We start from the raw sequence: 288,358 nt of genomic DNA, 5'->3' as shown, positions 1-288,358 counted from the left end.
CTCTTCACAGTTTTCCTACAGAAGACCCCAAATCTACCCTTCCTACCAGTCCAATCTACCAGTTGCCATGACAGGGGCAAGATGAGCATCCTCTACAAGGATGGCAGCTCTCTGACTTTCCCCCAAATCACCGGAGGGGAACACACCATTCCCAAAGATACAGTTCCACATCCAGGCCTGTCCACATCCAAGAGTACAGACCATTCCACTCACACTACCATCACACAGTCAAGAAGCCAAGGCTTGAATCTCCTGCTTCTCCGCCAGGGCTCCATTGTCACATCAGGCTGCTGAGCCTAGAAGTGATTTCTAGTGTGAAAATCACCCAACAGCCAGGGCCTGGGACAAGCAAGCTTGAGAATCTTCTGAAGGCTACCATTACCAAGCACCGGCTTCCTGCTGAGGCCACCGACTACAGGAAATAATAACAGAGGTTGAAAGGCATGCTGTATTTGACCCTCGGCAACCCTGTCATTTTTTTTTTTTTTCAGTAGAACCCGATAGGGATCAGTCACATCTGCTCTCAATAGCAAATATAAAAAATGACCTGCAGTTTTAAGGTCTGAAAAACATAAACTTGGGTTAAAAGACTGGCAAAAAAAAAAAAAAAAATTCCCTCTCTCAATAGGATGATGTCATTCAACAACACACACGTTGCAATAACAATCGTCCATCAGATTCCATGCCCCGGACCTGAGCCCTCCCCTCCTGGGAATCCCAACAGCACTGGTCCCACTGTGTGTCAGCTAAACTTGACTGGGCCCTGAGCTACAGTGGATATCAACTTACTTCACTCTTCATTTCAGATGCTGGGAGAGCTGCCGGAAAGTTGGAGGGAGGCATATTCTAAGGAAGCCCAGAACAAACTCAGGGATCTGGGGAGTAGACCACAGCTGGCCAGGGGTCAAGAGGACTTTGAAAGTTAGGAAGCTCCTTGTTAGCCACGTGGATGAGGCCCCCCAAGCCACTTACTCTGCCATGTGCAGAAGCCAGAAGGGCTTCAGACTGACCCGGGGTTTCATCTGCCTAGAGGTTGTAAATGGCTACCTCCTTCATCTACACATAGCCCACCCCACATCTCCATCCAGCCCTCTCTCAAGTGGGCTATGCTGGGAATTCCCAACTCAGACGGAATTTCGAAAAGGGAGCTTTCAAAATACGTCCCAGATAGCACTAATCAACCTCTGTGGTCTTCATCCTGGAAAGTCCCATGCCTGTAATCCACAAGCATGACAGCCCCCATCAAAGACACTGCCCTGACCCAAGCTCTGTGTGTAGAGCTCAGAACAACCCTGCTAAGGACTCAGCTTCTGGGAACATATGGCCTGGACAGGGAGTGTGTCCATGAACATTCCATTACTATAACAAGATAATATTATAGCCAAATGCCACATATAATCAACTTTAAAAGATGAAAGCCTTGCTGTTCTACAGGGCAGTTGCTTTGGGACCTGTAGCAAGGCAGCATGTCATAATAGTAGTAGGTATTAAAATCATCCACTTCAAAGCAAAGGTGTGGGAAAGAGAAATGGGCAAGGTCCCAATATCCCCTTCAAAGGGTATACCTCTAATGATATAAATCTCCTACTAAACCCCACCTTTTGAAATTTCTACTTCTTCTTCTTAATAGAACTACTTTGGGGACTATCCCTTTACACTTAGGGGCACTGGGGGCACATTTTAGATCCAAATGACAATCAGAGGCAATATTCTTTCAAATCCAGGAGATGAGAGAGAGGAGAGGGAACAGAGATGAAATTAGCCTTCCATGGACTGTGCCAACTACAATGCTTCTACACAGGTCTCATGCATGCCTCAGTTCTAAGACATGACCCATAAGTGACAAGGCCTATATGTTGTCACTTGATTTCCTCAAGATGAACCCACATTCATTAAGCACCTACTGTGTGTTACATACCAAACTGGTTACCTGTACCTCTATCTCCTATGTGAACATTTCAGGTCTAGTCAACCCAGACATGATCACTTGGAAGACCTATAAGGAAGCTCTTGGTGGGCATATTTGTTTCCATTCCACCAAGAACTACTCCCTACACTTCCCATGAGAAGCAGAGTGTGACTGGGCCACACAGACAACAGAGAAATTTCTGTGATTCCATCTGGTCACACGAGTGACGTCTATCTGGCAACACTGCTAGCTGGACTCAGAATGATGTGTTGGCCAAAGAGATCCCTACTGAAACAGCATGTCAGTAGTTCATCTACCAGTAGAGTGTGGGTCAAACTATCAGTCCTTCAAATATGGATGCTGAGATGACTAGCACATAGCCCCTATCCCCAGCTGCCTCCTCAGTTGCTAAAAGGAGAGAAATCTATAAACAAACAAGTATTCCATTGTGGGTATGTATTGAGAGAGAGATCTACACAGAAGATGCTGGGAACACAAAGTTGTGAATGTTTCTGCCTAAACACAAAAGAAACTGAAAGAGAGAGAGAGAGAGAGAGAGAGAGAGAGAGAGAGAGAGAGAGAGAGAGAGAGACCCTTGCAACCATTCTCTAAGATCCATCACAGAAAAGATGAGGGCAGCTATGGGAACAAATAGAAGTCACTATTAGAAGCAAGACTAGGGAGAGAACCAAAAACTGGTGTACAATAAAGGCATGATATGGTTATTAAATTAACCTAAATTGGGCAGAGATAATCAAGGAGAATGTTGTAGAAGAAGCAACATGGGCCAGGATTCTAGGATGAAGATTTGACTTATTAAAAGTCCCTGGGAAGCAGGGACACATCAACAGGAATGATCCAATCTGAATTTAAGTGAGCTTGTCATGGCTGTGGTGGAAACCAGATCCAGATTAACTAGGCTGCAAGCTAAGAGCTCTCTTTGTTGCCCTGAGTCCTTCCCAGAGCTGAGCTTCCAGCAACAGATAGGAGCCGAGCTCTCTCTGTGCCTAAGGAGAGCTCAGGGGCCATGGAGACTTCTCCAAATTTGGATTAAAAAAACAGCAGCTCGTTGCCTCCTCCCCAGGACACATAGCTTCCCCATAAGTCAGCAGAAACCCATCACTAAGGCTCTAAGCAAATAAACAGAGGGGCTCTGGTTCCAAGGGACACTCAGGCTCCCAGAAGAACAGTATACTCGCATAGGTCTTCCCCTTCAGGGCACGATGGGCTATAGAGACTCTCACAGCTACAGTTCCAGCGGCATCAGCAGCGATTGCTGCCAGTGATGGAGTGAAAGTGTCATGCTCAGGGCTCTCTTGGGATATACACATTAGAAACTTAGGAGTGAGTGAAAACCCAAGAGACAAGTCAGAAGACTCTACCCCTGCTGTGCCTCAAAGGCCAAACCAACTCCCTCTTGTCCTCTGTCTCTCTGGGACCACCGCTCCCCCCAATCAGATTCATGAGAATAAATACATAACTGATCCTACCTCCCCTGCAATTGCAACGCCCGAACCAGGTTTGGATGTGGCAGCTGCCCTCACTAACTTTTGGAAGGGTCCATATTGTAGGCAGTCTAATGGAGACAGAACCAACTTGGGCCACAAGGTACTATTCTATCATGAGGTTGTATTGGTAAAATTATTAAGGCCACTCCACGTAGTTAAAAGGGAGGTTTATTTAGTGGCGTAACTTACAAATGAAGGGGTAGGTAGGTTGCAGGGTCTGAGGAAGATGTAGCACAGTCCGGCGGTGTTCTCTGGAGAACTCTGCTCAGTCTACCTCTAGCGTCCAGGGTCCAGGAACCAAGAGAAGGTGGCGCATCTGGATCTCAGGTCTTCAGGGCTCCTCCCTTGGCCCCGCCTTGTAGGCATGACAGTTACGGAAGCCTCAATGGGAGTTGAAACTTACAGATCAAGGCTGGGATGGCTACCCACTACAAGGCTGTATCATTTCCGTGGAGCTGCCAGAGCACAGATTGTGGGTTTGGGGGAAGGTGGATGGGATCTTGAATAGAAAAACAAGAAGGCTGAGTCGATGGCTCAGTGGGTAAAAGCAATTGCTATGCAAACGTCAGGACCTGAGTTCAAATCCTCAGAGCCCACATTAAGTCTCCCTATAGAGACAGAACTTAGCAGCACGTGTGGCTGCTACAAGTTAAGGATGGTTCAAGTGGGGGGCCTTCTCTTTCCTGATTGGAAATGGAGGAAGAACAGATGTGGGGGGCAGAGAGGAGGTGGTCGGAGGGACTGGGGAGAGAGGAGGGAGGGGAAACTGTGGCCAGGATGTTTAAAAAAAAGGAACAATGTTTCAAGTGGGCAGTTGATGATGTGGGGGTGTCAGTCACTAAAACATGGCCCTCATCTTCAAACAGGAGAGAAGAGATAGGCTTTGGGGGCTCAATAATTCTAAATCTATATAGGGAGATGAGCAAGGGCTGATCATCTGTTAACTTCTAATTCCAAAGGACTTCCAAACAGTGAAACATTAAGAAGCATGGCAAAGACTCAGATATGCAAAGTAAGCCATGTGTCTCCATCTTATTTACCAATGACCAACATGCCCTCTAAGTGCTGGCTCCATGCTGGATGGTGATCAGCATGGCCTGGGTGATTTCTAATGTCCTGTCCCATGCTGAGCAATGAGGCTCCAACTTAGACAAGAAAAATGTTAACAAATCTGCCAGAAGTTTGGAAGAATTCATCTCTGCCAAACCCTCGTTAAGTACATGTAATATACCACTAAGTTCCATGAAAGCATTGGTCTGTCAATTACTCCTAAACCTGGAGATCTGTGGGTACAGACATAGATATGAATGCTGACCCAGACAGGGACAAGAACATGGCCATTGACATGAATGCAGGCCCAGATATCAGCATGGGCAGAGACAGTGAGATGGGCATTAACATGAATACAAACGCAGACACTGATATGGACAGAGATAAAGACAGAGGCAGACACTGGTGTTGACATGAAATTTGCATGGCTAAAGGCAAGGCTTGGGGTTTTCAATTGGATATCTACATAGACATAGATTATATGTGTGTGTGTATATATACATTTTATATGTAGATATGTATATAGACAAATACACATATTTGCATATAAAATATACACACTCTGCACACACACACACACACACACACACACACACACACACCTCACCTAGCCCCCTTCTCCGTTACTAGACACAGTGCAGCTTTTACTTGAGTTCATTTTCTACATCTAGCATACCAAATTCCTTTTCACTCTTCTAATCCCATCTCAAGAACCTCCTCCTCCCCAGAGCTTTCTCTGACCTCAGAGGAAAGGAACTCCCCTAAATTCCAGCCACTTGCCCTCGGAGCCACACATGACCCCATTATGACAACTCTTTACTTATCGCCTTTCAAATGCTCCCATGAGGCAGAGAAATTATCTTCCACCGACAGAGGCGGCCCAGGACACCTGTGCTTCACACTGCCATCAGAAGACTCTGGTGACCAGCCCGCTCCCTGTACGGGGTACAGGGGGAAAGTAAATGCTTGCCTGCAGCAGCCATCCATCAAAAGCAGAAACTTCCATCCGAATCCCATCTCCTATGCAAAAACTCTCTCCAGATTAATTTTGACAAATGTAAATGAAAGTGCTAAAGCCATCAGGGAGAAAGGGGGAGGCTAGGAGGGAGGGAGGGAGGTGGAAAGAGAATTAATTAAGTAAGCAAAAAAGTGAGTGAGTGGAGATCAAAGGATAGGCACGGGTTTCTTAGGCAGAGCACACAAAGCATAAACCATAAAAAAACAATATACTGAATGTGTTCTCCTTAAAAGATAGAGAGAGAGAGAGAGAGAGAGAGAGAGAGAGAGAGAGAGAGAGAGAGAGAGAGAGAGGCTTTGGGGGCTCAATAATTCTAAATCTATATAGGGAGATGAGCAAGGGCTCATCATCTGTTAACTTCTAATTCCAAAGGACTTAGAGAGAGAGAGAGAGAGAGAGAGAGAGAGAGAGAGAGAGAGAGAGAGAGAGAGAGAGAGAAGATAGGCCAGAGAAAATATGCATAATGCATATGTCTAACAAATTCTCAGAAGTTGGTTATAGGGCCAGGGAGATGGCTCAGTGGGTAAAGGCACTTGCTGCCAAGCTTGATGACCTGAATTCAGTCCCCAGGACCCACATGTTGGAAGGAGAGAACCAACTCTTGCAAGTCGCCCTCTGACCTGCACATGAATGTCACAACAGAAGCTCACACATCCCCAGAAAGAAGGGGCGGGAGATGCACGCACACATAAATCAATTAAAATGTAGTTATAAAAAAAAAGCCTGATAAAGTCACTATTTTAGATATAAGACAAAACAGGAAAGGATTTAAATTGATGTCTCATGAAGAAGAAATGTAAGTGGTTGGTAAGCATATCAGCAGAAACAGGTAATTTGAGTTAGAAGGGCAATGGTAGGTAGTTACATGCCTACTAGAATGCTTCACGTTGATTAAAATCATATATCAAATGCTGGGAAGCAGGTGCAACAAGTGTGTTCTTAGTATGTTGATGGCCCACACAGAACATAATACAACTACTTTGGGAAACTATTTACAAGCTTTTTACGAAGGGCATACCCTTTTAAACATGTGTCTACCTTATGACCCAGTAATTTTACTCTTTTGTAATTTACCTAAAAGAAATGAAAACTTGTGTCCACTGAAAGAGTCTGGTGTGAATACTCCCAGCAACACTGTGAAAGTTCTGTGATGCCAAAAAAAAATCCAAGAGGTCAATCAAAAGAGAAAACAGATAAATAAAACATTCTGGTTAGTTTTTGTCAACTTGACACAGACCTAGACATATCTGGAAAGAGGGGATCTCAATTGAGGGATTGTCTCCATCAGGTCAAACTGTGGACACATCTGTGGGGCATTTTCTTGATTGACAACTGATGGCAGAGATCCCAGCCCACCGTGGGAGGTGTCATCCCTAGGCAGGTGGTCCTGGGCTGTTTAAGAAGGGGAGCTGAGCAAAGAAAGGAAGCAAGCCCTAAGCAGCATCCTTCCATAGCCTCTGCTTCAGTTCCCACCACCAAGTTCCTGCCTTGAGACCCTGCCTTGGCTTCCACGGATGATAGACTATGATCTTTGAGCCAAATAAGTCCTTTTCTCCCCCAATTGCTTTTGGTCAGTGTTTTATCACAGCAACAGAGAAACAAACTGGAACACAAACTGAGATTGCTACAACATGAGAAGGAGTGAATTACTTGATATATACAACATAAACAAGTCTCAAAAATTATGCTAAGCTGAGGGAACAGAGGAAAACAAAGTTCATACTATTTGGTCTATTGTATGAACTTCAGGGCAGGCAAAATGAATCTGAGGGTTGTGTTCAGGACCGTGGGCTTTGTGTTCCACTTTTCCTGCAGATGGAAGAAGGATCTGAGGGAAGAGGCCCTGGGAACTCTTCCAGATGAGGACCAAGCTTCATATCTTGGTAGAATTCTGTTTACATGGTTATGTACACACTTGGCAGTTAACTGAACTGCACACTTCAGTTTTCATGCATTTATAGTATATAGTTGTATCTTAATTAATTTGAAAGGAGTTAACCCAATAATTATTACAAGATGCCTTCTATGTGCCAGGCCTTTGGCTATGGACTGGGGATACAACCACTGATAAGGCACATCACCCCTCAAGGAAAATGACTGAGAGTGGGTCTTTTTGCTGTTTTCCATATGGTAGGCATCTTGTGATTGAAATAGTCACACACATACACACACACACCACATGCACACACACACACACACATCACATGCACACACACACTACATACACACACACACCACATACACACATACACTACATGTACACACATACACACATCCCACATACACACACCACATGCACACATACACACACTCCACATGTACACACACATCCCACATGAACACACACCATATGCACACATCCACACCATGTGCACATACACACGCCACATGCACACATGTACATGCACCTACATGCACACACTATATTCACATACACACACACCCACATGCATGCACACACACACATCACATACACACATATACCACATGCACACACCCACATGCAAACACACCCACATGCACACACACTCACATGCACACACACACACATGCACACACACACATCACATGCACACACACACCACATGTACACACACACATACACACACCACATGTACACACACACACATGCACACACACACATGCACACATGCATATACAAAAGCAGTAAGAAATCCTCTCATGTTGCCCCCAGTCTCTGTTATATGGTAGTATATAAACATCTAAGGCACAAGAAACATCCTAAAGCTGTACACCTGCCCCCAGGGAGTCTGGAAAAAGTTTCCAGAATCATTCTTTCACATCAGAAGCAAACCAACTGGAGCACAGTCCCCAAAGTCCTCAGTGAGACCGGCTCCCACTCCTGGCCGTCATCCTGAGGAAGACAATGTTCCTCCTCCTCCTCCTCCTCAGCTTCAGGCCTTGTCTGCAGCACTCAGGGAGAGGCACTGACCTGCTGGCTCCCCACCGACCCCCACTCCCAGGGAGAGAAGAAATCCAAACAAGAGGCCATTCTCACAGGCGCCGCTTCCAAGAATAACCAACCTCTAGAAATGCCCAGTGTGGTGTGAATTAGGAAAAAATGCAGAAATCCAAAAGGCAAGGTCTAAAACACATTTATCTCACTTAGTGTGCTATGAAAAGAAGGGACATGAGGAGGCGGGTGGAAAGGAACCTCAGGGCACCCACTGCTGGGGTGGGGGTAACCTCCAGCCACTGCCACTGATTTTTCTAGACAGAATCTGCTGTCGGTGGCCCATCGCTTTCAAAATGCAAATCATACATGAAGAAGCCTCTGACTCCTTCACTTTCCTCTTCCATCTGTGACATGGCAGTTGTAGTCACCATCCATACTGTGAAGAGACACCGGGACTAAGGTAATTCTTATAAAAGAAAGCATTTAGGTGGGGGCTTGCTAAGAGTTTCAGAGGTTAGACCATTCTCAACATGGCAGGAAGCATAGTGCCAGAGAAGGAGCTGAGAATTCCACAACCTGATGTGGAGGCAGCAGAGAGAGACTGGACCTGGTGTGGGCTTTTGAAACCTCAAAGGCCACTGGGATCCCACCCCAGTGACACACTCCCTCCAACAAGATCACACCCACTCAGCAAGACCACACCTCCTAATCCTTCTCAAATAGTGCCACTCTCTAGAGACTAAGCAAACATAGGAGTCTGTGAGGGCCATTCTTATTCAAATCATCACAATGGGTGTAGCATCCCTGTCCCCTTGCCTGCCCTCCCCCCCACTTTGCAGAAGTGATACATGTAGGTCTCTGTAGGGAGAGAACATTCAAAAGCACTCAGCCAACACTGACTACTACACACTTAGCCTGTTTCATGGCTTCCTGGGTTGTCTTCCAAAAAAGGGGGCCTTGCTTATAATTCAGGCTCCACAAAGCCTGTGTGAACTTGGGAAAGTGACCGACTTCTCTGAGCTAGCATCAGAATGGAAATATTAGTATCACCCTGACATTTGCATTGAAGGCTCGACAGGTGACTATAAAGCCTTCAGCAAACCACGTGGTACATGGATAGCCTTCAGTCAATGGGACTCACACTAACTCCTATAGAAAAGGGATCCTGGTCAGTCCTACCCAAGCCTTAGAGAAGGAGAAAGTGGAGATCCTGGTTAGCCAAACCTAAGCCATACCCAGGAACCCCGCTTTCCAGGCTCCCTGCAAACATTCGGAGGTACTGCCGTATACCCCACATACTGAGTCCTCTTCTGGTCCACACATGGTAACTTTGCCTTCAGGGCTAAGGTGAGATCCAGAAAAGGGAGGAGCAATTCAAGAAGCAGTGGACTGTCCATCAAATGGCATGGTCTCTTCTTTCAAAGTGAGAGATCAGAAGAGATACCCTAATAATCCAGAAACATGATAACCTCCATTCACCTCAACCAAGCTTCCCTGGACACACATTACTGAGGATGCCTCGGCTGGGCGCTTGGCCCACACAGTCTTCCCACTCAGTGATTCAGCCAACCTCCTCTGCGTGTGTACCCACTGTGTCCAGGATGCTGCTGTAGGCACAAGGGGCGTCATCACAAGAAGAGCAGTTCTTACCACAGGGATTCACTGTCCAGGAGGGGACAAGAGATTAAGACTAGCAGGCTGGACTGCAGGATGCTGAAGGCTCCAGAAGGCACTGTGGACACAGAGCTGGGCCTAGGGGACAGCCTAGGTAAGCGGGGGTGCACAGGGTGCGAGTGGGTTGCAGAGTCCTGCTGTGGAGAGGAGGGAGGCCTTCCAGTGTGGGTCCCAGCAACAGGCAACATCAGAGTGCTCAGCTCAGATGATTTTGAACATACTTAGAACACAGAGAGGTCCAACTGGGAGCTGATGCTGCCGACAGGTCAGGGCCCCACAGACAACACTACAGAGGTGAAGTGTCCCATGTGACAGCTGACAGCTACATGGGTCTATGTAAATTAAATTAAAATATGACACATACCCCCACCGCCGCTGGGGAACTAGCTCAGGCAGTAATGCATTTTTGACGCAAGCATGAGGATCTGAGTTCAGATGCCCAGCACCCATGTAAAAAAGCTGGGCATGGCGGCACGCTTTTACTCCAGTGCTGGGGATGCAGAAACAGTGGGTCACTGAATTCATATGCCAGCTAACATAGCCTAATGGGTGAGCTCTGGGCCAATGAGAGATTCTATCTCAAACAAAGGGTGGACAGTGACTGAAGAAAAATACCCATGATTACCTTCTGTTCTCCATAGGTGCATGCACACACACACACATGCACACACACATGCATGCATGCACACACACACACACACCCATTCTCTCTCTCTCTCTCTCTCTCTCTCTCTCTCTCTCACACACACACACACACACACACACACACACACACACACACACACACATATGTATATATAAATACACACAGGAAATAAGTGAATAGAACCAGATATGGTACCCCATGCCCATGTTTTAATTCCAATACTCTGAAGCCAAGATCTTTGAGTTCAAGGCCAGCCCAATCTAACTGAAAGTTCTAGGTCAGCCAGGGCTAGCTAGAGAGACTCTGTCTCAATAAACCTGTACACACATACATAAATGCAGTTCTTTGGTGGCATGAGCCACATTCAAGAGCTGGCTAGCCACACGTGGCTGGTGGCTGTGACATTTGATAGGGCAGATGTAGGACGTTTGTGAGCACCACTATGGAAAGTTCCATTGCACCCTCTTCCATTGTGGAAAAGAGAATGAATCAGAGGCAAGGAGGCCAGGGAAGAATAACAAGCATCCTGACTCGTAGTGGTATGGGGATCCAGAGAGGATCTGATCGAAGAGACATTTAAGGGTTGAAGGGATGAGACTGGGTGCCGACACACTGGGGAAAGCATGGGCAAAGACACCAGGGACATCAATACCAGTGGCCTGTTTTCTTGTGCTCTCTGCTGGGGAGTCAGAAGTCACTCAGAGAGACAGAGGGGAGAGAAAGGCTCAGGTCTGGCAAAGTGGTACTGGACGTAGTCTTGGGTGTGTTCAGCATAATGTGCTCATCGGATGTTATGTTCCACGGGTTTGCAGCCCAGGTTTGTGAGCTGTGGCCGGTTTCAGGGTTGTGTCTGGGGGATGTGAGCCTGAATTAGGAGGATCCTTGGGCTGCGGGGTGGGAACTTGATATCAACATGTTTGGGGTGACCTGGGTTGCTCGTGCTGAGTGGTGAGGAACTGGGGAGCTATGGGAGACAAAGTTAAGGGTCTCTAGATTTGGAGCTCTGGCCTGGGCGTTGTAAGCTAGGGAGGATGTGATTCACACAAGAGGCTAATCAGGCAGGGAAGGAAGGTTGGAAGGTTGTGGAATGCTATGTGAGTTGACAGAAGTCTATAGCTCAGGGTAGCTACTCTAAAGGCCCAAGGATCCTGGGGCAGAGATGAAAAGCCATGAGTTCTAAGAGACTGTGGATAGATATGGGGAGATTCCTCACACTGGGACGAGGATTTGCTACATATGCATGACGCCTTGAGCTCCATACCCCGCATCTACATACAAAGCCAGGCCTCACTACACATGTCCTTACAAACCCAACACTGTGAGAGGCTGAGACAGGCAGGTCCCCAGAGACAGCTGGCCAGCCCCCAGTTCAGTGCAAAAGCTTGTCTTGAGAAATTACAGCGCAGAGTCACAGAGCAAGAGATCTGAGGTCCTCTTTGGGCCTCCACATGCATGTGTGTGGGTACACTTTTGGGTACGCATACATGCTCACACACAGGAGAAAATGAGGGAGAGAGGGAGGGGAGGAGAGAGGGAAAGAGAGAGATGGATGGTCTTGGAGAGCCTTCTCACCTGCAGGTTGGACATTATTTTTTTTTTTTTTTTTGTTGCCTGCACAAACACCCGAAGAGGCTAGAAACAATGGGGGAGACGGATACAGCGGACATATGGACACAAGCCAACAGCACTGAGCACCAGCGTAAGCTGTGAAAAGCCCTAAGTGCTCATCTCCCACCCCCTGGAGGGCCACTCAGGAAGAAAGCTGGATTCATCCCCACCTCAGGGTCCCCGAGTCGACGACGCTGGAAGGTGGCGGTACACAAGAATGTTGTTCTCCAAAGCCACGGGACACTTCCTGTCGGTTCGCATAATTGAGTATTACAGTATTTAAGTTACAAACCGAAGCTTATTTTCACAGGTGTCATTTTAAATATAACCCGAGATTTCTTGACATTACATCAGCCCCTCCACACAAACAGCTGCACTAGGCTGCTTGCATGTGGAAGGCCCATGGCCGAAGCAGGTCATATTACAGCATGCTTTGCAGGAGCCCAGGGTGGGCACACGTGCATGGGAGTCACTGAAGTAGGTTGAGCGTCATGTGATCGATCACGAGCGTGTGAGCGCACACAACACTGGGAGTATATATAAAGATGGGTGTTACCAATGTGTGTTGTAGTGAACACGTGGATCCGTGGATCCATGTATGCCTATGTGAGTGGGGTGCATGAGAGACTCAGAACACATGTTCAAGTCCACTGCCGGAGGCTCCGGCCCTACCGGATCTAATGGCACAGGGGACAATTAGTAGAAAGTGACGGGTCTCTGTGCCCCCTCAGCTAATCTTGAGGCTTAGCCTATGGGCACGCTCCTCTACAGGGTAGAGGGGCTGCCGGAGGCGCCCAAGGCAGTGCTGCAGTGCCCTCCAGTGGACACTCTCCCTACCCCAACCCCTAGGCAGACCCACAAGTGAAAAGACGTTTCTGTTTGTGCCAGTCCTGTGACCAGACCCCAGGACCCACCACATCAGTCACCGACTCAAGCCTACAGGAAGACCCTGCCCTGTGGCTCCCTCAGTTCCTCAAAGCCAAGACCAAGGGGAGCTGAAGCCATGTTTCAGTCCTCCATTAGACTGCCGGCCTGTCCCCTGCTGGACCAGCCATAGCCCAAAGTCACCGGGCTCCTTCCTGCTGTGGATACTCCTACACCTGCAAGAATCACCATGGCAACCTCTTCCATAAAGTTTCCACCTAGCTCCCAAGCCTGGAAGAAAGAGAAACCCTCAAGACTCAAGCCCTCAAGCCCCCAAGCCTTTCTTCAGGATACAAGTAGTTCTCCAAGAGACTTCAATGCCTGCCTGAGTCTAGCTGGGAGTTCCAGAGGACAACCCCAGGCTAGGATCCCCGCAACACACCCAGGGCCTATCATATAAAAGAAAAGGCGAGGACTCTATGGGTCAGGAACATGTTCCCTCGATCTTTCAGGGGACCAGTTTCAGTGGTCTTTGGAGAAAGACAGAGGGCATAGAGTAGGAAGCCAGGGCTGCCTAAGTCAACTGAACCAAGTCTTGGCCCGGAAACAGTTTGCTGGAACAGAGTGCTGTGTGTAGGTGGTTGGCGGTCAGCTCAAATCTGGCAACTCCCTTGGAAGGTTATTTATAGAGTGGGAAAGAGGGAGATCACGTAAAACAGGCATAGAGCGAACCAAAGAATTCTCTGGACTTACATGAGCAAAATGTTATGCATGTCACTAGCAAACATACACCAGACTGAAGAGTAGCCGAAAGCTTTAAGGGCAATGGCTGGGCCTCAGCCAGGGTCCCAGGTCCAGAGGGAACCACCACTACCCTATGCACCGGGGGATGGCATTAACCAGTGTGTGGAGGGAGGGGATTCTGCAGAAAGCCACAGGTTTATAGGTGACCAGGCATATCCCAACATACCTCTTAGAACTACTGGTTATATGTGTCCCAACACTAAGACCCAATACCTCCCACCTCCATCCCAGAAACATTCTGTGATGTCCAACACACCGTCTCCAGAACACACCGTTGAAGCCAGCAGCCCAGACTTCACCCCATGCTGCCTCTGACTCTCATGCCCATACAAGGCTGGGTTCTAGGTGTCATCTGTGGAAGGAAGAGGAAGCTAGAAGCATATGTGTACGGTGTGAACAGGAACAGGATGGTCAAGGAGCTGACTGTTTCTTCAGACTCCAACTCCACAACACCAAGCATAACTAAAGCATTAGCCAAAGGACTCTAAAGAGGACTTGTACCTGGCTGGGCCCAAAGTGACTGTGACTGCTCATTCCTGAGCTAGGAGGCCTTCGCCACAGGCCTCAGAGGTCCCTCTCTAGGTAAGGCGAATGTGTCTCTTCTGTCCTCTAACTTCTCCCCAACTCCGGGGCTAGAGAGAAGAGGCTAGGAGAGAAAGCTGAGCCTCGGCGCTCAGCTCTGCATGGGAAGGAAGCAAGAAGAAAAGACTCCACAAAACATGGAACCATTTGTTGGCTACTGCCTGAGTGATCTCTGGCCACCGCTATTTCCCAGAAGACCTCTCTCCATGTCTGGGATCTTCCTCTCTGATGTTTTTCAATGACCTCATTCCTGTGCCTTTCGTTGCTGTCCCTTTCTGTCATCTGTTTACCATTCAGAGCTCAAGAGAATCTTACCATACCACTAGCCCTTCACGGGTGTCACCGACCAGATCCTAGCTTTGACATCAGCCCCTTGCCAAGCTCTGGTCCCACCTGACCCTTCTCTGTGTGTCTCTCGCTTCTCGGAGGAGCTTCAGCTCTCAAAGAGTTAATCAACATGGAAAGCAGTCTAGCTCCACAGTGATAACTGTGGGGAAGGCAGTGCATATGGACACATAATACGTACGCCTGTGCAGAGAACGCGGTTGTCCTCCTTAGAAGCCACCCACCTTAGTTTGTGAGACAGGGCCTCTCACTGGGACCTGGAGCTCACTGATTAGGCTAAGTTGGATGGCCAGCAAGCCCCGAGGATCTGACCATCTCTGCCTTCCCAGGGCTGAGATTATAAGCACAAACCATTACATCTAGCTTTATACATGGGTGTTGGGGATCAAACTCATGGCCTTATGCTTGCACAGCAAGTAGTTTATTGACTAGTGATGCTCCCAGACCATCATTCATAAGCATCTTAAAATGGAAGAATAGAGCATTGTGTTCAGAGTGCAGCCTACATTGTTTCATGAAACTTTTGTCTGAGTCACATGAATAAGTGTGAAGTCTATATTTATGCAACTGCGCACACACACACACACACACACACACACACACACAGGGTCAACATATAACGTTTAATATGTTCTTCACTAGATGTCACAGTTCCTAATCTCTGAAAGGTGTGGACCTGAATCTCTGACAATGTGTAAGTCCCTCTGCAACAATTGCGATGATTTCTGACCTGTTCTCTCCGTCTTCCATGTCATAGGTGTTTTCTCGTCAACCACCAGTGATTCCCGATGTCCTACTTTACTGACGAGCAGCTAGTGAGTCTTTGGACACTAGAGAGTCAGTCATGGGGTAGGCTAACAGGCCAGGTAGTGGAGAAGAGTCCCCAGAATGCCTTTGCCATATGCCTCCTGCTTCGGTGAGTTGCTTCTGTCTGTCCTTCAGGAATGATGTGTCCCAAAAGAGGTTTAATGGCTCCTTCCTCTCTGAGCTGTCAGGTTAGTGTCTTTGTCTGCAGAATTGGAACAGGTGCACCTGCAGGCTGGTGTCCTCATTAAACTATTTTCTGCATCTTGGTCTTATAGGGATGGCTCCAGGGGACCTTTCAAAAGAAACACTTCATTTGTAGTGGCCTCTCCAGATTGGAATGGGTGGTCCCCATTTCCTCAGAAGAGGTGGGGGAAGGCCCAGATCTCCTCTTGGGTAGCTGAATCGGTCCACACGGGTGGAAAGTGGTCAGAGTTGAGTCTCCCCTCAGCCGTCCCTTCACTGGAACTCTCCTGTCCTATCTATTCCTTGTTGGCATTCTCCCAGAGATGGTCCCCAGAGGGATGCAGTTGTCCTCTATTCTGACTATCCCTTCTGCGCCACAAAGGCTCTCTGTGACAGGATACATTCATCAATGGTGTCATCATAGGGAGAGGATGTATTATTGGCTAGAAGTTCCCTGATGTCACCCTTGTAAACATCTGTCATCTCTACTTCTGGTTAGCAAGCATCTTTATCCAATATACAGCTCAGAGTTCAGTTTGCCTGGAGCAGCCTGCCATGGCTGCCGGTCTAAGAAGGAATGAGTCCCAATGTCCCTCAGTTGACAGACACCAGGCTGGAGAAGGAAGAGGACATCTTTGGGTTTTTGGTCACTGATTCACTGACCATCTCCTGGGAATATGGGTTCTTTAGTGAGACATCAGTCCATGACAGATTGTGGGTTCCAAGGAGCATTGCTGAGGATCAGAATTCAAACCACAAGAACCCAGCGAGAGATGTGGCCAAGAGGGAAGTGGATTTCTAGAGATAGGATCTGTGGTAAGAAAATGGTGATGGTGTACACAGATCACAAGGGCAGAAGTAGAGATTCCATGTGGGGAAGATGATGTGAGCAGAATCGGGGGGGAGATGGAAACTGTAGTGAGTGTGAAGGGGACAGTTGGTGATCTAAGCCAAAGCAGCCTGTTTATGAGAGAGGATCGTTTAGTGAAGATCTTGCCGACCCATGGCAAATGGAGCCAAGAATACCAGTATGGAGACTCTAGGTCCTAACATTGTCTAAAGAGCTCAAGGAGTCTGAGCCTTGGGTTAGAGCCTTCGTATGATGGCGGGGGGGGGGCGGTACAGTGAGCCAAGTAAAAGCTCAACATCAGACTCATGTTTTTCTTCCTATAGCTTCCTCCAAATGAATAGCATGTACACTGATTCTTGTTTCTCTCACCCTTCCTCTCTTTCTCTCTTCCTTCCTCTCTTCCTCTTTTCCTTCCTCTCTTCCTCTCCTCCTTCCCCTCTCCCTCCCTCTCTTCCTTCCCCTCTTTTCCTCTCTCTTCTCCTCCCTTCTCCTTTTTTTCTAGTCCATACCCATTCTCCCCATATCCTTCCTGCCCACAAACAACATATATTTACTGAGTGTCCACTCTACTAGGTACTGCACTGGATAGGTTGAATGGCGTGCCTGCTTTCAAGGACTGTGTAGTCTAATGAAAAACACAAGCAAGGCTAAATTTTTATTTCAACAGAGTGTAGCCAGAGCTGGGGAATGACCAGCACTCAGAAGTGGCGTCCTCCTCAATGTAGGGCAAAGACGATTTCCAAGTAGAGCTGATAACGGAGTTGACCCTTAAAGGAAAGCCGATTCAGCCAAGGGGAGAAAGAAGAAAAGATAGCTCAGCAGTAAAGTAGCATGGGCCAGAGCAAGAAGGTTAGGGGCTGTATATGGTGTGAAATATTATCGAAATAAGTCCAAGTTACTAGAATGAGTCAAATACCAAGTCTGCCTTGCTGAACCACTAAAACACATACAATAAGAAGGGAAGTGCAGGAAACCTTTCCCATTGTAGGACTAGTCTAAGGGAGAGAAATGCCTGTCTGGTCCAGAAGAAGGCAGCCATTCCTTGATGGGGAAGGGATAGAGACACCCTCACTATAGCTGAGGCTGTAGCTCCTGATGCCCTCACTGAAACTCCCAGTCCAGGGCCAGGCACATTATCTGACCTCAGCAGTCAACCTTAGAAAAAGTTTTCCTGTGACCTTTCAGGGAAAGTAAAAGATACATATGCTTCACCATAGTTGTTCCCAGACCATCTTTCCAAAGAACCGCTCTGATCCTGGTCTCAAGAAAGGACCAAGTCCCAAGGGACCTGGGTTACAAGAAGTCCTAAAAGAAGGTTTCCAAGGAGCAAAGAGGGGTCTGGTTAAAGCCTGATAGCTCTGAGGTTGTCTTCAGTGAGAGTAGATTGGGAAGAACATTCCAGTTCATTCAGGTTATTCTACTGCAGAGACATTTAATTTTCTTAAAGAGGAAGAAACAGTCTCTATAGAAAGGCAAAGGGTGATTCCTTAAGACAAAACACAAGGAGATTTATTTGAATTTAGATTTAGAAAAAAAATTAGTGATTTCACAAGTGGAAGGCAAAAAAAGTAGACTTAGCTCAATATCTGTGATATCTAGTCATCATAAAATAGGGTTATGAGAGATAATATGAAATATGGGAAAACCATGAATAATTGACAAAATGAAATAAGAACAGGCTATATAAAAGCAAAGGTTCATGGCTCTCTGCCTTCTCCAGCACACATTCCTTAATACTCAATGATGCATTCTACTACATAAAAAGAAACCTGCTTGGGCCTGGTCCAGGGCCTAGGCTCCGCCATCTTGCTCAGGAGGCACTACCTGTGGGCATGTCTGAGAGTACTCACAAGATCTGATAGCACATCCTTCCCTGAGCTGCCGAAGTTCAATTCATCATCCCTCTGTCCCAAGTGACTCTTCTTTTCCCACATCCATATCTCACTTCCCAACAGGGCAACAAATACCTCAAGAGCAGAGGCCACACTTCACAGATAGATGTAGAGAAATGAGTGGATGTGGGTTTCCTAACCCTTTGTTTCTAACCTGGAATGCCCCAAAGATACATCATACATAAGCCCTGACTTCTCTCTAGCCTTCCCGCCTGGTAGCTGGCCTCATCCCCTGGACCAGCAACTTAGTCCTGTTGAGCCCAGCTCCAGTAGGATGAAGTTTGGTGAGAGATCCCCGTGACACAATTCCTGCTCACACAAGATTTAAATCCTTAAGGACTCCCCAACTGTCTCCTTCCCATCCTTACATTGACCTCTGTTTTATCCAGGATAGTTCCAAACCCTTAGATGGTTCCTTCCACCAAGGCCTATTTCACAGTTCCATCATTTTTGATTCCTCTGTTCATCCAACACCCACACTGCATGAAACATGCGTACTGCATGTGCATGCACATATGTGTATCGATGTGTGAGTGTACGTGTAGGCACCAGTACCGCAGCACACATTGTGAGGTCGGAGGACAATGCTACATGTCAGTCCTCACCTCCTGCCTTATTTTTTTAGAAAGGGTTTCCATTCTAAAGCTTGCATCTGTGTGTACCAGAATGACAGGGCCATGTCGCCCATTTCACTGTAAGAGTCACGGGAGTACATACGTGTACTACCATGGCTGGCTTTACCTGAGTTCTGGAGGTTCAAACGCTGATCCTCACGTTTGTGTGGCCCGTTCTTTACACACCGAGTCAGCCATCTTCCTGGCCACACACTTACATTTGGAGATCAGTCAAGAGAGGGAATAATGGACACACAGCTCCCTCATACATTCATCTCATTGAAGAGGTAGGCAAGGATTTGGAACCCGGGGACTAATGGGAGTCTCGTATTTTGTAAATCTGAGTCTGTCAAATATCTGTCCCCCGCCCTTGGGCATGCCTCTCCCATGTTCCCATATCGTTCAAGGAAAGCTCACATTCTGATGTTTGCTCACCCACTTGTGAAATCCCTTTCCTTAGAGGGTCTTACTCTTTCCTCCATGTGTTGTAATGGTCTGTTATTTCACCACACAAAACCCTCACAGGAACCCACCCCCTCACACAAGACTATACTCTGTAGGGCTAACGTGATTTATGTCTCAAACTGCCCACAGCTTCAATTCAGCATGATTTATCCTGACCTTAGAGTGTCTGTGACCATACACCAAGATATTCAACTATCTCTTCCCACCTCATTTCTCCAATCTAATTTCACTGACATCTTTATTCCCACCCAGTTCTCTGTTTTCTGGTGCTAGGAAAGCTGAACCTAAGAATATAGGTCCTTGAACTCAGGGTTTTGTGCATGGTAGGCAAGTATTCTGCCGCTCAGCTATATCCTCAGCCCCTTAATTAACTTTTTTATTTTGAGGTAGAGTCTTACTAAGTTGCATGGGAAAGTCCTATCCATGTGTAAATGCCATTGTGTTTCCAGTCTGGAACTGTCCCTCAAAAACCCACCAGCTCACTGTACATATGCCTTCTCAAAATCACCTGGAGACTCAAAAATGCCTGAATGGGAAAAGGTAGCCATGTTCTTCTCAGCATTGTGGGAAACTGATAGAAGACCATGACAGCCATTGCATAAAGCTACCCAGAACCAACACTGTCCATCACCTCCTCCCTCCCTGATGCTGTGCCCTCCCCTGGATGAGAGGTCCAGGTCTGACCACAGCTGCTCAACCTGGCCTCTACCTGGACCAGCGAGTTTTAACCTCAGCCTTGCAGCATCCGCTTGGCCTGAGAGAAGGTGCCTGGGTTTGTTCTCTTGCATACACATAGCCATTCATCAAGTCCAAGAAAGCCAAACAAAAATGTAATATCACTTAGCCAGGCCACAATTAGCAGATTAGCGGCTTGTTGCTCTTGTCCTGTATCCCACTCGATGACCTCACGAAAGCCCAGAGAGCCTTGACTTGGACCACTCCAGGAAAAGGCCCAGCGACTTCCCTGGCAAAAAAAATCCCCCATCCTGTCACCGTGAGTTTCCCCATTGTAGAGCTAAACTACAATTGATGTTCTGTCTCTATCAATTTCTCAGGAATGCCGGGACGCCGGCCCAGTATTAATGAAGACAGCAGAAAAGAAGGCATGAGCTTGGCCTTGCTCCAGGACTGATGGAGATCATGGATCCTGAGTCATTCCTGGAGACCTGAAGAGACCCAAACAAGGGAAAACAACCAGGCCCCGGGGTCACACATGGGCTTGATGGGGCAGACAGAAGGGAGAAGGGCTGGGAGAGAATTTCTGCTGGGAAAAAAAAAATCCCCCCATGATTGTCCCTTTAGGAACAGGTATCATTTTCACCATCAGAGAAGGGGCAATTTGACTCCAGACTGAAAGGTCTTACCCATAGACACATGCGAATAGTCCACACGATATCACAGAAAGCTGATGCCACACCCGATATGTCTGAGGCCCTCAGTACCTCTGCAAATGGCCACTCTAATCCAAAGCCCCTGTAGTTCACAAGCAGGGGAAGCCTTGATTGGCATGGAAGGCTATACTAGGATCAAACAAAAAGGAAAAAAAAATGCTTATGTTCATGTCAGTTAAACAAATCAATAGAAATAGGCCGCTAGATTCTCCTTCTTAGAAGGTGTCATTTGGGGGCTTCTGGCTCTTGAGCCTTTTAAATCACATATAATTCCTTAATCCTCCTGAACTAACCTGCTCTTTGCCTACTGGCTCCAGTTAAGTGGAAATACTCTGCTAGGCCATCAAGAGCATCAGGCAGTTTATATCCCCTCCAAATGGATCCCTAAAGGATTCCAAAACCACGGCTAGCTTCATGGGTGTGAATTTACCCAGGGTGCACTCAGTAAGACATATAGAGGCTTAAAGATAACTGTCTCTGCTCACAAATGTTCAAGAGGATCTGACTGATGCTGAGTAGAAAGCACGTGTTCAATGGTAGCTCTTATCAATGCAGAGTCAGGGGCATTTCAAGCCTGCTTGGTGGTGGCTGAGGATGGAAGTTATTCATATGCTTCCAGACCCTCCTAGCTCAACAAGAGCTTGGAATGCTGTGCCTTCTTTTTAAGTCTCCAGAAACCATGCAATACAAGACAGGCACCATAATCTGGGTCTCTTCTGCATACCACTAGAAGGACAAGGAGAGTCCAGGACACTAAACTTACAGCCCTTATAACAACATTGTGATGGAGTTAGTGGAGGTGGAAGATAGAGAGAGAAAGCACAAAAACATTCAAAAGGGAAGGGATAAAAAGGAAGAGAATGTGAAAAAGATGGACTCAATAAATACTTGAGAAGGTAAGCTAAATTGATACATATCTTCAAACTTAGGTTGAAGTGGTTCTTAATTTGTAGCCTTAGAAAACAACTTCTGTCTCAGCTCATTCTAAAGGAACCTACCATAGGCCAGATAGCTTAAACATTAGGTCTACTTATTCTGGAGACTGGAAGTTTGAGGTCAGGGTACCTGTATGCTTAGGCTCTTGTGAGAGCCCTCTACTAGGTTTATTGTGTTCTCATAGGGCAGAGAACAAATACAAGAAACAGGGTCTCTGTTACCTTTTGTTATAGGTACACTGAATGCCATCAGAACATCAGCCAGCCTTCCAAGGCTCCATCTCTGAGCACCACTCGTGAAGGACCTAACAAACTGATAAATTTGATGATGAGGCAATTCGGTCCAGTCTGTATCAGCATCACCTTTCTTCTCAAGGGGAATGGTTTGTTTGACTTATAGTTCTTTGAGACTCAGTCTGTAGTTGTGGGAAAGACAGATGTGCAGGAGTGTAAAGCTAGTCACATTGTGTCTAGAGTCAAGAAGCATAAGAGTAAAGCAGAACTGGACCTGAGCCATAAAATACCAAGTCTACCCAAAGTGACCTATTTCCTCCAGTGAGGCTCCGCCTCCTAATGATTCCATGCCTTCTCATAAAGCACCACCAGCTATTGACCTATTATTCAAACACATAAACCTACTGGAGACATTCTTCCTTCAAGCCACAACATCCCACCCTGGTTTCCATGGACTTATGGCTATGTCAAAAATCCATACATTCCAACTGCCAAAATAATTATAGTCTTTAATCATTCCAATGTACTTTGAAGCTGAGAAGTTTCTTCTGAAACTTAAGACAACCTCTTAATTGTGAGTACAAGCAAAAAAAAAATTACATGCTTCCAACATACAACAGCACACAGGAAGCATACTCTTTCCAAAATAGGGGCATATAAGAGAAAACCTTGCAAACATCAAATCCTCAAGTTTCATGTTCAGCACCTGATGTTCTTTTGGTATCATCTCAGCAACAAAAGGCTTGGAGAGCCCACCCTCAATCCTGTTGCCTACCATACCCCAACGAATGGACTGTCAAGACCTTGATGGGTCCGCCAGAGGAACCAGTTCTGCAGGTACTAGCAGCTGTGAACACACCATACATCTCATCCCTAAAGATTACTTCCAACTAAGGGGCAGGGCAGACAACACTGATTTGTAGAAGACTATAGAGAGCCAGACCTGACTTCCTGTTTCTAAGAAAAGACCTTAGAAACCAAAACACCTGACATAGAAGAGAAACTCAATGCCTGAAGGACAAAATCAACTTGACACCAACTGTGGAATCCCAGACTGCCCCCCCCCAGTCATCCTATGCTATAAGAGAACACAGGGGCCATCACTCTGGTAGATGTTTCCCTGAGTTAGAGCTCTGTTCCACCATATGCATGTGGCACACACCGTGGCCATTACATTTGAAGAAATCTCAGGTGCCGGAATAGCCCACATGGCTGCACAAGGGTAAAGTTAATGGTAAGTAAGAAGTGCCCTTCCAGATGGCCTGGCAAAGGGGAGCTTCATGGATAAAGAACACCTCCCCTGGATCCCAGTCCTCTCATGTTTCCCATTGAAAGCCCAAGTCTCAATGAAGACATATCAGGTGGATGTGACTGTACAAAGTACCTCTCTAAGGTGACCTTCCAGAAAAGTCTATGGCTCAGACAGTCTAACTTTCTCCTCACCCATGGGTAGTCCTGATAAGCAAATACCAGTCATGCTGCTCTTGGGAATGTTCATTTCCCAAAGCCCTAATTACTTGTTCCTCTGAAGCTTCACATGCCATAAATGCTGAAAGGTGTGGCCCACATCCTTGAGAATAGAGACAGATGGCCCATGACCTCTTCAGCTTCAGCTCTATTAGCTACTTCATCAGAATACAACACTACACCTCACCTCCACCAGCACTCTAACATGTTACTTTGACGTGCCTAATTTTCTGACCCAAAGATATAGGAGGTACTCCTTCTACCCTAACAGAAAATATTAAGGCACAGAATGATGCATCATGGGAAGAGAGCTAAGATTTGCCTCTTGTTTCAGAACAGCAGTTGCAGTCCAAAGTGCTAAGCAAAGAGTGTTGAACACCTCAAACTCTAATTTCAGAGTCACCTGTTCCACCTCAGTGTTTACTCCAAGGTCCAAGAGCCAGCTCTACAGATGCAAGACACCAGCCTCCATCGCCACAAAGACTGGGAGACTGGTAGGAATGGTCTGTAGGTGGGGAGTGAGATATTTATAAATGCTATGTCCATTATCCAAATCTAGGAAATAGAAAATCCCCATGAATCACTTGTAAAGTTTGTAAGCTGTTATGGTCATTATATGTTGAGTTGTATGAACCCCCTCACCCCTCCCACCCCCAGGGAATATGATGAACTAGCAATTCCTCAGAATGTGAACTTATTTGGAAATAGATACTGTAGATACAGTTACTTAAGATGAAGTCATACTGGAGTAAGGTATGCTCCTAATCTAACTTGACTGGAGTCAGTATAAATAAGACCAACCTGTGAACACTGGAAACATGTTATAAAGTCAGAGAACTATTAGAAGGTAAAAGAGATCCTGTTCTAAAACCAAGGGGAATATAAACCAGCCAACACCCTGATTTTGGACTTCTACCCTCCATAACCACAGGACAATGAATTGCTGTTATTCTAAATGCCTCAGCTTGAAGCATTTTGTCAAGGCACCCCACTCCCCAGAAAATGAATACACATATATTTTTCAAGAATGACAAACACATTCCATTTCCGCTCTGACATCAGACTTACTAACTCTTTGTTATATGAGCCACAAGAAAGAAAATTGGAGAGAAATTGAGCTGAGAAGATGCCAAAGGGAAAAGACGTCCAGAGCTCTTCCTGTCTTCCCAGGTTGCAAGAGGAACAGAAGATGCCTACTGGCCTGGGGTTGGCTGCTCAGATGAAGAGAACAGGATACTTTACCTCAACAGGGTCTCTTCTCTCCAGCACTACATGCCGAGAGACTTCATACATCCATGCATACATACACTCAAATGTGCACATAGGCCTGCTTCCTTGCAAGGTCACTAGAGCCCAGAAGAAAGCTGGAGACTGCTCTCTGGAAGGAGTAGCACTGTTAAGTTTGAGGCTGACCAGGGTTTCTAATTAATCAGTTAGGGATAAGTAAAATCAGAAAATAAGACTGAACAAACAACACTGACTGTAAACTCGTGGAACCTGAGCTGGTTGGTGTTAAGAGAGCCACTAGCTTGAATGCAAAGGAAATTTCAGGTCCTTTTACAGAATAGATCAGCAAGTGTAGCTTTGTTAGCATCCCTGACCCAGTTACCACCTTAAACCCATCAGATACAGTATCTCTTCTGAACTTAAAACCCTGCAAAATAGTGGTGGGAAAATGTATCAACCATTGCAACAGTAAACTTCAATGCATACAGACACTTCAATAATCCAGTAATTTGTACACCAGGCATGGTGATATCAAACAACATTGTAACAAGGAGATGGAAAAGAAGATGTGACCAAGGGTCACTGGAGGACAAAAGGTCACTCAGAGTTTGAACAACCAGCAAAAAGTGATGACATATATCTAGAGTTGAGCCTAAAAAAGTTGAGACCTTGGGTGGTTGCCTTAGTGGAATGTCCAACAAAGACATAGCATTAGGTTGGTGTTTATACCATGCTAGTCAATCTGTGCTCCCCAGACAGGGACTGGTTTGTGCCAAGACCCAGAGGTGGGCAGGTATGAGATGTTTAGAGACAAAATAGTTTACAGGGAAGAAACAGGAAAGGAAGGTAGATCCTTTTGTGGAGAATTGTTGGGGTTAAGTTAAATGAAATGGACCCCACGCATCTACCCTCAGAAAACCAATGACCTGCACTGGATGTCTTTCCCATCCTTCAAACTCCCTGCCCTGCTTTCTCAGGCTTAACACTGGCACTTGAGAATGCCCTGGGCCATTATGGATTGGGGGCAGGGATAACTGGAGGCCACTGCTGACCAAGAGATTTCCGAAACCAACTACAAGTCCCGAACTGACTTCCTAAAGCACCTGAACTGCCAGAGCCAGGGGAGGCAGCCCTCATTCAGCTTGGGAAGGCAGAATTGGCTGTTGAAGCTTATGAGACAGTATGTTTTGTCTGGCTTCTGGCCACAAGAAAAAAAAGCAACAAAGGAAAGAGAAAAAGATATGGATTATTGGCGTGGAAGGAAAGCCTAATGACAAACACATTTGCATGTGTTTCTGCAGAGAGCCTGCCCTCTCGAGGGCCCAGGTGGGGTTTCTCTGATTCCTAAAGGGCAAAGCCAGTGCTAGTTCCAGGAATGATGCCTTTTTTTTTTCTTTCCAAACTCATAGTGTAACAATGGGTGGCTCCAGATGCCAGAGCTGATCTATGATCTCACCTACCCAATCAACCATCTCCTTCACGAGGTTTTGTTGTCTCATCTGAAGATTGGCTGGACTTTCACAGAGACCCAGTTGACCCAGCCTAACTCTGGGGTGAGTGGTACAGCAAGCATAAGCTTTGTCAGCATCCATAAGTCAGCTACCACCTTAGACTCTTCATACACAGCATCTCATGTGGTCTTCAAGCATAGCAGATCTTGTCCCTACTCTAAAGATGAGAAAACTCATGTTGAGAGAACACTCTGTTTTTCCATGCTATCCCACTGTTTGAAAAGAAAGATGCATCGATTATTGGACAAAATTAAGGTTCATGGGATACAGAGTTCAGTGCAACTTCAAATAACATCTTTCCTGATTTCCTGGCCCTGCAGTTAGAGTAACTGAGGTTATAAGAAGAATACTAACTTACCAAAAAGTACATACAAATGGAGATCAGATGCAGCCTTGTGCATCCGGACCCCAGCTCTATCACAATTAGGAGGCATTATAAAGGCAAGATTGAAAGCAAGGTTAAAGGGGCTGATCATCAACAAGGACTGTCAGAGGTTAACTGAGGAAAATCACCTGGCATGCTAATATTGCATGCCCCCAAACTCCTGGACAGTTTTCATGAATGTGGTACAAGATGCCACTACGCATAGGCAATGGCTGTGTGCACACCCTCATATGGTATCCGCATGTCTTTCACATGGAGAGCAGCTTTCATTAATATCTCACCCACTGAAAACAAGACATTTGCTTTCCTCACTCTCTACAATCCTATGCCAAGCATGCAGAGAACACACTGGCCACAGGTCAAGAAGGAGAAAGACACTGCAAAGGCTGAGACATAAATTATCAATTATAAACACAGTGTCAGCCTGGGTAAACTCTTTCATCAGCAGACCTTGTCCACAATGTCAATTAGGAAGAAAATAAGAGGAAATCAAGAGAAACCATGGGGGGCGGGGAGACAAGCAGAGAAGCAAAGAAAAGAGAAAGAGTAAACAAAAAGACTTCACAAAACAATGGTTTGTGATCATCTGGTAGCAACAACCAGGCCAATGGCTCTTTAAGGTGAGACCTCAAGACCTAGCTGGACCTAAAGAGAGGGCTTGATTAAGGGTTGATACAGCAGTAGTATTTTAAAGTTGATTATACAAGACCCCTAACCACAAATCAGCTCTTACTTGTCTACAAGTACCCAAATACCTAAAAACCATCCAACTTCAGGTTGATGAGGCCAAGGACTTGAGCCGATGAGAAGCAGATTGGGCTCTGTATGAAACCCTTAGCCCTCATCAAAAGGGAAGTTCATTTTGTCCTAAGCCTATGATCCAGTGGGTCTAAGTAAGCACTTCATCTCAAACTCTCACCAGGATAGAAATAATGTATGTGCAGAAACTGGCATAGTATCCAGCATATGGTAAGAACTTATAAATAGGATTTATAACTATTTAGAACCAATGCCAGGCATGGCAGAGACTGATGGAATACAGCCCATTTCCTTTCCCTTGTAGGCACAGAGAACATATTCCCCAGTCCTTTTTTGCAGTTAGGTGTGGCCCTGTGTCTGAGCTCTGGCCTATGGAATGTGGGCATCAGTACTGTGCTCTACTTCTCAGCCTGGTCCATTAAAACCTTCCATGTGTAAGCCTGTTTCTTTGCCCCATCTGTCAGCCAGATACAGAAATCCAGTGGAGCATCCACAGCCCCAGGGAAAGGCAAAACCACAGACAGAAGAGCCAACATCCCTAAGTGAACATGTCTAATGACACCTGGAGAGTCACCAGGAACGTCACACTGGACTTTGTGTGGGGGAGAAATAAACTTCGCACTATATTAAGCCACTGAGATCTTGGGGCTTGTTTGTTTCAACCACATAGCCACTAAAATTACTCTAACTCACAAGTCCTTAACCTTGGCTTCCTGGGGTAACTCACAAGGACTGGATCCTTGACTCCCAATTTGATGAAGCATTGACCTTCAGTCAAACTCCTAGGAGCTTCTCTGTGAGACCCAGCCCTTTCTTTCTAGTTCAGACCATTTCCAGGAGTCCTTTTTCCACTGGGACAGACCTTACTGGCATTACATCTGTCCCTCCCGCCAATCCAAGAGCCATCTGCCCAAGGACAGACTGCCATATCCTCACCCCACCCAACTCCAAGTCTGCCAGGCTTGGCTGCCTCCTAGGGATCCTCATGGCTGAATTAGGGAAACAATGAGGCTTGTGCCTTTGCTTATGAGAACAGTAGGTCCAGCGTCAGTCAAAATCAAAAGTAAAAAACGCAAAGGGCTCACATTCATTAGATGTACATTCACCCCACAATTATAGAACCACCACCATAGAGAAAGCTCCAATCACCAACTGGTGTGACTCATGAAAGCAAAGATGAGCATGCCATAGTAACTTGACACATTTTTATTTCCTTTCCTTCTGCCTCCAGCCTAATTACGCTTAGACCGCATGGTTACTATTGCCCATTAGTCTTGGTTAACCATACATGGTTAGTTTCTGGACAAACATGAAGAATGCAGACATTGTGAGTCCTTTATAGGATGTGAGTTCTTCTTTAAAATCCTCGTTTCATTTTATATCACATACTTTTTTATGCATATTTAACTGCAGGATATTCTATTCCACTGACCAATTCCCATACCCTCAATATGGGTGCATGTTTCAATAGCTACTGTACGTGACCCAGGGCAAATGATGTATCACCAGCAACCTGCCTCCTTCTGCAGGATGCTTTGCACACCTCTGGTCCTTGTCCCTTCATCAGTCAACACCCACAGGCCCAGGCAAGAATATAGGCTGATGTTATCTAGCTCCTCATTCGCTCTCACTTTCTGATGAAATGACTGAAGGCAAAATTCCTTTCATTCAGGACGCTAGCCTGAATCAAAGTCGGCCAACAGAGGCGAACATGACTCTTGCATTCTAAAATCAACGTTAATCCAGAACCTCTACCAGCAATCTCCGCATGGTGCCAGAAGTCTCCTTCTGCCTCCAGGTAGCCAGGGGCCAGACTATGGTCAACAAGCCAGCCTGAGCCTCCATGTCTGTCTCCTGTTGCACTGCCTCCATCGTTCAAACGAACACACAAAAGTATATTCCTTGTCTATTTTTTGTGCTGCTTTGGCGATCGGAGAAGGCACACTGGAAGTGTTTTGCTAACCCCTGCCAAATTGACTGGGACAGAATAAAGGTGTCATTAAGCGCCTCCTGTACCCAATGTGCCCCTCATCATTCTCACAAGTGCCTCTCTATCTCTCATCCCTTCTCCAAAGATCGGCTCAAACTAATATTACATGCCCCCCCTTCTGAATTTTTAATGGTTCATTATTTTCTCCTCTCCAGCTGTACGCGTTGCATAGCTTAGCACTTTATCTCAAAGGCAGTTTGGTTTTAAACTAAAATCCCATTGATTGACTAAATGACATGGAGGCAGTCTGGCTTGCCTTCTGCACTATGCTGACAAGGACTGCCTTATTCATCTAACTTGTTTCCCCTATGTGCTAGCACAAACAGACAACCCTTAACAGGGTTCCGCGGAGAGATGAACCTCAACTGTGCATTTCAGAGAGGGAATATGGAGCACTTCAGAAAGCATATGTTGCCTGAGCTGACTCTCAGAAGATGAATGGACGATAGCCAAACAAGGCAATCAATGTATGCAGAGTCCAGGAAGCCTGGAGCAGTTCAGGGCTTGACACTCTTGTGAGGGTGTGCAGTGTGGCACAGGTTACAACATGGTGGAGGAAAATGGGTTCCTACAGATGGACATCTGCAGAGGACAGGGTTGTCACTGCCACAGAGCAATAATAGAAGAATCTGGAGAACACATGACCTCCAACAGGGGCTGTAGTATTTCACCACTTGGAAATCCCATTATTCTGTTTCTCTTTATCCCCATGGTGGTAACTAAGGAAGCTTTTCAATACCACCCCAGTCAAACCCCCAGACTAGACATAGGTACTGGCCCAGCAGAGGCTCAAGGCAATGGTAAACTGCCCAGGCTATCCAGTGGGTGCCCCTCCTTGAGTGTGCTCTGTCTCCATGCCAGCCAGGGGACAGCCTGATATTATTTCAGCCCCTGCCCCTTTTGTGTTCTATATTCATATTTTCTTGACACAAACCATACAAAGTTTCAACACTTGGAAACTGCAAAGTAAACCATTTGTACATACCAGGTCTGGTAACACTTTAAATAATAGGCCAGTTAGTTAATGCTGCACTACAATAAAAATTCCCTTCCAAGTACACATTACGTCCTCATTAATGCCAAGTGAGTTCAGCATGATTAATGTTATGACAATAAATAACTGGGAGATCATGATGACCGCCAGGCTGCAGCACATAGTGGGGCCCAGAAGAGCCTTGGTCTGCCAGCTTCTTCTGAGTAGACTGGGTATGGACTGCCCCTCTGTCGGGCAAACTCCAGTCCTTCCAAGGGGGGACAGGCCATGTCAGAGAACAGAGCTAAGCCAACTCCACTCATGTAGCCAGTATTGAGACATATGGGCAGAGGAGACACAGAGACCTGGGTAAGAAGAGCCCCCCATGGCTGGGGCCAATGAAATGGTAACTCTCTCAATGGAGACAGTGAAGGAAGAGTTCACTCAAGGAAGAGAGGCATAGTCATCGCTACCCAATGCCTGAGATGCCCACCAACAGACATAGGCCCTCACTAAGAGAAGCTTCTCTTACAAACTGAGATGGAAAGCTGAAATAAAGCTGATCAGAGGCAGAGTGTGTACCTTTCCCAACATCTCTATGCCATGAGCTGGGAGATTAAGGGTGAGGCTCACTTAGCATCCTTTGAAATGAGACACGCAGGAATAGAAAATAAGACATTGATAATAGGGATGAGAACTACTTTGGGCAGAAGAGAATTTTACAAACCACAGAAACTGCGTTCTCAGCCACTAGAGCCCAGAGAAGACCTGGCAGCACAAAGAAGAACTTCAACCCCAATTCACACAGAAACTTACTCTGCAACCGCTGTTCAAGCGCCCAAAGGCTATGTTATAGCCACTGGCAGAGCAGGGTAGGGTTTCCGTGTGTGTGTGTGTGTGTGTGTGTGTGTGTGTGTGTGTGTGTGTGTGTGTACCTGTTTCCTGCTTTTGCCCAATTGCATAGAACATACCCTTGACATTACTAACCCTATAGTAGTCACTTCTGCCCACTGTTCTAAAGGATCCTGAGGAGTTGCACATTCAGTCTGAAACTGTCAGATGGAGTACAGAGGTGGGGAAGGGTGAGCCATCGTCACTCCAAGGTGGAAAAGAGCAGCTCAGATTTTCCACTTTGGCAGCAGAAGTCAACCGCATTGATTAATGGGGATACTGTGTTGACTAAGAAGGGAGCACAGGGGTGGCTAAGAGTGAGTGTTGACTTTTCCAAACAACCCTAAATTCCACGAGAGTGACAAAGGGGCTTGCTCTGTAATTTTGTTCATTATTTACACTAAAGACCTAATTAACGTCATTATGCTCTTTGTTCATTAAACACACACACTGGCAAAGAGACAACACCAGCATGATGGCTGCTGGGATCGCTCTGGAAGAGGAAGGCCTCAGACCCAGCCAGAGCCCAGCACCCCACCACCTTAGTCAAACTTTTTCTGGAAAAAAAATACTCTTTGGTATTTTAGTTTTAGAAAAACAGAAGAGACCAAGGACAGAAATCCCTTTATAGCATCTGCAGCATCATAGGAAGCAAGAGCAAGGGATTCCTTCATGAAGTGCCATGTCGCTGAAAGTAACTTGTGCCTGGGCAAATATGATAACAAAGCAAAGCAAATATTCATTAGTGCCCATTTCACCTCCCAATACTTCCAGATGTCTCCTATGAACAGGGTCCAATGGAGGACTCTGAAGAAAAAAAAAAAAGATAATCAATCTCTACAGTCACTTACATTCTAAAGGTAACAGAAGCATAAATTAGTGAAAACGTCAACTGAGACCAGCAAAGGTAGACATTACATATTGCTAAAAGTACCAGTTCATCAAAGAATTAATAATCAATAAACATACGTGGACCAAACACCAGAGCTCTAAAATATGTGAAATAAATATTGACAGTTTTGATGAGAAAAAATGGATAGTTTTTAATAATACTTGGAGAATTCATTTTTTAGTAATGAAGAGAACATCTAAATAAAGGAGCAATAGAAAAAATAACTTTGTTAACACCGTCCACCAAGCTTACAAAGTGACAAAGAACACTTTAGTCAAAGTTAACAGACTTGGTGCATATTCTTCTCAAATTCTTATGAGACAGTCTCCAAGACAAACCACATTTGGGTGACAAAATCAGTCTCAATGAACTTAAAAGAATGAACTTATACAAACTCCTTATTATTCCTCATCATATCAGAATGAAGTGATAAGTCAATACGAGGAGGAAAAATGGAAGTGCCTTGATTTATCAAAGTTAAACAATACACTCTTCAACAATGAATGGGCCAGAGAGGAGATCACAGGAAAAATTATGAAACACTCAGAGATTAATACAAGGAAAGGTAGAACACAGATCAAATCAGCTAGGCTACAGTGAAATTTGCACTTAGAGGAGACTTACAGCATCTAACACCTATTAAATATACATATTAAATACATAGTAGTTAGAATATAGTTTTATATTAGTAGCCTAATTTGAGACATCAAGGAACCAGGAAAAGAAGAGCAAACTAAACTTGAAGCTGGCAGAAGGAAGGAAGCACTAAAGATGAGAACAGAGAGAACATAACCCAGTAGCAAGAATCGACGGAAGCAAAGGTTGGCTCTTGGAACACAGTAATAAAATTGACAGGCTTCTAAATAGGCTGCGTTTAAAAAGATAAAATGGGAAGTGAAAGTGAGAACATGGCTACATACTAAAAAAGGTTGTCAGTGTACTATGTGCTAACAAATTAAATACCTTAAATAAAAAGGAGAGATTCCTAGAAACATAAAATTATGAATACTGACTCAAGAAAAAAATTAAAACCTCAATGGGCCTAAAACAAATAGAATTAAAATCATGAATCAAAATGAATTCCCTGGCCATACAACTTCACTGGTGAATTTTACCAAACATTTAAAGTAGAATTAACATAAATGCTGCTTTTAAAAAAAAAAAACAGGAGGAGAAGATGCTGCCTAAGTCATTCTATGAGGCCTTCATTTTCTTCACATGAAAGCAAGAGAAAGATTACAAGAAAAGAAACCCACAGGCAAATATCTCTTATAAATGTAGAAACAAAACCATTCAATGAAACACTAGAAAATCAAGCACAATAGAAGACTGAAAGGCCTGCACTTGATTAGTAAATGCAATTTACAGCAAGGAATTGAGAAAACCAGTAAATGCAATGTACTATATTAATAAAGCAAAGAATCAAGATCACATTGTCACCACAATAGATGCACAAAAGGCACTTGGCAAAATCCAACACCATTTCATGAAGAAAAAAAAAGGCACCAAGGAGTCAAGTAATGGAGGAAGAGGAGAGCCTCAAGATTCCAGAGTATTCGTGTTACTGTCATACTCAGCAGTGAATGACAAGCTGTAAACTTTCAATCAAGAACTGACAAGGATATTACTACTCATTAGCACTGTACTGAATCTCTCTGTGTCTAGAGTGACTGGGCAAGGAAAGAAATGAAAGGCATCTGATTTGAAATGAGAGAAGAAAAATCACCCTTATTCATAGATAATCCAATCTTAAGTAATAGAGGAAAATATCAATAATTTCACAAAAAGCCACTACAGCAAATAAGCAAATTGAACAAAGCTGTAGAGTACACAATCAACATATAAAATTCCATTATGCTTTTACACACCAGCAATGGTATCTGAAAAGTAACTGAAGACAATGAGTTTCAGCCCGACCCTAAAGAACAAAATACCCAGGAACAAACGTAATAAAATTCTCACACACCCAAAAATCACAGAACATTGCTGAAAGAAACTGCAATGGAAAGACCAAAATAGATCCCACATACATGGATAGGATGGTCTGATATTGCTCAGAGGCTGATACTATCCAGAGCAATCTACAGATTCAATGCAATGCCAATAAGAACTCTTAACAGGCCTTTTGGCTTAATGACAGAAGCCAGCCCTATGGAGACAGCTCAATGGGTAACATGCTTGCTATGCAAGCATGAGACCTAAGTTGGAATCCGAGCATCCACATAAAAGCCAGACATGACAATGCGCATCTGTAACCCCCTGGCAAAGACAAGTAGATCCCAGAATCTCACTGGTCAGCCAAATGATAAGCTCAGTGAGAAACCCTGTCTGTAAGCTCCAGGTTCAGTGAAAAATCCTGTCTCCAAAAATAGGGTAAAGAGCAACAGAGGAAGGCATCTGAAGTGGGCCTCCAGCCTCTACACATGCAAATACGTGTGTTTGTGTGCACACCCACACATAATCATATAATATATACAACAACAACAAAATAAAATTATACTTTTAAGTTTTTAAAAGTAAATCCTCGCTGGGCGGTGGTGGTGCATGTCTCTAATCCCAGCACTCGGGAGGCAGAGGCAGGCGAATCTCTGTGAGTTCGAGGCCAGCCTGGGCTACCAAGTTTGTTCCAGGAAAGGCACAAAGCTACACAGAGAAACCCTGTCTTGAAAAACAAAACAAAAAGTAAGTCCTCAAATTCAGGCAGAATTCTAAGAAGCTATAAACAACCAGAGATACCTTTAAGTGTGTGTGGGGGGGAGGTGAATTTGGAAGACTCACACTGCACCATTTCCAGATTTTGAAAATTGGCTGGAAAGACAGATTAGCTGCTTGCTGTTTTTGCAGAGGACCTGAGTTTGGTCCCTAGCACCCATATCACATAGCTCACAAGTGTCTGCAATGCCAGCTCCTGAGGGATCTGGTGATCATTTCTGGCCTCCACCAGCACATGCACACACATGGCAGACACATAGAGAGATACATACAACACACATACACATATATATAAAAAAATAAAAATAAAAAATTTTAATAAAAGCTAAATCTATAAACCCTTTAAAAATACATAGTAAATCTTCATAACCTTGGGTTTGGCCATAGACATGTAGATATTCTCATGTATGAGCAACAAAAGGAAAAAATAAATAAAATTAACTTCTTCATACTTTCAAGGATATTACTTAGAAAATAAAAGGTCAACCTACAAACTTAGTGAAAATATTCATAAATCATGTGTCTGAGAAGGGTCAAAAAGGCAAACAATTCAAAAAGAATGGTCAAAGGCCTTGTGTAGACATTTCTCTAAAACTCAAGAGAAAAAAAAACAGCCAAAAGCACATGAAAAGATGTTCAACATTATTAGTCATTAGAGAAATACAAATCAAAACCATAGTGAGGAACCACTTCCCAACCACTAGGATGGCTATAATTAAAAAGTAGAAAACAACATGTTGAGGATGTAGGGAAATTGGAGCCCCATATCCTGCTGATGGAACTATAAAATGGTTCATCTGTTATGGAAGACAGTTTGGCAGGTTCCACAGAAAGTTAACTAGAATTACTGTGTGAGTCAGGCAGAGTAGCTCATGCCTGTAATCCTAGCTCTAGGGTGGCTGAAGCAAGAGAATTGCCATGGATTTGAGGGCACCATGAGCCACATACAAGTTCTAGACAAGCCTAGGCTATAGTAAGACCAAGTCTCTCAATAAATGAACAAATAAACAAATTGTTTTACAATTCCACTTCTTGGTATCAATCCAAAAGAACTGACCATGGAAACTCAAACAAATGCATGTGGATACATGGTCATAGCTACTACTTGCATAGCCAAGATATGGAAACAGCCAGAATGTTAAACAGTGGTGAACATTCACACACATACACACACACACACACACACACACACACACACACACACACACACACACACGTTAAGTATATGTGTGTATACATATATATGTATATGTATGTATATATATATATCAGTATGGACATACAATGAAGTATTGATCATCCATAGAAAAGCAATAGTACTGATACATGGTATAATATGGATGAATATAGAAGAAAATATGCTATGTGAAAGAAGCCAGGCACAAAGGGTCACATATTAAGATTCCCTTTATGTAAAATATCTGGAGCAAATCTGTAGAGACAAAATACAAATTGCTGGATTGCTGGATTGCTGTTTTCAAAGAACTGGAGGGATTTGGGCATATTAGTCCATGTTTTATAAAGAATGTATACACATACACACACACACACACACACACACACACACACACACACACACACACACACAGTGGTAGGGATTAAACATAGGTCCTTAAGCATGCTAGGTAAGCACTCTGCCACAAAACTACATCCTTAAGCAGGTACTCACCAAGTTGCCAGGTTAGCCTTGAATTCACTCTATAGCCAAGCTGGCCTTGAACTTGAAATCCTTCTGTTTAGCCTCTGGAGAAGTTGGGATTATATGCCTATCCAACTAATTCCAACCACAATGATTCATTTTTTAGTGGCTCTCATGATGGTGACTGCAGGCAAGTCTGAACCTGCAGTCTTTGTCCGTTAAGGTCTTCAAATCGAATTTATTGGATGAGGCCCAATCTTTTCCTCTACCTACCAATGTAAAGGTTCATTAGAGCTCAACAAAACCCCTTCACAGCAGCATCTATACTGGCGTTTGACCATAAGCCACGTACCACAGCCCTAGTCAAGTTCATGAATAAAATTAACTATTGTGGGGCAGAAGTCTTGGGGGGAAACTTCCTTAAAAGGAGTCTTGGTTTCCTCATGTTTTGTTGATTGGTAACATAACCCATCAATAAAAACTAGGTTGCCTAACCAACAGAAGTTCATCATCTTATTCTGGAGGCTGGGAGGGTAAGGTAAGGGTCTTGGAAAGATGTGTCCTTCTGAAGCTAAGAAGGGAAATCTGTTCAACACTTCTTTCTGGGATTCTGGTGTTTGCTGTGTATAATTAGCATTCTCCTGTACCACCCCAATTCTGTCTTCATCCTCCCATTCCTTCCCTTATATGTATGGATTTGCATGCAAGTTTCTCATTTTTATACAGACATCAGTCGTGTTAATTTAGGGTCTGCCTAAGGACTCATCTTTACTAGATAAGTCTGCCAAGACCCTATTTCCAAAAATGTTCATATTTTGAGGCTCTAAGGGCTAGGACCTCAGTAAATGAACTTAAAAGGAAACACAATTGAACCCTTAATGGTGAAGAGGGAGAATTACTTTAGAGCAGTGGTTCTCAATCTTCCTAATGCTGTGACCCTTTAACACAGTTCCTCAAGCTGTGGTGGCCCCAACCATAAAATTATTTTCATTGCTACTTCATAACTGTAATTTTCCTACTGTTATGAGTCATAATGTAAAACTCTGATATACAAGATATCCAATATGTGACCCCCCTCCCAAAAGGGCCATGGCCTGTGGGTGGAGAACCACCCCTTTAGAGTGGTAGACATGTTTTGTACACCAGACAGAAGTGACAGCTGCAGACCACAAAGTCACTAAATGCCTCAGAATCATCGGCTTTACAATCATTCACTTTGTGTGTGTGAATTTCATCTCAATATATGACTTGAAAAAGGAAAGCCAGGTTTGCAATAAAGCCTGAGCCATGGGGAGCATCATGGAGATGGGGGTATCATGAGTGGAAGGCACAACACAGTTATGTAGAGGATGGACAAAGAGAAGGAAGCAGAGAATACAACAGCTGAGGAACGTGGTGACCATTGTTCAACCACGAACTGACATTCTGATTAAATCCTACTAGCTGAGTAAGTGATAGGGTATCATCTCTACCAAAGGAGATGTTGCCTTTCCTGAGACACATTCCCTATGGGACTTGCTGCTTCCCTGGTCCTCCAGGAAATTGGTGCCTCCTGGTCAAGTCCGTCTCTCTCTTCAACAACACTGCAACAAATAAATCCCTAAAGGAAATTGCAAATCAATGCAATATGCACACTGCACAGTGGTGCATCCCATGGGAGTGGAGGATACTTGGCCCTATCATCACCATTTATTGGGAAATTTTTAAAGTTTAAATAATCTCTCTCAATGCTACTCAAAGTAACCAGACCATGAAGGGCTTGTATTGGTTTATAATAAGAATCTTGGACAAGAAGTTAAATAAATACAACACTTCCTTCATTGAGAAACCCTTACCATGAAAAGTTTAAATGTTGCCTCTGCTAGAGTATGCTCAATAGCAGTCAGCTTATATTCTGGCAAGTTCTCATATAGATTATAATAAGAGACAGATAGCTGCTGGTTCACAGACAATGGTCATATGGACCCTAAAGCAACCTTGGGGATCCTTTCAAGGGCCCATAAAGTGCAGTAGGCTTGATCTCATCTATCTATGCATGCTTTTAGATCAGAAAAACTAAGAGAGAGAGAGGACAGCAATGGCTATCCTTGAAAGTGTTGTCCTTTCACAGGAGCCAGAAAACAGTCAACAGTCTGTGATAGTTAATCTTAGTTATCAACCTGATTGCATCTGGAATCAACTGAGACGCACAGTTCTAGGCAAGTCTGTGAGTGTATTTTCTGGATACATTAATTGATGGGGAAGAACTTCCCATACTGTAGGTAGCACCTTCCTAGGCAAGTCTGTGGGCGTATTTTCTGGATACATCAATTGATGGGGAAGAACCTCCCATAATATAGGTAACACCTTCCTATGGCCTTCGAGATATAAAGAGGTCTTAGGGGGAAAGTTCTGCTTTTTACCTGCCTACACCTTCGCTCCTTCCCAGTGAAAGCATCTACCCTGTTGCTACCGATGCCACAGCTCTTCATACTTCACTGACATTAGAGTCCAGCTTCTTCAGCTTTCAAATGTGCACTGAAGACCAGCCGCTCTTCAGGAACCTTTCAGGACTTCAGCACCAGATTGGAACAGCTGAGGTATCCAGCCTCACCAAGCAGCTACCTAGTCCTCAACCTCTTCAGCATGCAGATAGCTGGACTACCCAGCCAATGTCATGGAAGCCAATGTAATAAATTCCCCCTTGCAAGCTATATTCAATCTATCAGTTCCTTTCCTCTAGGGAACCCTGACTAATACACCACTCAAAGGTCCACAAATAATGGGATGAATATATTTTCACATAAACAGAAAGGCTCTAAAATGATACATGCAGAAACACCGACAAGAAATGTCACAAGAAAATGCAACAACAACAAAAGCAGAGGCAGTCATTGGAAAAGCACATGCAGCCTGATTTTGTAAGTTCAAAAATTGGCACCAAAAAATTAATATTGAAAGCCAGAGACTGGCTTCTTTTGAGGAGCAGTAGTAAGTTTCAGGAACTCAAGGGGACGCTGTGAAAGGCTTTTAAATGCCATTCCTATTCATTTGAGTGTTCAACAGAAATATTCCATTCGCAAAAATTCATTATGCCATACACTCATGGTGTGCATATTTTTATGTGCATGTTATACGTCAACATTTTTAAATGCTCTGTCTTAATCATCACTTCCCCATTACTTCTCCAAATGGTTCCATTCTGTCTCTATAAAGCTTCTAATTTGATTCATGCTGTCAACTGATTGGCTGTGGCCAATTCTGAAGACAACAGTGAAATTCCATCTTAAATCCTGACTAATTTCCAAAGGCAGTATGTAACTAAATGCTCATAAAGGCATCCACTCTATAACATTTGAGACCGAGTTTTTTTCATATGTGCACAGGTCTGTTCAAACTGTATGTAGAAGCCAGCTCTCTGTTGTTGAAATAGAAATGTCTTGACTCAAACAAGTTAGGAAGAGAAGGGCTTATTTTAGTTCAAAGTTTCAGAGAGTTCGGGCCTTCCATGTTTTCGTTGGTCATGTCACTGTGCACTTGTGTTGAGAAAGAATATCCTGGCCAAAGAAAAAAAGTATGAGGCACTGGAGAACTTCTCACCTCAAGGGGTCCAAGGGCAGAGAAGAACTTCTCACCTCAAGGGGTCCAAGGAGCAAAGATGAGGAGAGAGCTAGTCCAAGAAAAAAATCTGTCTCCAAGACGAGCCTTCAGATACTACCTCCTAATCGTCCACTGATGAGCTCTGAGTCCTCATGATCCAATCATCTCTCAAGTCGCAGCATCAACTTGGGACCAAAAATCTGAGAAACATCCCAATCCCAAACTGTACCATCATCTGTGGTAGAGGTTTGTAAACGCTTTTTCCCTGTTCTCAGAGACTGTCCACAAATATGCAATGCAGACATTTCTAAGCCGCTCTTTGGCTCTCCCCTGCACATCTGAGGAAAGCTTCCATTTTCTGTGCCCTGTCTTCATACCTTGGCTTGCCACCTTTTTGAATTTCACTGGCTCTTATCTCTCACTGGATGAAAGACAAGTTTTACCACTTGGAACCTTCCATGTAAGAGCCTCCCAAATTCCTTCTCCATTCCCCAGATAAAATGCATGATGGAGTCTTCCACGTCACAGAGTCGTGCCAGGGTTAAGCTCTCCAAAGATTTAAGAAGTGTATATACTGCATTTCTACCCCTCCAGGTGCTGTAACCAGGTTGAGGTCCTGGTATGGGCCTCTGCTGTCCGCACCAAGCGAGGGAGTCTACAGGTGTGGCCCTCCGCCAGGGCAAACTTTCTGCATTCACATCCCTACAAGAGAAACATCTGGGAATCATGCTGGCTGACATACCCTCTCCTACTATGCAGGACCCCCTGTATCCAGAGCTGTTTTCCTCCTCATAGATTCATATTCCTTGTCCATTCAAAAATGACCACGTGCTCAATGGTATTTCATCTGGGCTTTTCCATAGAATCATGTCACTTACAGGATACTTGAGTTCTTTGACGTGGGATGAGATGCTAGGAACTGAAGCCCTGGGTAATTTCATCATTGTGTAAACAGCGTGTGTACCCTGACAGAAATTAAGACAGCTGTGGCATCATTGGACAATATAAGATTTTTGATTGTTATATTTTTTTAATTTTCTGAGACTATAATATAAGTACATCCCCCACATTTTCCTTTCTTCCCTAAAGCCACTCCCATGTACCATCCCCCTTGCTCCCTTTAAAAATCACGGCCTCTTTTTTCTTATTTGTGTTCTCTTTCTCTCTCTCTCTCTCTCTCTCTCTCTCTCTCTCTCTCTCTCTCTCTCACACACACACACACACACACACACACACACACACACACACACACACATATGTAAGTATATATTCCTAAATGTATAAATACCTGCCCAGTATGTATAATGTTACTTGTATGTATATGTTTCCAGGGCTGACTATTTGGTATTGAATAACTAATTATTAAACCACTTTGGTATATGTGGTCTGTTGATTTAAATGCTATGTGGCATGAGACTGTATTATACTAACTTCTCCCTTTCCTATAAGGAAAATTAAAGATATGAGCATGACATGCAGACATCACTGATTGGTCCTCCCTGAGGGACCTCTTACATTATATAGCTGACTAAAAGAACTTGAGCCAGAGGCTACTTTGGGGGATCAGGGAAGGTCCAGGAGTACAGATTCTAGGTAAGAAATTCCTTTGAGAGAATTCACCAAATAAGAACCATGTTCAAGACCTCCTGAGTGTCACCTGTGATTTAACAGCACTGTCCCAGCAGCTCTTCCCCTCCAACATTGGCAGATCCTACCTGGGCACTGGCGGTTCCAGCTTCGTAGAATCATATCATACTAGAGCCAGAGCAGGAAGGAACAGGTCCAGCAAGACAGTGCTCTCTCTGGGGACCCTGGCTTATTGGGGCCAAAGCAAGAAAGATGGTCTCTGTGATGTTCTCTGAGAAGGTTGCGAAGGTTTGGAGCGTGGCAAGAGTAGCCATCCACATGCCAGTGAGATTCCAACATCCTCCAGGGGCCATTAAGAAGAGCTGATACAGCCACAGTCACCTGTGATGGGGGACACACAGTCCTGAGAAGAAATACGGGTATGGCAGAGAACTGCAAAATGTCTGGTGTGTGAGTCTATTAGGAGAGTCCTAAGATGATAGCCTCACTCCTGGAATGCTGAGCCAAAGCACACCAGCAGAGGGCCTGGGCTCCCATTTTTTCAGCTCCATGTTTCTCTCCTAAGGCTCCCATTTTTTGCAGTTGTAAAAGGGAAGCATGCTCAAGCTGGTAGTCCCCAGACAGAATATACACTAAAATCAACTCGGAATCACTTTGTAAGTGATCCCAATCGAGACCTCAGACCATGTCAATCAACAGATCTCAGGGAAACCAGGTATGGGAAATTAGAAAAGTTTTACTGATAATCCTTATTTTCACGAAGAGCCTATGGTTCCCGGCCACTCCTGGAGAAAATGTGAACATAGCTTATAGCCATATGCAAGTCCATTTCAGACTAGGTGAAATCCTTAGGTTATATCCAGGGCCAAGGTGAACAAAAGAGATGAAACCATAGGCCAGATTAATTGTGAAGATCATTGACCATGCTGTGGAGCCGTCACTGTCCAAGCCAGCACACCTAATCTAGAGACATAAGAGTCCGTCACCTACCTTCTCTTCTGTGGTCTCAGTGTCCCTTGTCTCATCATGTCCTCCCCATCCCACCAGACCATGAGCTGTCTCCTCTTCCCACTTTCTACCCAATCATCTAGAAATTTTGAATCTTCTTGTTCTCATCCCTTCCTCGGCATCTACATCCTGACATCTGGTGGCTCTCATTTAGCCTCTCTATTGTATGATATTTTGTTTGTGTTCTGACAAATAAAGCTTGCCTGGAGATCAGAGGGTGGAGCTAGCCACTAGTTAACCATAGAGGCCAGGTGCTTGTGGACCATACCTCTAATCCCAGCACTTGGAAGGCTCACACCTTTAATACCAGCACAATCAGGAGGTAGAGACAGGCTCTCAGCTGCCCATTCAGTCTGAGGGTTCGTAGAGGTAAGAAGTCCCTAGTGGCTGCTGCTCTGCTGTTCTGATCTTTCAGATTTCACCCTAATATCTGATTCCAGGTTTTTATTTAATAAGAATGATTAGGATTGCACTTCACCTCTCCTCAATGCCACTGTCTCCTTGAGAAGTTTCTGCCTTGCCCAGGATAAAACAAAGGATCTCCAGCAGAGCAGATGTTCTTCTAACCTTCCCGCTCCTTCTATTCCCTGGTATGAACTTGTCATACTAAAGTTCTGACTTATGGGATCCTATGCAGTGATAGGTAAAACATTGGGGAGGGATGTGTTTGTACATTTGTACAGGTGAATCTAATACCTTCATTGAAATATTTATTATTGGAAATTTGACCCCGAGTGGATCATATCCTGCCAGAATAGCTTTTCTGTACCACCACCTTGTTCTGACCAAGATGGTCCCAAGAGTAGGAATCTTGTCCTAACTGCTTATGCCTCTTCATCATCTTGTTCAGTGTCTCGCACCAAGGAAAGAGCATCATGCATAATGGATTGAATTATTAGCCACAGCCCAGCATGATTTCAGCAGCATGGGAATGATGCCTTGGAGAACTCTGCTGCATGGGCTAGAAACCCAGAGAAAGCCCTTGGCCTTTTCCTAACAAGATAACAGCCTTAGCTCTGAAGGGAACATTCCATATGCATCAGCTTTGCCAAGGAAAGTGAGCCAAGGAAAGGTGCTTCCAGCTCATGGAAGGGCCTCAAGGACCCAGCGCCAACTTGCAGCAGGTGATTCACTCTCAGGCAGAATTGCCACACCTTGTCAATTGCCAAGCCATCTGCCCATCAAACCAGCTACAGAACCCCAGCCCTGCTTGGCTCAACAGAGCCAGATCTCAAAACTCCCACGAGCTCCAAACTGCCAGCCAGTCATGACTCCAGTCTTGGGCTCTCCTACAGACGCTGAGTTGTATGTGTCTTGTTCAGAGATGTTTATAGCTCAAGTTCCAGAGACAACTTGGAGGACTCTCAAGCTGTAATCTACTTAAGACAAAAATCCATGACGTCTTCTTGGAATCCATCCGTATTCCCAGTGGGGGCATTCCAACCTGTACTTTGGAATATTCCTGCATGTTGCATGCCAGGTGAGAAATTAGAAAGGTAGACCATCAGATGACCAGGCATGCTAAAATGAAAAACACAAATTTGCAAAGGGAAGAAACAAAGAGAACATGGAATCCCATTCCTGAACACGATTCCAGCAGTGCAAGCCAAACACAGGGAGCTTTACCCAGGAACTGAAGTTTGCCTCATTCCCACAGCATCTTCCCCTAGACAGCAGTGGTCAGGGTCAATTTGTCAGCCCATAGCATGGATATCATCTTTAGTGCCCAAGACCCCTAAGCTCAGCCCTTCCTGGAACACAGTGATCAATAGCAGGGGTCGCTGCTAAGACCTGTGTCAGAATCAGACATGTTCAGGGCAAATTTCCCAGAAATCTAACTCATAACTGAACAGCCTTCAGGGAAAGAATTCTTCCTGAGGCAAGACTCAACAATCGAGATCATGATATAAGGTTTCTGTGCTTCAGCAAGAAGGGGGATCCTCAATAGGCTCTGGGCTGACCCCCAAATCTGTCCCCTGTGGAGTCACAACTATCATCTTATCTTCTTGGAGACAAGCTGGTAAACCAAAAGGGACACAGACCAGGCTTCAGGTTGGGGCTGTGGGAGACCCTGCACAGCACGATGGCTAGCAAGGACCACAGTCCTGATGGGAGGGGCCTGGCTGCGGGGGTGACAAATAGGAGGCTTTGGGGCACCACAAAAGCAGGCAGCAGATTCAGAAGCCATGCTTAGGGGACAGGACAAGACCCTGGGGCATGAGGAACTCACAAGAAGGGCAGGATTCCTAAAAGGAGGAAAGGTACATGGTAGCCGCCGCTTGGGAGCACATGTGTGACATATGGGGCAATCTAGGGATATTTGCTGGCAACTATGAAGTGGAGTCAAGTCTGTTGAAACAGATGGGAGTGGTTTAGAGTCCACATTATTCCTGCCACTGTTTTTTCCTTGTTTTCACAGATTTGACAGTGGTAGAACCTCAAGTTATAAGAGGAAACAACAACAGCATGGTTGATGGGCCAGAACCTCTAAAGGCTCAGATCAGCCTCCTGCGGCCTGCCTTTCCTAATCAGAAGGTGGGAGCTGCTGTTTGAAAGCAGGTGAGCCCTGGATAGACTGCTTCTTTCTAAGCATGGGAAGCAAATCCTCAGTCCCCAAGCCTATGAGTCATTAAGTAACTCAGTGGCTGAGCTGTGGGTGAAGGGGTAGTATGGCAGGTGTCTCTACATGTTGTTCTCATCACAGGATTCAAGAGGGGACTCCAGAGACTTGTATCAACTAGAGACCCAACCCATTTTTATTGAACAGGGACAGTTGATTTGTGGTCATTATTCCTGAAGCTACCAACCTCCCGCAACTCTCAACTAGCCCTTTCCCCTGCCCACAAGATTCTGGGAGATTACTGAAGAGAACCTGAACACAGAACAATATCAGAACATCACTCATTCACTGAATCATTTGGTATTTGTGGTGGGCACTAATCCAAGCTCTGGGTGCATATTGGAGGACAAGGCAAGCAAACCCTCGCCTTCAGGGAGCTCGCAGTCTGGTGGGGCAGGCAGGCATCCAACAAAGACACGGAAGAATTATAAAACATGGAAGGAGAATCGAAGGCCTTTGTAAGAGGATAAACTGCTCTGTAGAAATGCTATGTAGCCTGCCTGTGCTATGAAAAGAGTTGGAACGGGAGAGAGAGGGCTGTCTGGAGAAAAGCCTTGAAGACAGAAGGAACCCAGGGTCCCAGAAGGAAGCCATTGGGCTTTGCAAAATATTGGCTGCAAAGAGAAGAGCCGCTGGGGATGTAGCAGAAGAGAGGCCCAGCGTAGCTGCTGGAGGCCATACATAGCAGTGTGTGTCTGATCCCATTGCAAAGGAAAAACCACCAGGGGTGGGAAGGTGGAGGGTCTGCACAAGGAAGCTACACCAATCCAGTTTCCTCCAGTTTGGGATAGGTCTGGAAAACTGAAACCGTGGAGAGTGAGATGAGAAAAGGCACAGAAGTTCAAGAGACCGTTGGCTGGGCTAAGAGACCATGGGGGAAAAGGGACAAGTCTGGAGAACACTTCCAGGTAGAATTGATAGAATTGATGGCAAGTGCACACGTGGGCGAGCCAGGGAGGAACAATGAGGACGATGCCTCAGCTTCTAGATGGAATAGCTAGGTAACTGGAGGGACCGTGTATTGAACTAAGAGTAGGATCTGTGAGATGAAGCCCTGGGACCCACACGGTAGAGAGCAAGAATTGACTCTCACAAGTTGTCCTCTGAACTTCCTGCACGTGCCGTGGTATGCACACACTCCGCCTGTAATAAAAACAAATAGTAGAAGCTAAGACGAAGATAGAGCAGGTTCGAGAAAGAATGAAATTCTCCGACACGTGTAAGGTGAGCCTGTGGGACTGCCGAGAGAGGGTGCTGGGGATGCAGCTGCACATGTTTTGAGTACAGAAAAGAGATGAGAATTGGGAAGTCGCCAGGACTTGGGAGTGCACTGGGACAGAGATGCCTGGTCAAACCTTTAGGGTGTTCATGTAATTCATAATCCCAGTTACCCGAGATAAGAAGGCACAGTGTTTGGTGCTCGGCCAAGAGCCTTCTGCCTTCACCTCAGTATTCCATCATGCCTGGGTCCCTAGAGGAGGAAGTCTCGATGTCTTAGCCCATGGTGCAAGGCCTTCTAGGATCTAGCCAGCAGCGTTGTTATCTCCCCATAGTCCAGCCGGCCAACGTCCAGTTGTTCTTGAACCCATCTGTCTGCTCTCCTTTGCTTACAGACCCTTCCCTAGGCTCCCTTCTTCCCATGCCGCACAGACAAACCCTACTTAAAGAGAAAGGTGGGGTAAGTGCTGATGTAATTTAGCACAGTGCTGCCAGGCCAACAAGACTCAGGCAAATGACAGGGCAGCAGTCCCCAGGGCCACCTCAGTGACCACACAGAGGACTCTGCTACAGGGTGACTCTTTGGCCATCTATAAAGTAAAGCAAAGCCAGCCAGCTTTTCTGGGCAAAAAGCAGATCTCAAAAAGCCACTTCATAGGATTTGTTGTTGTTATTGATATTGTTGTTGTTGCCAAGTTAACTTTGATCTAAACATAATTCATTTCCAAAATAAACTCTATGAATTTCATTTGGGGGAAAAAACACTAATATAATTTAATGTTTAATCAAAAGGGCAAATGGAAAGGAAATTTGGATTGTAAAGGAGCGTAGATAACTTTATTCTTTCCATAGACTGGGTGCTGGATTTTAGCTAAATAATTAATCAATAAATAGATAAATAAATAATTTCTTCCCAAGGGTACTTAAAACATCTTGAGGTCAAGCAGAGGATAAATACAGAAGTCCATGTCAGGCTGTTGTAGAGAATTGTCAATTGACCCGGCAGACAGGTTCTGCTTGGGAGATTCAGATTTAGCCCACATGTTGAAGAGGCTAAGGCATGTTCTTTCCAGCAGATGGTCCTGTAGTAGAGGCTGCACTGGGCAGCAGCTTCTTGCTTCTCTATTCATATGCACAGAGAGAAAAATATGTAATGCTTATAAGCTGCTCTGTGTCATACGTGGGCAGCACCATTATCATTTCGTGATAATAACTCCATTCTCCTCACCATGAGGTCTAACTCTCCAAGCTTCATGCTCGGATCTGTCTCCATTCATTCTCTCACTTCCTCTCTGCGGCAGATGTTTCGGGTAGGACCACTGTCTGAGGAGGAGCACAGTGTTTTTCAGGTAAAGGACTTGCTGAGGGACCCTGCTCTCCTGCTGAAATGAGAGCGGAACACCTCCAGAAGGCTTGGTCTGGACAATCGCAGCTCGGTGTTAGCAGGGATGCTGATGTGCCCTTGGTGTTAGCAGGGATGCTGATGTGCCTTGGTGTTAGCAGGGATGCTGATGTGCCCTTGGTGTTAGGAGGCCCCTGCCCTTTGTCCTCTTTGCCTGCCACCACATCCCTCACCTTCTGCGGATGCCAAGATGCCATCCACCTCCCAAAGGAGCCCTGTAAACAAGCCCCGCTTCCAGGCCCCAGGCCTCTTTGGCCACTACAACCCCCAAAGAGCTGTCCTTGCCACTGTTGTCCACTATCACAAACACACACACACACACACACACACACACACACACACACACACACAGGATAAATACTCCCTATATATCATATTGATAATATACACAAACACATTCCATATATAGTCTGCATAAACACACATACGGACTACATATAAATATAAAATATACAAACACATAATATATGATACAGATACACCTACATACTATACACATATGCACTCATGCTACAGATAAATACACACACCATATACACAGTGCATGCCTGAAAAACCCCATATATCAACATCATACACACACTATACATTGTGCATATGCACAGAATACACAAACATTGTGGTAGTTTGAATGTAATGACCCCCATAAGCTCGTAGGGAGTGGTAATCTCAGGAGGTATGGCTTTGTTGGAGGAGGTGTGGCCTTGTTGGAGGAAGTGTGCCACAGTGCAGGTGGGCTTTGAGGTCTCATATATGCTCAAACCACACCCAGTTCACACTCTGTTGCCTGTAGATCAAGATATAGGACTCTCAGCTCTTTCTCTAGCACCATGTCTACCTGCACACTGCCATGTCCTACCATGACGATGGACTAAACCTCTGAACTGTAAGCCACCCCAATTAAATATTTTCCTTTATAAGAGTTGCCGTGTGCGTGGTCATGGTGTCTCTTCATAGCAATAAAAACCCTACTTAAGACACATATCCACAAACACACACTACACATAAACATATACTACATATACTACATATACACCATACACATGTACATACACACCATACTTACATTGTGTGTGCATGTATTCATGACCACAAGGAATACACTCCTCCCACACTACACATATATTGCAGAAAAATATACGCCATATACATGTAACATATTGCAAGCAATATACTCATATCATGTGCACGCCACATAGCTTATAAAAATATTATACTAAAGCATATGCAAAATACACAGTATACAGAAACACCACATAAACATATACAGGACACACACTATACATAAATGCATACCTAACTCGCACTATGCATATTACATACATCGCTCACACACATACATTACATACCTACACACAACCCGCATACTATCCAGACAGCCCTGCTTTTCCTCCTCCTGAAAGCAGACACCCTGACTGGTACCCGCTAATCACAGCCCCTGTACAGTGCCAGTTGCATGGATGACAGCTCTTCTCTCTTGCCACCAGGGCCCTAAATACGCCTACTTCTGTGACTGGTGCTGCTTGCCCTTACCAGGATACACGACCTTGAAGCAAAGAAGGAAATGGCAACCATGTGGAGAGTAAGCGAGAAAGTTCCTAAGAACACACCAGCTGAGCCCAGTGGTGACTCTTTTGGACATTCCATGGATGATGTCATTCATCCTGGTGTCAATACTTCAGACTTCAGACTAAATATGGCCTCGCAGTTGTTTTTTTTTTTTTTTTTTTTTTTTTTTTTTTTTTTTTTGAGACAGGGTTTCTCTGTGTAGCTTTGCGCCTTTTCCTGGAACTCGCTTTGGAGACCAGGCTGGCCTCAAACTCACAGAGATCCGCCTGCCTCTGCCTCCCAAGTGCTGGGATTAAAGGTGTGCGCCACCTCCCCCCGGCTGGCCTCGCAGTATTTTAGTATGGTAGTTTATCTAAGTGGATGAAAGACAGATTCCTTAACAGAAAGGAAATACAAGGCACCCCTAAATTTGACATAGGAGCCAGGGCATCATTCTGCCATACTCCCTGAACACTAGAATGCCCGTAGCTTCAGATGCCTAATCTGTCACATGGGAGTATTCTTTTCCTGGACCCCCTCACAGGGTGTATGTCATAAACCCTTGAGATCATCAACTACTAAGGGCCTGCAAAAGTTCAAGTGTCTAATAGAAGTCTTCCTCTGCCGGGCGGTGGTGGTGCACGCCTTTAATCACAGCACTTGGGAGGCAGAGTCAGGCGGATGGATCTCTGTGAGTTCGAGGCCAGCCTGGGCTACCAAGTGAGTTCCAGGAAAGGTACAACCCTGTCTCAAAAAAACAAAAACAAAAACAAAAACAAAACAAAACAAAACAAAAAACAGAAGTCTTCCTCAAAGAAAAATATGTGTTCCTCGGTCCTTGAGGGCACATAAGGTACAGGCTACCAGCCAGTCTTGCTTCTCTGATTATAAAATCTGTTCCCTTGAGCCCCAAATGCTATAAAGAGAGAAGGGAGGAAGTGCCTTGTTCCCTGGGGACCCTGAACTTGGCACATAGCCAATCTATTTGTGTCTGCCATCAAAGTCATAAGACCTCAAAACCCCCACATCGGCATCAAACATGATTGCTTTCTTCACTCAAGGTTAGCCCTGCTCAGCCTACAAGTCGTCTGCACACTGGGGACAAAAGGCGCAGATCTTCTTCCTTGCTGGTGCCTTCACAGTACCTGAAGATTCCATAAGAGTCCCAAGCATGGGCCAGCACTCCCCGAGCCACACAGGGACTGACAGTGGCCTCCCCATCCAGGGGTGCCACACTGAATGACATCTGACCATCAAAGAGCCTGAGGCCACAGCAACCCCAAACGTGAGGCTGATTAAAGAGGGTTATGCGAATTGCCGAATTAAGCCGTCCAAAATTGGATAAAGTGATTGTGAAATCTGTTTTGAGTCAACCTATCCATGTCTCATTGCAGGAAAAATGTCTCGGTAAGAGTTCATGGAGGAAAAACTCCAACAACTCATTGTTGGCTGACCTTCCTGGGCTCCTAATATTCGGTTCCCCAAAAGGCATCTTAGCCATGTAATTTCCAATATGGGAACAATTTGAGTCGCAATTAGGCAAATCTCAGAAGGTTCTGCCACTGATTTGTTCGTTCTCTCAATATTATTCTATAGGACACACTAAATGCCGCACCGGGGTCACACAGAGGACAATCAGGAGCTGTGCATGGTGGGTTACCGGGCTGGGTAAAGTATTGCCGAGCTTGTGGGATCATTTGTCTTCCCACTGGGCACGTGGTCCTCCCCACAAGGACATCTATAAATGGCTCTGCTGGGGACAGAGGCTGTTGGCCACTCAGGTCTTCGGCAGTGGGTATAATAAGTCCTATTGCCCTTGGGCAGTTGGATGTGGTCAGGGCGCAGATACTAGCTAGAAAGTATCCTGGAGACTGGAGATGAAGCAAAGCTCACAGTTACTGCTACCTCCTCGGTTTAAGGCCCTCAGGAATCCCCAGGGACACGGGGAAGAAATGCCAGAGCTCAGAGCCAGGTGTGGTGGCACAGGCCTATAATCCCGGAACTCAAGAAGCATTAGTGTAAGTCTGAGGCCAGTTTGGTCTACAGAGCAACTTCTAGGTCAGTAAGGACTATATGGCAAGAATCCATCTAAAAATGCCAACAGAGAGAGAGAGAGAGAGAGGGAGAGAGAGAGAGAGAGAGAGAGAGAGAGAGAGAGAGAGAGAGAGAGAGCGCATGCACACACTGAACCTGAAGAGGTCTCTAGAGAGGATATACCAGCAAGCCAAAGACAAAAATAAGACAAATATAAACATAATCCAATACTACTCTCCAAAGTGCTCCAGGACACAAACAAAAAATAATAGACATTTATTTTGCCTACTTCAAGGGCAGAGAGCATAGATGATTGGGCCTCATGGCAGGGGTAAGAGCTCCACAGGCAGAGAACAGAAAAGTGGCATTCTAGAGCGCTCTCCTCTCTTGGTAGAGATGAGCTGGCACACTGAGCTGTCAGTGCCTTCCAAGGACAAAGCCGTCCTCATCTTTCTCAATAAGCAAAAACATACTGGTCTTCAGTTTTAAATTAACGTCTTCTCCCTCGTCCCTGCTCTCCCAGGAGGAGGAGCCATCTTTCCAGCCCTTTGGGGCACATCTGGTTTTCTATGGTCTCCTGTTGTGATCTGCCCTTTATCCCCTGGGTGGCTGGTTTGCTCCATCAGGCAAGAATGTCTGAATTCTCTACATTCTGTGCACCAACTGCAAGGGCTGCCTAGTCCCTTTCCTGACAGCCCAGAGCCCGTGCTCCAGGGAACCCAAGAGAGCATACCTTAGTCTAGGATAAAGAGGACCCCAAAACTCACGAGGCACAGCCTCAAAGCTGGATGAGTGAGTGACCAAAGGTCACAGCTGGACAATGCCAGAAAAGCCAAGAGAATACCCAGGTCAGATGAAGAGCCTGGAGCAGAAGCTGGGCAGATAGGAAATATGGGCTGCGATCATCACAGACACAAAGTGGGTGTGATTTATGTCAAGGTCGCAGGCAAAGTGTGATTGGGGTCCACACAAGAACTAGAAGTTAGGCACCTCGAGGGAGAACCTCAAATGTGCTGGGAGAGGCTTCCTCGCTCCATTCCTCCATGGCATCTTTTGTGTCCGCAGTGTGGACAGACCCTAGCAGAAGCTGCCACCTCCTGGCAAGAACAGCCCCTGAGGATTGAAACCAAGCTAGAATACCAGTGATGTCATGGGAGTGGGGGGCAGGAGGGACCAGCCCTGCTTTTTACTTCTTGCTTAACTGAGAAAAGTGTTCTTTCTTTGGGTCAGTTGTTTCTCTTCCTTCTTTCCTGCTCTCCCTTCTCTTCCTCCATTCTTTCCTCCCTTTCTCCCCTCTATCCCTCCCCTCCTTCTTCCCTGTCATCCTTCCTTTTCCTTCCTTTCTTTCCAACACACAGCCAGACATAATCCATCACTAGGATACCTGGCACTCAGAAGATGCTGAGGAAATGCATCTAGATTCTCCTGGGTAATCAGAGCTCTAGGAAAACTGGGTCCCCGTGAACTGAATGCCTGGGCTTCGGGTTATGTGATACCATGCAGACCTCAGAGCATCTTCTTCACTGAGGCCTCTGCTCTGACATCTTCCTCCCTTCCTCCTCCACTTCACATTCTCCAAGAGCGTCTCTACCGCAGCATCTGTTTCCCATGGCACTTGTGAACACCAGTGAGACCAGGATTATTTATCATTATGTCCTGGGAAGGACAGAGAAAGAACCCTCATTCACCTATGTTCCTCTACCCAGACCCTCCTGGCTCTCAGCCTCAGTCACCTCATCTAGCAAATGGGCCAACAGAGCCCTAAACACTACAAAAGTAAAGGAATGCTCCCTTCTGAAGTAAGGGATTATTTCTATTATGTTTAGTGTTTTTCTCCTGGCTACATGAACAGTCTGGAGCTTCTTCAGGATATTCCCAGCTCATAAAATCATTCTGCCAAAATACTTGTGGCTTTGCTTAGGGGCACTACTTCCCTGAGGCAGACAGTTGTCTGCTGTTTCCTGAGCCTCGGCCAGCACCCAGCCCAACCCCATCCAGAGCTGAGGGCTGCATCTTCTTACCCCACATACTGGCCCTCTATATCAGGAAAAGAGCTTCTGCCTTCTTACGTGCCTCACCACTCAGGGCACAAGCCCCAGGGCCGCCACATCACAGGCCTCATAAGGAGAATGCACCGTCTTACATGGGGTACAAGAAGTGCAAGGCAGTCTGATGACATGGATCTTTGCCATGCCTGCCTTGGACACAGCTCTGAGCCAGAAACCTAAAGACACCACAAATGCCACTGGAGGCCTAAACGACGTCTTATTCTCCCAGTGTCCCTTTGAATCTAAGCAGAGCTCTCCCTGTATCTGTGCTGGTGCCTAGAGTTAAACTCTCCATTCCAGAGGAGACCAGGCAGCTAAGTAAATGACTAAGCCTAGAGGTCAGACTCAGCCACAGTGGAGCCAGGGCCAGCAGCAGGCAGGGGAATCAGGGAAGCCATGATTGGGGAGACTCCCCAGCACAGGTCCTTGCTGAGAAACCAGCACTAAGAGTGAGGAGGAAACAGTGCTTACAAGGAGGTCTGGGACATCTGGCGCAGGCACATGTGATACAAGAGAAGGGCTGGAAGGCAGGGTCCTGGAAGATGTGAGCACAGTGCATTGGTCTAGGAAGGGCATGCCAAAGGCAGGAACTTGTAAAAGATGAAGAGAGAATCTGGGAGGAGATGGGTTCCAAGGCGATCCTGGTGGAATCTGAGCCAGCATGTGGGCAGTAGACACAGGTCATAGACGTCTTATGATGGTAGAATCAACAAAGTAAGCCACACCCTGGACAAGGGCAGCCACGAAGAGAAAACAAAAATGATCGCTCGGCATGTAGCTCCCGGGGCCCAGGATCACAGCAGGTTGCGTTTTTCAAAAAAAATAAATAAATAAGATGAGAAAAGGCAGAGCTCCAGGAGTCCAGTCAAAGAGAGAGAACAGGGATCCTATGAGCAAGGGCTGCTGTGGGACGGTCTGTATGTCAAATTGCTCTGATTGGTCAATAAATAAAACACTGATTGGCCAGTGGCCAGGCAGGAAGTAGGTGGGACAAGGAGAGAGGAGAATTGTGGGAAGCAGAAAACTGAGGCAGAGAGACACTGCAGCCACCGCCATGACCAGCAGCATGTGAAGATGCCGGTAAGCCACCAGCCACGTGGCAAGGTATAGATTTATGGAAATGGATTAATTTAAGCTATAAGCACAGTTAGCAAGAAGCCTGCCACGGCCATACAGTTTGTAAGCAATATAAGTCTCTGTGTTTACTTGGTTGGGTCTGAGCGGCTGTGGGACTGGCGGGTGACAAAGATTTGTCCTGACTGTGGGCAAAGCAGGAAAACTCTAGCTACAAAGGGCATCAGGATCATGGTGGGGAAACATGCAGGGACGACCAAACCAAACTAGAGGGAACTCATGAAAGTTGGATCCATGGCTGTGGAGTCTGCATGGGACTGGACGAGGCCCTCTGCATGGCGAGACAGTTGTGTAGCTTGATCTGCTTGGGAGGCCCCCTGGCAGTAGGATCAAAATCTGTCTCTGGTGCATGAGTGGGCTTTTTGGAGTTCACTACCTATGATGGGACACCTCATGAAGCCTTGAGTCAGGGGGAAGGGCTTGGACTTGCCTCTACTGGATGTGCCTCCCATGGGAGGCTTTGCCTTCTTGTGGGTGAGAATGGGAGGGTGGGTTGGGAGGGGGAAGCTGGGGGGCGGGGCCTGGAGGGAGGGAAGAGGGGGATCTTTGATTGGTGTGTAAAATGAATGAAAAAAATTTTCTTAATAAAAAAAGGGAAAAAATAAAATTAAAAAAAAAACATCTTTTCAAAGGAAAAAAAAACAGACTGAGGAAGAGACAGTAAGAGATGCAAAGGCATCAGCCATCCCCCAGGGTCCTGCAACACCAGTTTCCCTAAAAACAGACAGCATTCTCCTACCTGTGGCAGCTATCTATGTCATTTCCTGTCCTCCTCTGGGTCTTGTTTAAAGCTGCCACACACAACACACACAACTCTGTCCCTGTGCCTGGTACCGTCTTGCCAGGCTGTTGAGTCAGCCATTTGGGGGCTTAGACAATGGACTGAAACCTGTGAGTCTCTGTTCTGGGCCTTACAGAGCCCAGCTCCACCTCCATATGAGATGATTGCATTCTCCCTGGAATCAACCATCATGGTTGGTATTGAGTGGACAAGAGATCAGACTGAGAGTCAATCTGTTTGTTCCCAGGCATTTCCCTCGGGATCCCTCTTTGGCTCAAGAGACCCTTCCTATCATGTTTTTTCAGCTTCTTCTCTACTGATTAACAAGCCCCGGGGGGAAGTCAGGGATAACAAATGTCCCTGTAGGCCTATTCATCACAGCTCTTTCGGAACCAGATCAGCTGCAAATAACCACTCCGATTTGCCTGGGACGCCTCTGTTTTATTTATTATCGTATGTACCAAGATAGGTGTATACATGTGTGTACACATGGGAGGGGGCACCTGTGTGCATGTGTGTGGAGGCTAGAGAAGGTCATCCGGTGTCCTCTACTGCTCACCATCTTAGTCCCTTGAGACAAGGAACCTCACTGAACCTGAAGCTAGGCTGGTAGCCAGAAGACCCCTGTCTCTGTCCCCTGTATCATGAATCTTAACAGTTCTTATTAATAAAATCAAACCCAAGGCCAGTTATTGGGGTGAACACTGGAAGGTTAGAGAGACAGAACAAGCCACAGCTATCTCACCTCACCAGTTCCTCAGCTGGTCCTGTTTCCTCAGACTGGAAGCCTCTGAGTCCTCATCCAGAATGAATCCCAGCTGAACTGTGCTGCTTCAAAGACTGAAAGCTTAACCAGCCACATGCTTAACCAGCCACATGCTTCTAGTTTCTGGTCCTCACGCCTTATATACCTTTCTGCTTTCTACCATCACTCCCTAGGATTAAAGGCTTGCTTTCTGGGATTAAAGACGTGAGTCACCATGCCTGGCTGTTTCCAATGTGGCCTTGAACTCACAGAGATCCCAGATGGATTTCTGCCTCTGGAATGCTAGGATTAAAGGTGTGTGCTATCACTGCCTAACTAGTGGCTTTTCCGTTCTCTGACCACAGATAAGTTTATTAAGGTACACAATATTTGGGGGAACACAATACCACCACAATCCTCACACTCCAGAACTAGGGTTGTAGGCATATATGGCCACATCTAGCTTTTTACATTGGCACTGAGGACCTGAACGCAAGTCCCTAAACTTACACCACAAGTGTTCTCAGCTACTGAACTGTCTCTCTATACCACAATCATAGATCCTGAAAAAGCCTTCCATCCTAAATAAACTAGAAACTGCTGGTCACCCTACCTGCTCATGGTGCTCCGATATTCAGACAAGTAGCCCCGAGAACTGCTAAGGGCATGCCAGTAGACACGTGTGACCACACTGGCCCAGGGCTATCTTGACTTCTCCATTCAGTGGAGTCCTACCTATATACGACACCTGTCCCCAAGTGTCTTTGTTTTCAGGTACCTGCTGGAAAGCTGGGCACACAACCTATGCTCCATAAGATCTGCAGAACGCCTTCAGATTTTCCAGGCTTTGTTTTCTCATCAGGGAAAGGCACTTTATTCTAACAGAGCATTGCCAATCAAGAACTCCCAGGACACATTCAAGTTACCATTCTGGACTCAGAGCCAGCCATTCTCTACCAGGTTGGTAAATCGCACACAGCCTTGCAGCCATTTTTTTTTTTTTTAAGCAGAGTTTTTGAGTAAGACGTTTCACATCAGCTTTCTCAGGAAATGAGCATCTGAGCATTGCTAAGAGTGACAGCATCCCCCTAAACAATGGAGTACACTAAGGAGAGAGGGGAACACTCGGAGTGGAAGAGATAAGAACAGAACAGGGTAGCAGCCTAACAGGCAAAGGCATCTGGGTAAGGTCACAGAGCTGACCCCAAAAGCCAAAGCAGGTGCTTTGCCTTTTCAAGAATCTTTTATTTTGCAATAATTTTCAATCTACAGAAAGATTCGAAGTAGGTGTGGGGAGTTGTCCCAGCCTCTCTTGCTGGTAACATCTTCTCTCCCCAATCCCCACTGCATACTTAGTGAAATTCTGAAAGCAACCTTGACTGGTTTTATGAGCCAAGCTCCAGATTCTCTTAGAATCTCCCTAGTTCTTCTACTGCCCTCCATCTGTTTCCAGATCCACTCCAGGGCACCCACGTAACACTGAGGTCTTGTGCCTCCTTAGCCTCCTGAGGTCTGCGATGCTTTGTCAAACTGTCGTTATTGCTCAGTGACCTTGACAATTTTAAGAAGTCTTGGGCAGTGGGTATCTCCTAGGGCATCCCTTCTTCAACTTGGCTTTGCACAGTGTTTTTCTTGTGATTAGACTCGGGTGACCAGTCTTGAAGAAAAATGCCACGTGTCTTCTTGATCATATCACGTTGGGCTTGCCGCTTCACTTGTTCACTTGGTCATTTCGCCAAGGCAGCGTCTACCAGTTTCTTCACTGTCAAGTAAAGCGGCATGTTTTAATGTCCCCCTTTTCCAAACCTTCTCTGGAAGAATGCCAATACAAGTTTTTATGTTCATCCGAAGACAATGTTTGGAAAAGATCTCCCATGGCCAGTGTGGTGGTGTGAAGGCTAACGGCCCCCCAAGGGAGTGGCACATTGGAAGGTGTGGCTTTGTTGGAATAGGTGTGGCCTTGTTGGAGGAAGTGTGTCACTGTGGAGGTGGGCTTTTAGGTCTCATGCTCAAGCCATGCCCAGTGTCTCAGACCACTTCCTGTTGCCTGTACAAGACGGAGAACTCTCAGCTACCTCTCTAGCATCATGTCTGCCTCCATGCGGCCATGTCCCAACCAAGATGATAATGGACTGAATCTCTGAACTGTAAACCACCCCACTAAATGTTTCCCTTTATAAACCCTAACTAAGACAGCCAGGCTAAAAAAGTTGGTCAACTTCATACAGAACTTACAGTGATCCCCGGCCATCAGGAACCACTTAAGAGCCAGCAGAGGGTCAACACTCCTGGGAGAAAACTGTGCATCTCAGGACAGTATCCTCAAAAAAGAAAAACCTATAACTGCAAAATAAAGAAAACCATGTTTGAATTCACTGCCATGAGCCTTGGAGAAAACGCCCCTTCTCTGGCCTCTGTCATCTACTGTGTTGAATGGGGTGAGTCAGTTCCTTCTGCTCCTGTCACTCTCTTTGTCCTTTGCCGCCTGTCTTCCTCTCTGAAATGACTCACAGAGACCCGAGACACAGTTTTTAATTCTTCACTGGGCCTGTTAGAGCTCTCTCTGTTCTCCATCACGGCAGGAAAAAGCTGCCAGCGTCCCTTCCCTCTCTCTCCTAGAGACATTGATGCGGTTTCCTTCACATCCAGTGCGACTTGTCAGTGTGTGCTCACCATTCCAAAAGTGGGGACACATTTCCTAATGTGTGGTCGGGGAATGAGAGCAGGTTTGACACCAGAATTGTCTAATTACCACCTCCAGTTCTCAGACCCCAGTAGGGCAGGGCACAGCAGAAAGGGAAGGGTATGTTAAGTGTTGCCACACTCCAAAGTTGGAGGGGACCTCAGGGCTCATCTGGTCTAACTACCTCATTCTGCAAATGGAAAACTAAAACCTTCTGAGAGACTCATCCAAGGTCATTTAGCAAGTGGATGACCATGGGACAAGAGCCCAGCAGTCTGGACTCCCACTCTGGTCATCTTTCTACAGATTTCTGGTTATATTATGGAGAAAACAGGTACCTCCCCCACCCACATGCCTATTTACAAATAGATTAGGACATAAAAATCCCACTCAGGCACTTTCATAGACAGTGCTGTGAACAATTCTGATTTCATCAAGCTGTAGCTCAACCTTGATGCAAACTAAATCCAACTTGCGGCCAGCTTCAGACCCAGGCTGAGGTTTCCACGTGCTTTGCACAGAGCTCAGACCAGACTGGGAGACTCAGATGTGAGCCCAGAATCCAACAGAGCTCAGACCAGACTGGGAGACTCAGATGTGAGCCCAGAATCCATGAGATAAACCTTGCACTTGAGGGCTATTGCTCAATAATATGACTGCTTGGATATGGGAACGTAAATGATGATGCGTGTCTGCAGAGACTGTATAGACCTGGAATGCAGGGGCTGGCAGCCACTGCCTGAGCTCCACACACAGCAGCCCACAAGGCTGGAGCTGGGCAGGTAGCCCTAGCTCTAGACTATACTGGAGAGGCTCAGGAAATACTTCAAGCATCTGATGTTTAAGAGGTCCTTCTACCAGTCTGCAGAAAATAGGTTGTCTGTTTGCCCATCCATCTGCTTGTCTCTCTGGGGATTTAACAACCCACGCATCCTTTCTCCATCTGTGCCTCTCCCAACATTTTCCCAGACAGAATCCAAGTGCAAGACTCTAGAGAAGATCTAGAGAAGGGCAGGTGGAGTGTGCAAGCGACCCCAGAAGTACACCTGAAGATATAACAAACATGAGGAAAACATATGCCCACTAAGGGGGTCAACAGCCACCACTGTGTGACACGCCATCCCTGCACAGGATAGCCAACAAAAGAGACATTAATGTCATCGGTAAATAACTCTGAACACCTTCTACCCAGTCCTGACTTAGCTTGATCCTCTTACCCTCTGGGGAGCTGGCCCAGAGTCATACATGGAAGAGTACTGTTTGCATACTGGTGTGCATACTGGTCTTAGAAATCAACAGAGGTGGCTCAACAGATTATGTGAGCTCCACCCAGTGTCCAGATGGCGCTGGGCCAAGACACTCCTGAGTACTTTGTGCTCCAGGTCTCTGAAGAGCACTAAGTCACACTGAAGTAGCAGTTAAAAGAGTTTTCTAACACATTATTCCATTAAAACCTATTAAAACACACACACACACACACACACACACACACACACACACACACACACAGAGAGAGAGAGAGAAAGAGAGAGAGAGAGAGGCCTTCCACTGCATTACAAATTTCCTATCTATTCATTGGTAAATCTATGATCTCAGTTCATCCCACTCTTCTAAACTTATGTTCCTTCTGCTTTCTTCTCCCCTTTAAAATCTACTCTGCACTCCAGAGCTTACCAGGTATTCATTCCTCTTTCTCTTTCTGCCTGAAAAACCCTTCTACCATAAGGATCTTCTCCCTCTGCCAAACATGGCTCATTCACATTCCACACCCGCTTAAGAGCCTCCCCAAGAGGTCTTGATCATCCCATGACCATCTTCTCCACAAACCCCCAAAGAACTTCTTTTCTATCTATCTTATGGCTCTGAGGCTCCATAAACATCAAGTTGTATTAACATCAGCAATTTATTGACTAGGAACCACGCTCCCGTTCATTCGCAGCCGTACAGGAAGAGCCAAATCCACAAGACCCCGGGGATCAAAGACTTTCACACCCTCCTCCCAGTTATAATTCAGCTTCACTGGGGGAGGGGAGGTTAACAAAAAGCATTCCCAAGTGTTGCCAATGTTCCCTCTCAGCCTGGAAACGTTTTTTTACTCCAAACGCATCAGCTACAAAATGCTAGAGATTTCCTTAGAAAGAAAGAACAAGATGGCCAGATATGCTTCAAGCCAAAAGGTGGGAACGTACACCAAGCATTGTACAATCCTCCCCAGCACCTGGGTGGGCTCGGGGGGAGGGGGGATCAGTAAAACTAGGTGGGAAAAAGAAGATATTGTAAAGGGGAGGGTTGTTGTTATATTTAAAAAAAAAAAAAAACATACGTAGCATTTCACAGCTCAAACTAAGCACTGAACAGCATCACGGGGTTAGAGATCATCAGACCCCTCCCTCCCTGCTGCCATGGCCCAAAGCATCTTTCAACCTCCAGTTCACACCTGCCAACAGGCAACACCGACTTAATGGGTGAAATCTGGATGACTTCACCCTCGCTTTACTGCGGAAGGAGGCAATTAAACAATGAAAAAAAAATCACTATACATGAAAAGGAAGTTTTCCCAGGCCACACATGAATAGCAAAATTCTGAGTTTGTAGTCCATGATTAAAGAACAACGCCAGCAGCTGTGGAAGTCAGAGAAGAACACTGGGCAGGTGAAGAATCTGGGATTCTGTTTCCTCACTATCTTCTGACAGTTGTAAGAACGTCTACTGGTGTTGGCTGTTTTTGCTCTTTTGGGGGCCCACGATCCAGTTCCCAAATAAATCACACACACACACACACAGGGAGGCTTATTCTTAATTATGAATGCCCAGCCTTAGCTTGGCTTGTTTCTTGCCAGCTTTCCTTAACTTTAAATTAGTCCATCTATCTTTTGCCTCTGGGCTTTTCCCATTCGCTTACTCCATGGCTTGCTGGGTAGCTGGGTGACTGGCCCCTGGAGTCCTCCTCCTTCTCTGGCTACTTCTTCCTCTCAGATTTCTCCTTCTATATATTCTCTCTGCCTGCCAACACCACCTATCCTTTCTCCTGCCTTGCTATTGGCTGTTCAGTTCTTTATTAGACCATCAGGTGTTTCAGACAGGCACAGTAACACAGTTTCACAGAGTTAAACAAATGAAACATAAACAAAAGTAACACACCTTAAAATAATATTCCCCAACAGCCTATCATTTCTTAAGCCAGACATGGTGGTATATGCCTTTAATCCCAGCACTCTGGAGACAGAAGCAGGCCAATCTTTGAGTTTGAGGCCAGCCTGATCTACAGAGCAAGTTTCAGGATAGCCAGAACTACATGGAGAAACCCTTTATCAGAAAAAAGAATTCCTATCATTTCTGAAGATATTAATATCTAAGAATCACTAGGATATGTTTGGATTTCACACATTCTTTCACAGCAAGAACCCACAATAAGTTAGAAGGCTTCAAGAAAGCTGAAAAATCATTAGCTTTGACAATAGACCTATAAATAGAAGAACAGGAGATCATGAATATGCTAATGGTTTTCCCTGCTATGGCCCTGCGGTATTGAGGTTTTAGCCCTAACATGTACATCACTTGGTGCCAAATCTAACCATCTTGCAATCTTCCACAGGAATCCCTGCCTCACATGAAACAAGCAGGATGAATCACAGATGTTAAGGGAGGGTCTGGCATTTCTGCATAAGAAAAGTGTTTCCCTGAAGACGTTTCATGATTTAGGATTCGGATAAACGCTCTCTCTAAACTGGAGCAATTACCTGGTACTTCAAAGGTTATGAGGACAATGGGGCTTTAAATGTTTTCTAAATTAACACATTACATAGAGATAAATCAGCCAGCAGACATGCATGGCTCCATGCAGCATCTGTATTTCCACTGGGATGCAGGCTCCATGAGAACAGGGATGCATCTACTCAACCCCAAAGCAATGAATGACAGGCTGGTATCAATGGGTATCCATTAAAATGAGCTCATTGATTAATTCATTGATTAACTAAACTTCATTAATGAAGGAAAATACCATCTCAGGAGTTTTTTCTAGCTGTTCTGGTAACCAGATGACCCCTAAAGAGATGGACTCCTGGCAAGCACAAAATACAAGAAGACAGACAGACTCATGTGTTCCTGCTCTAGCAATCCAGCCAGAGACCACAACTGTGGAACAGCCAAGTTACTTTCCCATTTTTTCCCTCAGCACTTAGACCAGCCTCGGGTCAAAGTGGACAGAAACGGCCAGGATGCCATAGACAGAAACATCATCTCTAACCCACCTGTGCCCAATGCCCCATGGGCTTTGATTTCATGTCCAGCACAGCTGAGGGCTGCGGGGGGACAGGCAACAGGAAGCACAGGGTTTAGTCATCCTGCAGAGGCTGGAAATCCACCTGCGGTGGTTAATATCATAAACTGGACAGACTCTAGAGTCACCAGGGAGACGAACCTCTGGGCATGTCAGCGGGGAGTTCCTAAAACGGGTTCATTGAGGTGCAAAGCCCTACTCTAACTATGGATAGTACCGTCCCGTGGCCTGGGGCCCTGGACAGGATGAAAAAGTGAAAGCCAGCTGAACACCAGCATTCACCTTTGTCTGCTTCCCAATGGAATGCCATGTGACCAATGGCCTCAAGCTCCCAGCTCTGTTCAATAAATCACAAAGCCAATGTCCATAGATGCTTCTGTTCTCCTGAAGTCTGACCCATCAGACTAAATGCACCATGGGAGCACAGCCCTCTTTTCACACCGTAAGAGCCCCTGCTTGGCCTCATATCAAATCAGCCTTAATGCATATCTACGTGGAAGCCCGTTTTCAGGTTCCTCGTGGCTTTACCCAGCAGGTCCGCATAGAGGATGATTAGGGCCATGGGCCTGAGTGCAGGTGTCTGAGATGGTCTGCACTTGTCTGTGCTGGGGCAGGAGGTCTTTTGCTCCACCCCTTGGTGTCTCTATAAAAACCCTGGGGCAGAGACAGTCAGGGACCGTTGGAAAAGGTTCCAGGCCCTCTCGAGGCTATCCTTTATTTCTATCTGTTTATCTCCGCAATCTAAATCCTTCTAATATTCCCTGCTGCTCACACTCAAGAAAACTCTGGGGAGCTGTGGGGTTGGTGGGTAAACGCCCCACATATCTATATATCAGATGGAATCCAGGTCAGGGTGAGTTTGATGGGGGAGAAAACTGGACACTAGGTCTTTGAGTCCATCTTAGATGAAATAGACCTGTCTTTGCTTCATGCTAAGCTTGCCTTGATAAGCTCTGGCTCTGGGATCACTCAGTTACCTCTTGGGAACTAGAAAGACATAATGTAGCACAAATCCTAATTGGTCTTAATAAAAAAAAAAACTGGAGTCAGATATCAGGGTAAAAGCTGAAAGATCAGAGAAGCAAAGCCACAGCCACCCCTCACCTCAACAACTCCTCAGGTAAAAGGACTGAGCACCTGTCTCCTCCGCCTTATATTCCTCTCTCTTCCCAGGCATATCACTTCGTGTTTCCTCCTCCCTAGTGCTGGGATTAAAGGCATGTGCCTCCCAAGTACTGGGAGCAAAGGCATGAGATCCCAAGTGCTGGGATCAAAGGTGTGTGCCACCACTGCCTGGCCTCTATGGCTAACTAGTGGTTGGCTTGGCCCTCTGATCTTCAGGCAAGCTTTATTTGTTAGAGCATACACAAAGTATTACCACAAGCTATGGATCCAGGTAGGGAGAATGCTACAGAGAAGCCTCACAGTCTCACTGTGGAATGAGGTAGCAAGTCCAGGATCCTAATCCATGTTGGTATTGATCTTGGCAATGCCCCTGCCACAGGAAATAAGGTTATGACTTCACTGAAGAATTGATAGCATATCTCTCTCTCTCTCTCTCTCTCTCTCTCTCTCTCTCTCTCTCTCTCTCTCTCTGATGATAATGCAGGGGCAAGCTTCACAAAGTTCCACATCCATTGGAGGCCATTAGCAGCTAAAATGCACAGGGTATTTCAGGCTGCATTCCACTTCACATGGCTCCAACCTGCCTTCCCCTTGCCAGTGATAGTGATGCCGCTGAAACACAGGTCAACGACCTTCCTGTTCTGACCAACACAGCTCTGCATCTCGCTGCCTTACTGTGGTGGTTTGAATGAGGATGGCCTCCATAGGCTCATAGGTTTGAATGCATGGTCAACAGGGAACTGTTTGGGAAGGATTAGAAGGTGTGGCCTAGTTGGAGGAGATGTGTCACTGAGGGTGGGCTTTGAGGTTTCAAAAAGCCCATTCCAAGCCCAGAGTCTCTCTCTTCCTGTTGCCTGTGGATCTAGACATAGAACTCTCAGCTACTTCTCCAGCACCATGTCTGCCTGTGTATGGCCATGCTTCCTGCCATGATGATACTGGACTAAACCCCTGAAACTGTAAATAAAGCCCCCAGTAAATGTTTTCTTTTATAAGCACTTCCATGAGCATGGTGCCTCTTCACAGCCATAAAACAATGACTAAGCCATTTATACATAGAACTTAGGTAAACCAATGTGACAATGGACTGTGAGGATATTCACCTACTACAGCCAGATGAATCACTCTGCCTTGATGCACCTGGGCCTGATTCCAAGCCCACCTAACGTGTCAGTTCACCTGTACATCTACCCACTTACATACTTGCAAGGAAGGAATTCATGAGAGTGGAAAGGCTGAATACATTAAGGAGCAACACCATCTGAACTGGTGCCAGCCCTGGTTCTATCGAACTTCCCGCAAGGTGCTGCAGACCAACTTCTCTCCTCTCTGATCTCTCGGTCAGTAGATGTCTCAGTTTCTCATTGCCATGATAGAACAGCTGGCAAAAGCATAAGGCAGGAAGGGTTCATGTTGAAGGAGCTTGAAGGGAACTCCATCACGGCAGGAAAAGACATGGCAGTCTGGTCTCCAGAAAATGAGGGAGCTGGTCACATTATATCCACAGTCAGATAGCAACAGTGAATTCTGGTACTCACTTGGCTTCCTCTTTTTTCCCCTTTTTATGCAGTCCAGTCTACCAGCCCATAAAATAGAGCTGCCTACATTCAGGATGGGCCATCTCTCCTCAATTAAACCTTTTTGAAAATGCCCTCATAGACATATCCCAGAGGTGTGTCTCCCAGGTAATTCCAAACCCAGTTGAGCTGACAATGAAGATCAACCATTGCATTCTCTTCTTTCATTAATTACATAAAGCCTCATTCTCATGGCAATCTGAAGGTGTCCTGATTGAAAGAGGAGTGGCTCTAGAGTAAAGACCACCTTATTCAGTTCCCTCCTTCTCTGAAGGTCCAAGGAAACTATCACAATCTAAGGTTCCACATTTTGACTACCTGAGATCTGTGATCTTAAATGGCCCAGACCTTCCCAGAAGCTCAGCTCCATAGAGAATACTATTTATAGCCAGGCAGGAAGCTTTGGATTGAACCACCTTCCTGACCTATGAGCAGCCCCAGCCAACAGGACAGAAGCCAACTCCTAGACTGCAACAAAAACCAAAGATCCAACACCACACAGTAAGCTGTAATGGAAAGAAACCCAGAAGGGTCCCTGGTGCTGTATTGGAGCAGTGTTATAGGAAGTCATGGAGCCAAGACATAAAACAGGAAAGCAGTAAGACTTGGGCAGGGCAGAGCTCTGTAGCCCTAAGGTAGAGCACAACATAATACAAGGAGCTACCATGGCCAGTCTCGGAGGGACTCTTAGAAAAGCAAGAGTGGATGTGGGCTATATCTACAGGTAGAGCCACCAAGAACGGAACAGTGACAAACATCTCTCTAATGGAAAGGAGGTACACTAGCTTGCTCAGACCTAGAGAAGGCTAGGAGGTTCACCCCTCCTCTCTCAGGGTATCCCTCTGTCAAGCCTCTTGCTTGAAGTGATCATCAATGCAAATACCCTTGTTGAGCTCTGAGGAACTGCAGGGACCTCAGATAGCAGTACGCTCTGGGAATTCCCTACCCTTCCAGACACAAGTCCTCTGGGGGAAGTAAGTACCCTGTGGCTCTTTGAAGACCACTCATGTTTCCAATTGATGCTAAGTAAATGGCCCAGCCTGCCCTCAGGGATACCACCCCAGGCTGAGTGTTTTATAGGATAGTCTCTAAAGTACCATGTTGGCAGTCAGGACCACAGGAATGTTCCATCTGCAGAGGTCCACTGGGACAGCTTCTCCAATAGCTACAGTGCCCTCTTCCAAGACAGGTAAAGTGTGTGACACACAAGCATGGGGTCCTGAGTTTATTCCTCATCGTTTACATAAAAACCCAGGTATGATGGTGCACACTTGTAATCCCATCTCTAGGGTTTCCTGGCTAGTCAGCCTAGCTAATCATTGAGTTCCAGGTCCCAATGACATCTGTCTCAAAAAAAGGAGTACAGCATCAGAGAAAAACACCCAACGTTGACCTCTGACTTCCATACAGAGACACATACATACATACATACATACATACATACACACATACATGCATATTACATGTATGAAGCCAAACACACACATGCACACAACATAGACAAAGTAAAATATAGTCGTGCAATCTGAGCAAAGTACTCAACTAATTAAAATGCTTTCTGCAAATGGTTCTCTTACAAATGACTAAATCCACAGCCACAGGGAGCAAGGGAAAGAGAGTCTCACTCACACTTGGATCCTGGCTCTGGCAATGACAGCATGTGACCTCGGGTAAATGGCTCACTCTCCTTATCTAACTGTGGAATATCCTGCACTTTTTATTTTTAGCCTGGTATCACAATGTGCTTTCACAGAATCTATCGTACTCAATTTAGCATCCCACAACCTTGTTAGGTAACTATCTCCCTTATTTTGCTGAATCAAAGAGGTCTGCCTCCATATCCAAAACACACAGCCAGGAAGGGATGGAGTCTGGATGGCCTCCCTGCTTCTAACCACCTTGCTATGCATTCTGGGAAAGGCAGCTTCTCATCAAGACTGCCCAGATGCTTCCTCTTGTTTCTCAGGCACCCCGCTTTGTGAATCCTGATGTTCTATGATCTAGATTCATTCCTTTGGGTAGCTAGAAGGAAGGGCTGCCTTTCAGGTCCAGGTACATGCAATGCAAAGTTCTTAAAACAGAACATTCCCTTCACACCCAACTCTAACAGCCCAAATACCTCTACTAACAGGTCCCCAAAGATTAAAAAAATAAAGGGAAAAAAAGCTTGTGGTGGCTGTGGGATATGGTTAAAATTAGACAGTGAAGCCAAAGGTTTGATCTAGAAGCAAGACTCTCCAAAAAAAGGATGGAAGGAACCAGGTCAACCCTGGCAATAGTGACATGGGAACACACCTTCTCATGTCCCTAGACAGGGTGACAGGTCAGTGCAGCTGCAGGTCCCTGAGTAGTATGCCATGTGGCTCGGCAGCTTGCTGGGCTTGCTGCCCACCAGGCCTCGTGGTCAGTGCTGACTCACAGGAGGTGGGCTGAGGGGACGGTCTGGCCCGGCTCTCAGCACTTCTGACTCACCGTCTCCTCCTGGACCACTGTACAACATCCCTCCTCCCAGAAACAACATTCATCTCTTCTTTTTTAAGCTGACAGAAGAGCTTTTTCTTGTTCTTGGGATTGTAAACTGAACATCAAGTGTTCCACAACTTTTTTCTAGTAAGTGTGCATTGTGGGAAAATTAAAAAAAAAAAAAGCTGATTTGTGTGCCTGAGCATGAGTACAGTCATAACGTGTGTGGCCTTGGTCTATCCTCGACTTATCCACCTGGAAAGAGCTACAGGCAAAGATGTTTCAGAACAGAACAAAGCAAGCACAGGCTGGCCAATCAGATCTGCTCAAATAATTATCTCATAATATAGAACCACGTGCTAAGCGATGGTAGGTGGTGGTAGGCATTCCACATGTATTTCTCTAATCCTTACATAGCTCCCTATATCAGAATTAATTCCTATTTTAATGTTGCAGAAACTCAAGGTTCAGGAGGTTAAGCAACTTGCTTAAAGTTCAGTGTGGGAGCTGAGAGCCACGCTCAGCTTCATCCAGCACCAAAGCATAGCTATTCAGTGAATGATCACCCAGCTACAGTACTTTTAGTCCCAATAGCAAGCAAGCTGGGAATAGCTCACTTTTCCCACAACACAGTCACTACTGTAGGTTCTTGAGTATGCCAGTGTTTGGTTGAGGAGAGTTCCCTGGTTCTCATGTCTCTGACCAAGACTCCATTTTCACCTTACCTATACCTCCCAGCCCCAGGGATAAAGCCCCCTGGCTAGATCTCCAAGGGAAGGTGAGGCATGAAGAGATGTTTCGATAGGCCTTGCTCATCTGACCATGTAACGTGGCCTCTTAGAAATGACCAGCCTCTACCAGTCGGTGCAAGGCTCAAGTTCCAAGACCCCTAAGGAAAACTCATCTGGGGGCAGAGCGAACCAGCTCACAGGGGCCCCTGCTGGACACAAATGACTCTCAGGAGCGAGTCCGCTCATCTGCAGATATCAGGCTGATGTTGATGCGCAAGGGAGCCAGGTGGGCGCTCACTGGATGCAGAATGCCCATACTGTATACCGTGCTGGCTCCTTCCTGTGCACTGTGCCCTGGAGGCTGACCTGGGCTGTAGAGATGGATCCCTTTGTCCTTCAGCTTCCCGTCTGTTTTGGGCAATGGAAGGTTCTAGCACTAGACATACAATCAGGATGTAACTGGTAGCAAGGAGCTTTACCAACAGACCCTGCCCTCCCCAGGCAGCTCCTCCCAAGCCTCCCAGACACAGGCCAGACATAGCTGCAACCATTGTCCAGTGGCCCTCCCTGGTTCTCCCTGGGGCTCCCCTGGGGCTGCTTTTGTTCACAGCTCTGGACCTTCTCAGGCTTGAAGAAGACTCGCTTTGTTATGCCCTCCTGCGTTGGTGCCACTGTGCCTTGCCAATTCACCAGGCTCCTTCGGGATCGAATGTGTATATTTGGGTATAGAGAAATGTGGTGAGCGGAGGCTACTTCTATGGCCTGTCTTTGCCTTTTATCACCAAAGCCTTTGTAGATTCCTCACTTTGGTGCATTTACTGTTTATTTAAATTAGAAGATACAGGGTGGGGAGGTGGCTCATTTGGTAAAGCGCTTGCCATTTGGTCCCCAGCACCTATGCAGAAGCAGAACATGGTGACGCTCACCTATAAATTCCAGGGCAGGGGATGTTTACACAGGTGTGCCACGGGTCAGTCACAACATAGTCAGCAAGCAAGCCCCAGGTCCTAGTGAAAGAGTCTGTCTTTAAAAAAAGAAGTGGACAGCTCCTGTCCAACTGGATGGATGAGAGCTCCTGAGGGACAATGTTCAAGGTTTACCCTGGTCCCCATATACACGCACACATGCATGTATACCCATACCTACACATACACCCACATCTTTACATACATACACACACACACACACACACACACACACACACACACACACACACACATGGAGAGAGAGAGGGGGGAAGGGAAGGAGAGAGAGAGACAGCGACAGAGAGAGAGTTTTTAAAGACTAAATAAAAATAGAATTTAGAAGTACCCACACTCCCTCCAGCCACAGTTTCAATTCCCGGGCAACAATTCCCTCAAAGACTAACTAATGGGAGAAGCATTCCCAAAGCCCACATGGACATACACTCACATTCAGTACCCTCACCAGGTCAACTCATGACCCAAAGCAACGTGTTGCAGAGAGCATGTGTTTGGACATATGTGTAAACTTTTCACTGAAAGTCATTCTCTTCTCTGTCAGCAACAGGCCTTACTTCCTTTTAGTTTGTACAGATGCATCCTTGATAGGACTAAGGAAGGTGGCCAAGGCTCACCTCCCATGCTCAGAGAGACCACAGATGACAGTCGACAGTGTGACAAGAACGATAAAAGCACAGAGGTGACTCTGGCATTTTCTGGGGTTCCCAGGGATACTTCATGGAGGAGTAAGCATCCAAAATGGTCTCTGGAGGAAAGAAAGGAGCTCAGCCTGTGAACACCTGGAATACCTTATCTTCTCTTCTGCTTTTATAGCTTCCCGTGTGTGGTACCCAGTGTCTGGAATCCTCTCATCCATCTTGTTCATGACTGGAGCTGATAGTCATCAAGACCAAGAGGATCACCATGGCTTGCAGCCATGCTTAGAATTAAAAGGAAGTACAGAAATGCACGTGCTGAGTTATCCATGATCAGCTGTACTATAAAAACAAAATAGAATTTGTAATGACAAAAGAAAACACCATGGGCTCCGTTCTGAGTTCATACACATACTCTAGAGAAAAAAGAACTGAAAAGAGGAGTCCTATATTTTGAAGGTGTTTGAGTGATAGTTGAGTACATATAGTCTGTGAACTAGTGTATACTCATGCTAGTGTATCGCAGAAAGAGCTTCTAAAAATGGATAAAAGGATGGATGGATGGATGGATGGATGGATGGATGGATGGATGGATGGATGGATGGATTGATGAATGAATGATTTGTAGAAAAATGTAGAAGAGAAAGAAGGAATTTACAAATAACAGAGCTAGATTTAAATCACAGAGATGTTCTTGATGCTTCTTCCTAACTCAGGAAGTTCTGCCGATGCCATGGGAAAAAAAAAGAAAGAAAGAAAGAAATTGGAAAATGTCTAACTAAATTGAGGCCAAGCTTCAAAGTCCCAGGACTTGAGAACATCCTGTGCCGACCCTACACAGATAGTGGGAGAGAGAGCCAATGTGCCCATCCTTGCCTCCTCTTGGCTTCAGTCTCCTGGACGACATGTAGGTCACGTGGGGAAACCCTGCAAGAGAACCGCGCCCTGGGGAGCATCACAGACTGTAAACTCGAAGGAATGTTAACAGCCCATAGAAAGAAAATGCTTGCCATCTTGTCGGCCACAAACGACTCCAAGGAAAGTTGGGGTCGGATTTTTAAACCTGGCGATACCTTCGTGGCAGAAGGGCAGCGGCGCAAAGTCCAGTTTTCCTTTGCTACTTTCCCAAAGGAAAGAACCCTGGGTTACTCCAGCCGTGTTTTCCCTACCTGTGGTTTTTTTGGTTAAGCCAAGTCAATAAACTGAAATGGAGCTTTGGTTTGAATGATTCGCAGGGAGGGAAGCGGCAATTTTGCCTTCAAAGAGACAGAGCCCCGAGCCAGGAAATGAGAGTTATGTTTCCGGGCTGCCCTGGGAGAAGAATACTGAGCTGTAGACTTCAAAGAGCCAAGCTCCCACCATGTCCAGGGGTAGCTGGAGACGGCCCAGGCTTTGGCAGTGGAAGGGCACCTGTTGTCTGAGAGCAGATGCTGGAAGAGTCATGTCTGCTGGGAGAGTCAGGGGCATCAGGACAGTGAGGTCGGCTGCCGCTTGCTTCTGGGTAAATGGGGACCTGGGGAAGATGAATGATCCGCTGTGGAGACCAATAGCAAAGGATGTAAAGAGGAAGGACAGCTGCCCACAAAGCCATGTGGCCGCGCCTCTTTCTCTGCTAGACCTCCAAGTCCCTCTGTGACTTCAGTGAAGCCGTTTGTTTGTTGTTTTTTTTTTCTTCCTGGGCTTCTATTTCTCCACTGTAAGAATGGACACCGTCATAGCCCTCCTTATGCCACAGCTCTGATAGAACAGAACACGTGAGATTAGGTCAAGATAAAGTGATCTGCAGCCCTTGAACAACTCCATTCCCACAGCATTCTTTATGTCTTGGCTGTTATGACAAGCCAGCCGCCTTTCCTTCTGCTCAAATTCATTCATTTATATTACTAATTTAATGAATAACCACAGTCTCATCTCTGCTTGGGGTCCCACAGTGTCAGCTCTTAATTTGAGTTTTCAACGTCACCCCTTGTCCTGGTCTCCTTGTCCCATCTTCTGTTGTTACCAAGACACAGCAACATTTAATGCTGATCCAATCCAATGAATCGGCCTGTATCCTCCAAGCACAAGGCTAGGCAGAAAAAAAAAACATTCACAGGTCTCAATGCACAGAGGAGCCTATGTCCCCTCCCACCCAGGGAAAAACCAAAAGACGCCAAAAGGTTTATTTTTCTAGGATTAGCACAATGACAGGGAATCTGCCATATATATTGTCAGACCTGACGAGCCAAATATTTTTCTGTAATTTCGGCAATAATATGAGAAAAGTTGAAAAGGGAGGGGGAAAAAAGTGTTCAATTCTAAGCCTGTCTCTGTAGCCTCCGGCTCCAAAAATAACAGCCCATCCCATGAATTACCAACAACGTTATTTGCAAGACAGTTGCTTGATACAAGAAATGGAACATATTAATAGGAGCTTCCTGACAAACGGGAGGGGGGGCACTTAGGGAGGACAGATTGACCTAAGACAGACAGCACCTGGGAGGGCGTGAGCTTCTAGCTGCCAGGCCCTGTGATGTGCCCTCCCCACAAAGTAGAAGAGGTCACCGAGATGTCACCCTGACCCACACTGAGTATTCAGACCATGAAGGTGAGGAGTCCGGCTCTTGCCACACATGATCTTAGGGTACTTTCAAAAGCCTTGTGAACTTTTGGACTTTGCACCTGATAAAATGATCGTGGAAGAGCAAATATAATATCAGAATCCAGAGGGGTGAGCAGCAACATAAATGAGAAGCATATTTTGCGCCATAAATAGGAAGAAAGGAAGGAGGGAGGGAGGGAGGGAGGGAGGGAGGGAGGGAGGGAGGGAAGAGGAAGGAAAAAAGGAAGGAAGGAAGGAAGGAAGGAGGGAGGGAGGGAGGGAGGGAGGGAGGGAGGGAGGAAGGAAGGAAGGAAGGAAGGAAGGAAGGAAGGAAGGAAGGAAGGAAGGAAGGAAAGAAGGAAGGAAAGAAAAGAGGTAGGGAAGAAAGGGGTGATGAGTGTGTGTGTGTGTGTGTGTGTGTGTGTGTGTGTGTGTGTGTGTGTGTGTGTGTGTGTGTTTTCAATGGAGAAACACTAAGAGCAGCACCAGACATGGTCTGTCTACCTTTAGTATATGTGTATCAGAGTCTAACATCAACAGATTCATCACTCTAGAAGTTGGATGAGTAGAGTAGACCAAGGGCGTTGTTGGGAGGAGGAAAAACATTAACCCTGTTCTAGGACTCCATAGAGCAGAGCTGCCTCAAATCCCACACTCACCACCTCTGTGACCTGGAGTCAATGACCTCCCTGCCCTGAGCCAACACACCTTCAACCTCATGAGAAAATCGTAGAAATGCAGGGCGAGTGAGCCTTAGGAAAAGGCAATGGAGATGGAAAGTGGTGCCTAGGAGTCATCTCCTCACCCTTCAAATCCTGCATTCAGGGAGGTCTCAAGAGGAACGGGAAGAGAGCTCTCCCAGGAACAGCACGCCCAGGCTGCATTGGAACCGTCCTAGGGTAATTACTGCCTGAATCTGGTCCATGAGAGACTTCAGGCTCCTAAGAGGCCTCCAAGCAGAAGTCATGTCCCTCTCAGACTCCCAAGAGAGATGTTTCCCTCTGTCCCAATCTGGAGCTCCATCTTGGATACAGAAAGGAACAGCATTTATCTGGAATCTCAGAGGACAAAACAGGAGCCACCAGACGTTTTCTGAGGTGAGACTTGGTTATTTCTTAGTTGAAGAAAGAACTTTCCACCTGTCCAAGTGACCAAGAAAGTAGGTATCCCCCCCACTACTACCCATCACTGGGGGACCTACATTCCCAACTTCATCCTTGACTTCATATCATCTTCTCTCCCAGGACCCCATCTTAGCACTTCAAAGGCAAAGAGGCTTAAGAGAGAAAAGCCAAAGCACACTGAGCCTGTCCTCAAAGGTCCCCAAACTCGTGGAGAGTTTGGGGCAGAGACTCCCCCACCACACATACACACACACATACCCCAGACTGCCTGAAGATTGTGAGAGCCACCCGGGCACCTAGGGGATCAGTGACAGAGACTTTCCCAGCTGCTGAGGTCAAGGAAGTGAGAGAGCAGTAATGGCCAGGAAGGAAGGCTCCCAGCAGGGAGAAATTTGGAGGTGCCATTTTGATTCCGGTCCTGAGTCTCATCCCAGGTTGCGTGAACCAGAGGCTACATAGAGGCGGCAAGCCCCCCTAGGACAAGGGATAAGACCCTGGCATGTCCTGCTGATCACTGGGCCATAGGAAGGACTAAGACACAGCCTGCCTTGAAGAACACCTGGCCATTCTGTTCCTGAGAGCCCTCACAGAAAAGGAGAAACCCATCCTCATTCCCATCCCCTACCAACAGAAGGCAGTTTCCACTAAGGAGCCAGGGATTAGAAGGAAGCGTTTAGACAAACACCAAATGTTTTACCACTGGAAATAAAGTTGACTGTGGCCCTGGAATTTGCTCTGTCCATAAAGTTTCCAGGGGGGGGAAGGTTTGGAGTGAGTGAGTCACCAAGGCCACAAAGGTGAGTGCTAAGGGCCCCACAGCAGGAAGCAGAAGAGAGTTCCACAAACTTGGAAAAGATGGTCTGTGTCTCTTTCCCTGCACCCAGCCTGGAGCTGAAAGCATCTCTTTCCTCCCTTCCAAACCCTCCAGCTGTGGGCAACTTGGTGGGGGCCCCCTTGCTCCTCCCAGAGGCTTCAAGGGGGCAGGAGGAAACCCCAAAACACGGAGAGGGCCATAAATCTCTGCCTGCCCACGACAGGGCTCTGGCACCTTCCATGTCTCTCCTTCTCTAAAGGAAAAAACAATACATAACTAATAACAATCCCCTGGATCAGAAGAGTTATTAGGCAAACCGGGGCTCCGTCCAACTCTTTTTTCTCTCTGACAAAATGTGGGCTTTTCGACACTGCTTCCAGCTGGTGCCTCATGATATTCCTGTGACCCCAACACAAGCACCCTTTCTCCTTCGAGCCACGAGGATTGGACTTAGGCTCTACTTCCAAGATCCTTCCTGGGGAACAGAGAGGTTTTATTCTATAGCTTCCCCCACACGCATCTGCCACTGACAGGGAAAACCAAAACCTATATGGGAGGTGGCTGCCTGATGTCCGTTTAACAGAATAAGAAACCGGGATTGTGTCTCAGAAATAAGAATAATGGTGACATTAGCAGTAAACACCAACTCTTAGCAACAGCCACTCTGGGAAGAATTCCCATGTGACAGCTGAAAAAACCCGAGGCTCTGAGAGACAGTGAATGGCAGATTAAAACATCGAGACCAGACTCGGCAGTTAAGAGCATTAGCTGATTTTCTACAGGATCTGCGCCTAGAGGTTCCCAACACCCACATGGCGGCTCACAAGTGTCTGTAACTCCAGTCCTGGGGGATTTGACATGCTCGTCTGTCTCCTCAGTCACTGTATGCATGTGGTACACAGACGAAATACCCATACACACAAACATAAACCAACAAAGTTCAACATCAAAACCTAAGTCCGGGGGCCTCATAGCAGCTATTTCTTTGGATGCCTCTCCTGTCCTCAGCACATGCCTGACCCACACAAGAAGGAGTTTTCAAAGTTCAGACTGTGGAAATGGCTCTCATGTGCCCAGAAGAGAACTAAGTAAGCCTCTGGAGCTATTGTAATAAAAATAAAGGTTCTGATAAAAACATAGACTGGGGGGAGGGGAGAACGTGTTGGAGAGAAGGCTCAGTCAGCAAAGTAACTAAAGCACATGCGTGAAGATTTGAACTCAGACCCCCATCACCCATGTCAAGAACCAGGCTTAGTGGTTGCAGGGATGAGTGGGGGCAAGGTCTGGAGAAGATAGATTCCCCAGAACTCAACAGCCAGCCACGCTAGCCAAATTATAGTGAGCTCTAGATTCAGTCTAAAAATATCTGTCTAAAGCAAACAAAGTGGACAGTTATTGAGAAAGACAACCAATGTTGACCTCTGACCTCCACATTCAAAGTAGGCGTGTGTGTGAATGCACATAGAACAGATACATGTAACACACACACACATACACAGTAATATTAAACAAAAAGAAAGTGCAAACTGAATGTCTCTTATTAAAAATGCTGGATCCAGAAGTGTTTCAGGTTATTTTTTTCCTGAACATAGCTATTACAATATTTATATTCCAAGATGGGAATATACATGATGAGATGTTTCAAGGAAAGAATCTAAGCTCAAACATGAAACTTATTTATGTTTTGTATGCACCTTAAAGAGACCGAAGGTAATTTTATGCAATATTTATGCAATAAGAATATTTGTTTATATATGTAGGAGGGTAGATAGGTATGTGGAGGTGGGTGTCATATATATGCAGGTCATGCATATCCATAGAGACCAGAAGAGGCCATCAGACCGCCTGGAGCTGAAGTTACAGGTAGTTGTAACTCATCCCACATAGGTGCTGAGAACCGAACTCAAGCCCTCTTACCCAGGAACCATCTCTCCGGCGCTTATGCGATACTTTTAACATATTGATGCTTAGACAGCAACCTATCACATGAAGTCAGATGTGGAATTTTCCATTCATAGCATCATGTTGATGCCCAGAAAGATCCAGACTATGGAACACTTCAATCTTTGGTTCTCATATTAGGGATGCTTAGTCTATAGTAACATTGTAATTCTCTTCCCTTCTAAAGTCAAATCCTGGGCTTCTGAATATCCCCAAATAGGGATAATCCAAAGATTATCTAGATCCTAAGATCCTACTTCATGGGCTCAAGGACGCAGGAGAGAGGTCTTCATTCAGTGTTTACTTTCCAGTTAAGCGTGCTGATTAAGTGAAAAGTCCTCAGCCCCATGCAACTCAGAGATCCTCATCATTCCAGTCTTCTGCATCTACTTCCTGCATCCATCCAAAGTGTGAGTGAGTGGGGGGTGCAGGGGAGAAAAACCTCTGAGCTCCTAGGATATGGATATATGGATAAGGGGCATCATAATCTTGGGAGAGGAGGCAGCCACGACAGATGATATGTATGGTGTTTAAAAACTCAGTCAGGGGCCTCGGCTCAAGTACAGCTTGGTGGTAGAGCATTTGCCTAGCATGTTCAAAGCCCTGGGTTCAAATCAAATCCTAGCATGGATATACATACAAAGTCAGCATCAGACTTCCTCTTTAACCCTGAGTTTATTCTGTGACAGGGGAAGACTAGCAGCACCTACCACAAGGGTCCTTGTGAAGATTAAAACAGACAAATGCACACAAAAATTTGGCATGGGTCTGGCCCATTGCTAGGGCTCAGTAACTCCTGTCTGTAGACAAGAGGGTGTGGGCTGCACAATACAGTTTAGTGGCACAGTGCTGGCCTGCCATTCACATGACCATTGCCTCGACCTCCAGTGCCAAGAAAAGTAATGGAAAAATAAAGATGATTCAACTATTAATAAAATATCCAATAGACCAGAAGGTGAAGACCACCTGCTATTGACCCAAACCTGTCAGGAAGCCCCCAAAATCTGCATCCAGCCTGGCATTCCTCTCAGTCCCCCAGCAGATACGGTTCTAGACAGTGAATCCGTCTATTCAGGCCATCTCCAGCATGTATACATAGGGCCTGAGTCAAGGGGACATCTGGTGTCTGTGGAACCTCAACTCACTGACACCCTGCAGGCCTCAGGGGGGGGGCATTTGGAAAGAGGAGTTCAGGATCTCCGATTACAGAAGAATGGGAAGGGGCCTCGAGTCACGCTCCAGTTGGAAATGTTACTTCGGCCTCGGTTCTTATGGGGAGGGCGGGACTCAGCTAGAGTACACATGGCCAGAGCAGTCGCGTTCACTAGTTTATTAAACACATTCTCTAGACATTGATGTATTCTGGAATACCAAGATGCTTAGGAGCCAAGACCTTCCCTTAACTTCACAGGCCCCAGGAGGGGAGACCTCATAAGTTTGCTAAGGTAAGCAAGTCTGAAGGAAACGCGTAGGCTTCAGAGTCCTGGGGAAGCACAAAAGTGAGGCACCTGCGGGTGACATACGTCTAAGGAAGAGGATGGGGCGGGGGGGGGGGGGGGAGAGGATGTCCGGGTACCAGAAGAGACACAAGTGCACCAGAGTATGGCATGGAGTGACAGTTTAGGATGAAGAACTAAAGGTGGTGATTCAAAAAACAGGGGGGGGGGGCACAGAAATGGCTGAGTGGGTGAAGGCGCTTGATGCCCGAGACCTGAGTTTGATTCCCGGGACACACACACATAGTGAAAGAAGAAAAGTAACTTCACAAATCGGCCTCTGACTTCCACGTGTGCACTGTGATGGGCACATGCGCACACATAAATAAGTAAAAATAAATCAATAAAGTAGGTTTAAAAAAAAAGAGGCATGGGGCTGTGGAGGTAGCTCAATGGTAGAGCATGCCCCTTGCCTGGCATGCACTCTGCATGTAGCTCCATGGTAAAGCCCTTGCCTAGCAGAGAGGCAAAGGGCCAGAAAGGCACTCTATGCTACGGAGAACCAAGGAAAGAAGACAGATGCTAGAATTCCATCCCAGCTTGCCCTTCAATGTGCAGTGCAATCTTGGCTCACTCTCATCCCCAACTCCGGGTCTTGACTTCCATATGTTTATGGTGGGTGGGAGCTGAACTGCCCACCCCACGCCCCCACGATTGGAGTATCTGAGATCCTGAGCTGGCATGGGCTAGCTGGAACATCCACTGCACTACGTCCCCACTCAAGTGTCTAAGAGATAACCATCGAGAGCCTGCGTCCAAAATGATTTCTTCAGCAAACCCAGATCCACAAATAAAAGTGTGCAAAGAAGTTTCCAGTTTGTATTGTTTTGTTTTGTTTTAACTATGCCAACAAGAAAAAAATCTCGAGTCCAGTCATTCTCCCTAGACCATTCTATGGTTGCCTCACCAAATTCTACCCAATACCTCCAACGAGATTTTTAAGATTTTTACCCACTGGGGCTCCCCCTGGCTCATCAGTGCTTGAAGCTCAGTGTGCCCAGATTCCTAAGCCACCTGGAAACAGTCGTTGGGTGGGACATTTCTCTGTATATAATATTAGCCTACTCTACACAGCAGGCCCAGAACTGAACACACAGAATATAAGAAAGAGAGTAGCCAGTGGTAGTGAATGCCTTTAATCCCAGCACTGGGAGACAGAGGCAGACAATCTCTGACTTCAGTTCAAGCCAGCCTGGTCTATGAAGTGAGTTCTGGGACAGCCAGAGCTACAGAGAGAAACCCTTTAAAAATAAAATAATGAGGTGTGGATAGATGATAACACAGCTCTGAAGGCTTCTAAGGCTGTTTGGGGTGGGCTATAAAGTATCCCCCCTTTACCTGGCCCTGTAACCCATAGTCTGATTTCCTCAGCCTCTGAGCCTTTGGACCACCTGACATTACATTTCCTGATGCCTAGACAGAGTGGGAAATGCCTGAGCCCATCTATTTCCAGTGCTTATCACCGTCTGCTTCACCCCTGGCACTTCCATGGGAACCATCCACTTTCCGTAAGCCTGGATCTGCAAAAAGCCTTAAGAGCATATAGTCCAACCTCATCACATTCCAGAGAGGATGATGTCCCAGATGGAGAGGACTATCAACCCTGATAATGCCACCTATCTAGTCCCCAAGCAACCTATCCTGGTATCTCCTGGCCCTGCAGCTCCATTCCACAAGGCCTCAAAGCCAACACAGCACCAGGAACATCCATGGAGTCCCAGTCACAGCGTCTGTACAGGATGACATCACAATCCACAGCTCTGAGGAACACACAGCCCCTGCCAGCCTGTGGATTAGGCTGTGGTTAGCTGGAAGGAGACTGGCCTAGGGCTGATGGTCAAAGCCCAGCTGGCCCCCATCTGCAGAGCCAATTGGCTCTCCTTAGCCAACTTATGCCCCTCCCCACACAGCACAGTCCCATGCTATCAAAGAATTAGCTCAATCCATTCTAAGACATCCCCCACCTAACCATTATTACTTATTTCGTGGAGCGACACTATAGAAAAGAAATTCCTCCGAAGCCTGGGGAAAATACAGCACTACAAGATTTACAATCCTGGGATGGAGAAGGCCATGTCTTTCATGACCTTGCCTAGCTCTTCCTCCTCTGATGGGGCAGAGAATCTCAGGACTGGGGTGAAACGAGGTAGCCACAATACCTGCCACCCAGTTTCTTCAGTCAACAAACCTATACCTTCCTAAAACGCCACTGCCTTCCCAGACCATATCTGCTGCCTAGAAGATGCCGCCCAACCACACACAGCTCCCTGACACACACGCTGCTGTACTGACGTACTCAAATGGTCTTGCTACCCAATGTCTCTGCCCCCTCTGTGCCCCACGGGAGAACAACACCTATGTCCCCCCAAGAACAGCATGGAAGGGTGGGAGGGGTCAGCGAAGCAGGCAGACCCACCTAGTCAAAAAGCAAAAGATCGGATCCCCCAGGGACTGTTTGGGGGACAGCATGGCATGGCCAATATAGAACCAGAGGAAATCGGAGGGAGGGAGGGAGGGAGGGAGGGAGGGAGGGAGGGAGGGAGGGAGGGAGGGAGGGAGGGAGTATACAGCACAGGGAATTGGTAGTTCGGGAAAGACCAATAGAATCTATGAACAGATGCATATGACACTTGCTGTGGTACCCCTGCAGAGCCTGGACTTCCATTGGAATTCAAAATGCATCTAGAACAGGAAGAGCCACCCTGGGTGTCTTCTGGGATCCTGGAGATGTGGCAGGACTTGCCTTGGCCCCCCCCCAAAAAAAAGAAAGAAAAAAGAAAAACTAGTTTTTAGAATCCAGATCAAGGATCACCTAGTCTAAACATACCTCAGGTTTCCTAGCCCCCGCCTTTTTTTTTTTTTTGACCTTGCACCTGTATAGAGATTCCTGTGGCCCCTGTGGTGTGTCACTGTGTTTTGTAGCTGGGATTTCTACCATTACCCATACCTCCAGTCTCTCAACTAGAAAGACTTTGTCTCGTTTATCTTTACGTCTCCGGCATCCAGAAAAGTGTTTAGTGTAACACGCTTATTCAAAGACAGGGAGGAGGATGGCTGGGTAGATGAATGAGTGGATGGTGGACAATGGGTGGATAGCAGATGGCGGATGGATGGCAAATGGTGATAGATGGGTAGCTGATAGACAGTGGATGGTGGATGGGTGGATGGTTTTGCATTTCACAGCAGTAACAGATTCAATGGAAGCATCCTAGCATTATCACTTGCCAAAAACTAAAACAAATAAAAGTATTTGACCTAATGATCTTGGTCCTCTGTCTGTCTTTCAACCCCGCTGGTGCTGAAAGCCCTTGTCAGGCTCCTACACAGAACCGAGCTTAGGTCACTGGGCCCAGCCTCCCAAAGACATCATGGGATAGGAAGAGCCATGACTGGATGCTGGCCCCAGAACAACCCTTCAGTAATTGCATGTTTCCAGACAGACATAAATAGACAGATTAGCCTTTCTGCATTTTTCTCATAAAAATAACAACAGTTCCTAAGCACACTGGCATGAGTGTGGACATTAAGCATTGCAACCTGCTGTTCTTGGCGGCCAGGGCTGGCCTTCCTTTCTGTTTCCCCCAAACCGCCTCCTCCAGGCTCTTGGAGGCTTCCTCCGGCCTGGCTCTGTCCACCCCTATCACCCCAGCGCAGGTTGGCAGCCAAGCCCTGAGACTGGCTAAGGGCTTTTATGAGCATTGTGTCCATGGCTTGCTGTTGTCTGGCTGGATCTTTATCTGTTTTTACCCATTATGTAACGCAAAATGTTATAACACAGCAAAATGATCATATGCCCCGCTTGGTGCTAGAGGAAATGCAGGAGAGGTTTGCTTTGTCTTTGTCCTAACCTGGAAGGACAAGTGCATGATGACCTTTCTCCTCTCACCGCCCCCCACTGTAATTCTCCTCCTGTTTTTCCCCCACCCCTCTCTCCACTTTCCTCCTCCTCCCCCTCCTCCTCCTCCTCCTCCTCCTTCTTCTCTCTCTCTCTCTCTCTCTCTCTCTCCCTCTCCCTCCTCCTTCCCTCTGTCTCTATCTCTGTTCCCTTTTTCACTTACACTCAAACTTTCATGAAGGATATGGGTCGTGACTAAAAACCAAGGCACCTGTTCACCTGGTATCTCTAAACCTCCATTTTCTCTACATCTAATGTGAGTCCCTCCTCAGGTGTCAGGGCCCATGAGTGAGAGCCCAAGCGTTACCAGACCCATCAATTCCTAAACTGAAGGATGTTCCATCTTCAATTCTCCAGCTAGAGGCTGGTTAGCAAGGCCACTAGCCATGAGGCAGATGGTCATGGCTCCCTCTAGAAGACAACAGGTTACTCCATGACTGCAGGACATAAATAGCTTTCATGTGATGCCATGAGTCTTTGTTGTCTTCTCCAGATAAACCTACAACAAAGCCTGGGAGCTAACTTGTATTAGGTACATGTCACATACCAATCAACAATGCCAGACAACTCCCAAGAGGGCCATAGAATCATTATATGGGAAGAAAGGGTCGTGGATTTGAAGCCTGTGGTTCGAGGCCCAGGTCCACCCCTCAGCACTGGCAAGAGCCACTTTTCTCTCTATGAAATGCCTAAGAAAAATGCGAGTGTTATACAGAATCACCACTTGTGGGGGCAGGGGGAGGGCAGGGAGAAAGAGACGGGGTTCTAAAGCACCTATCCTTTTCGGGCCTCTGGAATCCTTTATCCGAAGGGTACCAAGGAAGTTCTGACCACTCAGTTTCATGAAGTCAGCTGAAGACAAAGGAAAGGAAAAAGCCAGCACACTCCCCAATGGCTCAAACTAACAGCTTCAGAGGAGGGCATCTGGTGAGGACCGGCATCTTGATAATTCGGTCCAATGACTGATCTGAGGTACCTCACTGTCATCCCTTTGGGGCATACTAGGACTTTAGTTACACAGCTCTTGGAGCAATGATGGGCAATGAGGAGTGGAAGAAGAGATCCTAAAAATATTTATCACCGTTTTATGGGGTATTTTGATCAGGTGGAAGAGACTTCTATCAGAGGGTATTGGAGAAGGCTGCTTCCAAAACAAAAACAAACAAAAGACCCATAACAGGACAGAGAGAGTCTGGAGTTGGGTCAAGAGACTACATTTCTGAACCTACCCAAACGTTCCCACTCCAATTCTGTGATTCCAGACCTTTCGTAAGCAAAGCGCTTGCTTTCACATGAGATCTGGTATCGCTATGAAACACCGTGCTAATCTGTACAGCTTCAGAGGCATCTTTTTTGACACTTTTAGCTGGAAAGTGATTGCAGAAGCCCTCTGGTCCTCTGGCCATGACTTGTAACTGAAATAATCCAGTTCTTCCTTTCCGGTGCAATTAGAAGCAGCCAGCCCACAGACCCTGCTACTCTCGCCCTCTGCCTGTTCACAGTGAATCCTACGGGAGCGACATCCTTCAGTAGTGGCCAAACTGTCAACCCCTGGGGCTTCTGTAGGTACTTCCTTTCATGCAACTTCAAGTTTTTTCAAAGGCGCTTTGCCTCTGTAAGCCATGCATTGTCGGTATTCCAGATTTCTTGGGCTGGGGAGATAGCTTGGGGGATAAGGGCTTGCTGTGGATGCGTGAGGACCTGAGCTCAATCCCCAGTAACCACAGAAAAAGCTAAAATTGTAGTGACATCTGCTTGAAAATTCAGCACTTGAAAGGCAAAGACAGGTGAATCCCTGGGGTCGCTGGCTACCCAGGCTATTCTACCTGATAACTTCCGAGCCAATGGGAGACCCTTTCTCAAAAACTATGGTAATGGTTTCTGGGGGATGAAACCTGAGGTTGATCTCTGAGCTCCAAATGTATGCACATACTTATGCACACAATATGTGCTCTGTCACATAAATCCACACACATAAACACAAACAAGAAAAATACTTTATTTTCTATTGACAGGAAGTCCATCACAGCCAGTTCTAATCATAACCCGCAAAGATAACCAACCATTCTTCGATGGTCTGTTCTCCATGAGTCAAATGCTCAATCAGAAGCTAGATGAAAAACAGAAGGAAAAAAATCTACAAATCCAGCGAGCAGCTAGGAAATCGTTTCATACAAAACTTTCATTCATATAAGTGCAAGAATGGATGGAAGGGATGAGAACAAGGAAAACACATTCACGCTCCCTCTGACAGGGTCCTGAAGGATGACACAACAGGAAATACTCAGGTCACCATCTATTCCCTTCTACCTGTGGACTGAAAGGAGCAAAGAATGAATGAACCTCTCTGCCTTCTGTTATGTTTTTATCTCCTGGAAAACTAGCAACACAATCAGTAATTTGGCCGATAACACAAAGCTGCTTTAACATTTTGTAATTAAAAAGATAACATTATATGCTTCAGGACAGTAAGAAACCAAAATGAGTTGACATAACAATCTCAGGTACTTCAGGTATCAGAATTTAAAAGGCCATGGCATTCTGGGGTCTTTCAGTGATGTGGTCTGTCACTAGTTTATCTGACAGGTTTTCCCATTAGTTTTTCTCCATGGGACCCACAAATGACTTGTCCTGGTTCTAGGCTTTCCAGTAGTTTTTTTCATGTGCACAAAATGTTTTCAATTTTTCTTCCACTGCATCTGACACCTTCCTGGGGAAAAGAATTTACCTGTGACAACCATGTGCCACCCACTGACTTCTTAAAAGAGGGCTTCTGTTATACTTTCATTAACCCCAAGGTAGCACTAAAGGAGTCCAACATTCCAGAATGTTCTTTGTTCATAGATAGTTCAGGAATTCATCCAAGCAAACAATGACTATGCCAAGGTATTCTCAGCCATTGATGTCTGTGGTAGACATGATTCTTCAGAGAGAGAGGGAGGAGATTCAAGACAAGTGGTTCTCAACCTTCCTAATGCCATGACTCTTGAATACAGATCCCCATGCTGTGGTGACCCCCAACCATAAAATCATTTTTGTTGCTACCTCATAACTGCAATTTTGCTACTGTTATGAATCATAATGTAAATATCTGTGTTTTCCAATGGTCTTAGGCAACCCCTGTGAAAGGGTCATTTGACCCCAAAGGGTTGTGACCCACAGGTTGAGACCACTGAACTAACTGTAGATGTTTGTTCTATTTGAAATCCACAGGGTACACCAGCAGCTGGGGACCCAGGGATGAGTCTCAACTTGAATCCAAAGACTATCTACTGTAAAATTCCTTTTTGCTGGTCTTTATTCTTAAGGCCTCCAACAGATGTAATGAGGCCCACCTACATTATCCAGAGTATCTACTTGAATTAAATACCTATCTCATCATTTTAAAAAATACCTTCACAGAAGCATCTAGGATGACATTTGACCAGATATCTGGTCACCATGGCCAATATCAAGTTGACCCATAAAATTAACCATCAAATCAGCTCCTCTAAGGAGTCCTTTCAAAGCACCAACCGACTCAAGTAGCCTCAGCACATCCTTCCTCCCTTACACCATCCCCAGGCCTCCTTGGGTTCCCATCCAGCTACACGGCAGAATTACACCTGATCTATCTTTGTAGCTTGCTGCACCAGCCCAAAGCCAGCCAAGATGGCTCAATAGACATTAGAAACATGAAAGAATGAGGGATCACTGCAGGAGCCAGGGGCCTTCACGATTCAGTAACTGATCCTGGACTTCCTTCTCCCAAAACATCTTTTTGATGGGTACTTGAACCTGCAACAGAGTTCTCAGCTAAAGCTGGTGATTTCTTCATGGGGAAAGATGAGGCCACCAACCTCATCTAGCACCAAGTGATTTTAAGTGTCAAGTGGTTATCCTGCTGATTATCCATCAGTGTGGGACCACAGAGAGACATACTTCAAGTATCCTGATATCGCCACCTCAGCACTGGGGTCTGAACTCTGAAATGGGTGTCGTTTTTTCTCACTCTGGCCCAGGTCCTAGTCTCTTCCTACATGTCCACTTGGAAACCCCACGTCTGGCTCCCAAACCAGACTTGTGGTCTGAAATGGCCCATGTTGTACTGTATTCACCATGCGACGCCTGTGCCTTCCAGCTGTGTCAAAGAAATCACTGACGTGATTCCCAAGACCCCATGAGTGGCGCCAACAAGTCATACTGTGAGCAGAGTGTCCTCATCTCCCAGTTTTTAGACAGGATCAGGATGCAGATCATGAGCCCAAAGCTTAACAATATGCTATCGTCCAGGGCTAGTCAGCATCTCCTCAGGATGAGGATCCATCTGGCACTCACAGTAAATGGACAGGTATCCGCAGTAAAATCCAGACATCCTCACTGAGAGCTTAGAAATCTCCAGGTGCATGTTTATTAATAGGTATTGGGTATAGGACCAAGAAGCCACAAGTCCCAGAGGAAGAGAGGAAAAGGGAGGCTGGTAAATGAATGCCTGAAGGCGAAGAACCATCTCCTTGCTACCATGGTTACTTTATTCCTTGAGGATGAAATAGCATGCATTATCCCTCACTGGTCTGGGAGTCTGATCTGCCCTCTAGGCATAAAATGTGCCTGGCATCTACCTCAATGATCAGGGCTCTACCCTTCACCTCGGGATGAAATGGATGATCTTTCAGCTGGTGAAATGCTTCCCCTCAATCCCACCCACACCCCCCACAGCACATGACCAGCCCCCTCCAACCCCCCACTCCCAACCTGTTAGGCATACAGACTTCAAAAATAGCTCTAGGATTGGCCAAGAAAGGGCCTCTGAATTCGGGAGATAGCAGGCCTATAATCCCAGCTACTCAGTAGGCTGAGACAGAAAGATCTCAAATTCAAGGATTTCCTGTGCTGCAGAGTGAATTCAAAGCTAGCCTTGCCAACTCAGCCTCTGTCTCAAAATAAAAGGAAAAAAGATTATAGAGCTCCATGGTAGAGCACTTACCCAGCATGCATGAGGCCTTGGGTTCAATCCCTAGTACCACTATAACTATCCTTTGCTTTGACTAAAGAATAAACCCTTTCTTTGACTTGTAGGTCTACAGCAAGGGAGATCTCAGGACCCTCAAGTCAAATCATTTCTTGACAAGGGGCATGCTTGACTTGACGGGTTTTGCTTGCCCATGGGTTTTCTCCAATCCCGAGTCTACAGTCTATACCTTCCCCTGTCTTTGCTCTTTGCCCAGCCTAAGACAAGACATCAGTTGAGTGCTTGGTGAGGCTCAGACAGGCCAGATACAGGAAGGTAATGGATGGAGATGCTGGACGGCATTTTGAGGACGAAGACCTGACCTCATTCGACCCTGAACTAGATTTCCCTTGCCTGCTCCACATTGCATAGGCTTTGCCTTGCAGGGAAATATATTGGTGAGCTCAGAGCCTCACATACTTCGCCATCAATCTCTAGGAGGTTGGCTCCCCAAGTGGATCATTGTTTCTGGTTTTATCTGAAACAAAAATAGACTCCTGAAAGTGTTCCAGCCATTGGGTCACTGGTTCATGCTTCTTCCAGCCCTGGCTGAGATCCCTCATCCTGAGATCACTCAGAGCCCCATGGCTGCCACGGGTACAGCTGGTTTAGCTGACATGGTGGCTTTATTCTCCACAGCTTGTTCTTCCCTCAGGCCCTTTAGATGGCTCTTAGATATGAAGTTGTACAGAATGGGGGATGCCAAGCACTCAGACATCTTCTACATCAGCCAAGTCACAGGCCGCCGGGGCCAATCACAGTTCTCCAGGGGAATGACTCAGTTATCACACAGGAAAGCCGCCACCCTTTCTCAGGCCCTAGGACATGCTGTGTGGACAGGTCTTTCCATGCTGAATTCTTTTTGTACTGTGGGTGTCTCGTCATGTCTTTGACCATTGGACAAGAAGCTTCAAGAGAGAGGAGAAGCCAGATCTGATTATGGTCTTGGACCTTTCTAGAAAACACATCCAACCAACTTGCCTTCTATTGGTTTTATTAAGAGTCTTCCTAGGGGAGCTGGGGAGATGGCTTGGCTGATAAAGAGCCTGCTGTAACAGCACAAAGATCTGAATGTGGATCCTGGCACCCATGTACAAGGCCTCAGAATGGACCTATAACCCCAGCACTGGGGGAAGGTGGGGCGAGACAAGCTTCAAGGTCGCGGAAGCTCACTGTCCAGCCAGCGAGCCGAATCAATGTGCTTCAGTTTCAAGGAGCCCTGTTTCAAAAGATAAAGATGAAAAGCAATCAAAAAGATACCCACCATCACCCTCTGCCCTCCATAAATGCACACGCTCACGCACACGTATGCGCGCGCACGCACGCGCGCGCACACACACACACACACACACACACACGTGAACAGTGCATATCCCCACACTAATAAGTATATACACAACACATACAAATATTTTAAAAATAATTTTGGGATTTAATTTTTTTAAGATTCTTTATGATAATACATGTGTCTTTAAAAGAATTGGCTGAGGTCGGGTGGCAGTGGCACACACCTTTAATTCCAGCACTTGAGAGGCAGAGGCAGGCGGAGCTCTGTGAGTTTGAGGCCAGCCTGGTCTACAGAGCAAGGTCCAGGGCAGGCACCAAAACTACACAGAGAACCCCTGTCTCGAAAAACCAAAAAAAAAAAAAAAAAGATTTGACTGAAGAATGTGGTTCCATATCCACATCACCATTCATCACTGGAGGAAGTCAGGACAAGAACCCAAACAGGGCAGGAACCTGGAGGCAGGAGCTGATGCAGAGGTCATGGAGGGGAGCTGCTTACTGTCTTGCTCCCTGTGGCTTGCTCAGCCTGCTTTCTTATCGAACCCAGGACCACCGGCCCAGGGATGGCACCACTAACCATGGGCTGGGCCCTCCCCCATCAATCACTAATTAAGAAAATGCCTTACAGGCTTGCCTACAGCCCCATCTCATGGAAGTATTTACTGAATTGAAGTTCCCTCCTCTCTAATGACTCTAGCTTGTGTCAAGTTGACATAAAAGTATCCAACACACTCTCTATCACGATATCATTGATTTTTTTTCCTGAGGAATGCAGGATTTTCAAACTCACCATTTTAGATTTTCCCATAAAATCGCCTGAAATTCCTTTCAGGTTCACGTGTTATTAATAAATTTGAAATCATTCACTCTTCCAATCAATCCTTCTTTGCGGACCACGATTTTTTAATTAGGAAAACATTCTGCCTCCTGGTGCCGAGATAGATGGTAAACTTGGAGAGACTTCAGTCGGCTTGAGAATCCTGTCCATTTTAATTATCTCTCATGTTGAAATGAATAAATATTTCACTTCAGATAGTCTCAGAGATACTTTTCTTTTGCCTCAGAGTGACTTTTTTTCTTGACAAAATATGTTCAAAAACAATCTGTATTAATGAGTTTTTGAATGGTTCACCAATTTGAGCTGCCCAGCATCACAAGCCTATCACACTTCAGGCCACTGGGACAAAGACAACAAAGTTATCCTATGGCCATATATGCACCATATTAAGCATGCACCATGTTAAGCTTCTTCCTGTCCATTTGAATACTGCAAAAATATCCTACATAATTGAAACGTTAGTCATTGCATAGCTTTGAAGCTCTTGTTTAAATTTCCCAGCTTCTCTCGCTCTTTTTAAGAGAAACCTCAGTCTTCCTGCCTGCAACCTTTCTTCTGTATAACCACCAGTCCCTAAAAGACTCCAAAACCAATGTCTTGGGTTGAGCTCTTAAGCGCTGATTAAATATTTCCAGGTGCTTTCGCTCAAGGGGATCCAAAAGTTGGAGGATTTGTTTACACAAAAGGTCAAACACTTTTCAGGACATTTTGATTCACAAAGTCATTCTTTAAAGTCTGAAGACTGCTAAAAAAAAAATCTCACTGACGACAGGCACAGGAAGACAGTGTACAGAGCCACAGTGGAATATTATTTTGTACTCAAAATTACTATTGACAAATTTTTGGAGTTTGGTCTCTGGCGATATAAAAATTAATTTTTACTACAACTTCCAATCCAATTGATATTAAAAAAAAAACCCAGCTTGTTTGGGAACAGTTATTAATTATGCATACAACCAAGCAACTCCAAGTACATTCCTAGTCTATAAACATCTTAATTTAGTAGGAAAATTATTTGTTCTATAACACCGTGTTCTAGCAAAATTTATGTTTTTATTATCAAAAAAAGCGGGGGGGTGAGAGTTTCTCAATGTTCAGTTTCTTAACCAGTTACAACTGCTTTTGTCATGGCAGCTTCAGCTTTGGCAGGACAGACATACCAATGTACTGTTATGATTACTTTGATTAAACTGGATGAAAAACCAAACCAGAATTAAAATTATCCTTGTGGGTAGTCCATTTGAAGGGTCTATGACACTGATTTAATTCTGGCCTCCTGCTAAGTATTCAACAAGTTATTTTAATACTGACGGAGCCAGTTATCTCTTCCCTTCCCATCCATGCCCAGGAAAATTTGGACTAAAAAATTAACACAATTAACATAGAAAAGGAGCCATTCGGTCTAAGTGATTCATAAAGCAATGTGTAAAGCCGCCTTATACAACTATTCTAAATTACCTTTAGGCGTGGACTTAAAATAACCATGATTTTTTTAACCTGTATCAGCTTTTTTATTTTTATTTTTTTAGAAAACCTACAAAATAATGAATTCCTTTATGGCATCTTCATACATGGATGTCATTGTACTTTTTATCTTCCTTGCCTTCTCTTCCCAACCCTGCTAGTTCTTTCTCCCTCAAAAAAAAAAAGATCTTGGCTTTTGTCTTGTCTGTGTGTGCATGCATGTGTACATGCGTGTGCTTGTGTTCATGTATGTGCATGTCTGTGCATTTAAATTACATTCTGCATATGAGAAAGAACATATGTATATGTACATATGTAGAATCCAGACTACACACAGAAGAGAAAGCATTTGCTCTTTGTCTCTCTGAGTCTGGCTAAGTGACCACAAATATTATAAGATACTGATGTTTTTTCTACAGTCATGTGTCTCCTGCTTTCTACATGATTGTAGGTTTAATGAAGACTTTTTCCAACTTCCACATTAACCATTAACTTTCTTGATGGCCAAAATCTAAATAGTACTTAACTTTGTACTAAACATGCGTTTTATTTTTTTAACTTATCTAAATAGAGTATGTTATGGCTTTTAGAAGCGTTACCAAAGAATAAAGAAAAGATTGACACCAAAAATAAATAACAAAACTGCCTATGCACACGTAGCCAGATTTATTCCTAGACCCTACATTGCAGGAGTTCTTACCTCTATTTCCTGTATGTTTAACATATATCTAGCAAGTAATTTCTCTCACTTCCACAGCCCAACGGCATCTGTCCATCTCACAGGCTGATGTTCTTATCATAGAACAACTGTCTGCTATAGCAAATGGATTTCCCAGCCCCAGTCCAAGACCAGAGTCCAGCCATATCTTGTGATGCCATTAAGAGAAAACTCCCTGCCCGTTGCCCCTGAAAGATAGATGCTACTTATATTCTACCTGGAAAGCTGGGAAAGAACTATCCCAGGATGGAAACAGTCAGCTAAAATGCACCTTGCTGTCCCCCAGGACAAACACCAAGACAGTAATCAAGAGCACACAGCTAGCAACCTGATGGACAGAAAATATGGAATCCTAGAAAATATTTCATTAAACCTAATTAAGGAAGACAAGAAGAAAAGGAAGAACATATACAGATGTGACAAGCGCGCATGCACGCACGCACGCACGCACGCGCGCACACACACACACACACACACACACACACACACACACACACAAATATATATATGGGAGAATGGTAAGGTTAAAACAGCAGTTGAAGCCAATAACTACATTGGAAGGGAATGTACCAAACTATACAATCAAAAGACCAACACAGGACCAGCAAGACCACTTAGCAGGTAAAGGTACTTTGCCACCAAGCCTGATGACTTGAGATGGATTCCAGAGCCTCACACAGTGGAAGGAAAGACTCACCTCCCATAAATTGTTCTCTGACCTCCACACATGTGCTCTGGTGTGTACCTGTACCTGCACATATGCACATACACACATATACACACAAAATGAATAAATTAATGCATTTTTAATTTAAGGCCATTGTGTGGCTGGTGAGGTGGCTTGGTGTATAAAGACACTTGCCACCAAGGCTGTCAATCCTAAGTTAAATCCCTAGAACCCATATGGAAGGAGAGAACCAACACCTGAAAGTTAACCTCCGACCTCCACAGGCACACAGGTGCACCCATGAAAATAAATAAATGTAAAAAATGTTTAAAACATTCGAAGACCAGTATAATCAGAATGAACATTAAAAAAAAAGCCTATGTCTCAGCTACAAGTGTACAGGATAAAACATAAATATAAAGACACATTACACACATGTATGAAATTGTCAAACAGGAAAAATCAATCAATAAGAAGAGTTTGAGAGGAAAAGGAAAAGGAAACCATTGATGCAAACACTGATCACAAAAGAGCTAGAGTCTACACTGACCTCAGACCTGGAATATGACAGAGATAAGAGGGAAATGATTTCGGCTCCACACAGCAAGCCTAAACGTGAAGTCCAGACTTAACAGAAATATTAATGAGGTGGACAAGTCTACAGAGTAGGTTTATCTCAAGCCTGCTCTCAGCTTGAGATAAACCTAGTAAAACAAACTCCGGCACAGACACAAAGGCTCCAAGTGACACTAACATAATGGTGGCCTCAGTGTCTCCAAGCTCCAAACCTATAGAGTGCAGAGTCTTTTCAGATGCATAGAGTATTCCCTAGACGGTGGGTCAAAGCAGGACTCTTCTATAAATTTCAAAATATTAAAGGATTATGACATAGTATTACTCAACCACAGAAAAATTAGGAATTGATAATAAAGTAAAAGCAAGGGAGGAAACCAAATGTTTAGAATGCAAATAAATACTAAATAAATCTCAAACAGTTTGAAGTGAAAACCAGAAAATATTTGAACTGAATGAAAATGTTTATGAGATTATACATTATATATATATATATATATATCATATATATAAAAGATATGTGATATATATATCATATATATAAGGGGATATCAATAGGCCCATATCAATAATCCCAGTACTCAGGAAGCTGAGGCAAAATGATTGCTTTGAATGTAAGGCCAGTCAGGACTATACAGTAATAATGTTCCAGGCCAACTGGACTACAGAGTGAAATCCTGCCTCAAAAAGAGAAAAAGAAAAAGAAGAAATAGGGTGTATATCAGTTCCTTTTCTCGTCGCTGTACCACATACCAGGCAGGAGCCCACTACGGAAGGAAAGCTTTCTCTGGGTTATGGCTCCGGGACATACAATCCATCAAGGCAAGAAAGAGGTAACAATCGGAGTGGTCTGTGTGTGGCAGCCAGAGCAGACGGTAATGTATGTTCACGTCTTCTTGTATTTATTTATTTTTATTATTAAGAAATTTTTTGTTCATTTTACATACCAACCACAGGTGCCCCTCTCCTCCTTTCCCGCCCCAGCCCACCCCACCCCCATTCCCACCTCCTCCAAGGTAGACTCCCACGGGGAGTCAGCAGAGCCTGATACATTCTGTTGAGGCAGGTCCAAGCCCCTCCTCCTGAACCAAGGCTGTTCACATCTTGACTAAACAGAAAACAGGGAGGGCAGGGGAAAGCTACTAACCTCCAAGGTCCATCCCCCAACTACCCACCTCCATTAGTCACACACAAGTTTCCATAACCTCCCAAAACAGCACCACCTCCAGAGGACCCAATGTTCAAACATTTCACATTCAAGCCATTTTAGAGGGTTTCAAGGAATCTTTGTTCCAAAAGTTAATAAATAAATAAGCTAATCATTAATGAATAAATTTTTACAAGAATCCCCATAGCTTTATATGCCTGAACCAGAAAGGTATAGAATCCTTCATAGTAGAGGTTCCACTTTATGCTACAACAAATAATAAAAAATTGAATTGAAAGCAAATAGAAATAATACAAAAGTAAGAACAGAAATCAACCAAGTAAAAAAGGGTTGCCAAGTATCTTAACATTGCACTTAAGAAAATCAATAGACCTGAATACCCTTAGAGGAAATAAAAAAGAAACAAACTGGGAATATCAGGCAGGAAAGAAGTGATGTAACCACAGCCTATGGATCATGTAAAAGAGAAGTAACAGGATATTGCGCACGATGGTATCTTTATAAATTTGTCAGCATAGATGACGTAGATAATTTCTTTGAGAATCTCAACTTATTAAAACAACACAAAGTGAAATAGAAATTTTTTAATTGTCCGATATTTACCAAAGAAGTTATATTTATCAAAATTACTCCCAGAAAGAAATGCCCCAAACTCAAATGATTCTTCTGCTATATTGTATCCAATATGTATCAATAAATACCATTAATTGTATGAACATCCTTTCAGAAAAGGATTCTTTACCAAGTCCTTTAATGGATCCTACATGCTCAGATACACCAACCCTGAAACATACTAGGACCATTTCTCTGTGAACACAAGTGAAATATTACCAGATACAATCCACTCAGATATAAGGAGGATAATTCATCATAAACAAGCGGGATTACCATACACGACTACAAGGCTGATCAGCTGTTTGAAAATCAAATTCATCATGAGGAAAAAATGAAAATGAAAAACCCATGTGTTAGTCTCAAAAAAATGAAGAAATGTAGTTTTCAAAATTCAAGACCTCTTTGGAGTTTTAAACACACACACACACACACACGCACACGCACACGCACACACCGCAATGCTCAGTGGGGAAACAGAAGGAAACCTGATCAAGGAAGGCTGCAGAAGAACAATCCTATGGTTGCTATCGTGCTTGGTGGAGATGCTGAACACACCACAGCTCTCAGTATTTCTGGAGAGCTGACTCAGAGCTTAAGAGTGAGTGCCTGTCAGTGTCCCAGAGGACCTGAGTTCAGTCCCCAGCACCCATGTCAGGCAGCTCCCAGCTGTCTGTATGACTCCATGGAATCCAAGAACCTATGATCTCTAAGTCCACTTGTACTTACATGCACATAACCCTACACCTACACACACACTTAAAAATAAATCTTTCAGAAAAAAAATTCTCACCAGCTCAATAAGAAAAATAATAAAGTCATAAAACCTAGAGAGGAAGAAATCGTGCTGTTATTATCATGATGGGGAGGAAAGGGTTTATTTGGCTTACACTTCCACATTGTAGTTCATCACTGAAGGAAGCCAGAACAAGAACTCAAACAGGGCAGGATCCTGGAGGTAGGAGCTGATGCAGAGGCCATGGAGGGGTGCTGCTTACTGTCTTGCTCATCATGGCTTGCTCAGCCTGCTTTCTTATAGAACCCAGGACCAGCAGCCCAGGGACGGCACCACCCACCATGGGCTGGGCCCTCCCCCATCAATCACTAATTAAGGATATGCCCTACAGGCTTGCATACAGCTGGGTATTATGGAGACATTTTCTCAATTGAGGTTCCCTCCTCTCAGGTGATTCTAGCATGTCAAGCTGCTGTAAAACTAGCCAGGACAGCTGACTCCGTGTCAACTGGACACACAAATGTATCACTATTAAGCCACAACCTTTCCTTTCCTGCTCATCCCTAAGATGGCACACTAATAAAGACAACAGAAAACACTTTACAAACTTAAGTCCCATGGCCTTACAAATTCAAACACTTTAAAAGTTGTCTCTTTAAAAATATTCAGATTCTTTTAAAATCTGAATTCTCTCTAAAACTCCAAGATAGTGTTCGTTCTCTCTCTCTCTCTCTCTCTCTCTCTCTCTCTCTCTCTCTCTCTCTCTCTCTCTCTCTCTCTCTCATTTAAAGTCTCTAACTGTAGGCTCCTGTAAAATAAAAAAAAAAGTACTTTCTTACTTCAAGAAGGAAGAACCAGGGCACATTCCCCATCTGAACAAAGCAAAACCAAACTCCAACAATGTCCATAACTCAATGTCCATTATCTGGGATTCACTCACCATCTTTCAGGCTCTTCCAAGGGGCTTGGGTGGCTTCTCCAGCTCTGCCCTCTGCAGCACACACAGCTTGTCTTCTAAGCTCAGGCAGGCTCCACTCCACAGCTGCTTCTGGTCTCGATGCCACCCCATTGCACCATCATCTCCAAAATGCTGGGGTCTCTTGATGCAACTGGGCTGCACTTTCACGCCAGTGTCTTCTGGGCTCTGTCCTCCTAGTGCTAGACCTCAGCTTCTCTACATGACTCCTGCAGTCCTGGGCCTCTGACTGCTACTGAGGCTGCACCCTCACCCATGGCTTCTCCTGGCCTCTCACAGTGCCAAATATCAGCTGTTCTCCATGACCCCTTCACGTCTTCGAAACCAGTGCCGTCTGGGTGACTCTTAGACTACCCAGTTCAGCTGCGAGCATGAGGTCCAACCTTGATCGCCTCTGGAACACAGCTTCTGTGTCTTAACTCGGAGGAGACACTTCCCAGAAGACTTCGCAGCCTACAGAGTGCTGTTAATCACAGGTGATTCTTTAGCCCCAGCTGATGAGCATCCATTGTTTCAGCAAAACAAAGGTTTTACTTCAGTGGTGCTGGTCTCTTGTTAATCACAGCTGAGTCTTCAGCTCCAGCTGACCAGACACCACTAATTCTTCACACAAATGGCCTGGTAGTCTTTGCTTCCCTCTGAAACTTCACAGGCCAGGCCTCCATCATCTGCACTGCCTTCAACATTCTTATCCTCCATGATCCTACAGAACATCCCACTGAGCTCTCAACACTCAATGACTTTTCTTGCCCAAACTTTCAAAGTCCTTCCACAATCCTCCTGAAAATATGGTCAGGTCTGTCGCAGCAATACCCACTCCTGGTACCAACTTCTATCCTAGTTAGGGTTACTGTTACTAGGATGAAACAGCATAACCAAAAGCAAGTTGGGAAGGAAAGGGTATATTTGACTTACATTTCTACATCATAGTCCATCACTGAAGGAAGTCCAGGCAGGAACTCCAGCAGGGCTGGAGCCTGGAAGCAGGAGCTGATGCAGAAGCCATGGAGGGGTGCTGCTTACTGATTTGTTCCCCATAGCCTGCTTTCTTACAGAACCACCAGCCCCAGGGATGGCACCACCCACAATGGGCTGAAACCTACCCCCACCAATCACTAATTAAGAAAATGCCCTACGGGCTCAACTATAATCCAATCTTATGGAGGCATTTTCTTAATTGAGTTTCCCTCTTCTCAGATGATGTTATCTTGTGTCAAGTTGACATAAAAACTAGCCACGACACAAGTAAAATCTATCCTTTAATTGAAGACACGATTATTTAATTGTCAGAATTTGAACAAGAAAACTACTTGAAGTAACAAATAGTGAGCTAAAACATTCATAATTAGGCCAGTAAATACAAGGTCAGCACATGCTATCAACTGTATTTCCATACACAAGTATCAAATAGAAAATAAGGTAAAAATTACTCAAAAATATAAAATTATAAAGAACAGGCCAGGCAGCGGTGGCACACGCCTTTAATCCCAGCACTCAGGAGGCAGATGCAGGCGGATCTCTGTGAGTTTGAGGCCAGCCTGGGCTACCAAGTGAGTTCCAGGAAAGGCGCAAAGCTACACAGAGAAACCCTGTATCGAAAAACCCAAAAAAATAAGAACAGATACAACAAGATTGCAAAGCATAGCAATGAGAACTTAAAACACTGTAAGGCTTAAGTCTCAATAAACATCAAAAGGCATATCATACACCTATAGGCACTTTCTGGATCTAGCAAGAGTCATTTTAATATGTAAATGAGGGCAGAGATGGGAAGGCAAGTATTTTCATGTATGAGTTCACTCAGTCAAGAAAGTGCTTGTGACTGCGCTCCCCACATTTCACCGGTGACAACCAATGGCTACAGAAAGGAAAGCGACTTACCAAGGCCCCAGGACTAGTCAGTGGTGTGGCGGCAGGAAGTGAAAGCTGAGGAGATGGACTCAGCCTTGTGTACTCAGTCCTCCTGAGACTTGACCCCGAGCCCAACCCTAACCTTAACCCAATCCTCATTACTCCAAGTAATGTCTTGCATTTCCTTACAACACTTGCACCCTAGTGACTTTTCTAATGCCATCATCAAACACTGACCAAAAGCAGTTTGGGAAAGGACGGGGTTTATTTTGCTAAATCCAGGCAGGAAACTGGAGGCAGGAACCGAAAGAGAAGCCGTGAAGGAACAATGCTTACTGGCTCGCCCCCATGGCTTACTCAGCCTGCTTTCTTCTAGAACCCAGGTTCACCAGCTCTCAAGTACCGCTGCTCACAGTGGGTTGAGCCTACCCACATGAATTATTAATCAAGAGAATGCCCCACAGACTTCCCTACAGGCCAGCACGATGGAGGTGTTTCCTCGGTTGAGGTTCCCCTGGCCAAGTGTTTGGGTCACGGCAACAGTCTTGATTCCCAAAATCACCAGAATAAAAACACAGGATAAGCATAGTGCTTGCTCTATAGTAGGAGCAAGAACCATCCCTCAAGGTCAGACCTGCATCTTCTACATTAAAGTTCACATTCCCCAGACTCGACTCTCTCTGGGTCTCTGGGAACACACTGTAGAGGTTTATTTCCTTTAAATGCTACCAGCTGGCCACTTGCCTGGAAGCAACATCCAGAAGGGCTCCTAAGCTGAGGGATGAGCCCACAGTGGAGCAAAATGAACCTAGAAAAGAGCAATTGTGGGGTCTAGGTAGATTTGTTTGGGGTCTTCAAAAGGATATCATATAGATCTCTTCTTTCTAATAGATTAGAAGATATGTTATCATTTTTAACAACTGCCTAGTTTTCCTTTATAGTATGACCCATAAATTAGTTAACCAATCCATTCACAAGGAACATTGAAGGGTTTCTTCCAATTTTTTACTAAGCAAAAATTAGCATCCAATTTTACTCACTGATCGGTTTCCTTCTCAGGATGAATTCTTAAGAATGGAGGTGCCAGGCCAAAGCCTTGTGGCATTCTGTATTCTGAGAGTTCAGATCAGAGAACAGCTTCCACCAACTGATTAACAAAAAATTTCCCTCAAGACCTTCCTTGTAACAGCTACTTCCCTGCAGCCCCATCTGTCCACCTTCACCAATAGATAAAATACGATGCTTCAGTTTTCAATTAGCATCTTTTCATAATTAGTGATGTTCGTATCCTTTTCTGTGTTTCTAGCCACTTTCTCTTACTTTCTTTCTAAAAATTAATTTTTCAATTGATTTGTCTGACAGGCTCTGTGGAGCTGGTTTTCTCCCTCCTTGTTTTAAAAAGGATTTATTTATTCTTATGGCATGCGTGTGGGTGTTTGGTCTGTGTGTATGTGTGAGCACCACACACATGCCACATCCAGTGAGTTCAGAAAAGGGTCTCAGCTTCCTTAGAAATGGAGTTCACAGATGGCTGTGAGCCACCATGTGAGTGCTGGGAATTGAACCTGGGTCCTCTGTGAGGGCAGTGAGTACTCTTTATCACTGACACATCTTCCAGCCCCTTTTTCTCTCCTTTTATCTTACAAAGGACTTATGTATTTTGGCATTTTCATTCTGTCACTAAGAATTATTCCAAGTTTGTCATTTGGCTTTAAATCTTAGTGGTATTTTCACAAGGCAGATACTTTGTACAGGATTTCTTGTGATTAAGTAGTTGAATATTATTAAATCAGACCCATGTTCTCATACATAGCCTGTGTATAATGTAGCCTTCCTCCAGGAGCAATGAGCTAAACTCTAAGGACCATCAGACATTGATTAGATGTCTTCAAGTGACCCTGTACCTCTGGTGTCCATACTTTTTCCTTCTCAGCCTCTTCCCTTTGACCCAAAAACTCTCACTGAGCCATGATCGAAGCCACTTGTATGGTAAATGCCCCCCCCCCCAAAGCCTTTGCCTTTGAAAGGGGAAATATATCCACAGGCTTAGTCTTAGGATTCAGAGTTGGCCCTTCGCCATCTCCCATTTGTTTGAATAAACCTTAGAGCGGCCAAGCACCTGGAATAGGTTGGGCCTGTGTTCGATGGCAAATCCATTGACATGTCTCCCTGGCTAATGGCACTGTTGCTCTGTACTATTCTAAAAAGGCCAAAGGGACAGAAAGACAGAAGCAGTCGGGACATCGAGGGGAAAGCCCAGAGCAGGGCACTGCCAGCTCAAGGTCTTGTGCCAGCCTTATCATAATTGTCGCAGATGGAGGTTGTCATCTGTGAGCAGGGCCAGCCCTCTGCAGACCAAGGCCGATGACTGCCAAACCTCAACGGCCTCCAAGTGCACCGTGGCCAGAGCCCACTCGAAGAGATGACTTCACCAGCAGTGGGTAGAGCCAAGAACCAAAATACTTTGTCTTCTGCTGTTTATTTTTAAATCATGATTATGTGTTCCCTCTTTTTTTCAGGGACATCAAACATGTAGTAACATTGTGCAGAGACTTCTGGGGGCCTGGCTATTGGCTTGAGCACAGAAGAGATGTCAGGCAGGTGCTGGGAACAGCGTATCCATGGCAAATGTTCAAAGGGCTGACCACGCTTGGCGAGACTTGCTATCCAAAAAGTGTGTCTAGTCCCAGGGCTGTGATCATCTGGGAACAGTCACCGGGAACATGGCTCCCCAGTCCCAAGAACAGAACTCCACCTGCTGCCTCCTGAAGATGGAGCTGAGAGGACCAGAAGGCGTGGCTGGCATCATCGTTGGCTTCCTCCGCTCTTTCAATCCATACCTCACCTCCTCATTTGTGCTTACCCTCGCTCTCTGAGACACACGTCCTCCAGTAATACTTCTCATTTTCACTCCCATCTGTCACTGCCATCACCATCCTCCTGGATATTCTCTTCACTCCCCCACAGAGTCCAACAGCTGGCTAAGAATGGTCTCCACCACTCTGAGTCTTTAGGAGACCTCAACATCTCCAAGTGTGACCAGGCCAGGTCTACTTCCATGACCTTCTGTTGGATAGTGATATTCACCTCCTCTGCACTCTAAACATCACCCTCATTTCTACACCTGTCTTAGTCTCTTATGTTGCTGTGATAAAACACTCAGACAAAAGAGGCTTAATGGAGAAAATATTTACTCTGGCTCACAGTTCAAGGGCACAGTCCATCAGAGCAGGAAACCAAGATGGCAGGAGCTTGAAGCAGCTGATGATACCACGTTCACAATCAGAAAGCAGAAAGCTAGATTTCCCTGCCTTGTGCAGGTCCAGGACCAACCTAGGGAATAGTTTCACCCACAGTGGGCACACCTTTCTACCTCAATTAACCCGATCAAGATAACCCCCCACAAGCATGCCCAGAGGCCAACCAGACTTATGCAGTCCCTCATTGGTGTGCCCACAGGGTTGTCCCCTAAGTGATTCCTGATCCTGTCATGTTGATAAATAACACTAATCATCACAACACCCCAGGATTTGTCTTTGATCTTTTAATAAAGACCACATTTTTCTTAGCAGGTCTTTTATGAGGCCCAGCACAAACTTATTCCTGCTTTTACAAGCATATTCTCTTAATAATTGTCATTTCTTAATGACCAACAAACTCATTCTAAACTCCAACTAGAGTGAATTTCGATCACTCATGTGGCAGCATTATTTTCTCTATGAAGTCTTCCAGAAGCCCCTGAGTGTAGCAGAGAGGAGAAGGTAGACAAGAAGGAGGAAGAGGAAGAAGGAGGAGGTGATAGAAGAAGAGGAAAAACCACCAGCCCACACAAAAAGTATCGCAATAAACTAAAAATCCCAGGTCTGTATTCAGGCAAGGCACTGGAAAAGATGTTGTGGTCAGAACTATATTTCTCACTAGCTCTACCAGATTTGGGAGTTGTCCTCACTCTCAGGCACTATCTGAAGCAGCATTATAGTCACCAATGGCTCCTGGTTAACAATACACCAGCCTAGCACCCCAATGTCTCCAATGGCTAGTCCCAAGATTGCTTCTGATTCCCTCCCTTGGCCCATTTGCCCATCTTGAACCAATTGCTGTGGCCAGGGAAACGGAATAAGCGAGCCAACCATGCCTTCAGCACATGTTCACTCTGGGGGCCTCCAGGTGGATGGCATGGGAGCCAGCTACCAGCTCCACGTGCGCTGGAGCTGGGCAGAGAGACATTACCCCCAGTGAAAGCTGAAGTGTGGAAATGACTGTTGGGAATGAACAAATAGCAGTCCATGGTATCCCTGTGTGACAACCAGGCTGCTTTGCCGGGAAGAGGGGCAGACCCTCAGCTAATACAGAAGATGTATTCTTGGGTGTTTGCAGGCCCGAGTCAAGAATGTAGCTGTTTGTAACTGGATGCTGGCTTTCTTCTAACCCTCGGGCTCATTTCTGACTTTTCCATAAACTCTCTGTCATATGCTGAGCCCTTTTGAACCATTTAGAGAAGTTATGGAATTTGTCCTAGGAAATGCCTCATCTTGTTTCCCTATAGAGTACATGGTGAGTTCATTTACACTTTGATTCAGCCTCTGCTGATGAGAACATCCCAGCTCATAAGTTGTCCAAAGGTTCTAAGAACACTCGTTTTCTTAACCCCCTTGAGTTTTCCTACATGGCCATCACCAGCAATGGCTTTGGATACTCTTTAGCAGCCATTGGTGTTTAGATACGAGCCAAGTTTTAACCACCTCATCACAGTTACGGTGCCCATCATAATGGCTAGCAGACATGAGGACAATCTTGAGTCGCAGGCACTAGGCCACCTATTTGGACACTAGAGGTCATCATTTGAGACATCTGTGGCTCCTGTCACCTGGCATGGATTGACTGAGCCTTCTGGTAATTGGCTCTTCCTCTGTCTTTCATCCTGAGTGCTGGTGGGGCTTCACTCAGTACTCAGAACTGGAGCCTATAATGCAAGTCTAAACCAATGATATCATTGTATCTCAGTCTCCCAACGATGATGAAAACTACTATTTGGAGAGAGAGATGAGACCAAGTCTAAACTAATGATGCAATGAGGTATTGGCTAAGGAGCCTAAGAAAGGGGCTGCTGCTCTGTCCTGCCAGACTCGACTCTGAAGGAATATTAACTTTTTAGGTCCCTAACAGAGGCTCCTGTCTGAAACAGGTTTTGATAGTATAAAGCCTTGTGTGTGTCTATCTCTTGTCGCCTGCTTGGCACTTGCATTTGAAGATGTGCACTTCCGGCTTCCTGCTCCTGCCATGACAGACTCTCCCTCTTACCGTAAGCCAAAATAAACCCTCTCTTCCTTGAGTTGCCTTTGGTCATGCTGTTTAACCACAGCAACAAAAGAGTACCTAATACAGACAAGACAGAGAGATGCTGGAACCCTATAACTGAGACTCAGTGAAGTCCTTTGCAAAGCCAAGCCTGCAACAAGCTCAAACTCTTGCCTTCTCAGAGAAGAAACATGCTCAGTTCTTCTCTGCTAAAGCTGATTTGGTCTGAGATTCTGCCATTGGAGAAGAAAGTGTCCATAGTGAAGATAACTCTAGTTTAGCTCAATACCCTCTCTGGCCTCATCAGGCAGGGGCAGACAGACATCTGATCACACTGACCACAGGGACTCCCGGGAACTCAGCATCCCACAAATTCTCCTTCAGCTGTTTCTTTGAAGAATCCACCGACACCACTGGTGAGAGCCTTGGGTGGTGTTCTGGTTTCCTTTCTATGGCTGTGATAAAATGATGTGACCAAAAGCAATCTGGGGAGGAAAAGATGTACTTGGCTCACACTTTCAGGTCACAGTCCCTTATGGAAAGAAGTTGAGACAAGAACTCATGACAGGAACCCAAAGCCAGGATTGATTCCATGCAGCATGACCTCTGGCTAGGGAACTCACTCACAGACAAGGACGTACAGTAGGGACAATGGAGGACATTGCCTGCTAGGTGGCCTGCTCACTAGCTCACTCCCTGGTTCATGCTTAGATAGTATTTTGAGACAGTCCAGGAGCACCTGTCACTCACAGTACACGGTGTTTTCATCCATTAAGAATTCAGACAATCCCTCACCAACATGCCCACAGACCTCATGACTTCTCTGGGTGATTCTAGGCTTGTCAAGTTGACAATTAAAGCTAACTAGGGTGGTGTCTGCCACATGACGGGGTGTAATTCTGATCGTGCTTTTTTACAACACCTTCTCAAAAAATGATTATGGCCGTAGGAATAGGAATAAGTAAATTGACCTCATTATGACCATAGGGGTGGGAACAAAGTGAGTTTCACTGGCAATGTCCTCCAGGACCACTAAATTGACACAGAGGAGAAGTCATACCCTTAAAAAGTCGACCTCCACCAAGCAGCAGTGGCGCACGCCTTTAATCCCAGTACTCAGGAGGCAGAGGCAGGTGGATCTCTGTGAGTTCAAGGCCAGGCTAGACATAGTGAGTTCCACGACCACTAGGGTTAAATATAGAGACCTTCTCTCAAAAAATAAAAATAAGTAAAAGTCTATTTTTCCCACTCCCAGCATCCCAGAATTCCCTTGGTTAGTTCTATAGTATGGTGTTCCTCTCGTTCCTGAAGATCCATGTTCTTTGAACTAAACTTGATCCAACATTGGATCACATCTCGGACTGTTCAGTAAAGGGAATCCCATGTTGGAAGTAGGTGACTTGGGCCCAGGAGCCTCCCCCATGATGGGTTCAGCTGGTAAGTAGGAAAGCTGAGCTGGTCTTCCTGTTTCTCTGCTGCTTCAGGAGCTCATCCCAAGGCTCCTATCATCTGAGTCATTACAATCATGAGAGACGGTCCCGGGGGCTAGAAAGACAGCTCAATGGGTAACATTGGTACCAAGCCTGGAGACCTGAATTCATCTTCAGAACCCACACAGCAGAAATAAAAGAGCCAACCCCTGCAAGTTGTACTCTGCCCTCTGCATGCATACCATGGCAGACCCACACCCACACGTGCACACTAAATAAATGAATGGAAAAAGATTTTTAAAAACATGATCATTTCTTCTCTGACCTATGCCCCAATCCTCATGAGACTGAATTTTCCATCTCTCATGCTAGGGATAACGCTACTTCCAGGCAATGGAAAGAGATCTTCTCGCCCTGGGAGTCAGGGAACCACAGTTAAAACTGAACTGTCTGCCTCCCTGTGGGGTGAGGGATGGAGAGAAAGGAGAAAAGAGAAGTAAGAGATGCCTCGGGGCTGATTGCCAATGTTGCTTCCCACCCTCCAATTTCATCAAGTGGGGGCTTCTCGAGGGGGAGCTGCCACATGGTCTCGATTTACTAAACATTCATCAAACTGGTGCCCTTTAAGACATATTGGATAGCCAACGGTGAGAGCCTTTCCAAAGGCCTTTCCCTTCTATTCTGGGCTGGCTAGAGGCCAGGAGAGACGTCCTGGAGCAGCACATGGCCCCCCACAGAGCTCTTTGTGCTCAGTCCCATCTCCCCCCAGAAGATCACACATGACAGATGTGGTGACATGAAGATTTTCAGTCAAGAGCCAAATGGAAGCCTCACACTTGGCTCAGGAGCGATGAGCACCTGGGTGTGACCAAAGGTATAGATGACAATGTGGACAGCCTGTTTGTGTGTCACACACACACACACACACACACACACACACACACACACCACTTTCTCTCATGATCCATCATCATAAAAAAAACATTTATTTATGCTAAAAATTAATGTCCTTCCCATCCATAGTGCAGATATAGTGAAAGCGTTGGCACCTGCTCACCATGGCACATCTGTTCTCTAGGGGCAGTCAGAACCCACAAAGATGCTGCACTGTGATGGAGCTTGAAGCTGGCACCTATGCACCATAGATATGTCTACACAACAGACATGTGCCATGAAATCAAAGCCCTCAGACACACAGTGGGGGGTGTAAAATCCCTTGAGGGCCCCAGAAATTTCTCTCTGGGAGTGCCTGTTGAGTGAGGAATGAACTAGGAAGCAAAAGCAGGGTCGGGACCAAATAGTTGACACTCTCCTTCCTAATAGGTGGCATTTTTCAGATACTCTCAGAAAGATAGCAAAGGCAGAAACCAGCAGAGCCCAGCACCAAGACACAGTTCCCCACCAAAGTGTCCTCCGACCAATGCCTTTTCCCATCAATGCATCAGAGGCCACCATCTTCCTTTTGAAGAGAGCAGTAAGTCTTCTGTTCTGGCCAGGAGCACCTCCCCCCCTCCCAGACACCCAGCCTAGCACACTCTCAGTCAGTTCAGTGACTGTCCTGGAGATGTAGTGTGGCGGATGAAAATGGTATTACTGGGGCTCTCTAGAGTTTAGTCTATGTCCCATGCTGAAAACCTAGGAGACCCAGGATGAGCACCAAAGGGCAACTCCATAGGGCATCCCTGAAAGAAACCTCAGGGAGGGGGCACTGTGTCCACAGGGAAGACAGGGTCCATTTTCTGATTGGAAAACATACCAATGATCAAAATACAAAAAGCCAAACCTAGTCACCGCTCCCATACACACAAGGCAGTAAATTCTAGAATACACCATTGTCCAAAGAGGGGGCAGGGGAGGTTTGCGGCCTCCCTGATCATCCCCCAGCTATAATCACTCACAGGAACACCCCAGGGTGAGAGTCCCCGGGAAAATGCTCTAGAAGGCATGGAATCCAATACCTCATGCTTCGAGTGGACACGTCCAAGGCAATGCTTGGTTGGTCCAGCAACAAAGAACATAGCTCAGGGGACTGGCAGTCTTGATTTCAATCCAAAGTCCACTGCGCCAAACGTCTACAAAGTCTTTTCTAGGACTAGAAAACTTACTGGTAAAGTAAAAATATTCCACAGCCCATGTGGTTCAATGAGAATCAAATGAGACACTACATAAAAGACTCCAGCATGAATGGGAGCTTATAAACGCATGCCTCTGCTCCTTTTTACCCCCCACCTTCTTCTACCACTCAGTGCACAGCCTTGGCTGCTTCTAGATCCCTCGCCTAGTTGGTTCTTTGGAATTCTAGCTTCAGCCAAACGGCCATCCCAGAGGCTGGCAGTGTGTTGTGGGGGACCCACAGCTCCCGTGGAGCCCAACATTCCTGGAACTACAGGGAGAGTCACAACTGCCAGCAGAAGTCCAACCCTACTTGACCTTCCCCAGCAGCCCCTGACCCTGTCAAGACAGCAACACCAGTGGAGGACTCCTCTTTATTTCATATATGCGGCGGCCCTCCCTGAGAAGGGACCAGAAGCATTCCGTTTCACAGTATCATGAGGCACCAGGGATGGTTGAGCACAGGGGTACTAGGAAGGACCTCTGCTGTCTGTAGAGGATCCCCTGGGCAGTCAGGACCCGGGACAGTACAAGCTCTCAGGAGGTTCTAGGGGGTGCCATAGCTACACCACATTTCAAGTTAGATGTTTCTGAGCTCAGAGCCAGCTAGCTCAATAGGTTGTGATGTGAAGTCAGACCCTACCTAGCAGTGGATGGACATCTGACCAAGATAACAATGACTGTAGCAGAAAATGATGAAAGGGAGAAGCTTGAAAGTCCTTTCAAGTCCACCTGACACTAAACAGATAACCCTTCACTTCACACACTAAGAGTCTAGGTGTTTTTATGGGATCCTTTCTTTGAACCAAGTGTGAATTGCATCCATTCCCCATCCAAAAAAATAAAACTTAGCTGTAACTCTCCATCTAGGAAAAGTCAAGCTAAAAATCCCCGGTCTCCCCCCCCCCCAGCAATGGAAACTCACTCTCACTGTGAACCCCACAAGGCAGGCTCCACAGCACTGACCCACTGAGGAAATTAGGCCACCCGCAGGGGGCACCTGCAATTGATGCCTGCAAGTGAAGCATTCCGGGCTGGGCCTCCCAGGATGCACACATCTCTGTCCAATCCATCTCCACACCATTAACAGCGGAGATTTCCCCAGACTGGTCCCCGGCAGGCTCATTGGGCAGGAGGAAGGTAGCTTTCCTGAAACAAAGAAAGTTGTTTTGCCAGGGAACCTAGCTGAACGAAAGTGGGGCATCTTTCTTCTCTAGAGTCTGAGACCTCTACCCCAGGGTTGGAGAGGGGTACATGATAAGGTCACAGAAGGAGGTGGGGACAGAAGGACATTCTGGTCTGAGCCCTACCCAGAGTACCACATCATCAGCCCCTGTGTAGCAGAAACCAGGGGGCACCAAGCTATTATTGTCAATAACCAAGATTTGTCAGTTGATCCCATTCAGCAATGGTCTTCTATTGTATGGGCATCTGCTTCCCTATTTTTCCTACCAACCCTTCAATCATCCCTACAACTGCCTATTAATCAGCTACCATGAACTAATCAGACAATGGCCACTGCCCGACAAGCCTAGAACCTGAAGAGAACTGCCTCACCTTGCTGGGTACCATCTCCTCATGACCCCACTTCCATCCCGCCCCCCAGTCAGCCATTGCTGTGATGAAGGCTTAGAGATCCCTACAGAGAGGTGGAAGTCCCTCCTAACTCACCCTCAAAGAGGTTTTGTCATGAGATCATTGAGAGCCAAGGCTCTCCTGGTTCCCATGGTTACCTGAGGTCAGTGGAAGGGTGACCCAGAGAAGGGGCACCCTGGAAGGCCTGAATAAACTGCATGGCTACCAAGGAAATTCAAGAAATGCAAGCAGCCAAGTGGTCAATGAACAGGGCACTGTATTGCACAGAAGAAAGAGGATATTCCCATGATGACTCGGTCCATCCTCCAGCCTTCCTTCTGACATCTTTACTGTCGCCTTCTTGGCTTTATGATGGTGTTTTGTTCTTTGGTTTTTGTTTTGTTTTGTTTTGTTTTTGTTGTTGGGTTTTTTTTTGGGGGGGGAGGGAGTTGATTTTTTGAGATCATCAAAATTCCAGCAATCGCCGTTTTCTTAGAGGCAAGCTTCCTTTGTGATTTTTCAAGCTATGCTTGGTGGGGAGACTAGAGCCCTTTAAGAAGTCCTGGCAGGGTGGCTTACAGAGCCAAGCAGGGAAGACATCGGCAATGTTCTCTCTGATCCGTGCTTTGTATTTTTAACGTCATCCGATGTGGAGAGATCAGGGTAGCCGAAGGGCATGTCATGGGGTGGGGAGTACCTTGATGAGGTTAATTGATGTTGGACAACCCAACCACTACAGGTGGCACCATTCCCTAGGCAGGATATCCTCGACCGCATATAGAGTGGAGCAAGTGAATTGAGCATTCATAAGGATGCATGCACTGATTCTCTGCCCTTTGTGTGTGACTGTGGATGCAGCATGACCAGCTGCCTCAAGCTCCTGCCGCTTTGTCTTCCCCAGAGTGATGGATTATAACCTAGCATCATGAGCCAACCCTCTCTCCTTCAAGGTGCTTCTTTTGTCAAGGTGTTTTATGATAGCAACAGGACATGAAAATAAGACACCATCCTCTCCAACTTCAACATGATGATGGTTTTTGCTTTATCTCGTTATATTTTATTTTTACAGTGTTTGGTTGTTATTTCTTAGAAACTTGTTCTTTTCTAATGAGAGACACAAAGGGACTAGACCCAGAAGGGAGAGGAGGTGGGGAGGAACTGGGAGGAGTAGGAAGGGGAAACTATAATCAAGATATAATGTATGAGAGAATAATCTATTTTCAATAAAGGGGAAATTTTTGAAAGAGTGATTTTTTTTAAGTTTATCTATTTATAGATGGAGCATGACGTGTAAAGGAAGTCCCTACTGGAAATTCTCATATGCTGTTTGCAAAGAGAAAAATGAAGCCAAGTACTAAGGAGAGAAGTGTGGTGATATTTTATTTGCATGTTAATAAATGAAGTTTGCCTGGAGATCAGAGGTCATCGATAGCCATCCATAAACAAAAGTCAGGTGGTGGTAGCTCACGCCCTTAATCCAATCACATGGCAGGCAGAGTCTCTGTGTGTTCAAGGACACAGCCAAGCATGGTGACACGAGCCTTTAATCCCAGTACCAACCATAGAGACCTGGAGGTCTGTACAGACAAGCAGTGATGAGGAAGTGAGATGGCTGGGCTAAGAGCCAATGAGAAGGCAGAACAGCAAGGCAATAAAGGTACAGGTTAGACAGGAAGAAGCTGGTTCAGTTCTCTTGGGAAGTGACGGCGTCATGGTGAGCTAAGGTTAGTTGGTGACTCTCACTGTTTCTCTAATCTCTACGGCTTTCACCCCCGTATTTGGCTCTGTGTTTCTTATTTAATAAGACTGTTTAGAAATTCATCTACAGAGCAGAGATCAGCAGGGACCCCGGACGGGTTGGTAGCAGACCCCCTGACTGCCTGGGCAGAGTGCTTTTTCTCAATTTAGCCAACCTTCAGGAACCTTCAGGAAGGTGAAAACCGCTGCCCAGGAGGACCAAAGGTGAAAGATGAGGGATAGAGTCAAAATACAGGACAAGTGCTCCTAAGAGACAGTGGACCTAAGAAAAGCAGTGACCCAGGAGTCTCCCGTGGATGAAACCCCACACAAGCCGGATTTGCCCGGAGCGCCTGAGACCTGGGCAGGTGGTACCTGTGCTAGATGGCTCCCAAGAAGGAGCAAGCTTGGTAATGTCCCACTGTCAGAGCCCATCACTGGGAACTGAGCACAGAGGTAGGTCATCTTTGGGACAGTTTACCATACATTCCATATAGGCTCAGGTATGGAATCCTTCAGGGGCCCCAGGCCAGCAGGCTCCAGGCAGAGCCCCAGGTGGGGTGAGTCACTCTGAGGAGACGTGGTGTAAGCGTCTAGTGAAGGCACAAATAAATGGTGAATAATTTGTTGGAAATAGCTGAAGGCTGTACATATTCTACAGCCATCAAATGTGAACTGTACATTGTTTTTAAACTTGCTTCTTTTTCTCTTTGGCCAGGAAAAAAAAGGGGGGGGGAAACCCCCACAAATTTTGGACCATGAGAACAACCTTATTTCCTTGTTCTGTGGTCCTGTTCCCCAGGCCCAGGCTTTTATTGGTGTTTTGTCTGCGATGAGTTTTGGCCATGTAAATGTGGACAAGATGAGGTAACTCACAGATTCTCTGGCTGCACTGAGGCAGCCTGGTGGCTAGAGACAGGCAGGCACTCCAAGCAAGTGACCCACAATTCCGGAGGCTCACGTCCAAAGGACAGGGCTTCAGAAACTGGGGAAAGAAGGACAAGCTGTACCCTTGCTATAGGAGGAAAGGCTTGTCTCGTGGGTACTGCGGCCCTGGGCACTGAGAGTCACCGTCTTGTGAGTGCCAGTGACTTTACTATTTCTGAATCGACCACAGGATGCAGGCAATCCAGGAGACAGGGGAGAAGGTGAGCATCCCCTGTCTAATTTTACAGGAATGAGAGACAACACAATAGGAATCAAGGAGGCAGAGTGAGAGAACATTCTGGATGGCTGGGGACCAAGGTGGATGTGACTCGTGAAAACAAATGCAACATTCCTCACAGCAAAGTGGCGGCCATCGAATCCACACTAATTAAGCTTCTTTTACCTTCACCGAACTCAAAGCCAGCCATCGTGGCACGCCCCCATTGGCTAAGCTCCGCCCTTGTCTGGACAGCCCTGAGGCTACACTCCACGCCAGCAGTTCCCCTACCCACTCTGGGAAGGTGCAGTTTGTTGGCCCTAGGTATGAGAGAGGCGGGTAAAAAGATTCTTCCCTGCCCGGAGGGAAATTGGGGACCCACCTGGGGGCTTTGCTTTCAGTGGTTCGTTAGTGAACCCTGCAATACTCCAAAGTCAAAACTGAACACCTCTCTCCCTAGCTGAAAGCCTGTGAGCATGCCATATCGCCTCTCCGTTTATTCACCTTTAAGTATCTAGGGTACGCAGGTTAGGCATTCCAGGGTCAACAATATCTGCTGCTTCTCTTCTTCCTGGGGATAGAGGATCCCACTGAGACCCTTCTACTTAGATAGGTCCATAGAGCCAGTTCCGACTATAGACGACAACCAGAAGTGGTATGTGTCGATTCCAAGTTATAATAGTAAAGGGTACTCGGAGCCTTTTCTTTGTTCTCCTCTCTTACTGTAGCGTCAAAACAGGCAACATGGTCCAGACAGCATGGCTCTGAGATCGTAAGAGTCTCCATCACTGAGGATTCTGAGTGATCCCATAGAGAAGAATGTCTGCTCTCTGTGTGTGTGTGTGTCTCTGTGTCTCTGTGTCTCTGTGTCTCTGTCTCTGTCTCTCTCTCTCTCTCTCTCTCTCTTTCTCCCCCCCCCCTCAGATGGAGAGATGTGGGCAAGGAAATAAATGTTTTATCGAGCAGCTGGAATTTCTGCAGTACCTTGTTGACTGACGGCACCTGTTCTGATCACTCGAATGATCAATACCACAAAATCATCCCCAGAGAGTGGACAGCCAGGATGGAGAAAGGGAGAGAAACCACAGAAAACAGGGCCGGGGGGCTGTCCAGTGAAGCTACCAAGAATAACGGGCTCTGGATGCTGAAGCCATTTCGTCTCTTCTCAGCCAGCAGCTACTTTACCATCATGAGATCAACCCTGCTGCGCCCGCCTCATCTGTTTCCAGTCAGATGGAGGTCTGGACCAGCTACACAAGTGCAGGTACCCCCATGAAAAGTGTAAGTGTGGGCCTCCTATTTTCAACCCTGATCAAGAATTCCAAGAAAGTGTTTGATGGTCCAAAAGGGTCTAGTCAGCCAACCAACAGCACAGGAGGAGCCAGGGCACTACAAGAGTTCTCAGACTCCCTCTGCTCTGTTACCTCGGCACCGCATGGAAACGGGGGTTCCCGGGACTTTTCTCCAGGTTGTACAGCCAGTAACACAGGCTTCTTCGAGTCAGGTACCTGACGCCATCTTGTAGGACACGAGGCAGAAATTCAGCTCTCCGGTGCCCAAAGGAGAACAGGCAGGAGTCTCAGACCCAGCGTCCCCCTTCCAGCTGCAACCATGTGTGAGAAGATGGGATACCTTACACACTGCTGGGGGGATGTATCCCCACATGCATCCTCCAAAGCTTCTGGGTAGGAAACTGAGTCCCTAATGCAGCAATGTTGGGAAGTAGGGTCTTAGTGGGGGACTAAATCATGAGGGCTCTGCCCCCACTATGGATTGATTAATGGTACTGTCTAAAGGAGAGGGTTTGTTATCTCTAGGGTGGGCTTTGATGAGAGTGTTGTCTCTGGGTTTGGGCTCTCTCTCTCTCTCTCTCTCTCTCTCTCTCTCTCTCTCTCTCTCTCTCTCACACACACACACACACACACAGAGAGAGAGAGAGAGAGGGGGGGGAGAGAGACAGAGACAAAGACAGAGAGTCTCTTACCATATGCCTGCTTCCATATGATAATTCAGCAAGAAGGCCATCCCAAATGTGGTCCTTGACCTTGAATTTCTGGTCTCCAGACCAGACCAGCAAACTCCTGTTGCTATCATTCCCCGGCCTGTGGTGTTCTGTTACAGCAGGCCAGGACACGCAGCACACTGAGGGAGAGGCCATGAGGGCTGAGCTCTCCGGCAGCCCTAGAGTAATGCCAGGCACCACAGAGGAAGTACCAGGGCATCTCATTAATACCAGGGTATCTCAGTGTTGTGGAGGAAGCTGCAGGTAATTCATAGGTTCTGGGGATCACTGATAGCCCAGATACAGTATGTGGGGAGAAGACCCTGTCCCCACAACCGCAGGGAACAGAGAGGTGCATTTCTAAAACCAGGGTCCCCCAGGCCTGCCTCCTCCTGACCTTGGTCTAAAGCAGCAACAGACAGTAATGAAAGAGATCTTGTCTCAGCCCTGACCAACAGTGAGATCTTCAGAGGCAATTCTCTCTTGGAGCCTTGTTCTTCCCTAATAAAGCCCAAAGCAGGCCCCAAAACCATGACCTCCCTTCAAAGACAGGGCATGTCAGCCTCAGTGAACAGAATTCCAAGTCCAAGGAGCAGAGAGAAACAGGGTGCTAGAATTTCTTTTTTTTTCCCCCTTGGGGCTTCTGGGAGTAGGGCTCCCTGTGGTGTCTGGGGCACCGTGCCCAGGCCCCAAGTCACAGTGAGCACCCCACTGTTGGGTGTTATCTCACATAGTCTGGGCTGTTCCAGACCAGAACTTGGCCCAGGGAGCAGCTAGCAGCCTGCTGTCCAGCTGGCAATGAGTGGGGTCTTGAACAAAAGCTATGTGTAAATTGTCAATAAAAATTACTCTCTTACTCTCCACCCAGATCTAATGAACCCCACTGAACCATTTATAAAGCCCAAGTGGGGAAGATCTCATCCATCCCCCCCTAAGCCGCCTACCACCTCCAGCCTGGCAAAGCAGAGCTTTTCTGCATGTGTCCTTCAAAATCCAGCACAGACAGGCGGGTTTTCCTCTACACAGCCTTCGTACAAGCCTCAGATGGAGGGTTGGGGCAGAGACACAGAACCCCGAGTATCATGTGCTTTCAATCACCATCCCCAGCGGGGAGAACAGACACTGGAGGAACCATAGCCTTTCGTAAACTTGTCTTGGTTATGTCATCTGTGTGTGTGTGCACGCACATATGCACGTATGTGTATCTGTACTTGTGAGTATGAGTGTATCTGTGCATATGTGTATGTGTATATGTATGAGTGTATGAGTGTATATGTGTATATGTATGAGTGTATCTGTGACTGTGAGTGCATGCATATGTAAACATGTGCATATGTGAGTGTGTGTGTGTGCATGTGTGCATGTGTGTGTGTGTGTTTGTGTTTGTGTGTGTACATGTGTTGAGATGCCGACCTGTGCATCTGTGTGAAGACCAGATATCAACCTCTGATGTCATTCCTCAGGTACCGCCTGCCTTGTTGTCTGAGACAGAGTCCCTTGTTCTTTGAGGCAGGGACTCACTAGGACCTTGGACTTATTGATTAGGCTAAGCTGGTGAGTCCCAGGCACCCACCTGACTCTGTTCCACAAGCATTGGAATTACAGACATGTGCTGCCATGCCCAGCTTTTTTTTTTTTTTTTAACATGAGTTCTGAAGATCCGACTCAGGGCCTCATGCCTGTGTGAAAAACACTTCACCAACTGAAGTATCTTTCTAGGCCTCTTATTCTATATTATAATTAAAGTGGTGGCTACATATTTTAAATTAAAATATCAAACAGCACAGGAAGCTATGTAATAAGAAGAAAATGTCTTCGGGGGAGTGATAAAAGATGTCCCAAGAGGGGAGTCTAATCCCTGTGTTTTAGACAAGAAAGCTGCTGGAAAAGAGGTCACGTGGCTAGCCCAAGGTCACTCAGCTAGTCCGCACTCTGTGTCCTAGCAACAGAAGGACCACAGTGTCCCTGTTCAAGTCCCAAGTTCCACACAAATGCTGACACCCTGCTCATCCCAAGGCAAGGTGAAGATGGAGGTGGCTCTGGCTCTCACTCTACACCAGAGTCCAGTATCCAAAGCTATGTCCACCAACAGACTCGAAGCCCCAGCTCTACATAAAGAGAGTAACTGCCCCAGGGTACCAGTTGCCCTGAGCTCCCCGGGAAAGCCAGACTAGGAGCTGTGCCCTTCATCCTAGAGGCTCTTAACTCACAGAGGCCAGGTATGCCTGGACATCCCGACCAACGTGAAGGTGGGTTTGCAGGTCACCTTCAAGCGCCCTCCTGGTAACGGTGTGAACAGTGCTGGGAGTACAGGATGGAACAGCAAATACATCTCTGGGAAGTGCTAAGGACCCAGCCCTTCCGAGGGCATAGACTGGAAGACAGAGCAGATGGTGAAACAGCTGCCTCCTGTGCGGACAACCTAAAAATCAGAGCACCGTGGGATCCTGGAGAAAACCACCAGTAGAATCCTAGAAGGGGCACCTGGAGATCACAGGGTGGGGACCCCCAGGACTAGAGGTACAGGGGCTGCCCCACCTCAGTATAGCGATAGTGTGCTGGAGATTTACATTCTAAGGGAGGAATGCTCTGTCTCCCTGCCCCCACTGAGAGCTGCGTGATCCAAGCCCTGGAATATCCTAACCACCAAGAGCACTAGATTATAGAACATGAAATTATTTAACTTTTTAATTTTATTTACTTAGCGTGTGTGTGTGTGTGTGTGCACGATCATGTGTATGCACACCCTCCAGTGCACTACGGCACCTGTGGAGGTCATCAGACACCTTGCACAGGTAGGTTCTCGCCTTCCACCATGTGGGTTCCAGGAACTGAACTCAGGTCGTCAGGCTTGGCAGCAAACAGCTTTACCCACTGAGCCATCCTGCTGTCCCAGGCACTGAATTTTTTTTTGAATTTATTTTTGTTTGTTTGTTTCCGAGACAAAGTTTCTCTCTGTAGCTTTGCGCCTGTCCTGGATCTCTCTCTGTAGCCCAGGCTGGCCTCGAACTCACAGAGATCCGCCTGGCTCTGCCTCCCGAGTGCTGGGATTAAAGGCGTGCGCCGCCGCCACCCGGCCATTGGCACTGAATTTTAAGAGAGTCCAAACAAGCACATTGTATAACTTTAAACAGAACCACAGAGAAGAGGAGAATGGGTGGGATGCTAAAACTCTTTGTATCCCAAGGCAGGATGTGGCTCAATGGCCCCTTGCCAAGATGGTGCCCTCCCTTATTTCAAATGCTTCTCCCATGCCACCTACTTCCCAGACAGCAGTATATTCTTTAGCTGAAATTTTTATTTCTTTTTTTTTCTTTTAAGTTTTGGCCTTTTTTTTTTTTTTTTGATTCTTTGGGGATTTCACATTGTGTACCCCAATCCCACCCATCCCCCAGGCCCTCAACATCCACTCTTCCTCACACTTGTAGTGTCTCTCCCAAAGGAAAACTAAAAAAGAAATAATGAAAATAAAATAAATAAAAGAAAGAAAAATAATTTTAAAATTAATAAAGTAAATAATAAAAATAAGAATGTCAATTTCAATTTTTTAAAAATAAACTTTTTAAAAATTTCTTTAAAAAGTTGTTTTCGCTGTTGGTTTTGTTTTATCTCTGGTCACTCTTGTTACTTAGCTATCTCTATCTTAAATTCCTTTCGTTGTTTGAGGTCTGTGTGTATTTGTGGTTTTTTTATATTCGGCCTCACAGTACGATCATAACTGGCCTAGAACTTACTACATAGACCAGGTTGGCCTTGAACTCATGGAGAGCCACCTGCCTCTGCCTCCTGAGTGCCGGGATTACAGGCAGGCACCGCCACACCCAACTTAAAGCAGGTTTTTGCAATATGTTGTTCTCCTGCAATATGTAACTGATGGCCTCTCTGTGCATCCCCACGGGCATTCGTTCATGTATTCATTTCACAAATGTAAGCATCATGTAGGTACCACACAGGAGAACAGGGTAGAGCATGAAACAAAAGAACAAAGACACCCCTGCCTCATTAGTGTGTTAAAGGGATATCATTAAATTGAATAAAGACCTAAGAGCAGAAACTGGGAAGCTATGGCAAGCAGAAGGAGCAGAAAGCCCTTGGAGGAGCAAAGCCAGATCACGAATGGAACAAGCTTCCGGTCAGGCAGTTCCGGGGCGGGGCAAGCTGCACCCCCAGCTCTCCATTCGCAGTGACGTAGAAACGCAGTGGGATCCGCTTGAACTAACCCCCTGAAGTTCCTACTGCTTGATTGATTGTTCACACTGACAATACACCTCACAGGGAAGACAGCCCCAGACCAAGGACGCACTCACATCCCTCCCTGTCCTTCCTGTCCTCCTCTGGCTCCCCTCCCGATCATCCACGTCCGTCAGTCTCCATCCTTTGGTAAATCAGGACGTGCGGCTCCCACCCTAAAAGACGGAGGGAAGACACGCCTCATGTCCGTTCACACAGGACTCGAGTTGCCTTCACCCAGACACATGACCTCCATGTTGGGCAGTCAGCGTGCGGAGCCACCCTCCCCCTGCCCCTTCAAAATTCATGTCACCTCCAATCCCAGAAATACGCATCACACAAATTGTTCCCTTTTTTCAAGATGTTCGGAGAAAAATCTGTATTTAATTTATGGGCAATTTATAATGGAAATAGACCATATAAAATGTATACAAATGTGTAGGGCTGTATATAGGGCTTGGAAGGAGACAGTTTAACGTTGCAATAATTAACAAGAAGGGGTTCGTCCCTGCTGCCAGGTAGAGTTAGAGTGCCTGGTCTTTCCCTAAACTTAAACCAGAAAGGGATCAGAGCCCGGGGTCCAAGCATTCCTCAACTCTACCGAGGACATCAGGACACGTAGCTGACGACAATCCATTTCACCAAGATTGCCAAAGCCGCGTTTAAGTTTAGAAGATGTCTGTATTGCGTTACTTGAACAGAGGATACCAGCCCATGCACCACCATCAACTTTCTCCAGAGAAACGAAACTGTTCTCGGTGCCCCAAGCCCACACAAGGCCACAGTGGTCGCAAAGCTGTCGTGGACACATGGGACCACTATCTGCCCCTACCCCTGGCTCTTCAGGCCTCCCAAGCCAGTTCATTGCTGCTCTGGGGACAGGACCGCCCTGTTTGAGCAGAATAAGGGTTACAGAAAACCTCAGAGCTGCCAGAAGCTATTTCCAGGAGACTTTGATCAACCATGCTGCAATCTCTGAAGGGAAACATACTTCATTTAGAAGATATTCTCTGCTGTCATTCCCAAGGAGAAGGCATACTTGTTTTTTTGGAACAACAACGCTCCCTCCTTCTTTCTCCCTCACTCTGTCACTAGCTCACTGACTCTCTCTCTCTCTCTTTCCCAGCCATGAGCACTGTGGACGGAAATGATGTAAAGACGACCTTGCCTGAGAAATCATAGACCATACCACTGGCCAGAAGAACTTGCTTTCAACAGTACCCAATTAGGAGACAAAACCCTAGATGGCGACAGTACCCTTGCCTAAGGGCCAAATCCCAGACTCCAGCCTCCACCCTACCACCCCCAGCAGCCCACAATCCCAGCAGGCTCCATGTGAGACCCCACTGCAGGAGAGATGGGCCACCCTAAACACATATGGACCCTCCGGATGCCCAGAATGCATGGCGAGGGTGGCATATTAAATAAGTTTTTCCTGGCATATTCCAACATGGTTTAGATCAATTACCTCATTTTTCAACAATGAAAAGATTAAACAGTTGTTAAGGCTTATAAAATGATTTAATATGCTATTAAGGAGAGATATAAACTATCAAAAAAGTTTAAATTTCCAGGGAGAAATTTAAATATCAATTATATTTGGATCCAATTTATATGCAGTTCCTCCTAAACCCCAGCCCAGAAGCCCACACTGTGGGCCACTCCCACATGGCGCGGGGACACATGGCCTCTCCGAAGGCAACTTGAAAATGCAACTCGATGCATCGGTTTCCTGAGAAATTGCCATGGCCAGGGAAAGCAGGCCCAGAGTGTTCACAACATCCCCCCGCCACCCTGAAATGGAGAACAAAACGAAATTCTGGAGAAATGTCGAGGATATGCATTCCTGCTGAACGATGGGAAAGGATCATTAAGAACCATTTTTGAAACCAGAGTATGAGTCTTCTGCACTCTCTCTACTTCTCACTCATTCGCTGCTGGCAACATTTCAAAGGATTTTTTTTTCTAATTTTTTTCAAACTACCTTTTAAGGAAAAATGAGGGGGGCCTCTTTTCTTCATCCGTCTCCTCTCCTTATGTTGACTTTTTAAAAAACTGGCTCTTCAGGCTCACAGCAGCCCCATGTTGCAGACGTTCTGATCCTCACAGCCCTCAGTTAACACAATCATACCGAGGAGAGTGAGTGTCCCGGTTCAGCTCCCCTGTGGCCCCTGGACAGGTTCCAGTGACTCAAATCTACCTCATCAGTTCCCACTACAAACTGTCCCGGCAGAGCTTGCCGCATGGGACAGTCAGGGTCAGCCTTCTTAGAATACAGATGTGTGCCCCCCCCCACATCCCTGCTAGCTCCCCTTACACTCATGCCAACAAAGCCCCATGAGAACAGCACCAGGAAGGCAGAGGCTGCATCGCCACCAAGTGCTGAAGCCAAGCTCCATGTCCGCACCTGGCCATCATGCCATTTTCTGCCCTCGGGCCCCAAGACAGCCTTAAAGATAACTAAAGAGATCCTGGTCTGGCTAGGGGTCCTGTGATCCCAGCTGCTCCAGAGGTTGCGATGGGACAGGGGTGCAAGTTTGAGACTCGCCTGGGCAGCAGAATGAGTTCAAGGCTAGCATGGGCCATTGGTGAGGCCCGCTTACAAGATGAAAAATAAAGAGGATTGTAGGTGCCGCTGAGTGGCATTCTACCACTTGCCTAACGTGTAGAAGGCCCTGTGTTCAGTCCCCAGCTCTACAAAGATAGTGAAGAATGAGTAGTGAGGAACTAGACATGTTGGAAGCACATGCCAAGCATTTAGGAGACTGAGGCAGAAGAATCCCTGTGAGTTAGAAGGCAGCCTGGGCTACATAGTGAGTTCAAGGCCAGCGTGGCCCATATACCAAGACTTTGTCTCAAAAAACCAAAACAAGGACAGTTGGGATTGATCCGAGGGCACAGGCGTGGAAACATGAGTTTGATTCCTGGAAGCATATGCAGATGGAGAGAATGAACTCACACCACTAAGTAGTCCTTTTGCCTCCAAATACACACCATGGCATGTGTACAGACATGTACATACACACCACACACACACACACACACACACACACACATACACCTACACCCAAACAACAATAATAATCATCTTTTAAATTAATATCACACCCCCAAAAAAGTAAACGAGGTATTGGAAGCAGTGTGGTCCAGCTTCTAGCCACACTGTGGCGAGTAGGGAAGATTGACGTCAAGGACATCTGGGGAAATGTTTGCAGAATATTTTTCTCCTAATGCCAAACAACTGCTCCCCAGTGCCCAAGGGGTCCAGGATCCCATATCATGGCAAGATATAAATGTGATGATAAAATATGCATGTTCCATGCTTCTCCAGAAAAAAAAAAGCCAGATTTCCCCCAAATTAACAGTGAGTCTAAAAGACCCACCATAGACTGATGTCTCCAGAAAGAACGTGAACATTTTCCATTGGTCCATTATCTGTATGCTTTGGGAGAGGTGTGTTCCAGTGTCCAGTGGCACATGGCAAATCAGGCTACCATCATATAACCACGAGCTCCAAAGTGTCACTCACAGTGACCCACAGACAAACAGGCACGTTGTGCTGTAGGGATGGTCCATTTTTCCATTCTCAAAGTACACCATGTCTGCCCAGGAAGCAGCTTGGAGACACTACTATGCCTAGGGTAGAGAGTCTGCACACTGGCTGTACAGGTGAGGACATGTCATCATGGCCCACTCATCACCTCTCATGACTTCAGAGTCCCCTTCCCCTGTTCCTCTGTCTCCAATCCAGTATGTCTGGAGATGAAAGGGCTCAAGGTCGGATCTTCCTCACATGTGGTTAGCAGAGGAGACATTCAGAGAGAATAATTGAGTTATCCTTACCCTTCCCATCTGCAAAGCTTGTGGCTCAAAAGATGGGCATGGAACTAGGACATAGAGAAAGATTCTAGAAGGAGCCATGGTGTACTACCCAAGCCCACTCACAATGCCTGCCACAGTGAGGTCTCCTCTCCAGTGTCTGCAGAGTTAAGTCCCCTGTGCTGTGGTCAAGGGGGTAAAATAAATTCTATGCAACTTCTATACCATATCTGGACCCAGGAGCTCTATCCCAATGTGGCCCCCTGTGGCTTCTCACACGAGCAAAGTCCCCCAGAGGAAGGCAGCCTCCAGGGTCTACTAAGTGGGAGCAAGCTCTAAGTCACGTGGTCTGCAGGTCACCCTTGACCGTTTCCAGTTGTGACACCTTTTTGAGAAGCTTCATGGAGGTTTCAGAGGAGATTCTAGCGTGAACAGGAGCAATAAGGGCCCAGCATTTGGGAAAAGTGAGCCCCATCCCCTAGGGAGACCCGCTCAGTCTCTTTGCCCAGCAAAGCATACTGGACCCAGGCCGAGCTCCTGACCCACCACCCCACCCCACCCCAGGCCAGAAGGGCCTCCTGATGAGACATTTCAGACCTGTTGCTTTTCCCCCCTGCCTTAGGAAGTACATCCAGTGACGCCGCCCACGCTACTGAAAGGAAACAAGGGAGCGGTTTACTTCTAATTTTGGAGCATCACATCGAGAGATGGGATCAGACTCCTGTTCTCTTGTAAACAGGGCTGTAAAAACCCTGAAGGAGCTCTTCTCCAGCATCTCGGCCAGGAACGTGCACCTTCCCACCGGCTGCTGCACACACAAGCCATGTCCCCACAACCTGGAAGAAAGGAAAGGAGGGAAGAAAGCCACCAGGACCTGAGCGACCCCAGGACCCTTGCGCCGTTTGAAGCAAGACCGCAACCCAACGTCTAGCCCACCTGGAGTCCCAGAATGCATTTCCAGAATCCCCAGACTGGCGCTGGGTCTCCTTTACTCCACACAGACCAGAAGTGTCCAAGTGGCCTTTGACGGCGGCTTAGTGTACCGTTGTCACAGATGAGGAGATTGAGGCAGGGCGTTTCACTGGCTGGGAGGGGCAAAGAGAATCTGAGCCTGTTTCTTCCACCTCTGCTGGTTTGGCCTCTCGCTGACCACAAAGATGTCACACACATGCATTTACACCTCGAGCACACGCGCGTGTGCATGCACACACACACACACGCACACACACGCACACACAGAGACCCTTCAGTACCCTGACAGCTGGTTGCCCACAGCCCCAGCTTCCAGAAGAAACATTACTCCCTTCCGTTTTTTTTTTCCAGGAGGGATCATAAGGGCAGGGTTTGCGACATAAACAATAGAGGGGGTGGATCCCACACTCAGATCTTCCCGTTTCCGTGTAACCACAGTGCTGTGACCCTTCATCACTCTCAAACCCACTCTCGTCATATAATATATGAACTATACATAAACAGCTCTGGGTTATGATGTGTTTCCTAAAACGAAGAGGACTTCAGCCATAACACGGACATTTTGTTTCTGGAAATTAAAGCCTGGGGACAGTGAAAACAACGTCCATCAATTTATGAATCGTATTTCCTTGCATGCTTCAATTCCCAGCGCTTGCGGGGCAACAGAGTTGAGGATTTGTTTCTGATGGCGTTGTCCCTGGACCGGCAGGCCCTGACTGCCTCAACTGAAGCCTCGTAGCAGGAAGCCAGGCTCTCCAAATAAGGCCCTCAACAACAGCCTGAGTGGCTAATGCTTCGAGAAACGACAGGAATAGACCCACACAAGATGGATGTGCTGACTATTCTTGGGAAACAGGCATCCTGTCCCCACCCAGTCCCTGGCAAGAAGGTCAAATACCTTGGGGACACTGAAATAGGCAGCCAAGGACTCAGCAGATACGTTGGCTTCTCAAGTGGCTAGCACGGGCCTCGTTCTGAACCTTGCCTACCCCGAGACACGTTGCAGGTTATGGTGTGGTCCCCCTCAAGCTGGAGGCTCAGCCAGTCTGTTGACCAGGAAGCAGAGGAAATCTGGGGACGATAGTTTAAGGAGGCCTGGAAGGAAACTGTGCATTTTGAAGGGCAAAATAGAGAGAGACGGGGCACGATAGAGAGCAACACGATGTAATGGTGGGATTTCAGAACGCTGAGCTAGCACTGGCAGAGAGAATTACAGGAACAGCCCCCCCCCACTCCCACCCCATGAGCAAAGCCAAGGTGAATGCAGGATGAGGAGAGCCAAGGGACATCTACGGAGCTTTGGAAGCGAGAAGACCACGCATGACTATGATGAGGAGAGAAAGGCTGGTTGTGCCACATCCCACTGCTGTTGGGATTCCAGAGGGGATGCTACAGCAGCTGCCCTCTACCTAGGGCTGCTCCAGGATACCCCATCCAGCCTTCACATTCTCCAGGAAGCGTCCCTGGAATTCCCATAACAAGCTACGGCTTTCTTCCTCCAATGGCCATGGCATAAGTCTCTGCGACTGTGACCCTGCCAGGTTGGTTCAGGGCCACCTGGAGACAGGCACGGGCTTATGTTCCAACAGAGTACCAGGACACTGGAAACAAGACCATGCGTTACTCTGTGGGTCTCACCCAGGCTCGGATATGTCAGGATGGGTAGAGAGACCCTACTGAGCCTCAGGGAGACTGGCTGGGGAGAGGAACAATCCATCTAGTCTACCCCCCACCCCCATGCTCAACCCACCCCTTATCCATTTCACAGCCAAAGAGGCCTTCCCCCCACCCACCCACCCCCCCTGCCTCTTGGTGCTGGAGTCCTAGCTGCCAGTCCTTTCCTCAAGGCCCCTGGATAAAGTCCAGGCATCTTGTTTAGATGACAGCCCTGCCTTCGGCCATGCCCCTCCCCTGCCGCTCTGTAACCCCCTTAGCACCCCTCCACAACTGAGGGTCACAGGTCATGGCTCATTAGAACCAGACATGAGCCCTGCCCCATGCCAACTCTTTCTGGGCACCACCCCCCTTTCAGCCAGCACTGTTCCCAGGGGGCCAACTGGGCCTGGCAGCCAGCACCATCCATCCCTGGGGGCAACCTGTCTGGTCAGAGAGGCTGAAAAAAAAAAAAAAAACAGCCAATCCGAGAAAGCAGTCGACCTTTTACAAGGCGAGTGTGGAGCCATGTGGAGCCAGGGAAGAGGCTGAGAACTGGCCAGAGCTCCCTGAGAGGACTCCACTGGTTTGGGGGGCAGAGTGGACCTGCACAGAAGGGGGCCTCTAGTCCAGCCCAGACACAAGACTCCGGCCCTCATTTGGAAGATGAGTTGAGATGCCTAACAGATTGCTTAAGGAGATAAATGTTCACATTACAAAATTATTCTCCCCCCCCCCCCCGCAACAAAAGGTTGGTAGTAATGAATATCTTTTTGAACAGGTAAGTTCCCCTTGGGAGGGTCAAGGGGGAACTTCCCTGGAACCATGCTACCTGTGTATTTATTAGTCACTCACCCTTTAGTGTAAAACGGTTTTAGTCAAGGTTTGCTTGCCGGCTGGTGACATTCAAACATCCGAAAGAGCGGATTCCGTTCGAATCCAGTGAAGGGTGGGGCAGAGAGGGTATGTAGTACGAGGCTCAGAAGAATGGGAAATAAAGAGGAATTGTTCAGCCAGAGGCCCAAATAAGGAGACAGAGAACTGGCCGATCACATCTGAGGTCCAGGAGGGAGGGAGGACCAATTAGCTGGAGCAGATCTCGGAGTTGGGCACCGACCGTGTTTGCCAGGCTGACACATTAGGGCGTCACAAGCCAAGCACCCTAAGCAGCCAAGGTTACAGCCTCAGCCTGGGACCTGGAAGGTGACAGTGTCCCCAGATGCTTCCCTCTGACCCAGCCTCGCTGGCTGCTGGTGGCCGGAGCTGGCTTTGGGATTGCCTAGTCTGCCCTAGTCTTCACCGAGCATCCCCTGGGGTTGTCTGTGTGCAAATGCCCCCTTCTGTGTATAAATACCACCTTCTGTGTGTAAATGCCCCCTTGTGTAGGGAAACCTGCCAATATGACTGACTTCTTCTTAACTCTATCTACAAGGATTTTTACTTCCAAATCAAGTCTCCCTCAGGGGAGTGGAGCGGGGGAGGGGGGGCCGCGGGGAGGTCAGGACTCAATACATACGAACACAGGAGGACATGGTTTTGCCTTCTGTAAAGGGTGTCTGCAACAGGATGAATGGAGCACCAAAGAGCTCAGCCGTGACCAGATGAGCCAGAATCACTTTCCAAGGTGGTCTTTTTCAGGGAAGAGCACACCAATTGGTTGTCCACCGTCAAATGGTCAGCCCTGAAAACACACATACGAGTAACATTATATGGACTGAGTAGGTTATATTTAGGAATATATATGTATATATGTATGCATATATATGTATGTATACATATGTATATGTACATTATACATTCAATAACAGTGAAAAAAAGAAGCCATGAATTTGAAGGAGAGCATATGGGGTGGGCGATATAGAAGAGTCTGAAGGGAGAGAAGGGAAAAGAGAAATGTAATTTTATAATTTCAAAAATAATACACCAGTCCCTATTATCTCCAGTAACCTATCTATGGATGGGCAGCATGGGGGTACAGTGAGTGGGGGGCCCTTTTCCTCCTGCCTCCCTGTGTGCCCGCAGCTTGAGAGGCCAGACCCATATCTGTGAGGTGTGGGAGCCAGGAAGCTGATTTTTCCAAGTGTCAGAAATATCAGAATCTCAGAGCCTCGGAGATTTATATAAGCCACAGTTTCCAGCCCTCGGGTGTCTAAGGGGGCTGAGCCCAGGCATTGCCGGGTACAAAGGTTCAACATCCAGTGGGTAAGCCTTGAGGATCTCCACGGAAAAAATACCATCTAAAGCCCCAGTTATGAGCAGCAGCAGCAGCAGCAGCACTGTGACCCGATAAGATGGACCCACTGCCTTCAGAACAAAGCCTGGACTATTAGGACCCACACCTGTCCCTAGCCGGCATCCTCTTAGCCATGGGCTCAAAGAGGCCCACTCATGGTGTGATGGCGACACCTAGTGGCCACCTGGGAAATGGCACGCCTAGGCCAGCGGGCAGGTCTATGAAACAGCAGGCCACCTTCAGACAGTTTCAGTCATGTGTCAGTAGCTAGGTTAGATGTGAGTAGCACACCTTCTGGTCTCCCCAGACCCTAGGGGCACATCAAGGTCCCCTCCCCGTTAGTGATATCCAGACACATGTGCAGCCTATTTCAAGAACACACCTTGCAGGGCTGAAGAGATGATCCAGCAGAGGACCCATGTTCAATTCCCAGCACTCACATGGTGGCTCACCACAGTCTGAAACTCCAGTTCTAGAGGAATCCGAGGCCCTCTTCTGGTCTCCGTGGACACTGCTAGCACATGGTACACAGACATGCAACTAATTTCCGGCGCATGCACGGACACACACACACACACACACACACACACACACACAACTTGCATGAGAGGGCAAATCTGGCTAATCCGGCAACAGGCTTCCTTCCACCTGAAATCACATACTTCAGGTCTCCAGTCTCCTGCAGGGGAGAAGGGACAAGAACTCGGTGCCCACCAGAGCCTTAGGTTGGAGCTGTAACCCAGTACCCTTAAACAAGCCCCACCCCAGCCTGGTCATGCTTCCTAGCCCTGAAGTAGAGGAGAAAGGAAATAGCTGTTTAGGTGGAAGCCTTGCAGGTGATTAGGTGGAAGCCCCACCTCTCTCTCTTCCCAGACCCCGCCCCTAAGAAAGCCTGCCAAGAGTCAGCCCCTCCCCTCCCGGGGCTGCTTAAGACCACACCTACAGGCTACTTAAGAACTGGTCCCCATACCTGCCATGCGCTCTAGTAATTCCTCTCCTGCCTTCCTGAGAGTCACCCAGGAGGTGCTTTGCTCTGCTCAGATTAAGCCTGGATTTATTAATTCGGCTTGATTGGCTTATTGCGTGGGCAGTATGACTCACTACCGGGGGATCGAAACTTTTCAATGGTGTTGTGTGGTCCTTTCCCAGGGAGACATTCACAAAGGTCTATTTAGGCAACCGAAAACAGAGCAAAGAAATAATTCCACCCAAGTCTGGCTTGGTGACCTAGTAAGTTTATTGGGTTTACTTACAGGCGAGTGGGTGAGGTTACATTCAGGTGCATGGTGACTCAAAGACCACAGCATCACTAAAAAGTCCACCTGACCATGAGTGGCAGACTCAGGAGAACAGCATCCCTGGAACCTCCTGCCCAACTTGAAAGCAGTTCCACGGGAGAGTACGCTCCGCCAGCAACTTTAGGGCTATAGGGTGGTTAGGGATTGGGGCAGGAAGGAGGGGTGGGGGTTGGGTAGTGCTTGTGAATCTTTAACTTTTTGAGTTTCTGAGTCTGGCCAGTTTCCTTGACTTCCTGGGCCTCCGACCCTGCCTCCTCCCTCTTAGATGGGAGTGCTCTCCTCACTCAGAGGAATGGCTAAACAAGAGTGGGTTCCAACAAACCACTTCCGGGGCATCTGCAGCTCTGAGACCCCATAAGCAACTTTCAAGACCCTGAATCTTACTGCCAGAGAGAAGAGGTTCAAATCCTGCCTCTGCCCGTCCCGGCTCTGTGGGCTTGAGCAGTGCACTACGCTCCTATCTGCCCTTTGCCCCTTCTTGGATAATCTGAAGATATGATGACATGCTGTAAAACACCCAGGCGGGCTGGAGAGATGGCTCAGAGGTTAAGAGCACCAACTGCTCTTCCAGAGGTCCTGAGTTCAATTCCCAGCACCCACATGGTGGCTCACAACCATCTGAAATGAGATCTGGCACCCTCTTCTGTGTTCATAATAAATAAATAAATAAATAAATAAATAAATAAATAAATAAATAAATAAATAAATAAATAAATAAATAAATAAAAAAACACCCAGGCATGGGACCTTCCTCACAGCAGGTGCTCTAAAGGAACATCTTAATGGATCGAAGACAGGTGCAGGTATGCGGCGGTGGTAACCAAAGGAGATAAGGGACATGAAGTCCTCAGCCCTCCAGATGGTCAGTCATGAGTTCACGGATCTGATCATGCAGAAAGAGCAGGGGAGGGAGGGAGGGGAGACAGGCATCACACACACACACACACACACACACACACACACACACACACACACACACACACCAGCTCCTGTCCACCATAGCCTCATCCCAAACCCTACAGCTACCTGGAAAAAAAAACGGAACCACCTAGAGAAGAAAGGGTCCCTCTCCCTCTGCTCTCTCCTCCCCGAGCCTAGCCCAAAGTGGAGCCTGAAGCCCAGGTACAGGGAACGGGGAGCTATCCAGGTGAGGAGCACTCAGCCAGAAGGAGACTTTCCAGAAAGGACCAAGACGTGTCTGTTAGCAGGAGTCAACTAGCCAGGGCAGTGTTGGCCTCTTAGATGACAGCGGGGTGTCCCCACAAATGCTAACCATGAGGCCTGGAGAACATCTTCTAGATCCTTCCTGTCTGCCTTGGGGCTCTGACCCTTCTGAGGCCAACCTCACTGTGTGGCTGGAGACCTCCTCCCTCCAAGTGTCCTCCTCTTCAGCCAACACCATCTGTGATGAGGCGGGAGGGTCTTTCCCCTCAGTATCTGGAGATAAGGATGAAATTGAAGCCTAGAGAGTTTGCGGGGGGGGGGGGGGGGGGACTGTCCAAACCACAGAGCTAGAAAGCGACGGGAGCCATTGACATTAAGTTTAATATGATTTTATTTGATCCGATGTATCCAAAATATTATCATTTCAACACATAATCAATATAAAAATGTTAGAGATGGTTTGCATTCTTCTTTTTTAACAGAGCCTTCACACAATCTGGTATTTATTTAACACTTACAGTGAACATGACGCTTTCATCAGAAATACTTGATTTGGATCGAGCAGGCTCCTCCGCTGCCGCTGTACGAACTATAAATGTGAATTTGTTGTTCCAAACACACTTTAACAATTTCTAGTAACTGAATTGAATTAGAAGTGTGTGTGTCTGTATGTGTGAGTGTGTGTGTGTACGTGTGTGTGAGTGTGTGTGTGTATGTGTGTATGTGTGTGTGTGTGAGTGTGTGTGTGTATGTGTGTGTGTGTGTGTGGTGGTGCATGCCTGTGTACATGTCCGTGTTTAAATGCATGTATGCATATGGAGACATGATGTCTGTGCAAACACACGCATGTAAAAAGTGGAAGTCAATGCCAGTCTCCGTGGCTATCCACCTTATCCTTTAACACACTGAACCTGGAACTCACCCATTTGGCTGGACTGGCTGGCCAGGGAGCTTGGAGACCTGCCTGGTTTCACACCAGCCCCCCATGCTGGGACTACAGCTATATACCACCCAGCTTTTACCTGGATACTGTGCTGTGGGTGCCCAGAAACTGGTTTGCAAAATAAGCTTTTTTTTTTTTTTTTTTTGGAACTAAGTCATCTCTCCAGCCCCTGAATAAGAAAACTTTTTTCATCTTTTTAATTGATTAGAGTAAAATTAGCAATTCGGTTCCTTGGTAGCACAAGCCATACTTTAAATGTTCAACAGCCACATGGGCAACACCCCCTGTCACTTACAGCTTGGACCTGCCTCTCAGTGTGTCCCCAATGGTGGTTGCCCTACATGACCCATACACAACCCTGGATACGCTCCTAGAGCTGAGTGCCAGCAGCTGATGCCCGGATGGGGCATAGCCTGAAGCCCCACGGGGATGTACACATGCCTAGCATTGCCCAGTTGGCCTAACTAACTTAACTGCCCTGCCTGGCTCCTTGCCTGTGCATCCACTCTGTGCTACGGGTTCTCTTTACTGCCTCTGGACTTTTCTCCATGGACCCACCCTGACCCTTGGCCTGGCTGGAGGTCTCCCATGTCAGTAAAGATTAGTATGAAAGTGTCCACAGCTGAGCCATCCAAAGAGTCCAGGAGACATTCTTATGGGGGTAGCAGGGGATCAGACCCTGCCTTTTCCAATGGACCCCCTAATGAAGAAGGGATGGAGAGCGGCTGCCCCAGCGGGTCTGAGGGATGAAGCTAACTCCCAGGACCCCACAGAACGAAGCCTGTCCCTAGCTTTCGGGTAACAATAAAAAGACTTTTGTGAAATTCCATGGCCCTGCGTCCTTGGGACAATTTCCTTTCCAACCCAGCAAGATGGAACCGACCTGGGGAAGAGGAGAGGAAGACAGACACTTGAGAGGTCCCTTAGGCTGCCCTCAGGGATCCATGATTCCTCTGTCTGCCGTGCCCACCTCACACCTTTGAGGCATCCCTGACCTGCTCCCCCTGACATCAGCTCTGGTGTCACAGGTGGTCCTGAGCCTTTTCTGGAGGGTCTGCCACCACCACCCCTTCTGATCTCCCACTGTCGCTACGCATTGTCTAAAGACCTGAGAGGGCTGGCAAGATGGCTGAGTGGGTCAGTAGGTCAAGGCACTTGCCACCAAGCCTGATGACCTCTGTTTGATTCCCAGAACACACACAGTGGAAGGAGCATTGTCTTCTCCCACCTACCCATGCACAACACACACACACACACACACACACACACACACACACACACACACACACACTAAATACATACATACATAAAAAAACATAATTTTAAAAAAATTTAAGACCCAGCCAGGTAACAGTGGCACACACCTTTAATCCCAGTCCTGGGGAGGCAGAGGCCGGCAGATCACTGAGTTCCAGGCTAGCCTGGTCTACAGAGAGAGTTCTAGAACAGCCAGGACTACACAGATAAACCCTGTCTTAAACAAACAAAAGACTCTATAGAAGCCTGTGTCTAACATGCCCCCAAAAAACAGGCTTCCAAAACCCAAGCCAAAGAAAGAAAAAAAAAACCCAGAGCCCCCCTCAGAACTGAGAACTTTGGGGGGCCAACACTTTCCTCTTTGACCTGTGCTGCTTCAGCTTGACGTAAGCTGTCCATCACCACAGCAACGGAGATCTCTACTCCTCCCTGCAGGGTGGACTGAGAGACATCCCCACCCCACCCCACCCCCACTCCCAGAACACTAAAAGCAACCCTGGGTCTGGCCAGATGACACCCTGTCCTTCCTGCCGAGAGCCCTCCACAGCTCTCTGGGGATCAGCTGTGTCTCCCCTGGCCCAGTCTGTTCCTTCTGCCCCATGAACTCTTGCTTGAGACCTTGTATGCCGAGCTGGGTGAGTTCTGAAGGCTCCTTGGCCAAAAATGTCTGGCTCTCGCCCACCAGACTTGTCTAGTGTCTGACTATGCTAATTTCCAGGCATTTTATGAACACTGAACGAGTCTGATTAGCCTTCTAGAAGAAGTCCTGGACGAAGGTTCATGTGTGCAGATGTCCTAGTCTTCCCACCTCGACGATGCCCCCACCCTGAGCTCATTTTGAACTTGAGCCAGGAAGACGTTTTTTTCTAGATTTTCCAACCTGGGGTCGGGGGACAATGGGGGTTATGTGCCCACAAAACCACGGGTTCAGGTCCTTGGTGGGAACTCTGAAGCAAGCCTGTTGCTTAAGCTCCCTACTTCCTGGAAACTCTATCATTTTCCTCCCTGGGGTGGGGGGGGAACTGTAGTCAAGTCTGGCCACCTCCCTGGTCACAGTTATATAGCCTTTGTGAGGTCCATCCATGAGGAACTTAATTGTAAGCCATCCCATGAAGATACAAAATCTCCCGAGTGTAACAAACATATTTAACCAAGCACACATCCCATCCCCCACTCCCACCCACCCCTACCACCCACTAACCCCTCTTTCTTATCAGCAGAGTTCTGCTTCATAGTTCTTGGCCTTCCCCAGTTGGGGAAACTCTCAGCCGGCTAGCTCCCCAAAGGTCCTTGAGTCCCTACTGGCTCAGAATTGGTTTAGTAAAATGGAAGTGATTGACTCAGGGACACTGTGTAACTATTGTGGTACTAAGTGACCTGCTAGCAAGAAAGAAACATTGGAAGTGCTACGATTCCATCTGGCTTCATTAAGTAGAGGGGAAGACTGCCCTAGAGGCCCCCACCCAAGGAGATTGGCCCAAGCCTAATGGGAACGTCCCTAGGCCTTAGGGTATCAGCAGGACACTAAGAGAGTCAGTCCTGCCCTGAGGTGACCAGCCTTGTCCAGAGAGGACCATCCCAACCCTAAGGGGATCATCAGGGCCCTGAGACAGGGAGCAGAGAGAACCATTCTGGAATTGAAGGGCCAGCATAGCCCTGAGAGGGCAGGCCCAGTCCCACAAGGGACCAGAAGAGTTCAGAGGAAACCAACCCAGCCCTGAGGGTACCAGCCTAGCCCTATGGGCTACAAGGGCTCTGTGTGAGCTCTTAGCCCCTTTCAGAGCGTGATTACTCTTTCTCTCAGGCCTGCCAACCTTCTTAGGAACACACTTCTGCCTTACTTCATATAGCTTGTAAAGCTTCCCCGAGGACTCTTTCCCAGGGACGTCCATCCATCTTCGCCTCCGGGGTCAGTGTTTATCTCAACTCTGAGAATTCGTACAACACCATACAACTTAGGCAAGTTAATGGCTTAAATGTCGCCTCTCATTTGGAGCCCTTGCTGGCCGGGTCTTGAAGCAAGCCTTGAAGGAGGTTGTAAGAATGTTCCCCTGGAGCCCAGTTACTAAGCTGGCCCCCATTCCTCATCATGTTGTAATGGACGGAGCCCTCAGCTCAGCCCACACTCTTTCCTGGCCCCTGCAACATCTCAGAAGGGCCATGTTTCTCCCCGTAAAAATGGGTGGTCCATCTCGTTAACCTAGCTGAGCATCAGGTATTGGCTAGCTGTAGGGAGTGGGGGGGGGGCCTTCTTTTTCTGGGTGTGAAGAACCCTGGCTGCCTAAATCTCTCCTGGGCCCTAAAAACATCAAGATGCTGGATTTTCCCCTGTGGAGGACCCAGTTCCGTATCAGGATTTAGAAAAAAAAAAATAATTGTAACATGGAGCAAGTGCTGACCGTTAGTATGCAAAGGGGTGGTTCAGTGAGAGACCTTCCTCAAAAGGAGGACTGAAGAGATGGGATTGGTGTGTCATTTGTCTAAAAGTTGCAAAGAACCTTAACGAGCAGCTCTGATTCTCCTTGCCTAAATAATGGGAGGAGGAGAGTATGTCCCCACCACCGCCACCCCAAGCTCACTATGGCCATGCCTGCCCCATCCCTGTTTCTGTCCCAGTCCCAGATCATGCCCTAGTACTGAAGCTCTATTGTTGGGCGGTAGTCCCAGCTCTCTAAGTTACAGCTTCCTACCCAGTCCTTGTTCCAGAGAAGCCAAGCATCCCATCTAGATCTGCCTGTCCAAATGCCTCAAAAAGCCTCCAGAACCGCCACACTGCTGAGCCCAGCAAGACCATGTTGGGGAATATGACTTCAAGCTGTGTTACTTTTGTTTATGTTGCATTTGTTTAACTCTGTGAAGCTGTGTTACTGTGCCTGTCTGAAACACCTGATGGTCTAATAAAGAGCAGAACGGCCAATAGCTAGGCAGGAGAAAGGATGGGTGGGACTGGCAGGCAGAGAGAATATATAGAAGGAGAAATCTGAGAGGAAAGAGGAGGAGGAGGACAAGGAGGAGGAGAAGGAGGAGAAGGAGGAGGAGGAGGAGGAGGAGGAGGAGGAGGAGGAGGAGGAGGAGGAGAAGAAGAAGAAGAAGAAGAAGAAGAAGAAGAAGAAGAAGAAGAAGAAGAAGAAGAAGAAGAAGAAGAAGAGAGATGGAGAAGTGAGAGGAAGGAGTAGCCAGAGAAGGACGAGGACTCCAGGAGCCAGCCACCTAGCTACACAGCCAGCCAACGAGTAAGAGTAAGATTTACAGGAGAGAATGGGAAAAGCCCAGAGGCAAAAGGTAGATGGGATAATTTAAGTGAAGGAAAGCTGGCTAGAAACTAAGACAAGCTAAGGCCAGGCATTCATAAATAAGAATAAGCCTCCGTGTGTGGTTTATTTGGGAGCTGGATGGAGGGCCCCCAAAAGGAATAAGAAAACAACCAACAACAGGACCATGGATGGGCATTCCTATTCTCCGTTATCTAAGCCTGCTCAGGGAGCAGCTCATTTCCCTGTGATGCGCAATCCTTTTGAACCTTACCGCTCAACTTAGCCCAAAGCAGAGGTAGCAAGAGTTGGCTCCCCGCCCCCAGGCTGGTTCACTTATCTTCCCGTTTTCTTCCCTCATGTCTAACTTCTTGAAGCTGTAAAATAAAGTAGAACAAAACAGGCCACAGTAAAACGGAATGTGACAGCAGCTGGCAAAGCCACAGCCAACCCCAGGGCTGGCCACTCTATCCCACCTCCACCGCTAGGCTGCAGAGGTGGCCGTCAACCCAGGCGCCAGGTGCCCATCAGTTAAGTATAACAGGACTTCCATCAGAGGCCCGTGAAGCCAGTGTGGCTCCCGACAAGAACTCTTGTTGCCTGTGTGGCAAAAGAGATGAAGGCTGACTCTGGAATGAAGAGAGTACTGGTCACCTTTGAAGGAACTTAAGTACAGGAGGAGGAGGGAAGAGAGGAAGGAAGGAAGGAAGGAAGGAAGGAAGGAAGGAAGGAAGGAAGGAAGGAAGGAAGGAAGGAAGGAAGGAAAGAAGGAAGGAAGGAAGGAATCGGAAGGAATCTGGACTGTCTCCTAACTTAAACTACAGCCTAAGCAAACTCCTTGATTACCTGTCTTCCCAAAATGGAAATAGGGTCAGTCTTGCAAAGGTGCCATACAGCTTCAATGGGAACACATAGAAAGTATTGAGCATCAGCTGGGTGGCGGTGGTACAAGGGAGGCAGAGGCAGGTGGACCACCTCTGTGAGTTCCAGGCCAGCCTGGGCTACAGACTGAGTTCCAGGAAAGGTGCAAAGCTACACAGAGAAACCCTGTCTCAAAACACCAAAAACAAAGAAAGAAAGAAGAAAGAGAGAGAGAGAGAGAAAAGAAAGAAAGAAAGAAAGAAAGAAAGAAAGAAAGAAAGAAAGAAAGAAAGAAAGAAAGAAAGAAAGAAAGAAAGAAAAGAAAGAAGTAGTGGGCATCTTCTTACTGAATGGCTCTCTACTCTCCACTCTTTCTCCCCATTTCATGTTTTATATGAAGTTATCATACTTATAAATCAAATTGCAAAAGGCTTTTTGGTATGTGGAAATGCAGTGGGGTCTAGAAGCCCCGCCTCCCCACATTCTTCATGCCAGCTTCCTTTATTGTAGTCTTCGGTTTGGGACATGCACCCCACAACTCAGCTCTGCTCTGTGGACCTCCTGCCTACCTTCAGAACTTGAGTGCCTGCGACCTGGGTTAGATTCTGAAATGCACCCCAACACACGCCGGTTCCCACCTTAAATGCTTGGTCCTCAGCCAGTGGCACGATCTTGGGAGGTTCTAGGGGACTTGGGGAGGTGGGTCCTAGTTCGAGGATGTGGGTCAGTAGGGAAGGGTCCTTGAGAGCACATCACCCCTTGCACTTCCTTTCCGGCTCTGCTTCCTATCTACCGATGATGTGACCGTCTGCCCTCTGCCACACACTCCTGCTACCATGAAGTTCACCCCAAGAACGTAGAGCCAAACAATGATGGACTAACCCACTGAGCTGTCAGCCAAAAGAAGTCTTTGCTCCCTTAAGTTGTCTATGTTGAATAATTTGGTTGTGGTAATGAAAAAATACCAGTACATTGGCTATGAGCCCTCACCCTGGAGAACGGTCCTGATAGAAGAATTGGATCCTGGCGTGGACAAAGGTTTGGTGCCAAGATTAATGGGAGCAGGGTAAACTGAGGCCCTTCACTCAATGGAAGTCACGACTGCTTAAAGGGCTCAATCCAGTCTTCAGTCTGTTGTTAACCAATGGCATAACCTTTAACCCGGAATTTCCTCCCCGATCTGTCTACCTGCAAGATAAATAAGCCGATGATTTCTTCAGTTCCCTCCAGCTCCAGCATCCTGAGACATCCGGTGAAAACCGTGCACCCATTAAGCAATTCCAAAGGAATTAGTCTGGCAATCAGAAAGCCAGCAGAGAGCTGGAGGAGGAGGAGCACGTGGGGCAGGGCCAGGCTGCTCTCCAGCCTGGGACTCTGCTGTGGCGGGTAATTGAGGCTGATGGAAGACAGCAGCGATTTATGAGAGCTCATGGGTAGGAAGCCGAGGAGGACTATACATTAGTTATGTCTGAGATTCCTTCTCCGTGATACTGTGGGCCGAGGAGCCAGCTCAGCCACTGCCCAGAGGAAGGGCTTATGGATCCAGAAAACGCAAGCTAGCCAGCATTGCTTATTTTAATAGCAAATAAAAATGACTTTTTTTTCCAGGGAGGAAACCCACCAAAAAAAAAAAGAAAAGAAAAGAAAAGAAAAGAAACTATTAGAGACAGAGTTCTGGATCAAGTCTGGCTGGGGCGAGATAAGAAAATGACATGGGAAAGATGGTCTCTGATTTAAGAGTGTGAGCACACCACCCCCTCAAGACAAACCCGAGACCTAGGAAGAGAAGTCCTCTTTTCCAACTGCCCACCCCTCCTCGCCAGCACCCACATACTTGTTCAGAGTCGGGTGGGGGAGGAGAAACTCACCCGTGATTCTAGATGTCTATCTTCCCATGCTTAGAAGAGGGTCAGCGCCAAGACACAACCACCTTTTCCCGTCTTGTGGGAGAGACAAATATGGAATGAAAAGGTCTAATCAGATGCTCATTAGATTTATGCTTCTCAGACGTGAGTGCACAGGAGAGTCTTCGTGAAGCTTCTTTAGCTGGCTGGGCCCCACACTCTAGGAAGTGGAATTCAGCTGCTTTGGGGTGGGATCTAAACCCACCTCATCTTCATCTCTCCTAACTTTCTGGGTGTCGCTAACACTGCTGGTCTGGACACCAGGAACTGTGTAGCTCGGCGGCAGAGCAGAGGGCCTGGCCTTTAGTTTCCCGTCGGAACCATCTACGGATGAAACCAATCCGGAGCAAATGACAGTAACCTGCAGCCTATTTAGAACTTCCATTTCCTTCACTTCCCTGCTTGCTGCCTTCCTTTCTTCCTTCCCCTTCCTCCCTCCATCCTCTTCATCCTCCGAGGCCCACACATGCTAAACACAGACTGTACCACTCAGCTCTACCTCCAGCTCCAAGCATCTACATTCCTAGCAGAGCCCCGGGGCATGCCCAGACCACTCTCTGTGGACATGCTCAGTAGCCGAAGACCTCTTTACTTGAAAGATTTAAGTAAAGGAGAAAATCGGCATTCATCTTTGCGCAGAACACTGAGAAAAGCGGAAGTGAGGGATGAGGAGACCGAGGGGGAGGAAGTGACCATCAGCAACTGTGACACACGCTGGAGTGACAGATGGGGGGAGATGGGGTGCCACAGGAAAGCACCTCCCAGTTCAAGAGGCTGGTCCAGTTCCAACGACTCTACTGGCAGCTAGTCTTTGCGATGGAAACAATTATTGTTCTGTGAGCCCCAGACTGACAGCTCCCTGTCCTGCCTGTCAGCCAACTTGGATGTTTTTTCACCTGGCTTGCTAGGAATGCTTTGTTTTTTTGGCAGCCTGAGGTGAGTCCCCCTCTTCCAATCTCGACTCGGAAGGGCCTCAGCTCTCCAAGAGTGGAGTGTCTCGAAACCACACACGGGGTGGTTATGAGTTTCTCAGCAGGCAGCCAGGGCAAAGCGGCATGTTTTGCACAGCGCTTAGTCATAGGTTCCTCAAGTCAAGGTCACGATCAAAGAAAGAGACACACAGCCCCTCTCTCCTCCCCCACCTCGGAAATCTTGTTTGTAAGGTTGCTCCATCAAAAGACACACCTTTTCTTCAACGGGGCTACATCTGTGGGTACCGGAACACAAAAGCACGTGTGCCAAAATCCTGTCCCTTGAAAACTGAACTCATACTTATTGGGTGTGGTCACATCTCCCCAACATTTGCCATGACAAAGTAGCTCTAACTTGTATATCTCCTAGTTTGGAGATTAGGAGTACAAAGTCAAGGTGTAGACAGGATCCTCATCCTCTCAAAGCCTCCGGGAAAGGATTCTCCATGCTTCTTTCAGTTTCTGGCAGCCCCAGACACCCCTTGGCTTGTAGATCATAATTCGCAAAAGCCTCACAAGTGGCCTCCCGTGTGTCTTTGTCCAAGTGTCTTTCTTATTCTAAAGACACCGGTCATATGGGGTGGCGTTACATAAGGACATCAGTCATTGGCTCAGGGACTCATCCTCTCTGTCTACACTGTCTTGAATAAGTAGATATGTATTGTCTGCATTCCCAAATAAGGTAGCATGTGAGGAATCTGTAGTGAAGTCTGCATCCTATCTTTCACAATAATACAGTTCAGCCCATCACACGCACCTGTTATGAAGTTGTATTAAAACAAAATCACTGCTGAAATTAACCATCTCCAAGGCCCTCTTTTTCTAGATTAAACCACAAGGGGTGGTTGCTTTAAGTAAAATGAAAATTTCACTGTAGATTAGACCCAACTTCCAAGGTCAACCAAGAAGGACCAAGCATTGGCCCATCCCATCCCTATTAGCCAGGGATTTTATCTACGAAATTGCAGATGAAAATTGGCTCCTTAATCCACTCCACACAGTTGAGACCCCTGGCCGTTCTAGGTGCTGCGGGTACAGCGGTGAACAAAACAGACACAGATCACTGCCCCCATAATTCACCTGCCGGGGAGGAGCAGACACGAAGACCAGGCAAATAAAGCATGGTATATGTAGAGAGAATATAAAGGCACAGAGGAGGTGAGTGAGATTTGTGCTTTTAAGCAGGTCATGGTAGAAAGACCCAAGACAAAGTTAGGGAGTGAGGGCTGGAGAGATGGCTCAGAGGTTAAGAGCACTGGCTGCTCTTACAGAGGACCCAGGTTCAATTCCCAGCACCCACATGAAGGCTCACAACCATCTATAATGAGATCTGGTGCCCTCTTCTGGCCTGCAGGCAGAACACTGTATACATAATACTAAATAAATCTTAAAAAGGGGGGAAGGGTGGGGGTGGGGCTGGAAAGACAGCTCAGTGGTTAAGAGCACTGGCTGCTCTTACAGCGGACCCAAGTTCAATTCCCAGCACCCACATGAAGGCTCACAACCATCTTTAACTCCAGTCACAGGTAGATGCCCTCCTAGCCTCTGTGGGCTTTGCATGCACGTGGTACAAAGACATACAGTCAGGCACTTCTACACATAAAATAAAAATATATAAAATATCAAAAAAAATTTTTTAAAAAAGCTAGGGATTGAGGGGTCCCCAGAGGGACAGCGAAGGCAAGGCTCTGTAGTCCTGGCCTCTGTGAGAGCTACTTACCGTATGATACAACCATCACACATGAAGGACCCCACTCTGCGGCCATGTGAAAGTGAAAACAGACTTTGGGGGAGGGCAAAGCAGAACACTTGTACTACACAGGCAGGGGATGGGTTTTGACATGCAGCACCGTAGTTAATGAAAATTTCTGGGACCTGGGTCCATGGGAAGTTCGCAGGTGGGAGTCGGGTGTGGGAACACACAGTGGGATTCTGTCAGCCATGGGACAAGACCGAGACACGAGTGTGGGCCAAGGGAAGTGTGTGCCTCATCAACTCTGTAATCCTCCAAAGAGCTTTTCACCAAGTAGAAACCATCCAAAATTGTCTTGAAAGAATAGCCACTAAGATACCAACAGAACCAAAAGTTGGTCTTGTTTTGAGAGGTCTTGTGTAGTCCAGGCTAACCTTGAACTCACTATGTAGCCAAGGATGACCTTAAACTCCTGATCCATCTCCTAAATGCTGGGGTCACAGGCGTGCACCCCTACACCCAACCAGAACTAAAGGCATTTTCTGAAGATGTGATCAGCAGGAATAGATGTATTTTGGAGCCTTGGCTTCTAGTTATGCTAATTGTTATTGCCTGGTAAAGGGCATGTGTAGGTGGCACCTTGGCTTTCATATATAACTCTTGTAGTGTTCAATTATTATTACCCTGCACTGACTTCATAACAAAACAGAAAGGATCATTTTTAAGGTGGTTTATATTCCTCTATGGAAACATGACCACGATATTAAAATAACTCAAGCTGCTTGATGATGTGCACAACATCATTCTTTGCTTGTAGATGTATGTGTGAATGAGACCATGTATGTGTACAAAGGAAGTGATCTTGAAAGATAGGAACTAAATGGTGGTAATTAAAAGAAAGTGAGAGTAGAAACCATGGGGGAGCCTGGGCATTTCGTAGGTAACTCTTCTGTAGCCGGGCTGCTTTTCTGTGTGCGTAAAGTGAAAGCGTTTCCCTGTACATCGCTTCAGGGCACAATTAAACTTCTGCACATGTGACAACAGGAAAAGAGCCCCTTTGGGACCCTCTCCACCCTTGTTCCTGCTAGAAATAACAGGCCCGTATACTGAGTTCTATCTAAGGTGCTAATTTTTTTAATAGTACTGTCAAAGATTAAAATCTTCTTAAGTTAAATGAGCCCTATAAGAATACGGAATGAAATCACGGCATCCAGGAAAGAACCCTGAGGTGCTGAGAGAAGTGAGGAGTCTCAGGCAACGCAAGGAGAATTCAGATGCAGAACTCACATTGCCCTCTTAGAGGCCAAACTGGTGGGTGCCCTGGAGGGCAATAAAACCGGAGCCTTTGGGGTTATCTTGCCTACCAGATGATTCATTTGCATGCCCTCTGGACAAAACCGGACAAGTTCATGTAACCTCGGGCCCTCAATCACCAGAACGCAACCGTCCTTGGGTGGGTGTGTTTGGCGGGGATGCCTGTGATTCTGGAAGAGCACACACTCGTCTGGTTCACTCTTTCTAAGTGTTGGATGCCTTTGCTTAACATAAGACACAAATCTACATATTGGCAGCCGTGGCTTTCAAGTCTCCAAGTGGAGTTTGCTCTTAATATTAATCTGCTTTTCACCATCTCCTGTGTCTGTTTTCAATCAGGAGTGAAAATGAGCCACAAGCAATTCCAGCGATGCAATAACGCTCTGTTATAAAAGGCAAAAAAAAATCAATGTAACATTGTTTGGATACTCACCTTGATGGGTGCTAAAACATTTTATAAGCAATTTATTTTTTTTAATTGGGACCAAAAAAAAACTACATATCTACTTTGAGCCGATGCCAGCTGGAGAACAAAAATCAATTGCTACTAACTGTAGTTCCAGATGTCTGTATGGACTTGGGAAGTTCCCGTCTTGGCCTCAGCTTCTTCCTCTGTGGAAACCAAGATGGCGTCCACCCCTTGGGTGGTACGCGTGCACACTGGCATCACTAACACAGGACACAAGTGTTCTCTCTGTTTATTGTCATCTGTATATTCCCCGGCCCGACTTTCTGGTTTCTCACTTCTAGGTCTCCATCATTTGTCTTTTGTCCTTGCTTTTGTGATTTTTATGTTCCTATCATTTTAAAAAGCATGCGCTGTTGTTTAATGGTACCAAGGAAAACCTTACACAGGAAAAAAACAAAAAACCTGTATTTATCATCCTCCTTTCTTCTTCATGGAGAGAAGAGTCTTTTGAGGTCCCCTAACACTGGCTGAGAAATGTTGTAAACCTCCTTCCTCTTTCTGCTCTGCTGCCATGTCAAACTGGAATGCTATTTCCCTGATTAATTGGCACATTGTTTTAGAAATCTAGAAAAACACTAAAAGCGAAATCTAAATAAACATTAAAACGGTACGAGGCGCACAGAGCAGCAGTTCAAAGTCCTGTTCACGGGGTTCTCACATCACATATCTCAACAGTTGATTGAGTTTTATTATTGTAAATGTATAGGGGCCTTGTCTGCATGTATGTCTGTGCACCACATGCATGAAGAGCCAGAGGATACCAGAAGGTGGCATTGGATCCCCTGGAACAATTGGAGTTATAGATGATTGTGAGCCACCATGTGGATTCTAGGAATTAAACCAGGGTCCTCTGGAAGAGCATCCAGTGCTCTTAGCATCTAAGGCATCACTCCAGTCCCAACAATTAATTTTTCAAAACAATCACTTGCTAACTTAAACAATCCAAGTAAATCTAACATTTAACATTATTGTTCCAAGCAGGTAGAACCCATTTCCTCTACTAAGGTTTCTAGCCAGAGACTATTAGAAAGGTTTAAACCGTGTGGGACATTTAGGGAAAGCCAAGAGGGGCAGCACCTTTGATCTGTCTTATGCATGTGCTGTCTGAAGCATGCTCGTAGTTAGTCTTTAATTCAACTAAAGGTGTTTTCCTGCATTGACAAAGTATTCTTCAAAGACAAGACCATGAGATACCCCTACCCCAAAGCCTGAAAATAGGTTTCTAAAAACTAGTGTTGAAACTCTGAATGTAATCACAACCTCCTAACTATAACTTCAAATGGACTGGTTGAATATGTAAATTATATCCCAATAAAACTGTTTCATAATACTTCAGGGAAAAAGTAAACATTGATTCTATACGTTTATTGCCAACTGATTGTTTACACTGTTACAGACACTTGTTGTCACTGATTTATTTTTCTATTTGTGAAAGTAAGTAAGCGGGGAAAGGTGGTGTACACCTTTAGTCCCAGCATTTGGGAGACAGAAGCAGGCAGATCTCTGAGTTTGAGGCCAGCCTGCTCTACAAAGCAATATAAATAGGAACTGGTTTGCCCTGAGTGGCAGGAATAAAATGTAGCATGCCCACTGAAAGATTTATGACCTCCAAAACGGCATACCGCTAACCCTATAGGGTAGAGATGCCATCGAGTGTCGGAGGACCCAGGAATGCCACAGGAAAAGCAATCAGATCACGCTTGAGGATGGAGGGCTGACTAGGAAATCTAGCTTGCTCACCCACTGGTGTTTGCTGCTGTCAAATCAGTCCAGGGACTTCCTTCAGTTCCAACCTTGGAAGAGAAAAACAACTCAAGCAGTGTTACAAATAATTTTCTAAACTCGAGAAAGCAATTTAAATGCATTTACACCACTTTACTATCCTTTGTGAAACAATTTGTATAATGAACTGCAAGTTTTGTTTTGTTTTGTTTTGTTTTTGCAGAGGGGCGATGCCAAGGTAACTGAGTTTGGGCACTTTTCTAGCAGCTATGAGATGCGGGGCAATTGGAACAGTCATGAGGATAAACAACATTTAAATACCCAAGGTATCCATCAGCCAGTGAGAAACAGGCCCCGGCTGTAAGAAGCCTAGTTTTGGAGAAGATGGAACACAGTAAACGTACTAGTTAGTTATGTCCAGTAAAAGACGAGGGAAACTACGTGTCGGCGAGGGTTGATCCTAAGCGTCAGTGATTTTGTTTTTCTGAGAAATGTAGAAACTTTGAGTAATAAAATCTAGCAAAGCAAATGAAAATGTTTTAACAAGTTTTCTTTTTCATACTACATCTGACTCCAGTTGTGAGTAGAAAAGAGAGAGTAGGAGCCAAGAGAAAATAAAATTGTTTAAGTATTACTTGATTCTCTGGGTGGAAATGTGTTTAGCTCTCCCAAGGTCAGGACAGCGTGGGCTTTTGTTTTTTGTTGTTTTTTGTTTTCTTACAAACGGGCTTTTTTTTTTTTAAGGGAGCTTTCTGTTTTCATGCAACATTATAAATTCTAGTAATGCCCTTCCCAACAGAGATAGATCATTTGGAAGACGTGAGCAATTAAGAAAATGGAGCAGCTTTTCATTTCTGGCCATCGAACCTGATTTCCTCTTCATAGGCATTCACCTGCAGCACAAATGCTCCATAAATTTTGCCAGATATTATTTCCGAATTACCAACAGGGCAATTACTTTCTCTGCTTCATGAGATCACTTCAAAAAGAAAGAAAGAAAGAAAGAAAGAAAGAAAGAAAGAAAGAAAGAAAGAAAGAAAGAAAGAAAGAAAGAAAGAAAGAAAGAAAGAAAGAGAAAAGATAAATAAAGTTAAGGGTGTGATAGTCATGGCATCCGAAGCCACGGGAGTTCTGCAGCGAGGGCTCCGGGTGCCAGGCAAATGTGCTTCGTCTCTCTCCCGTGGGGGCAATTTCCATCCAGAACAGCGTTCCCACAGCAGCAATAAAACCAGTTTGGGAGACCTCAGAGTTGAGGGTCTGTATCTCGGGATGCCAAACCACAACAATAAAAACAAAATTGTTGATGGGACGCGCTGGCTTTGGCTTGCTTCCTCCGAGTTCTTCCCAGTTTGTGAGAGCCCTGATGGTCGTCGGCAGAACCCAAAACGGAATTTTTAAGCTTTGCATTAATATGTGTTTTTACTTGGCCAGCTCCCTCTCTACCCCACACCATTTCATAAAGAGTCTGAGCAGTCTTTGAGAACTACTGATAGTGTCCATCATCACAGACATGGAGACAGAAGCTGTCTTCAATCCTCAAGCCCTAGCCCATCTCTCTAATGATTTCTAGACAAACATCAAGTGTAAGATGAAATGTTTCCCACTGCTCTCCCATAAGATGGGCACATATTTTTAAGCCCAGGAGTCCTGTCTCTCAGTCAATTACCAAATGAAAAGTGAGTTCTCAAAGAGCTGTGGGGAGAAAATGAATGAGGAGGGGACGACCCCAGAGGAAAAGACTCAGATACTGAGACATGAGAACATGACGCAATTATCCAAAGTCACAGGAGAAATGTGAACATGGCCTGAATATGGAGCATATTATAGTATTATTTTTACTAGGTGTTACAGTGGCATGTGCCTGTGGAGAACTGTATTTAGGAAGATGCAGGAGGAACCTGTTTATGGGTGAAGTACTGTGACATCAGTATTTTATTCTCAAGTGGGTCAGCAAAAAAATCCGTCTGGGTTTTGTCTTATTTTGTTGGGTTTTGTTTGAGGGTCTCTATAGCCTAGGCTGGCATCGAACTCACAGCAATCCTCCTGCCTCAGACTTTGAAGTGGACGGTTTTGGTTTTAAGAATACAGAAAAAGCAAATGTGATATGTTCACTGGTGAACATATGTGAGGGAGTTTATGTCTGGATTGTATTTTACCAGCAACCTTTCTATGGGTGGGGGGGAAATTAAAATTCAGAAATAAAAATATGTAGTAAAAATAAAACCTTTACTAAAAATCATACATACCAATTTAAATATTTTGTTATAATAATGTACATTGATATTATCTATTTATTCTATTAAAAGATCCATCCAACATGGTCTCTCTTGAAATGAGTAACTTTGATTCAACATACTATTTTACTTTCACTTCTAAAATGCAGTCTCTCACATAATCAAAATAATTCCGTGTGTATCTTAGAGCTAATCAGACATAGGTTTAAGGACCCTGAGTTAAAATTTCAAGAACTTAAGTTTCAGTAACTTTTCTCAGCATTTCTTCTTTGTTTTTCTTCTTTGTCTAAAATGGTCTGTTTTAAGCTCAAAACAGCATCTTGAAATGCAGGATTTAGGTCTAATGCCTTCTTGAAGTCTTCCAAAGCTTCATCAAAATACCCTATAGCAGAGTCCCAGAGATGAAAAGAAAAGAAGAAAAAAAAAAAGTTGAGTATTTTCACAACTGCACTGTGAAGTTTGGATATACACAGTTTCACATTTACGAGCTTTCAAAAATGCCTCTAAAAGGAAGCTGCCTCTCTCAGTGATCTAAGATGCTCTGTCAAAATAATGTGTGCCCTTATGGAGCAAGCGACTCTAAAATCAGTGATGGAAGACAGGGAATGATGTTCAGCAACATTAGCACTTATCTACCAAACATGAGGCCCTGGGTTCAATCTCCAACAACACAAAACACAAAAAACAAAGAAAATTAGTGATGCTTTGTATCCAATTTAATAGGTGGGGAGCATATAAATTTCAACAAAACTGTATCAACCATTTTACAAAGCTGCAGTGAAACTGAGAAATAGATTTTTTTTTTCTTTTTATTTTCAATGGGAAACAGTATCCAAAGCCTCTTTAATCCAGGCTTCTAAAAACTTCACTTTGGACTGTCCCCTGCCTTTTCAACTAGAAAGTGTCACAGGCGCCAGTCAGTACTACCCTCATCGAGAGGACAGAGTAATGGGGTCACCCTTGCTCCTGCGTCCAGGTCCCATTCTCAGAGCATGCCTAGGAAATGCCTTTTAAACCTAAATTTCACCTAACTGTCAAACTTGATTCCTTCACAACAGTTGATCACTCTGAAGCAACAGAATACATTCCACGAGAAAAGCAAAAACACCAGAGAAAAACAAAACCTTACCCAGCCTGTAGCGGATCAAGCCTCTGTTGTAATACGGAACTTCAAAGTTGGGCAGGATTTCTATAGCAGACGTGTAGTCGTCCATGGCTTCATAAAACTCAACGCTGAAGTACTTGGTTTGCCCCCTGTTGTTATATGCGGTCGCCAAATCCTCGGGGCTGCATTTGCTTTAAACAGAAAGTCCACATTAAAAGCACATTGTAAAACTCCCTCACTTCTACTGCCCCGCTCTTTGGGGTACTGTCAGATTCCATAGCCTCCAACACGCTGTGTGGAAGCTGAAACGCCAAGTGGAAGAAGCAAAATGTGCTTGAGAACCTGAAATCAATTTCTGTTTAGGGCCATCGGCGACTTTCGTGGGGCTACCGCACAACGTGGATCTGAAGTCCGTGGATTTTAGAGTCTTCAGAGCCCCTGGTCAAGGAAAGCCCGCCCAGGTACCAGTGTGCCACCAAAGTGTCACAGCCACTTTTAATTCACTCTAAAATGTCAGTGGTCTTCAAACAATGAGATCTGAAGTCAAGAAACACTGGTTAAACAGTGGTTAACCATCGGCAGAATATTCCACAGCTCTGCCCTTCCTGTGAGAGTTCAAGACACCAGCAGTTGGGAGCGGCCTGGAGGTCAAAGCCTCCCCCACTACCAACAACAAATTCTCTTCACTGCTCCGAGCCAGGGGTATTTCTGACTTTCTGTCTTCCTTCCTTCCTTCCTTCCTTCCTTCCTTCCTTCCTTCCTTCCTTCCTTCCTTCCTTCCTTCCTTTTTCCCCAAAGTGATTGTCAAATTTGCACTAAACAGAAGAACTACATGTTCAAGTCCTCTTCTGTTATACCCAATGGTACAGAGCATAGTCCTCAGAAAATATTGGTAACAGCAGTCACCTATTTTTTTCTAAAAAAAAAGAAAAATGTGTGTGTGTGTGTGTGTGTGTGTGTGTGTGTGTGTGTGTAAGAGAGAGCACACATGCCACAGCAGGCACGTGGAGGTAAATAAAAACTCCGTGATTTCAGTACTTGCTTTCCACCTTTACTTGGGCTCCAGGAATCGAACTCAGCTGCCGGGCTGGCCCATCTGCTGTTTCTCCTGACATTAATCCTTGAGAACTCAGACAGGGACTGTGACTGCTGCTGCACACAGGGGTCTTTCAGTTTATTGGATGGTGGGGAGTGGGGTGGGTCATTGTTTTGGGGTTTTTTTTGTTTTGTTTTGTTTTTTGCCTGGGACTCACTATGTTGAGCTGGTTGGCCTCTGGCTCCCGAGTGCTCGGATCAAAGCATGCATTACCACACCCACATGGTCCTGCAGTTTAAACTTTGTAATAGTGGGGAGAAACTGTTGTAACTTAGAAATTTTCGTTTTGTCAGCTCTGACTGAGTAAGACGGACACAAGGACATCTCTTAAGGCCGCTAAGACCACCATTAAAGGCCAAAGAACAGAAAGATGCATGTCTTCTCTCTGTTATGACACTAGCTGAACTGCTGACCCCAGACTTCAAGAAAGAAAATCTACCTCAGTAAAATTTTCTTTATTCATTTGAGGTTTCAAAGCTTTGTTATCAAGTCTTATCCTCAGATAATCATAGAATATTAGATTTCATTAAGGCAAGTTCTAAATCCTACTTTTCATGCAAGCAGACATTTTGTTTGCAATCTTAAAGACATGGGCAGGGGCTAGAGATATGGCTCAACAGTTAAAAGCACTTGTTGCTCTTCCAGAAGACCCAGGTTCAATTCCTAGCATTCACACGGCGGTCCACAACCATCTGAACTCCAGTACCAGAAAAATCTAACGACCTCTCCTGGCCTCTATGGGTATAGCATGTACTTGGTACACAGACACACATGTAGGCAAAACACCTATACAGATTCATAAGAAGTCTATTTTTAAAAAAGAGAGAAATGGGCTAATACCGAACATTGACTTTCATTGTTATAATACTGATTTTTTTAAAGATAGTATTTCTTTTTGTATGTGGGAATGGTAGGACACATGCCACCATGTGTCTGTGGGGGCCAGAGGACAGTTCTGAAGAGTGGTTCTCTCCTTCCAGCCTCACATACAATCCAGGGTTTGAACTCGGGTCATTAGGCTTGTATGGCAAGACCTTTACCCACTTCAACCCACAATAATATTTTCTGTACTGCATTTAACCAAGTTACCTAATCTGAATATGGAATTTTAGCATCTGCTAACTTCTGACAAGATAAATATTTGAAAAATTAAATTATGGCTAAAACTGTCCTTGGATATTTGAAAAAAATGACAAATCCTAGTGAAAAGCAATCAAGGGTTGCAAGCACCATTTCAAAATGATTCAGCCACTCGATGTTTTAAAAAAACAAGTTTAAATTTCCAAAGATATATTTAAGGGGGAAAGCTGAACTGATAGACTTCAAGTTCTGAACTCTAAGGAAACTGAAGGCTCATTTGACAGATGAGAAACTGGCCAGGGGAAAGGCGCCAGCGAGACAGTGACGCTGAGACCAGAACGTGAGCATGCTGAACTCTTACAGCTAAGCCGGGCAGGTTTTTCCAGCCCGTACAGGATGGAGATCGGCTTGCTGTGGTGGACCGAGGTTCTTGGGCTGAGATGTGCAAAGGAGGAGAATTAACACACCCAAGTAGCGTCCACACGCCTGCTGCTGATCGTTTCTGAAACTTCCTGGGCAAGCCCATTCCAGCCTTAAACAAGGGGAGAAACGGTGTTTGCTAGCTTTGTTTATCGGTGTTTGCTAGCTTTGTTTATCGGGAGTGGTGGGGGAGGTGAGAGGGGAGTGGGAACATCATTTTAGCATCTCTGCTAATTTCTATTAACAAAGTGTCAGTGGAAGGGTCCGCCTACATCAATGCCCCTCTCCCACCGCCAAGGCCCAGGGGATGGGGAACAGAGGTCAGAAAACCTGCAAGAGCCTGGGGATGAGAAACAGTGAAACAGTGAAACGGTGGTTTCTGGGCACTGCGGGACCACTGCATTCGTGACTCAGGACAGCTGCAGTTGTCTGCACACGATAGAGCCAGTTAACACTCCAGCACTGATGTGGGGGGGGGGGGGGGTGCTCAGAGTCCCAACCCCAGAGGAGCTACAGACAGTTAAGGGAATCTGAGGGAGGGCAGGAGGGCAGTTTTCTTTAAGGGTATAGCCCCGGGTAGGTCAACCTAACTCCTGGAGAAAATGGGCAGCACAAAATGGGACTTGGTGATTACCAAAAAAAAAAAAAAAAAGGCTGAAGAAGTGAGAGGAGAGCTGAGTGGAGTTAAGATGAATAGTGGGGAGTGAGTGAAGATTATCAACATACACTGTATGAAATTCTCAAAGCACTAATAAAAACACTGGATTTTTTAATAAAGAAATTTCTGTTAACTATCATGTTAATGTAGTGTTAAAATGAGAAAACAATTTTGGCTCTCTGACTTAATTCCACTTGAGTCTTACAAACAAGTAGGAATGCAGCCTTCAGTATTAGATCTCATACAAAAGACAAGTTTGCATTCCATTAAAAAAAAAAAAAAAAAAAACTTCTAGGACGAGCCAGGCATAGTGGCTTTGGGAGGCAGAGGCAGGTGGATCTCTGAATTCAAGGCCAGCCTGGTGTGCCAAGGGAGTTGCAGGACAGCCAGGACTGCGTGGGGAAACCATGTCTCAAAAACAAAACTTCCAAGGGAGAGAAGGGTAATGTTGCAGGTCACACAAGCGTTGAGAAATTTCTCTGTGTTCGCTCCACGCCATCCACAAGCGCAGCAATGTAACTAATGCTACATACCCAGGCGTCAACTGAGAAGTTAACGAGCCTGCTAATATCACAAAGAGTAAAACCAGGCTTCAAGTGCTCACAGTGGAAGTGTGAACCTGCAGACAGAAAAGTTCTCCTTTCTGAGTTGGATCAAGTCTCCAGATTTAACGACCAGTTCACAATCAGTACCGAGAGACTGGGAGCTGAGACTTCCCTGACAGGTAGACGGATCAGGACAGGAGCCAGGACAAGCTGGCCGGCTTCTTCCTCACCCTGCAGACCTGAGACAAAAACCTGGCAGCCTAAAAAGGAGACCTGGAGGGGCTTTTCTCCCACCAGGAGGGCCCCCTGCTGACGGATCTGCTCTTCCCCACACACACAAGTTCAAAGCTGGATCAGGACATGTTTAGGCCGAAGTTGAGGATCCTTCAGCCACCCTGTGTTCAAACTGACCAACCCTCAGCCCCTTAACACCCCCCAGGAGACTGGATTTGGGGGTTCCTGAAATCCCCCTCCGCTCTGCCTGCTGCATGTCTCCCCACCCCTGGAAAACCCTTCCTTCCTCGTTATAATGCTGTCGTTAGCTGTCATTTCACTCATTAGCTGTTGTTGAGGTTTTCACTGCTGCTACCTGCCCTGGCTTGAGATTTTTTTTAACTGCCTTTTAATTCTTTAACTGGCAGAGAACGGGAACCCAATCGAGACCCCCTAGATGTCGAAATCTTAGTAGACGGACAATCACAGGCATCTGGCTCAATTCGGCAGCTCCAAAATGCGTTCACTTGAAACCCGGCCCCGTTTTCTCAAGACCTAAAAGCGGGGTGGGCTTCAGAGCGGGGGTCAGGGGTGCAGCTTGATAAGCTCCTCCGACCCCAACATCCAAGCAACAACGAGCTTTATTGGCCCGTAAAAGCGCCATCGGCGGCTGGATTCTCGCTAGAGAGGGAGCTCGCGGTGTCCGGGGACGTCGTCGTCGTCTTCTTCTTAAGAATCCCCAGCTTCTGAACCCGAACCTTCGCACCGCCCTCGCCGGGGTGCCGAGGACGGCAGGAGCCGGGCAGCCCGGGCACTCGGAGGACCGCGTCCGTCCCTACGGCGACCACCATCCCCCCCCCCCCCCCCGACGCCATCCCCGTCTCGCGAGACTTACCCCCCGCGACTCCCGCACTGCCCGATGAAGGCGGAGTAGAGCGCCTGCGCCTCGGCAAAGTCGCCCCTGGCGAAGCGAGCCTGGGCCAGCGCCAGGGCGGCCGGCCCCTCTCGGCTCTCCTCTCGGCCCCGCGGCCCGGCCATGACCGCCTCGCTCCGGGGGAAGCGGAACTACAGCCGCCCGCCCGCCCGCCCGCCCGCGCCCGTCCGCACACGGGGACTTCGTTGGCTGACGGGAGCGAGCCGCTCGCTCCAGGATGAGGAAGTTTGTCCTGTGTGGGGACCGGTAGTATCGCGAGATAGACTGGTAGCGCCTGGCGGAGCTGGCGGGAAATGGAGAGAATTAAAATTTTTTGTGATGTGTGCATGCATGCATACATACATACATACATACACACATACACATAAACACACATACATGCAAACATACATACATGCATGCATACAAACATACATACATATGATAGAGGTGGATGGATGGACGGACAGACAGACAGATGATGAGAGAGATGATAGATAATAGAGATGAGAGCTATAACAGATGATAGAGATTAGATAGATAAATAATGATAGATAGATAGATAGATAGATAGATAGATAGATAGATAGATAGATAGATAGATAGATAGATAGATAGATAGATAGATAGATAGATAGATAGATAGAATATTTATTTGAGGAGCCTGATGCAGAGATCGGGAGAAGACTGGCCTTAAGTCAATTTCTTTTGTTTTAAGAGAGGGTCTTGTGTTTTTCAAAGAAGCACTTAAGATACGGTGCTTATGTGCTGATTCCGGGTGAATTAAAAGCTAGATATTTAGAACATTAAGTTCCAAAGATAAAAAGAATGTAGTTATCTAAATAGAGCAGAGTTCCCAATGCACAAAAAAAGGAGTGCTCCAGTTTGCATGTATTCCCCCCAACTCGTGAGTGGGAATCTTAATGCAGCAGTGTGTTGAGGTGGGACCTAACGCAGGTGGACTCCACCCTCACCAATGGAGGGGTGCTACTCAGTTAAAAGGCAGACTGCTGCACACCTGTTCTTTGTGTGTCTTTTGCCATGCTGTGGTGAGGCAAGAAGGCCTGTACATACGTGGACTTCCCAGCCCCCAAACTGAGTCGAATGAATTTATTTACAAGTGACCCCCGACTAGCACGGTTACAGTGATACAAAATAAATAATACGAGGCATTTGGTAGAATTAGCTATAAAAATAAAGGTCAGAGAAGAAAGACATCAACTTGGAGAGTAATTGTCATCTTTAACATCGAACTTCCTGCTGAAAGAGTATATATTAAGTCTACAGTGTGGCACACACACATTTTAAAACTGGGATTAATACAATGAACAAAGCTTTTTGTCCTCAGTACCTTGCAGCTCAGCAGGAAAACAAAGTCGTTTTGGTTTTTTGGGTTTTTTCGTTCTTGTTTGGTTTTGGTTATTTTCGAGACAGGGTTTCTCTGTGTAGCTTTGTGCCTTTCCTGGAACTCGTTTTGTAGACCAGGCTGGCCTCGAACTCACAAAGATCTGCCTGTCTCTGCCTCCCGAGTGCTGGGATTAAAGGTATGCGCCACCACTGCCCGGCTTTGTTTTTGTTTTGTTTTGTTTTTTTTTTTCTGTTTGTGTATTTGTTTTGGTTTGGGGTTTTGGTTTTGGTTTTGGTTTTGGTTGGGTGCTGTGGGGTGTCCTGTATGCTGTGAATATATGTTGCTATGATTGATTGATAAATAAAACGTTGACTGGCCAGTAGCCAGGCAGGAAGGGTAGTGCAGGCGGGACAAGGAGAGAGGAGAATGCTGAGTGGAAGAAGGTTGAGTCAGGAGACGCTGCCAGCCACCATGATGAGAAGCAGATGTTAAGATACTAGTAAACCACGAGCCACATGGCAAATTATAGATTAATAGAAATGAGTTAATTTAAGATATAAGGACAGCTAGCAAGAAGCCTGAGCCATTAGGCCATACAGTTTATAAATAATATAAGTCTTTGAGTGTTTACTTGGGTCTGAGGGCCACGGGAGCCAGGCAGGAACAGGATAACTACAGCGACAGTTGTTTTTGTTTTGTTTTTTTGTTTTGTTTGTTTCCAAGACAGGGTTTCTCTGTGTAGCCCTGCCTGTCGTGGAACTCACTCTAGACCAGGCAAGCCTTGAACTCAGAGACCTGCCTTCACCTGCCTCCCCAGTGCTGAGATTAAAAGCATATGCCACCATGGCCTAGCAACAAAGTCTTTTTAAATTAATGGATAGTATCATGTAGAGAAGGAGAACAGTATTTTTTTTTATAAAGGATGGATGTGAAAGTAAATGGAAACCAATGCTGAATCAAGAACTAAGAAATGCCAACAGACCTCTAACTGGGAAAGAGGCTGATATTTTAGATCTGATGGCTATCCCAGTGATTATAAGCATTTAACAACAGCCCTTAAACTCTGCAAACAGGAAGGAACACATCTTACATTATTCTGTAAAGCAAATATTGCTGATGTCAATGCTTGCCAGACACTAGAGCAGTGATTCTCATCCTTCCTAATGCTGTGACCCTTTAATACAGTTCCTAATGTTGTGGTGACCCCCAAACCATAAAATTATTTTCATTGCTGCTTCATAACTGTAATTTTGCTACTGTTATGAATCATAATGTAAATATCTGACATGCAGGATGGTCTTAGATGACTCCTATGAAAGAATCATTCAACCCAAAGGGGTTGCGACCCACATGTTGAGAACCACTTCACTAGAAGAAAACTACAGACCAATCAATAACCATTGTGATTGGCATTTATGTGAAACTTGGCATTTTGGTTGTGGCCTATCCTTTAGTGGCTGAACCATCTCTGCAGCCTACATTAATAGAAAACTTAACAAAAGACTACCATATCAAATGCAGCAGCAATTGAAAGAATTATGCACTGTAACCAAATGGGAATTACTCCTGAAGTGCAAGGATAACTCAACACATGAAAATTAATCAGTGTAACATACCACATGAGCAGAATGAAAAGGGAGAAACTGTGTGGTCTTCTCAATTCACATAGAAAAGCACTTGAAAAATTAAAACCCTTTTTATCAGCAACTGTTATTAGTGTGACCATACAGGCATTCTTGACCTTACCATTCACATGACACATCTTTTTTCATCCTTTTAACTATTGCTTTTATTTTTTAATGTGTCTATACAGGTCTGTGTGCATGCAAATGTCTGTGTGTGTCTTTTTTCACACGTGTGTGAACATGTTTGTGGGTATGAGACCAAAGGTAGAGGAGTATCTTCCTCGGCCGCTCTGCACTTTATTGAGATGGTCTCATGCTGAACCCCAGTTCGTGCTAACCATTCTGCTAGTCCAGCTAGCCAGCCTGCCCAGGAGATGCCAGCTGAACCTCCCAGCTGCTGGGGTTACAGGCAGGCTGCCATCGCCTGTGTTCATGTGGGTGCCCGAATTCCATCTTCCCAGGCCCAGATTTCTTGAAATTTTATTAACCAGAAATGTAATGTGTACCATATCAGAAAGTGCTTAAATAAGCTTAATCTTATGATGTACTTTTAATTTGAGAGAAAAGAGCAAACAGTTCTTGGGGAGACACTTGTCTGTGATACACTCATTTCTTCAGCTTCACTTCTTCTGAAATTCATCTCAAGTGTAAATGAACACTTTTCAAAAAGGTTAAGGCTACTTTTATTTTCTCATCTATATTCTCACATATTTCTGAAAATTAATACTATGAACATGTGACTTTTATAGTTAAAATACTTTTTTAAAAAGGTTGAGAAAATAATGACAGAAATAGACAGCAGAGGGCAACATAATATTGCTGTTTTCATTTTGGATACCCAGGATGAGCGTTTGGAGCTACATCAACAAAGTTAATACTCTGTTACTTTGTAATGATTTTTTTCCCTTGTTTCTAATGTGAACTTCGTGTGGTCTCTGAGGGAACAATTCTCACAATTCTCTGCCATGTGCATAAAAAGACTGTTCGGTTTTTCTCTGTGTGATAACAATGTGACATGTGTGGTGTGGTGTGGTGTGGTGTGGTGTGGTGTGGTGTGGTGTGGTGTGGTGTGGTGTGGTGTGGTGTGGTGTGGTGTATGTGTGTGTGTGTGTGTGTGTCTGTCTGTCTGTCTGTCTGTTTGTCTGTCTGTCTCACCAAAATAGCTCAACAAAGACCACAAGTAACATGGGATAAACATGTTATTTTTTTCTTCATAATTTATTGTTTTCATGTTTATTTCAAATAAAATCTCATCAAAACCTAAGATCTGAACTCTGGAAATACAGAAGGTGATTTTTAAAGTATATTTTAGCAAACTATAGTGACCTTGGTGTCATGGATGACAGCAGGTCCACAATGCTTGCTCGGGCTCACTGCTTACCCACACAGCCTTACCTGTTGATTCCACACGTCAGCACCTAGGCCTTCGGAGTTCTTGGAACCATAGCGTAATTGGGGATAAGTTTGATGGGAAGGAACAACAGCATTACTCAGAATCAGTTCATTCATGTTTATTACAAGAAAAGTGGGTCCCAAATGCCTCCTCGTGAATGAGGATAAAATATTTTTTAAAACTTCAAATAATAAAAAGTCTTAAAATGCCATCTCCTCAGTTATGAAAATAAACTATAGAAGACTTTAATCCTTAAATAGAAATAGAGTTCATTCCATACAACAGTTGCTTCACCCCCAGAAATACAGGCTATATCGACTCTCTACCCCAGGTTTGCCCCTCCCCTGCCTCCTCCATGTCCACCTGCTTCTCAAGGGGTCTCTAATGAACTAGTAAAACCTTGAGAATATGAGAAAAAATGCCCTGGTGGAGGTATTTCTGTGGTAACTCACCACAGACTATAAGCTACATAAATGATAAATGGACAGACAGGAAATACAGAGAAATTAAGTTCACATCTGTAAGTCTTATGTGAAAAGTCCTCAAGTGATCTCCTCATTGCACTGTGATGCACGAACTATCTTTTTTTTTTTTTCCCAGTACTGACAGTGGACCCAGGGCCTTGTGCATGCTTAGGAAGCACTCTACCACTGAGCTACACTCCAGCCCTCGTTTTGTTTTTAATATATATTTTATACAAAAGTACAGCTACCAGATGATGGAGCTGATTTTCATGTGAAGCCTAAGGAAATCAAGCATTACTCCATAGAGAGGTGCAGGTGAGTACATATGCTTCACATACGTTAGAGTTAAGGTAGTTCTTTCCTTTATTCTACTGAACTGTGGCATAAAGGACAGAAGTTGTAGTTGCTGATCTCCTGAGCGAGGACATAGTGCTTGCAGACTTTGCACACCCAGAACTGATACTCAATGATTGGGCTTCCGGTGGCGATGCACGTTGGCAGCTTCCCTTCTCCGCTGTAAAAATAAGAGAGAAAACAATTAGACTTTAAAATTAGACTTTAAAATACGTGTCTAGCCTAACTATCTGATATATTTTAAATACTGAAGAATGAAAAACATTCCAAGACAAACTTCAAATACAATACTTACATCTCACATTTTTTTCAAATAAAACCCTTATTTTAAATACAGCATTACTACACCCTTGTAGGATAAATAAAATTGATTTTAATATGAACATAGACACCTTCAACATTCAGTGCTTTATTATATTCAAGCTTCTAATCAGGTAGACAGCATCTAAGTTCGCGGCACCTACCCTTCCAGAAGGCTGTTCAACTCGGACTTCCTGTTGTCTTTCGGTGTGTGTTTGGTGAAGATTTCCAGAGCCAGGTCTTCATACTGCTGTTTCTGTTCTGCACTGAGTGTTTCCAACGATTCCAGTTTAATAAAAGCCTTTGAGCAGGTCCCGAAAGCTCTGCTTGCACAAGCACAGAGCGCTAGCAACGAGTAGATCTCAACCGGGGGGATGATGTCCTCATAGTCTCTCAGATGAAGAGCTAGAAAAGATGGCACCGTTAGCATCACAAAGACAAGTACAGGATGAGCATGTGCGGGACAGGATCCATGGATGCCGTTTTACCTTAACCCACATGAGCTTCAACAAATGCAAAAAAAAAAAATGCTGAGGGGCGGGCACACCAGCAGGAGGAAGCAGAGTACATGACCCAGGTTCTAAGAGTGAAGTCACTAAAATAACACACAGCCCTGCTCACTTCCAGACCGAACGGGCTCAGTATTGAAACGTGTGGCTTCTGTTCTATTTGATCAACAGTAATTTCTGTGGCGTTCCAGACAAGGTGAATTAGTACTACATTAGCTGTTATTCTCAAGGCGATGTACTTCTGCTCACGAAGAAAAAAAAAATGCAGTATGAGGTTCCTTATGTCCTTTGTCCTGCTGAGAGAACGGGACTGAGTGTAAAGAGCTTCCCACTGTCAGCCCAGACTGTTTATTTTGACAGCTGCCACATCGTATCTATAACCCTTCTGCACTACAGACAGAATCTTTTATTAAAATGCACTGCAGAATCAGCATCAGATTGGTCATCAATTTCTCTGTTTCTCCTCTCTAGACACTGACATTTTTAAAAAGGTCCTTCTGATGGTATAATTTATGACAATACGTCCATTGCATCTTATCATTAGAGCCCACCAGTTGGCTGTAGCCCAGGCTGGCCTCGAAATCACAGAGATCCTCCTGCCTCTGCCTCCCGAGTGCTGGGATTAAAGGCATGTGCCACCACCACCCGGCCCCACCAGTTGGTTCTAAGGTCAAGTGTTAACAAGAAGTTGATGGACAATTTTATTTTAAAACATATTCATTGAGTTATAATAAACAAGACCCTCTAATTTCACCTTTGGAGCACAGCAGTTTCACAGGCAATAGTTACAAGATACATACTATTTCTAATAATTTTACACTGAAATAGAAAAAGATGAAGGACATGGATCTCTTGACTAAACAGGTGAAGAATCTCAGAAGTCTGTTTTCTCTCGGCCTGTGTCTAGAAGTGGCACATAACTCTAAAATATTCAAGCTGCATAACTTGTATCACATTAATTAAAATTAAGTAATTTGCTATAAAATAAGTTAAAAAATAAAAACAATTTTCTTTATATAACCAACAGCCAATTGGAAAACCTTTTTTACAGACCTATTACTAATGACAATAAAAATGGGAATAAACTCCAAAAGAAACATTCAGAACAAACCAGAAGTAAACTAAAGCTCTTCAGAGGAAAAAGGAAAAAAAGAAAAAAACAGACACAGTAATGATTTTTAAAAGTTGAAGTATAAGTAGAGGCTGGAGATGTAGCGTGGTGGTTAGACCATTGAAGCTTCTCCCAGAGGCCCTGAGATTGGTTCCCAGCACCCGTTCTGAGTGTTCATCACCACCATAACAGCAGCTCCGGGGGATCTCAAGCCCTTTCTGGCCTCTGTGGCACCTGTGCACAAGTGGCGTACAGTCACACAGACACAATGATAATAAAAAAATAATAAAGGTTAGACGAGGGCAGTACTGGGGAGGAATTAAGAATGCGTCTGCTGAAGCATGATGGTGGTCATGCCTCTAATTACAGCACTTGGCAGGCAGAGACCAGAGGACTGCAAGTTCCGACTCATCGCACACACATGAAGCTAGAATTCCCAATCTGTGAGGGGAAAATACATTTTTATCTTGTGTGTGTGTGTGTGTGTGTGTGTGTGTGTGTGTGTGTGTGTGTGTGAGTCAGTCATATACTTTAGTTTACAGCAAAATCTCAGACTATACTCATTGGAGTTAATAAACAGAAAAAATGTCTAAGCCCTCAGATACTGTTAATCCAGAAGATGTACATTTATACTGCATGTAAATAATCTATGGATGACAGTACATAAAAGTGGTAGACTGTGATGCAGCTGTTAAAACTGTCATAGATCTATGTTTAACAATGAGGGAAGGAATACTAACACACTCCTGAGGAGAAAAATTAAGCTCTGGGGGTTGGGGATTTAGCTCAGTGGTAGAGCGCTTGCCTAGCAAGCACAAGGCCCTGGGTTCCGTCCTCAGCTCCGGGGTGGGGGGTGGGGGGAGCTCTGAAGCTCTGAAGTGGGAAAATGTCTCAGAAAATTCACCCAAATGATGCTTGCCATCAAGCCTGATGACCTGAGTTGGATCCCCTATATCCACACGGGGAAAGGAGAGGACCAACTCTCAAAGTTGTCCTCTGACCTCAACACACGGGCTATGGTCACACACGCACACACACGCATGCACACACACACTCACATACATACACACACACACACACACACACACACGCGCGCATGTACACACACACACACACACACACACACACACACACACACACCAAAACAAAAAAACCTATCTGAATAAATGAGATTTTTCTAATTAAAAGGAGAAAAAAAGTTGTAAAATTATTTCATGCCATTATTTTGTCTTTTTGTACTTCTCTATTTTGGTTGGAATTACTAAACAAGAATCACTTTATAAAAAAAAGATAAATACTACAGAAATGTGTATGACATGAAAATATCTTTAAGCATTGTTAAGGCATACAAAGCGAGCCTGTTCAAGCTTCCAATACAATATGAGAAGTGGGAGAGTTCCTCCAGACCCAGGCACAGCCTGTATAGTGCTTGGCTTTGAACAGAAGACATATGAGTACTACACGTTTGTTTGTTTGTTTGTTTATTATCTAAAGCACCTGATATTTCTGTGAACACTGTGGAGGAAAACTTCAAAAAGAGGAATTCACAAAATAAACTGTATATTCATATCCTGACACGTATAGATAAACACATCGGCAGAAATAGTAAAATTGCTATAAAGACAAGTGAAGAGCCAGCTGTTGCTATTCACTCCAAGTTTCCGATGTCCCCGCCCGTCAGGCGACATGCCCACCTGTCTTCAGCGCAGTGTCAACGTAGCCCTCGTAGAGCTGCCGCTGGGCGAGGATGAAGAAGTGGTAGGCCTCGGCGCCTCTCCAGGCATTGTCCGTGAACCGACTAGTTGTAGAGAGAACTTCCTCTTCTAGCAAGCCAGCCAAAGCAGAAGTGGCCTGGGGGAAAAGCCAGTGCCCTGGGTCAGCGCAAACACACAGAGTCTCACCTCTCCACAGAAGGTGAGGTCTGAAACTAAGATATCAACAACACAGCTACAAGAGAGATCTCATCATCTTTCCTGTCGTCACAGATTCAAGTTCTCCATCACAACCCACAGCTTTCTAAACTAAGACCAAAGTTTAAATAGACCTGAGTAAAGTTTAAGTCAACGTGAAATGTATTTAATGTAATGAGATTCATTTATGGTAAAAAATAGATTTACATTCTAAGAAAGTTTTTTAATTCTCTGATTAAAAACTCTTTAACCAAAGTAAATTACAGCACCCTACAAGCTAATCTTAAAGAACAACAGTTCTCCATATTTCTAAACAGCAATTTCTCAATCTGTATCCTTACTCTAAAGGAGGCATTACTAATCTTCAAGCCCTTTAAAGAAATGAACACAGCCTAGAGAGGAAAGGACTTGTCCAGGAGAAGTCTGAGATGACTTGCCATTGTGTGCTATGTGAATGATCGGAATGGTCTGCGTTACCTCCGAGTTCTTCCCTTTGACTTTCCCTCGCTGGGCATTTTTCATCTGCTCGTGATACTGCTCAATGAGCAGGGCTGACAGGACGTAGAGCTTCTTCACGCGCAGAGGCTTGGCTCTCTTCTTCGCCTCCTCATCTGCAATCTAGACATTTCAAACAATGGGGAAGACACCTCTTGGTGTGTATCCATTCAAATAAAACCATTTCCAAACTTAACTGAGACTTGATTCTTTAAGAGGAGGGAGAGCGTAGGATGGAGTATGAGTTTACTTATGTTTTAGATTTTAAAAGTCATTGTCTTTTCTTGAGAACTTAGTCACCTGAATAGAAACTAACAGTCTTAAAAATAACATCTATTAAGTAACTAAATCAGAATGGGGAAAGTGGTCTGTCTTTCAGAAGTTTACACTTATTCAAGTGATTTTGAGGGAAAAAACATTTTTATTAAGTCAGGAAAGAAAAGAGCATAACAGTGTAAAATTTATGTATATTAATACTGTATTATGGATAATAAAGAATTGTTTTAAAATGTACACATTTTACAAAGGCTTATAACTTTCTTATCAATAGGATTTAATTCCAGTTAAAAGAATTTGTTCATGGCAGTCCCAGAAAATTCTTAAATTCTGGTTAGCTTCTGTACCAAATACACAATTGTTTATAAACTGGCAATTTGCTGGCCTCCATAACTACCCTTGTTAGCAGAAGGCAGCAATACACAGACTTGCCGTAAGAGGGTTCGCAGTGACAGACACTTGTTTACAAAGAAAACAGAGAGCACTTTTTTAAAAGCTATAAAAGAAGATACAAAGCTAATTGTTCTAGTTCAATTCTATCATGGATTTCTCAGGTATGGTGATGGATAAGTGCATAAAAATATCCTTGAATGGCTATTCTAACCATGTAGAAGTCTACTGAGACGTATAAACTTTGGGACTGGTTAATTTGGGTATGTGATGTTTATTTGCAAGGTTTTTTAATAATAAAGTTTAAAGTTTTTTTTTTTAAGCAGTAACTAGAACAAGATAATGTTTGGCAGGACTGTGCATTACCTTATACATCAGTTTAGCCTAGAACAAGATAATGTTCAGCAGGACTGTGCATTACCTTATACATCAGTTTAGCCTAGAACAAGATAATGTTTGGCAGGACTGTGCATTACCTTATACATCAGTTTAGCCTAGAACAAGATAATGTTTGGCAGGACTGTGCATTACCTTATACATCAGTTTAGCCGCATCAAAAAAGTAGCTGGCTTTCCTATAGAGCTCAATGGCATCCAGAGTCTTGTTCTTCTCCAGTAAATGTGACGCATACCTAGCTAACAGAGATCCAATTTCCTTCATACTGTGACTTTTAGCCAATTCCACAGCCTTGTTCCACTAGGAAAAAATTATAGCATTCAGTCACCCGAATATTTAAAGAACTTACACCCTGAAAGTCCCACAATAAGCTCCTAAGTGTTCAATAAATGCTAACACTACTTCAAAATAGAGCAAAACCAGTACACATTCTAAAAGTCATTAAAAATCAGAGCAATCGTAAGTTATGCAAGCAAACATTTCAAAATGATTGAACCATCTAAGATGGATTTCTTGGTGAAGTACATTTGAAAATCAAAGTCTCAAAATATATAACCACATTAATCTTACGATTCTCTTTTTGCACATATTATAAGCCAGAAAAAGAATCCATTTTTTTAGTGTTCATTATAAAATAAATTTACAGTTCCACTTAAGAAAATATCCTATTAGATTTAACATTTACAAATTGTGTTTATAAGGTAAATCGATCTTTATAAAAACACTTCAAAAAATGCTTAAAAGAATATACTGATAGCCAAAAGTTTCTGTAATAATTCTGCACTTTTAGTTAAATTTCGGGGTTTTTTAAATATCAAAAACATGTTTTCTATAAAGGAGAAAGGAAATAGACCTGCCAAAATAAATATTGATCAAGTAACTCAATTCTTTCCCCAGGCAATGAGTGACCACTAACCTAGTCCTTTCCTGGAAACCAAACCCAACCTAACAAAATGCAGAAAATTATGAAATTACTTCCAGACAAAAACTTGAAAGCACTGATCTGTTCTGTGCTCCCTGGTTGGCTAAGTTGGGAGCAGGTCACCCCGTGTGGTAGCACAGGAGGTTAAGTACAAACACCCACGAGCTAGGCTTCTTTCCCTGAACCACACCTAGCCCCCCATGCCTTACACCGGAGACCATTTCAGTGACTTTAATTTTGCTTTCAGTTAAAAATCTCTAAACCGGCAGGCTTTCCAGATGGCAACTGTCAGTTCCTCACCTGGTTGAGGTGTACGCAGGTGTCCACCGCTGCCTTTGGTTGGTTACACTTCAAGAATGCGCTCACGGCTTGTTCACACATTCCAACTCTCACAAACATCTGTGCTATTTCCTGTAAGCACCAAACACTATTACCGGATTTCAGAGACCCAGGAAATCAGTTATATTTTAATTTATCAAAACTCCACAGGGACACATGAAGGATAAACTGGTGGGGACACCTGAATACTACATCGGTGGTTAGTGATTTTTCTTTTAGACAGGGGCAGAGGTTGCAGGTCAGGACAAGTGTCACAGTGCCTACTTCCACGGAACTAGCATTTCATTGGCTCAAGCCCTGAAGACACTGCCCTGCCTTACTTTAAATCCAAGGCTGAGACCAGATTCTGTAAGTTCAAGACCAGCCTGGGCTATACAAATGTTGCCTGGCAAGCACGAAGCCCTGGGTTTGGCCCCCAGTACCACATAAACTGCCATGGTGGTGCATTCCAAGCACCACCCAGAGGCTAGAGGCATCCAAAGTCACCCCTGGCTACACAGTGAGTTCAAGGCATCCTAGGATACATGAGACACATCAAATCTAATCTAAGGAGCACTTCATGCCATGCCTGTGGTTCACATCTCTAACCACAGTCACACAGGAGGTTGAGACAAAGGAGCTGATGCCCTAGACGACAAAGCAAGATTCCTAGATAGATAGATAGATAGATAGATAGATAGATAGATAGATAGATAGATAGATAGATAGATAGATAGATAGATGACAGACAAATGCAGACTGGGGTGGGAGACAGTTTAATGGTCAAGTGTCAAGTTTGAATCTTAGCATGGCAAAATCAAAAAGGAGAAAAGAAATGCCCCCTTCATCAGTTCTCGAAGCTAACCCCAAAACAAGTTCCCCAGAAGGTGGCAGGAGGCTGGGGCATCGACCATCACCACACACCTTCCTGCCATCTTTTTGTTTCTCTCATTACTAGTTAGAGTTTTTCTCACCCCACCCATCACTTCAAAAATAAGCGATTTCTAAGAAATTTCAGTTTCTCTCCTACTTAAAACACACAGGGTTGTGTTAAGAGCAAATGGGACCATCATGACAGTGGAAGCCAACTGTTCCTTTATAAGAAACCTGAACTGCCAGAGAACTCTAGACCTGTCTATTAATTAACAGACAGCTTTTAGGATGGAACCCACAACCCATATGTGTATGACCCTGCGGCTGAGAGTGACTAATACCACAGATACTGAGTTATACACTAAACAAATAAATACAGACATGAGCGGCACTCAACGTCAACTCAGAGGCCTAAAAGTAACAGTCAAGGAAGGGACATGCTGCTTTTAGTCATTTTAATGGTGAACTTCACTGTTGATGCGACCTTTCGAATTAATTAGAAGCAAATTCTGAATGACCTTGGACTCACACGAGGCTATGCTCTAGTGAATGATTTCTCCCTGCAGCTCAAGAATTCAGTAATGCTAACATATTGATTCTAAAATAAAATTAAAGCATCATCCCATGTCTAAGAAACCATGAAATTATAGATTAACTTTCAGTTTTCATTGCTACAGAGGATATTTCTTGACTAAAAACAAAAATATGGAATACCTACTGGAAGCAACTTGTGGTTTTCTGGAAGTGAATTGGCAAGATTCTCTAGCCCCTCATAATCTTCTAGCATATAATAGCATTCAGCTAGGCGCTCCTGGTTCCTGCCTTTGACGTAATACTGTACAGCATTCAGCCTGTGGATGAAAGAAAAACCTTCATGAACAGTACATAAGTCTCCAGATAACCAAGAACTGCCCCCAAGTAGTCTTTCATTAGGATTTCTAGTGCTTGTCTTACTTCATCGTCTTCAGTTACACACTACCTTTAAAGCTCACATTCTTTTAAATCTAGAGACAATGTAGCAAATTCTACTTGTAATATTCTCTGAATGCTCTCACATTGTTTAACTTACAATATCAGAGAAGTACTTGAATCATTGACATAAATAAGCATATTAATCACAATGAAAACTTTGGAATAAAGCAATGCTTTCTGGAAAAAAATCTATAACAAAACAAGTAAATATACTTTTTTAACTATGTTCACAAATAAATCATAGACAACATGGTTGTGGTCTCAAAACAGTGAAGTGTTTTCTGAAGCTAGGTACAAGAGTCTTGTGTATAGATGGCAAAGTGATGCCAGGCTTATCTCTCAGCTCAAAAAATGACTTGCATCCAGAGAGCAAATGCATCACAGGGCCATTGGAATTTCAGGATTTAGGAGAAGGGCTTTCACTCTGACAGCACCATCCCCTGGGGAGGTAGTCTGCGTAACAGAATAATTCCAAGCATGCAAGAACGCATCAGGTACTTCAGGTAGCTCACGTACCACTTTTGCCGATCAGCAAAGTAGTCTCCAATGGCATTGTGGGCTTGTTCGAGGAGACTGTCATCTGCGTCACCAGACCCAGTTTTCAGGAGTTGCAGTACTCTGAACCAATCCCCCAATTTCAGCCTCAGACCAATAGCGAGGTCTCTGAAAAACAAAAAAGTTTCATTCACTCTACAAAGCTTGTCAGTTGCCTGCTCTGTGCTAGACACAGTTCTAGGAGCTTTGATTATCTCCAGACACTCTGGAAACAGCCTGGCCAGTAAGAGGCAACTGGGAGAGAGCAGAAGTTATGGTCTGAAGGCATGTCCTCTCAAAACCTCATGTTGAAATTTAATCCCAATTGTGGTAGCATCAAGACACGGTATGTTTGGGGAAGTGATCAAGCCTCTCTCGTGAGATGATGAATGCCTTTGTAGTAGAATATTATTTTTAAGGTGTGTTAGTTTTGTTTAGGTTGCATTTATTTAACTCTGTGAAGCTGTGTTACTGTGCCTGTTTAAAACACCTGTGGGTCTAATAAAGAGCAGAACGGCCAATAGCAAGGCAGGAGAAGGATAGGCAGGGCTGGCAGGCAGAGAGAATAGATAGAAGGAGTAATCTGGGAGAAGAAAAGGGATGGAGAAGTGAAGAGATCTATGAACCAGAGAAGGAGGAGGACTCCAGGGCCAACCATCCAGCTACACAGCAAGTCACGGTGTAAGAGTAAGATTTACAGAAGTAAGAGAACGGGAAAAGCCCCGAGGCAAAAGAGAGACAGGTTAAGTTATGGTACATTAAGCTGGCTAGAAACTAAGCCAAGCTAAGGCTGGGCATTCATAATTAAGAATAAGCCTCCATGTGTGATCTATTTGGGAGCTGGGTGGCAGACCCCCAAAAAAAGTAAAAAAAAAAAAATAGCCGGGCGGTGGTGGCGCACACCTTTGATCCCAGCAGTCGGGAGGCAGAGCCAGGCGGATCTCTGTGAGTTCAAGGCCAGCCTGGTCTACAGAATGAGATCCAGGACAGGCACCAAAACTACACAGAGAAACCCTGTCTCGGAAAAAAAAAAAGAGTAAAAAAAAACAACATGCCTTCATAAGAAGGGCACCAGAGAAAGCTGACGTTCTTTTACCCTTGCTTTCCACCATGTGGAAATTCAAGGCACCACCCTGGAGGTCCAGGCAGGGCTCCCAGCAGACATCACAGCTGCTAGACCCTCAGCCATGGACTCCCCAGCCTCCAGAGCTGTGAGAAACAACCATCTGTGCTTTATGGATTAGCCGGCCTGAGGTACTTCCATCACAGCGATCCAAGCAGAAACGACACCGGAGTAAGAGGCTGTTTCTAGTCTTCTTTCCTAGATTTCCAGCTTACTGAGCAAACTAATGGCATAAATAATAATTACCTCTTTTCATGGATTTCTTAGACACAATCGGGTTTATTGCAAAATAAAATATATAGTATAACGGCTTGGTTTTGTATTTGTTCTCAGGGCTTAAGACGTAGAAGGGATCTTCTGGGGGTATAAATATCAATTAGTGAAAATTAGATTACATGCTTATTGCTGAAGTGAAGCTCATACATTATATAAAGAAAAACTAAATATAAGTCATAAAACAATCTCTCTTTTGACTTTTATTTTATCATTCCCGAGAGAAGAAAATTAAATAATGGCGTCAACAATCAAAACTCAAATTATGACCTATATAATAAATAATAAGAGTCCCCAGTCTTGTTGGACAATAGTGGCACATGCCTTTAATCCTAGCACTCGGGAGGCAGAGGCAGGAGAATCATCTCTGTGAGTTCAAGGCCAGCCTGGTCTACAGAATAAATTCAAGGACAGGCTCTAAAGCTACACAGAGAAACCCTATCTCAAAAAAAAAAAAAAAAAAAAGTCTCCAGTCTCTACAGACTTCTCAACTGTTTTCTTTACTAAATGAACAGCATCTCCATAGTAATGTATGAACACATATTTAAACAGAGCAATTGGCTGAGAAATGGCTCAGTGATTAAATACTTGTGGCACAGCATGAAGACCTGAATTCAGATTCGTGGCACCCACGTGAAGGCTGGGCATGGCCATGGCGTCTGTGGCCCCAGCACTGAGCACACAGAGACAGCCCCTGAGAACCTGCCAGCCAGCTAATCTAGCCAAAATGCCAGGAACAGGTTCAGTGAGAGACCCTGTCTCAGCAAGGTGGAAAACGGCAGCGGAAGACACCCAGCACTCACCTCTGGCCTCCACAAATACCTACATGTGCAAACACATGCAAACAAAACACACACACACACACACACACACACACCAAAAAAAAAAAATTTAAACATAATAAATCAAAGAAAAGCAGAGATGAAAAAATGCTCCCAAATTTTAAAATATAAATTAATGAGGCCTGTGAAATGCCCAGTTGTATTCCTAATGGAAAACTATTTTCTTTTTCTTTTTTCTTTTTTTTTTTTGGTTTTTCGAGACAGGGTTTCTCTGTGTAGCTTTGCGCCTTTCCTGGAGCTCACTTGGTAGCCCAGGCTGGCCTCGAACTCACAGAGATCCGCCTGGCTCTGCCTCCCGAGTGCTGGGATTAAAGGCGTGCAGAAAACTATTTTCTAAAAGAAATGGTACAATATATTTCGTCTACTTTATGGTCTCCATTTGTAGAACACGATGAGCAGAAAAACACTTGGGGGTGGCTGCCTTCCTAATTTACCTTCTGTCCATGTCCAGATACATCCTTTCCGCTTCCTCAAACCTGCCAAAGTAGGCGATAATCTCAGCCTGCTTCATCGCCTCACTCTGCAGGTTCCCCAGGCGCTTCACAAACTTGATGCCTTGGTAATCCTTGCAGCGCACGAACGCCTGCTGGGCCGTGTACAAGTCCAGCTTCTGCAGGGCGGCCTCAGCCAACAGGCGCCTGGGTTTTCAAAAGACACAGAAAACCTACTGCATAGGACTAATAGACAAGTCTTGTATCAGAATTCAATCAGTGAAACACGGTAAAAAAAAAAAAAAAAATCTGGTGGATTTCTTAAAACGTAAAAACGATTGTGTTAGCACATGCAAACGTTTTTCATATAACATGCTTGAAAAGAAGAGCAGAAGAGATTCCAGTTCCCCTGAGGAGGCTAGTGGGAAACAGAGGGTAACAGAGTTGGGACTTTAAAAGCATGCTGACTTTGGGGAATGCTGGGGTTTTTAAAATACCAAAGTCGGGGGTGTGGATTGTCCTCTATGAATTGAGACGCATCTTCAATTCCAACCTTCTCAATCAATGCTCGACTATCTCGAAGGGACCGGATCTCAAAATTCATTATGTAATCCTTGCTAGGGTGTTCTGGATTCTGAAAGTGAAGAAGAAATAAACGAATTCAGAAGGCTGCCTGCAGAGGATATTTCTTCCCTACAATTGAAAAGAAGATAATAAAATAAAACAAACTAGTACACTGTGAGAAAAACAAAGAAAAAGAAATCCCCATGTTTGGATCTTAAGAGTTATTTGGACCGGGCAGTGGTGGCGCACGCCTTTAATCCCAGCACTCGGGAGGCAGAGGCAGGCAGATCTCTGTGAGTTCGAGGCCAGCCTGGGCTACCAAGTGAGTTCCAGGAAAGGCGCAAAGCTACACAGAGAAACCCTGTCTCGAAAAACCAAAAAAAAAAAAAAAAAAAAGAGTTATTTGGAAAATAGACAAACGGAGTCTCCCATGGACAATCAGGCTTCCTACACAGAGGTGCAGACAATGCCAGAAAGAGTCCCCCAGGTTTCTCTTGGCTCCATTTTTCCCCCAGGTGCAATTCTGTTGTTGTTAGTTACCTTTAGAATCTCATCCAAAAGAACAGATTTAATTTCTAATTCTTCAAAGTTGCAAATATATCCAGAGGTCTGAATGGGTTCCTTTAAAGACAAAAATGAGTGTTATGTCTCATCATACAAAACACCCACCATGGAATCATGATTTTAAACTGTATTGTCAAAACTTTCAATTAAGAAAAAAAATAGAATGTCAGTAATGCCATATGCCCATCACCTAAATAGTTAACATTCCACTGCATATACACCACTAAATTTCTGACTGGTACCATATTTCACCTCTATAATTATATACATGTCTCTAAAAGAAGAGGATGCTTTCTTTTTTTTTTTAAGATTTATTTATTTATTATATATACAGTGTTCTGTCTGCATATACACCTGCAGGTCAGAAGAGGGCACCAGATCTCCTTATGGATGGTTGTGAGCCACCATGTGGTTGCTGGGAATTGAACTCAGGACCTCTGGAAGAGCAGCCAGTGCTCTTAGCCTCTGAGCCATCTCTCCAGCCCCGAAAAGGATGCTTTCTTACCTAACTACGTAATGAGTTGAATTCCTAGTAAATATGATAAACATTGTATTTGGATCTAATTAAGTACATCTACCATACAAATCCCACAGCAAACTGGAGTCTGCCTTCTTTGCACCTGATATATTCCCTACGTAAGATTTTACTTGCCCACATGTAAATATATGGATGTTACATGTATGTCTCTTATCCTATAGACAGTTGTAGAAATAAAGTGTAGGATCTATATACTGTAAGGTAAAGTAGCTGCCCTATATCCTTAGCAGAAAACAATATATACAATATTATATAAAACAAATGAATAAACCTCCCATCTACTTAATACCACCAAAAATACTATAGAAGAAACAGGATAATAAAATCATCAAAATTACATTTTTCATAATATATGTATACATAATTACACTATCTATTACATAATTAGGTACATAAAAAGGTGCCAAAATGATGAAAATAAAAGGTAAAAATTCATAGTTTGGGTTCAGTATGCCTAAGACTGAGGCTCTCACATGCACAGTAGACCTATCCAATGGGACGTCAAGAATCTCTTCTTTGAAAAAGCACAAGTTAGTTAAAACATCAAACCATATGAGAAAAGTTTATAAAATCTTTTAACTACCTTTAAAAAGGTGATTTTTTTTTCATACGGCAAATAGCATGTTTTCACGAGTAACATGCTCACATAAACAGAGCCTGGCATGGCAGTGCACACCTGTAATCCCAGCACAGGGAGTTGGAAGCAGGAGGATCAGAGATTAAGGGGCAGGCCTTTGTTATACAATGTGACCCTGTCTCAGGAAACACCATCATAGGTACACACACAGAATCACAACAGAATTTAATTTGAAAAGAAGAACATGTAATGAGACATTTCTCATAGGGTCTTTTTGTTTTGATTATTTTGATACTATCCTTTAAACCAAATATACTTGTATAAACCTGTTTATCACTAGAAATAATTTAATTAGATACTACAACAAAGCAAATGCTAAAGTCGTAAAAGGTAATCTATAGATTAAAAAATATATCACAACCCTAGAAAAATAAAGTATAAAAATGTAAGGCATTCCTGCTGGGCAGTGGTGGGGCATGTCTTTAATCCTAGAGGTAGAGCCAGATGGATCTCTGTGAGTTCGAGGCCAGCCTGGTCTACAGAGAGAGATCCAAGACAGGCACCAAAACTATATAGAAAAGCCCTGTCTCAAAAAACTAGAATAAAAAAAAAAAAGGAAAGCATTCCTTTAATTTTGTAATTCTTCACTGTGGGATACCTTAAGATGTCAGCTCTGTTTTATGTAACAGAATTGATAACTACGCAGAAAAATACAATTTGAATTTTAAAATCATAGCTTTAATAAAAGTTCTTTAAATGATGAAAAACCATGGAGAAAGGGAGAATGGGAAAGATGAAGGAAGGACAGAAGTGAAGAGTTTTCACAATAGTTTATAAATGTTGGCATATAAGTAATGTGCAAAAATTTGGGGGGAATTCATCTTCCTAAAACTCGACTTCTGCTTGTATTATACTCTGGCTTCCTCTCTGTTGCTGTAATAAACCCCGTAACCAAAAGCAACTTAGAGAAAGAAGCTTACACTTCCAGGTCACAGTGCACCCCTGGGGGAAGTCAGAGCAGGAACTCAGTGGGAGCTTGAAGCAGACACCACACACCACGGAGGCCCACCGCTTGCTGGCTCCCTTGCAGGCTCATACTTAGCGAGCGAGCATTCTTATACAGCCCTGAAGGACTAGCCAGCACACAGCATCAATCAGAGTGGGCTGGGCCCTCCTGCATCAATTAACAATCAAGATAATCCCCCACAGATAGAGTCACAGGGCAATGTGATCTGGACAATCCCTCAGTTGAGACTCTCATCTTGGGTAACTCTAGGCTGTGTCAAGTTGACAGATAAAGCTGTAAAGGCCAAATTACATAAAGCAACTTTATTTTCCAAAATACACGAGCAACTCATCCATACCGCAACTGAACGTGGTGTGCCACACTAACGAGCTACGAAGCAGGGCACACTCACGTAGCCAGTAAGCCAGGTGTTTATTGTTATTCAAACAGGCATCCAAGCCTTGGTACCCAGTACTGTATCAAGAAACCCTGGGGCCCCCACTCAACACAGTCAGAGGCCTCACAGCATGTGGAATACAACAGTTGGCTTCCTGAAGTGTCCTACTTAGCTACTCTGTCTTAGCACATGGAGACACACTGAGGCTTGAATACACCTATTTAACTAGATTGGGAGATTATATCAAATTTTACCTTCACCTCACAAATTAGTCTACAGGCTTAAGGGTTCTTAGAAAGAATCTGCTGGCTCCAGGGATCACTTTAACACAAGACAGGCAACTATGGAATGGCTGTCTCCTCCCTCCCTCCCTCCCAACATGAAAACAGTGATCTCCCATCTATCTATCCTCACGTGGAAAATCACATCCAGGCACTAACTGTCACACCACAGCTTGCCTCCTGAGTGCTAACGCAGATGGCCGTGTCCGGAAGGACATATCCTGCAGCTGTGTCCAGGCATCTTCTCCCAGCAGCTGGAGGAAGGACCAACAGAGCAGTGACAGAGGCCTCTGTCCTCAGGAATGCAGAAGACAGAACAGCCCAGTATACAAACAATTCTTGACGGTGTTCAGGTTGTTTTTAAAAACTGATCTGGCTCTAAACTTAATATACCAAGGGTTCTACACCAAGCAAGAAAACAAGTTCAAATAAAGAAAATAGTGTGTGTGTGTGTGTGTGTGTGTGTGTGTGTGTGTGTGTGTGTGTGTGTGTGTGTGTGTTTTACTAGAGGCTAGTCTGTTAGAGCTACTTATTATCTCCTCCAGACAAAGACTTCCCTTGGTGCTAGACTGAGCACACTCTGCACACATTATGTAACCCTAATAAACCTCCACTCTCTGGGCGTATGACTCCAGGCTTACCAGGTGTGGAGCCAAGACTATGGAGAGGACTCTAGCACTCAGAAAGCACTCTTACATCTTAGAGGTTATCCTGTGCACACCTGTCAAATTCCCACACTGATTTTGTGGCAAGAGCCAAACTTCCCTCAGGTCCTTGCAAGAAGCCATGCAAGGGCAACAGTCAGGGATGTCTTTTCTTTGAACCGTTTCTCAGGGTGGTAAGAGTTACAAAGACCGCGAAGCTCCTTAATGCCTTAACAGAGCCTTTAAGAGGAAACTAACATATTCTCTCATGACCCAAAGAGCCCCAGCAGAGCTCAGAAGAGGGAAATGCACAAACAGTGTGGTATCTTAACGGGGCAGCAGCGCACCACTAAACAGATGGCTACAGAAAACCTTTAACAGCTCAAATCCCTGCTTACGCAATTTCTTCTCAAGAACAAATAGAAATGGATCAAGTAAGACATTTATTGACTCGTCTCTTATTATTTATTTACTCTAGCAAAGTACAATATAAAATTCCAAATTGAAAATCATTAGTAGTCCAAAAATTGTTTTTAAAAGATTCTTCTTGTAAACCTTCATGTACATGTTTCATAGGTGCACATTTTCAGTAGTTTGAGGATATATTCCTAAGGGTAGAATTGTTGAGTAACAGAGTAACAATGTTTTGCATTTTGACCAACCACCAAACTGTTTTGCCAAAGTGGCACACCATTTTACAATCTCACCAAATCCTTGTTTTTAAGGCTCTGATTTTTGTACAAAAGCATTCAATCATTCTGTCAGACCAAACCAGGAAAAGTAAGCTATAGTTCAGAGCTATTCTATTCCATTTACTATGCAAAGCCATTCTTGGCATTTGCAACTCTCAGCCCTTTTGAGTATTCTTGCAGTGTTCACCTTTTCCTCCACCACTTTTTTTTTCTTATTTTTTTTCTGGTTTATTTCTATCTATTACAAATGTATAAAAAATCCTCCATCAACGCTGCTGATAGCAGCAGAACCTTGAGAAATATACCTTTGGTTTGCCTCAGAAAAGGAACACATATTGCACTGTAAAGTTTATAAAATTGGCGCAAAACATTGTGATAATGTTACAATACCAGTTTTAAGAGTTCAGTGACTAATGGGGAGCCGATGGGATACATGCAGAACTGTGAAAGCGATCTCACTTAGCCAGCTGTACACGTAGACTGTAAATCTACATTCAGATCATTTCTGAACTAAGACTATCATCTCAGTTTATCTGTTGAGGTCAACCAGGAAACCCTAGAATATACCTTGATTTTTGCAAAAAACAAAATAGGGGGAGGGGTTTCTTCAGCATTTCAGTCCACGAGTAACAGTATCCTAACAGGCAAAGTATTCTCTCACTGTCAACATAGAATGAACTGCTGCTGGAGGTCAACTTGGGCTTTAATTTGCATTAGCACTTACATGCATAGTAGTCCAAGTTGTTGACCTCATGACTTTAAAAAGTAACTCTAAAAAAGTAAAATGGCCCTTCTTGGAAGACTAAAGAAAGATATCCAACCACAGTTGTAAAAAGTCTCATCAAAACAATATACCCTTTTATGAATTACGCCTCAATTAAAAAAAAAAAAAAGTAGCCCCAAATAAGAAGCAGCTCTGAAAAAGAAAATATAACTTAAGATATTTGAAAAAAACAAGGTGAATACAGGTTCAAAAATAATTAAGATACATTTTCTTAAGGCTACCTAGAATTAGGCTTTAAAGAATTCTACCATTTCAAGTTTACCACTAGTTACTAGATACCTATTTACAAACAAGATGTTCACCTATGAAACATGTACATGAAGGTTTACAGCAGTGTGTTGCTAATAGTAAAATAGTTAAAACAACTCAAATAGCTATCAAATACTGGAGAGAAATAAAATGTGGCTTATTCATATAATAGAATATTATTAAGACATAAAAATGAATGAGAAACTGACAGATTAAATGACTTTGGTGAACCTTCATAATTTCATTTGTAGATCTTTCCATTTCTAATTTATAAATACATTTGGGGTTATAAATTGTAAATGTACTGCCTCCTGTCAACATTGTATACTTCTATTTGATGATTTCTGTGTCAAACATTATATAGAAATGTTTCCAAGTATTTTCTGTATTAACTGTGAATGAATAGAACAAAATAAATTGCCTGTGATGGAAAAAAAAAAAGATTCTTCTTGATTAAGCTACAGATCAAATTATTTTGCATGGCCTAAGCAAATGGGTAAGAGTTGGTCCAGAGTAGCTTGAGTGACAGGAGAATCCGGAACACAGAAGTCAGCTGGAGTGATTCTCTCTTAGAGAAGCCTGTACCCATGCTCTTTGGGATGTCTTTCTTTCTGAGTACATCCCTTGTTCTCTTAACTCTCATGCTTCAATTCTATACTGAAAATGTTTTATTATATGTTTTAATACAAAAAGCCAACGCTCAAAAAAATCAGTTGATGTGAGCTATAAATAGAAAAGACCTAAAAATAAACAGCAGGAAAAAGAGACCATGATGTGTGTGTGAGGACAGCTGCAGAGAGAGAGTGTATGGATTGGTGCGTGGCCTGGAGAGAGCACAAGAAACCTGAGGTAAGCATAAACAGTTAATAGCACAAGAGAACAAAAAGACAAGGCCATCTCAAACATGCATATTTAGATTGCTTCAAGAAATTTTGACAAATAAACCTGGTAATTTTCTTTTCTTTGAATTTTGATAAGAGAGAGAGAAAATAAGACTATTGAGTGGCCACAATTCCATGTTGGTGGGCTCAGTTTTGGTTTCAGATCTCACTACATGGTCCAAGTTGGCCTGGAACTTTCTAGATAGCCCTGGTTGGCCTTAAAAATTATGGTTCTCCTCCCTCAGCCTTTCAGGAAGTGGGATTACAAGAATATGCCTCCATGCCCAGGTATGAGTCCATCTTTTAAAAGAATAAATAAGTACCTAGAAAGTGCCTTTTAGAGAAACAAAAATATTTCAAAGGTATTATTCCCATTACAAAACAAATATTTTTAAACACCACAGGAAATTTTTAAATTTATTTTCACACTTGTGCAATAATGTCAATAAATTCTCAAAGAAACAAAGGTAGAATATTTGGATTTTGAATTTGACTCATTATTTATGGACTGTTAACATTCATTTCTTGTTTGTACCTCAGGATCCAGGTTTCTGAAGACATACATTCTCGTCTTCTCCATCATTGCAAACAAATCGGGGTTATCCTTGGCCCACTTCATATCCCAGACATCTTTGCGCTCCAGTTTTAACAATTCGCCGACCACTTGCTGCCCTGTACTGTCTGTCACCCGAGTGTCCAAGTCAAAGAAGGTCAAGACTCCCGCGATGTCGATGATAGCAAGGCGACTGAAAGCCACACAATTGGGGAATGAAAACTGTCAAATACTATCACATGACGTCGAATTGCTTACAACCGTTCTCCAAGACCCCTTTATCAGAAGTCTGGAATGTGGTAGACCTGGCTTTAAACAACTTTTAAACTGGCGGGCGACGGTAGCGCACGCCTTTAATCCTAGTACTCAGGAGGCAGAGCCAGGTGGATCTCTGTGAGTTTGAGGCCAGCCTGAACTACAGAGCGAGATCCAGGACAGGCACCAAAACTACACGAAGAAACCCTGTCTCAAAACAAACAAAAAAAACTTGTAACAAATTTAACAGAAAGTAGAAACTATTCTTCACTTTGCTACCTTGTAAGGAAAACGTAACCAAAACCAGCTAGTATCAAAACATAAAATAGTTAATTTAAGCTTCAAGATTAAAAAAAAAAAAAGTACCAAGATTTCTATTTAAACAAAATACAGTAAAGTAAAACTATACGTAACAAGTTCATAATGAACATATGTGTCAGCACATTAATTGCATAAATCCAACCACCCCACCCTAAGCCACACCCCCTGGAAGGAGGAGTTGTCTCAGGCCACACCCCCTGAGGAGGAGCCTCAGGCTTACCTGGAGTTGCAGTTCAAAGATAACTGGCAGGCTCGACATTCCAGCGAGTATTTTTGAATCAACGCAACATTGGGAAAGCTGTACCTCTGGATGATGCCAGATTCACGCCCCTATGGAAGTGGCCGCTAGTTATTACTACAGCATGTTTACCATAAGAGCTTCAAGTGTAAATACAGGTCTCTCTACATGTCCATGTTTTTAAAACCAAAGTGGCACGTCCTAGCAAGTTCCCAGTTCTGCTGCTGAACTATGTTACTAAGTACATGTTTATCACCTACTTTAACTGAAGTCTTTTAATAGCAGCTGTAGGTGGTCTAATTTTTCCTCACAGAATATTCAAGAAAGAAGTCAGGAGCCTAGATCTTTGGTAATACACAAATTCTTATCTGACAAGAAAGAAACATCTAAAGCTGCTTATACTTCTTCAGGTTAATATTTAGAGTAGACTATCTATTCAATTAAATTCTGCATACATGAAATGGAAGGTTATGGTGTGAAATAGCCGTTACTGGAAGCCTCCTCTCCATCCTACAGTCTATCGGATAGCACTAGCTTTCAGCAAGAGGAAAGATAGCCTAAAAGCAGTAATACCTTGAGTATTACTTAAAAACCGACAGGGATGTGTATTTCCTGGGCAGGCATGACAGATGGGCAGCAGATTCGGCAGATGGGAGGGAGGGTCCTGTGACTGGCTTTCAACTCTTCTGTACCTGAGCCCCGTGGGGTGATGGGCAAGGGAAGACCATCTACATAGCTCATCTTTACCTCCTGCCTTTCAGCCAGAGAGCAAGGCTTCCTCAGCACAATGCTCAAGTGCAGCCTAACAGAGAGGTGGGAACGCCACAGGATACAAGGTTCTTAAGAGCCTTTTCCCACAAAACGAGCTGACTCCTGAGAACTGACCTGGAAGCGATTAAGCCTCTGCTGATGCGACTCAAACACACTGCTGTACCACACAGTTACTTCTGAAGTTACTGTTTTCAGTGTCTGAGCTCAAGAGAAAACCTTATACCATTGCTTCTATTTTTAAAATTTAGCAAAATATTGCCACTTGGCTGACTGGAAAATACACCACTTCATTCTGTTTTATGAAGGTGGTTCAGCCAGAGCCAGTATAAAAGTCCTGGGCTACATACAGGGAAAAAAAATCCTGAAGTCCAACACTTTGCATACAGCCCCTGCATCTACCGATTCTTTGTGGGGCTTTCAACCCAGAGTCAACTCCATGTATATGTTCCGTCACCCTACTGGCTTTATAAATAGTTAACATTTTTGCAAATGATTAATAATATGTACACAAGCCTTAAAATTTTCTCATTTCTCCTATCAAACTTGGGAAAACTTAGGACATCCACAAGATGATAACCTCAATCCAAAACTCTTGCTTTACCCTAGCTCTATAATTTAAACAATTATTATTTATAAAATTAGTTTATTTCAGCTTACCACAATCAATGTCTTATCAGATGCAGTAATGGCACAAATTGGATCTCTTGTACCCTAAAATTAATCAATCATTTTATGTAATATTTGTTGAATGACAAAAGAAGTCCAAACTAGTATGTAATTACTAAAAATATACAATAAATCATTTGTTAACTTAAAAATTTATAGTACCTACTATGTGTCAACCACTGAAGTTCTATAAAGATACTCCAATCTTGAGCCCCAAGGGATTATTTAAAAATCAACTTCCAAAGACTATGAACCAAACATCTAATTATAGTCTGTTAAGAGATACAAATGGGTTAAAAAAGAACACAGAGAGGACTATCTGACTTACACTAGATAGGCAGAAGCCTAAATTTAGCTCTTAAAGATAGACTGAGGCCAGGCATGGTGGCGCACGCCTTTAATCCCAGCACTTGCGAGGCAGAGGCAGATGGATCTCTGTGAGTTCGAGGCCAGCCTGGTCTGTAGAGCAAGTTCTAGGACAGGCTCCAAATCTATACAGAAACCCTGTCTCAAAAAACAAAAAAAAGAAAGATAAACTGAGATCAGAGAGGCCAGCATATGCCACCAGAAGGATAAAATAGGAGAGTTCTGTAACCACCTGGATATAAAGGGTATTATGTCAGTAATTATATATACTTATATAATTACTGACAAACCAATCATACAGAAATCGGACTATTTTATCTGGAGACCTGCCAGAAACTGATGGTTCTCTAGGCTGGGGAAAAGGTAAATGAAAGAGCTTGGAGAAACTTCTTTTACAGTGAAAAAATTATGTAACAGTTCACAACATCTACAGTCAACACAACTAACAGACATGTCCAGTCTGTGGCCCACAAGCCACATGTGTGGCCCAAGATGACTATAAATGCAGCCCAACACAAAGTCATGGAGTCTGGGGCTGCGAAGACGATTTAGTAGATAAAGTGCTCGCTACAGAAGCAGTAGGACCTGGGTTTGGATCCCTAACAATTGCGCAAAAAGCAGGTGTGGCGGTGTTTAAGGAATTGTTAAAATGATGTCCTATGTACTAGAAACCAATTCTTGCTCAAGTCTCTAATAAAATCACAATGTGTTCTTATCCACAGACACGGACACTTACTAACAAAAGTCAAACCACCTACTTGAATGGCTTTACTGTAGTCAAACACCCCATCCACAGATCCAGAAGGAACATCATCAACGTGATAAATTCTGTTAAAAAATCAAATTTTGAAGAAAGTGAGGGTTACATTATTTCGTAATCGTTGTAATTAAGAATGGTATGACAACAATGAGCGTTATTATTGAATACAAAAACCCTGATTGTTTAAGGAGTTCTTGATACAGCTGAATCTCATAAAAGCAGAAACTGTCCATCAAATATTTACCGGTTATAAAAGTGACCTGTCAGCAAAGTCCTGTCCCATTGTCAACACCCAAGTTATGCGTTCCCAACAAAGAGCGTTAAGCTGTGGGATAGTTTGCCTGGCGATTCGTCAGGAGTGACTGCTTGCTTGCTGGCTTGCTGGCTTGCTTGCTTGCTTGCTTGCTTGCTTGCTTGCTTGCTTGCTTATAAAAACAGTTTCTCTATGTAGCCCTGGTAGGTCTCAAACTCATAATCCTGCCTCAGTCTACTGCAACTTCAGACTTGTGGAGGAATAACTTCCAATACATGAACTTCCTTTTGTTTACCAAACACATTTACACACCTTCATGTTGAAGCTTCCTACAGGAGCCCAGTTGTGGTGGCATATTGTATACCCTAATAAAATTTGCCTGAAGATCAGAGGACAGAACAAGCCACTAGATTAAACATAGAGACCAGGCAGTGATGGCATGCACACACCTTTAATCCTAGCCCTCATGAGACAGAGATCTGTCTGGATCTCTGTGAGTTCAAAGCCACCCAAGACTACATGAGATTTGACTCAGTCATGAGATTTGACACAGAGTCAGGCAGTGGTGGCATACACCTTTAATCCCAGTACTTGGGAAGCACACACACCTCTATTACCAGCACTTAAGAAGCACACACACCTTTGATGGCTGGGTGGAGAAAGTTACATAAGGCCTGAGGAGAGAGGAACTAGAAGCCTTTTTGGCTGAGGAAGCTCATTCAGCTAGAGGCCTATCAGCCGAAGCCTTTCCCGGCTGAGGAGTTTTAGAGGTAAGAGGTGGCAGTGGCTTGTTCCTTTGTCTCTCTGATCTTTCAGCATTTACCCCAATATCTGGCTCTGGGTTTTTTATTATAAGACCATTTAGCAATTTGTGTTACACCCGGTTATCCAGGCTCCTCACTTCTCTGTGTGGCAGAACCCTCTCCACCCCCCACTTACCAGAAACCACTGCAATTCAGACTCCCTGGAATCCAGGGCCAGGGGAAGAAGCCACCAAAAGCCCCCTCCATACCTGTGTCTGGGGACCTGCATCTCCCCTGGTGACGGATGCTAGAAAGACCCATACCACTACCCTATGGGAATGAAGTTTCAGTTAGACACTGGGATCTTAACTGAATAACTAGTTTCAATTTAATATGTGGAGTGGGTCACATAGCCATTTCCTGACCAAAAATATCCCACAGATTTCCAGCCTTTACCAATAGGGTGTTTTGTTTTGTTTTGTTTTGTTTTGTTTTGTTTTGTTTTGTTTTGCCAACTTTCTTTTACTTTGGTAAATTTAAACAGATCTATTTAAAAGATACTCAAATTAATTAAAAGTGTTTCTATTAATCAAGGCAATGTGTATTTCTCAAGAACAGCAACAGATAATTAGCTATGTCTGGCTTCGAGGTGGTATGGTTGCGTTACTAAGAATATGTATCAAGAGACATACCTTTCTCTCCCTTCTTTTCGTGACCGTGTGATCTGATTAATTTCCAATGCTGTGAGCTTCTTCGCCACACGATACTGCCAGGTATAAAACGCTTCTTTGGAAGCTGCTATCGCGTGGGTTTTGGTCATTGCAACAAAGAGTGGTACTATCCAAAGAACGTGAAGACCATTAGGCTATGGTTACGCAGAATGGGCTTCAAAGCACTTCACCATCCCCGAGTCCAGCTCCTCATTTCAGAAATAATAAACCCACAGTCTCGAAACATGCACACAGTCTCTCAACTCAGAGAAGAATCTGACGTCATTAGGATCATACAAAAGTATTAAGTAAAATGGATCTACTGTCTAATGGACCCAGAGCTAAAACCTCCAGACCTTTTAGAGAACACTTAGGAGTATGAGCTGTTGCTGTGGGTCGCTGGAAGAGCACTTCCTCAGCACGTGAGAAGTCACAGATTCAATCCTCAGTATCTCAAAGGTAAAAAGGGGGGTAAATTTTTTAATGATTTATTTTTTTTATTTCATGTGCACTGGTATTTTTCCTGCATATATGTCTGTGTGAGGGTGTCAGATATTCTGGAGTTACAGACAGTTGTGAGCTGCCATGTGGGTGCTAGGAATTGAACCTGGGTCCTCTGGAAGAGCAGCCAGTGCTCTTAACCACTGAGACATCTCTCCAGTCCCAGGAGCAAAACTTTGTGAGCCGGGGTTAGGCAATGATTGGTGCCTTAGGTGTCTCACCAAAAATATCTAACAAAAACCAAACAGTGAATTAGACAGCATCAAAATTAAAGACATTTGTGTTTCATGTGATATCAAGAAAAGGCTAAACGAAAATATTTATAAATCATATATTTGATAATGAACTAATGGTTATATACATACATATGAAATTGTTTAAAAACACATTTAATAAAAGAAAAACTAAAAAAATGACAAAGAATCTAAGTAAACACTTTTCCAATAAGATACACAAATAACCATTCAAAGATGACCAACATCATTAATCATCAAAAAAAACTGAAAATCAAAACTACTACTTCACATCATGTGACCCTCACTAGGATAAATAGACTTTTAAAAAGTCAGACAACAAGAATTGATAAGGGACTGGAGAGAAAATGACAATGTAAAATACTCTGAAGAGCATTTCGAAGTTCCTCGAATGTTAAATAAAGACTTACACATTACCTAGCAGTTCTACTCCTAGGAATAGGCCCAAGAGAAACTAAAACACACATACACACCAGTTTACACTCGAATGGTCAAAGCAGCATTCTTCATAATAGCCAATAGGTAGAAACAACTCAGCTGCCCATTGATGAACAGATAATTAAAACCCAGCCCCTGGGCCACCACCACCCCTGCCTCTACCAATTACATCTTGGTTTAAATATTTCTCCTTTTTCTTGACCCAGTTTGTCTTGTATTCTCCTGAGTCCCTTGCTTCTAGGTAAATACTTCTTTTCATTTGCCCATTCCTTAAACAGTATCTAACTGAACACCCTTTATGAAGCAGAGGGTCTCATCAGTTCCAACTCTGGATTTAAAACCAGGAGCTAAGCAGTGAAATCATCACCTAAAGTCACAAAATACTAAATAATATAAAATGAAATACACATTTTCAAACAACATATAGAAAAGCGAAAGTACTCCTTCATAAAGGGGCATTACTCCTTGTTTCCTAAACTCATGAATAGCCAAAACAGGCTGACCTTTTTCTATTCATAAGCAAAGCGATAAAAGAGCAACGTCCGCAAGAGCAGCTGCTAAGGGAACTTTCGCCGCAGCCCGAACAAGGGCACTTTGGGCACCAGGACGCTTAGAAACCGAAGTAGAGAAACTGGCCTGGCAGTGCGGTGTCAGCGGAGTGGGTTGACAGCCTGAGACTTTAAACTCAAGATTTTTTATAGACTGAGTAGTTCAATAGAATTGGGTCCGATTTTTTTTTTAAATTCCAGCCATAAAGGTTTTTCTATTCAAAACAAAACATATATTATTAATGACCCCTAGAGGGAGCACAGAGCTTTCATAGCCTTGCACAAAACCAAAACCTGGTGAGAGCAGCTGAGCCTCCAGAGGGTGCTAAAGCCAGCCAGGCTGTGTTCTCACTGACTCCTTTTACTAAATTTTAATAAATATGGTAAATTCCACCATGCATATTTCAATTCTGGTAACGACCATGCTCTTACTGATTCGAGGTTCACAAACCTTTACTGCTTCCTGGTTTAAAAAAATAAATAAATTTTCTTAAGCATATAAAAGCATTTTCTCAACCAAGGTTTAATTACAATTATAAGTTGCATTCATGTTCTTTATTCTTTTTTTTTTTTCCATACAATTTATTCTGGTCACACTTCCCTCCCCCTGGCCCGTGTTGTTTATTCTTGGTACTTCATAAATAAGAATTTATTGTTACCCGGATTAACTCAAAATTAAAATGTTACTAGTTCAAAGGACAAGTCAGGCTTCTTGGATCATAATTACAAACACTTCTTAACTATGATGTTATAAATTATTTCCTCTCTCCAAGCCTCAGGTTTCTTGTTCCAGTTGGAGATAACAATATCAGCCCTATAGAGCTGTTTTAAGGATTAAAAGAAACTAAAGCATAACACAGTGCCTGAAATAGAGTAAACAATTAATAATTTTTGGTTTGGTTTCATTTGTTTTTTCTAGACAGGGTTTCTCTGTGTAGCCTTGGCTGTCCTGAAATTCACTCTGTAAACCAAACTGGCCTTGAACTAAAAGACCTACCGGCCTCTGTCTCCCGAGTGCTGGGATTAAAGGTGTGTGTCACCACTGCCAAGCTTACACTTAATAATGTTAAAGTACATGCCAGGTACTCTTCTAAACACACTATATGTACTAACTCACAACCACTGTATAAGGCCAATATTGTTATCATTATTTAGCAGATAAGAAACTGGGGTATGAAGCCGGGCGGTAGTGGCGCATGCCTTTAATCCCAGCACTCAGGAGGCAGAGGCAGGCGGATCTCTGTGAGTTCGAGGCCAGCCTGGTCTCCAAAGCGAGTCCCAGGAAAGGCGCAAAGCTACACAGAGAAACCCTGTCTCGAAAAACCAAAAAAAAAAAAAAGAAAGAAAGAAAGAAAGAAAGAAACTGGGGTATGCGACAGTCATAACTTGCCTGTGTTACACAGCTGGGAAGGGGACAAGTGGAACACAGACCCAGGTACTCTGCTGCTCCTGAATCTGTGCTCTTAATCGCTGAAGCAGAATATCCCGCAATACACATTCTGACACATTAGGCATGGTAGCTATCTTTGTTTCTTATTTTTATTTTCTACGTGGATTTTTTTATAATATAACCAAGAACTCCAGTCATTACTCAGAACAAATGTAACTACATGTGAAACATATTTTCAATTAATATAGTAGTAATTTCAGTAAATTCACAAGGGAACACAATGCCATCTATGTAAATTCTAATAGATTTTTATTAAAAGATTAATTAAATCCCAACTAAGTTTATAAGAAAAGTGAAGATGAGGTTGCCCATCAGAATTGGATATTACTAAAGGCACCACAGCGTTTGGTCAGAGGTCATGGGAGAAGTCAACTGGTACTGACCAAGAAGCTCTGTCACTCTTGCAAGCTTTCCTAGGACTGGAAGGTGCTGCCGAGACTGTGGATAGACAATCATCAACAGTCTCACCCAGCTGGGAGCCCTGCGAACTACAATAATGACGGACATGCAAGATATGCCTGGGACATAATGGTGACACAGATGTTTACCAATGAACCGCTTCCTGATTGGATTTAATGCCTGATCCACAGGAGGAAACGCATGCCTGATACTACAAATCTGGTTAGGGAGGTTTGCAGCCTAGGGACAGACCTAATGCCATTATCCTGCTAAATGGACGAATATCAAATTGCCCTCTAAATTCATACCCATAGGACACATATCTTCATACTTAAAAACTAGAACAGTCCTCAGTCTTCATCAGAGAAGTTTCTGTGTGCCGTGGACAGAAATTCATAACTGACCAAAGTACAGAGAATATGTCCATGGAGTGCTGGGCCACAACTAGGACATCAATACGATCCCCAACCCCAGCCATAAACGGGACATCAATATCATCCCAGTGCCGATGTTCAGGGACCATCGGGGAAGAGGCAGAAAGACTGTAAGAGCCAGAGGTCAGAAGAGGACCAAAGTAAAACAGTGTCTTCTGGACATAGCAGGACCGCGCACTCATGAACTCACAGCAGCCGTGGCTGCCTGCACAAGACCTGCTCAAGATCAAGCCAGTCAACCCTCCAGCACGGAGCGGGAGAGGCTATTGGAAGCTGCCGGCTTCCATGGGAAGGAGAGTCAGTTGTCTTAAAGAATATGGTAGATCAACTCCACTACAGTGGACAGCTTCACACCAGTGAGGATATGGACAGCACAAGTGAGACTTAGTGGGTTATTAAAAAACAAAACAAACAAACGACAGGGCGTAAAGACGGGAGGAGGTGAGAGCTAGAAGGGACACCTAGCAGTCGTTAGGGTAAGGTGGGAAGCTAGATAGGATCAAAATACATTGTATGAAATTGTCAAGGAGCTAATTAAATTATTAAGAAGAAAATGAAGGCCAACTTTGTTAAAGATCTATTTATTTTTGTTTTATGTGGCTGGGTGTTTGGCCTGCATGTATGTCTGTGCACCACGTACGTGCCTAGTGCCCCTGGAGGCCAAAAGAGGACATAAGAGCCCCTGGAACTCAGATGGTTATAAGCTACCGTGTGGGTGATGGGAACTAAGCCCGAGTCCTCTAGAAAAGCATCCGGCGTTCTTAACTGCTGAATCATCTCTCCAGCCCCAAAGATCTTTAGAGATAGAATTTAGGGGAGGGGGGACACAATCCAGCTAAAAACACTCAATCCCCTTTTAAGCAGATTTAAGGATGAAAACAATTCAAAATATCAGTGCTAGAGAGATGGTTCAACAAGCTAAGAGCCCACATGAGCATGAGGAACTGAGTCTATATCCCCAGGACACATGTTAACAAAAGGCAGGCAAACATGCCAGCCACCTGCAGTCCCAGAATTCAGGAGGTGAACATGGGGTCCCTGGAGCAAGCTGCTGGCTAGACTAGTCAATATTGGCAAACTCCACATTTAGCAAGAGGCTCAGCCTCAATAAATAAAAGTAGAGCTATATCAAGGAAGACTCCCAACTTCAACTTCAAACCTCAACATGCACATATGCATGTGTGCCAACACACATGTACATGCACATACACAGGCACATATACAACACCCACATACACATGCAACACATGTCAAAATATGTAAAAGATTGCTGAGGGAAAATTTTAAGGAGTTATGCTTCTGTCAGCTGAGCCGTAACACTAATAGGCAGTCATTATTAGCCAAGCCAGGATGTAACATAATTTAAAGCAATCTTGGAATTCACATATAAGAAAAACCTGCTTGTAATATTTTAATGCTGAGGGCTGAATAAATTCCTGCATCTAAAATTGTTCCCCACTTTGCCACTTACTCATTCCTTAGCACTTTAAAGAGCTGGGAAACTGAAATGTTTTCATCAAATTCACTTTCTCTGGAATACATGAAAACCATCATTAGAAACCTACCAAAATGACCGCCCCCAGACAGGCTGCTCCTCTCCGTTCACTCTGTGTCTCCATCCTTCACTCAATGCTATCCTCTCTCCATAAAATGCCAGCCACCTGAAGACATACTTAGAGGTATCTCCTTCTCTCTCTCTCTCTCTCTCTCTCTCTCTCTCTCTCTCTCTCTCTCTCTCTCTCTCTCTCTCTCTCTCTCTCCCCTATCTCCCTTCCCCTCTCCTTCCCTCCCCTCCCCTCTTTCTGGTTTTTTAAGACAGGGTTTCTCTGTGTAGCTCTGGCTGTCCTGGAACTCACTCCATAGACCAGGCTGGCCTCAAACTCACAGAGACTCACCTGCCTCTGCCTCCCAAGTGATGGGATTAAAGGCGTGCGCCACCACACCTGGTACTTATAGGTTTTCTTAAAAGACATCCTTCCACACCAACATCCACTTACCCCAGTCACCAGCACAGGACCTGGCGCATGGCACACATCACAGAAGCAGTCAATTATTGCTCAACTGATTAAGCAAACCTTTTGTATTTACATAGCCCTTAAGAGAAGTCATAATTTCTATAGTCATTTTCCCCAGGGACTGTTACAGTGTCTGAAACAGAATATTTTTGGAGGTTTGCTAAATAATCCTTTCCATTTACATGACACGAACACTCTCCACAGACATTTGTCAGGGCAAGCACACTGCTGAGGACTGGGGCTCTGGAAACTAACTAGACACAGATCTTCAGACAGGGAAAGCGAGCCCAGGGCAGGGTGGGCAGCGTTTTGGAAGAAGGATACAAAAGCGATTGTGAGAGCTTCCACGGGAGAGCACCCAGTGAGGGACCTGCACGCCTCATACTGAGTGCACAAGAACTCTGCCAACCAGACTGACTGCGTAACGTCAAGTTCCTGTAGGTGAGAATCTGTCACATGATGCTGTTAGCGTTTGTTTCGGTTCTCTACCTTCATGGAAACTTTGTAGAGCCTTTCAAAGGGCATTGTGTAGGGTATATATGAGACAAAATGGTGAGTCCTTGCAGCTGTTTGCTGGGGGCCAATGAACGAACTGTTGGTTCAAGTTTCACCCAGTGAGGCTATAAGCCAAAAAGTGTCGAGCCTCAAAGATACAAATAGTCATGCTCTCGAATACGTACCATTTTATGAAGAGGAAGGATTTACATTTAGTTTTGTTTTTAAAACAGTCTACCTGGCATAAAAATTACTATGAGTTTAACTCTATAATAAATGATTCTACATTAAAATTTTTAATATTGAAAAGAAAATACAATCTCAAGGTTAGCAGACTTCACACCTCAAAGACATAGTACTCTGAGACAGGGAGATGGCCCAGTGGGTAGGGGGTCTTGCTATTGAGCCTAACGAACTGAGTTCGATCCCCAAGACCCCAAGACTTTAGGAGAGAATGACTCCTAAAAGTTGTCCTCTGGCCTCTAGATGCATGCCATGGTACATGTACACACACACACACACACACACACAAGAATATAATACTTCTTTTAATAACAAACATATTCACATAACAAGTCTTTAATAATTATAAGCTATGCCTTTTATCAACAGGGAACTTAACACATGTATACATATAAATATGCATATATGTACATAAACATACCTATGCAACAATGCATGGGGACAACATGTTAAATGTTTCATTATACCATACATAGTGAGTTACCAAAACCTAAGCATGAGGTCAATACTCGTCTTTCACATTTGCTTCTCTTACCAAAGACCTCAGCAAAATGCAAACATTTAGGAGAAATAAACACAAGTCTTGTTTTGTTTTATTTTTGTTTTTCAAGACAGTGTTTCTCTGTGTAACAGCTCTGGCTATCCCAGAACTTGCTTTGTAGATCAGGCTGGCCTTGAACTCACAGAGACCTGTCTGCCTCTGCCTCTGCCTCCTGAGTGCTGGGAATAAAGGCATGCGCCACCACCGCCCAGTGATTTTTTTTTAGATTTTTTTTCTTATGTGTATGAATGTTTCACCTGCATGTATACATGCACATGTGCACCACATTCATGCCTGGTGTCCAGGAAAGTCAGAAGAGGGCACTGGATTCCTAGAACTGGGGTTACAGATGGTTGTGAACCATCTTGTGAGTGCTGGGACTCTCACCTGGGCCCTTGGCAAGAGCCACGAGTGCTTTTAACCACTCAGCTATCTCTCCAGCCCACTAACATGCCTTTGAAGACTCAATATCTAATCTGAAAAGAACTGACTAGTTCTCGGAGTCAAAAAATAATTCAATGGATTTTCAATTTTTTGGACTGAATTATTCTTGTCACACCATTTCCAATATGTGACAGTACATTTTACCAAAAGAAAGAAAGAAAGAAAGAAAGAAAGAAAGGAAGGAAGGAAGGAAGGAAGGAAGGAAGGAAGGAAGGAAGGAAGGAAGGAAGGAAGGAAAGAAAGAAACATTTATTTTGGAAGTTGAAATAGCAAAAAAAAATTTTAATATTTTTAATAAATTTCTTAGGCCGAGACTTGAAACTCTGCAGAGACTGCTTTCATACCCACTGGACAGAGGAAAGGATAAAACTCAAGTGACAAACGTCAAGAAATGGGGATTTTTAAGACTTTCTCTAGCAATAGACCGGTTTCATTAGAAAGCTCTGGAAAAATCAACCCTACTTTATAAGCAGCTAAAGTGTTTTTATGGCAGAGAAGTATTTACAAGCAGTTTATTAATAATAAAAGTGGTTTAAGAGCAAAATTCTTTCTATAACTCTGTTTATTACATACTAATCTTGCATTGCACACCAATTCCTACAATTATGTTTCCCTTGTAGACAAATGATGGCAATTATGGAATTTCTATGGACTTTAGACAAAAGAGCCCTACAAGTTATTGTATTAACCATCACACTTTCAGAGTGAAGGGCAGCCTGATAAATCTGCCGTGAGAACAGATATCTACTAGTACTGCTCATGGCCACCAGAGGGATGGTCATTATTATTTTAGAGAATATCATTCTAATTAATACCACTAGTATGAGTAGGAAGGTATGTGATCCGTGCACACATTTGTGTGTAGGTGTGCACACTCATGTGTGTTCATACAGAGGCCAAAGAAGGATGTGGGGTGTTTCTATTATTATCCACCTTATCTTTTGAGACAGGGCCTTTCACTGAACTGGATGCTGTTTGAGCTAGGCTGTCTGGCTGATGAGTTCCTGGGATCCACCTATCTTAATCCCCCAGTGCTAGGATTACAAGCATGTGTGGTCAGGCCCAGATTTTGTGGGGGTGGTCAGGGATTTGAACTCAGGCCTTCCTGCTTTAATGGCAAGCACTCCGACACAATGAGTCACACCTCCAGCCCTGGAGGATTTTCTTAATTTAGTGTTACAAACAAAACCTGATCAGAAAGGAAGTAAATAGTAACATTTACTTACCAAGGTCAATGTATTTAGGGTCCAAGGGTGTGCCGATAGAATTGCAAAGAACTAACACAAACTGTGAACAAACAAGGAAAAAGAATATCAGAATCCTTGCTTGCAATCAATAAAGGACATACGCTTTATAGGGCATGCTTATCTTGTTCAAGTATCACTAACTGGGAAATAATTGATAAAACTGTACAAAGAAGAGCAGACAAAAAAAAAGACCATCTACAGCATTAACTATTAAAAAGCATGAATTAGAATTAAGGCTGACTTCTCACTGTAAGAGAGTACCACAGTTTTAGGAGAACACTTAAGACACACAAGTGGACAAGCTGCTCCCAACATTCACACGTCTAAACTTCCTGGTACCACAGCAGCACAACTCACCCTCACCCTCACCATCTATCCAGCCACACAGAAACTCAAGTAACTTGTTACCGTTGCACCAAATGTCTCCATTTCATTTTCCTCCTTGGAAGCAATATATGAATAGCATGAGAAATTAAAAAAAAAATTAATTCAGGAACAACGGCTTCTATCCCAACAATCATCTTGACGGACGTTAGGAGAAACACGATGTACATTTTATATCATACTGTTTTAAGTTGGTAATTCCATCTTAACTACTAGCTACCGCATCACGTACTAACAATACTGTTCTGCTCAAATGTTTTCCTAGCCAGCTCAATAATTTCATATCAGTTCTGTGTTGTTTATATATTTTTCTATCAATGTCTCAAAACTTGTTTCATTTTACAAACGTAAACTAAGTGAAAATAGATTAAAATCTTACCCTTCTACTACTTAAGATAGGCTAGTCTATTGCCTCAGCATAACACAAAACTGTGCTCTAACTTTCCTGTTAAGCAATCGTGCCGGTTTATAAGTTTCCAGAATCAAATAATCCACAGGAGTCCTTCACTTAATAATCCTTAATAATCCATCTCCTGGCTTCCTACTCCCTCTAGAGCAGTGGTTCCCAACCTTCCTAACGCTGCGACCCTATAACACAGTTCCTCATGGTGTGGTGTCCTCAACCATAAAATGCTTTTCATTGCTACTCCATAGCTGCAGTTTCACGACTGGGATGGACCATACTGTAAATAGCTGACATGCAGGACTGCTGATGTGTGGCCCCGAAGGGGTCACTAACCACTGCTCTAATGTGTCCTACTCATGGCACAGCTCTGAGCAGCAGCTTTCTGTTTGTTGGCTGTTGACTAGCTCTTCCTTTGGGGGTTTTCTGAGCCAAGATTTCACATTGTAACTCATGCTGGCCTTGAACCCCTGGCAAGCTGCAGCTGCCACGGCCTCCTACACTAGAATTACAGGCCGGAGCCACAACGCACAGCTTCTAGGTATGACGTTGCCTGGATTTATCTCACTCGTGCATTATTTATTGTTTTCCCAGTGTGAGCCAAACGCATTTAGCTCTCTGTCCACTGTCCCGTTCCCTTGCCCCACGCGTCAACGGCCAGAGCTTTCTGCTTTGAACAGAACTGTTTCAGATTTCAGATCCGAATTCAAGACTGACTATTGGGGGTAGGAGTTTCTGAAGTGCGAAGCCCAGCGATCATACAAAGGCTCTCTCTCCCAGCTGATCCCTCCACTACCCTGGACTTCACTGTCCTTGTTAAGATAAACAGGCTTGGGGCTTATGTTTGGTTTGTCTCTCTATGCTCAGCTTTCCATGTGTTTATTGACAACTTGAATCTCCAGTTATGCCCCAATTAAGTACATCTTCCCTCAAGGGATCTGGCACAAGGCACTGTGGTGACTGACCCACCTGACTTCCCTCAGAGCCTGCCCTCTCCCTGGAGTCCCTGGGGATGCCACTCAATGGGCAGCTGGGACACCCTTCACCATGGCAGCTGGGGCTTCTGGCTTTTCTCCTCTTTCTTGATTAATTCCTCATTTTAATGTCTTCACCCTGAAATAACTCCCTAAGACAGGTAAGTTTGGGAGGAAAAATGTTGGAGACCTTGCACATCTGAAAACGTCAGCATCCACTCTCACATTAGTAGCTTGCTTACGTTGAGAAAGCCTACACAGGTAATCACCTGCCCTCAGAACTCCGAGGGCAATTCTCCCAAGCTTTGCTGTTCACTCGCTGAATGCCAGGCTGACTTTTCATCTTGTGAAATCTGCTTTTCTCTGGGAAAGCGGTAGGATTGGGGGTGGGGTGGGGTGTTGTTTTATGGGTGTGTTGTGTTGTGTTGTGTTGTGTTATGTTGTGCTACATCAGTTTAATCCCTAGTGTTCTGAAACTGACAGTGACAGGCTTTGATGTAGAAACATTTTCAGTCACTGAACTACGTTACTTCTAACGGAAAACCTCAAGGGAATTTTGCTTTTTTCATTCTCCTCCATTTGGGGTGCATGTATGCATGTGTGCTCACATGTGGGAGTACATGTTTGTGCACACGCATGTGGAGGGCAGAGGTGGACCTCCTCATCATGCTGCACTTTATTTACCGGGGCAGGATCTCTTGCTGAACCCAAGACTGTTTGATTTGGCTCATCAAGGCAGCCACCTTGCCCCAGGGACTTCCTGTCTCAGCCTCCCCAGGGAGGGGACTGCAGGTACGCGACCATGGCTCCCAGTGGGTGTCAGGGATCCAATCTCCAGCCCTCACACTTGCATAGCAAGGCTTTACCCACTGGGCCATCCCCTAGGCCCCGTCCTCCATTTTGCCCGTTCACTCTTTTTAGTACTATTATTTGAATATTAAATTTTCATGACATGCCCACTATTTTCCATTTCCTTGTCTGTTTGCTCATCTAGTATTCCCTTCATTATATTGTCCAACCTTCTTGGCAAACTTTTTAATGCGATTATCATCTTTGTAATTTCCATATCTCTCCTTCTCTATGATATCCTTTCCTTGTTTTATGGGAGGAAGTCTCTGAACTGTGTAAGGATACCAATGACTGTTCTTATGAGACAACGGTGCCTTTGAATTATTCTCCCTGGGCCAGAGTGATGGCTAGATGGTTAAGGGCACTTATTACTCTTACAGAAGACCAGGGTTCACTTCCCAGCACCCATCCATAACTCCAGTTCCAGGGGTTCAGACAACTCTTCTGGATTCTGCAGGCACCTGCACTTATGTGCTCTACAGACAAGCAGACTCATATATGGATAGATAGATAGATAGATAGATAGATAGATAGATAGATAGATAGATAGATAGATAGATAGATGATAGATAGATGATAGATAGATAGATAGATAGATAGATAGATAGATAGATAGATAATAGACGATAGATAGATAGATAGATAGATAGATAGATAGATAGATAGATAGATAGATAGATAGATAGATAGATTAAATGACAGCTGGGCAAGGTGGCATATGCCTTTAACCAATAAGGAAGCAGAAGCAAGAGGATCTCTGTGAGCTCAAGGCCGGCCTGGTCTGCATGGTGAGTTCCGGGGACAGCCAGGGATACATAGAGAGATCCTGTCTCAAAAAAATAAAAAAATAAAAAAATTTGTTTTAAAAACTCATGACCTGAACTATCTCCCTCCTAGTCTTTGCTTCCCCCAACTTCTTCTCTACTTGAGTTTATATTTAGCATCTTTTGCTACCTTGGACATCCCCCTAAATGTCTGTGCTGCCTTCCCATCTGCTCTTTTTAGGAGGAGGATGCTAAAAGTCTATGTGGTACCCACTTCACCATCAGTGAGCCTCACTGACCATGACGTTACTGTGAGGTGACTGGGCAGGTCTGTTTAAAGAGATTCTTAATCTGTATGTGGTCCTTTCTCCTGAGCTAACGAGGCTGCCCAGGAAAGACTCTGCCAGCCTGTAACCTCAAAGCCGGAGGCTCGGCTGCCTGTGCTCTGGGAAGCAAGCAGGAGAGCATGGTGGGACTGGGAGGGCAGTGCTTGGAGGTCAATGCTGATACCTTCTGATCTGCAGCAGAGTCTGTCCCCATCAGCCACTCTGAGGCCTTCAGCACAGAAATTCTTGTTTGTTTGTTTGTTTGTTTGTTTGTTTAAGATTTTATTTGGGGCATGTAGCTTGTAAGATGGCTCAGCAAGTGAAGGGCTTGCTGTGCCCCCTGATGACCTGAGTCCAGTCCTTTAAACCTACATGGTGGAAGGTAGGAACAGACCCCTGAAACTTGTCCTCTGACTTCCACAAGTGTGATGTAGCATGAGACCACAAACACACACTAAATAAATAAACGTAAAAAAATTTTCCATAGCTGCTATGACTTTTTAGGTTTGTATTTATTATTTTTTTGAGATGATCACTATATCATTTCTTCCTTCCCTCTAAACCTTCCCATATACCCTCCTTGCTTGCTTTCAAATTCCTGGCCTTTATTTTCATCAGTTGTTGTTTTACGTGCGTGTGTGCATGTACGCATGTTTGTTTGTTTTACATATGTGCTACTGCATGGCCCATGGAGGCCAGAAGAGGGCACTAGATTCCCTAGAACTGGAGTTACAGAGTGCTAGCTGCGAATCAAATCCAGGTCCTCGAGAACAACATCCAGTGTCCTAACCACTGCCCCTTCTCCCCAGCCCTTACTCTCACTTTGGTCTCACGTGGCGACCAAGCCTTACTCTTGGTAAATGGCAACAAGACTCTGTAGGCTTTGTCTAGAGGAGGAGACCTGGAAACTTGCTTGTTTCTGATGTTTTTGTGGTTTGGGAAAGTTTTGTTTCTTACATTGTCTCTGGTACTCCCAATTGTCTTTGCCCAAGCAGGCACCCCAAGTTCTAGGCTTCTTCAGCATCCTCTAACCAGTTGCCTCTGCCATACTCCAGGAATGCAGTTCTCAGGTCTGTTCACGTGATCTCCCTGGTCCACTTACTCTCCAACCCCCACACTTCGCTGCCATTACCCCAAGGGGCCTCTGATTTGTTTGAAAAACACTCGCACTGCTGTGTTAGTGTGTTTTAAGAGAAAACAAAGCCAAATGGGGCTATCCAAATAATCACCTTTAACAAAATCTCTGTACTTTTACATCATAACCCAGCCTAAGACACTTAGAGTCTCCTTCTCAAATGCATGCTTTTGCAAATTCTCAAATTGTTGGCATGCTTTACAAAAACACCTCATTTATATTCTTTATTTTCTGCTATGAGATAGTAGTTTTTAATGCATTATATATCCAACTGAGAAATAGATTTATCAAAGTCAAAAACTACCCAAACTCTTGTAATTTCATCAGTATTTCTGCTAGACATCCAGATATTCATTTTTTACTAGTGACATATTTCAGAGGCAAAAGCTACATTATAGATGCTGTTAGCATGAACTGTCAATGCCTGGATGGTAGGAAAAAGAATAAAGAAACATAGAGACAGTTTTCCAAAACAGGTTCAGACAGACATGGTCAAGAGAGCCAGTGTTCTCTCCTTGCCAGTGCCCATGCTTGAGAAGGCGGGCAACTAGAACCCAGCTCTGCCCATTGCTAACACATCTGTATCTCAGATACCAAGAGTCCCTACCTGAGGGTGATTTTCATCAGCTTTCGTAGCCAAGATGCAGAAATCGCCACAAGTCGTGATGGAAATTAGACTCTTCACGTATTTAACGTGTTTCTCGTTGTTCTTTGTGTCCCAAAAGACAACGCAGTACTCAGGACGATCGGGTCTGGTGTACGCATAAACCACGGTGTTTGAACAATAGCCCCACTGGGACCGGAGAAAGGGAAGGAACAGACATGGGGAGGAGGAAAAAAGGAAGACAGACTATTCAGTTTGGGAGAGAAAGTCACATTATTGTATTTTTACTTTAGAACTAGTGTGGCAGTTCCTATATCAGGGCTGAAAAATAGATCCCTTCTTACTATCAAAACAAATCTGAAAGTCATAATAAAAGACATTTTGAAAGAATGTTCTACAAAAATGAGCTTAGCTTGTGTAACTTTCCTTAATTTGTAAATGTTAGGCTTCAGTATTAAAAATCTTCAATAGTTAATCCCTGCTTTGGTGATGAGCCCAGAGAGTGAACAACTGCCATCAGGAGTTTGAATTCTGGGTCTCCAAGATGAAACTCAGAAAGTAGGTACTTTGTCTTTTCCCCGTTTGTGTAATTTGCAGTGTTTTTATAGTCAAATCCTTCTACATTATTTATCCAAAATGCAGAAGTCCCCACCCCAACGTGCTGAGTAATAATCGCGTACAATTTTTAGCTACAACGATTCGTTGAATGTCTACATCACAGTCCTACTGAGAACAGAACGTGTACACTCACAGCTCTCCCTCTGTCTAAGGTGCTAGCCCACTCATATGGCGTCTTGAACACATTACACTCATCGTCTTACGTTATTATTAAAAGTTCAGTCATGCAGGCTTTTCATACCACTTACTAACATCAACTTTGACTTTAAATGACTTTAGATTTACAAAAAAGTTATATACAAAGTTCCCAAACCCCCCTCATCCATTTTCCCTGTCGTCAGCATTATGCACAACTGTGGCACATTTGTCACAGCTAAGACCCCAGCATCACTAGACTCCACACTCTTCCTTAGCTTTTCCCTAACATCCTTTGAGATCCCAGAATCCCAGGGTGGCTACGTTATGTTTCGCCGTCATGTCTCCGTGGGCTCCTTTGGGCTAAGATGGTTTCTCGGTCCCCTATATTTGATGATCTCGGCAGAAATCAATGCCCCTCAGTTTGGATCTGTCTGGCATTTTTCTCACGCTTACATAGTTACTGGTGTGTAGAAAGACCACCACTGAAGCGAAATGCTCCCCTCGTGTCATATGAAGGGTTTATGAGCTCCACATGACATCACTGAGGATGTTACCCCTCACCCCTCGGCCAGGCTCTGTCACTCACGAGCTCCCTTCTTTTTCCTTTCCTAAGCTAGAGGGATGGGAGACTCCACCTCAGTGAGAGGCAGTATGTAATCTGGAATACTTCTGTAAGAAAATTCTACTTTACTCAAATAATATATATATCCACATCAACGCACAGACTCTTCTTTCATAACCTGGGCTACAACAGACTGCTACATTGTTTCTTTTTGTTCCTCAACCACACTGGCCCACAGTCCAGCCTGGCCACTGTAAGATACAGTGGGCTGTCCGCCATGTCCTCATCCTCTGACATCTGAGCACTTCCTTAGTACCCAGCACCATGAGATGCTCCACGCATAGCTCACCTTTTCTCTACCCTACTTCTAGAATCACCATTTCTCCAAGGTGTTTGACCTTTACAAATTAAACACACAAGGTCAGACCCTCCTCCCCTCTGCTGTCCAGTCTGTGCTGTGTGTGTTGTGCTGTGTGAACTGTGCTGTGTGTGCTGTGTGTGTGAACTGTGTGTACTGTGCTGTGTGAACTGTGTGAACTGTGTGAACTGTGTTGTGTGAACTGTGCTGTGTGTGCTGTGTGTGTGAACTGTGTGCACTGTGCTGTGTGAACTGTTGCTGTGTGAACTTGCTGTGTGCACTGTGTGAACTGTGCTATGTGAACTGTTGCTGTGTGAACTGTGCTGTGTGAACTGTTGCTGTGTGAACTGTGCTGTGTGAACTGTGTGAACTGTGCTGTGTGAACTGTGTTGTGTGAACTCTGTGAACTGTGCTGTGTGTTGTGTGTGTGAACTGTGTGCACTGTGCTGTGTGTACTGTACTGTGTGAACTGTGTGAACTGTGCTGTGTGTGTGAACTGTGTGAACTGTGCTGTGTGAACTGTGTAAACTGTGCTGTGTGAACTGTGTAAACTGTGCTGTGTGAACTGTGCTGTGTGAACTGTTGCTGTGTGAACTTGCTGTGTGCATTGTGTGCACTGTGCTGTGTGAACTGTGCTGTGTGTACTGTGTGCACTGTGCTGTGTGAACTGTGTGAACTGTGCTGTGTGCACTGTGTGCACTGTGCTGTGTGAACTGTGCTATGTAAACTATGCTGTGTGCACTGTGCTGTGTGAACTGTGTGAACTGTGTGAACTGTGCTGTGTGCACTGTGTGCACTGTGCTGTGTGAACTGTGTGAACTGTGCTGTGTTGTGCTATGATCAGACCCCAGGGCCTTAAGCATATGCCCAGCCTCTTAGCCACATTCTCACCCCCTCTGAACCCTTGGAGATTTTTAACAGATTCTCACTAGATAACCGAGGTTGCCCTCCAACTCCCAGTTCCTCTGCCTTCATCTCCCAAGAGATGATATTATAAGCATGAACCACTATGCCTAGACTGCATAATGTCTTTCATAAAAAATAAGTTATCCAAGCTTGTTGTAGATAGTGTATTGTTGATCTCATTTTCTTTTCTGATCCACTCTGCCCTTCTCCACTCTTCTCCAAGCCTGGAGGGTGATTTCTGTGAACTCCGTCACGTGGACTCTCTTACTGTAAGGTCCCTTTGGGGTGACCATCAGAAGGCACGGGAAGAGGAAGAGGAGGAATGTTTATTCACGAATCCCTGTCCAGCAGCAATGGCCTGGCTCATGGGTTCGGGGAACACGGTTCCCCTACCGTGGTCCTTGAGCCCATGGCTGGAGATTCCATCTTTATCTGCTAAGCCCTGGGCCTGCTTTATCTCCTTTGTGGTTCCCTTTCATCTCGGTCACGCCCTGGAATAAGCCCTTCGATCACTACCGTGAGTGGCTACCTGTTTCCAGCTGAGATCTTGACTCTTAAAGACATTTGAACTACATGTGGTAGTCAAGCAAAAGTTGTTTACTAATTTTAAGAGCTTCATGCACAAAAAGTCCCCTTTCTACTAGTTTTTGCTTAAAAAGCTGTAACAGGTTTAGTTTTAAAAAAAAAATGTTTTATAACTGCTCCTAATACCTTATAATCAGGTCGAATATTTGCAAAATAAATGAAGGAGTCCACAGCTAGAGCAATCTTTAGTCCACCTCCTTCCCAAGACAGTGAGCACATCTGCTTTCCCGGAACCTTCAAAGTACCTAGATGCTGGGGAAAAATAAATGTGAAGTATTATAGTGAACACATGACTACTTGCCAGTGCCAAAGCTACGCCAGAAAATTCTAAAAGTTAAATGTATCAATAACACCACTGAGGAGGACACGAGATATTCATGAAAACAATGCTGACATTTTAGTCTCTGTCACTTGTGACTTATTATTATGATAGATTTTTTTTTTAACAAATAAATCATCATGCCAGATGTGGTGGTACACACCTTTAATCCTCACACTCAGGAGACAGAGGCAGGTGGATCTCTGAGTTGGAGGCCAGCCTGGTCTACATAGTGAGTTCCAGGACAGCCAGAGCTACACAGGAAAACCCTGTCTCAAAAACAAAACAAAACACAAACAAAAATACTTTGCACTAAATTAAAACTATGAGAAATTTAGGACAGGTAGATATATGTTTAATATCCAAAGACATTTAAGGTATCATATTAAAACCCAGAAATACGAACCTAAAGTAAGTGCATTACACTAAAATACTAATCAAGTCAATGATTAGAAAGAGACATTTGTTTGGATCACAGAGAAAATATCCTAAATAGCTATTTCACGGCAATTTCCTACGTCAAATGTTTAGATTTCTAAACATACAGATTATAAGATGGTACATATAATAGAGACTTATAAGATGCTCTTCAGACACACAGACATCCCTCCCACTCCCCACCCTTCCCACCCCCACCCACCCTGCTTACTGCTGCGCCTGCTTTAAATGGGACGGTAAGTCTGAAATATGTTTACCTCACCAAATGGCGTGTAAAACTGCACAATGTTGACATCCTTGTCCTGAGTGACCACTTTCTGAGAGCCTGCCACAGCTAGCACGCTGCCGATGTGGTTCCACTGGATACCAACCACATACATGCCCGTGTCGATCAAAACCGGGTCTAGTCAAAAACAAATCAATAAATCAAATAAGAGGACAAATGTGGCAGCTGTGGTCACAGCTTGGTCTAGAGAACTTTACAATCTTAAGAATAATTTTTAGAATATTTTTAATCTTCCCCAACTGAAAAGAAAAGATGACTTACTTTGATCATTCTCATGTCGCATTATTTGGCACCTCCCATTGTCAAAACAAATTGCCAGGCATGGGCAATCGGGCTCCACGTAGCCTTCTGTGCCGTGGTACCAGTGAATCCCGGCGATGCTGATCGCTCCGGTGACATTCACCAAGCAGTTCAGTTTCATTTTCATCTAGGGAGAAGTGGTTAGCTTCGGCTTTAATAACTGCATTTTAAAATGTGCAACTGAATCTGCACAGGCATTGAAGCAAGGACAATGAAAGGAAGACTTGAAATCTGGCTACAAATGCAAGCTTCGTGACCTGCTGGGTCACCAAACCTAGATAAACCACTCACCCGCCTTTCCATTTTCCCCCATGTATAAAACAAGGACAAAAGCACACAGAGATAAGTGTGGGGATGTATGCTTGCTACTCCAGCACTCCAGAGACTGGGGCAGGAAGATCTCATGTTTGAGGCCAGCCTGGGCTACATAGCAAGTGCAAGGTCAGTCTCAATAATATAGGAGACGTAATCTCAAAAAAAAAAAAAAAAAAAAAAAAAAAAAAAAAAAAACAAAAAAAAAAAAACTACACTCACACTCAGAGTTTTCAGTAAGACACAAATGTCAGTAGAAGATTATGAGTTCAAAACCAGCCTGGGCTATGTAGTCAGCTCAGGGGGGGGGGGCGGGGGGAGGAGAAAGAAAAGGAAACTTAGCAATTTTACTTCCACCAGGAAGTGGAGTATGGAATGTAATTCTTCCTACAAACAAGAATGTCCCATCAATACATAAGAAATATCTCATGGCTAAACCTCTCAAAGCCAGAACTTTCTCCAGATCACGCTACCCAAGCTCACTGTCTGTTTCCTTTCCAGCTGTGATAGAATACCCTGACAGAGCAGCTTGATGGGAAGGAGCTCCTTTTGGCTCACGATTCAAGGGGACAGTCCATCACAGCAGGAAAGTAAAGGCAGCAGGAACTCGAAGCATCTACAGTCTACGGTGGGGCAGCAGAGGGATGGGAGCCAGCACAGGGAATGGTCCATCCCACATCAACGAAGGTAACCAATCCCTCAGAGACACCAGAGGCTGTCCTCAGTCTCCATAATCCGTCTCCAGGATGTCCGGAGCTTCGTCTCCTAGGTGAATCTAGATCATGCCAGGTCCACAGTCAACACTAACATCATACTACTCACTTTTACCTTCTTCCTAGAAATTGATTTGCCTCCCTTATGTAGTAAATCAGCTACCATCCTTTTTGCAAACAAGTTCTGGTTGATTCAAAAGTATCTTGGGTATCCTGCACATAAACTTTGCCTCAGGCATCAGAAGACTACAGAAAACTTACACAGCACACTCTCCTACTCATTATCCTTCACCTTCAATGCACTGTCATCTTGTCCCATCCAGCCACAGGAAATCAGGATGAAGAGCTACACTCTGCTACCTTAATTCCCTTAATAAAGGAACTACCTTTCATAGAATGCCTGCCTACTATTCAAGAAGCCTTGCGTTGGATCCAATGCCTACAGAAGACTGAGCATGGTGGAAAAACCTGAGAACTCAGGAGGTGGAAGCAGGAGAACACAAAATTCAGCCATGCAGCATCCCAGCCGGGTCCACATGAGACCCTCTCTCAGCACAAGAGCAACTAGCCCCACCCCTGCCTAGTCCCTGTTCTATTGCTGTGAAGAGACACCATGACCAAGGCAACTGTTATAAACGAAGGCATTTATTTGGAAGCTTCTTGTAGTTTTAGAGGGTTAGTCCGTGATCATCATGGCAAGAAGCAGACAGGCATAGCACTGGAGCAGCAGCTGAGCGCTTTACATCCTGATCCTCAGGTAGCAGGCAGGGAGAGACACACTAGGCCTGGCAGGGGCATTAGAAATCTTGAAGCCCATCCCCAATGACACACCTCCTAGCCCTTCCCAAACAGTTCCACTCCCTGGTGACTGAGCATTCAAACAGATGAGTCTATGGGGGTCATTCTCATTCAAAGCACCACACAACCCCAAGAAAAGCTAAGATTTGTCTTTTAAATTTTAAAATTATTTAATGATCAGAAAATTAAAACTGAAGAAAAATTCTATAAACTATTGTAACTATAATTAGAGCATACATATATAAATGGCATGAAATAATCATATAAAAGTATACTAATAGAATAATGAATAGAGAGGAGTGGGAAAATTTTTTTAAAAAAAGAAAAAAAGAATAATGAATATATATACTTACTATAAAATTTCCTTGGTTATCATAAATGTGTATTTCTCCATTTGCCATTCCAAAAAGTAAGATTTTACTATCTGCAGACCAGGTCACGTGGCATAACTGTATACCCTTCAGGTCTTTTCCCCAAATCCGGTTCCCTACAACAAAACAGAGCTATGGTTACTGTAAGCTCAGAGCCGTGGTCCTCCAACCCTGCTTTGGAATCTTGATTTCCCTAAAGATTTCTCATATTCCTCACAGCACTCATGCAGCCATTCGATTTATTTGGTCAATAAATATTTATTGGCATTTATATATGCCAAATACCACAGAGGCCCTTTAAACAGCAGCTCTGTGAAACTCTCTGCCGTCTCTTCTGAACTCCCAGGCAGGGAGGGTCTCGCTCGCTCACAATTATGAAATCACCCGTCTACTCTGGGAAATACAAGATCTTCAAAAGCAGTTCTTCCATCAACCCTTAAGAAGTCATCCGAGCCTGTCATTCTGTCCCCAAATCTGCTCCACAATTCCACTGACACTTCCTGTGCGGAGCCCATGGCCGCCTGTTGCTGAAGCCAACTGACTATGGGTCTTACTCTATGCTTTTTCTGTCTGTTTGGGCCAAGCCCTCTGAGAGTCTTTACTGCCACGGGACTTAGGGACTCCTTTGTCTCCAAGACTTCTACTTCAGTGTCTTGTATGAAATCCCTTTTTTTTCTCCTCCAAAGCTACTCCTTAGCCCTGAGATAGTCTACTCATCTACCTGTGGCTAATGCTTCAGCATGCATCTCCTCCTCCAGGAAGCCCTCCCTGATCTCTCCCCATCTGCATCTGGTGGTTTCCCACATGTTCCTGTATGCTCCCTGTTGCAGCACTGATCTCTGCTGAGTGACTGCCTGTTTTCCCACGATCATTTCTGACCTAGGTCAGGGATGCTTTTCACTGCTGTGCCATTAATTCCTAAACTATAGCTAGTGCTTTTGAGGCTCAGCAACATTGGACGACTGCAATAAACACAATAAATAAATGAAAAATATTTTTAAACAATTTCTGTAAGAATTTTTTATATTAAAACCAAGATTCAGACTCACAGAAGACCTAGTCTCATGTATGTATTATAATTTGGAAGAAATGGATTTTAAGGCTAGAAAATATGACAATGGCATGTTCTGTTCAACTGAAAATACAGATTTTTGTACTTTTATACCTCTAACACTAAAATCTACATTTCTATACAATCTAACGGATATGATGATCCATTACATAAAGGCCATATTTAAAATGACACTGAGAAATTAATTCACCTTTTTTCAATACCACTGTAGGAAACTGAAACAATAGATTTGTCTTGGAAATACTTAAAGGTAAGTGGTTAGAACTGAAAGGTGGTTCCTAATGTCATCAAACTATATAACGGGTGCTTTCTTCTATGGTGTCTATTTTTCAATCAGAATGGCAGCTTAAGTCTTTAAAGGCCATCAGTAAACCCTGGCCTCTGGCCAGTGTCCAGCGGCTGGATTACCGTCTACGGAGCCGACTATCACAGCCCCATCTTCATACACAATGCAGATCTTCTGGCCATCCGCGTTCCAGCTCATACTTCGGACCACTGATTTATTGCGATTGTTGATCATCTCCTCATACCAGGAGCCTGTGTTCACAAGTTACAGAACGAGAAGTCAGAACGTCCACACTTAGCAGGCCAGGTGTGGTGGTACACATCTCTCTGTGTGGGGGAGGCAGAGGCAGGAGGATTTCTGAGTTTGAGGCCAGCCTGGTCTACAGAGCGAGTTCCAGGACAGCCAGGGCTACACAGAGAAATTCTGTCTCGAAAAACCAAAAGAAGAAAAAAAAAAACTTTCACATTTATCAATTGATACTTAAGGGTTGATAGTATTTTCTGGGCATTGTTATGTATACCATTAATCCCAGAACTTGGGAGACTGAGGCAGGAGATCAAAAGTTTGAGGCAAGGTTGGGCTACATGTAGCAAGACTCTGTCTAAAAAAGAAAGAAGAAAAAGAAAAAGTCACTAGCATTTTAAAATTACACTGTTGGATAAATTATTATAAAGGTGTCTATAACCTAAAGGCATTTAACTTTGAAGCCTTTAAACCCACCATAAACAAAAGTTTGATTAGGTATTGTTCCCAATTACTTCAAAACTATCATAGAAAATACAATAAATATTCCTCTTCTATTTTTTATTTCTCTCTTCTTGTCAGTTAAGAAAATGAAATTTTCAGGGCTAAAACAGCTGATTTTTCTAAAAGCTCAACTTTTCCAACAGAGTGGTACGTTTCAGATAGTGAGGGGAAAAACCTAACAACTTTATATGTAAGCATAAGCTCTCTGTGATTAACTATTAAATTAATTATGATTAAAAATAGAAGCATATTCCATTAAAGCATGTAGACTACTAGTTAAAACTCTAAGCCTGCTTTTGACATTTTTAACCATAGCTTCAGAGAGACAGCTCAGCAGGTAAGTAAGGGTGCTTGTCACCAAGGCTGACGACCAGAGCTCCATCACTGTTCCTCACATGGCGGGACAGAAGTGACTTTGGAAAAGGTGTCCTTCATCTCCACACAAACATTGTAACATTCACACACACACACACACACACACACACACAGAGGCACACACACAGAGGCACACAAACTTAAAGCAAAGTTCAAGCAAAACATATTTTTGTAATGAGAAATTCATAAATGGGAGGCTTGAGAGACGGCTCAGCAGTTAAGAGCAGGTCAGCTGCTCTTCTAGAGGACCCCAGTTCGATTCCCAGCACCCATTCACAACTACCTATAACTCCAACTCCAGAGGGACCCAACACCCCTGGCTTCCTCAGGCACCTATTCTCACATGCACATACTCCCACCCAACAGGCACACTCATACACACAATTGAAAATAAGTCTTTAATAATAATTTGTAAATGGGGTATTCTGAATCGTTTTACAACTGTACATATTTAACTAAGCCTTTCCCAGCCTTGAAAAGAATAAGTATTGAGTTGTTTTTCCAGTAATAGAGCCACAGCTAAGTTAATCCTTCTCTTCCTCTCCCCTCCCCTAACCTGTCCCCCTCACCCCTCCACCCCTTTCTCTCTGAGACAAGAGGCAGAAGCTGTGAGTCATTCATCAGAGATGAGACCAAATGAATCCACAAAAGGAAGCTAACTGCCTCAATACAGGAAATACAATAAAGTCAGTCTCGCGCCTTTGACTTCTTCATAAATATGTTTTTATCTAATACTAACTCCAGCTGACCACACAGGAACTAATTCCTAATGGAAATGTCGGGGGAGGAGTTACTTCATATGGAAACTATTTTAAGTGTCTCCATTCACTGTGGTAATGTCAACAGTCACCTGATTCATTTTCCTAACGCAGGGTCACAGATCAAAGGCACAGAATCAAGTTTTCTATTTCAGAGATACTATTTCCCCATCCAAACGCTGGGCTCAGACCCTAGTTTGTGAACGATCAAAGCCGCGCTCCTGACCCAGCAAGATGGCTGTCAAGCCTGGCATCCTTAGTTCAATCCTGGGGTCCCACAGGGTAAAAAGAACCAACGCCCACAAATGTCCTCCAACCGCCACATGTGTGGCACATGTGCATACACACACATATCCACAAACGATAGGTATACAAAATATAATTTTTACAAATTTAGAGCAGCTCTCACAGGCCGGAGAGATGACTCAGCGGGTAAGGGCACTTGCTGCTCTTGCAGAGGACCAGAGTTCAGTTCCAAGCACCCAAACCAGGCAGCTCACAACAGCCAGTAACTCCAGCTTCAGGGGATCCAACCCCCTCTTCTGACCTCCAAGGGTAGCCACACACAAATGAGCATACACACACAAATGTGCATACATACACACACAACAGTATAATAATTTTTTAAGCAACTCTCCTAATATACCTTTATACAGCATCCAGACAATGATAAGCCCATTTTGATCACTGGTAGTCAACTTCTGATACTGTTCATTCCATGTCACAACTTGAACAGCACCTGGAACATTAAAATAACAATTCAGAACCTCTAAAATGACTATAATTCATTTCAATTTTGTATCTTTGTGTAAATGAACACCAAGAGGATGTAATAATCAATATAGTTTGTGCACAGTCAGTCTCTAATAATAAAAGTAAAATATGAATATAAAAATATTCATGGGATGCAGTTTCTGATATTACTATCTGCAACAATGCAAAATACTCTTTCATGGGTACCCCTGTCTCAGTGGCCCCTCTCACAACCGGCTAACAGCGCTGCGGTAGAGCTGGTGTGGAACAGAGAAAGGCATGATTACCAAACAGCCTGACTCCCAAGCATAAAAATGTCCTCAGGATGCCGAGTTGTCCTGTGGGGTATCTTGGTCCTCTCGGTTGGTATGTCCCATACTGGATTTTCCCCTTTTCCTTCCACCCCAGTTTCCCATTCTGCTCCACACTCCTGAGTACAGCTTCAGCCTCTATGTCCATGGTTTTCAACCTGTGGGTGGTGACCCCTTTCACAGGAGTCAGGGATATCCGGCATATCAGATGTTTACATTACAATACAGCAGCAACATTACAGTTATGAAGTAGCAACAAAAATAATTTTATGGTGGGGGTCACCACAACATGAGGAACTGCATTAAAGGGTTGCAGCGTTAGGAAGGTTGAGGACCACTGCTCTGGGTTCTATGAATGTCTGGTTTCATTTTCTTACCCCTAAATACTTGAGTGTCTATTTCCTAATGATGTTCCCTTTACAACCCATATTACAAATTAACACTGATGAAATATCATTTAATACAGTCCATTCAAACATCATCAGCTCTCAAAGACGTGTCCTGAACAGGTATTGTTTTTAATAAATATTTTAAAACCCACAGACAAAAAACCCACAATTTTGTAGCATATAAACTAACAGGCAGGTTTTTTTCTTTTCAGGTTTATCAGAGATTAAATTTAATTTCCGTAAAAGTGTTGAATTATTCTGGGACATATGAATTATGGCTCAAAGAATGATTACTTTCAATACCATTATTATCTAAATAATAGTATTTGATTTAACATATATATTTTTAACATATACATTAAGTAGATGATGACCTAAATGTCTAAATGCTGTTCAAATATGACAAATTAAAAATTAAATGACTTACCACTATGACCTTCGAGATTCTGGTTCATGGAAAGGTTACTCGGGGCTGCTAAACCCCTCAATTTTGAGTCATCTAAAATAAACAAACAAAAAAGCCTATGATTAAATATATAAAAGTAAAAAACTACAAGATTTTGACATATCTTAGGTTATGAGAAGGGTTTGTATCTGTGAGCTAGAATGTGGCTTTTTTAAAGTGTTCTTCATTCTGACCTATCTTTCTCCTGGTGCAAATGTGAGCAATAATATACAGATCCCTTGCAAGACATTAGTGTAGAAAAATAAAGCGAAGTGTATAGAAGACTATTAGCTCAGTGTATTAAATATACAATCATAATTACTTGAGGCGGGTCAGGCAGAAGTACTGGGCCATGCCTTAAGCAATGAGCTATGGCATGTGCAGTGAGTGTTCTGGCCAGAGGAAACCTGACCCATAAGCTCCAAACCAGAAAATGATGGCATGCATCCCAGGGCTGACCAAGAAACGCCACAGCCACTAGAAGCAAAAGCCCGTCAAAAAACCCCATGTCTATATCTCAGCCTTTTGTTCAATAAAAGAGCTTGCTTGCAACCTCCCAGAGTCTGTGTAATTGCCTCCGTGTCTACTCATCCCCTGCCCCTAGGGATCAGGGACAGCAAGACCCAACCCCCAGCGCCAGTGACAATTACTGAATATTCTATTCTAAGATGTCATAAGCAGAAATGTCTATGGACATAAAATTAAGATCTGTAAAAACTTACAAGGGGTTAAACAGCCAAGATTTTAGAGTCTAGTTTTTACTATGTTCCCCATAATGCATGCTCATTCATGCATTTATTCATTCAGTCAACAAATAGTTCTTGGATGTGTACACTGTGTCCCTACCATGAGCAACTCCATCTCAAGCCACCAGCCCTTAGATTTTTTTAGCACAGAAATGGCATGATCTGCCCCAGCCATTTTTGTTTATTACTGATTAGACTGTGAACAACTAATTTTCACAGTGGCCTACTTGAGGGCTGGAGCTAGAGACACTGAAGAGATGCAAAGGAAGGAGGTAGAGACGAGACACATCCGGGAGACAGAAGTGACAGGACTGTTGGCAGAGGTGATGAAGGGGATGCTGGGGGGTGGGGCGCGGCATGAGCGAGTGAGTGGAGGATAGCGGCTGAAATGAACAAAACTGGAGAAAGGATCTGGGAGAGGGTCAGTTCAGTTTTAGAGAGAGTAGGTCTGCCATGCCTGTGAAATTCTCCAGTGGAGATGCCCATATCTAAAACCTCACAGCTGAGCTGGAGGTACAGATGAGGATCACCCCATCCATGACATTGAAGGCTGTGGGAATGACAGAACAAATCTAGAGAGCAAAGGAAGAGCCCACGTGCAAGTTCTCAGGAATTCCAAGCACTAAAGAGGAGGAACCCAGAGAGCAGACTCCAGGAAAGAAGCCAAAGATTTCTCCCGTCTTAGAAAAGTAATAGGTGGGGGGAAGGGGGGGGGGCGGGGGCGGTGTCTGTTCATTAGCTTTGGAACATCAAAGTCCCTGAAGAGGGAAAGAGAACAGAGAAACTTCTACTGAGACAGGAGAATTGCATGTTCAAGGTCAGACTGAGCTACATGCCAAGTACTAGGCCAGTCAGAGTTATACAGATATGCTCTATCGTTAAAAATTATACACGGATGTGGAGGCATTAAATGTTCAACACTAAAACTAGTAAAACAAAATATAATGGAATAACAAATAGTAGCCACAATGCCATGGAAGATGGCAACTTAGCTATTTTGTTTTAGCTGAGCTGTGACACAATAATTACAAAGTCATAACTTCAGAACAATTCAGAGCACCATCTGCAATACGTGAACAGTACATATGCAGTGTCTGGTAAATGTTACTGATGGGTCTGTTGGGTCTCTACTACTATTATTAACTGTAATATAACGGCATAATTATAACCTTCCAGTCATATTTCTTACATCTGTCTCTTAACATTATCCACCATGATTATTAAGTTCCAAAACAAATACTTTTCTCCATTTCCAAACTTCCAAAGAATCTACTTCCCACCTTTCTCACTAAGTTCATTAACTACCCTAGTTTCCACGTGCTAATTGCAGCTAATCAAAAGTTCACAGCCATAAAACATGGTGGTGGTGGTGGTGGTGGTGGTGGTGGTGGTGGTGGTGGTGGTTGATTGAAACAATGTCTTGTTTCTATAGTTGGCCTTAACCTTATAATCCTCCTGCCTATGCCTCTTATCTGCTAGGTTTACAAAAAAAAAAAAAAGTTTATTACTTTTTAACCTTCCACAAATGAGCTGGCAAAGCAGATATAGTGCCCAGCAAATTAGAAGGTAGAAGCAAGAAGATGGCTTGAGCCTGAGAATTCAAAGCCAACCTGGGCAACATAAGCTTTGTCTCAAAATAATAATAATAACCCCTTAAGGTTAAGCAAAAGGAATGCCTTTCTGGATATAACTAAAACCTGTTATATATGTTAAGCAAAGTAAATAATACATACACAACTACACACATATGCATTTAAGAAACAACAGGGGGAAATGTACTCTCTCTTAATACAGCTAAGAAAAGCAAAGAACTGAGTGGTCACACCGCAAACCAGAAGCCAAGCTTTAACTAGTACTGACGCACCTGTCTTCCAAACAGATCTCTGCCTTTAGCTGGGCATGAGCAGGAGAATCACCACAAGTTCAATGTCAACCTGGTCTACATTTCAAGTTCTAGCCAGGGCTACTCAAGAAGAAACTTCAGGGAGGTAGGGATGGGGGGGGTCTACCTTTTATTTCACATAACTACATATAGCACACCAAAACAATCCTTCTCCTTTTGGTTAAGTCTGTCCACAAGTCCTTTATACAAAAGGCTGAATACGCCGGGCGGTGGTGGCGCACGCCTTTAATCCCAGCACTCGGGAGGCAGAGCCAGGCGGATCTCTGTGAGTTCGAGGCCAGCCTGGGCTACCAAGTGAGCTCCAGGAAAGGCGCAAAGCTACACAGAGAAACCCTGTCTCGAAAAACCAAAAAAAAAAAAAAAAAGGCTGAATACAAGGACTGAAAAGTGGGACAAACTTCGTTTCAAATCTGATCCCTGTCACTTACTAGCCACGTGATCTTGGGCAAATTATTAACTGATCAGGGCTTCAGTTTTCTCGTCTCGAATACCATCCTCTTAAAACAACTTAACATCAAATAGCCACACCAAAACATGGCAAATATTCAGTAAGTATGGTTTATCCCACAGTAAGAGCTGTAAGCCAGTGCTACCAGTACCAGGGACACAGTACTAGCATCACAAAAGATCAAATGCTTATATCATCCCAGATCTACTCTGCAGTGTGGGGCCCAGTTATCCATTTTTACCTCTTCTGTAATTCTTATGGCTCATGAAGTTTGGGAGATGATGCTGTAAAGAGCCTAAAACTATAACTTAGCTTAATCCCCCCCACCCACACACACACACACCCCGCTTTACAAAAGAGTGAAAATCCAAAACAACCAGCAACTCGTTGAAAGTCATTCGGTAATCAGAGACCTATTCATTCCAACTGGCATCTCTCTGTCTTGATCCCCAAACTACATTAGTACTATCAAGAGACTCAAGCTAGGGCCATGGAGATGGTTCAGCAGGTAAAAGCCCTTGCCACACAAGCCGGACAACCTGAATTCAATCCCCAGATCCCACAGTGGAAGGAGAAAACTGACTCCCAAAAGTGTCCTCTGACCTCTACCGACAGTCTGTGGTACATGCTTACAAACACACATCATACACACACACACACACACACACACACACACACACACACACACATACACACACTAAATAACAAAGTTTGTTAAGGCTTTTATTTTTTTTTTTAAATCTACAGTAACCCTAGAGAAATCAAAGAAATGCAAAACTTGTGTGATTCCAGAGAACTAGAAAAAGATAACTTCAGGAAAAACTCTCCTATATTTACATTACACATTCTCTGACCTTTATTGCAAAGGTACTCTGGGGGGAAAAAATCACCACAAAACACTTGAGTTTCTTTTCAAAAACAGTTAAAACTTCATAATGACAAATACCAGAAGCAGGTCTCGCTGAAGAAATAACACTAGCCATTTTTTTATACCAGTTTTGTACATGTACTGGTGATGATCCCTTACCTGTCTGGGTCTCTAATCTCAAAACTTTCAGCAATCCATCCTCACCACCACAAGCTATGAACCCTTGGTCCTTGTTCCAGGATATGCATTTCAGCTTCACGTTATTGGGCACAGCAATCTGTAACAAGAATCACAGTGACGCTAGCTGCTTTTCACGAAGGAGCTGGGAAGGTCACCAACCAGGAGATGTACACGAATCTGTTATAGCCCAGGCTGACAATGCCAACACTTGGGAGACTGAGGCAGTGGGAATCTCAAGTTGGATTGCCAGCCTGAGCTATACAGCAATACTCGGAGGGAGGGAGGGAGGGAGGGAGGGAGGGAGGGAGGGAGGGAGGGAGGGAGGGAGGGAGGGAGGGAGGGGGAGGGGAGGGGAGGGGAGGGGAGGGGAGGGGAGGGGGAGGGGGGAGGGAGGGAGGGGGGGAAGGAGGGAGGGAGGGAGAGAGAGAGGGAGAGAGAGAAACAACCTGAAAAGAGATATTATGAAAATGAGTGTGGTCTCCCCAAAAGTCCCAGGCTCTAGTATTCCGTAAAGAAGTGCACATAAGGGAAGCAGAATGATTGCCAAAGCCTGGAGTCGGGGTGGGGAGGGGAGTGGACGACCTCATAAATTATATAAACGCGGGAACTGAGACATAAATCCGTATCACTGCTCTTACTCCCCATACAACACTTATCATTTCTTTCCACTGGCGGGACAAGCCTGTGATCATCCTATCACCTGGATCAACAAGTGGCTGAGGAACAGACCCAACCGCGCCTGGTGGTCACTGCCTGTCACTCGAAAGGGTTTAGGCAGGACAGGAACGGGAAAGAATCCCGAGAAACAGGTGCTGGTTCGGCCAAGGACTCCCGGGGCTCAGAAACCCGCTGGAGGAGATCGGTGACGGGGAGATGGAGAAGCAGCAGCGGAGAGGATGCGAGCACCCGCGGGCTGCGGTAATGGGGGCGGCGCGACGGCCGGTCCCCGGGCAAACTCACTTTCTTGCTCAGATAGAAGAACATCGTGGGAGCTCGGAGAAGACGACCCTCAGTGGTCGAGGCCCGCAATAAATAACTGGTTCTACGTTTCCATTCCGGAGCCGCGGTGGCTCGGAGAAGCTCCCGTCGCCTGGCAACCGCCGCCACCCAGTCGCATCCGGGGCGCTTAGAGAACTTCCGGTGTGGCTCTCCAGCGGGGCGCTGGTTGTCGTGCGCCTGCGCGGGCGATGGGGGCTGCTGTGGAATCGGTGTGGGGCGAGGTTGGCGGGTACCCTCTTGACTAGTGGCCCGGTTAGCGACCTGCCACCCCGGTGCGCCCCCAGCACGCTACAGCGGCACAGGCGCGCATCAGGTATCAGTATAAGCTAAAGAATGGAGCGCCTTCCCAAAAGGTCTTGAGAAGTCTGTTGTTTCCGATCTCATCTCCCACCCCATCACCCCGGCCCAGTATCTTTGGAAGGGAAAGTCGCTTGTTGCATCTGATAGGCTGGGCCATCGAACAAATAAATGGCCGTGCAGATGTGCGCTTTTGATGATTGCCTTCTCCTTTGAAGGAGGGAACTGGAGAACCCTCGGAAGCAATTTGGGAGTAGGTGCTCTTTTATTTTGCTTTGGAATCTGTCTTAGGGTTTCTATTGCTGCGACGGAATACTATGACCAAAAAGCAAGCTGGGGAGGAAAGGGTTTATTGGGTTTACACTTCCACATTGTAGTCCATCACTGAAGGAAGTCAGGGCAGGAACCTGAAGACAGGAGCTGATGCAGAGGCCATGGAGGAGTGCTGCTTACTGGCTTGCTCCTCATGGCTTGCTCAACCTGCTTTCTTATAGGACTCAGGACCACCAGCCCAGGGATGGCCCCACCCACCGTGGGCTGGGCCTTCCCCCATCAGTCACTAATTAATAAAATGCCTTACAGCCAGATCTTATGGGAGCATTTTTTTTTTCAGTTAATGTTTTCTCCTTTCCAATAACTCTAGTTTGTATGTCAAGTTGACATAAGAGTAGGCAGCACAGAATCCCTTTAACCCCTTATGGACCTCAACGGTCCTTATAAAAGGAGTATTATGACCTTTGGGTCATTAAAGCTATAGTTGCATTGGAGCATACTCTCTCATTTAAAATGTTGGGCTTTTTTTTGTCCAGAGAGCGATTTTCGTATATCTGTCTTAATTTTTTTTATACATGTGGCGATCAGAGATCCGTATCATGCGCCATCTTCTATACCTCTCCTAAGGCAGGCTCTCTCAATAAACGTGGAACTTACAGTTTGGGCTAGACTGCCCGCTCAATGAACTCCAGGATCACTTGCTCCCCAACCCCAGTCCTGAGGTTACAGGTGCACCACAGCTAACCAGGCTCTTCGAGGTGCTGGGGATCCAAACACAGGTCCTCACGTTTGAAGCAAGCACTTTATCCACTGAGCCATTTTCCCATGCTCCCGTTGTCCTTTTTGGAAACCTGAATGTCAACTAAGTCCCCAAATCTAGAAATTCAAGTAGAGCCACTCCTGTGGAGTTATTTGGTCTCACCATCTTCTTATTGTTTGTGGGTTTCCTTTTTTCATAATCTGAAGCTATCAATGTTGGTTCATATAATATAGCATGTGCTTTACAGAAGTGTTAATTTCCCCACTGGAGTCTTTCCCCATCCCAAGCACACACCTTTGAAGCCTTTGACTTTGGTCTATTGTCTCACTACTTCTAGAATTTAAGAGCCCTGGGTGTGTTTGCCTTCAGTATGGAGGTTCCTCAAAAAAAAAAAAAAACCTAGAAATATATCTACCATATTATCCAGCCACGCCACTATTGGGTACATACCCAAAGAATCCAAGAATCCAAGACAATGTACAATAGAAATGCCTGTACATCCACATTTAACACAGCACCATTTACAATTGACAAGTGGTGCAGTCAGGTTAGGTTCTCATCAGTGGATAAAAAGGTGGCATGGATACACACTGAATTATTAGTCAGCCATCAAGAAGATAACATCATTTGCAGGAATGCAGATGGAACTGGAAATCATGTTAAGTGAAATAAGTCAGGAAGACAAGTACCACGTGGTTTCTCTTGTTTGTGGGATGGGGAGGGGGAGCACGAAAAATAAGGTGAGTTTTAGAGCAGAGGAAGAGAACGGGCAGAAGGAGACTACAAGAGTGGAAATGGGAAATAGAGGTGGATGTGATCAAAGTCCAGTCATTACATGTTTGTCTAAAAATGTCACTGTGAGGGGCTGGCAAGGTGGCTCAGCAGGGGAAGGCACCTGCCTCCAAGCCTGCTGACCGGAGTCGGATCCCTGGAACTCACATGGTGGAAGGAGAGAACCACTTCCAAAAACTTGTCCTCAGACTTCCACATGTGCACTGTGGCATGGCATGTGTGCACCCATACACCCATAAACACGTTCACACTCACACTCAAACACACACACACACAAATCTGTAATTAAGTTTTTCATTGATTTTATTTAGGAACTTCCTTTCCATTTACCCTGAACTGACTGACGTTTTAAGCCTCAACTGTGTGAGATTAAATTATTGAAAGAGTATCATCATTTTGTTCTGTTTATCAACTGTTACATATTCAAGAATTACTTGGGGCTGGAGAGATGGCTCAGAGGTTAAGAGCACTGACTGCTCTTCCAGAGGTCCTGAGTTCAATTCCCAGCAACCACATGGTGGCTCACAATCATCTGTAATGACATCTGGTGCCCTCTTCTGGCCTGCAGTCATACATGCTGTATACATAATAAATAAATAAATCTAAAAAGAAAAAAAAAGAATTACTAATTCAGTACAACACAAATACATTTAATAAAAAAATATACAAGAATCACCAAAAAATCAGCCATGACATTAATATAGAAAGATAGGAACTTTTATTATATTAAAAACAATACAGATCAAGTAGCACAAAGTTTAAAGAACTGTTTTATTCCAAAAGTTATAAACTGCATTTAAATAGTACATGTATTTGGTATATTTTGAGTGAAAAAATTAGACTTATTACTGACATTTTTTAAAAAGATAATATTGTCTTGTTACTTGTTACACTAGTTTTATAAATATGTAATTTTGCCAATTACACGCTAAAACAAAATGATAGAATCCAGGGGTTTTTTTTCCCCTTGGCAAAAATCTTAGCACCTTAAGTTTACATCCAGCTCTCATTAGTTTTCATTTCTATGACATAAATGAATCAAAAGTGTCATGTAACATTCACTTAATCTCTGTAAATTATTTTTAGATACATGTATTATAATCCCTTTATTGTAGCTTTAATAATATTTCAGCAAAAAAAAACCCAAAAGTATTAAACAATTCTAAATATATTCATCTCGGTTTAATTATTTGAACTTTTTCTATGTAAATATTTCATAAAATTTGCACTCTCAATAGTAAGGCTGGCTTGTATTATAAATATGACCGAGAGAAAAGAGTCATAAAGTTTTATGAATATGATCATATTTTACTAATATAAACATTTAAAACTTACATGGCTCAATGAGTAAATAACAAAACATCAAACTTTTCACTTTTCATCTCATTAATGATTTCACAGTCACAGCTTAGAGACGCTAAAGCTTGCTCTTTATAAGTGTATGCACATTTATTTCCTTGGTAAATGATACTCATTCTCCAGGAAACCCTCATACTGTTTACTGAATAATAGTCAAGCATTTATAATGGCAGATTATTAGCAGGAACTTCAGAGATAAAGTGTATTAGAGAATGAGTGTTGCGCATCCCAAGCACTCCACGTTTCCAGGCAAGAAGTGTTGAGCAGTTTAAGGACGTACTTGCCCATATTCAGTTAACTTGCAGCTTCTTCAAAATGCTGTCAAGTGGCTAGATGTTAAGGCCAAAGCAACTTATTTTTACACACTAGAAAACATAAGCACACTTTCAAACACTTCAACACAAAAGAAAATTATGTCCCACTCTAAGTGAACAAAACGATTTCCTCATCAAAAGCCTAATCTAAAATTCAAAAATTCAGCATGAAATTACACTCCTGCAGAGGTCTTCAAGTATTTCCCATCCAAAATTGAGTTGGAACAGCATCTCTCAGTGGGGGGGCGGGGGCAAGGCTTATGAAGTCTTGATTAAAGGAATTGCTGAACTGTCCGTCGGTTTGGCTCTCTGGAGACTTTACATTGCTAGGAAACAGACTTCCGTAGATGAGGGAAGAGAAAGGTGTCTTCCGTGTGTGGTGAGGAGAACGGGAATATACTAATATGGGAAGATCGAACGCCAGCTAACCACCAATACCATCTAAAGCATGTGAAAGATTGGGAAACTGATTCCTCCATGCCGCCTGGACCCTCCCCTCCTTCAAAGTCTGACTCCTAGGTCATGCCTAGCCCAGGCTGAATTCCATTCCTCTGAGGTGTATAAGAAGAGAGTAGTTAACTTGAGCGATGCTGAGATAAAGCTCTTTTCCAGAGCTTGTGCTCTGAGTACTGGCTTTGAAATTTTCAAGACAGTGTCATGTTACATTTTGAAAACCATCTTTTGACATCTTGGCTTGCCAAATTGTATAACCATGTGTCATCTGAGGTTCAACATCCAATAGATCCGCTGATTTTTTTTTTTCTTCTGGACATAGGAAGATCTAGAGCTAAGAGTTACTTTAAAATGGGCTGGAGAGATGGCTCAGCAGTTAAGAGCACTGATTGCTCTTCCAGAGGACCAGGGTTCAATTCCCAGCACCCACATGGCAGCTCACAACCGTCTGTAACTCAGGTTCCAGAGGATCTGGCACCTTCACGCAGATATACAAAGAGGCAAAACACCAATGCACATGAAATAAAAATTAAATTTAAAAAGAAAAACGTTACTTTAAAAAAATCATAGCTCAGTTGCTCTGTTATGTAAGAGCTGGATTGGGCACACATATTGCTATTGTTCAAGGCACTAGGAAGCTGAGCAGCAGTGGCTCAAGCCTTTAATCCCAGCACTTGGGAGGCAGAGACAGGCCAATCTCTGTGAGTTCAAGGCCAGCCTGGGCTACAGAGCAAGTTCCAGGACAGCCAGAGTAACAGTTGTTACACTGTAACATGAGAAACCCTGTCTTGAAAATGAATGAATGAATGAATAAATAAATAAATAAATAAATAAATAAATAAATAAATAAATAAATAAATAAATAAATAAATAGGAGAGATGGCTCACAGATTAGGAGCACTGGCTGTTCTTCCAGAGGTTCTGAGTTCAATTCCCAGCAACCACATGGTGCCTGCCTCACAACCATATATAATGAGATCTGGTGCCCTCTTCTTGCCTGCAGGGACACATGCAGACAGAACACTGTATACATAACAAATCTTTAAAAAAAAAAAAACACTAGGGAAAGCAATATGTCGTTTTTATAGTTAAATGTTGAATGAGTAAAAAGGATCTATCATGCCAGTGAAAAAGAATTCTCTTCAAGTGCATTGCCATCTCTTAACTTACAGCAATGAATAAGATACTTGGTAGTAGAATATCCTAAAGTGTTTGGCTCAGTTATAGTATCTAGGTTGGCTTCTAGAAGCCATAGCCATGGCATCAGTATGCTTACTGCTGTACAATTAATGTATCAGTCAGAAATTGAGATTTATAAATAAATTTATAAAAGAAGACAGAGTCCGGTTTGTAGCATAGTTGGTGAGAGTGTGTTGCTCAGCCTGCTGAAGCCCCGGGTTTAATCCCCAGTACCTCATAGAACCAGGCATGCTGGCACACACCTATAACCCCAGCAGTGGGAAGTGGGGCTGGAAGGACCAGAAGTTCACAGTCATCCTCATCTGCACAGCAGGTTTGAGGCTAGTGTGGTTATATGAGACCCTGTCTCAAAAAAAAAGAGGGAGGAGGAGGAAGAAAAGAGAGAGAGAAAGGAAGGAAGAAAGAAAGAAAGAGAAGAGGAGGAGGTAGAGGAGGAGGAAGAAAAGAGAGAAAGAGAGAGAGAGAGAGAGAGAGAGAGAGAGAGAGAGAGAAAGAAAGAAAGAAAGAAAGAAAGAAAGAAAGAAAGAAAGAAAGAAAGAAAGAAAGAAAGAAAGAAAGAAAGAAAGAAAGAAAGAAAGAAAAGAGGAAGAGGAGGAGGAGGGGGAGGAAGAAGAAGAGGAAGAAGAAGAAAGGGAGGATAGGGAAAGGGGGGAGGAGGAAGAGGAAGAAAACCTCCCGGAAAGGATATGTTTGGTGTTCAGTTTCTGGAGATGGGAGCTGACCTTCTCCTGGAATGCCAGCTTGGCTTCACAGCCACAGGCGTCTTCTATGGAAATGAGGCTTCGTGCTTCCTCAATGTCTGAAGACAATGACAATACACAAAATGTTATAGCTAACCAGAGATTACAACAATGTGGGGGCTGGGGCTGAGAACACCCGCCCAGCACAAGGGGAAAAACCAAGGAATGATAGCAAGTCAGGAAATCGACAATTCACTCCAACATTGCCATTTATGTAAAAGCATTTTTCAGCAGGTAAAATCACCTAAACGCAAACGGAAGAGAGAGAATATTTGCTAAAGTTAATTTTACAGAAACCTCTATGAGGAAACGTTGGGGAAATGTTTATATTTGTCAAAGCTGGGTGACGCTTATGTGAGAGTTCGTTGTATTTTTTTTTTTCATGTTTTTGCCTTTGTCAGAAATCAGCCATGATATAAAGTTTCTTCAAAGTGGTTGGTGAAGCCAGAGACATGGAAACAAGACAGTCACTGGGCGGTGGTGGCGCACGCCTTTAATCCCAGCACCCAGGAAGCAGAGACAGGCAGATCTCTGTGAGTTCAAGACCAGCCTGGTCTACAGAGTGAATTCCAGGACAGTCAGGGTGGTTAACATAGAGAAGTCCTGTCTCAAAAAACAAACCAAAAAAAGAAAAGAAATAAGACAGTCTTCCTATCCTACTGTTCTCTTAAGGAATGGACATGAGAACAGTTAGCTGTTTGTATAACCAAAATACTTCAAAGATTAAAACTAATTAACTCCTGACTTCCTGCAAAGGATTGCTGTTCTGTTGAATGATTTGAAATGAGAAGTGTAATTTTTACCCTTACATACTTTGGAGCTAAAAATTCAGAGCTATATTGATAGCCTACCTGGATACCCACAGTGTGGTGTGTGTGTGTGTGTGTATCTGTGTGTCTGTGTCTGTATGTGTGTATCTGTGTGTGTATGTGTGTGTAGTATGTGTGTATATGTGTGTATGTGTCTGTATGTGGTGGATATGTATGTGTCTCTGTGTGTGAGATGGGTGTGTATGCATGTGTGTCTGTATCTGTGTGTGTATGTGTGTGTATATGTATGGGTATGTGTGGTGGGTATGTGTGTGTGTGTGTGTGTGTGTATATGTGTGTATGTATGGGTATGTGTGGTGTGTGTGTGTCTGTCTGTCTGTGTGTCTGTGTATCTGTCTCTGTGTGTGTGTGTGTGTGTGTGTGTGTGTGTGTGTGTGTGTGTGTAGACGAGGGGTGACAGACCAGTGAGACAGATGCTCTCACCAAACCTGGAGCTCACTGATTGGCCAACAAGCCCACAGAATTCTGGGATTACAGGCATGGACTCCCACACCTGACTCTGTAGTGGGTACCTGGGATCTGAACCCACATCTTTACTTGCCCTCAGCCATGCCCCCAGCCCCTGTCTAATTTGTGAAACAGAGTCTCAGACAGCCCACGCTGGCCTGAACTACTGATCCTCGTGCCCATTCCTGGCCATAAATATCTGCCCAAATCAGCCACATGCCAATCATCTCTGTGCAGACTCTAAGATGGACAGTCAGTCCAGTGTTCTTCCTTAACAGATGCTAAGAGCTGTGAAGCCACATGCCCAATGGGATATTCCTACTAAAACATGCCTTAGAAAATCATAGAGCAGGGGTGTAGCAAAATTGAAAGCTGAAAGATCCATTCGCAGTGACATAAAAGAAGAATAAAATACTTAGGTATGTTTTCAAGTGTATGACTTGTACACTGAAAATTACAGAACACCATTCAAAGAAATTGAAGAAGTGAACAAGCAGAAAGAGACCCACAGTACTGAGTGCACTGGGAGACTGTTAAAGCGGCAGTACTCCCCTAAACTGACCTAAGGAGGCCTATCAAAGTCCCCGTTGACATTTGGGAGGAAGCTGACCCGTCTCTAGCAGAGTGGGAAACATCCGTCACTGTCCTGCAAGTGCAGGAAAGGCAAAAATACTCCGGAGACGAACTGCGGTGACGCACTGTTGGGATAGTAAGTTTGCCATTATGCGTATTTTATCACAATAGCAAAACACAGGCTTAGAGACATTCATTAGGAAGGAAGGTGAGAGAAGAGGATGGGGTCAAATCACAGGAAGCAAACTACGTGGCTGGAGAGGACAGTAACTCGATATCCTAACAATTAAAAAGGAAAATGGCTTCCTCCTAGATGGTCCCATTGAACAAAAACCTACTTAAAGGGCCAGTCTTCACCTGAACATGTCCTCTCGTCGTCGTTCAAGGTGTAGCCCGGGAAGCAGTCGCAGTGGTAGGACGCTGCTCCGTCGTCGCTCACACAGATGTGCTGGCAGCCGTGAGTGCCCAGAGCACACTTGTTTCGGACTGACGCAAACCACGCAGGAAAGAAAATGTTTACCCGTTAAGTTAAACAGAACACGAAACACGAACTTCTGGAATACAAAGCTCTGTTGGCCCCAGCCAGCCCTGAGGATGAAGCCTTCAGCAGTGGCCGAGAGCTACACCCTGTGTTCCGGGAAAAAGAAACGGCTTCCTTCCCCACATGGTACACCCTCGGCCTGATCTGTTCCCCGGCCCTTCCTTCCCCTTTGCTCTCCTGCAGCTGTCTGAGGGGATGTCTCTTCTCTACTGCCCATTCGCCTGGATGGCACCGAGTCTTGTGGTAGTACAGAGCTTGGGCATTTCTGAAGCCTGTCAACGCTAGTTATAGATCGTCACCAAAAATAATCGACTAGGAAGGCTGTGGTGGTTCATCTTGACCGAATCTAGAATCACCGGGACCATGTCTGTGAAGGCGTTTCTAGATCGTGTTAACTGAGGCAAGAGGAGTCACTACAGAGGTGGGTGACACTGTGCCCTTAGGCTGGGGTCCAGAACAGAACTAAAAAAAAAAAGAAGGCTCGCTGAGAACCATCATTCCTGACTCTCGCATCCAATGGGACCTGCTGCCTCAAGCTCCCGCTGCTGTGACTTCCCCGCCATTATGGACTGTACCCTGGAACTGTGAACAGAATAAACCCTTCTTCCTGTTGCTTTTGTTGGGCATTTTGTCACACCAGGGAGGCAAATCACTAATACAGACATCACTGTGTGCAGGCTACGTTTGATGCTCTACACACACACACACACACACACACACACACACACACACACACACACACACACACACGCAAAGGACTATGTTGCCCAAAGACCAACCACTGATACCTTATGATGTGGGACAAAAAACACTAATAGAAACTAATGTTCTCTTCTCTCTCTCTCTCTCTCTCTCTCTCTCTCTCTCTCTCTCTCTCTTCCCCTCCCTCCCTCTCTCTCTTTCTCATAGAGAAAAAGAAAAAATAATAGCTTAATAAGATTAATGATGATATATTCAATTAAATCCCGAAGTACTTTCCTTTATCACATAAACAGTATTTCGGAGATTAAGAGAGCTTGCCCAAACTTAAGTGGAGAAAAGAGGGAAAAAACACACCGGTCCTGTGTCCAGTGGCCTAGGACAAGTGAAAATAGCTTAGGGAACCCAGAAAGGCTCCTGGGAGACACAGATTCTTTCTCTGCCATTACAAGGGCCAAAGCACCGTCCTTGTTCCTAGTCTTGTACTGATCATAGTCCTCCTGCTTCTGTCTCTGCAGCAGCTGGGATTAGAAGCCATGTCTGGCCTGATTCCACTTCTTAAAGAGGCGAAGAGCCAGACGTGGTGGCACACATGCACTCAATATACAGTAAGTAACCCCAGCACTTAGGGTTACTGAAGGGCCAGCCTGGGCTGCAGGAGACTCTGTCTCAAAAAAAATAAAATAAATAAAGGGATCCAGTGATGTGCCATTTCCCTTCATATATCTAGTTCCCCGAGGAAGAAGAGCAGATGGATCAAATCTGAAAAGCACTAATGTACCAACCTCAGCAGCACCTCAAGAGCAAGAATGCCCCTCCGAATGGAGGCCTTTGATGTGTACAAATGCTGCCCTGTTCCACCAGTGAGTTTAAATCAAATTAATGAGGATTAATGGTCCCGGCAGGGGCTCGTTAGCCAAGTCACAAGGCCCTGAGTCACTGAAGATTGATCGGCTAGAACCGGTCAAGAATGTCCCCGCTTCCAACACCTTGGAAGGTCTGTGTGGCTCTAAATCAAGCCCTTACAAAGCCTCCTTTGCTAAAAAAGATTCCAGCTTAAAGATCAACACTACAGAAAAGTCTCAGGCCAAGTTTTAACTGGAAAAAGATCAGTTCAGCCTATCACACCAAATAATTACGGCCCAGCTGACTTCCTCTATTTGCTTAAAAAAGTCTCCAGTGTACAGGGTTCTAAAATTTTTCCTGGATGGAGACCCCATATATCATTAGCTTTTCTCATATCCCCCATTCCCTATTCATTTCCCAGTAATTTTCTGAAGTGATCTATGTTTGTAAAAGCCAGTGAGCTCACCAACCCCCTGGGCAACTAAATGTGTAAGCTGGGCATGCGTCTAAACGTGTAAGCTAGTCAGATTCCTGAGCCTGAGTCTTTCTGTTCCCCCCGCCCCAAGAATCTCTCTCCTGGTGAATTGCATGTTGATTTCACCACCATAGAAAGAGTCAAACAGGGAAGGATTTGTTGAATGGACTTTACCTGAACATGTTTTCTTATCTGCATTCAGAGCGTAGCCCTCAAAGCATTCGCAGTGATGGGACCCGGCTCCGTCATTCACACATATGTGCTGGCAACCATGTGTACCCGAAGCACATTGGTCCTGAGCTGCCAAAGGTAGGTCCAAGAGTGAAAATTGAAAATTAAAAGTCAAAGAGTCTTTTATCACCCATAGATAGAAACATGCTGAAAAACAGCTAGAAATAAATGAGAAGGAAACCGGCTGGAGGCTAGGCAAAGCTGTCAGCGTTATTTGCTCTAACTAGAAATTAACAGAGTTAATAAAATCCTTCACACATGATAATTATTCCCCGACATGAGACTCAGTTCTTCTTTCAATATCGTCAATGTTGAGGTGTTTTTTTTTTTTTTTATAACCCAAGCATCTCATTAATACTTAATGCATTCCTTTTAGGTTTACAGTACTTATTCCAACCCAAAAATAAACCAGCCAATTATGCAGCTAATTGCACTAGATCCAGGGGGAAGGGGGAATTAGAGTTTGGAGAAATTCTATTTTAGCTTTCGTTTCATAAATAAGGTAAAGGAGTCCCAGAAGGCCAACTAATTTAGGGCAGGTACCTTTATTCAATGTACTTCCCTGTGAGAGCTAGATGAATAGACACCAGCTAGGTAGGTAGATAAATAGATAATACACACAGAAAGACAGATATACAGTAGAGATGTATATTTGAGGTTTTTTTTTGAGACAGGGTCTTACTATGTAGCCAAGGCTAGCGTGAAATCTTCAGCCTCTTGAATGCTGAAATTACAGGCATGGATCACCACACCCAGAAAGAAGGAAAAAGGCTTGTAAATTAGTGTGGTGGGGGGAGACTGAGACAGAGTCTCATCTATTGCCCAAAACAGACCTGGAATTTGCAGTGACCCTCCTGCCTCTGCCACCAAGTGCTAGGATTATATCCAGGAGCTACCATACCCAGCTTTAATCTATTTTTTTTTTTAATTTTTACTTTTAAGGCAAGTTCAGGCTTTTGAAAAACTTACTTCCTCTATTCCCAAATGCTAACAATTTAGGTAAGTCGATTGTGATAACCAAAAACATCGATACAGCATGATTTCTTAATGTCCACTCAATATTCCAGTGTTCCCAATTCTTCTCCTAATGTCCATTGTCCGGTCCAGGATCCAATCCAAGATCCCACATGATATGAAGTCATCCTATTCTGAGACCTCTCATGGGTCTACCTTTGTTTTTACGACTTTGACACAATTGAGAAGACTGGAAACATTGTGGACTAAGAATCTCTTCCCTTGGGTCTGCCTGAGGCTTCCTCATGGTTCTAAATTTTTAGCAATAATATGCCAAATGTGCTGCCACATCACATGAAACTGTCAGGGATGGAGGGAGCAGTCTCAGTTCAGATGGTGTCCCTAAAAGACAGGGAATGTGACGAGAGCAGACGGCTCCTGCGGCTGCTCAAACATACCTGAGTCTCTAATATACTAGACGCACATAATGGGATTCCAGCACACCGGAGACCCACAGAACGGCACCAAGCCCAGGGCGTCGCCTGCCTCCTGCCCTTTGTCCACAGACACACTGCCAGGACACGATGTTCCCCGTGTACACCCTCACATGACTCAGGTTGTAAGCCACTCAGGATCACTGGATAGTAGCACAATGTATCTTTAGCTGATTGGATGATAAACGTGTATATGTGCCAGTGAACTTCCGCATTAAACTAGATCTGCATCCCATGCTTGTGTCCAGAGGCTGTTTCCTGGGTAACTCATCATGACTCTGCAGCCTTCACCACCCCCCCAAACCACCAGAGCAATGCCCCACGAGTGAGGTCACGTCTAGTGATGTAAACGTTGATCTCTCATTACTTGATAAGTTTTCTGCCAGGTTCCCCACTACAGAATTGCTCTCTCTCTCTCTCTCTCTCTCTCTCTCTCTCTCTCTCTCTCTCTCTCTCTCTCTCTCCTCATTTCTGATTTCTCATACAGAATTTAGAAACAGAAAATCCAGCTGAGCAGAGGTGGTGCACACCTTTAATCTCTGAGTTCAAAACCAGTCTAGTCCACAGAGAGAGTTCCAGGGCTACACAGAGAAATCCTGCCTCAAAAAAAGAAAGAAAGAAAAGGAAGGAAGGAAGGAAGGAAGGAAGGAAGGAAGGAAGGAAGGAAGGAAGGAAGGAAGAGAAAGAAAAGAAAAGAAAAGAAAAGAAAAGAAAAGAAAAGAAAAGAAAAGAAAAGAAAAGAAAAGAAAAGAAAAGAAAAGAAAAGAAAAGAAAAGAAAAAAGAGAAAATCCCCCGGGGTGGCAAAAGTGGAACACAACCCACTCACCTGCACAAGTTGTCCTGTCTGCGTTCAAGGTGTAACCTTCGTAGCACTCGCAGTGGTAGGAGCCATTTCTGTCATTCACACAGATCTGTTCACACCCGTGAGTGCCGAGGGCACACTTGTCAACAGCTGTCAGAAGAGAAGCATGACAAATGTGGACACAGGGAAAGGAGGAGGTAGACAAACCCTTACTAGTCGCATTATCACACACACACACACACACACACACACACACACACACACACACACACACACAGAAGGAGTGGGCACAGACACTGACGGAATTGGGATCCTACTCTCTGGTCCTGTTCCTTCACTAACAGACCCAATGATACATACACCCCTTCCTTCTTTACATCTCAATTTCCTTATCTAGAAAATTAGCCGTTTGAACTAAATGGTGTCTGTTTCCATCACCAAAACTCTCCTAGGATTAAAGAGTAAAAAAAAAATCTAATTCCTGTTCTTCATTGACTCTGTGTGGTGATTAGGTACCACTGAGCATGGCCTTCAGGATTTCTCTCTACCACTAGTATCCACGAGCGTGGACAGTCATAGGGACGAATTGGGATGCTTGGATCTAATGAAATAAAACCCAGGAAAAATGTCAAATCTCCTAAAGGATCAAGAGCTTTGGATCCTGGGGGAAAGTTGGTTTACTGGCTAAGAAGAATTCCAAAGGACCCAAGTTCGATTCCCAGCATAGATGGCAGCTCACAACTGTCTATAACTCCAGTACCAAGGGACCCAGTGCCCTCTTCTGGTCTCTGCAGACACTGCATGAACATGAACTGTATGTGCATTGCTGTGTCTATGTCTATGTGTGTAACATTCAAATAAATTTATAAATTAACATAAATTTAAAAAATAAAAGGTGATGGTTGCGGATGCCTTTAATCCCAACACTTGGGAGGCAGAGGCAGGCAGATCTCTGTGAGTTCAAGGCCAGCTTGGTCTACAAAGTGAGCTCCTTGAGAGCCGGGGCTACACAGAGAAACCTTGTCTCAAAAAACCAAAAAATAAAATAAAATAAAGGAAAAATTTTGAAAAGTCTTGGATCCCTTATTTCTCACAATTCCTTTTATTAGTGTTTTCTTTTTTTTTCTTTTTTTCTTTTTTTTTGGGGGGGGGGTGTTTTTCAAGACAGGGTTTCTCTGTGTTGTTTTGGTGCCTGTCCTGGATCTCGCTCTGTAGACCAGGCTGGCCTCGAACTCACAGAGATCCGCCTGGCTCTGCCTCCCAAGTGCTGAGATTAAAGGCCACCACCACCCAGCTTAATTTTTTTTTTTTTAAGAATAATACTCACTCATAAGGGGATACTAGATATAAAGCAAAGAACAATCAGACTGCAACCCACAGAACCAGGGAGGCTACCTAGTGGGGGGACTCTAGGATGACTGTGGCTTATAATAAGTTTTGGTTTTACTCAATTACTAGGCAAGCCTCAATGAAACATTTCACTATCACTATTAGGATAAGAATTTATACTGTGTCAAGCTGATAATAGATAAGGAAAGGAAGGAAGGAAGGAAGGAAGGAAGGAAGGAAGGAAGGAAGGAAGGAAGGAAGGAAGGAAGAAAGAAAGAAAGAAAGAAAGAAAGAAAGAAAGAAAGAAAGAAAGAAAGAAAGAAAGAAAGAAAGAAAGAAAGAAAGGTAACAAACAGAGCGGTGGTAGCGCACGCCTTTAATTCCAGCACTCAGGAGGCAGAAGCAGGCAGATCTCTGTGAGTTCAAAGGCAGCCTGGTCTACAGAGCGAGATCCAGGACAGGCACCAAAACTACACGGAGAAACCCTGTCTCAAACAAACAAACAAAAAAGAATCATAACAAAACCTGTGCTAGGCTGCCCTGAGTAGGTTCTCACTTTTCTCTCGTGTTCTCTATCAAGGAAAGCTGCTGAACAGCGCTAAACCCACCAGAAGGCACTTGGGAGAAAAGAGGTTGAGGTCAAAGTCTAAGGAAAGCCCCAGCCCTGGAGCAGAGGCGTCAAACGGCCCCTCCCCAGCCTCACCTGAGCATGTTTTCCGGTCGGCGTTGAGGGTGTACCCTTGGCTACACTCACAATGGTGTCTGCCATCACCATCGCTGACACACACGTGCTGACACTGGTGTGTGCCTAGCACACACGGGTCCAGAGCTAGGCAAAGAACACACACAGTGATCACATCGATACCTAAGAACCCTTTTAGACACACTTCCTTCCGTTCCAAAAGACACTGCCTCCAGGTTTCTTCCTGACTCCATTTTGACCTCACTATTTAAAAAAGGGGGGGCTGCTTTCTGCCTCTGCTTTTACTAAATATTTGATTTGAGATGTTGCAAATCTAGAAGTATAGATCTTGCTATACCATCTCTCAAAAGAGAAAGGAAATTATGAATCTGGAGTTGCTGGAATCAAACGTTTCCACTGGTCAGGCAACTTGATGTTTTATTTGGCCAAAGTGTGTACCCACAAAACAGATAATCTTGCCTCTCGACCCTAAGCGTTGTGGAGAATAATAAGGTACTGTCAAGAGTGCTATGAGCTGGTGGGACCAGGGTAGCTGAAAACCTTGTTTGCAACAGTTCCACATTGTGCCTAAAGGGAACTGGACCGCAAGCACGCCTATCAGCCTGGAACCGACTTCCACTTGGGCAGTAAGACATGCTTGAGCATGTAAATAGTGCAAGGCCATCCAGCCAAGAGCCTCCTTCCACACCCATCACATGTCCAAGGCCCAGACATCTACTTGGGTTCTCAGTAGCTGCAAAGACAATGGGTTCAAATTATAAATACAAAGGGATAAAAAGAAAAGCGTGAGATGACGTCAGCTAAATCACATCTCCACCTTTTTTGCTCCTGGAAACATTTATGTTTCATTGGAATGACGCCCCCCTCCACACACACACACACACCCAGTGACGTGTTTTAAAAGATGAATCAATGAATTTAGTCATTTCTACAGAACCAAGGCCTGTGAGAGGAGACTAGCACTCCTGTAGCAGCCGGTAACCCAGCCTCCAGTGCCCTTGGCAACAGGACAAGGCTAATATTTTCCCAAGGAGTGCCTTTCGTGCAATGATCCTTCCAGCCCGTTGACTACAACAAGCTGCCCCTCAGTCGTTTTTTCCAGAGAGGACATCCCCCTGCAGCCCCCCCCCTCCCCGCCCCGTGCCGCCCCCAGAACAAGCAGGTCTTTTGTGAGAGGAAAAAGATTGCCACTCACTACTATTACTTTACAGCCTTGGAACCCACCACCAGTTGCTAACTTTAAGACCCAACTGTAGCCACAGACCAGAGCCCTGACGGAAGAGCTCTCACCCACAGCTCGAGGGGGGTTTCTGGGAAAAAGAAAGAAAGCCACTTTCTTTCTAGAACCTACTAAATGCCAAGTAGCTGCCATCATAACCAATGGTGTCTTGTGAACGCCCAATGTCCTGGGATACGGAAGACAGGGGGACCTCAGCCAGGTCTGGCTGAGATGAGGCCAAGATTTCATCTACCATTTCCCGACCAACTGATGATCCTGGGTTCCACATTCGTTCAGATAGAAAGTCTCATTGATACCTTGCAACTGGGGTCACTGGCTCACTCGCCTGTCTTTTCCACCGACTCCATATTGGTATCTGAAGGCTGGGAGGGGCTACCTGTGACTTTGTAGGTGGTGGTCAACATGAACAGACCCAGAATGTACCTGGCACAAAGTGTCTATATTTAAGAATTCACCTAAATTGAAACAGTGCCCATCCTCGCTCCAACCATTCCGCAGAGGCTTTTCAAACAACCGTCTCCAAATGATTTTTTTTAAAACGTGATTCCCACAAACCAGAATTCTATTTTTCTGAAGTTTTTATAGCTTTCTGTTTTCTTTTTCTTTTTAATGACATGGTCTCATGTAACCCAGGCTGACCTCAAACTCAGGATGTAGCTGAGGCTAGCTTTGAACTCTACCTCTCAAGTGCTGGGGTTATGGGCATTACTATCACACCCAGCTCACATTCTGATGAGGAAAAACAAACAAACAAACAAAACAAACAAAAACCTTCCAGATTCATGTTGTTGCATCTGATTAATTCATGAAAAAAAAAACTCTAATAAAATTAGGATGTTCGTATTCAAACTCCATCTGAAAGGAAGAATACAAGATTAACAGAATGATTTGTTTTTAATCTGTTTCTTGCGTCTAAGTGAATCAGAAAGCCCAGCCCTCCTCGTCTCTAATCCAATTATTCCACCCAAGAATAAGCAGAGAGCGAGAGAGTCGAATCTGAAAATGAGCTCTCATTACATGCACATGGACAGTGACGTTGGGATACAGCCCAGTGATCCTCCCAGGGCCAGACGCCACTCCAGCTTCCCCGGGAGAACAAGAGAGGCCCTGTTAAATCTAGAGATGTAAAGCGAAAGAAAACATTTGGAGGCGAGGGGAGGAATGTTAACCGTGGAGAGGAGGGGACTGAAGAGATGTCTTGAGTTTGGGTGTTTGGGGTTTGGGTTTTATTTCTGACCCCATCAAGGAGCAGTGGGACTGTTTATTCTGGTTATTTCCAGAACTTAACATGTCTAATGCAAACAGGAAGGTTTTATGAGCAAACCAAGTTACATATAGTGCAGCCTTGTACTTCTAAACCAACACCATGTGTTTAGGTTGGTTAAAAAAAAAAAAAAAAAAAAAAGCACAGCATGTGTTTAATTCTTCCATAAAATTTCCATCCCCTCCTCAAAAAAATGAATATACTGCTTTTTCCAGGGGCCTGGAACATTGGCTCAGCAGTTAAGAGCACATACTTCTCTTGCAGAAGGCCCAAGTTTGGTTCCCATTGGCCATCTGGGGTGGCTTACAACTGCCTACAACTCCAGCTCCAGGGGATGGGAGCTCTCTAGCCTCATCTACTACCCACACTCATGTGCACATACCCACACACATATACATAACTTAAAAAAATAAATCTCTAAAGGCCAGTTTCCGAGTACACAGTGCATGAATTATAACATCCTTGCTAGTTGGAAGTTAAGACTTACTAACCGCCGGGTGATGGTGGCGCACGCCTTTAATCCCAGCACTGGGGAGGCAGAGGCAGGCAGATCTCTATGAGTTCAAGGCCAGCCTGGGCTACCAAGTGAGTTCCAGGAAAGGCGCAAAGCTACACAGAGAAACCCTGTCTCAAAAAAAATAAATAAATAAATAAAAATAAAAATAATAATAATAATAATAAAAGACTTACCACAGAAAGTTTCCTGGAATCTAGCAGAGAGTTTCTCAATGACTCCATAGGTCTCCACATAGAACACGTGCTCCTGCAGGGGCTTGCTAGCCATCATCTTGAGGGACTCCATATCGGCCCGGTCCACACCCACAGCATACAGCTCAATGCCAGATGCCCGGGCCTGGGCAGCCACCTCATTCACTTCATCCTGGGGTCTCCCATCAGTCACAATAATAGCTACCTTGGGAATGTTAGACATGGGGCCCCGAGCTCCTGCCTCCACAGTGAAGGCTTCCTCCATCGCTGTCTGGATAGCCAGCCCGGACATCGTGCCTGTGGACAAGGGTGTGATCCGAGCCACAGCCTGTTTCAGGGCCTGCTTGTCTGAGTAGGTGTTGAGCTGGAACTCTATCTTCACAGTGCTGGCATAATTCACCACAGCCACCCTCGTGTCGGCTGCCCCGATGTCCAGAGTGTCGATGATGCGCGACACAAATGTCTTCACTTTGGTGAATTCCAGAGGCCGGACGCTACGAGAACTGTCGATGATAAACACCAAGTCCAGAGGCCGGCTCTTACAAACACCTGCAAAGGAAGGATATGGGCAAACAAAGGCTAAGCAGAGGTCAGACCACGATCAGAAATGTGACCGCTCTCATTCTCAGAGAACTCTGGGATTCTGGGAAGCCAGGCCTGGCAGCATCCCCCAATCCCAGCAGTACCATTACCTGCTCCCTTCCAGGGGGCCATCCTTGCTCTCAGTGTTGAAAACACCCAGGCTTTCAGAATCCCCTAGTGAGAATTCACATGGAAATGTGACTCTTCCCAACATTTTGCTTGGAGACTTATCCCACTATTTAAAGTTCTGTTCCTGAGAGTCTTTGTAACTCCTGGTACTGAGGGGATCCTGGCCCTTCCTTGGCACTTGGCTGAGACAATGGGGTAATGACTTCATCTAGCACACATCTACTGCACCTCCATCTTTGGGAGTGTATCTGGTTTTAAGGATCAGAGATCATGACCTGGTACCTCTCCCACTCCCCCAAACTTTCTTGGCCACTACTCTTTGCATTTTTTTCAACTGTCACTTGCCTATACATCTGCCACAATGGTAGAGAAGAAGAATCCTCACCTTCGAAGCTCTTATATCCTTTCTTGCGCCCTCCAGTAACTCAACACGTGCTCGTTACCACTTACTCTTTCCTAGTTTTCATTGATTCCTCTAACCCAATCTGCACAGCCCTCTCTTGACCCCCAAATTTAAGCCACTGTAAGGACTAGATGGGAGAGAATCCAGTTATCACATCTCCTTTTCAATCCATTCTTCACTTCCAATCAACATACACAAGCATGTGTACACACACACACACACAACACACAACACAGCCGCAGATGGAAATGAGGTCCTTAGGAGGTGTCTGTCACAGCTCCTCCTTTCCTAATAAAAGGACAGATTGGTGCTATTTGCTCAGTCAGTGTGTAGATCCAAAACAAATTCTTCGCACTGAATGGTGGTGCCAGCTGTAGTCAGAGCACTTAGGAGGCTAAGGAAGAGGAAGGCAAGTTCAAGATACACAGCGAGGCACTCCCAGAAACACAGGAGAAAGACGTTTTTGAAAAACACATCATTTAGACTAAGTCATTTCTAAGAGGAAAGACAGTCTGGAATAGGGAGCTTTGCCTCTGTCATGGCTGGGTTTTATTTGTTGTTGTTTCGTTTTGAGAGCTGGAGACCAAACCTGGAATCTTGTGTGTACTAGGCAAGTATCTACCACTGAGCTACATCCCCAGCCCTTCGGTTATTTATTTATCTGTCTGTCTATCTTTATTTATTTATTTATTTATTGTTTCTTTGAGAGAGAATCTCCTGTAGCTTTGGTTGGCCTCTCTCTAACTCACTACATAGCCAAGGATGACCTTGAAGACACTGTCCTCCTGCCTCCGCTTTCCAAGTGCCTAAGATTACAGGCATGTACCACCACACACAGCCTTTCAGTTTTGTTTTCAAAAATTGGAATTTTTAACCTCTTGATTTTATTTTATCAGCTGGATATACTCTGTTAATAAAATAACACCCTATTTTGAAAGACACTGTAGACATCCCAGAATGGTAACACACGGATTCTGTGAACTGGGCAGTGCAGAGGTTGCATCACACACATCTGGTGGAAGTTTGGGAGGAGCAAACCCTGAAAAGCAGTGGGGTAAGCCTGGCCTCCACAACTCCTAGCCCCAAGGCCTTTCCAGTACACGGCAGCTGCTCCTACTGAGGCAATGTTTTCCACCACAAAAATTAACATCATCGCATGTGCCCAGCCAATGTCTGCATGTTGACTTTGAGTCATCACCCAAAAGATGCCGTATGTCATGTATTTGGTTAAGTCAAGAGGAATTACACATCTTTTTTTTTTTTAAAAAAGTAATTCCACAATTTCCTTTAAGATTTCCAGGGATCAAGAGCAAGGAAGAGGACCTGTGTGAAAAATCTTACCTGGACACAGGTCTGTATATTTTTGCACTACTGAAGTGGAAGGAAAAAGCACCATAGTGCAAGCCTTGTAACTCAACACTTACACTAACACCCAAGTGGGTGTCTCTCCAAACCAGCGGGTTTTTATAACTCGACATGCCTCATTTTACCCTTCTTCTTTTGGTTTTTCTGAACTGGTGTGTGTGTGTGTGTGTGTGTGTGTGTGTGTGTGTGTGTGTGTGTGTGTGTGAGTGTGTGTGTGAAAGCTCTGAGGTATAATGGGTAGAATAATAACACCCCCAGAATATGTTCCCGTCCTTATTCCAGGGACTGATACATATGCTGCTAAGCACGGCACAAGACTGCAGCTGTGATCGGAGGCCTTTGGATGGGGAGGTTACCCTAGATTTTTCAGATGGATTCAACAGAATTACAAAGGTCCCTAAAAATGCAAGAGGTTCACTGAAAAGGAGACCCAGTGACCAAGACGTGAGATGGGCTCTAGCTGCTGTTGCTCGGTTTTGAAGAGGGAGGCCAAGGCAGAGCCAAGGACTGCAGTAGCCTCTGAGAGGCTGGCAAGGCTGGCAAGCGCTTCTCCCTGGTACCTCCCTCCCCACAGGACAGGGATGCAGCCCTGCCAACACCTTGGTATTTGCCCAGCCTAGGGAGAACAGCGTCAGCTTCCAACCTACAGAACTATAAGATAATATTGGGGTTGGGGATTTAGCTCAGTGGTAGAGTGCTTGCCTAGCAAGCACAAGGTCCTGGGTTCGATCCTCAGCTCAAAAAAAAAAAAAAAAACTTTGTGTTGAGGTAAGCCACTAAATTTATAATTATTTGTTTTGAAGGCAACAGAAAAGTAATACAGGAATCTTGGCCAGGGTGGCAACAATTAATTCCATGACCATGCACCTCTTTTCTTGTCCCTACTCCCTCAGCAAAGGTACAAACTGTTTTTGAATCTTACTCCTACTTGTTATATCAGCAGTTTGATTCTCAAGAAAAAAGAAAGTGGGCCTGGGAGTGTAACTCAGGTGGAAGGGTGTTTGCCTGGCCCTGGGTTCGATCCTGAGTACCACAGAAACAGGGCGATGTGGTACGTGTCTGTAGCCTGCAATCCCAGCAGAAGGTCAAGGTCATCCTTGGCTACATGGCGAGTTTGAGGCCAGCCTGGGCTACATAAGACAGAGGGGAGAGGGAGAGAGAGAGTGGGGGGAGGAGGAGAGAGGGAGGGAGGGAGATAGAGAGGGGAGAGAGGGGGAGGGAAAGAGAGAGACTCCACAATTTTGCCCATCTTTACCAGTCAGCAGTAAAAGCCAACAGCAAAGCTTACCAAGTCCTGGTTGCTAGAGTGATTTGGAGGAGTAGAATGTGGTGTTTATCAAGGGATTGCTGCCCAAGATCAGGTTTGGAGGTCAGGATGTGAAGGACCACGGTCACTGTGTGCAAAATCTAGCCTCCTCTCCCAGTCCTCTCCCCCAAGGAGGAGAGTAGAGGTAAAGTTCGTTTCCAGAGAAAAGGCTTTCCCCTCGACCCCAGCCTGGAGCAACCAGCCAGTTCAACTTAACCCCCATGAGCCCTGCTTGCCCCCCCCCATCTGGAATTTCAAGTCACGGATGATGGAAGAGTTTCCTGAGCCAATTCTCAGCATATCCAGCAAGTCACAGGAAGGGACAGACTATTCAAATCGGCCTGACAGCATCCCTGGCCAGATGAGCCTGGCCACCTAGAACATGATTTGCTACAGTCTCTCTTTCAAGCCAAGACCAGACAGGCTAAAGCTGGATATTTGGGTAAGGAAGAGACAACCTTCTGTAAGGGGTATGGAGAGCATGCTGTACAGGTAGAAGGAGCCCTTACTTGACTTCTTAGGACTCCATGTTTCAGTAGGAGACCTGATGCTAATTCTGGGTCATTTCACTACGCTAAGCCTTGGGGTCCCTCTATGTGTTGTGAGGGGTCATGGAAGGACGCCTATCCGCTTCGCTGAGCTCTGTTGATTTCCTCTGCTCAGAGCAAAATTAGTGGCCAAAGGGGGAAAACGGGATTGTTCAACAAAGACCAGATCTGCCTGGGTCTTTGGCGATCTGACAGAGCATGGGTTGGAGTGGCCCGGAGGTGGGGGGCAGTCAGCTTAAGTAGAATTACTCAGTCGTGGGCAGAACCGAGTATAGCACCAATTGAGTTACAGGACATGACAGTTTGGTCTTCCTTCCTAGTCCCACCCCACCACCCCCACTTCCCCATTCTCCACTAAGCCATCCCTTCTTCCAGATCTTGGGTTCTTTCTAGACCCTTTCTTCCATAGGCAGAAAGGCACACACGGTGAATGCAAAAATAGATGGAGATTTCCAGATAACTACAAACAGGGCGTCAAGAAGGGTTTGCTCTCCCTAACCAAGAGATCCGAGCCAGGTAGAGCTGGGAGCCCCCATCTTATTCCCTGGCTGGAGCTCCTGCAGGTGCGCGATGCCCCCCCTTCCCAAATCACAGGTAAGTTTGAACTTCGGGATAACAAATGCTATCATGGACGTGCGCATGATATTACACCCCCAACCTCTACCCCCACCCTTTGACTGTCCGATCCTTAGTTTCTGCACAGGATTGCCAAGAGAAGGATGCCTCCTTCAGCATCCCGCTTGGAGGCTAGGATGAAGGAACATTCGGTGGATGCGGTACACTGCCTGTGTTCAGGGGTCCCCGCCCCTCTTCCCACCTCCAGCCAGGGCTACGTCTCCCTCTCCTGCCAAGCGATCCCCAGTCCGCCCTACTGTACCTGCACCGCGGGCCCCGGAATCAGGCGTGCGGGCGGGAGACGCCCGAGCAGGAAGATGCCCGGGGCTGCCCCCGGGGATTCGTGTCCCCAGCCTTCGGACGCTCGCCTGGGCCAATGGTCCAGGAGCCGCGGGGGGCAGCAGCAGCAGCGGTAGCCAGAGCAACAGCAAAAGTCCCGGGAGGTGGCGCGCAGGGGCTGGGAGCAACATGATGGGCTAGGCGACCAGCCGGGGTCTGTGAGCTGCGAGGTGGCTGGGGCGTGCAAGGTCAGTCGCCAGCGTGGGGCCGCACTTTGGCAGCCAATTTAAAGGTCCCGCTCATGAGACTCCGCCCCGCCCCGCCCCCTGGAGGGCCATGCCACCGGGGGCCCTGGAGCCGCCAAAGGCCAACAAGAAGCCCTGTCTGCGCATTCCAGTGGCAGGAGCGGAATGTCTGGGGCTAGGCGGCCAGCGGCACGGTGGTCACCGCCCGCCTAGTCCGGTGGGCTCGGCTGGGTGCCTCCTGGATGACTGCCTCCTTGTAAAACCATGCTGGGGTTGGGGGGACGCCTGCTCCACCCTCGTGTGCCAGCCAGGTCTGTGCCCCAGGACCTATTTGACAAACCCCTGGGTTCTGTGCCCGCTCAGCTGCAGGTGAGCCTGACTCCCGGCTGAGAGCGAGAGTCACACACAACACACCTTTCTCCAGCCAAGGAAAGTCAAATTTTGCTTTTTTTTTTTTTTTTTTTTTTTTTTTTTTTTTTTTTTTTTTTTTTTTTTCAGGAAAGGCCTCACAGATTCTATTCATCATGAATAGGATGCTTTCTTCCCAGTTTCAATATATCTGTAAACATTTGAACTTATAGTACCAGGAATAGTAAATCAAACAGACATCCACCACCACCACCCCAGAGAGCCTCAGGTTTACTGGAAGAACACCCTTCTTCTACACCCGCTTCCTCTCTGGAACAGCGACCAGCAGGGCTGGAAACTGCTCAGGGAACCCTTAAGTCACTGCGAGAGAGAAGATGCACAGGCGGTGTACTGCTAAGGGGAAGTGGTGGGTTAGAAAAGTGGCCCATGTGAGTAGGAAGGCTTCTAGAAGCAGGGGAGGAGGGATGATGCGGGTCTTCAGACATGGCAGCTCATCAGCATGAATGAGTCCCAACAGATCCAATCCAGTCTTTCTGCTGGTAACTGTTACCCTTCTACTATCCACATACATTGTAACCTAACAATCACACCAAGAGATTGAAGTAGCCCGGTGCCCTCTAGGTGAATGGATACACAGAAGATATGTATCTGTGTCTCTTGGGGTTACAATTGTTGCGATGAAACACCATGACCAAGAGCAACACGGGGAGGGGAGAATTTATTTATGGCTAGTGCTTCCACGTCTCTGTTCATCGTGGAAGGCAGTCAGGACGGGAATTCAAATAGGGCAGGAACCTGGAGACGTAGGCTGATGCAGAAGCCATGAAGGAGTGCTGTATACTAGCTTACTCATAACTTGCTCAGTCTGCTTTCTTATAGAACCCAGGACCACATGCCCAGGGATGTCACCACCCACTGTGGGCTGGGCCCTCCCCCATCAATGACTAATTAAGAAAATATCCGACAGGCTGGCCTACAGCCTGATCTCACAGAAGCATTTTCTCAGTTGACACCCCCCCTTCCTCTGAAGACTCTAGCTGTGTCAAGTTGACATAAAACTAGCCAGCACCCTGAATACATGAATACTAGTAAGTCTTCAAAATGAAATTCTAATGCAGGTTACAACACAGATGAACCGTGAGGACATGGTGCAAGGTGAAATAAGCCAGCCACAAGGAGGCACGTTTGGACCAATTCTGTTTGGAGGGGATATCTAAAGTAGTCAAAACCTATTTGCATGGAAACAATAGAATGGTGGCTTCTGGGAGACAGGGAAGGCAGGCAGTGGGAGTTGTCTAATGAGTATAAAATTTCAGTGTTGTAAAAGGAGAAGCTGTGGAATCTGATCCCACAGTAACATGAACACACTACTGTAGTTGGAATGTATACTCTTCAAGTATGAGTTGGGAACTTAATCCTCAAGGTCCTGTATTGACAGTATTTAAGTGCAGAGCATTTGGGAAAGTAATTATGCCTGAAGGAAGCCATCAGGGGTAAGTGCCATGATGACATTAGTTGGCTTTATAAGAAGAGTCTGTCTAGGGAGACGGTGCTAGTAGGTGACGTTCTTGCCACACACAAGTGTAAGGACCTGAGTTTCAAACCCCAGAATTTACACAGAGCTGGGTTCAATAGCGCATATCTGTAATCCCAGCAGTCCTACAGTGGGACACATCTGTAGGCAACAAAGAGAGTCTACCTCAAACAAGGTAACATACTAGAGCTTGTTCTTTGACCTCTACACACAGTCATGTAACAAACCCATGCTTTGCTTACACATATGAACATACACACACACACACACACACACACACACACACACACACACATACACATACACACACACATAAAAGGAAAAGAAGTGGCTAGGATGTAGCTCTGTTAGCAGAGTATTTGTTTAGCATGCAGGAAGCCCTGGGTTTGATCCCCAGCACCGAATAGACCAAGTAGGGTGATGTAATCCCAACACTTCAAGAGGTAGGAAGACCGGAAGTTTAAATATCATCCTCTACTACATGCCAAGTTCAAAGCCAGCAGGATGTCTCAAGGGAGTGGGGGCAGTAGATGAAGAGATAAGCCCACTTGTGCCCTGCCATGGGATGCTTTCTGGAGTATAGGCACCAGGAACACAAGGACAAAGCCAGAATTGTTCACTACCCAATCTCCAGAAAGTAAACCTTGTTGCATGAAGGCTCTTGGTCAAAGATAGGACTGAAATACCAAGAGATACAGGCTCCCAGCCCTGGCTGGTGTTTAGATTCACTGTGGCTGGGAGGTCAACAGGCATGGTAGACTGTCTGCAGAAGAAACAGCCTGGCCCGGCTTATTCTAAGAGGAAAGGCTTCTCTGTGCTCCATTTCACTGACAACAGACTGCTGTGTGCTAGGCATCAGCTGCACACAGTAGCTTTCTTTGACCTTTCCCAGCAAGGCTGGTTCCTCAGCCGCCACCAGGCCACCACTGGGTAAAGCAGGATAACGGTCTGATTTATAGATGCCTGTGAGCAACTATAAAAAACAACAACAAAAAACAAAAAACAAAACTGAATTATTTACCCAAGACTAAGGGATAAATTATGGGTGTCTTTTCTTTAAAAAATACTTAATTTGTATTGGTTTTTGTTGTTGTTTTGCTTTTAGATCTTTTTTGAGATAGGGTCTATGTGGCTCTGGCTAGCCTGGAACTAGCTATGTTGATCAGGCTGGCCTTGAACTCACAGAGATCTGCCTGTCTCTGCCTCCAAAGCACTGAGACTAAAGGCATGTGCCATCATGCCTGGCTAACGTTTATTTATTTTTTAGTGTGTGTGTGTGTGTGTGTGTGTGTGTGTGTGTGTGTGTGTGTGTGTTTTGTATTTTGTGTATGTGTACCACAAGAGCATCTTGTACCCACCCAGGAAAGATGAGAGCATCAGATCCCTCTGAATTGGATGGGGTTACTTACTGATAATTGTGAGCCTCCACTTAGGTGCTGAGAAGTGAACTCTAGTCCTCTGCAAGAGCAGTATACACTCATAACCGCTGAGCCATCTTTCCAGCCTACCCCCTACTTCTCTGGTTCATAATGTACCAAATGTACCAACTATATTAGAACTGTTATCTACTGGCAGACTTCAGCGACTGTCCTCTATTCCTAATTCCCAGATCTGTGGGTTTGGAAGTCTCCAGTTAAAGGCCACAAAAGCACTTTCAGCTCAACACATCCAACAGTGAATGAACTCCAGATCTTCTGTGGTAATCTTCCCCTGTAACCACTATGTCCTGGCCACTCAGGCATGACACAAACCTTGACATCCCCTGGTCCCTCTGGCATTAAATAAGTTGCCACATCTTCTAGCCACATCTCCAGCTTAATCCAACTCTCAAGAATGATTTCAGTCACCCCATGGGAAATATATCCTTATTTTTCCAGCCAGACAGGATGCCTGAAGGAGGGGTCAGGGAGAACAAGACAACACATTTAAAGAAATAATGGCTAAAGAATTTCCATACGTCATGAAAGCCACAAACACACAGATCTGAGGCCCTCAATGAACTCCAGGCACAGGAAACATTTAAGACCACAAAGCCAACCTTAAGGAATATCATAAAGAAATTGATCAAAATCAGTGTTATGAAATAAATTTTTGAATTGCCCAAGGAGGAGGGTCGGGGAGAATGTTCCATACAGAGTAGAACCAAAGTCAGTAAATTGCTCTCTAGAAACAATGTGTACAAGAAGACAGTGAGGTGGCAGCATCTTTTATACCCTGCAAGAATAGCTTTAGAATGCAAAGGTAGAAGAAAGACATAGCAAGACATACAAAAGCCAAAAGAAAAAAAAATCCATCAGCAGAATCACCTGTGAAAACATGTCAAAAGACCTCTCCAGCAAAGGAAAAATACTACCAGATGGGAAAGGAATGCACAGTGCTGCAGACAGACACCCACATCATTTTTATGATTAATCTCCTCTTTCCAAGATAATTAACTATTTAGCCAGAAATAAGAGGCACAGAAGATCAGAGGTGGGAGGAATCTGTGATGATACTTGCTGTCTGAGTTACTTACCAAAGGCATAGAAGCCATCGATGAGTCAGCCACGAATATAAATGAGGCTTCTGGGGCCGTGAACGATGACAGCGAGATTCAAAGCTCCTTCCTGACAGGCAAGAAACAAAGTCTTCCTTTCTTTGGTTTCCAGGTCAAATACTTTTCTTCTCCCTCCTGGCCATTCCCCAGCCATGGCTTGCTGTCTCACACACCCCCAGAGACTATTTGCAGAGTGATCTGTAGGCAGCCAGCCCTCTGGTCCGTTACCTCCACAGAGCCTCAGAACAACTAAGGGGAGCACATAGGTGAGGATTTCCACCTTCCTGGTTTTACAAAAGTGGGAAATGAAAAGCCTCTCATCCGAAACACACTTCACAGGGTCAGAGTGGACGACCTAGTGAAGACAGATTTTAGTCCTCTGCCCCCAAACTCTGTGCTCACCCCCCCCACACACACACACACAAGCTGCCTCCTTCATGTGCTTAGAATCCCACATCTTTGGGCAACATTCCTTTTGAGTCTCAATTATTTTCTCAAAACCCAGAGCATGATTTTTCTAGAAAACAAAGCAATCTTAGAAAACAAAGAAAGGTGCAGCTTTGTCTTGAGGTAAGCTCCCAGGCTAGTCCGTAAGGTCGGCTTTTAAAGCAGTCGTTCTCAACCTGTGGGTCGAGACCCCTCTGGGGATGAACGATCCTTTTACAGGGGCCTCCTATCGGATATCCTGCGTATCAGGTATTTATATTACGATTCATAACAATAGAGAAATTACAGTTTTGAAGTAGCAATGAAAATAATTTTATGGTCGGGGGGGGGGGTCACCACAACATGAGGAACTGTATGAAAGGGTCGCAGCATTATGGAAGGCTGAGAAGCATGGCTTTAAAGCAAAAGGAGTTTTGGAAACAGCACAGCATCCTTTGCCTACAGGGCACACTGAAACAATTAGACTCAGAATAAAGTAACTTCTATGATGACTGTGGACCCATGAGTCACAGATGGAAAAAGGATCATTGCTCTCTCCAGCAGAGGAGAGAAGAATGTATAACTAGCAATGGAAAGGCCTTTGGTCTTATGTTCTGAGAACATTAAATGTCAGTGTAGTATGCACGGGTACATTCCCAATCTATTTTTTAAAATAATTTTTATTTTATGTGCTTTGGTGTTCTGCCTGCATGTGTATCTATGTGAGGGTGCCTGATCCCCTGGAATTGGAGCTGCGAACAGTTGCAAGCTGCCATGTGGGTGTTGGGAATTGAACCCACATCCTCTGGAAGAGCAAAGAGCAGACACTCCAATGAAAGTCAGGCAATAGTGTAAACAATAAAACAAGACTACAAACAAATTTATGCTTTTGGAGCATCGCAGTAAGATGTGTCTCCATTGTCTTCAGTCCCTTCTAGAACTTTCTGCGCCTATCTTAGCCTGCCTGCCTCACCATCTCAATTTTCTCTTGCCTGTGTAAATGTGGTTCTAGACTCTGCAGAAGGCCCAAACGTTGGGTGGAAGTCTTTCCCCAAATAGCTTTCTTCCTAGGGCGCTTTACACGTTTGGAATAATGGAGGGGTGGCTTTAGGAGTTATCTAATGTGCTCATTAATTCATGCCTGTGTGACCTTGTGCAGACATTTGAACATTAGGAGCATGACTTTGTTCAGGTGCAGTAGATGTAATGAAAAGGAAAATAAAAATCTTGGGGGGGGGTGCTTAAAAATACATGTTAGTGATACAGCTTTGGAGAAACAGGTTGGAGATGGGATGTCAGGGGTACAGTGTTAAGCGCCATTTTAAAAACATCACTTAGAAAATGGTGTGTAAGAGCTAAAGATGTGAGAGGATGCACATCACAGGCAGGTGGCCTGCAGGAGCATATTTTCGGTGTCTAAAAAGACAATGTGAGGGGAGTGCGGGAAAGCTCAGGGAGGCATTGGGCCAACTGTGATATCACTGGGACTCTCACTAGACCAGGGAATTTCTAGGGCATCCTGAACAGATGAGTCATGAAATGATTTCCCATACTTCTCTAAATCTATTTCATTATCTGGGTGGCAGTTCTAAAAAACCTCACAGAGTTGTAAACACCAATGACGACACACAAGAAAAGGGCTGGAGATGTGGTTTAGTTGGTAGAATGCTTGCCCAGGATGCACAAAGGCCTGGAGTTGGTCCCAGCCACACATCAAGAGGGAAGAGTGGCACATGTCTGCATTATCGAAGTGGAGGCAGAAGGATCAGAAGAAGTTCAAGGTCATCCTTAGCTACATAGTGAGCTGGAAGTCACCTGGGGCTACACAAGACACTGTTTCATCAACACCAATGAGAGAAAGAGAGAGGGAGGGAGGGAGGGAGGGAGGGAGAGAGAGAGAGAGAGAGAGAGAGAGAGAGAGAGAGAGAGAGAGAGAGAGAGAGAGAGAGAGAGAGAGAGAAGACATAACTTCCATATAGTGCCTTGTCCATAACCAGAAGCCAGTAGCTACTCGAAGGCTGGCTGTGATAAGGACTTACTGCAATACCAGGTGTCAGACTGGAGTGTGATTTTAAATGTTCATCCCACCACTGATTTCCTGGTCGAACATGGCCAGACTTCCCAGCCTCTGTGAGACACGGCGATTCCCTAAGAGGAGCGCAGTGTGTAAAGTGCTCAGCCCAAAGGCAGACAGAATACTGAGTGAAAGCAGTTATGGATGCACTGTCATGTTTAAGACAAATTTGTACTCTTTGCTCTTGGGGGCCCGCCACCCCTCTCCCAAATAAATACACAGAGACGTATTCTTTCTTATGAATGCCCAGCCTTAGCTTGGCTTATTTTTAGCCAGCTTTTCTTAATTTAAATTATCCCATCTACCTTTTGTCTCTGGCCTATCATCTCACTCTATTCTATATACCTTTCTTTACTTCTTACTCCGTGGCTTGCTGTGTAAGCTGGGTGTTTGACCCCTGACATACGGTGATATTTTGAGACAAGGTTTCTATGTGGAGCCCTGGCTGTCCTGGAACTCTCTCTGTAGACCAGGCTGACCTCAAACTCAGAGATCCCTCCTGCCTCTGCATTCCGAGTGCTGAGATTAAAAGTGTGAGCCATCACTGCCCTGGCTAAGGCAGCTTGTTCTGACACAGAGTGAAACCTAGCTCAGAAGCCATCCTTCATATACCAAAAGGTTCTAAAGTTAGGTATCAGAAATGTGTTGTCTCCTGCTGAACACTGAGTATATTCCCAGTTACACTTCCTACAAGTTTAGGATTTTTTTTTCTTTCATATGCTACAACAGGCTCTGTACAAGTGAATGTACAGACAATTCTCTGCTCCCAGAAAGATGTGTAAATACCCATGTGTCTACATATGAACCAAACTACCACTGCTCTGGTAAGATGGAAAGAGGAAACCTCCCAAGGCAAAATTTAACTATAGTTCCAAATTAGTCTGCTGATTCTCCATCCCCTTTTAAAAGCTGTGTACGGGGTTGGGGATTTAGCTCAGTGGTAGAGTGCTCGCCTAGCAAACGCAAGTCCCTGGGTTCGGTCCTCAGCTCTGGAAAACAAACAAACAAAGCTGTGTGCATTTAAGGTGTACTTATTTTCAGTTAGCGTACCCATCAGCCTTGACAGATACCTCTGTGTCCATGTGTGCACACAGGCAGTACCTAAAAACCACTTACATATTTTGTAGCACTCTCTCTACACTCTACATGATGTGCACTGAATCCCCAAAGTCACAGAAAATTTGGTTTCTTCCTTAGGGTGAACTAGTGTACACTAATCTGAATTCTTTGTCATAAGTATTGTGGTGGTTTGATAGAAAATGGCCCCCAAAGGGAGTGGCACTATTAGGAGGTGTGGCCTTGTTGAAGGAAGTGTGTCACTGTGGGCTTTGAGGTCTCATATATGCCCAAGTCACACCCCTTTATCTCAGGAAGTGTCTCAGATTACTTCCTGTTGCCTGTGAGTTAAGATGTTAGAAGCTCTCAGCTCCTTCTCTAGCACCATGTCTGCCTCCATGCTGCCTTGCTTCCCACCATAATGATAATGAATTAAACCTCTGAATTATAAGCAAGTCACAGTTAAATATTTTCTTTTAAATGAGTTGCCATGGTCATGGTGTCTCTTAACAGAAATAGAAACCCTAAGACAAGCACACTGGCCTGATTACAATATAAAAACATGGGTTGCTACAGTTAACACAATGTTTCTATCAAGCCATCATCAGTAAGTACTAAGAGAAATTTCGGGGGGGGCGGGTGTGGAGATACTTTATTTGTGCTGAAATGTGATGTTTTATTTGTATGTTAATAAATAAAGTTTACCTGGAGATCAGAGGTCATAGTGAGCCATAAAACAGAAATCAGGCGGTGGTAGCACATGCCCTTAATCCAATCACATGGCAGGCAGAGTCTCTGTGTGGTCAAGGACACAGCCAAGTGTGGTGACACAAGCCCAGTACCAACCAAAGAGACCTGGAGGTCTGTATAGACAGGCAGTGACAAGAAAGTGATGTGGCTGGGCTTAGAGCCAATGATAAGGCAGAACAAGGCAATAAAAGCACAGGTTAGACAGGTTAGAGGTTCCTCTCTCTGAGGAAGACGGCATGGTGGTAAGCTAAGGCTAGTCATGGCTATTCGCTCTTTCTCTGGTCTCTTCAGCTATTACCCCTGTATTTGGCTCTGTGTTTCTTATTTAATAAGACTATTTAGAAATTCATCTACAGGAGGGAATGGCTGAGTCATCAAGTGTGTTTTGTAGCATGAGAACCTGAGTTTTATCTCTAGCACTCATGTAAAAAACCAGTCTTGGTGGCACCAACCTGTAATCTGTCTGTGCTGGGTAAAGTGGAGATAGGATCATCCTTGAGGAGTGCTGGCCAGGCCGACTACCACACACCAGTAAGCTTCAGGTTTAGAGATCCTGGCGCAGAATAGGAGAGTGAGGAAGACAGCTGATCTCCATCTCTGGCCTCATGCACATACGGGTACACACATGAGACACGTCTGTCCTGTGACTCCTAAGAACTGTATTTTGAGATCACTGTAGCCCAAGCTGGCCGAGCACTCACAATGCAGCCCAGGGGGCCCTGACCAGCCCCCACCCCCAGGCTGGAATGAGAGGCATGAGTCACCATGCCCAACTTCACCATGTCTCCAAACTGTCTTCTCAAATTCAGTCCCAGCCGCCTGAATAGTTAAGCATGTTTCAGCTGAAAGAAAGACACATACAATGGTGGTCCAAGAATCTAAGGAACCCAGGTGTATATGCCAGAAATCCCAGTATTTGGACAGTTCAGGCCAGTCTAGGCTACAAAGTAATGAGATTCTTAAAAACAAAAAAGTCACTATCAAAGGAGCTGGGGAAAAGTCACTGAAGTGCTGTGCCATAGACACCAAGTCACATTGCGACAGATTATCACACGTGCACAGCATTGCTGGTGTGGAGCCCACCACCATACAGAAGTATAGCACACAGCTACTCGTGGTATAAAACTTAGTAAGCAATTGCTATTTCTGTATTTACTGTTTTAACAGGGCATTCCTCACTAACAAGTTGCATTGGCAGTTAGCTATGTCTCTCAACTACCAGTTCAATAACCTTGGCTAAATGAGTTGAAAACCAGCTCCTGATCTTACAGGAGATCCTATCAAAAATCCCCAATCAAGGTGCAGTTACATGCACTTTTCTTCTAGTAGCACTGAGGTACCACACCCATGCAAGCCTGCTGGCTAAGATTTCCCCTTTTCTTTCCAACCAAAGCTGGGCATGCTTTCCCAGACATTCTAGGCTTTCTGACTTTCACTCCATTCCTTCCCACCACACGGCTGCTCACGACCATCATGCCTTTCTTTCTTTCCCATCTTCCTCCTCTGGGCAGCTGCAAGGTTTATAGCTTGTTTGCCCTGTTTTCCCTCCAACTCTAATGGTTCTATTTCTGGATTCCAAAGCTACCTGAAAGGAACCTCACACTGCAATCCCAGTGCACCAGCTATTGGAGGGCCTGAAATAGAATCCTGGGTTAATCACCCTCAAGTCGATCCTTGGAGACCAAAATGCGGGAAGAGAGGGGGATGACACTGAACCACCCAACAAGCCAGGCATATGCAGACACTCTTGAATGCCTACTGAGGGATTCTAAGGGATTTTAACTGGACATCTTCAAATGTCCCGTCTTCTCTTTGAAATTCTAGGCTGCTGTATAAACTCCTACTGATCCTGGACAGTAGAATCCCGCCCTCTCCCTCTGCTCAAAGGGCCCCACCTCGCTTCTCTCTGACTCCTCTCTTTATTCCTCCATCATCCTTCTATCCAGGAGCCAGTTGAGGAGTTCTCATTATGTAAGAAAACAAATAAAAATTTTAACACGAGGACACTACCCAACACCTCTCCAAACACACCCGTCACTAAGGAAGAGGATGCGTACCCACCACAGCAGAAAAGATTAGGCACACTTAAGAACGACAACAGTAAAATTTGAGAGGTTTATTAAAGCATCTTATCACAAAGATGGAAACATACAAATTAGAAGCATGCAACCACCATCTTCCATGGACAAGTCAAAATGCTATTACGTTTCCTGTTTCATAGAGCTGGAAACTGCAGATCTTACATCCAACTCATCCATTCTAAACACTGTATTCACTCTCCTGAAAATATCCAGGGCATCAAACATCTGAAACACAAACCATTATACAAAGAAAGTGCAAAGTTAAAAAAGAAAATATGGAGACTACCCCTCCCCTCCCCCCCCTCAGTTAAAGGCTAACAATGGCACTTTGCTCTTGCTTAACCTAGATTGTCTTCCAAGAGTCTCTAAAATGTGATACTTAACAAAAGGTTTTCATAAATGTCCAAAAGCTCCTTAGTGTTTGAAAATAAATGCTCAGACAAGACAGTGCACTTTATATCAAACAAGTCTTGAGAGCCCTGCGTTGCAGCTTTCTGTAAAATGAACAAGACAAGAAGCTGGTATAGGGTTTATTGACAAGGCAGAACTCCTAGGCAGGCAGGTAAGGAGGCGGCGGCTCTTTCTCAGGCATCTTCACAGCCATTTCATAGGTTGGCAAAACGTACTGAAGAGAGAAAAGAATTCCATCAGACAACGCCCCTTTACATTCTTTCTAGAATAATCAGCTTTCAGACTGTCCTAAGTAGGAGCCCAACCCTGAGAAGACTGAACTGTTAGCTCAACAGTTCCTGAGAACACAGACGTCTGAGCAGCCTGAACTCCACACACAGTGAGTGACACACTCACTCCAGATCTCTACACGCAGTGAGTGACACACTGACTCGAGATCAGGATCACTAGAAGTGGATGGATGGGATGTGTGATGGTTGGAATAAGAATGCTCCCCACCCCCAGGCTCATATATTTGATGCTTCACCACTGGGGAGTGAACTCTTTGACAGGACTAGAAGGATTAGGAGGAATGGCCTTATTGACTGGGAGTCAAAAGCCCATGCCAGGCCTAGTCTGTCTCTCTGTCTGTCTCTTTTCTCTCAGCTACTTCTCCAGCATCACACCTGCCTGCCACCATGCCCCACACCCCCGTGATGATACCACACTAAGCCTCTGAAACTGTAAACAAGCCCCAATTAAATGCTTAAAAAAAATGAGTTGCCTTGGTCATGGAGTCTCTTCATAGCAACAGGACAGTGACCAAGAGAGGACAGAGGAATGAATAAGATGGAGGGGAGGGGAGGAGGGGAGGGGAGTGGAGGGGAAGGAGGGAGAGGGGGATGGATGGAGGGAGGGAGGGATGGATGGATTGCAGAAACAGAATTCTTCCTCTGGACTAACCTGGAAGATGGACTAACACACTAACCTATGCATATTAAAAAGAACACAAAGGGTTTCCTGGCAGGCGGCCAATAAAGCTCCAGTGCTAACTGTATACTTCAAGGGCTGAGGATCTGGGGGAAGCTGCCAGTGTCCCAAGTTTCACGATAATCTGTAGCCAAGGACAATGACCTTCTATCCTCCCCTTTGGGATGACAGACAAACCTTTCTAAAGCCCCCTCTAGCCGAAGAGCCTCCAAGTGACAGGCTGTCTCCGTATGGGCCATATGTACCTTATGTGCTAACAACCCGGGAGACGGAGGAGCGGCAAAGAGGGTTCTGAGGTGGGCTCAGCACTCAGACTCCATCACAACCATCACCCACAAACCCCCTCCTCTCTCCTAGCTCATCTGAGCAGAAACAACGCTTGTGAGGACCACTAACAAATCAACCTAACAGTTAAGCTAGGCCAACAGTGCAAAGAGCTCGTGTGTACAAGATTCCCAGTGAGAAATGCTAAATCTTACAGATGCATGGGTTCAAGCTATCCATGTCCCAAGCCACAGTTATGGGACATTACAGACACACTTCTGGAGGTGTCAGTAAGAGCGAGTGACAGTTTGGTATGTGAAGGTAGCTGACCTGTGGAGGCGCTTCAAAGGCAGGGTACACGGCAATCTCCGGCACATTCCTGTTGTTGATGTACTTGTAGCAGTTCCAAACACAGTTGATTAGGTAAGCCTGCAAGGAGAACAGAGCTCAGCAGGCGGCTCTGGGGGCAGAGGACCCTCATCCCTTCTGCACTGCCTGCGGAGAAGGAACCCAGGACCAGCAGGCTCACTCCCGACTGGCTTTCACTTCAACATCACAGGTCTCTCACAGAGACTCTAGCTGGAGACATAAGTCTGTTAACCAGCACACTGGAGGGGATTCCAGTGCTCCCAATGTTTGGAATTGTAATGGATTTCCACTACAAACCACGAAGCACTTTTGAAAACATGCAAGTGCCAACCACTCAGTGGACCAGGAAGTCCTCTCTACCACTGTGCTAGAAATGACACCACCACTACAAATGCTACCTCACCTGTGACCCCTAAGGAGACAGACAGACAGACAGGGAAAAGGGTTACTGGGCAGCCCCACCCTCCCAGTGACTCACAAGCTCCATACCTTAAAAATGATGAAGACCACAAAGAACACAAGCACAATGAACAGCAGGCAGCTGGAGTCCAGAGCCAGGAGGTCATCTTTGTAGGGGAAATCAGGCTGTTAAAACACAAACACACAATGACAACTCCATCATGATCATCTCTGGGAGTGACAGGCCACTGCAGAGTTACACACAGGAACCAACCCAGCATGTCCGAGCCCCTTCTCATCAACAGACACAGCCACAGGTGACCAGGCCCGGCCCGGCCCGGCCACCTCCCTCTCTCTAGCCTCCACAGATGGGTCCTTTCCCTCCTGGTTATCTCATGCTCATTCCTGCCTCAAGGACTCTTTTTTCACTTCTCTGAACTTCTTTGGCTGATTCTATCTCAATTCCTAATCAAGTCCCTCAGCAGCGTTCAAATCTCACATCCACCCTCAGGTCTACAACCCAAGGGTTACCCACTCAGAGAACTGCCCATAATTAATTACATATCACTAAACGTCAACTTTCTGACCCTTCACTAGAAAATCTCCATGAAGTCCCCTGAACTCAGCACCTGAGGAGCCATCAATGTATGTTTTTGGAATAAAAGATTTATTTGATGGCATTCAAACTGGACCAGACAGCTAGACATGCGCAGAAAAGACTCTTGAAGACAACACCTGGAAATGCACTAGAGAGGCACCCCACCAGCTTCCCCCAAACTCTCCCACAAAGCCCTCCTTGACCACTTCAGCGTGGAATACCCCCTGCCCCTTACCCCATTATATGGCATTAATCTAAGTTTTTTCTTAACTTAGACTGCAAGAGGGCAGGTCATTTGTTGTCTAATAAAGTGCCTTCTTATATATTGGCTCCTCAATACATGTTGGTTCCCCAAAGAGGAAGAAAGTTCTTTTTACACCTGCTGCATTCACCAAAGGTGTTTAGCACAGGACTAGGACACAGCGGACACACAGACACAGCAGGGCTAGGATACAGTGGACAGACAGACACAGCAGGACTAGGATACAGCGGACAGACAGACACAGCAGGACTAGGACACAGCGGACACACAGACACAGCAGGGCTAGGATACAGCAGACAGACAAACACATGCTACCATTCTGATAAAAATGAAATGCCAATCCCTTAATAAGCTCCATATACAGTCACATATTCTACTGAAACACAGTAGCTCAACTATCTCTTCCACACGAACTCTCTTTACGGGCTTTTAGTACTGGGCTGTCCAAATGGTATGGTACAATCATCTATTCCTATCTTATGGTTTTAACATAGAAGTGAGTTTAAGATACTGTAAAAGACAAAGGCAGTTAAAAATGGTTCCTAAGGTTGCCTCATTTTACTTTGGTGGAAAAGTTTACATGGCACACACACTTACTAGCTGGTCCAGATATTCCTTGATTCTTGGCAAGTAAGTGAGAGAGCTGACGGCCACCAGACAACTGAGAACGAAGTCAAAAAGGCGGTAGCAGAAGAAGGGAATCAGCCAGCCCACTTGGTACTGCAGCAGAAGAAAAGCCACGTTTAGTACACGTACAGACCACTGCCCTCGGTAAAGGTCAAATGAGGAAAGGTGGAATTCAAACGACTTACAGATATTGCTCCATACACCAGCATTGAACTGATTATAAACATAAGGACGGAGACGGCAAAAAGAACGCAAGCGTTATCTAAGAAAACAAGAACAGAAATCTAAGTAAGCAACGTGTGCAATGAGAGAAATGAAACTCTGGGTGATAAAATGATGTTTTAAAATGTATACATATAAATGTTTAAAGTAACTATAACTGCTTTCAAAACTGGCTCTCAAAAGATCTAAGGCCAAGAAGAGAAGAAACTCTAAGCCTTGGCATTTTAAGAAATCGAGACATTTACACATGCCTTCCCACGTTAAACTGATGCAACAATTCACTGACTTTGTTTAGGATGGAACATGAACCACATAATACGGTAGAAAAACTGGTCCCTTGTGCCTCTACATGTCAGAGTGCAAAGAGACAATTAAAACCCAACATGGCAAGTTGAAACACAGACAGAAGCAATGAAAACACTATGAAAGAATTCACACAAGCTGGCTTTGTAAGGTGAGGAAAAGTTGCTGTTTGCTTAAAAGACAGATGAGCTGGCCGGGCGGTGGTGGCGCACGCCTTTAATCCCAGCACTCGGGAGGCAGAGGCAGGCGGATCTCTGTGAGTTCGAGGCCAGCCTGGTCTACCAAGTGAGTTCCAGGAAAGGCGCAAAGCTACACAGAGAAACCCTGTCTCGAAAAACCAAAAAAAAAAAAAAAAAAAAAAAAAAAAGACAGATGAGCTACACACAGTTTTAAAACTACAGTTGTATCTCGTGCTTTGATCAGAATAGAACCTGAAATTCAATGTTCTCCATTAATTCCACCCCAGCATCTCAAACCTTTGACCCACGTCCTTCAGTTTGCCTTCTCTCCCCACACAGGTCTACTCCACTCAACTTCTCCTCGGGCTGCATTAATCCCACATTCACTATTTCCTTCAGAACACACCCAGAGAATCCCCAACAATATTAAACCACACCTGACTGGGTGAGTTTCTTCACAACCTGTACTTGATCCTATGACTCTGGACAGACACTAATAAACTAAAGGGAGAGGGGGAACACGGAGAGATGGCTCGGCTTGCTGCTCTTGCAGAGGACCCAAGTACAGTTCCCAGCACCCTGTCGGGCTGCTCACAATTGCCCCTAACTCCAGTTCCGGGGAATGGGAAGTCTCTGCTCCCAAGCCCCTGCACTCACATGCACATACTCTTATGCACACACGGAACTGAAAGCTTAAAAAGAAACTAAAGGGCAGCAAACATGAAGAAAAACCACTAAACACTCACACTACTGGATGTGTGTACATATTATCACTGCGCATCATAAACACAGTCAGCACTTGACATTAATGGCTGTATCTATCAGCTCAGAGTACCCCCACTGTTAAGAACTTAAAAGTTCTTCCTACTGAAGGATTAAACTACAAAGCAAGACCAACCCTGACTCAAAACACGGAGGGTATTGATAAGACTCTAAAATTTTATTTATTATTTGTAGATGGGGGGGGGGATAAAAAACAAACTACTTTGGAAAAATATGCTCAAAGGCAAGTTTTTGTCACTCAGTCAATATCACAAGGATGTATTTAAAAGAATCTGATAAGAAGACTTCTCGTTTTTTTAAAAAAAATACATTATAAATGCCCATCAGCTGTTTTCATTCCATTGTGTATTACAGCCACGGAATTGTTAATCAACAACCACAAAAAGGACACAGATCAGAACTAGAGAAAGGGCTCAGCAGTTCAGAGGGCCGCTGCTCTTACAGGGCAACTAGAGTTGGTCCCCAGCATCCACATGGTGACTTACAAACTCCAGTTCACATCACCTTTTTCTGGCCTCTGCAGACACTGTACATACATGGTGCACAAACATACATGCAGGCAAAACACTCACAAATAAAGCAAAACAATCGTTTCAAAAAGATAGAAATCTTCAACGTTGGATCACAGGTGATCACAAATATAAAGAAGCTCTAAACTTCATATTAAAAGCTAATAAAATTTTGAATCCTGGAATTAAAATCTATAGCATTATAAACACACTTATGATCTGGGAACACTTTTCTGAACTGAAATTTAACAACTAAGCATGTAGAAATTATATCCAAACCCTGGGACATAATTTTCTGTAAGTATTGAATTTATGATGTAACTTGTAATAAATATAAATTCACCCAGAATTGTTTCATACCTGTATTTTAAAGAATAATTGGTAATAAAAACTAACTGCTTTCAGGAAATAAATGGGTTTAAAAGGACAATTTCTATGACTGTTCTAGGGCTAGTTTCTTTTTAATGGTGGTGTTAAGTCTCTTTCCACATAAACAAGAGAACTGTACATTGTATTTTATACTCTACTATAATAGTCCATTTGTTCTAACACAAACTTCTGACCCTGGCTACATGTGGCAGCATGCCCTCGAAAGTCTCAAGCCAGTTTTATTTCCCATTTCCTCTCTCTCTGGTCTCTACAGTCAAGGCACACGTACAACCATACATGTCTCCAAAACCTAGTAGGCCATTACATCTTCTGTCCAGATGCTCCACTGGAATTCTTGCTGACTGCCTTGTTCCTGTCTCAACAAGTAGCTTAAATAACCTTTACCTCGTTACTTACTATGCAATTATTTAACCTTCTGAAGTATAACTGAAGCATAATTTCCCCAGCCTTCCTCTAACATTCGCAGATAGACTACAATTGGCTTTATATATAAGAACTTGGCAGTGATATCCTCTAAAGTAAAAACTTACCAGCCATTCTCTCGGATGAGTAGTAATTACCAATGACTTCATACTGAATGTTGACAGCTGGCATGGAGTTTGGATGAGTCACCTCCACAGTCAGCAAAATTGCCATCAACAGGTTGACCACCTAAGAAAGACAAGAGCTGTACATGAACTTCGAATCCGGGAGCTGTCTTCCGAGTCTCCAGACACTGGTACACTGAACACTGTTTCGCCTATAGTAACAAGGTTGTGAGACAGGAGAAACTCATAAACCATTCAATTACCATGGTGAGAACAGTTAAAGGCCACAGCATATGTAGAGATGCCTAACCCTGTGAAAATGCCCCCCACCCAAAAAAAAAACAGAATAAAATGCACAGAAAGTAAAATTAGGGCAGCATCACAAACTTCATGTCCAGAGACACATATTTCTTCACACACCACCATGTAGATGCCTGCAATTTCCCCAAAGCATCCCCATGCACTTGGTTCAAGCTGAAAAGATTCCCTAAGGGGATGATGGTGCCCTCTTTCTCCCTGCATTGGTCTTAATTCTACCTTCCGAGTCAATGTGTTCCTCTAATACCCACAGCGGCCTCCAAACATGGAGACTAAACATTCGAGTCCTCAAACCACTCCTCCACTTCCTTTCCAGCAAGTTCAGCTCCCTGCCTACTGCCCCTTTGCGTGCGCTCCAGCGTAAGTGACAAGTCCCCAACCTGGCTCACCAATTCCAAAGGCTTTGTACATTTTTGCAATGTCACACAAGAGTAACTCTATACAACACCTAACTGTTTTTCTATACTTAATTCAATAAGCTCCCTTGCAACAGATTCAGAGGCTGGGGCATGGCCTTCAATGAACCTGTAACTAAATTTATCTGATTACATTCCTGCCCACCAAGATTTTCTAGATTTTGAGATCCTACAGACTGATTCTCTCTGGTGTCTTTATTCTGAAATGTGATCAACATGAAATAATGAACAGTCTCCATGTAAGTCTCTCTCTCTCTCTCTCTCTCTCTCTCTCTCTCTCTCTCTCTCTTACACACACACACACACACACACACAGAGAGAGAGAGAGAGAGAGAGAGAGAGAGAGAGAGAGAGAGAGAGAGAGAGAGAGAGAGAGCGCGAGCGCTAAGGAATATCTTGGGTCTCTGCCAAGCATCTTGCTGCAATCCCATCATGTACCATGAGTTTCCCTATCCTATCAGGGATACAAACCCACTGTAACAGTATGCAGCGCTCTGGCTGTGATCCCTGCACTCTCTCAGGACATATGGCCTTCAGTGTCAGAAACAGTCCTGGCGAAGATTCAATATGGAAACCAGTAAGGTATGAAGACAAGACGAACTCCATAACCAAAGGTCATAGACTCTGCCCTCCTCCTCCTCCTCCTCCTCCTCCTCCTCCTCCTCCTCCTCCTCCTCCTCCTCCTCCTCCTCCTCCAGAAGTCCCAGCATTTGACACTCCCAAGTTTTCTAGCAACAGTATCTGAAACTACTCTCTCCTGTCCACCCTAAATGATGGATGAATGATAACACCCAAAAAAGGTATTTTCTTTATATCAGGCCAAGCTTTCAAACATTTGGTAGAAAAGCAGACCCAGTTTTATCAAGTTAGATATGTTATCTTGTGTTGGGAAATCTGTTTGAAATCCATTCAGCAAACTCTTGCTTGCTGAACATAATTATCACCCGAGTAAAAAAGCTTAGTATGGCACAGAAAAATATTCATGTTAACAGGCAAAGGAAGGAAATGAAATACGAAAACTACTTAGGGAGGTTAAATATATATATTTGAATGTATGTGTGTACGTAGTTGTATACATGCTGCAGTCCATATGTCCAAAGTATTTTTATCAAATGCATGACTTTCTAAAAAAAAAATTCATCTTTTCTTCTATAAAAACGTCACAGAATTTTCCCGTCTGCCTGTTCACTTCACTGTGGATTATACTTTGAATATGACAGTGACTGATCTAGAGAACCAGTACTTGGAATCCTCAGCGCTTACCACTGAATACCTACTCTGCGCTCATATGCGGATCCTGGCAACTTATATTAAATTCAGCTGAGAGTTCTAAGTTCCCTGAGGGATTTTTCAAGAAATTAAAACTAACTGTAACCCTATAGCTTAAAAAGGCTTTAAAATACTCTACGACATGCAAAGTCTTCCAAAATATCCATGACTTCCCCCACTGTCTTCAGGAGAGGAAGCTGAAACAGAGACGTGTAAACCGAGGGACACGGCCAGGTAGAACACAGCACGCACACGTGCCAACAACAGAGGCAAAGCAACTATGGGCGACTCGAGGAGGAGCAGACTTCAAAGCCTCTGCACACCTCCCGTGAACAAATAAGCAGTGGGAAACAACGGGGTGCCTTTTATTTGGTAGGAAAGAACAAGGGAAGTCCAGGGAAGCACTCAGGCCCAGGGCGGCAGTTCCTCCATGATTCAGTCACACCTACCCCAGAAGACTCAAGGACTTTGGGGGGGGGCAGTATTTTTCTTTTTGGGGAGGCAGTATTTTTCTTTAACGATAGACAGCATTTGTACATCTCTATGGAGCACAATGGTATGTTTTAGTGCACTTAGACAACACCACTTGTTGGTCAACTCCAGACACATCATGCCATAACCTTCAAACATTTGTTTGCAGCCAGGCGTTGGTGGCACACGCCTTTAATCCCAGCACTTGGGAGGCAGAGGCAGGCGGATCTCTGTGAGTTCGAGGCCAGCCTGGTCTACAGAGTGAGATCCAGGACAGGCACCAAAACTACTCAGAGAAACCCTGTCACGGAAAAAAAAATAAAATTTGTTTGTGATGAGAACTCTCTCATAACTGATGCAATACTGACAGCGGTCATCCTCCTCCTTGCACGAGAACACTAATTTTACTCTTACCTTGTTGCTTACCATCCTCTCCCCTTGCCGTTCAGTCTCTAGTAAGCACTAGCCTGTAGGTCTATAAACGAAGCTATTTTGTAATCTGCAGGTAAAATCCTGTACCTGCCTTTCTGTAGACGACTTGCGTCAGTTGTACCCAAATGTGCTGCAAATGAGTTCTGTTTATTACTGCTAATAGCACCCACTGTGAACACAGACCCCATCTTCCTTGTCCGTGGTTATCAATGGCACCTCAGCTGACTCCCTTGTCTACTGTCCACAGCGCTGCAAGAGATCTTCTTGATACACTGATTTCCTTTTCTGTGGGTAAGTACCCACCACTGCCATTTCTGGGTTTTAGGCAGCTCTTTTAAACTGAGGGGCCTCCACACTGTTTTTCCAAAAGCGGCTATACTACATCCATACGGTGCGGGTGTTCCTCTTTTACCAGGTCCTTACCAACATGCCACTCTGTCTGGCTCACAGGCATTCACTCACTGGGGTGAGATGCTATCTCATGGCATTCAGAGTTTTTTCATATACTTGTTGGTCTTGCTGATCTTTCTACCTCTTTTGAGAATGTCTATTCAACTTATTTCCCCATTTTAAATTTGATTATTTGCTTTTGCTGGTGAGTTCTTGGTATACTTGAGGCATTAATCTCTTGTGAGAAAGTTTCCCAGTATCTTCTGCCATTCTTAGAGGTTGCCTGTTCACCATTCTGATTCTTTTGCAGTGAGGATGTCTTTTAGTTTGATGCAATCCTGAATGTGTGTTTGCTTGACTATTCATTTACATTCTTGCCACAAAATTTCTTGCCCAGACTATCTTGGTTTGCTGTGTGTGTGTGTGTGTGTGTGTGTGTGTGTGTGTGTGTGTGTGTGTGTATGTGTGTGTATGTTTTCACTTTTGGTCATCTTAGCACAAGGTCAGTCATCTGGAAAGAGGGACACTCAATTGAAAAAAATGCCTCATAAGATTTTCCTGCAGGCAAGTTTCACTTTCATTTTCTTGATTAATAATTGATGTGGGAGTGCCCAGCTCACTGGACAGGTGGTCCTGACAGGCATTAGAAAGCAAACTGAGCAAGAGGAAGCAGAGCTCCTCCTTGGCCTCTCCTCCAGAGCCTCTGCTCCAGTTCCTCGAGGTCCCCACACTGGCTGAGTTCCTGCTCTGACTTGCCCTTTCTGATGAACTTCCTACGTGGAAGTGAAAGCAAACCAAACGCTTTCCTCCCTAAGAAGTGGTTTCATCACTCAGCGCTTCGCCTACGTTCTCTCCTAGTAGGTTTAGTTTCAAGTTTTATACTCAAGAATTTTGTAATGTTCAAGTTGCCTTTACGTATGAGAGAGAAGGGTCTGGTTTCCTTCCTCTAGAAGTGTGGACTCGCAGTTTGCCCAGCACTATTCCCTGAGGAGAATGTGCTTGTGCAGAGGTAGATTTCTGGCACCTCTGTTGAAAAATCACTTGGCTGATGAGTGTAGCTATTTTTCAGTTCTCCAGTCTGTCCAATGGTCCTCACATCTATTTTTGTAGCAGGGCTGGTTATGCCAGCTTAATATTGTGACACTGGACAGTGTGAGACTTCCAGCCTTATCTTTTTACTCAAGACTTCTTTGGTACAGTCTTTGGTGGTTCCATTCAACTTTTAGGAACTGTTTTCTCCTATTAATGGAAAGACAAGTACCTTGCACAGATCCCTTTTGTAGTATGGCATCTAACAATACGAATTCTGACTCATGAATACAGGCTGTCTTTGCATGTTTGTGACTGTTCGAAGTCTTTCATCAGTGCTTTCTTCTCACTGTGCATTCTTTCACCTCTTGTTAAAGCAGGGCTGTTCTTGTTTTGCTTTCATAACTATGAAAAGCATGAGTGCTTTCTTAATTTCTCTCTCACATGGTTCGCTATTGGCTTCATATAAACACACTTCTATTTTTGAAGTTGTCTTACTACTCCACAATTCTAAGTTTCTTAATCCTGAGCTGGTTTTCAGTCTTTGGGAATCTCTACACATCTGATTGTGTCATCTGCAAATAGAGAGCCTTGACCTCCTCCTTTCCTACCTGTAAGCTCATCTGTTTCCCTTGGCAGACTGCTCTGGTTAGGACTTTCAACCGTGAAAGTTGAACAGAAGTGTTAAAAGGAGGTGCTGTTCCTTGGTTCCTGATCTTAGAGAAGAGCTAGTTAGGTATGGTGCTAGCTGTCAGTACTGTATGGCCTTTACTGTGCTGCATACCACTGTAAGAGTAAATATTTGTCAACTATTCCATTGCTAGATGTCTGGCCTGCATGCCTGTCACTGCACTGTATGTCTGGTGCCTGGGGAAGCAAGAAGAGGGTGTCTGAGCCCTGGAACTGAGGTTTGACAGTTGTGAGCCACCACACAGGGGCTGGGAATTGAAGTCTTAACCTAACCACTGGGTCATCTCTCCAGTCCCACTTTTTCCATTTGATGAAATTTAACAAATAAATAACTGCACCTACTGAAATGGTTATATGGATTTAGTCCTTCACATTTATTAATTTACATCAGATTCAAGCTATCCTTGAATCCGCAGGATAAATCCCACTTGATCACGAGGATTTACTTTGTGTGATATTGAATTCTGTTTACCAGTGTTTTATTAGGAATGTCTGCACTGTTCATCAGATACTGGCCCAGAGTATTTTAAGAGTGTTTTATTGTTTGTGTGCTCCATTTCTGTAGACTAATTTGGAAATATAATAGTGGCTCTTTAAATATTTTGTAGAATCCACTGGTGAAATAATCAGATCCTGGACTTTTCTTTGTCGGGAAACTTTTCACTACTGATCCAATTACATTACTTGTTCTGTTCTGGTATTCTCTTTATGGTCCATCTGTGAAAACCCAATTCTAAGTTTCCCAGTTTCTTGGCATACAGTTCTTTGTACTGGAGTTTTTTTTTTTTTTTTCTTCTTAGCCTAGCTAAAGGTTTGAAAACTTCAAAAGCTCGCCAGGGAATGTGACCCATGCCTAGAATCCCAGCACTTGGAAGGCTGAGATGGGAGAAGTATGTGAGTCTAAGGCCAGCGTGGGCTACAAAGTGGGCTCTGCAGAAAACCATCTGAACACAACAACTAACACTGAACGTTTTCATTGTGTAGCCTTTTGATTTTGATGCTGCTTTATCTTTTCTCTCTTCTCTCCTCCTGCTGGCTTTGGGCGGAGCTCCTGTTTCCCTCCTTCCTTCAGAAATACCAGTTGACAACTCTTCTACTTTGATGTAGGTACTCTTAGGGCTGTGAATTCCCTCACTGATTCTGCTGTGTCCCTGGGTTTGAAACACTGTTGCTACTTTCACTTGTTTCAAGAAATTGCGAATTCATCCTTTTAATCTCTTCTCTGCCCGGTCATTTGGAGACCTACAGTTTCATTTCCTGGTTTTGACAAGACTTCCCCCATTCCTCCTTATACCAATTTCCAGTTCTATTGAACGATGATCAAGAAAGTTACTCAATACAATTTCAATTCTGAAGAATTTGCTCAGACTCGATTTGTAGCCAACATCTATTCTGCAGAATGGGAAACCACATTGAAAGCCATATACAGCTGGATGTGGTGGAGGCTATGACGTTAATCCCAGCACTCAGAAGGCACGAGGCAAATCTCTGAGTTGGGACCAGCTAGCTCCAGACTAGCCAGGTGACCTGCACCCAGAAAAATAATAAATAAATAAATAAATAAATAAATAAATAAATAAATAAATAAATAAATAAATCAAGCTGGCAAGCTAGCAAACCTATCCAGTGACACACGTCTGTAATCCTAGCACTGAGTGAGATGGGATATACAGAGTGCAGAATCATCCAAGTCACAGGCCAACTAGCCTGGAGAAGACAGCCTGACAGAAAACTGCAACAGAAGTAGAAGGGAACTCTTTTGACATCCACACATTCAGCGTGACACATCACGACCACACACACAATGTAAACCTAAATCTCCCATCAGTATCCAAAGATGGACTTGAGGGAGGAGTATCACTAAACACTTAATTTTTTAAAAATTCTTTTATGTGCGTGAGTTTTTGCCTGCATACATGTCTGTGCACCATCTGCATGCCTGGTGCACTCACTGGCCAGAAAGTCCTGGATCCCCTGAAACTCTGAACTCAAGTTCCAGATGGTTGGGAGCAGCCATGTGGGTGCTGAAAACAGAACCTGGGTCCTCTGGAAGGGCAGCCAGTACTCAACCACTGAGCCACCTCTTCAGTTCTGATCCTTTAACTTTTTTTAAAAAATCATTAATCCACATTTTCCTCACAGTATATTTTGTCCCAAACCAGTATCTTCTGAGACTACAGCTAACATAATGTGTCTGATTTAGGACACCGAGAGAAGGATTCCATAGGCAGGGAGCCCCTTCAGGCAAATCAGTACACAAAACTAAACACAGAACTGCCAGATGATAAAGATCAAAACTGACCATCTTCAGAAAAGACTTCTTTTCACTGTTTACTATGGTTAATTACAACTAATTTACCCCTATTATTTAAGAGATAATCCATTCCACAAATGTTATAATTAGTAAGTTAGCTTCGAGACCCTCTTTTTTTCACGTGGAGGACTTTATTAAGGGAATGGAAGAAGGGACCCAAAGTGCCCCTCTGGAGATAAGAGGAGAAGAGACAGGAAGAGAGGGGGTGCAGACGAAACCTCCTGGGAAGACAGAGGAAGACAGAGCTCTAGACACTTTTTTTTAAAGTAATATTTCACTACTTTTATAAATCTGACAATTTTCCTTAATAGATTAATTTAAATCATGAATTATGGGCCCACAAATGAGCTCAGTGGGCAAAGACACTTGCAGCAGAGGCCTGGTGACCTGAGTTCAGTCTCCAGAACTAACAGAGGTGGAAGAAGTTGTTCCCCAAAACTGTCCTCTGACCTCCGTCCTCCCAGCCCCCACACATGGTACATAGATACATACAGTAAGAGTAAATTGAAAAAGAACTCTGGAGTGAACTAAAAGGCAGAAGAGCACTTCAGAGGGAAGAAATAGCACACACTGAAAGCACAAAAAAATGCAGAAGACGAACTTTCAGCTAGTGAAGGAGCCAGGACTAAGGAGGGAAGGGCCCCTGTGGCGGGAGGACATCTGTCCTCACGTCTACCTAATGCTAGATTACTTAAGGATGCAACATCAATGAGAAAGTCTTCTGTTACACAAGCTTATAATGCACTTGTATCATTGAGATTATCTCCCCCAACAGGCTTTTTAATTCCATATTCATGATTCAGTATATATTTAAGTTCACATCTCCTAAGAATTTGTTTAAAATAAGCTGACTTCAAATTCTCTAATAAATGATAAAGAAATGAACTTGAGGAATGTAGAAATTAAAGGCTGAACTCACTCTAAAATTGTGTGTTACTCATGCCACACGTACTTCTTTTAATTTAAAAATGTCAAATGCCAACTCTTCAGGCTTGGCATCTCTAGTACTATAACTGATTCTGGTTTTATGTCCCACAAATCTAATCAATACCAACTATTAGTACTTAAGGGTTTGGGCGGGATAGTGGTGGCAGACACCCAATCCTAGCACTCAGGAGGAAGAGGCAGGAGGATCTCTGTGAGTTCCAGGCTAGCCTGGTGTACAAAGTGAGTTCCAGGACAGCCATGGTTACACAGAAAAACCATCTCGAAAAACAAACAAAAAACTTAAGGGTTTCGTTTGGTTTTGGAAGTAGCATCCTATTTAGCGTAGGCTGGCCTGTGGCCAAGGTTGGATTTGAACTCCTGATCCTCCTGATAGCACCTCCCAAGTTTGCCACTATGCCTGGCAAATTAATTAATCCTTTAGTATATAGGATTATGCTAGCCTTAACAGAAAACCCATTGAAGCCAAAGCAGGAAATCAATGATGTCTTTATCAGTCACTGACAGAATGTCCAGGCCCAGCAGGAGGGAGGGCTGTGCCTCCAAGTTTCAAACATCACAGAAAGAATCACGCACACAGGCCTTGTGCCAACCCAGCTCATCAATATTCTCCCTCACCTCATGGAGCGGTGCTGTACCCCTGGAGGCAAGGAGCAATGCTCATGATAAAGAGGTTAGGAAGGGGACAGGGGCAAGGCAGACATAGGAAGGAAAGAACATCCCACCTCTTGTCATCCTGTGTCCATCTGACTAGAGCTTATGGCAGCAGAATGCACAATTAGGACGAGACCTCTTTACTTAGAGACATTACACATTACACATTACACTGTCCCCACCTCCTAAGTGCCGCCCAACTCACAGAAAGTATGTCTTCACACTGCTATAGAACTGAGGCTTGTATATGTTTTGTAGTCGCAAACAATACTGTAATAGGCAAAACAAATGTCCGTTTCCTCCCCCTAATCTGATTAGACTCTGCTATCTCTACTCATCTCCCTCCCTTGTGACTCTAAGTTCCACTTTCCTGGCTGTGCTCCCAAGTTCTCTGTAATACCATCAACATTAAGGGATGATGTCATGGTCAAAGCAAGCAGAACTCGAATCTATCACGCAGCAGGTACTGAGAATAGAGAAGCCACGCAAGGTGGCTGAGAGCCCTTTACACTGAAAATGCCCAATAAATACCCTACATGAATTGTAAAACAGATCAACTGAATTAAACAGTTTACAATATCTAACCTGAAAGTTGACACAAAATATCATGTTTTTAAAACTGGGGAGATGGGGGGGGGCATTTCACACCCAAGAACTTCAATTGTGCTACATATTTAAACCTCACAATCTCTATTTTGTTAAAAAAAAATATATGTCCTTGGGGCTGGACAGGTAGCTCAGTGGTTAAGAACACTGGTTGTTCTTCCATGGGACCGGAGTTCACCACCAGCACCTACACAGCTAACAACCATCTGTAACTCCAGTCCCAGGAGAATCTAACCCCTTTGCCCTCCACAGGCATGGCACACCAGTGGCACACCAGTGGTAACAGAGGAACATACAGGCGAAACACCCACACAGTAAAAAAAAAAGTCCTTACTACAGTTTTACAGTTTTCCACTCTGCATTTTGAGTTATGTTCATTCTTATAAACCAAACACACAACATCAAAAACTCCCCCTAGCAAAGAGTGTAGAGAAACACTGCCAGTACATCTGAATGGTGATTTTCTTCTTCAAAGGGTTTGAAGTCCTTTGTCTGTGAGTGGAGGGATGGAAGAAGAAACAGGAAGATGAAATTTGCAGGCAAGAATCCCAGGCTCAATCCTATTTTCTCAGCTAAGTTCAAGAGAAGGTCATTTTCTGGGAGAATGTTAGGTAAGACTTGATGATCGGGAAGATATGAATTAATCATTTAGGAGAATGGAAGATGGCAAAGGACAAAAGAAATTAAAATCCATACTCTTAGCCAAAGGAAAACAAAGAGGATATACAATCCAGCTGGCTGTTATTAACTAGTCCTAGTCTGGGGCTACAGCTCAGTTAACAAATACAATAGGCACTTTCTTAAAGAAAACGTGGTATACTTGATTCTACAGGAGCAGTAAGTTCTGAGTACAAAAGTACAGGAAATGTGAAAATAACCTCGGCGCAAGCAAATAAACCTAACACATGATGCTCTCTTCTAATCTACATTAAGATACAAGACTGAAAAAACAATTATGTGGAGGTCTGATAGTGTCCCCTGGGGTGGGCTGTAAAACCATCTGCCTGAAGATTTTCATCTGGTGTTCCGCCAAGCAGTTACTAATGACTTCAAGATACTGGGCGGGGAAAGAGTAGAGCAGGAAAAGGAGGAGGAGAGGTCGGAAGTAAACCTCTCCCTCTTTGGCTCCTCATATAATTATCAGAAACTGCACAGTATCTCTAACGTTACTCCCCACCCCCACCCCACAACGAAATCTGAAAGTCATCCAAGCGGCCAAATCGACAAGACAACAAGTTTCTCAAAGCTTCAGCAAAGTTTTAATAGCTTAAAACTACCTAAAAAGAATCACGTTTTTGTTTTGTTGTTTTTTGGAAAACGCAGGCAAATTAAGTTCAATAAAATGATACTGAGAACTGTAGTTAGAAAAAAAAAAATCACAAAAGAGTTTCTACCGAACCAGGCATCAACAGGACCGTCCACCTGCTGTGACAGAAATCACACGGATCCCGGAGCCCCCCCAAAAAATGTCAGCAAGGACAAAGAAGGCTTCTCAATAAACAACTCTTCCAAACCGAGGCGGGCTTGAGATGAAAAGCACCTGATCGGGGGGCAGAAAAATTGACCCAGTGTAAATCCCGGCTAGCGTCTAGACTGCAAACATACGCCTGTCTGGCTGCATCACCAAACGCCTTTAACAAAAACTCCAGGAGACACGGGGTGGTGGTGGGGGGGCGGGGGGGGGGTAGGAAAAATGGCTTACAACCGGACTTCTCTTCCCATTCGGACAAAACGACCTCCCAACTGGCTGCATACCAGGGAGGACAATAATGGTTTCGTTGGGGGGGAGGGTGGGTGGGGGAGGCCCGCGTCCTTCCCGAACCCCAAACACCGATCCTGTTCCTGCCCCTCTCCCCCAAATCCCGGCGAGCCTCATTTCTCCAAGACCCCGGCCTCAGTCCATAGTTAAAAAAAAAAAACACCCCGAAAAAAGTAGCGCGCCCCCCCCTCCCCGCCCCAGCACCAACTTCCACGTCCCCGCCCGCCCGCCCCCCATCCCGAGGCCCACTTGCCGCGCCTGCGCCGTGGCCGGCTGGCACGGCCCTACCCGCCAGCCCCCTTACCATGTACCAGGTCCCCAGGATGATGGTCCCGGTGCGGACATGGCAACAGCCGCAGCACCGGGTGCTGTAGAACCGGTCGCCGCGGCCCCGCTTGAAAGTCATGGACACCATCGGGAACCGCGCGGGCCTCGTTCTCGCCCAGGCCCCTGACAAAAGCTTTCGGCCGCCCAGCGGTTGAACCCAGACGACTCGGCGTCGCTGTCCGGAGCCGCACGACGCGTCTTCTGGCCCGCCCACGGCCCGGGTCCCTGCCAACTCCTGTGCGCCTGCGCCCTGAGGCCCGGGCGCCGCTCTCGCGCGACCTGGGCTGGGCGGCTCCGCCTCCGCCTTCTGCCACATAGAGACCCAATGAGGAGCGGCAGGCTGGGAGTCCCCGCCTTCTGATTGGAGGAAAACTGCGGGGATTGAAACCGCTCAGGCCCAATCAAAAGTTCAACTCTCTGCGGCGCGGTTGGGACGGCGCGAACGGGGCTCGCCTCGCGGTCTGGGGCTGTGTGGATTGCGGGGACCTCGGTGGTCCACCATCAACCGGACGTGGTGGGGTGGCCGACGGCGGGCACGGAGATCTCTGGCGCTGTCCCTTGTGCCACGTTGTCTTTGTCACGGGACCGCGGCGCTCACGTGACGTGTCCGCCCCGCTCCATTGTTGGGCCGGCTGGGTGGGGGGGCGTGTCTGAGGGGGAAGGGGCGGTGCCAGAGGAGAAGGGGCGGGGTTACCTTCCTGGCGTGGTCCCCTGGGCTCCGGCCATAATCGAGGGCTCCCAGAAGACTGCAGGATTGGGTTTCTGCCCTTCCCCCTTCCCTCTGAAGCCTCCTCCTTGGAGGGAGCCAAGAAATACCACTGGACTCGTCTGCTAAAGGCCAAGGGATTAAGGAAAATGACAGCAAGATAAAAGTGGAAAAACCGCTTAGCCGCTGGGTTTTCACAGATAATAGTTTCAGTTGAAATAGGCCAGGGGGGGGGGGGGATAAAAAGAAAAGAAAGAAAGAGAGAGAGAGAGAGAGAAAGAAAGAAAGGAGAGAAAGAAAGAAAGAAAGAAAGAAAGAAAGAAAGAAAGAAAGAAAGAAAGAAAGAAAGAAAGAAAGAAAGAAAGAAAGAAAGAAAGAAAGAAAGAAAGAAAGAAAAAGAAAGGAAACAGGGAGTCTTAAGTGAGACGCCAGCTACACTTTTTGGCGGGTTCTGATTCCAGAGTGATCCTCAGCTTTTCTTTGGGATGCTGGACATCGCTAAAACGTGTTCACTAGACTTGGTGAAACTCCTCCCTTCTCAGAGAAAGCCATTTGAAAGCCATAAATTGGGTGATTCATTTCCCGTTCCTACTTCAACAACTGGGTGCTTTAAATGCCCCCGAAAATTGTTTCGAACACCTTAGGATCCTTGTTAACTGAGTCAAGTTTTTTGACTGAGTTTGTTTTGTATTTGTATAAGGCTTGTGGCTACCTTGAAGTGTGACAGCGTATCACAGAGTGCAGCTGTAGATAATAGGCGTAATCAAGTAAGCACTGAATATGAATTTCAAAGAACCTCAAAAAAATTTATTTTGGGGGAGAATGAGGAAGGAGAAAGGGAGCAGATGACGTAAAAATGGTAGGCAGTAGGTAATGCTAGAAGTTGATTAATGAAAATATTACAGCCTGGGCTACAGAGTGAGTTTCAGGACAGGCTCCAAAGCTACACAGAGAAACCCTGTCTTGAAAGACCAAAAAAAAAAAAGTGTTTTCTTCTTTCAGGGGCTGGAGAGATGGCTCAGAGTTTAAGAGCACTGGTTGATCTTCCAGAGGTCCTGAGTTCAATTCCCAGCAACCACATGGTGGCTCACAACCATCTGTAATGAGATCTTGCTCCCTCTTCTGGCCTGCAGGAATACACGCAAACAGAACACTGTATACATAATAAATTAAAAAAAAAAAAAGAAAATTGTGTGTGTGTGTGTGTGTGTGTGTGTGTGTGTGTGTGTGTGTGTGTGTGTTGTTTGAGAATATGGAACTGGGCATGTGGAGATGGCTCAGTGTGGTAAAGTGCTTGCCAGGCAATCGAGAGGATCTGAGTTCCTTTTCCAGGACCCATGAAAAGCCTGGCACTATAGCTTTACCTTTCTATAAAACCCAGATCTGTTACAGCCCGACAGATGTTGGAGTCAGGCGAAATCCCTGGAAGCTCACTGGCCAGCTATCCTAGTTTATGAAGAAGCGAATGAGGGGGAACTCAACGACTTGTTAGTTTTTGAGGGTCCCAAGACGTCTGTGTGAGTTTATGCCAGGTGCGTGGGGGTACTTAGAGGAAGCCAGAAGAAGACATCAGGTGCCCCTGGAGCTGAAAGTACAGGCTGCCTGATGTGGGTGCTGGGAACTGAACTCTGGGCCTCTGGAAGAGCAGAAAATGCTTGTTTTGGCCTTTGGTTTATTGTTACGGTTTTATTTCATGTGTATGAGTGTTTTGCCTGCACGTATATGTGCCTTGTGCCCTAATCTCCCTTTCTCTTCCTCTTTCATGTTTCTGTTTCTGTTTTGAGACAGGATCTCGGGCCAGCCTCCCACTCACTGTGTAGCTTAGGAAGATCCTGATTTTCAGGTCCTCTTGTTTCTGCCTTCTGTAGAACCTCTGCCTGTTCCTCCTCCCTCTGCCCTAGCCAGGGTTTTGTGCATTTTAGGCAAACACTGTACTGAGCCCTCACAATCTTGTTTCTTGTTTAAAAAAAAAAAAAAAATCTACCCTTGGTGCCTACCTTAATCAGTTCTCCCTTCAATCTACCCCTCCTCCATCACCATTGCTCTGTTAAACCTAGCCTTCTAACCCTAGACGCTTCCCAAGCTTGAGAGTTGCTAACCCAACCTTTTTCTTATGTGATGCCCCAAGGAAGCCATTGGTCACCTCCTCCTCTTTAATCTAACAGTCATATTTTATCTCAGCACATACATGCTTTCCAAAAGTACAGTAATAATGAAAGGCTTATAAACTCCCTTGGCTCCTTCTCCTATCTTCTCAGGTCTCCTTACCTATCTTCCTCACATCCCCACAAAACAAAGGTTTCAAGGAAGGCTTTTTTTTTTTTTTTTTTTTTTTTTTTTGGTTTTTTCGAGACAGGGTTTCTCTGTGTAGCTTTGCGCCTTTCCTGGAGCTCACTTGGTAGCCCAGGCTGGCCTCGAACTCACAGAGATCCGACTGCCTCTGCCTCCCAAGTGCTGGGATTAAAGGCGTGTGCCACCACCGCCCGGCAAGGAAGGCTTTTTTGATGCCTATGGCCAGCCATTCTTCCCATCCCTGTATTTGTCTCTCTTCCTTATGAGCCCCTGCAATTCCCATGAAGTGGTTCAGAGTCTAGTTTTTCATCCCTTTCGTCTGAGTTTGACGATGTCCACCAACGTAGAACCAACAGAAAAGGAGCACTTGAAAAACAAACGCTAGTGCCTTGGTCTGGCCATCTCAGTCTTTTTGAAAAACCTGAAAAACTCTAGAAGAGCCCGAGGTAGCTTGCTACCCGGTGAGGAATAAACAAGACAAGCCATTGATGTTACCCCAGGAGGCACAAAACCCATGAGCAGATGTATGAATATTCTAGATCATCTCTCCTCACATTGGTTCACCAGCTGACCACAGGATTCAACTGAATTGATTCAAACCAGAATAGATGTCCAGTTTCTCTGGTTATGAGAAAAAAAATAGATATACAATGTTGGAAGCCCAACCTTCCTATAAGTGGGTTATTACCCAGCAAAAGCTAATGCAACACGGTCAGCTTTCCCCCTTCATACTACGAACACAGTTTCATATTTTTTTAATTAAAAACATTATGTGTATGTATGATGCATGAGTGGGTGCAGGTGTGTATGTGTGGAGGTCAGAAGACAGCTTTTGGAAGTTGATTGTCCTTTGCCCTGTGGGTTCTGGGGATTTAACCCTGGTCATCAGACTTGTGGGACAAGCACTTGTACCTGCTGAACCATCTAGCTGGCCTTTTTTTTTTTTCTTTTAAATCTATATGGTGTGGATGTGCATGTTTGTTTATATAAGTGTTGGCACACACATGCCACAGGAGTCATGTGGAAGGCAGAGGACAAGCATACAGCATACATTGAAACACACACAATAACTGTCTTTGTTGTTATTCTATTGCTGTGAAAAGACACCATGAACAAGGCAACTCTTACAAAAGAAAGCGTTTAATTGCAGGCTGGCTTACAGTTTCAGAGGCTTAGTCTGTTATCATGATGGCAGAGAGCCTGGCGGCAGGCAGGCATGGTGCTGGAGAAGTAGCTAAGAGCTACATCCTGATCCACGTGCAGGGGGCGGGGGACGCGGCCTGACATGGGCTTTTGAAACCTCAAAGCCCATCCCAGTGACACTTCCTCCAACAAGGCCACACCTCCAAATCCTTCTAATCCTTTCAAATACTTCCACTCCCTGGTGACTAAGCATTCAAATATATGAGCCTATGTGGGTGGGTGGGAGGTATTCTCATTCAAACCACCACACATATACTCATAAATTTTTAAAAATCGTAAAATAAAAATTACAGGAGAGAATGAGGTGCTGAATTGATACATAGCCATGTCAAATCCCTAGCACAGACTGTGGCTGATTTGTGTGTCCACACATCTATCTTTTCACACATCCTGTACATCCGTTGTCTATTCTATCATCTTTGCCTGTACCCTCCCCCCCCCCCCCCCGATTTTCTAATGATTATCTAAGAACAGGTGTAAGATAGAATCAGATGTAGGCAGGGCAGCTTTGAACTTAATGTCTAATCGAGGATTACCATCCCTCCACCTCCCCGATATAGGCATGTGCTATATGCCCAGATGTATAGGGTGCTGGATTAGGGCTGGGGATCAAACTCAGGGCTTCATGCATGCTTTTTGAGCACTCTGCTAACTGAGCTCCATCTGCAGCCCCAGCCCTTCCTAGATGATGGCATTTTAATGGAAAGATTTAAGAAGCCCTCTCTAGATGCAGAAATAGCGCCTCATAATGGGCACCATTCACGTGGCACTCCATGTGTGGTCGCAGTTCCCATCTATGGCTGGTCACCAGCAACCCAGGCTGTTTTCACGGAGTGTCTGTATGAGCTGTCTTACTGCCTGCCTAGAGTAAACTTCTGGGTAGAATGGACATGTTTATCCATCTTTTTATTTACCAAACCACCTAGCACTAAAGACCAGCTTGATAAATATTTGCTGATGGATGGGCAATCCAGAAATGGGGTCACTGGCCCTGAATGGCAGAAAAGTGGACCATTCAGATTCATAACAGCATTTATTTTATAAAGTTCCCTATGCATGACCTTGTTGGGCTTAAGCACCTGGTCCTGGCATTGGCCATGTAAAAGTATTACCTCCTATGACACAAGGTGTCTCTCACAGTTATATGACATGACCCTGGGTGTCTCTGCTTCTGCTGCTAGTGTCATTTTTACCCTCCCTTCAGGGGTTTGGGAATGAGGGGATTTCAAGAGCCCCGGGCAATTGATGAGCCTGTAAAGCTTGGGATTGGATTTGTCCATGACTGACCGCTGTTTACGTAGCCTCAGAGCCACCCAGGCTTAGGTGGGTGTCCCAGGGGTCCCAGTGTTTCTCTGTAATATTTTAAGCATTAAGATCTGAAACCTATATTGAAGACTTTTCTAATGTAAGATTTTAAGTAGCTGAATTATTGTAGGCAAGATCCTCATAAGCCTGCTACCTTCCATTCAGTCACCAATAAGCAAGAATTACTCTTCAGACACTCATAGTTATCCACATGCTCTGCTACCCTGCTGGGATCAACTGAAAATGAGTGCAAAGACCCCCCCAAAAAGACAGCAATGAAAACACCTCACAAATGAGGACCTGAAAATAAAGGACTGAACATCAGATGCTTATAAGATGGGCATAAACAGATTGCTTCTCCATGCTCTTGTCACGTCTAAAACACAGAAGAAAAAAAAGAGGGTATCCTGCTCCTGCCATCCACAGGATCCCTGTCTTCATCCATGTCTCCCCCCAGGTTGAGAACCCACAGTGTGGGACGGGAGTGGCCTGTTCAGAGACCTGAAACTATTCCCTGTGCTCTAGGCATGGCTAGTCAATGTTGGGGTATACTACAGTGTGGGGTATGGCTTATGTGTCTCCCCGAAGGTCCATGTACTGAATATTTGGTTTCCAGAGTGGCAATGTCAAGGTGTAGTAGCACCTGTAAGAGATGGGACCTATTGAGCCATTGGGTGGACTGCCCCTGAAAGGTATTAATGTTTTTATAGGACCTTGATTAGAAAAGATGCTCTCTGGCTTCCCATCTCATCATATGCTTATGTTATTACTCCTGCCATTGTGATGCTCCTGCTGTTGGCCCTCACCAGAGCCAGGCAGGGCTGGTATCATCCTCTTGGGTCTCCAGAACAGTTGCCTTTGCAAATCATCTGCCACACAAACAGATTTTGTTACGACAGTGGAAAGCAGCCTAATACCAATGTGGCCTGGGAACACAGCGTAGAGTCTGAGTTTAGAATTGTCCTAACATCATAGTCTTCAAGTCCTCTTGATTCCTAGATCAATGATCCAGTGTGTGGCTTTATCCAGTGTGGCCCAGAGAAGCCAGAGGTTCCAGACCCCTGATTCTTCTGTTCTGAGAGAATTCTGAGGTAGAGACCCAAACTTCAAATACGTAGTGGGGAATAGAGGCCTTTAATATCCCCAGCTCCTGACATGGACAGGAGGGTCCCATTGGCCGTGAGAGCCCCACACTGATTGTTCCAAGAGTCCTAGGCCTGGGTGCAGTTCCAGCTTATCCTCCCTCCACAGAGTGACCCTTGAGTCTGTTGATCCCAGCCTCTCCCAAAGCTACACTTCTCCAACACTGCAGTAAGAGAGTACCGAGTAGGGTCTCGAGTTCCTTCCAAAAATGAGCTTTGAGAATATGCCATAGCATGTCTTTTTTTCCTCCTTCCTCTTCCTCTCGGTCCCCTGGTTCCTCTCTCCATCCTTGCAAACCCTGTCTCTAGCTTGGCTACTCATTGATCTGGCCCCCACTTTTCTTCAGTAGCTAGTTTTGACACATTGTATCCAAGAGCTCCCCTGCTCTGCTGGTCTGGCCTTTCCAGATGTGTATGATGTAAAGTCCTGTCCCCAAGACAACTAAGTGATACTGAATGATCTGGCTCAGGGCTCTTCCCTTAGATGCCCAGCTACAGCCTCACCCGGAGACCCACCAGCCCTCTCAGAGGCCATGGGTGAATCGGTTGTGACAGCTTTTTGACATGCCAAGTGGCTGAACAGCATTCTCCACGGATTCAAACACTAACCTGGGTGTTGCTAGGCGGGCGCTTTGTGGATGGGATTAAAGCTCACAACGCTTTGGCTTTAAATAAGATTGTTTGTTCTAGGCTAGCAGGGTGGGTCTGATCCTGTCATAAAAATAGAGGCTCCCTCTATGGAGGAGAACATCCTTCCTGTAACATCGGCTTCACCCCATACTGTACATTTCCATCCTCCTCTTCCTGATAGCTGTCCTGAGGATTCAGACCCGCCTAGTCAGTTCACACCAGTGCAGGCCAGTTCGTTATAATCATCTCTTAATATACAACCCCACTTCCGGTTCTGTCTCTCTGGCGGAACCTTAACTAGTAGACATAAGTAGGTAAATCCCTCACATGCTATATACTCTCCAGGTCATTTCTAGAAAATATGAAACTGCCCTACCCCCTGCCTCTCTCGTCCATGTCCTCACAGCTCAGTTAATGGGGGAGGGGGGATGTCAAACATTTTTTAAATTGGACAGGATGAATTTGGTCCTACTCAAAAAGGAAGCTCCTGAATACACTTCACTGAGGGTTTTTAATGCCGAACAGCCTCTCTTTGGGGATTCTTTGTAAATCTAATTTATCCGGTGCTGTTTTTAATGGTGGAATCTTCTAAGTACATCTTAATGAGAATGAAACCAACATCAACATTCAATTTTACAGTTATTGCTGAGTCTCTACGATCAAAACAATCAGCAAAGTTTAATGAGCTGTACATGTCTTCCAGGGACAGGAAGATCCCGGGTCTACGGGCTATGGCAAGCCTGCGAATTAGCAGCGTGTGACTCTTGGGCCGGTGAAATCAAAGGACCCGGAATCGTTTGCCTTTTTGTTTTCAAAGATTTTGGCTTCTAAGCATCTGTCTCGTCACCCTACAAATACAGACTTGCCAACACATCTGGACTTTAACTTTTACAAATAATAAATATTGCGGATCACACGAAGCCTTGTTCCCACCGGGTGAGCAGGAGATGGGTAAGAATCATTTCGTCCCTCTTGGTTAAGATGGAAAGTAGCCTCATCTTCTGATGTAAGCGTAAGGAGCCAGATGACCCTTCTGCTAGGACCAGGGGTGCAGGGAGTAATGAAGAGGAGTGGGCTGGAGTGAGGAGGAAGAACGGGTGTCGATGAAAATGACATGGAAGACGTCAAAGTTCACCCCAGACTTTGCTTCTGGAGAGTTCCAGGCCCTGAGGGTCAGAGTTCTAGTTAATATGAGAATATGAAAAAGACCAGAGTCTGGCATGCTGCCAGGAAGGAAGGAAGGCAGAATCAGCCCTAGCTTGTAGGGTACAGTAATTTCTACTTCCCTCTTCTTCTGTCCTCTGACCCATGCTCACAACACAAGTGACCAGCTTCTTCATAAAGAAGCTTCCCACTGGCCACCTCAGCCTGAGGTCCCAAGCCTTGGGCAGCCGCCAGGGGCCTGTCAGGGCGTGTTGGATGGTCTCTGCTCAGGCTGCTGAGAGGTGAGGAGTGTCTGGCCTCTCCCTCGGCATTCTGCTGTGCACTCTGATACTGACTCATCTTCCCCAATTAGGCCAGGCAAAGGGAGCTAGGCTCTGGGCAGGGCAGCCCACTGGCCCTCAAAGGCTGGCATGGGAACCCATGCTGGAGGCTTTGCCACCGGTTTCATGGTAACAGGCTGGTGTGCCTGGAAAACTGATGGTTCTGCATAGGGCAGCTTAACTGACCCTCTGAAGAAGGCACCGGGAACTGAGGTGAAAGGCACAGTTAGGTTAGGGACACAGACAAATACAAGCTCGCAACTGTGGTGATAATTTTCAGAAAATATGAATATGCTTCTCTTTTGTCACAGAGATGTGACAGATTCTCTGAAATCTCCTTAACCAGCCTGTTTACATGGAGGAGATTAAAATTGTTCTAGAAGGACTACAAAAAGAAAACATCAAAATTTACCTCTGCACACTCAAAATAAGAATTTTATAGTTTTGCTGATTCGCAATTAAGATGTAGCAAAGTTTACAGTCTGGTGACTTTGACCCAAGTACATATCTGTGAAATGACCATTATAATCAAGACAGTTAACATATCTGTCACTTCAAAAATTTTCCTTGACCGTCCCCAACACACACACACACACACACACACATACACACACACACACACACACACACACACACACACACACACACACAAACACACACAAACACAAACACACACACACACACACACACACACACACACACACACACACACACACACACACACAGTGGTTCCTAGGCAACCCCTGACAAGCTTTGTCACTGTGTATATTTTGCATATTCTAAACTGTTATACAATATCGTAGTGTTTACATGTTTTTTCTAATCGTTTTCACAGCATGTAATTGATTTGAGACTCAGTTTTGCTTTTGCAGGCATTCATGGGCTGCTTGGTTTTAACGCTGAACACTTAACTCTGCTATATAGACAAGAGCACAGCTTGTTTATTTATCAGCTAATGGACTTCTGGTTGTTGCCGGTTTTTGACTGTTGGACAGTGGCATAACCTCCTTTGTGTAGACTTACAGACTTTTGTTTGCATCTTGAAGATGCTTAGGAATGGAATGGCTGGCTTATAACCTAGATGCATTTATAAGTTTTTACAAAGTCTTACAAAGAGGTCCTGCCATTTAACCTTCCCACGAGCCAGGTATTCGAGTTCCAGCTGCTCCACATCCTGTCTGCACTTCCCATGGCCAAAGTACAGTTTTAGCCATTTCAGAAAATGGATAAGATGATGACTAGTGACTTTCAAAATGAGACTTAGAGAAAGACAGACCCAAACATGACTTTCTTAACAAAAGCAAAATGCCATAGTGGTTAGAACATGAGTATGGCATGTGCATGATGCCAGGCTTGAGGCTTAGCTCATTGTAGCACTGTAAGAGCAGAAAGATGAGAACCCAAGTGTCCACTAATATGGTCCTAATCAAACATTATGGTACCATATTTCATGTGCACATATTTACACACCCATGTATATATGAGAGTTTATATGTACATATATACGTGTATTATAAGGAATAGTCTCCTGTTTGTATTTGGCAGGCCTTGAATCTGATAGGGTAGCCAGCAGGAAGGATCCTAAGGAAAGAATTGCAATTCAAAGCCAAAGGTATTATGGCAGTATATCCACCAGCCTACTAATGCTGCTTTTAGGTCTGCAGGTTATCTGATGGCAGAATTCTCTCTTGAATGAGGGATGCAACTTTTCATTCTATTCTGACTTTAAAATGATTAAATGAGGTGCTTCTATATTATGAAAGACAATGTGCTTACTTGAAATTTACCAACTTAAATGCAAATCTCATCCAGAAAAACCTACCTAGGGATGTCCATAATAGTACTTGAACAAATCCAATACTCAGGCATCGCATAGTCCAGCCAAGTTGGTACAAAATTAACCATCCCTGTTATGCATGGAATACTAGGCAACCATGTATTGAAAGACAAATCTGGATGCACTGAGATGAATATATCTCCAAAATACATTAAGTGGGGGGAAAATCAGATATGAAACAACATATAAAATATGCTGTCACTGTAAAAAAAATTAAAATAATATATGTGATAACTTTGGTTGTAATGAATTGCTATGGAGAAGGAGGAAATTGCTTCAGAAAAGGCAAACTGAGAGGCCAGGAAAAGGCAAATGTGTAGCCTCCACTTAGCATCCCAGCCTTTGCATCCAGATGCTACCAGATGGGGACAGCCATATGAAGCCAGGGAGGCAGTGATTGGTGATTGGGAGGGGTGGCGGCCAGAGATGTGCTCTAGAGTAACCTGCACAGGAGCCACACATGCGGCTCACCCTTTTGTGAGGGGCTTGATGACTCACGACAGAAGAGAGGACTGAGGAAGAGAGACCCGGTCAGCCAGGGTGAGGCAAAATCGTGCAGTACCTTTTGGCTTTGCAGTGAGTTTGAGGCTGCTGGCCTCTGGGCTGAGGATGGGGAGGATGAGATAGCTTCCCGGGCCTTACACCTCCCCCACGGAAACCTCTTTTGGGCCAGGGGCTTCGCTCTGCCCTGACCTTCGGAGTAAAGGGGACCTCTTCCTATCAGGGAGCTAGTGTTCCTGCGATGGCGCTTGAGGTGTGGGGGAGGGACAGTTGAAACCTCTGCTGTTTCTCGGGTCTTTAAGGTTCCGATTACACAATAACAGGGCTTTGCTTTAAAAAAAAAAAATTGCAGCATGGGATGCAATTCACATATGGTAGTCGTTAAGAGATGTGGTAGGCCACTGTGTAATTCCAAATTCCTCCAGCCCTCTTGTCCTCCCCTGGTCCTCCAGTCCCCCTGTCTTGTCCCAGGTCTCTTCAGTTTCCCCAAGCTCTAGGCTGGCTCTTTTGCACTGTACCAGTCTGGCCTTGATGCCTGCCCATGGTTGGATGGCTGTGTCCAAAGCTGAGAAGCCAAGGCCATACGGCCTTCACTCTCTCAACCCTCGTTTTAAAGATGGCCTTTAGACTTCTGTTTGTTTCCTTGGAGTTCATCGTTGGAGGGTGAGGGAATTCATTTATTTTTCTTTTCGTTTCCTTTCAGAAGGCTATTTCATGGTTCAGGACCCAGTAAAGAATCCACCGCCGACTCCCGGTTAATATAAAAGAAGGACATTAATAAAAGTTTGTCCCATGGGTACAGTTGACTTGAAGAATGTAACAACCTTTTTTTCATTTTTCTTCACTGTAACCGTAAACTGAATTCTTGTTAATTTCCTGTCCCCTTTTCAGAAGCTTAAGCACATTTTTTTGGGTAGTTTTGAGAAAGCACAGCTTGTATCTTTCTTTGTTCCCATAATGTCGATATAAACCACACGCTGGAGATAAATGCCACCAAGACCTCTACGCCTCCAAGATAGGAAATTGCCAGGGGTTGTGTGCATGCCTGCCTCATGTGACAAGCGAAGTGTCCCCTGGTTGCCCCTGTTTTCTTTCTGTATCCTAGGTTGAAAAACAAAATAAATCAGAGTGCTTTGACTGCTCTGTGACTAGCCAGCTGCAGGCTTTTCCCAGCAGGCTTGGCCTCAATCCAGGGCCTTGAACATTCCCAGGCACTGATAAAGACTGATTAGGCTGTTGCTCAAAACATTAAACGAAGCAGGTCCTGGCCCAGAGCCCACATTCTTTAACCCCTCCTGGAAAGCTCACCCCCTGACCCCTGGCTGCAGACATTCCTGGGCAGCATCTCTCCCTCTCACTGTCTCCCATAAGCCACGATGCAGCACACCAGTGTCCTCTGGGCAAGCCAGCCCCACTAATAGAAGTTTCCACCTGACCACCCTGGAGTCTAGGGCTTCTTTCTGTGCAAACCCAGCTGGTCTCATCTTCGGATGGCGTGAGGATCCTCTTGTGGCAAAAGAATAGGGACTGAACCGAAACATTGCCGTATGAAACCAGTTTGCGGAGGGAGACCAGAAGGCCTCCTGCCCCTTCCACTTACTGCTCAGTGTTGAGCACGTGTCAACACTGAGCAGTAAGTGGAAGGGGCAGGAACCGTAAAGGTCATGTAAAAGTGTACACAGCAAGAAAGGATGCTCCAGGGCTCGCTCTTCAGCCCACTTCCATTCTCAAGAGTCCTCTTGTCTTAGTAAACGATCTCTGCTTCTAACCATCTGTCCCCGGTTCCATCTTTGTCCTGGGACACAAGAGCCTAGACTTAGCCACCCTCTGAATGCAGATCTCTGGCTCAGCCCCCCTAAGCATGTTTTCCTGGACACTCTGGGTGTTCTCACTCTTTCTCTGACCTCCGTAAGCTAAATTAAAAGGCACGACTTTTCCCACAATCTTCTCTCCCCCCGGTGGCTGCCAGTTTGTCTGTACTGTATTTTTTTTTCTCAAACTCCAATGAAAATTGTCTTCAAGTTTCCTTTGGAGCCCCTTTTAAAAGTAATTTTATTTTATTAATGAGAGTAAAAGCCCTCAAGAGGAACCTCAGTTTTCCTTAATAACTCACAGAACGACTCCCTAGATAAGTGGTTCTCAACCTGTGGGTCGCAAGCCCTTTGGGGAGGGTCACATATCTGATATCTTACATATCGGATACCTACATTATGATTCATAACTAGCAAAATTATAGTTATGAAGTAGCAAGAGAATAATTTCATGGATGGGAGTCACCACAACATGAGAACCACTGCCCTAGATGGACCATCGATTCTACATCCCATCAAAGCTTTCTCAGTCCAGGCAGAAGCCAGCTGTCTGCTGCTCGGTCCTGTCCGGTGTGCGGGCCCAAGGTCCTGTTTCCTCATAGGTTCCCGTGGCTGGTGCTCAAGCCAAAGGATGCTTCAGGGCCTCTGAGCCTCACCTCCCGTCTCCATTGGCACTCGTTGCCTCTGATGAATGTTAGACAAGTATCCCTGTCTCTCCATCTCCATTGCCACCGACAGTCCACCTCGAGGCACCATCTCCTCTACCTGTCTTTTGCTCTTGCTCGAGGCAGGCAAGTTTGCTGAAAAGCTCTCTGTGCTTCGTTCTTGGACTCGCTTCCCCATCTTGGACCATATTTCCCAAGCAGGAAGGCAGGTATTACCGTTAGATCACGGGCCTCTCGCTACCTCTGTCTCCCAGAAATCAGACCACATCCCGAGCTGCTCTCCCTCGAGGCAGACTGTTGAGAAAACATGCTGTTTTCTCCCTCCCGCTTGTAATCCTGAGCAAGCCCAGGCCCCCCTGCTGCCTAGACAAAGGACAACCTTGAATTACAACTTGATTTTTATCAGTGCCTTCCTGACTCCTGGCACACGGGCTAGGCCAGACTAGATCACGTGGTAGGGGACTTGTCCATTCTCCTGAAATGTTGTGAGAATCAGAAACTTCCTTTGCTCCCTAGAATTGAAGGCTCTGACTGTCTCTTCAGGACCCCCATCATGCTGTGCATGGTGGCCATCTCTTCAAACAGTCTCCAGCTTTAAGCCCAGTCGTATCTGGATCATGCTTGTCCAAGGTCTTGAGGCTCTCTCCCCTAATAAAGTTTATCCTGAGGGGTTATTTTTTGTCAGCTCCTTTCTAGAAACCTGGTACCCTTTTCCCATTCTTTTTAACAGTTATAAACCCCTCATTTTTTTTTTTTTAAATTAAAGAGGCACCATAAACCATCTTCATGATGGCTCTGAATCTGCAGAAGCTGGGTCAGAGATGACATTTTAAAAAATGAGTTTATGTATATATGTGTGAGTACATGTTCTTATATGTGAAAAAGCCTTATGTATGTCTCTCTCTCTCTGACCTAGGCTGGTTGGTTACCAAGGCTGGGGGATCTGTCTCTGTCTCCCCAGCCTGGGAGAGGAGAGTTGCAGCTCCTGGGAGCTCTGAGGAGCCCAGCCCAGGCTCATAAAAGAGGGATTTAGAGATGCCTAGATGAGAGAGAAGAACTAACTGGGAAGCCGAGAAAGGGGACCTCACTTGTGGTAGAGGGCAGCCACGGAGGTATTGTAACAGTCTTGCCTGATCAAGGCACCCTTTGTACCTAGGCCAACTTGCTGTGGGATGTTCTGTAGGTCCTGTGGGAGCCCGTTCTCGGGTTCCTCGTGGCTTAATTTAAGATGTAAGAACAGTTAGCAAGAAGCCTGCCACGGCCATACAGTTTGTAAGCAATATAAGTCTCTATGTTTACTTGGTTGGGTCTGAGCGGCTGTGGGACTGGCGGGTGACAAAGATTTGTCCTGACTGTGGGCAAGGCAGGAAAACTCTAGCTACACCAACTAGAGTTCCTGCTGTTTTCTGAGTGCCATTTTAGGATTCCTGTGTGATCTTTAAAGGAGAAGGAGATCTCTCCTATGGTTTGAATATGAAATTTCCCCTGAGGTCCATGCATTGACTGCCTGGTCCCCAGATGGTGATGTTATTATGGGAGGTAATGAAGTATTTAAGAGGTGGGGCCTAGCTGGAGGAAATAAGTCACTGGAGGTGTCCCTTTGAAGGCTAGACCTGGTCCCCAGGGCTTCCTCTCTCTGCTTCCTGTTTCATGAGGGGAGTTGCCTTTGCCACACATTTTTGCCGCCATAATGTTCTGCCTCAACACAATCTCAGAATCCACAGCTCAAGGGGCCACGCCCAAAACCTCAGAGACCATGAGCCCAAATAAATCATGCCTCCCCTTAAGTGACAGGGATTTTGTAATAGGGATGAACACACAACTGACATGGTCTGGAGAGTGAGCTTTGAGGTAGGAAAGGTGCCCAAAATAGATTTAGGCTGAGCTACTGGGAACTAAGTGATGTCTCCTGAAGACCTAAAAGTAGACCCAGATTCATACCTGTTACACACGGTGACTAGCTGTCTCATGGGTCCACCGTAACATGGGACTTTCAGTGTTAAAATTAAACTTCTGAACAATCTGGGGCAGGTTGTCCAACTTACAGAGTGGCCAAGTTTTGAAAATTCAGGTCATGCTATGTTCCTTCTTCAATTAATCTATTCCTCGTCAGCATCTCAAGTGCTTGGGATCCGTCCCCTCCTCTCCTCATTCTCCTGGTGTGGTCTTCTGCTTCATTGCTTCCCATCCAGCTACCCTGCCTACAACAGGCCAGGTTTATGACAGTCGCAGCCTGTGATCTGAGGTTCCTTCTGTGGGAGCCTTCGGCTCTCTCCCGATTCTTCCCAAGAGCACCTCCATCTCCCCGTGAGTCTCATGTCAGACAAACTTACCTCCCTAAAGTAGCTTCCACGCATGGTTTCCAATAGTACCATCACCCTGTGATGGCCAATCTTGGTTGTCAGTTTGACGCACTTGGGAAGAAGGTACCTCAATTGAGAAAAAAAAAAAATGTCCCCATCAAATTGGTCAGTGGCATGTCTGTGGAAAATTTTCTTGATTGCTAATTGACATGGGAGGGCCCAGCACATTATAGGCAGTACCATCCCAGGACGGGTGGGCCTAGGGATGTATAAGAAAGGTAGCAGAGCAAGCCACAGGGAGGCAAGCCAGGAAATAACATCCCTCTATGCCAGAGGGTCTACCATTTCTGCTTCAGTTCCTGCCTCAAATTCATGCCATGGCTTCCCTTGATGATGGGTTGTAACCTGTGAACCAAATAAACCATTTCATCCCTGTCTTAGTCATTTTTCTATTGCTGTGGTAAGATACCAAGACAATTTACATTAAAGAAAGTTTATCAGGGCCTTACAGTTTCAGAGGTGAATTTATGACCATCATGGCCAGGATGATGGCAGCAGGCATGTAGGTCCGGTACTGAAGCAGTAACTGGGAGCTTCTATCCTCATCCCAAGCACAAGGCAGAGGAAGAACTAACTGGTAATGCCATGGCCTTTGAAAACCTCAAAGCCTGCCCTCAGTGACATACCTCCTCCAACAAGGCCACACCTAATCCTTCCCAAACAGTTCCACCAACTGGGGGCCAAGCATTCGAATATATGAGCTTCTGGCTGGGGTCCATTCCCATTCAAACCACCACCCTCCCCCAAGTTGTTTGTGGTCATGGTTTTTAATCACAGCAACTGAAATCAAACCAGAATAACCCTTTTTAATTTACTTATGGAACTTATCACCTACCAAATCAACTTTATTGTATACTTGCCCGTATCCCCTTTAAATGGAGGAGATAAGTGGGTAGCAAATTCATCTAGCACATTAGCACATAGATTTAGTCCTTCCTTCCTTCCTTCATTCTTTCTTCTTGCATGTGCATGTAGGGGTTTATATGTATATGCTGATGTGTGTGCCTGTTAGTGTGGGGTGCATGTGTGTACAGTGTGCGCATGTGGATGCACATGTATGTGGAGGCCAGAGGTGGACTTCAGATGTTGTTCTCGGACATTCATGTACCTTGTCTTTGGAGACAGGATTTCTCACTGGACTCCAGGGCTCGCCCATTCAGCTAAGATGACCAGGCTTTGAGCTCCAGGGATCCTCTTGTCTCTACATCCTCAGCACTGAGACTGCAGACCCATTGCCAAACCTGGTTCTTAAATGGGTGCTGGGGATCCAACTTGGGTCCTCACATTCACACAGAAAGTACTTTACCAACTGAACCATCAATCCAACCCCCAGAGCCAGTCTTATTTTTTTTTTTCTTCTTAAGTTTCCTGCTAAAAGATTGATTGGGCACTGTAGCACACACTTTAATCTTAGCACTCCTGAGGCAGAAACTGGGGGTGGGTGGGTGGGGGTCACTATGAGTTTGAGGCCAGCCTGACCTATATAGTGAGTTCCAGACAAGCCAACACAAAGTGAAACTCTGTGTAGTAGATTGAATTAGAGTGCCCCCCCCCATCATAGGTTCATATATTTGAATGTTTAGACTTCAGGGAGAGGCACCATTTGAGAAGGATTAGGAGGATTAGGAGGTGTGGCATTTTTGGAGGGAATGTGTCACTAGGGGTGGGCTTTGCAGTTTCAAAAGTCCCAGGCAGGCCCAGTTTCTCTCTCTCTCTCTCTCTCTCTCTCTCTCTCTCTCTCTCTCTCTCTCTCTCTCTCTCTCTCTCTCTTTCCCCATTCTCTCTCCCCCTCTCTCTCTCATCCTGTGTATCAGGATGTAGCTCTCAGCTACTTCTCCAGCACCATGAGTCCTGCCATGCTCCTGCCATGATGATAATGGACTGAACCTCTGAAACTGTAATCAAGCCCCCAATTAAACGTTTTCTTTAATAAGAGTTGCCTTGGCCATGGTGTCTCTTCACAGCAATAGGACAATGACTAAGACAACCTGTCTCAAATAATATATTTTAACTCAGTCTAAGAAAAAAACCTCAATAATCTGTTTACCTGAAATACTCATAGAAAAAAATCAAATCAAAGAGTGGGAGGATATAAATTAAACAAATAGTAACCAGAGGAAGTTGAAGCAGACAAAATACATTTTAAAATTTCATTTATTTTTATTTTAAGTGCATTGGTGTTTTGCCTGCATGTATGTTTGTGTGAGGGTGTTGGGTCCCCTGGAACTGGAGTTACAGACAGTTGTGAGGTGCCATGTGGGTGCTGGGAATTAGAGCCTGGATCCTCTGGAAGTTATGAGTAGTCCGTGCTCTTAACCACAGAGCCATCTCTCCAGTCCCCCGACAAAGTACATTTTCATATTTTTGGTAGTGAGCCCAGCCTTTAATGACTGAACCATCTCTCCAGCCCCCAAATACACTTTTAAAGACAAAACTTTGCCAGAGAGTAAAAGGATCCCAGCTTCAGGCAAAAAATTCAATCAACCTACATAAAACCTATTATATAACCTCAAAAAATATACGTAGTGAAACCAAAAGAATTATCAGAGTGTTTGACATACCTCCATTATGTATCCAAACATAAAAAATGTTAAAGATTCAGGAAACACAATTGGCAACGGTGAATTTCACACCCTCTAGTATTGGTAGATGAGTTTCTGTAGCCTTTTGTGCTTCTGCATGTCTTGTGAGTACAGATTTTGCTATGGACTGACAAGAAAACTTAGACAGTGAAGAGCCTTAGACTATCAAATCAATAGTAACCTGGCTTGTTAAACTATTATGAATGCATGTTTCAAGGACCCTCCAAAAGCATGACATTTTTTCATTGCTTGCTCTCAGAGCTAGGAAAGCCAAGTAATTCTTTTTTTGAGACAGGGTTTCTCTGTGTAGCTTTGGAGCCTTCCCTAGAACTCACTCTGTAGCCCAGGCTGGCCTCGAACTCACAGAGATCCACCTGGCTCTGCCTCTCAAGTGCTGGGATTAAAGGCATGCACCACCACTGCCTAGCCGAAAGCCTAGTAATTCTTAAATTAGGTCTCTCCTTCCTTAGTTTTATGTTGCTGTCACCAAAATTACCTGAAAATGACTTAAAGGGAGGAATTCTTTCTTCTCCCAGTTTTGCAGCCATCACCATGGTGAGGAGGGCATGGCAGAAGAGAACAGTTTATATCATGGAAGCCAGGAGGCAGAGAAAGGGAAATACAGAAGATGCATGGGTAAGATACAGCCCCTAGCATATACATACTTACAGCCCCAATGACCCACTTAATCCAGCTAGGCCCCATCTAGCTTTTGACACTTCCCAAAAATATCAGCGTGGTAAGATTGCATCAAGAGCTTAATCCTGTTGTGACTTGGCACCCTCATGATCTGTCTTTGGAGACAGAATCACAGACACACCCCAAAGGTGGACTTGATTAATCTCCTCGGCATTTCTTAATCTGATGAAGTTGATGCTCAAGATTAACTGTCAAACTCGGTATCTATTTCTAGGGAAAGTGAGGTTTTTCTTTTTTTTCCCACACCACCCAAACATTCAGAGGGAAAGAATGCAGATTTGTTAGGTCCCACTCTGCAATCACTGGTCTTGGGTGTCGACTTACGAGAGTCTAAGAATGGTGAAATATACCTATGTGTCTACAGAAAAGATTGATATGTGGAACAATGACTGGGTTGGGGGAGATCACTGAATTTAGATAGAACCTTCCAACAGGCTGGCATCCTAGATGAAATCAGAGGAAGGCAGGGTGTTTGCATTTACAAGCCCCTATCTGAATGAAGATCTTATCGCTGCTGCCATTGTCTCTGGGCATCAGACTCTACCTTCTCTGGGCTTTCAATGTGGACTCCATACAAGAAGCTCTCAGGGAACTTACAAGTCTATAGTATCAGACTCGGACCACTGAGAAGTCCAGCTGCTTGGATTGGCCTGCTACCACTCACTCCAGCACACAGACGGCCAATGTTGGATTATCCTACACAATCCAATAAATTGCCTTGTATGATATATCCACACATTCTATTGGTTCTCATCCTCCAGGGCACTCATTCTAATACACAGCCTTACACAAAAAGACTGGAGCAGGATCTCCCAGCAAACAACCCACCAGGAGTCTACATGACAACCTGATGCATCCGACCATTGTTGCCGTACTCCAGCGAGGAGGGACCTGTGAGTCAGGCTTTGACTAAAAGGAGGAAGAGCTATTGCCTGCCCTCTACACAATAAGCACACTTCTCAGTCAGCACAGTCCTATCATAATTGATTTGACATGACAACTTGACCACAGAAGACCCAGATAGCTGATTCATCATTATTTTTGGATATAGCTAAAAGTTTTTCCAGAAAACATTAGCAATGAAATTGATGGACTGAGTATAACATATGTCCTTCTCCCCTACTCTGGGCGGGTACCAACCAGTCACAGAAGGATTGCTGTTACAACAGCATATCAGACCAGTACATTGTAAAGAAAAGCAGCTCGTGCTGAGAAATCTCAGCACATGTGCCAGCCTCTGGTGAGGGTCTTGGTGTGCCAGCCTCTGGTGAGGCTCTTGGCGTTGCTTTGAAGCATGGCAGAAGGGCGAGTGGGTGGGAGATGCACTTAGCTGGCTTTCTCTTACCAGATTTCTCCTGGGTGTGTGCTCTCCCACTTTAGAGATATTCTGCAACCATGATAGCATTCCGTTCCTCTTGCAAACGAGGAGACTAGGAGGCAGAGAACTAAGTTGCTGAACACAACCCAGGAGCAAGCCTTAGAACCTGGGTTTCCTCCCAGGTCTCTGACTTAAATGTTTCTTTCACTTACATCACCCAGCAAAGGTGATGGATGGCTGCTAAGAAAGCAAGTTCTCCAACCACAGACCCTCAATAGCAGTGGTCCCCAACCTGCCTAACGCTGTGACCCTTTAATACAGCTCCTCATGTTGTGGTGACCCCCAACCACAAAATTATTTTCGTTGCTACCACATGACTGTAATTTTACTACTGTTATGAATCATAACGTGAATAGCTGTGTTTTCCGGTGGTCTTGGGTGACCCCTGTGAAAGGGTCGTTTGATCCCAAGGGGGTCGTGACCCACAGGTTGAGAACCAGTGCCATGGACTTTTTTTTTTTTTTTCTATCCTCTCTTCTCTATCAAACCCCCTTCTCCCCATTTTCAAGAAGAGCGGATGGAAGTAACCGAGCGAATTTTTATCCTCACCTCGATCTTAACAGATTCAATTTGAAGTACACTTGATGTTTTGTGATACCCATTCATAAGGTTGAGGGGCTTGACCCAACCTACCCATGGTCTCGCTTTTTCCATCTAGAAAGTGGAAACCATTTAACGTATCCATCTAGTCACTTCTTTCATTCAACACGGAGGAGACGTAGTCTCTGTCCCTGAAGTGCCCCAAGTCTTGTCAAGGGTGGAGGTGAGGTAGGAGAATGGGGTCCGGCAGGTGAACCACTAACACTATATACTATATCCTCAAAACCAAAAATAAAAAAAAAAAAGAACAAAAGAACAAAAAAACCCACACACAATCTATAATTAATTCTGCCCGAGGAGAGAGGCCACACAGGAGGTGGTGATACGTGAGAACTTAGCTGGTTCTCGAATAACTTTGTCAAGTGAAAAGCAAGGCAGACTTCGGGTGCAGGCGACAGGTGCCCTGGTATTGTATGACCTTTCAAACATCTGTTTACCCCAAACAGGACATCGAAAACAAAGCAAAGAAACTCTTCTATGTGTCCAAATCCAGCTGACTGGACCGGTGAGTTTATTTGGGGTTCACTCACAGAAGCACAGGCAATTCCAAAGGCAGCGTATTACCAAGAAAAGATGGCTGACTCAATGCGAGGGACGACCCAGGAAAGCTGGACCCCTGGGGTTGCCTGCACTGTTGCAGTTGACAGGTTACCCAGGCTTCATCTCGCATTTTTGCACCCTCCTCCCGCCTCCCTGCAGGACAGCATCTGGGAAAGGGGACTGTGCCTATGTCCTCAAGGCTCATTGGATTTGCCAGGCAGTTCTCACCCTCCTTGTTCTCCCTGGCTTACTCCTGGCCTGACTCCAAGCCTCTGACTCCAGAGAGCTGGGAACGTAGGGCGCTCGGGAGATCTGAGGCCAGGGATGGCTCCAGTCTGTGTGTGTCCAGGTGTGGTCGTGTTTACTTAGCAAAACCCGGATGAGGTCTGGCTGAGTGGCCTCTGATAGAGACCGCACCGAGCCCTACACCAAAAGAGAGGCAGCTGGCTTCAGTGGCAGGGCTGGGATCCTCAGAAGTCCCTTGTCACC

At 45.0% G+C, this 288,358-nt stretch overlaps 4 protein-coding genes across 5 annotated transcripts; all 4 read right to left on the bottom strand.

Moving 5' to 3' along the window:
- Positions 1 to 145,915: 145,915 nt before the first annotated feature.
- On the bottom strand, positions 145,916 to 152,160 carry Ttc32 (tetratricopeptide repeat domain 32). The gene is made up of 3 exons (XM_006981451.4): positions 151,955 to 152,160; positions 147,072 to 147,238; positions 145,916 to 146,324 (listed from the first exon to the last, which is right to left on the bottom strand). Exons 1-3 carry the CDS (start codon positions 152,095 to 152,097, stop codon positions 146,185 to 146,187), a joined length of 450 nt encoding a protein of 149 aa, XP_006981513.1. The 5' UTR covers positions 152,098 to 152,160; the 3' UTR covers positions 145,916 to 146,184.
- A 4,987-nt stretch (positions 152,161 to 157,147) lies between these two features.
- Positions 157,148 to 213,222, bottom strand: Wdr35 (WD repeat domain 35). Of its 2 annotated transcripts, XM_076558950.1 has the most exons (28): positions 213,038 to 213,197; positions 212,057 to 212,174; positions 207,915 to 207,986; positions 206,681 to 206,773; positions 204,277 to 204,405; positions 202,779 to 202,912; positions 200,564 to 200,729; positions 200,274 to 200,419; positions 199,386 to 199,511; positions 196,096 to 196,281; positions 191,062 to 191,094; positions 190,633 to 190,693; positions 181,627 to 181,771; positions 179,937 to 180,006; positions 178,804 to 178,857; positions 177,358 to 177,467; positions 176,544 to 176,754; positions 169,936 to 170,016; positions 169,329 to 169,465; positions 168,835 to 169,038; positions 166,145 to 166,291; positions 165,375 to 165,507; positions 163,766 to 163,876; positions 162,679 to 162,843; positions 161,464 to 161,604; positions 160,771 to 160,927; positions 157,621 to 157,861; positions 157,148 to 157,316 (listed from the first exon to the last, which is right to left on the bottom strand). In XM_076558950.1, exons 1-28 carry the CDS (start codon positions 213,059 to 213,061, stop codon positions 157,166 to 157,168), a joined length of 3,546 nt encoding a protein of 1,181 aa, XP_076415065.1. In that variant the 5' UTR covers positions 213,062 to 213,197; the 3' UTR covers positions 157,148 to 157,165. The 2 variants fall into 2 exon arrangements, with proteins under 2 accessions (XP_076415065.1, XP_076415064.1); XM_076558949.1 differs by lacking the exon at positions 191,062 to 191,094 and having other exon boundaries at positions 213,038 to 213,222.
- A 1,089-nt stretch (positions 213,223 to 214,311) lies between these two features.
- Positions 214,312 to 236,874, bottom strand: Matn3 (matrilin 3). Its single transcript, XM_076558942.1, has 8 exons — positions 236,612 to 236,874; positions 231,384 to 231,950; positions 228,190 to 228,315; positions 226,182 to 226,307; positions 223,850 to 223,975; positions 221,472 to 221,600; positions 219,197 to 219,323; positions 214,312 to 214,363 (listed from the first exon to the last, which is right to left on the bottom strand). Exons 1-8 carry the CDS (start codon positions 236,817 to 236,819, stop codon positions 214,312 to 214,314), a joined length of 1,461 nt encoding a protein of 486 aa, XP_076415057.1. The 5' UTR covers positions 236,820 to 236,874.
- Positions 236,875 to 247,719: 10,845 nt separating this feature from the next.
- Laptm4a (lysosomal protein transmembrane 4 alpha) lies at positions 247,720 to 266,762 on the bottom strand. Its single transcript, XM_006981449.4, has 7 exons — positions 266,109 to 266,762; positions 254,515 to 254,635; positions 251,784 to 251,860; positions 251,569 to 251,691; positions 250,202 to 250,297; positions 249,674 to 249,772; positions 247,720 to 248,324 (listed from the first exon to the last, which is right to left on the bottom strand). Exons 1-7 carry the CDS (start codon positions 266,445 to 266,447, stop codon positions 248,250 to 248,252), a joined length of 930 nt encoding a protein of 309 aa, XP_006981511.1. The 5' UTR covers positions 266,448 to 266,762; the 3' UTR covers positions 247,720 to 248,249.
- Between the last annotated feature and the right edge of the window lie 21,596 nt (positions 266,763 to 288,358).

Source organism: Peromyscus maniculatus, chromosome 22 (assembly GCF_049852395.1).
Source record: "Peromyscus maniculatus bairdii isolate BWxNUB_F1_BW_parent chromosome 22, HU_Pman_BW_mat_3.1, whole genome shotgun sequence".
NCBI classification, from domain to species: Eukaryota; Metazoa; Chordata; class Mammalia; order Rodentia; family Cricetidae; genus Peromyscus; species Peromyscus maniculatus.
This window is presented reverse-complemented; position numbering and strand designations above follow the sequence as displayed.

Coding starts and splice junctions, on each gene's coding strand:
- Matn3 (XM_076558942.1), bottom strand. CDS start 236,819: ATGTTGCTCCCAGCCCCTGCGCGCCACCTCCCGGGACTTTTGCTGTTG. Junction 231,951..236,611: donor TTCCGGGGCCCGCGGTGCAG/GTACAGTAGGGC, acceptor CTTCCTTTGCAG/GTGTTTGTAAGAGCCGGCCT. Junction 214,364..219,196: donor AAACATATCCTTTCCGGGAG/GTTTTCTTCCTC, acceptor CTGTAACCTCAG/GACTGGGGTTGGGGAGCAAG.
- Laptm4a (XM_006981449.4), bottom strand. CDS start 266,447: ATGTGGCAGAAGGCGGAGGCGGAGCCGCCCAGCCCAGGTCGCGCGAGA. Junction 251,692..251,783: donor TGGTGTATGGAGCAATATCT/GTAAGTCGTTTG, acceptor CTTCTGCTGCAG/TACCAAGTGGGCTGGCTGAT. Junction 248,325..249,673: donor CCTTTGAAGCGCCTCCACAG/GTCAGCTACCTT, acceptor TTCTCTCTTCAG/TACGTTTTGCCAACCTATGA.
- Ttc32 (XM_006981451.4), bottom strand. CDS start 152,097: ATGGCCGGGCCGCGGGGCCGAGAGGAGAGCCGAGAGGGGCCGGCCGCC. Junction 147,239..151,954: donor CAGTGCGGGAGTCGCGGGGG/GTAAGTCTCGCG, acceptor TTCTGTTTAAAG/CAAATGCAGCCCCGAGGATT. Junction 146,325..147,071: donor CTTGATCCGCTACAGGCTGG/GTAAGGTTTTGT, acceptor ACTCTGCTATAG/GGTATTTTGATGAAGCTTTG.
- Wdr35 (XM_076558950.1), bottom strand. CDS start 213,061: ATGTTCTTCTATCTGAGCAAGAAA. Junction 165,508..166,144: donor TTTGCTGATCGGCAAAAGTG/GTACGTGAGCTA, acceptor TTTCATCCACAG/GCTGAATGCTGTACAGTATT. Junction 157,862..160,770: donor TGACACTGCGCTGAAGACAG/GTGGGCATGTCG, acceptor CATCTTTTCTAG/CTCTTCATCTGAGAGACTAT.